The 288,358-nt window shown below is 36.8% G+C and overlaps 5 protein-coding genes across 8 annotated transcripts; 3 read left to right on the plus strand and 2 right to left on the minus strand.

Moving 5' to 3' along the window:
- The first annotated feature begins 601 nt into the window (after nt 1-601).
- On the plus strand, nt 602-52,916 carry Lrrc72 (leucine rich repeat containing 72). Its single transcript, XM_047562124.1, has 9 exons — nt 602-670; nt 8,116-8,189; nt 13,393-13,462; nt 35,422-35,503; nt 36,786-36,896; nt 43,635-43,724; nt 44,696-44,848; nt 51,848-51,875; nt 52,751-52,916. Exons 1-9 carry the CDS (start codon nt 602-604, stop codon nt 52,914-52,916), a joined length of 843 nt encoding a protein of 280 aa, XP_047418080.1.
- Nucleotides 52,917-56,711: 3,795 nt separating this feature from the next.
- On the minus strand, nt 56,712-92,981 carry Ankmy2 (ankyrin repeat and MYND domain containing 2). Its single transcript, XM_047560618.1, has 10 exons — nt 92,743-92,981; nt 84,392-84,456; nt 80,127-80,265; nt 78,547-78,645; nt 71,812-71,972; nt 67,715-67,929; nt 66,818-66,953; nt 61,483-61,611; nt 59,987-60,116; nt 56,712-58,145 (listed from the first exon to the last, which is right to left on the minus strand). The coding sequence occupies exons 1-10, from the start codon at nt 92,807-92,809 to the stop codon at nt 57,961-57,963; spliced, it is 1,326 nt and encodes a 441-aa protein (XP_047416574.1). The 5' UTR covers nt 92,810-92,981; the 3' UTR covers nt 56,712-57,960.
- A 384-nt stretch (nt 92,982-93,365) lies between these two features.
- Nucleotides 93,366-148,003, plus strand: Bzw2 (basic leucine zipper and W2 domains 2). 2 transcript variants are annotated; one of them, XM_047560619.1, is made up of 12 exons: nt 93,366-93,484; nt 111,455-111,519; nt 117,913-118,089; nt 122,802-122,905; nt 125,712-125,777; nt 129,809-129,944; nt 133,380-133,489; nt 137,490-137,660; nt 139,200-139,346; nt 140,416-140,554; nt 146,847-146,969; nt 147,807-148,003. In XM_047560619.1, the coding sequence occupies exons 2-12, from the start codon at nt 111,462-111,464 to the stop codon at nt 147,833-147,835; spliced, it is 1,260 nt and encodes a 419-aa protein (XP_047416575.1). In that variant the 5' UTR covers nt 93,366-93,484; nt 111,455-111,461; the 3' UTR covers nt 147,836-148,003. The 2 variants fall into 2 exon arrangements, with proteins under 2 accessions (XP_047416575.1, XP_047416576.1); XM_047560620.1 differs by lacking the exon at nt 93,366-93,484 and adding an exon at nt 108,834-108,922.
- A 74,271-nt stretch (nt 148,004-222,274) lies between these two features.
- Nucleotides 222,275-252,684, plus strand: Tspan13 (tetraspanin 13). Its single transcript, XM_047561451.1, has 6 exons — nt 222,275-222,558; nt 245,377-245,544; nt 246,172-246,252; nt 246,884-246,997; nt 248,286-248,399; nt 251,645-252,684. The coding sequence occupies exons 1-6, from the start codon at nt 222,496-222,498 to the stop codon at nt 251,717-251,719; spliced, it is 615 nt and encodes a 204-aa protein (XP_047417407.1). The 5' UTR covers nt 222,275-222,495; the 3' UTR covers nt 251,720-252,684.
- A 4,611-nt stretch (nt 252,685-257,295) lies between these two features.
- Nucleotides 257,296-270,654, minus strand: Agr2 (anterior gradient 2, protein disulphide isomerase family member). Of its 3 annotated transcripts, none has more exons than XM_047559916.1 (8): nt 270,640-270,654; nt 265,783-265,928; nt 265,455-265,518; nt 265,291-265,343; nt 263,884-263,957; nt 261,546-261,609; nt 259,546-259,629; nt 257,296-257,607 (listed from the first exon to the last, which is right to left on the minus strand). In XM_047559916.1, exons 2-8 carry the CDS (start codon nt 265,919-265,921, stop codon nt 257,558-257,560), a joined length of 528 nt encoding a protein of 175 aa, XP_047415872.1. In that variant the 5' UTR covers nt 265,922-265,928; nt 270,640-270,654; the 3' UTR covers nt 257,296-257,557. The 3 variants fall into 3 exon arrangements, with proteins under 3 accessions (XP_047415872.1, XP_047415870.1, XP_047415871.1); XM_047559914.1 differs by lacking the exon at nt 270,640-270,654 and adding an exon at nt 269,302-269,347; XM_047559915.1 differs by lacking the exon at nt 270,640-270,654 and adding an exon at nt 266,720-266,778.
- Nucleotides 270,655-288,358: the final 17,704 nt, after the last annotated feature.

Below are 288,358 nucleotides of genomic sequence, written 5' to 3' on the forward strand. Positions count from 1 at the left end.
TATTTTTATGTGGTGCTGAGAATAGAATCCAGTGCCTCAAACATGCTAGGCAAGTGCTCTACCACTGACCCACAACCCCAGACCGCAATATTTTTAAAATCAAAATTTATGCAAAAAAAAAAAAAAAATCCATGATAAACGAAATGTCAAATTTTAAGTAAAGACAGAATCAGCGGTAGATGTTTTCATCTTTTTGCGCCAAGCTCCCCTAGGACTGCGCGGGGAACCGCTACACTCTTACCCGCCAACATCTCACATTCTGATCAAAGACGTATCTAATTTTCAGAACCAAAATTTTCTGATATTACAATTTCAAATCAGGGAAACAAATCCTGGGTGGCTCCGTTCAGGTCCTCCGACCCATGCATCCACCACATGCATCCCCCGAGCATCATCCTAGCACAGGGATGTGCTGCGGTATCACATACATAGACGTCATAAAAGTCAGGGTTTGCCTTCATATCTTCTCTCCTTGGGATTGGCTTTAGGTCGACAGGGATGAGATAAACTTTATGACAGAACAATGAGCCGCAAGATCAGCCATGTGGACCGCTGGTGCCACTGGTCGCCCGTTTTCCTGATGACCTGAGACCTGAACACCATGTCCTGCGCCCTCCAGCACTCCAACAAATCTCCGGTCGCCGAAACTGCGCTACAGAGCAGTCTTCGGGTAAGCAGCGCCTCCCTTCTGAGAACGAGTCCCAGGGCAGCTGGGGGTTGCTCCTGGAGTCCCGGTAGGAGGGGGTCGAGCAATTTTAAACACCTAGCAGGGTTAGAGATCAAACATCTCCTGGGTAGAGTTTAGGTACTACCAGAGATCCATACTGAAAGCCATTGACATTTTCCCATTCACCATCTGCTGCATATGTAACTAGGGTGGTTTGGAGATTATGGAGCCAGAAATTTTTGACTCCTGAATCTCACAGCCATACATTTGTGTGTATGTGAGTGTGCCCACCCCTGATAATGTTGTTCCCTCGAGGTACAAAAAGACACTTTGAAGAGGACAAATTCTTTGAGGAACAGAAGAAGCAAAATAAAGAGCAATAATGATGGCTTAAAGAATATCTGAGAGAGAGAGAGGATCTGAAAATCCTGCAGCACAGGAGCTGGGAGGACTTCCTAGAGTTCTCAGACCTGTTAGAGAGGTTAGGGGCTACTATGATTCAACAAGAATGAGAGTTTTATAATGTATTGAAAGCCATTCACAGCCAAGTCCTAACTGGTGGGGTGTATTGCATGTAGGTGAAGGAATTAATCTTCAAAAAGGGCAATTGCTGAGCTGGGGATGTAGTTCAGTTGGTAGAGTGCTTACCTCACATGCAGAAGGTCCTGGGTTTAATCCCCAGCACCACACACACACACACACACACACACACACACAAGGATAATTTCTCCTATAGACTTCAATGCAGACTATTCTGGCATTAAGTAATGCTACCGTTTTTAAACCTTTTTCTGTTGAATCTAGATTCTAAGGTATTGGGCAATGGAGGAAGCTGTTGTTTTTCTCCCTATGCTAGAACTGTCTACATCCCAATTCTGTGTTGGATTGTTTTTATTTTCTTGTCGTACTATCCAGTTAATTTGAAATCTGATTCCCCCCCTCACTAGGCTACTGAAATCACCCTTCAAAATCAATACCTTTTCAGAGTAACATCCTCTCTCACCCAGTGCAATCCTGCAGACTTAAATTCTATCTTCTTGCAATCCTTCTCATGGCTCCCACTGCCCTGAGGTCTCTCCCCTAACTTTACAACCACCCCTACTCTGTCTCCACATCCAGCTTGTTTCCCTCTTCCTCTCCCTATAAGTAGACACTTAACCATGATGGCATTTAGGTCCCACTCTCTCCTTTGGACTGACAGGTCTCACCAGATTTTCAAATCCACCTTGATGTCTCTGAGATCTGCTTTTACACTTACAGCTTTCTGGTGGGGCCTTGACCTTTGTGTTCCACCAGGGCCTCAGTCCCAGCATTTATCAGCTGACTATATCTTCCCTCCCAGCCTAGTCACCTTTCACATCACCAAGTCATCACATCATGAGCATCACCAGTGACTTCTCTTGCCTTGGCAGAACCTCCAGTTGTCTGCCAGTTTCCCGCCAATGCTCTTTACACACACCATGTCATATCTATTCACTACTTCTTCTCACTTGCCATCCCTCTCAGGCAGGTTCATGACATCTAGTCTTGATTTTTTAGAGGTGGCCTTGCTTGCTGTCTGCAGCTCTCTCTGCACCCCAGGTCATCATATACCTTGTTGTGAAAGGTATCTTCCTGAAGCCTAGTCTGCCACATCTTCTCTCCAGTTCAGAGATTCTGTAATTTATTCGTATTTTCCAGAATTGAGTCAATGCTGAATTACCCAATACTTAATTAAGTCCATGCTTTTAAACTGTCAATAAAACAAGGACAACAATAGAGAAGGAGGAAAAATGTGTTTGAAATAGCTTCACATTGAATAGTGTTTAAAAGCATTGATGTGGTTGTCATGGGAAAAACAAGAACTTTCAAAGATGGATTTTACCATGTAGTTAATTCATGAGTATGTATGTGTGTGTGCGTGTGTGCGTGTTTGTGTGCTTTTCATATACGTGTGTATAGATCATATAAAATTAATTTTAAATTATAGTTTTCAACATAACTTTTCTACGTTCATTTATGAATACACCACCAATGAAACTTCCACATCAGTTCCCACAAGAAAAGGATTCTAATTAGAACAAGTTCTACTCCATGTATGTATAAAATGTCAAAATACTGCCATGTATATCTAAAAAGAACAAATAGAAAATTATAGTTTACATAAAATATGTAAATTTCAGTGAGAGTTCTCCAGGACTGTAAAAGTTTTATTTGGGCACTGATTAAGCACACACATCCAAGCCTAAATTTCAAATTAGCTTCCATAATATAATGCAAGCCCACCTTTCTTAATTTATTTCTCAGTTGCCTTCCACATGGCTTTCCAGCTAAAGGCCACACAGCCCCACACACCTCACAGTTTACTCTCTTCTTCCATCAACATCCTGTTTCTTTTCTTCTCACCCTTTAAGGCCCTGCCTGTTGGTCCTGTCCTGAAATCTTCTCATAGTGTCCAGACTAACAGGAATTTTTTCTTCCTCTGAATTTCCCAGAGCATGTTTTCCCTTTTCTTATAGCCCTTCATACATGCAACCTTCTTTTATAGCATTCTGTGTTCCTTTTATAGCTTTCTGTATTCCTCCCCTACTAATAGATTTGTTCATAAAGAACAAGCATCTTACCTAATTTATTCCCACATTTACCAGCTAGTCACAGATGAAACTAGTCATAGCCTGAACTAAGTGCTCAGTATTTGATTGAATAAATGGTTGAGTGAATCTTTTTGGACCTACTATTTTAAAAAATATTCATCTTAAAGAATGCTTGTTGCATGCAGTTACTATAAGAAGCAGTATGGAAATTCCTCAAATAATTATACATGGGATTCCATAAAATCCAACAATTCCACTACTGCATATTTACTCAAATAAGTGAAAGATAGGGACTCACACAGATCTCTGTATATTCATTCATAGAAGGGTTATTTGAAATAGCCAAAAGGTAGATTGAGATCAGCCTAAGAGTCCTTTGACAGATGAATGGGTAAAGAAAATGTGGTATATAGATAAAAATGAAAGAAGTTCTGACACATGTTACAACATGAAAGAATCTTGAAGACACGATGATAAGTGAAATAAACCAGTCACACAAGGACAAATGCTGTAGAATTCCACTTATGTGAGTACCTAGTCAAACTCAGAGACAGAAGATAGAATGACAGGTGCCAGGGGCTGGAGAGAGGAGTGAAGGAAGAGTCAGTCGCCTCTGGGTGCTGAGCCTCAGTTACAGAAGACAAACAGTTGTGGGAATGGACGGTGGTGATGGCCACACAGCAAGGCAAATGTGCAGCCTGGGAATGAAGTTGATGCCACAGAACTACAAACTTTAAAATGGAAAATTCCATGTTTTTAAAAATGGAAAGGGTGCTCGTATTCCTTGAGATGAAGGAAAGTGCAACTGTGTGGCTGTGTGTGGGTGGGGACTAGAACTGATTCTCCACAGACTCCCTGAAACCTGAACTTCTTGGTGTAAGTTTAGGTTTCTTGGCACGTTGACATTCATACTTTGTACTAGATTCACAAAAAATTGTTGGCTGGAAAGAAACATGCCATGATTCGAAGTTGTGTAAATAATTTTGTTAGAGATTTACATACACAGTTGGTATTTTCCATTTCCCCTTTTGTCTCTTCTTTTTCTAAATTTGATTTAAATCCTACTAAATACTTATTATATAGCTAAATTTTTCAAAATATGTATTCTTTTCTGATGGTCAAATTAATATGGGCTTATTACAACATAGTCAAACATCTAAAAATGTATTACCTTGAGCCAGGCATGTGGCATGTGCCTTATAGTCCTAGCACTTGGGAAATTGAGGTAGGAGGATCACTTGAGCCCAGGAGTTTGAGACCAGTCTGGGCAACGTAGCAAGACTGCCTCATAAATAAATAAATAATAAAAAGAAAACAACATTTCCTTATGTTTTCAAGTGATGACTTTTGCTAACAATTTGGAGTATGTGCATTTTGTATGTATGTGTTATTTTTAACAAAATATTGCTGTATTTACATGAATTACAATGACAATTACTTTTTTTTTTTTTTTTTGAGGTGCTGGGGATTGAACCCAGGGCCTTGTGCTTGCAGACAATTACTTTTTAAAAATATTTTTGGATATCTTTATATGTCTAGATATCCACCCATATTAGGGTCTCCAAAGAAACAGAACTGATAAGATAAACAAATACATAGTATAATTTAGTGTGAGGGATTGGATCACTTGATTATGAAGTCAGAAGTCCGGTAGTATATCCTAAAGTAGAAGACATAAAATCAAAAATCATTAAATGGGATGGTATCAAACTAAAAACCTTCTTCACAGCAAAGGAAATGATCAAAAGCATGAAGAGAGAGGCTACATATTTCTTTCCTTTGTTCATATATGAATACACCACCAGTATAACTCCATGTACAACCACAAGAATGGGAAGTTAAACTCCATTGTATAATATTTCAAAATAGACTCTACTGTCATATATAACTAAAAATAACAATTTTTTTTTTTTTTTAAGAAAAGAGAGCAAGAGAATGAGAACATTTTTTGCCACCCACACTTCAGGAATATACAAAGAACTCAAAAAAGCTTAACACAAAAAACAAATAACCCAATAATAAATAGGCAAAGGAACTAAATAGACATTTTTTAAAAGAAGAAATATGAACTATCAACAAATATTTGAAAAAATATTCAAGATCTCTAGTAATTAAAGAAAGGCAAATTAAAACTATCTGAAATTTCACCTTACTCCAGTCAGAATGGCAACTATCAAGAATACAGCAACAATAAATGTTGGTGAAGATGTGGGGAAAAAGGTACACTCATACATTGCTGGTGGGACTGCAAATTGGTACAACTACTCTGGAAAGCAGTATGGAGATTTCTCAAAAAAATTGGAATAGAACCACCATTTGAACTGATTATACCACTTCTCAGCATATATTCAAAGGAGTTAAAATCTGCAGACTACAGTGACACAGCCACATCAGTGTTTATTGCAGCTAACTCACAGTAACTAAGCTATGGAACCAACCTAGGTGCCCTTCAACAGATTAATGAATAAAGAAAATGTGGTATATATACACAATGGAATATTACTCAGGCATAAAGAAGAATGACTTTATGACTTTTGCTGGTAAATGGATGGATCTGGAGACTATCATACTATGTGAAATAAGACAATCCCCAAAAAACAAAGACCGCCTGAATGTTCTCTCTGATATGTGGATGCTAACACACAACAAAGGGGCAGTGAAGGGAAGAATAGAAGTTCACTGGATTAGACAAAGGGGAATGAAAGGAAGGGAGAGGGATAGAAAAAGGAAAGACAGTGATATAAATCTGACATATGTACTTTCCTATGTACACATATGAATACACCACAGTGAATTCCACATCTTATACATCTACAAAACTGGGATCCTAACTGGCATAAGATATACTCCATGTTTGTATAAATATGTCAAAATTGACTCTACTATCACGTATAACTAAAAATAACAAGAAAGAAAGAAAAATAATAAAAAAGAAGTCCTGTAGTCTGATTTCCACAAGCTAGAGGCCTAGAAAAACCAGTAGTGTGGTTCCAGTCTAAGTCTGAAGACCTGAAACCTGGAAGTGCTAATTTCTACCAAGAGAAGTCATCTTTTCTCTGACTTTCTGTTGCTTTGGGTCTCAAAAGACCCAGGTTAGTAAGGTTGAACTACTTTACTCAGCCTACCCATGCAAATGTCAGTCTTTTCTGGAAACATACTGACAAACATGTCCAGAAATAACGCTTTGCCAAGTATCTGGGCATTCCTTAGTTCAGTCAATTTGACACATAAAATTAACCATCATACCGTCTCTATATTTTTAACCTTCTGCATGCACAGTATTCCATTGTGAGGTTACACCTAATCTGTATTCCAATTATTGAGACTATTTCACAAACACAGACAAGGTAGACAGATGAACAATAATATTCACATTTTTGGTGTGTACATCCCTGTGTATTTCTGAGTAATGGAAATGGGCTGGTTGAATGAAGTTAAAAGTATGTTTATAATTTTAACAGATAACTGCAAATTTTAAATTCTACTTTCATCAGCCTTTGCCACCCAAACACTTTGGAAAATTGTGATTAAACATACACAATAGAACCTGGGAAGTTTAGATGTTTAAAATCCCCAGATGAGAATAAGTCTGATCCGGTGAGTTTTTCCAAGATTCACCTTGTGTCCCAGGATAACAAAATGCCCTGATAGGAATACGTAGGCCTTAACCTACACATTCTACAAACTCCTAGATTCAGCTTGCTTAACAAGGAATCAAAGGAAGATTGGAACTGTAATTGTGCAGCTGCCCTTATCACCAGGAGACCCACCTTCCTTACTTCTTTAAATATTTGTTCATCCCACTACATTTAACTGTTTTTAAAGTTCTCTACTAACTAGCAAAACCATTCTCAGAACTTTATGAATCATCTGCTGACATTACAACCTTATCACCCACAACAAATCCCAGGTAAAGTTTGGTGATTGTCTTCATTCTGATAATGACATGGTTTGTTATGTTCCAGAATCACACACACACACACAAAAAAACTGTACCTTTCTCTTTCCTTCTGTCTTGTTAATTTTACCCTTCATGACAAATTACAGATGGGCTCTAATTTTTCCAAATCATTTTAGATCACGTGGCCTACAAATGTCCTTTTATAATTCAGCAAAGAGCCTTAAAAAGAAGAAGCAAAGCACTTTGATAGCTGTGGCTGGTTGTGTATTTCAAAACAAAACCTATGGGAATAAAACTTGCTTCTTCACCAAAACTCCCAGAGTATGAGTGTGTTAGTTACTTATGAAAAATGAAGATGCTGTTGCTTGCCAACCAAGGGGAAATACATTTTTCATTTGTTCAAAGAATCATAACATCTATTCACTCATTTATTCATTTGTTTGACACTTGCTGTGAACTTCCTGGGTGCCAAGTGTAATGTGATAGACAACAAAGAGTCTTCGATAGTGACATATATTATATCCTGCTCCCTCCTCCTCCAACCCAATACTGTGTCTTCTGTAAGTATGGGAAACCTATCCAATACTGATACTTCATGTTTAAAGGAACATTTCAGAATAATTATTTAAAGACCAAATTATCCCACCTCATAGAGAATCAAAAACTTGTTTTGGGTATATATGTATATAGGCACATTTTGTCTCTGATTAAAAATTATTTGCAAAAAAAAAAAAATATATATATATATATATATATATTTGAACATCTGTGCCCAGAATGAAGAATAATGAAATTCAACCACAAAAATGAGTAAATAATATATAATTGCAGAGTTGGAGTTTATCAGTTTAGAGTGGTTACTCGATGCTCACCTTCCTTTTGATCTTTTTGAAGACGTATTGTTATTGACTGCAAATGTCTCGGTACTTTTGCCCACTGGAATGTGGCTTGACAGATTAATTATATGTTATCAGGCAGTTGAAGATCAACTAAAGATGTGTGGCCACAAGAGGGATGTTGATGTCTTTGAGCTGTTCCTTTCTCGAAAGTAAGTGTACTTGATATTAAAAATAAAATTAAAAACATTATAATCTTTCATGGATTCATTTTCCCCACCTCAAGGACTGGGTAGGCAACTACAACCTAATTACTTTGCCCCTGGTTGGGGCTCACCAATTCTATTGGAGAGGCAAGATATTAAAATAAGTCAAAACAAAGAATATTGAACCAGGCCCAGTTTGAATCCCAGCTCTGTCTCCTCTAGCTGGGTGATCTTGGGATAGTACACAGTCTCCCTGTTAGGATTGTCAGATTTAGCAAATAAAAATATAGACCATTTAGTTAAATTTGAATTTTAGAGAAATAAGGTTACAATTTTTAAAACATATTTCATACAGTGTTTGAAACTTTTTTTTGGTCTCTGAAATTCAAGTTTAATTGGATATCCTATATTTTATCTAGGAATCCTATTTCCTGTGAATACTAATACTCCCTTAGTGACAAGGTTGTTGTAAAGATTAGGTGAGTTAGAAGAAGATCAGGTACTCAGGTCCTCAATTATCATTAGTACAATTAATATTGTTATTATTGTCATCATCATTAAGAATAATGGCCCATTATACTCCTATATCATAATAACCCTTATTAAATTCTTTAACTCCTAACAACCTCTATAATTTTGTTACTAAATAGGAAAATCCCTCCCTTATATCAACAGCCCCTTTGATTCCACACAAACTCTCTCCAAGGTGGTAGATGACAAAGTAGATTTTTCTGTAGAGCACTCACAGTACCTGAGATAGAAACGTAGGTATGAGAAGAAGAGGAGGTTATGGATAGGATTGTACTGTCACACCACCATTTTCATTGGCCAGTAAGTGAAATCCTGTGTAGGCATAGCTTGTATTTAATAGCAATGACCCTGCACTGGTTTGAATAAGTCCCCCAAAGTTCATATGTTGGAACATCATTGAGAAGAAGACTATTAAGAATTGATCAGGTCATGAAGACTTTGCTTTCATGCATGGATTAATGTCATTGTGTTGCCACTCTGTATTAGTTATCTCAGGAGTGAGTTCCCAAAGAAAGAATGTACTTGGCCTCCTCTCTCTTTCTCTCTCTCTCATGAACCATTCCACCATATTATGATGCAACAAGAGAGTCTTTGCAAATATAGGCCCCTTGACCTTGGACTTCCCACATCTAGAATTGTAAGAAATTAATCTCTGTCCTTTATAAATTACCCATTATCAGGTATTCTGTTAAAACAGCACAAAATAAACTTAGATATACCCTAGTCTTACTCTTCATTGTCCTTCTCCCTTTCAACCCCCAGTAGTGAGGATTGAACCCAGAGGTACTCTACCACTGAGCTACACTACCAAGCTTTTTTATATTTTATTTTGTGACAGGGTCTTGCTAAGTTGCCCAGGTTGGCCTAGAACTTGCAATCCTTCTACCTCAGTCTGCTGAATCACTGGGATTGTAGGCACATGCCACTGCACCTAGCTCACCTTCATGATCTTTAATGCCTGCAAATTCTATGTGTTATTTAAAAATAGGCTTCACATACTCTTACTAAAATGTAAACATGAGTAAAACTTACCTTTTTTGTAAAGAAAATATCCTATTTTATCAATGAACTAAATCACTTTATCTCTGGTGATTTGAGGAAATATTTTATTAATAAACATTTCTTTTGTTATAATTGAATACTTATTCTTAATTTATCAGTATAGAAAAAATTTATTTATCTTTATAGTGGCCCTAAATCTTTTGGTAGTAAGGGAATAAAGAGGTGACCAATTTGAAATCTTTAAAACACGCCTGTTGTAGAATGGAAGACACAGTAGAGATTTCTGACACATGGTCATGTTTTCAGCCTTTGTATAGATTAGTTAGTTTTACAAAAATGATAAATAATTCATGTAGTCCAAAGATTGCATTTCTAACCTTTCACGATTTTGACAACTGTTCATTGTTGATCACTAGGGTAAGTAGATAAAAAGAATAGCTTTAAAACACTAGAAAAATAAGAAATATTGATTCTCTGAATGTGAGTAATTGGTGATTTTCTTGTGTGAAAAGCAGCATTTTTTTATATCCTAAGAATACTAAATTACCATTTAATACAGCTGGGGGCAAAAAATATTTCATAATCCAGAGGCCAATAAATTAGGTGAACTGTGTTATTTGCCCCTGGAAAATGGAAAGCATCGTATCAAAATCTCCTTGAGTAATTACAGAAAACACGCACCATGACATGAGTTGATATGTTATTGTCAGTATGAGTCATGGCCATCTTTAGCAGGAAAACTACCTCTTCTTGTCTTCTGTTGACCCCTCCTTAAAATGTAACAGCTCATTATTGATTTAGGACAGGTTATATGCAGAATAAACCTTTCCAACTTAAAAGAGTTAAAGTACTCTTAAAAAGTGAATCACTTTATTATGTCATATAATAGCTGGAAATTCAACATTGATATTACTACTACAAGAAAATTAATAGCAAGCTGGGCATGGTGGTGGACACCTGTAATGTCAGAGACTCGGGAGGTTGAGGCAGTAGAATTGCGAGTTCTAGTTTCGGCAAATTAGTAAGACCCTCTCTCAAACTAAAATATAAAAAGGGCTGGGGATATATATAGGTCAGTGGTAAAGGGCCCCTGAGTTCAAATACCCAGTACCACAAAAAAATTAATAACAACTTGACACATTTAATATCTTAAAGTGCTAATGTATTAAAATGACACAGTTAATATCTTAAAGTGTTAATGTATTAAAGTGAATTTTATAGTCAATTTTCTAAAGGAGGCTTGAGATCCTTTGGAGCAACCATGTAATGCTTGTTTTATTATTTGTTGTGGAAAGAGGTGAAGTTAACACACTATCATTATTGCCCAATGCAATAGCTAAGGTGCACTGAGGTAAGTGCTCTCTCCCAGAAATTAGTTACAGGTCTACATAAAGAGTATGTCTTAAGTGTGCAAATTTCCCACTGAAAGTTGCTTTGGAGGAACCTGGGATATTCTACTGTGCCAGGGAAGTGCTCTAAGACCATAGTACAAGTCAAAAAGACATAGGAGTTTGCTTGAAAGCGTTCAGCCTGGGTGATTAGAGAATTTTTTAAAAACACTGACAAAGAATTTTTTACAAAGCTCTTTAAATCCAGAGAGGATGTGGAAGAGAATGAATGATAGAAGAGGAAGGGCTGAGGATGTAGCTCTGTGGTAGGGCGATTGTCTCACATGCACAAGGTCGTAGGTCCAATCCCTAGCACTGAAAAAAAGGGGAAGGGCACGCTCTTATCAGAAGAATATCAGTTAATACATGTAAAAACAATGAGAACACTATAAAAACCTAAATTTTATAATAAAAGAAAAAGCTATCGATTCTGGTAACACCAGTTGAATCTAAAACAATCGAGTAAAGAGTTGTTTGGGGAACAAGATAGACATGTGGCATTATAGTTTGGTCCCATGTACTACTTTTCAATTTTAAAATAGAACTAGCAGATAGCACCTTAACCAAGTGACTAAACTTAGCTTTCTCAAGAGTGGGACAAATTGATATCACTTGTCTCCAGGAGTGATGTAGTAATTAGCAACTGACATAACTGAGAAGTGATCTATCTTGAACTTCATCATAAGGAGATGATGAGATAAATCAAGAATGTGATGTGTTCTATCAGACAACTGTGACAGACTTTTCAAAAGGTCAAAAAAGGGCAGAAGGTGACTAATCTACATTTAAAAGGACTAAATGGTTGCACCTGAATGCAAGTAATGAACGTTGATGAGATTTTGGATTTAAACAAAACTTTTAAAGATATATTGGTTCATGGGAGAAATTTGAGTATGAATGATAGATTAGATGATATTATTGAAATACATTCAATCTTTTTAGGTGTAATAATAATATTGAGATTTTGCAGAAGAATGTCCAGATTTGAGGATATGTGTACTAAACTATTAGGAGTGAGAAATCTGCAACAATAAGACTGCACCTTACTTTCAAATGCTTCATCAAGAAAATTATCCATCTATAAGTATGGGTGTGTGTTAGATTCATAGAACAATATTTCTATAGGCACTATATTAAAAATCATGAAAGTTCTACAAGTGTTCATGGAACCACTCCTTCAGCTTTTCTTAGGTTTGAAATCTTGATGCAAAAACTTGGAAAGAAAAATTTATTTTGTTTAGAAATATTGTTGGCAAAAGCTTTTAAAAATATATATGTTTTCATAAAAATTAGGAAAATTTTGGTCCTGCAGAGTTCTAAGGTTAAAAATAATTGTGAGAATAGGGTTGGTGATACAGTTCAGTGGAAAAGTGCATGCCTAGCCCTGGGTTCAATCCGTAAGACAAAAAAAAAAAAAAAAATGTATCATGAGTTAATATATAATAATTAACATTAGTAACATTAGTATTGTTGAAATTCTTTCATAAATGCCTGGCTCTTATATGCTCTATAAGTGTTTGATAAAACAGTATGTGCTTTGTTAGGGTTTGATGAACAAAAAAGACATACTTGAGACCTATAATTTCTGCTCTGAGAAATAAAAACCAACTGAAAACTCCAGGCCAAGGCTGTCGAATGACCTCAGAGTCATTGCCCTCTTTTCTGTCAGCTCCCTCTGCCCACCTATCACCTGCTCCTTTGTTAAATGAGTTGCATCATCAACAAAGACCCGGGCCACTTGGATAGCTGGAGTCCCACATGGTGCAAGAAGGGAAGGTAACATATTGAACCTATAATTAAACAACAAAGTGCTCTGCTCAACGTCTGTCCTTTGGTATCCTGCAATTTCATCTCCTAAGCCCAGGCTGCAGTCTGCCAAGATCAGACCCAACCCTGAAGTGCAGACAAGACCAAAGCAGGAGCCAATTGTTTCCACATTCACTTGAAAGTCCCATATCTTCTGTTTCTTTTTCCCCTGTCCTCTCCCCGGTAAAATCTGTTTTGAACTAAGGTTGCAGTAAATTCAGTCATGATGAAGTGCAAATTTCTACTGTTATAAAAGACTCTCTTTAAGTATGTATTAGCTTCAACTAGCTGACAAATCTTATCCAAATGGATGAAGTTATAATGATGGAATTTCAGAAATTAGCAGGAAAGTGTGCCTATAATTTTGTAAGGACAGAAAGAGAAACCTTTCTGGTTACTCCCAAACCATACTAACTCTATGACCAGCTTTACCTATGAGCAAATTCATTGTTGCTAATATTCACATTTTTTTTTCTTTCCAGGGAACTGACAGATGTCATTGATCTATCTAGATTTAAAAAATTAAAATACTTATGGCTTCATCATAATAAGGTAGTATTATATTTTATCTTTAAAAGTTATCTTTCATGTTTTAATGGAGCTAATATTTAAAAGTTTTAATATTGTATGCCTAAAATTTAAACTTAGGTAAGGAATCTATATATAACATATATATCTGGTACCTAAGTATCTGGAATCTATATATCGACTATACGTATATATGATATATTGAATAAAGGCAATCTGTAAGATTCTATCAGAATGTAGTTTTATGTCTATCTCTTATGTCCTGTTGAAACTGTTCAGTAGAATGTGTTTCTTTCCTGGATCCTGGGAAAAAAAGAAAAAACTTGGATAATCTCATGTTTCCTCTCCTATATAATACAAAATCTTACAGTCTATTTGGTCATAGGCATAATTTCAGTTCATAAATGGGAATACATTAATAAACTGTCTTTAATTCACAAATCTCTCTCTCTCTCTCTCTCTCTCTCTCTCTCTCTCTCACACACACACACACACACACACCCACACACACCCACACACACACAAACACACACATACACACTCACTCTCTGACCTAGCTAGGACTGACAGCCGACGGCCATCTGCCTTATTAAATAGGAAGGTGTGGTTGGCAGTTTTCCTCTCCCATCACTTCTACCCCAACCTTCTCCAGGTTTGGTATGGAGTTAGCGGTGTGGAGATTGAAGAAAGGGAAGGGAGAAGCAAGGTTCTTTCCTCTAGTACTAGCAAATGCTCAAACTGACTCCTCTTTGTAGATTATTCAGTGGCCTGCCTGTTAGACCTCTCCAACACTAATTCCTCTTCACTGGTCACTCCTGAGCTGACCTCATCCTTATTCCAATGCTACTGGCAAGTGAAGGTCTCCAGACTCTAGAAAACTATGCCCTTGGGCAGAATCCCTTGTTACGTGTTCCAAGTCAGCATTCCTGCAGTACTCCTGCATCTACCTTCAAAGACACAAACTGCTGGTTTTGCAGTCAGTGTCCAAGAGGGTCAATGCACCCAATTGCTACCAAACCAATTTAGCTTCCTTGAGAACAATCAGGCACCAGCCCACCATGCATCCACCTGCAGGGTGGAGGCCTCAAAGTCACAGTGTGGCCCTTGAGATTTCTCTTGAAGCCTAGGGTTTAGGTAGAAGTTTCCTTTTACCCTGTCCCTCATCATGGAGACCTAAGTGTGGGGCTCCAAGCTCTTTCTAAGCAAAAGAACAAGATTCAACTAAAATTCAGACCTAAAAATTTGTTATAGTTAATTAGTCATGAGGTTTTCAACTTTAAAAAATATGGCTTTCCAAGCTTGTGCTTTGTTCATTATATGTTGATAACTCAATCTTAGCATTTTGAACTTAGACTTCCCAACACAGCTGATAAAATAATTATTTCCAACAAAAATCTGCCTTCATGACCAATTCCAGATTGAATCTTTAAGCATCTAAGTTAACGAAAATGTTTGACTACTTCATTGCCTTTTTTAATCAAACAACGGAAAATGGAAAATGAAAGTGTTTCTAGTATTAACTATAAGCGTAAGTCTCATAAGTTGAAGTAATTTCTAGGGGAACAAAAACAAATAACTTCAAGGCCCAGGCAGCTAACTGAAATGGAAAGTGCATACACCACCTAAGGACATAGAAGTTCAAAACTTTTCTAACACTCTGCCAAAAATTATCCTGGGTCATAGCATGAAACCTCTGATTAGAAAAAGATGGGAATCATCAGGCATGGCAAAAATGACTCATCTTTGTTTTTGGAGTGCACTCCTTGCGGTGTTCAGTGGTATTCAGTTTTGAAAGAAATAACATGTACAAATGTTGGTGTTATGTCTACAAGGAGAGGTACAAAGAGGGGTTTAGTAATTTTTTTTACTTTCTGGGAGTGGATATTGTCTGACTTCCAACCAGTCATTAGATTTTCAGGCAGTTGAACTGCAGATGAATTATGCACACAGGAAAGATTGTGAACTCTACAACTATTTTGTTCTTTTGTTTTTTAAGGGGATGGTGTAGGAAGGGGATACAAGAAGAGACTGAATTTTTTGTGTGTATTTGATTTTATATAAATATATATATGTATGTATATATATAATTTGTTATATGCATAACAAATTAACTATATTATTTCTATAATCACCATCACTTACTTTGTTCTTTAAGATAGATTTGTGTAGTCCATATAACACTGAAAAGATATCACACCTAAAGCAGATTTTAAGTGAGATAAGAAAATAGGCTAATGTGAGTTTTCTTATTGATTGATAATTGACTAAGTGCTAAACTGCCTCAGCATTCATACTCCCAAACTCTTAACATGCATATTAGATATTATGGTGCTAAATCAAAGTTCACAGGTAAAATTTTGATTATTTATTTTTGTCAAAACCCAGATTGTACTAGGTTGACCACCTTAGAATATACTATGCCACTGTAAAATAGTCTGGAGAATTGTGTTGAACAACATTAACATTGACATATGAAAATAAATATTTAGAATTATAACATTTTGTGAAGAACCATCTGAATTTGTGACCAGCATCATTCTTACATTAGTGAATATCTTAGACTCTATTTAGAAAAAATAAGGCACAGTCAAATGAAGTGAAGACATCTTTATTTGTTTATTCACTTATTCAATCTACAATATTTACTGAGGTCTATGAAGACATTAGTGGTTGTCCACTCAATATCCATCCTCTCCTTTTTCCTATCCAACAAAATCTGGGTTTGGGTTTTGGAACATACTCTTCCTCCATTTCATTCCAGTAGGCGTCCCATTCAGATCCATGGGTGGATCCTGCACTGTCTAAGCCAACCAGGATAATACCCTCCTCCTTGTCAGGGGCTGAACTAGTCAACGAAGGGTTTGTAACCCAATTATGATGGGGACTTAAAGGCACAACTGCTGGGCGGCTTCTGGGAGAGGTTTCTTTATTCCTAAGAGGACAAGAAGAGAAATGCCTGTTTTCTTCCCTGGATGTGAAGGCAGGAGCTATACTACCAACTTAATGAATCAAACGTACAGAAAAACCCAGAGAACCATGGAGATGGCAAGATTGAGGCGCTCATGACATCTGAACTTCCTAATGGGTGAGATAATAAGAGCTCTTATCTTATGTGCTGGTTTGAATTGATCTTAGTAGTCACCTGGAGTCCAAGCATCCTAATTGATACTGCTTATTTTTTACTCCCATTGGACTCCTGACAGAATAAATGTGATGGTCCCCAATGTAGTGACAGAATTAGGAGAAGCATACAGGAGTGACCATGTTCCTGGTGAGGACATCATATTTCCAATTTGCCTAAAATGAGAGAATGCAATAGTCACTGGAGGCAATGAATGTAGTTTGGCAATTTGGGAGCCTAGCATGGTAGAAAGATACCTACTTCTTCCAAACATTATCTAGTTGTTGTCAAAACTTGACCTTCTTATCTGAACCTGGAATAGATGTTGAGGTAGACCCAGGTTTGTTTCTAAGGATCTCCTCTGTTCCAGCCTACTAGATCTCCTCTAGAAACTCTGGGTTCTTTGCGTGGCTTATTTCCTCCTCATACTTCACAGCTTTTTATTAGTACTATATTTGTTCCTTTGGGGATTGTGTTTTCCTAATGTCTCCTGATATAATTAGGGAGATAACTGTTTTGAGGTGCATATTAACTGAGGCTTTCTGAAGACTCCCTTTCTTGTCTCATCATCTGAACAAGGAAATTTTAGATGCACAGTCTCTTCTTTCTGACCTCTCATGCAAAGATGGGTTTGGTTCAGACAGGCAATCTAGGTGTTTCACATTTTATAAATTTAGTATGGCACATACATATGATCTTTCCTATTTTGCCTCATTACTTCAAAAATTTTCTTTTAGGGGCTGGGGAGATAGCTCAGTCGGTAGAGTGCTTGCCTTGTAAGCACAAGGCCATGGGTTCGATCCCCAGCACCCAAAAAAAAAAAAAAAAAAAATTTTTTTCTTTTAGGGATTTCTGATATTGAGTTCTATATTCCTAATAATGGTACCACTTGTTAGTATCCTTCTAATTCTGATACCTTCAGTACTTTGGTATATTTTATTTTGTCTCAGGTTAGGATAAGCATTTGATGAAAACTTGTATAACACCTCACCAAACAACTATTCAAAGTGGAAGCTAGGTTTCTGTTGTGCAAAAAAACTTAATTTTAACAAATTTTACAAATTCACTTTAAATAAAATATCTTCCTTTTCATCATCTAAAGAATAACTGAAACATTTATAATAACATCACTCTTACTAACTGACCAGAGAATGGTCGGGCTAGAATAAGATTGCTAGCTGGCTCCAATGGTGTGCACCTGTAGTCCTAGGTACTTAGGAGGCTGAGACAGGAAGATTGCCTGAGCCCAGAAGTTCAAGGTCAACATGGACAACATGGCAAGACATTGTTTCCAAAAAACTAAATAAATAAACAAAAAGAATAAGATTGCTTTAGGAAAGATCATAATTTGAAAATAGAAGTAATTATTTTAATGTGCTATTTTAAATATTTGATAAAGAATTCTTTCAATGGTAGTATAGTATAATCTTACCTTAACAGTGGGAAATACAATCCAAAAACCCCCTGTCTCAGGGATGCCTGTAACTATGGACAATACCAAACCTTATATATAGTATGTTTTTCATATATATATATATATATATATATATATATATATATACACACATATATATACATATATTATGTATGAGATAAAGTTTAATTTATATATTAGACATAGTAAGAGGTTAACAACAATAATAAAACAGTTATAACAATGTGCTATAATAATAATTATGTGAATGTGTTTCCTTTTCTGCTCCTAAATATTTTATTGTACTTCCACATTTTCATTTAAAGGAAACACTTTATAGTTTCTCTTGGACATATCCAAATAGCTTGCATCTCTTCTCCTGCCTTTTGGGGCCACTATGAAGTCAAATAAATGTTTCTTGAACATAAGCTCTTTGATACTGTGGCAGTTGATATGATAACCAAAAGGCCTACTGACTTTTTTGGTGGTGGGCAGGGAGGTGGTACCTATGACATGAGTTTGCTGAACAAAGGATGATTCACATCCCTGGCAGGATGAAGCAAGACAGTGTGAGATTTCAACAAGCTTCACAGAATGGTGTGTGACTTAAAACTTATGAATTGTTTATTTCTGGAATTTTGCATTTAATATTTTCAGACTGTGGTTGATAGTAGGTACCTGAAACTAAGAGAAGTAAAAACACACATGGATTAGGAAGGCTGCTGTACTTTTTCCCTAGGAATTTTACAACACGCTTTATATGGTAGAATTTGTTTGACTCCCCCAATCAGATTTATTTGTGCATTGTTTATATATACATATTTATTTGTTTATTTGCACACAACTTACCTTTTATAAAAAAGTGATTAAAAGCACACAAATCCTATGGTAGAGTATAAGAGTTATTAAAGAACAAAATGAACCACATGCATTTCATAAAATTTGTGCTCTTACACATTTCTGTCACCTCAGGGAAACATTTATTATATTGCTATGTCAATTTTGCTGAAAGAATTATGTTCTTAAAATATATTTAAAACCTCCTAAAAAAAGTAAGCTCAACATATATTACCAAAATAAACCTTCCATGGATAGTTTTGAAATTTGTGGATATGTCTGATATATATCTACTCATGATTTAACCAAGAAATATAATCTATTTTTGGAAAGAACATATACAAAAATTATAGTAACTTGGAAATGAGAGGGAAACACATGAGAATGAAAGTCTGTTTGTACTAGATAAAAATAGTTATTTCTGAATGTTTTAAACTGCAGATTTTATCTTTAAACACTACACATATTTTAAACTAAGAAATGAATGTACTATTTTAATTTACAGGATAGGAACATCACAAAAGTGAGCCAAGGAATCCTGAAAGTATATTGAATTTTTTTCTTTTTCCTTCTATATAATTCAGTGCAATTATTAAATTCTCTCCAACTCATATTTAAGGTTTATATAAATTTAAATCTCTAGTACCAAAAAAAAAAAAAAAAAAAAAAAAAAAAGAATTTCAGTGCTGTGGCAATTTTTCTGAGCCAGTTTCATAATAAATGACCAGGTGACAAGATCAATGTGCACCTGTGTCCAGTTGTGGGGTATTCTTTTTTTTAATTTTTTTTTTTTTTATGGGTGTTAGGTAAGGAATCTCCCTCTGGTGAGATTGATAAGCTCCTATGTCTGGTGTTTCTGATATGATTTGATATGCCCAAGTGTTCACGTGCTCCTATTTGAATTTAATGTTAAGTTTTCATTCACATGAATAAATTATCAATTTGTGCTTTTTGGTTGTCGTGGATAAATGGTGGTTATTTATTTGTATAAACAAGGTATGGAGTCATTCTACCTTGGGTCTTTTACTCAAAAATAGAGTAACTCATGGCAAACTACTAGCTTTATAAAACAGGGTAACTCAAGCAGGGCACAACCTGCTCTCCACACTAATCTGTGGTCCTTCCCTCTAGAATTTTCCAAACTTGATACTCCTTGATACTTGAACTGTGTAATTCCAGGTGGTGGGAGCTGTCTTGTGCATTTTAGGATGTTTAGTAGCATCCCTGGCCTCTACCTATGATTTTCCAGGAGGTTCTCCAACCCTAGAACATTTACCCAAAATATTCTCAGACATTGTCAAAAACTCCCTGGGGGCTAAAATCAATCTCTCTCTCTCTCTCTCTCTCTCTCTCTCTCTCACACACACACACACACACACACACACACATACACACACATCCCTCTGCCAAGAATCACCCAATATGACAAAAAAATGTGATTGTGGAAACCTAAGTGAAAACATGCCAGGCCTTTGCTCAAAACCCCGGATGACTCCCTGTTACTTTTAGGAATGTTTTGATAGTAATCTACAGGGTCCTACACAAGTGTGATCCTGGCTATTTCTCTGTCCTCATCACCTATGATCTGTCCCTGGCTGGCTCTATCCAGTCACCCTGGGCACCTTACTGTCTCTGGATCCAGGCCCTGGTTTGTCCCCTAGTGCTTCTTCTCCTCAGGCCCCACTCCTCCTTCAGTGAGTCATTTAAAATAACTCCTCTGGGAGGCAGACCTGATCGACCTCATTAAAATGCAGCACTGCCTCCACAGACTGATCTCCAGGCTTTATTTCTTCCCACAGCACTTAGCAACTTATAACATGCATTTTACTTATTGTATGAGTTGTTTATTTAATCTCACCCTACTACAACAAAGGCAGGAATTGTTTTTCTTTTTTACTCACTGCTATGCCCTCAGAACTTAGCAGAGAATTGAACATAAACTGCCCTACAGTGTTGAATGCAAGAATGAGTAAAACCTCTGATATTTTCTCATAAATACAATAATCCCATTTTGTCAGTGAATCACAAATGGCATGTAATTGGACATCAATTATAAATGTGAAGAGACTAATCTGGTAATTTTTTGCCTGGTACTTTTGTTCATTTGGAGATGTTACAGTCTGTTTATTCGAATCATAGCTAGAAACTTTTCTTTGCCATAAACATTTGTTCAGGTGATGGACAGAAGCATGCTTCTGCTGCTTTAAGCAGAACAATTATTAATTGAAAAGATATTGGGTGGATATTATGGAGTTCAAGAATCAAGTTCAGAAAATACTCAGAATCAAAGGGAGCTGTGGTCACAATCATGTCATAGAACCAGTTTCCACAAACACTATTGACTTGCCAATCCACAACAAAAGCCCCAGCTTGCCCTGTTGGTGCCGCTAGCACTGGCCACTGAACACACCCACTGTCACCACTGCCATCATTTCCAGTGCTCTCCCAACCACCACCAGAATTAACTCCAATGGTCTCAACCTCTTTGCCTTACCCTTTCTTGATTCGAAGTTCAGAGTGGGTGCACTGGATTGTCTTAGTCTAGGCCCTGTGAATACCCTGAAATGAGAAAACAAATACCGTGTCCAATGGGGGGAGTAAGTTCTGATTCCTACCAACAGTCACTGAGTGGGGAATATCTTGAATTATGGAAAGAAAGTTTAGATGCTAGGCATTCAAAAAATCTGACAAGTGTCTCCCAAATTTTATTGAGTAATGTTTAGGAAGTTGAAATGAAAGGAATAGCACCATTTGCCTTAATGATTCCTGTCAGAACACCCGGATGAGAGTAGTTATTTCATAAATGCATAATGAATGGTGGGTTCAGGAATGGCTCTGATTCTGTCAGCTAACAGTATTTAGCAAATCACATCATCTCTTTAGAGTTGTTTCCTCTTGTGTAATATGGTGTATTTATTCTTCATGAGTACTTCCAAGGTTGTCATGAAAAAGAAATGAGATGGCATATGTGAAGTACTAATTCAAGGAACTCACAAACAGTAGTCACAGGATAAATATTAGGATCCTATTTCCCTGCTCTTAAAAAAAGAGATAGTTCTTCTTTCAACAGAACAATTTATGCATATAATGATAGTTTAAAGAAGTAGCTAGTTCTACAAGTTGACAATAGTTCCACATGCATTGCCTCCATTTGTCTTTCTTTAGATGCAACAACTTTCAATTCCTTTAAGTGATACTTTGTTATCTATCAGCATTTCTCTAAATCATATGCAAGTGTTGCTACTACTTGATTTTTTCTCTTTTACACAATACCTATCTTGTTCTCACTGAAGAAGATGAGGATCTAATTCTTTCTTATCCCCGCTTCTACCACACACATGCATACTTTCCATTCTCCAGTCTCCTGATGTGGTTGTATTGTAATTTGAGTTAAATCAATATTTGCTGGTTATATTGTTATGACAAAGTATGCTTTTCAGAACTAAGCCATGTATTATGCTCTATGTTTCCTTTATTGCATTTCCTCTGATTCCCTGGAGTTTATATTTGTCTGGGTTTTTTTTTTTTTTTTATTTGATTTTTGTTACAGGCTGAATTATGTCCTCCCTGTCCCGCCAAATTTAGATGTTGAAGTCCTCATTTCTAGTACCTTAGATTGTGACTATGTATGGAGCTTGTGTATTTAGAGAAGAATTAAGTTAAAATGTAATTAGCCTGGGCCCTAATCTGACAGTGTCTATAAAAAGAAGAGATTAGGACACAGAAAGAGATACTAGTCATCTACCCAATACAGAGAGAAGATCATGAGAGGGCATTAGCAGGTTTTCATCTACAAGCCAAGTGGAGAGGCACCAGAGTGAAGCCCATTTCTTTCAATAAATTGTTGATCAGGGATTTTCAGCTTCCAGAACTGTAAGGAAAATTTTCCTGCTGATTAAGTCAACTGTTCTATCATGTTTACTATGGCAGCCCTAGCGAATGAATACATTTTTAAGCTGCTATTCCCACTCATTCAATCTGAACTGTTAATTGACCAAAGCTACTTAATACATTTAATTATAATAATAATTATTATTATTATTTTTTGGTGCTGATGATTGGACCCAGGGCCTCATACATGTTGAGCAAGTACCCTACCACTGAGCCACAAATCCAGCCCTACTTTCATTTTCTGCCCAGGCCTTGTGACTTGCTCTAGGACTGCTTGCCCTGTGTGACTTGTGCAACTACAATCACCCTTCATCACCACCCTGGGAGTGTCCTTGGCTCATCTCTTTCTTACACTGCATATCCTTTTTTTTTTTTTTTTCCCCCAGAGCACAGACTCCAGTGCCTTCCTGAGAAAGGAGTGCAGGTGATAAATTTTTTAAGGTTGTGCAAGCTTGTACTTGTGTTTATTCAATTCTCACATTTGAACCAATATTTTGGTCAATCTAGAATTCTAGATTGACAACAAAACACCTTCCCTCTTCTTCTAATTTTCAGTGTAGCTGAAGCATGTGAAGCCATCTGAGTCCAGATCCTTGAATGTGTGTGTGTGTGTGTGTGTGTGTGTGTGTGTGTGTGTTCTCTTTGGAGGCTCAAATTTTCAAATTTTCTTGTCTTTGTTCTCAGTGTTCTGACATTTCACAATAGTGTGTATTGGTTCAAGTTTATCATCCACTGTGTTGGATTGGGGAAAATTTCTATCTGGAAACTCATGTCTTTTAATTTTGGGATATTTGCTTGAGGGATTTTGATTTCTTCCTCTTCTACGGCTACAGTTCTTTGTTCCTGAAACTATATGTATATGGTTAAACACTGAACTTGTTCTCAAACTTACTTTTATTTTCTCATTTTTAAAAATTTTATTTTGGTTTCTTTGTCATTTTCTTCTACTTTCTGGAAGAGTTCTTCAACTTTCTCTTCCAACCCTCCTAATAGGACGTAACATGTTCCTAACATCTGCTCTCAGGTTTTTATTTTTCAAGGGCTCTTTTTTCTTTGTATGTTTGTTTATTTATTTTGGTATGGGGGATCGAACCCAGTGGTGCTTTACCACTGAGCCACTCCCCAGTCCTTTTTTATATTTTATTTTGGGACAAGACTTTCTAAGTTGCTTAGGGCCTCACTAAGTTGCTGAGACTGACTTTGAAGCCACAATTCTCCTGCCTCAGCCTCCAGTACCACTGGGATTATAGGTGTGTGTCTCTGTGCCTGGCTTCTGTGTTTATTTTTATATTATCCTTTTATAATAGTAAAATTATATGTTTATATAATATGACATTTCATATTAAAATGTATTTATATTACCTTTATGCAATTTTATGTTGTTATATTAAAGAATATATTTTCAACAGTTTTTTTGAGGCACAACTCATACATAAAAAAACTTCATGTTTAATGTATACAACTTGACGAGTTTGGACATATGCATATACCCATGAAGCAGTTACTACAATCAAGGTAATAAACTTTTCAATCACCCTAAAATATTCTTAGTATCACTTTTGTATGTCCCTTTTGTTTGTTTCTTTTTGTGGTAAGAAATACATTTTAAAATGCATTTTTTTTTTTTTTTTTTTTTTTTTTTTTTTTTTTTTTTGGTACTGGGGAATCGAACTCAGGGCCTTGTGCTTGCGAGGCAAGCACTCTACCAGCTGAGCTATCTCCCCAGCCCTTAAAATGCATTCTGCATTTTTTTTCTTTTTTTTTTCAGGGTATGTTAGCAATATATATATATATGTGTATATATATATTGCAAACAAATGGGATACATGTTGTTTCTCTGTTTGTACATGAAGTAAAGGCATACCATTTGTGTAATCATAAATTTACATAGGGTAATGTTGTTTGATTCATTCTGTTATTTTTCCCTTCCTCCCCACCCCTCCCACCCCTCTTTTCCCCCTATACAGTCCTTCCTTCTTCCATTCTTGCCCCCCTCCCTAACACTAACCCTAAACCTAGCCCTAACCCTAACACTAACCCCTTCCACCCCCCATTATGTGTCATCATCTGCTTATCAGCGAGATCATTCTTCCTTTGGTTTTTTGAGATTGGCTTATCTCACTTAGCATGATATTCTCCAATTTCATCCATTTGCCTGCAAATGCCATAATTTTATTATTCTTTATGGCTGAGTAATATTCCATTGTATATATATAAATATATGTACCACAGTTTCTTTATCCATTCATCCATTGAAGGGCATCTAGGTTGGTTCCACAATCTGGCTATTGTGAATTGAGCAGCTATGAACATTGATGTGGCTATATCTCTGTAGTATGCTGATTTTAAGTCCTTTGGGTATAGGCCAAGGAGTGGGATAGCTGGGTCAAATGGTGGTTCCATTCCAAGCTTTCTGAGGAATCTCCATACTGCTTTCCAGAGTGGCTGCACTAATTTGCAACACCACCAGCAATGTATGAGTGTACCTTTTTCCCCACATCCTCGCCAACACCTATTGTTGCTTGTGTTCTTGATAATCGCCATTCTAATTGGGGTGAGATGGAATCTTAGGGTAAGTTTTGATTTGCATTTCTCTTATGACTAGAGATGTTGAACATTTTTTCATATATCTGTTGATTGCTTGTACATCTTCTTCTGTGAAGTATCTGTTCATTTCTTTAGCCCATTTGTTGATTGGATTATTTGTATTCTTGGTGTAGAGTTTTTTGAGTTCTTTATATATTCTGGAAATTAGTGCTCTATCGGAAGTATGAGTGGCAAAGATTTTTTCCCACTCTGTAGGCTCTCTCTTCACATTACTGATAGTTTCCTTTGCTGAGAGAAAGCTATTTAGTTTGAATCTATCCCAGTTGTTGATTCTTGCTTTTATTTCTTGTGCTATGGGAGTCCTGTTAAGGAAGTCTGATCCTAGGTCGACATGTTGAAGATTTGGACCTACTTTTTCTTCTATAAGATGCAGGGTCTCTAGTCTGATTCCGAGGTCCTTGATCCATTTTGAGTTGAGTTTTGTGCAGGGTGAGAGATAGGGGTTTAATTTCATTCTGTTGAATATGGATTTCCAGTTTTCCCAGCACCATTTGTTGAAGAGGCTATCTTTTCTCCATTGCTTATTTTTGGCACCTTTGTCTAGTATGAGAAGATTGTATTTATTTGGGTTTGTGTCCGCATCCTCTATTCTGTACCATTGATCTACCTGTCTATTTTGGTACCAATACCATGCTGTTTTTGTTACTATTGCTTTGTAGTAGAGTTGAAGATCTGGTATTGCAATACCCCTGCTTCGCTCTTTCTACTGAGGATTGCTTTAGCTATTCTGGGTTTTTATTCTTCCAGATGAATTTCATAATTGCTTGCTCTATTTCTGTAAGGTACATCATTGGGATTTTAATTGGAATTGCATTGAATCTGTATAGCACTTTAGGTAGTATGGCCATTTTGACAATATTTATTCTGTCTATCCAAAAACATGGGAGATCTTTCCATCTCATAAGATTTTCTTGAATTTCTTTCTTTAGTGTTCTGTAGTTCTCATTGTAGAGGTCTTTCACCTCTTTTGTGAGCATTCCACATTGTTAACCACATGACACCACATTGTACAGCAGATTTAGAACACATTCCTCTTCTATATCTGAGATTTCCCTGCCTCCCTGCAGTCCTTGGCAACCACCACTCTACTCTCTGCTTCTAGCAGTTTGACAACTTCAGATACCTCACAACTGAAATCATATAGTATTTGTTCTTCAAGGAGTGGCTTATTTTACTTAACATAATGTCCCACAGGTCCAGCTCTGTTGTCAAAACTGTAGGATTGCCTTCTTTTTTAAGGCTGAATAACGTTCCATTGTATTTAGATAACAGATTTTCTTCATCCTCTTCATCTTTTGATAGACATTTCTGTTACTTCCACCTCTTGGCTACTTTGAATAATGCTTCAATTAACATGGAATGCAGACAACTCTTTGGGACCCTAATTTCAATTTTTGGGGGGTACATATCCAGAAGTGGGATTACTAGATCATGTAGTAATTCTATTTTTAAATTTTTGAGGAGCTTCTACAGTGGCTTCACCATTTTACATTCCTGCCAACAGTGTGCGGCTGTTCTAATTTCTCCATTTTCTTGTTGACGGTTATCTTATTTGATCACAGTTATCCTAAGAAGTATGAGCTGATTAAAATATATATTTGATGTTATCTTTTCCTTGTTTCAAGGATGAAGTATCCTAATCTTTTCAAGCATAATAATAATAGTGTTGCTGCTGCTGTTTACATTGTATCTATTTTCTCTAAATTAATCTGGTTTCCATTTATTTCTTTTAACCTTTTTTATATCAGAATTTTGCCTCTAATGTTCTTTACTAGCTGGTTGCAATTAAGATGAAGGTCTAAGATGTCAATGGGAAGTACTGAGCATGTGTGGTTGGAGCTTGTCAGCTGTGAGATTTATTGTAAGGTGGTTTGACTGGGCAGATTTGGGGAAAACCCTGGTATTAGTATACTGGGATCTCCTCTTCTGATAGTTGGAGTATCCAGAAAAACCATTTTCAATCCTCTGCCCAAATGATAAAGGTCTGAACATCAATGTTCTGGGAGCCAAGCTGGGGGCAGAGGGCTGAGAGTTCTCAGCTTTCGGTGTGCATGCATCCCCTTAATCCTCCTGTTTTTCAGACCCTCTACCTTCAATTCGTCCTGGTATTTAACTGTCCAGGGACTATGCACTATTCCATCTTTAGAAGAAGCCTCCAGTCTTCTGATGTGCTAAGAGAGGCTCAGTTGCCTAGTAGTAGACTTGAGAACATTCTCTAGGAATAGACTCTCTTCTTACACAGCTGTCCTTGACAAGGAGAGAGATACAGCACAATGTTCTAAAAAGACTCAATAACTGAAAGTAAAAATTAAAAGGAGGGAAAGAGGTTAGAGAGGATATTTTATCCTTGAAACAAGAAAAAGATAACATACTGTATATTTTTAGTCAGCTCATACTTGTTAGGATAGCTATTATCAAAGAAAGTAAGTGTTGACAAGGATATAAGGCTTATATAATTCGCTCCTCTTTGTTTTTACTTCCAGTTATTAAATATTTTTAAAACATTGTGGTATATTTCAGATTGTTTTCTGATTAGAATTTGGCTGTCTTATTTCTGATAATTCTGTTACCACCTGACAAATGCTTTTCAGCTTCCCACATTATATTACTGTTATCTCATTTCCTGTTCTGTTTGTCCTTATTGAAACATGTCTTTTAAAACAATCCCTCTACTGTCATTTTAGATAAATTTTTGGATGAAACGAAATTAGATATATGTGTATAATCTGTATCTTTAACAATGTCATTTTCCTCACCTACACAATCTCATGTGTATGATTTTTTTATTAATGTTATCTTAATTAAAAATCATAATTACACTTATGGAATATATAACACGTGGTGTTTCAATATATATTATATAATATGGAATAATTACATTAAGCTAATTAACATTTCTATCACCTTGCTCACTGGTTTTTATGGTGAGAGATTTAAAATTACTCTTTTACTTGTTTTTGAAATATATAATAATATTGACTATAGTCACCCTGCTGTGCAATAGGTCTCAAAACCTTTTCCACCTGTTGAAACTTTGTATCCTTCCATCAACAAACTTCCCATTCTTCTTTATCCTCCCATCCTCCCTTTGGTAACCATCTCTCTACTTTTCACTTCTGTTAAATTCAACTTTTAGGTTCCACATACAAGTGAGATCATGTGGAGTTTGTCCTTTTCTGGCTCACTTCACTTAGCATAATGTCCTCCAAGTTCATCCGTGCTGTTGAAAATGACAGGAAGCTGGGTACAGTGGCTCATGCCTGTAATCCCAGTGGCTTGAGAGGCTGAGGCAGGAGGATTGTGAGTTCAAAGCCAGTCTCAGCAACTTAGAGAAGCCCTAGGCAACTCCGTGAGACCCTGTCTCTAAACAAAATACAAAAAAGGGCTGGGGATGTGGTTTGGTGGTTAAGTGCCCCTGGGTTCAATCTCTAGTACCAAAAAAAAAAAAAAAAAGAAGAAGAAGAAGAAAAGAAAATGACAGGATTTTCTTCTTTTTTTTTTTTTAAGACTGAATAGTATCCCAGTGTGTATATGTACTGCATTTATTTTTCATCCATTTATCCATTGATGAACACTTTTAGGTTGACTCCGTATATTGGCTATTGTGAATAATGCAGTGAACATGGGAAGGTAGGTATCCCTTGGACATGCTAACTTTGATTCCTTTGGATATATACTCAGAAGTGGAATTAATAGATCATATGATAATTCTATGTTTAGTTTATTGATGCATGCCATTTTTCATAATGACTATATTAATTTACTTTTCAACCAGAAATATATAAAAATTTCCTTATCTGTTTTCTCCATCCTCATCAACACTACTCTTTTCTTTTTTTTGATAAAGACTATTTTGATATGTGTCTGATGATATATCATTATGATTTAATTGGCAATCACTTAATGATTCGTGATGGGTGTTTTTACATGTATCTGATGACTATATGTTCTTTTTTTTTTTTTAACAAAAAACTGTGTTCAAGTCTTTTTTTTTTTTTCCCCTATGGGGTAGCAGGGATTGAACTCAGGGGCACTCGACCACTGAGCCATATCCCCAGCACTATTTTGTATTTTATTTAAAGACAGTTGCTTAGTACCTCACTTTTTGCTGAGGCTGACTTTGAACTCTGGATCCTCCTGTCTCAGCCTCCAAAGTGACTGGGATTACAGGTGTGTGCCACAGCACTTGGCTCAAGTCCATATTTTAATCCTGAAATATGGACTTATTAAACTTATTAAACTTATTGTTTTCTTGTTATAGAATTTTTGGAATCTACATATATGGTTTGTGAATGTTTTCTCTTATTCTGTGAATTGACTCTTCATTTTGTTGATTATTGCTTTTGCTGTGCAGAAGATTTCTAGTTAGATTTCATCTCACTTGTCTATTTTCACTTTTGTTGACTGTGCATTCATGGTTATAGTCAACGAGCTCTTGCCTCAATCAGTGTTGTGCAGTTTTTCCTCAGTATTTTCTTCTAGTAGTTCCAGTTTCAGGTTCTTATATTTAAATCTTTGATCCATTTCAAATTGACTTTTGCATATGTCTGCGACAAGGATGCGATTTTATTTTTCTGCATACACAGTTTTCCTAGCATCATGAGAGCCTGTCCTTTTTCTCATGTGTGTTCTTGACATCTTTGTCAAAAAGTAATTGACCATAAATATGTGGGTTTATTTATGGACTCTCTACCTTTTCCCATTGTTCAATATGCCTATTTTTATGCCAGTAACATGCTGTGTTGATTACAACTGCTTTACATAATGTGTTTTGAAATTTGGAAATGTGATATTTCTAGCTTTGTTCTTTTTGCTCAAGATTATTTTGTCTACTCAGAGTCTTTTGTGGTTACATGTAAATTTAAGGATTGTTTTTTCTATTTCTACAAAAAAAATGACACTGGAATTTTGAGGAATTGCACTGAATCTGTAGATTACTTTGAATAGTATGGACATTTTCACAATATTAATTTTTCAAAGTCATGAACTTGTAATATTTTTCCATTAACTTATGTTTTCTTGAATTTCTTCATCAGTGTTTTATAATTTTCAGTATGCAGTATTCAGTTTTTATAATTTTTACCTCTAACTAAATTTATATCTAAGTAGTTTGGGTTATTATTGCTATCATAAATGGAATTCTCTTCCTAATTTCCTTTCTGGAGAGTTCATTACTAGCATATAGAAATGCAACTAAGTTTTGTATGCTGATTTTGTATCCTAGGACTTTACTAAATTCATTTATCAGTTTTAAGCAAGTTTGTTCATATATTAATCTTCAGATTTTTCTCTGTATAAGATCATATTGTTAGCTTATAGAGACAACTTCATTCCTTCCTTCCTTTTTTTTTTTTTTTTTTTGAGAATGCATTTGCTTTCTTTTTATTATCTAATTACACTGGCTAGGACTTTCAGTAGTATCTTCTTGAAAAGAAGTGGTGAGACTGAGCATTCTTGTCTATACCCTGATCTTAAAGGAAAAGCTCTAGTTTTACAAACATTAGCTAAAGGTTTGTCGTATCTTTATTGCGTTGAGACACATTCCTTCCAAACCTAAACCATTAAGAGTTTTTATCATGTATACAATCTGAGGTTCTCTGGCAAATCTAAAGCTCTGTGATCTTGTTTCACACAAAATGTTTGAAGCCATTTTTTTATTAGTGATGCTATTTGATTTTCATAAACGTAGTTCCCAAAGCTGATTTTACAATCCTGGTATCTTAGGAAATTGTTTTGGAACATAATTTGAGGGATATTCAAAAGTTTTTCTGGGTCAACCATGGCTATTCAAACTGACTTGAAAGTCAATAATTAGAAAATCATCGAGTGTAATCCTCTAATTTCAAAGAAATACCTTGAGATATCTAATATCTTAATCTTATGAATAATATAGTAGTTTACTTTTAGAACATTCAGAAACAGGATGTTGAAAAGGAATAAAGTGAGAAGGGAAAAGGAATAATCAAGAAGAAAAAAAAATGCTGAAAGGAAAGTTTTGTACCCTTACTTGTATATGATATTGCTTAGCACCAGTGTTGGGTAGTTCTTTTAGTTTGGATTTATTGGTAACCATAGGCATCTATCTAGGTTTGCTGAAAGGTTTTATTAAAAAATAAATAAACCATAAGAACCTCTCTTGTGGAGTGGGGAAAAAATAGAACAGTGCCTAGGATCCAAAGTTATGCTGAAGTTGGGTGACCAGTTTAGAGAAACTGTTGAAAAGAACCCAGATAGTTCGAGAGGTTGAGATATGGATCAGGTAGATGGAGAGGGCTGGACAACTCAGCTTCCTACCCTAAATGCTTCTCAAATATAGCATTTTCCAAAAGGTTCTTGGGAGCCCGAGTCAAAGCGCCCAGTTCCACCAGGTACTAACTATATAAACTTGGGCAAGTTATTTAGCTGCTCTGTGTCTTAGTTTCAACATCTTAAATTAAGATGTAAACTTTATTCCTACCTCATGTGTTTACAGTAAAGATTAAATATGCTAATATGTACATGCATAAGGCCAAGATTATTGCATTTATCTTCTTTTTCTTCACATTTCAGGTCAAATATTTTTGTGTATAATTTAGACACGTTTATGTGTTATTGCTGAAATACTGGAAATGAATTTATAGAATATTTCCCAGTACTTGATCTAATTCTCAAATTAATAACTTACAGATGGTTTACATAAAAGTCCTCACCCCAAATAAACAAACCCAATTATGATGTACAATATGCCAATTGTTGCTTTGAGAGTCGGACTTGGATTTGAATCCTCATTTTGCTACTTATGATCTATGGACTTTGAGAAAGTTATTTAACTTCTCTGAACCTCAGTTTTCTCCTAGGTAAACTGGAGACTGAGTAAATAGCATAAAATAAATAATATGATCCTTTCCTAAGGATCATACTGGATAAGTGTGTGGAAACATCTAGCTTAATTTCTCCCTCATAATAATCACTTAATAAATATTCTTTTCTTTCTTATCCTCAAGTTAGCTATCCTCAACTGGGAGCAACTATGCTCCCCTCCCAGAGAGTGTTTCTCTTGACTAGAAACAATTTTGATTGTCACAGCTGGAGTGTGTGTGCTACTGGCAACTAGTGGGTGGAGGCTAGAGATGCTGCTAAACATACTGCAATGCCCAGGGCAGCCCCATGTTCCCAAATCCAAGAATTTTCTGGTCCAGAATATCCAAGTGGGAGAGGTTGAGAACTGTGCTCTAAACTATGCCTCCTTCATTTTCAGTTCATGCTGGTATCTATTTTTCCTTGGCAGTACCTCAGTGTTTCCTGTAACTGCTTCACATTAAATACAAGAGGCTGTAACTGTATAAAAATAATAGTAATGGTTAAATAATAATAATAGCTATCATTTATCAAGCATTTTGCCATTAGCCAAACTTTGAATTAAGATATATAACTTGTGAAATATTACATAAATACAAGATTTTTTGGAAATCTTTAGAATGAATCTTTTTTTGTTTTTCTCAATGAATAAGCATAGTAACATTTCATTTTACTAATAGCTTAAGTATTAGAACAATTAGTATGTCTTCTAATTCCTGTCTCTGACTTGAACAATTTGCTAAATTTCCATATCTATTAATTTTTGTGAATTCTACCTTGGAACAATTTCTCAATTTCCTCTAATTTGTTCTTTTTTTCCACAGCCATTACTCTACTTTGGGTCACCACCTGTTTTCCCAAATTAGACTAACACCTTCCTTTTTTGTCTCCTGCCATTGTGGCTACTATTCTCTCTTCCCTATGTTCTACCCTGCCATATTTTGCTGAAGTCAAATTGAGCAATACCAACTTTTGCACCAAATATTTTAATAGCTCCCAAAGGTCCTCATGGTCTGACTTTGTCTCTTCTCATTCTACTTCCTCTCATTCACCTCATATTAACAAAGAGTACAGTCATAATATTCCAATAGTTGTAATCCAAGGATGTCAATGGGAAAACCTTGGTTTTATAATCAAGATGAGATGGTCACGTTTGTTAGTGTTCTGTGTTAGTGAGTAATAATTAGTAACACTCTTATCCCATTTGTGTACAATAATTAAAAAAATAAAGAAAAAAAATAATAATTAGTAACACTCCATTTATGTGTGGTCAGCAGAAGAAGAAGAGGCGATGATTTCCACTTTGTTCTTTGTCTACATTGATGTCAGGTGTAGTGATTATTGCAGCAGGGAGAGGTGGAAGGAAGTAGTTTCCCTGCCTTGGAGAAAGACGGATCCTCTCATGCCTTAATGAAAACTGTGGTGAAATCATTGGTGGTTCTGCTGAATGAGTGCTGACATAATTTTGTGGTGTTGAGGCTGTGAAATGATGAGATGAATGGTACACATGCCTTTTATGGCATCATAATTTATGCATGTTACCAATATGAAAAGAAAGGCAAATTCATCAAAGAAACTAGTGTTCAAACTTTGGTTACAACCTCAAATTCTTTTTCTGAAATATGAAAAGAACATGAGTAAAATTTCTAATAAATTCTCACTGTCACATGGGTTGATACCTATTTAACTGAATCTATTCCTCAAATGATAAAATAGTTCTATTTAACAATAACAGACTTATAACTTTAGAAAAACAAATTTATGATCAAGATCATATATTTCTGTATATATAAAGGATTTAATATTTGATCAATAACTGTTTCATGAGACTCTTCACGCTGTTAGATCCTTTTTAAAATAGTAAGAGACAATTCTTGACTCACCTGCTGCTCTTAGAATATATCTGCCCTCTTCTATGGCTCTACCACGGGCTCATCATAATTCAAACAAATAAGTGAAATTTTATTGAGATTATAGAGTCAATTTTTTTCAAATGGGGCTCTGATTGCAAACTAACAAGGATTTCTGAAACACATTTTATCATTGAATATGCTCTATTATGTATATAGTACTTACTGGTTCATTTAGGAAGTTTTTAAGAGAGCACTTATTTCCAGAGAGCATTTATTTCTAACTCATACACACTGAATTTTAAATCAAATCAGAACAGTAAGAATGCAACTTCACCATATGGTCCGCAGAGCAGGGAGTGGAAAGAATATGCTACTGGAGAAATATGGTTCCTTTCCCTAAGGAAGACACAAAACTTTAGTGATTGAGTGATTCGTTATACAAATCAAATAAATGTTGAAGTGGTCAAGAAAATTGAGGTTCATGAACCCAGTGATTGTCAGGAAAGGCCTTGTGAGAAATGATGAACTGCAAAGTAACAGAAGTAACAGGATCACATTGTGCCTTGTCCTCTAGTTGTCACCACTGGTTGGCTAAATTGTTAGCACCAGACCTGATGGGCAGAGTTGCCTCCTGTATCAATTCAGATTACACAGTCCAGTCCTTGGCTAAACTGAGGAGATCTGCATACCAGAAGGACAATGAGACTGGAAAGAAAAGATGGTTTTGCAGAAAAGGGCAAAGAGCATTCAAAAATGGACCTTTATTCAAGAGATATGACTCAAAGTACTGGAGCAGGTACAAATTTAGAGAAGAACATAAGTCAGTCAAAATAGCAAGGAGACAGACGTGAGATGCAAGGAGGCCAAAGGAAAGTTTTAAAAAATCGCTGGAATTGTGAAAATGTACTGTGGCAATTCACTCATGCAGGGTTTGGTATGTCTTGCTGGCCTGGGGCTGATCCTTAAAAATAACCAGAAATGTACCAGGAAGGAGGACATGCCAGCAAAGGGAAATTGTGCCTCCTACAGATGTAGAAATGTCTGCAGTATTATCTGAGGAGAGAACACTTGACTCACAATAATAATAGATGGGGCATTAATGGATGCATCAAGCCAAGTCCAATGAAACTATGTGAAGGAGAAGTAAGAGAAACATTGCCAGAGCAAAAGGAGTAGGCTAGGTTTTCAAAGCCAGGCAAGGGAGTCTGACCAAGTGTGATAAGAGAAGTTGATTTGAAGTTAGTTAAAATCATCCTTTTCTTCACATGATCCTCAATGGCAACCCAGATATAATTCACAGCCCAGTCCTAAGGGCCACAGATAATTCATAATTGCTGCTAAGGTTGAATTCCTATTGTCTTATTGTGATTATGAATACATATCTAAAATTATTATATAAAGTCTGTTATTCTTTCATTTTCAGCTCCATGGGATAGCATTTTTAACTAGAAACTATTGCCTGACTGAGTTATATCTAAACAACAATGCAATATTTGAGATAGTAGGTATGTTTTAAACTTTCTTCGTTGATTGAATAGGTTTTCAATTAACTAGTAATTTTCAATTATGGTAACCGTTAATGACATACGAAAATCTGTTTTAAATAATTCTCTTAAAAATATGTGACAATCTATTTTTAAATGTTCTTATGCACATTTCAAGAAATGTGGTGTTAGATTGGTTTTCTAATTTAATATTTTCATGTGTCTTATACGACATTTAAAAATATCTCTTTTTAACATAGGAGACTTGCTCTATTGCACAGTTGGACACAAACTAAATAGTGCGGAAATGAATTTTTAACCATATTTGGGAGCACTAATAAATATTAAAACATTATAGTCCTAAAAGTTTTTACTGGCTATAATTTTTACCAGCCATATTCCTATTTCCACTTCAAGTTAATTTTATATGTGCAACAATCTCTAAGCTGACAATTTCAAGACATATAAAAGTATATGAGGTGTCATGATCATGAAATATGAAGAGTTACAGAACAAAACATTTCTTTTTAATACCATAAATAATGAAATCAGGGGCTGGGGATATAGCTCAGTTGGTAGAGTGCTTGCTTTGAAAGCATAAGACCCTGGGTTCAATCCCCAACATTGCAAAAACAAAAACAAAAAAACCACAGCAATAATGAAATCAAAGTGTCATAAATTTTAATACCTACCATAATCTTCATGTACCATTAAGAAAAAAAATCTTGTCAATTAAACTATGATGGGACTATGATACAGCCTTATCTCACATGGATTTATGTTTAAAAATGTGGAAAAATGTACAATTCAGGAACAACGAAAATGATAGGATTTTTCTATTGTATAAAGTACTTTTCAGTTTGGAAGAAGACATTGAATTAGATGAGTAGTTAGTCCCTTGAGTGGCATTATATATCTAAGTAACAATCACGCACATGCATACAATCATGCACATGCATACGTACACACACACCCTACAAAACAAAGAGAAGAAGGCAAATGACCCATCCAAATTGAAACAAGCAAAACCATTGCTACAGAAAAACCAAATAAAACAATAGTAGTGGGAAGAAATTGACTATATTTCCACATCAAAATTAGTTATTTGAATTCATATGCTTTTATGCTTAGTAGTGATTCACAATATCATTGCTAGGCATTCCTCGTTTTACCAGCTGTAATATATTCTCTTTTGTTTAGTTAGTGTGTCTGATTAGCATTTTTAAATGTTTGTTTTCACTTATCAATTGAAAAATAAATAATCAACTAAAAGAATTGTTTAAAATCTTGTTAATTTTTTTAGGCCTGCACTATTTGCCTTCATTGCATATACTCCTGCTGCACCACAACGAGTTAACAAACATCGATGACACGGTGAAGGAATTAAAGGGAATGCTGAAACTGAGGACCCTAAGTAACAATTTATACTTTTATATGGTCATGAATTAAAATAAGCAATAGCCGACGACTATTTTCCACTTTTGAAGTATAAAATTCATTAGAGGGGGATTGCTTCTAACTAAAATGCTTACACGACTCTATTTTATTCTTTTTAAAGACATGCTTTTGAAAGAGCAACAGATAGAAAAGGATTATTTATGTAACGATATGGCATGTCCAATAAAAATGGCAAAAATAACAAGATGATTTATATGTTTAAATCTGTATTTTTGGTTTTATCTCAAAAGTATGTTTTAAAATATATGATTCTATTAATATGAAATATTCCCAACAGACACATCTCTAAATACAGCAATACTGAGAGGTAACTGTTTTTAAATAGATTAGTGTTCACTTAGGGCTGGGGAGATGAGTGAATTGGGGGATGATAGCTAAAGAGTACTATATAGCTAAAGAGTAGATATACTGAAGAGTAAGGTGGGGGGAACGGGTCTTTTTTGGGATAATAAAATGTTCTAAATTGCCTGAAATGATAAGTTGCACCACTCATGAAATCTACTAAAAATGCATAAATTATATATTTTAAATAGATTAATTGTCTCGTATGTGAAGTATATTAATAAAGTAATAAACAGCAAACAAAAAGAGTAAGCTCTTAAAGTTTTCAGTTGAGTGAGAGCAAATGTCATTTACATTTACTGAATCACATTCAACAAGGAATTGATCTCAATATTGAAGAAATCTGTCTGGAAATGGATTAAAAATATGAATCATAAGCAGATTCTACGCACAATACACTTTGATCTTGAGGTTTAATAGACATGTATACAACTGCAATACAGAACAAGCAATTCCAGGGGCCCATGGTAAAGACCCTCAGGTCAATGGGTAGGTTTTCAGACTCTGGAATTTGAAGACTTCTTCATATGCTATGCTTATGAAATAGATGTTATGAAATAGATGTTTTTCCCTATCGTTTTCTATTCATTTTTGAGAATTGCTTGAGCCAGTGTTTTAATATGTATAAACTAATCTTGATGGTTAAGGGTCTGCTCAGGTCAAAACATAGTTACTAAAGTCTCTGTGTATTTTCATTGTTATCAATAACATCTGTTGTACTGAGGAGAAATGATTCTTGTACTTCAGGTAGATTCTTCAAATCCAAATATTAAAATCACAAAATCACACCAAGTTCATGGCAATTCCAGGGTTATTTTGGAGACATGATAAGGCCACCTACTGTTAGGAGTTTTTCACAGCCTTCTGATATTCTGTGAGAGGCTTGCGATTGGCCTGTATATTTATTTTGCCCTTCTATGCTGAACAAATGCTTCTATGATTAAAAGACTATTTATACTAGATCAGGAACTCTGGCCTATCTTTGTTTTTCTATAAAATGAGCTAATAGCTACCTCTCAGAATTGCTTTAAACATAGAGATAACTCTGTAAAATGCTCCTGCCATTAATGCTATTTTGAAATAACAAAAAAATAAAAATTATTTTATTGTATGTTATATAAATAATACAAGAAATTAAGAAGTCTCTTGTAGTCTAGAAATTCTGCTAAGTTGGAATTAAACTCAATATGATAAGACTAATATTTTAAATAAGAATCATTACAGTAGCATATTTGAGTCTTCCCTGCTGATAAAATACTTTCTTATATTCTCATTTAAACTTTTACAGCAATCTTCTAATTAAAACTATTTCTTCTTCAATGACTGAAGTACAAGGTTCTGAGAGATTTGATCAAAGTATCAAGGAATGTTGAAATTTAATTCATGCCTGGTTTCAATTATCACTTATACGTTCATTCATTCAGTAAATAGTTATAATGTATTCATTCTTTCAATAAATATCATGCATTCACTATATGACACTATACTAGATTACAAAACACAAAGTTAAATGAAAGACCCAATCTGGACCTTTTTGGGACTTACAGTTTTATAACTCTCAGCCTAAAGAGTCTTAGACGGAGGGGTTTGATGCTTAACTATTTGAACATGTAATTTGCTACACGTAAAAACTCAATAATTTAAGCAAACAAAATTCAAAGAATAGTAAGTAAGGTTGACCCAATAGCAATAAACAGTTTTAGGCCCTGAACCAAGGTGCTGGGTCCAGAACTAAGGGGACCCTGAAATCCAGTCCCTGCCCTACTTGTCAAGAGGGTGTGTGAGCACAGAATTGTCAAGAATGGGGGTGGGGGTGGAATGCCCTAGTCATTTTTTGAAGACCAGCCAGGTAATATAATATCCATATCATTACCTGTCATGACAAGTAAAGAGAATTCTACTTAAAATTGTAGTGATGTGATTCAAGTTATAGCTATGTTTTCAACTAAGAAACTTGTCATGGGGTCATTTTTTTTTTTTTTTTTTTGAAGTGGAGAAAATGCTATGTCTAATTACACACACACAAAAAGCATTTTCTGAAAATTTTTGGTAGTGAATATTAATATTTCAATCCCATATCCCATTTTGGTTAAAGTTATAGGGAAAAAAATGTCTGCATTCACTCAACTGCTAACGTTATTTGTGCAATCTTGTCCTCAGATTAAGTTTCTCATTTACAATCAGAGATTAGATTCAGCTCGTTAAATAAAATGAGAAAACCATGTATTTTCAAATGTTGTTGTAATTTTTGTCTTTTCAAGTTGTAAAACCATATAAAAATTTAAAGTGTTATTATTATTCCACTTCAATTACAAGTTCTTCAGAGGGTGAGAAAATAGTCTGGAGGATAAACCTCTAATCCACTTCAGCATTGCACCCTCCGCTGGCATTTATGAGAACTGCCAAGCGATTGCCCAGGAGACGCAGGGCTGGGAGCTTCAGGGAGGCCCGAAACCAGCACAGAGTGTGAGGTCCTGGTAACTGGAATTCCTGTCTTCCAGCGAATCAGGGGCCCCACCTCTTCGCTCCAGGAGGTCTACCTTTCCACACCCTCTTTGCCAAATTCCGTTTTCCTCTTCCCTTCCCTCCTCCAAACTCTAAATCAGAATTAGCATGTGCCAAAGACCCACTTTATAGACGATGATTATTACTTGCCTTCAGTCTTCCTGCCCTTTTGTTGAGAATTAAGAGAAAAAACATTACAAGCAACACAGCACTCAAACCATTGTTCTGTATCTCTGCCTTCATTCTTACTCATTTTTCTCCAATTTTCTCTATGTTGCATCAAGCTCATTGTTGGAAAGTATCCTTAGACTTCTACCTTTCATAATTGTTAAGACATGCTTCCTGGTGGAGCTCTCAGGAGTGACCACTGGGAATGAGAGCTTGTTCTTTTATGAGAGGGTCTCCATGTTTCCAGAGGTACTGAAACAGTCTCTAACCTTGCTGTCAGCAGTGACCCCATCCTCTGCTGATGACAAAAAGCCAGGGTGAAGACAGATGTTGGGAGGTAGGATAGGACTGTGATATCCGAGGACTCTATCTGAACCTCTCTACCTTGAAATGCTCATCAAGGTGGACCTCACAAAACAATCCACCAAGTAAAAAGAAACAACTGGGTCTTTCACAACTGTTTATCTTGAAGAGAATATTCTGATCCCTCCCCTCTCTTCATCTCCTGATTTATTAGTTTGTCTTAAAATAAAAGACAATTTCCATATTCAGTTAAATCATGTGTAGTGTGGTGGCACACAGATTTAAGTTAAAATTAGATAGAGGTGACAATGGAGATGTTAACCCATCAATGTAACCTTGCCCCAGAACTTCAAAATCTAGGGGTCTGATGGGTGACAGCTGAACTTCCTTCCACAGACTGTTGGTAATGCATAAGCTTTTAACCTTTCTGTATCATTTTCATTTTCCCCATCTATTAAAAAAGTATCTTACTAATTACATCAATTTTCTCCAAAGGCAACTTAAGAACATTTGGATTCATTTAAATGATGGGTTTGTTAAATTCTGTTCTCAAAGTTTAAAAAATTAACTGAAACCAATTATTTAGATGACTGAATCTTCTTATTTTCTGTTTCATTAAGAAGTAGCTTTACACATGAGTCATGTAACTCAAGCTTGTGCAGTGTAGAGACATTTTGATATATTTTGGGAAAATGTAAATTGCTTAGACTCTGAATCCCAAATTAAGATAAGCAAGACAGTGCTGGCGCCACAGAGGTGTACTCTATAAGTAGCCTAGAGGGAAGGTGGATTAAATGGTATTAACCTATTGAAAGTGAAAGTGTAAGCAGTTTTGCTTCATAGTTTCTAAAGGAATGCGCCCATACATCACAGAAGGTTTTCAGAACATTCAGACACAGGAAACTGACTTCATATCTTGGAAACTTAATTTATGGTAATTTTAGTAGCATCCATCCCAAACCCATAAATCCAAAATGCTATATGTTTAATAGTGTAAAAGGGAGAAAAAAAAGAGTTGAAAATGCTTCCTTCTAAAATTTAAGAGCAGGGACAAAGTAAAGAATAATAAAGATGAAAAGCCATTCAAATTATTTAGTTCAATTTATTTTTTAAGTTAATGTATGCAGAGGCTGCACTAGTAACTCAATTTTCTGTCACTCAGATTTTACTTTAAGATGAGATGAATAGTGAACCACAACATGCAGTTTTTAGTATCCAGACACCTCGTTAATAAGTAACGTAAACCCAAGTTAGGTGTTTTGTTTAATTGAAGCTAGAGCTTTAAATTTACATAAAGGAGTTAACTAGAGATTAGGAAAGAAAAAAAAAAAAAAACAAGAAAAGAAGTAAAACGGTTATATTCTCTGAGGAAAAGACACTCTGAAAGGTGCATGGAGACTAAAGGTCATTGAAAGATGTTGGCACATAATCCATTAGCATCACGTGCAGAGGCAGACTGGAACTCCCAGCTGCTACAATGTAGTGCAGGGTAATGAGGTGTCAGATGCGATTCCCCAAGACAGCAACCACAAGGCAGACTTCTGCACTAAAACATTTGTGACTTTTTCTTCCTCCTAAATTCTCATTAGAAACAAATGTGCTTTGCTTTTATATCCTTGCAGGGTGTCCTTTTTTTTTTACTTTCTCTGACTCCAACTACAATGCATGATCCCTGTGGATTGCATTAAAAATCTGTCCTTATTACTGGTTTAATATACATCCTTTCTATTCCCTATCCTGCAGTTACAATTATGTGTTCCCACTTTAAATTCCTTCTCTTTTAAGAATAAAATTCAAGTCATTTTTTGTCACTTAAGACATCTTGAAAAATTTCTTTCATTCTTCCTCATTTCTTTCAATACATACAGATTTTCTTTCTTTTAAGTTTCTTTGTTGCTCCTTGTCTGCATTTTCTTTTCTGCCTTTCCTCACTCATAACTTTGTTATGTACCAGCTGTCTTCTATTGCCTGCTTTATATCCCTATAAAGCTCATGTTTTCCACAGGGAATAGCTATATGTAGAGATTTTATTAGCCAGAGAATTTGTGTTTATACAACAAATATCAGAATGTTTTATTATCTGCAGAGAATACATCCAGATTTTTTTTTTTTTTTTTTTTTTGGTGCGGTACTGGGGAATCGAACTCAGGGCCTATGTGCTTGCGAGGCAAGCATTCTACCAGCTGAGCTATCTCCCCAGACTCGGATTTTTATTTTTCAGTTTCTAACTAGTTTGCTATCTTTTAATCATGCCCCACCCAATCTTCTTTATGTTAGTCAGCTGAATACTTATATTATCGTGCCTTTATTAAACTCCGCTGTATTTTATGAATCGTCTGCAGCAGTTTTCTTACATTTAACATGGACTTTGAGGGAGTTGCGTTTTGTGATATGTCTGAGCAATAGCTGGAGCTCTTTCTGTTACTGCCATCTAGTGGTTCCCCTCACTATATGCATTTTCCAGAAATATTTTCTAGCATCGCATGGAAGCAGAATCCAAAAAGCTAGATGCCCAATTTGAAATCATAAATGCTTTGTTTCACAGTGTATTGAAATAATCTTGTCTAATATTACCTGGTGGTAAATAGGGAAGATTCTTTACTTGAAAACAAAACGCTTCTGGCTGAAGATTTTTAAAAAATGCATCTACATGCTGATTCCTGAAGGAATGTGATGGCAGAAGTGCCAGGAGCCCTTCTGCACCATGTGCCTCCCTCCTCCAGCCCCTGAACTGCAGAGTCAGGTTCATTACACAAAAGGACACCTGCACACAAGGCCCTCAGAGCTTCGGTGTCTGGCCAAAGGTATACAAGATGCAACATCCACACCTGCTGGGCTCCGCTCTTACTGAGATCCAAAGCTGCATTTACCTATTCTGAATGATGCATAATGATGTCAAGTGGAGGGAGAAAACTCTATTTCATCAGTGCACTGCATCTCTGCCCATACTCACGCTGGCCCCTGGAGACCTTTGAAACTAGCAGAAGAGTCCCAAATGATACTTTTGTCAAAAGCAGCCTCAAAACTTCCGTGGAGCTGATACCCAGTCCGTCCTTTAGGAATTTAAATTTACGTTTAAGTTTTTGCTTCTCTGTGGCAGATTTGAGTCAATAAAATGTTCCAAGCACCTAGCACATTTCCTAGTACATGGTAGTACCCAGTAATTATTTGTTGAATGAATGAATATAACAGATAGGAAAATTTAAGTGCTGCTCTAAATAAAAAAGGGTTTGATGAGGCCATTGGTTTGATATGAAGTAGAGTTTTATGTGTCCTTATGGTTGTACATGAATCCTGCAATTTCTCAAGTTTTATCAAGTGACATACGAAGCTCCTTCTGAAATCTGACATCTTATTTTGGACTCTTCCATTGTAGGTCTATACCAAAACCCTTTGTGCCAATATAAACTATACCGTTTGTATATAATCTACCACCTTCCAGGAGTAGAGCTGCTTGACCGAAATCGTAAGGACAATTCTCTCTTGTAAAGAAATATTTGAAAATCAGCCTTACAACTCAGTGGTTTAAAAATGCAGAATACCTTTGAAAATGTGTTTTTGTAAAAGAATACCATTGGATAATTGTCTTTATAATGAAAGTTTTTTAATTATTTTTTTTGAAATTTTTGCTCTCTGAAATTTGCCCTACTTTAGGAATTCATGTCTTTTCCACTTTATTGGCAGAGTCATCTAACTGAGCATGAGAAAGGCTCTCCTCGTTTTCATGTTGACGTGCTCCATGCCAAATCATTTATGCCTAGCTCCTTAGTTTCTTATCTCAAAGATGAGGGAGTTGAACTAGAACTCTGAAGACCTGAGTCCTAAAATTCATTTTCTTTTAAATTCTGTGAATTCATACATATTGAAATTAATACAATCAATGTTAATGTCTTTATAAATATATCTTCCTGCATTACAGGCAAACTAGAATGTTTGGTTTATATAAGCCATGCACACACAATCCACATCAGTGTATGACATTTTACATTTTTTTTGAAAGCTATCTTACCCCCAAGTGCTGTTTTCTACTTCCTTGTCTACACATACAGATTTGAATATTTTAAGTAATTTATTAGTAACTTTCATTTGTGAGGATTTATCAGAATCTCCTGGTTATATCTCTGCTTTCTGATAGCTTTGAGGGAAGGAAGGGACTAGAACACGTGATGTCAGTCATCCAATAGTGATGTGTTAGAAAGTGTGCAGGATGCAGTGGACTGCAGGATTGTGCTTCACCTTGTGACATGAGGAGCATGTATCAAGGGCTTCTAAGATTATGGAAGTACCTATGACAACTGCTTTACAAATCTATTTTGACAAGATGTTTCCACATAACAGTTCAGTTAAATACATTTTTGAAGCTGTTCAATTCTCTTTTGAATCACTCTATATCTATTTATAATGCTGTGTACTAACATTACTTTTTGCATTTATCAGAGGTTACAGAAAAAGAAAGAAGATCAATGATTACAATTTTTAACCATAAAAAGGCTCATATCATTCAATCAATTGCATTTGGAGAAAAAGTAGATACCTCATGGAATCCAAAATTACCACTAAAGCAGAAACCTGTCCAGAGACTACCTTCAGGTAATTGGTGGGTGGGTGTGGGGTGGAGTGGTGGAAAATGAAATTAAAATTCCTTAATTTTGGATAACAATTATAATAATAGCTAAATAAAAATTAAGTACCTACATAGTGAAATAATTTCTACTTATTTGCTAAAATTACATTTTTAATTTTATGATTTTATTAGTCCAATTACAGTGAATATACAATTTTTACCATCATTCATACATATTAAATTAAATGAGGTAATGTGATAAAATGAGATAATATTAAGAGGAAATAAAGATCATTTGCAATTTTGCCACCCAGAAATAAGCACTATTAATATTTTGGCTATATTCACATACGAGGTCATTATATGCAAATATAACAAATATATTCAGTGACAAATCATTAGCTGGAATTTAATTTCTTATTTCCAATAAATAGGGGTTTATTTTTCCCACATAGCAGAGTACAGAGATAGGTATGTAGAGTTCCATGATATCATCTGTGTTAAAGAACACATCTATCTTTGGTTCTGCTTTTCTTAGTGTGCTTTAATGATTATAAGGTGGTTGCTATACCACCATGCATCTTCATTCCAAGAAGGAAGAAAGCAGAGATGAAAAATGGTGCAAAAATATAACCTTTTTCCTCATTATGCTTTGCCAAATGGACACTCTTATTTGAAAAGAACCAGATGGATTTTATAGAAACAAAGGGGAAAATATGAAACTGGAAAGTAGCATAGAAAGAAATAGAGAATATAAATTGATAAAAATTAGATGTTGAGAAAAGGAGATATTTAAAAGAGAAAATTCAATGAAAGTTTAGTAATTCCTAAAAAAAAAATTATATAGAGAAATTAAGTAGAAGGTAATATTTGAAGTGATAATGACTTAGAATTCTCCAAAGTTGATAAATTATAGGAAGCCTTAGGTTTGGATGACAAAATGAATTTAAAGACATAAAAGACACATAAAATTTTTTAAAAAATTATTTACATTAAAGGCAAAGTAAAGTAACTTTAAAGAAGTCAGAGAAAAATGCAGATTATCTACAAAAGAATGACCCTAACTCCCCAACTGCGATTATGGAAGTCAGGAGACAGTGAACTAATACCTTAAAATGCTGAGAGAAAGTAATGACCAACAGAATCCTCAAACTGACTACATTCAACACTGAGCAAGTGAAGGAGGAGAAAGGAAGTGGGGAGAAGGCAGGAAAGAAGAGAGATGAGCCCTAAATTAAGGCTTTTTTCTTAACCTTTCACTGTGAAATTTTCTAAGTTGAAGGAATATTAAAATAAATGTCTATACATGCCCATGCTTATTCAACAATTGTTAATAGTCTGCCATATTCACCAGCCTCTATATGAGGTTTTGTTTGCCTCTTTATTCACAAAGGACAGACCTCAGACCTGGGATTTAGCTTAGTGGAAGAGCACTTCATCCCCAGTATGGCAAAGAAGAGGGAAGGAAGGACAGGCCTTCTCCGAAGCTTCTATTTATACTTCATCGTTCATCCCCAGCTACAGAGTCAACTGGAAAACATCAGTATGTGGTGGAACCACTTAAGTGTTTTAGTAGTAGAATCTCAACACTTCACTATTAAATAATTTAGCCTGCAAGTTGAAGAATAAGGGCATCGCTCTGTGTAACGACACCACCACTATCAGACATAAGAAAAATAACAAATTATTTAATATAGAATCAGTATTCACATTTTCCAAATTGTTCCAAGAAGGCTTTTGCCACTGCTTTTTTCAAACCAGAATCTAGTCAAGACTCACAATTACATTTGTTTGTACGGTTCTTTACTCTCTTTTAATTTAGAATAGATTCCTCAACTTTTTTCCCCATGACCTAGAAGTTATATTATAGGATGTGTCAATTTTGATGATTGCTTCCTCCATATGTCCTTGAATTTGTTTCTTTATCCCTTATATTTCCCACGGACTAGAGGTAATGTCTGTAGGACAGGTAGTGGATGCAGCAGAGTAACGTGTAAAGCAGGGTGGGCCTTCAGGTGTGGTCCCCAAATTACCATTATCAGCACTACTTAGGAGCTTGTTATGAATGCAAATTATTGCCTGATTTACCAAATTGGAAACTCAACCACTCCCCTACGTCACCCTGTGTTTTAAGCAGCTTTCCTAGTGATTCTGATGCCCCACTCAAGTTAGACAACAATTGATGCAAAGGTAAGAGGCCAAACTGTGGGATCAGAATCCCTGGGTTTGCATACCTGTATTGCTGATCATGGTAAAACTCGTTTTGGACATTAATTTGCTTCAACTTTCTGATGTTTAAAACAAAGATTATATCTTCCTTTGACTGTTGGGATGCTTAATATGTAAAACATTTTAACACTGGATCTGACACATACCAAGCGTATCAGAAGTTGAACTATTTCTATTAGTCACTTCTTTGGTCTTCTTTTGCTTCGTGTGAGAAGTGATGGCTCAAACTGAATATTATTGGATGCATGGGAGCAAGTTTTATTGGGGCAGGAAAGGAATCTATGGAGAGACAAGATCCCCTCTTAAAACCAGCTAATGCACACAGGAACAGGAAACACAGGCTGCTCCAGTCTGGTTTTCAGCCCTATAATTATCATAGGTGTGAGGGAAGAAATGAGCTCTATCTTTGGTACTTTATATAGTTTTTATATAAACAGATTGCTAAAAAGCTATTATCCTTTTTACTGCTTTTCATTAACTTCCAAATCAAAATCAGAGGAAAAGAGGATAGAGTATTTTATTGCATTTGAAACTTTTTCTTCTAAATTTTTTTTTTTTTTTTCTGGTACCAGGGATTAAACTCAGGGGCAGTCACCATTGAGCCACATCCCCAGTCCTATAGAGACAGAATCTCATTGAGTTGCTTAGCACCTCGCTTTTGCTGAGTCTGACTTTGACGTTGGGATCCTCCTGCCTCAGCCTCCTGTGCCACTCGGATTATAGGCGTGTGCCACCGTGCCAGCCAAATTCTTAACTCATACATATTTTGACTATAGGCATCTAAAAATCCGCAGTGTGACTCTTGATCAGTCTGCTTATTTTCCAGAAAAATGACACTTGCATCAGAGCAACTAAAAAGTATTTTTAGCTCATTTGTCTTACTTCAGCTAGCCAACCATTTAAAATGAAGCTAACAAAGCACACTACGTAAGTTTTCAAAACTCATGGCTTACAGTTTTGTAGTTTCTAAATTTGTTTTGATATAAATTTTATCTTATGGTGACATGCACATTTAGGGCTCCAAATTCTTTTCTTGCAAAGAAACCATGTTTGAAATTGTTTATGAGACAATCATTAACACCACATTTCCATTTTATTATCCTTAATCTTGAGAAAGAAACCAATTATATTCAAAATAGCTTCAGAAGCAAGGTCAATTTTAAGTTTTCTTCAAATCTCAGCTAGTACTCCTTATCTGATGGGTATGGTTAAAAGGCTTGTACCTATTTTTGTTAATGTTTTTGTGTCCTACTATATGAAAAAGTAATACATTCAGAACCAAAATGCTTTGTCCTTTTACATGGTTTTGTGGTGATTTTCCTGCAACTACCCAATTATGGAAAAACATTAGGGGTGTTTATAGTAAAATATCAATACACCTTTAAAATGTCTATTAATGATCCAAAAGTGAGACTGCTGGATTTCTATCACATGTGCTCTTCTCTCCAAACAAGACAGAGTTCCAGGAGAAGATACCAGGCTGAAGTATACTATGGCAGAGACTAGGCCTAGGAGCTAAAGTATCTACTACTCAGCAAGAAAAAGGGGTAAAGGAAAATCAGTCAGACTATTCCACAAACCACAATTTACCACTGAGTTGATCAATACAGACACAAGATAGGACAGCATCCAGAAAAAACAGAATTAAGTGATGAGCTGGGGAATTAAAAGCTCGGGGTCTAGTCTTGAAGAAATCTCTGCCTCTGGGTAGCTATGACACCAGGTTTACCCAGAAAAGTGAATGCCAGGTGCTATCTATTTATGCCTGAAGTCTAAGATAGGTACTTGAGGTCAATGTGAGGCCTAGAGTTTGGCTAGCATCAGAACTGTGCAATTGCAAGAGTTGTGCAGTCAGAACTTGTAGAGGCAAATGTCAGCAGTCCGCAGAGCTACCACATTCCACAACTCTTAGTGGGCACCATTTACATAGGAAAGGATGGGATGATTGGGGCAGAAGGCTCATCATCCTTTCTGCCCTGCACAGTCCTGGGCCAAGAGATAAACTGGACTATTATGTAAGGGAGACATTAGACACAATAATAGATCCTACAAAGATTAAATATCTAAAATGTAAATGAAATTGGAGAGTACAGGAAGAAAAATATTCTTATAATTCTGAGAGAAAGGACAATCAAAGTGCCATACAAAACCCAGAAGTCATGAAAGAGAAAATGTTGACAGATTTAACTACAGGAAAATGAAAGCTACGAGACAGCATGGGAACAAAATTAAATAGAAGTTTGGAAAAAGTATTTGCAACACATAACAGGCAAAAGGCAATATTTAGATTTCTAAAAGAATTTAACAAGTCAATTTGAAAAATTCCAGTAGATAAGTGACCAAAAACATGGACATAATTTTAATAAAAAGAAATGTAAATACTGCTCATTGTCACTAATGATCAAATTAATGTAAATCAAAGAATGAAATATCATGTTTATCTACAAGTTGGCAAAATTTTTAAAGGCTGTAAAAATGAAGGAGAAAGAGCACAATTCATTATTATTATTGAGGAGAACACAAACTGGTTCAGCTTTCTTGGAAGACCACATGGCGCTATCTATCAAATGGCAAACCATTTAACACAGCAATTGACTTGAAAATCTCCCCTTCTGAATTTCCAATACACATGAACAAAAACATGTAAGTGTGTCTAAAGTTGATTATTGCTAAATTTTTTGTAATAGCCAATATAGTAGAGACCACTAAATGGTCATTTATAGAGGAATGCTAGACTATGGCACATTCATGTACTACAACGATCCCACTATAGAATTATTCCAAGAATATATTGGGGGTGTTTAAAAACACATTGCAGAGTAATATAATGTGGAGTAATAACAACATTTAAATTTTGTCAACAAATAAATCCGTGTACATATATGTGTGAGTACGCCTGTGTGTACACACAGACTGGAAGCATACGTACAAAACTCAATAATGATACTTTTTCTTCTCTGTTTTTTATTTCTTTTTTTTTTTTTTGGTGCTGGGGATGAACCCAGGGCCTTGCATATGCTAAACCTGTGCTCTACCATTGAGAGAGATAGGGAACCCAGTGCTGAACGGTATTACTTTTTTTTGGTGGGGGGTGTAGTGGGACAGGGGCATTTTACAACTGAGCCACATCTCCAGCTCTTTTGAATATTTAGAGACAGGGTCTGGATAAGTTGCTTAGGGCCTCTGTAAAATGCTGAGACTGTCTTTGAACCTGAGATCTTCCTGTCTCAGCCTCCCAAGCAGCTTGGATTACAGGCGTGCGGCACTGCATCCAGCTAACAGCATTACTTCTGATAAGAATTGGAAAGGTAGCAAGATGTGGGGGCGCACACTTGTAATCTCAGTACTTGGGAGGCTGAGACAGGAGGATCACGCGTTTAAAGACAGAATTTAGAGAGGCCTTAAGCAATTTAGCAAGACGCCCTAGGTTCAATCTTGGGTTCAATCCCTGGGTTCAATCCTGTACCAAAAAAAAAAAAAAAAGGAAAGGTGAAATGGAGATTGTTTTTTACTCACTGTTTTTCTTTCTTATTGTTTATAATTTATATAATTTAAAATATATTTATTATTATTCATATTGTTTATCTCATTGTAGGAGATATGTATGCTCTTTGTAATTAGAGAGGCCCTACCATTTATAGCAATATGGACAAAATTGGAGGGCATCAAGTGAAATAAGCCAGACATAGAAGAAAAAATACTACAGAATATCACATATTTGAAATCTAAATGTTCTGACTCATAGAGCAGGGAATAGAATGATGGTTGCCAGGGACTGAGGAGAGGGAGAGATGGGGAGATGAAGATCAAAGGGGGCAAAATTTCAGTTATGGACGATGACTAAATTCTGAAGATTGAATGTAATATGATTTTAGTTACAGTATTATATACTTAAAATCTGCTAAGAGGGTAGATCTTAAATGTTCTCATCACCACCCACACACACCCCAGAAAAAGAAAATGGTAACTTCATGAAATGACGGATGTTAATTAGCTTATTTTGCAATGTATTTAAGTTGTGCACCTTAAATATGCTTAATTCTTAGTTTTTGATTATACCTCAATAACACTTGGGGTGGGGGGTTGAAAAAGAAAAGAGACCTTGGGCAGCCATCATGAAGGAAGCAGTGCCCTGAATCTCCCAAGGCAGTGGCTGTGCTCTCTGATGCTTGTGGATTGGCAAGAGCTCACGTTGTGCTTTAGTGGCCCAACAGGTGCTGGTAAGTTCTGCCTTTCGCCTGGCACTAGGTCTCCTGGAGAGGAATAAACAAAGCAAGGACAGTTTGGAAGATACCCTGAGGACTCCTGGCTTTGAGGACTAGTCCTTGAACTCTAAAGCTCAAAAAGATAGAGACTCTTGTGATCTAGGATTTGTTTATTCTCTTTCTTTGAAGTTAATGCCAAGAACCCAAATGGGTGAAATGGCTCTAAATATTTCTCCTCATTTGGACTATTCGTCCATTTACAGGTGCATGTGCCTGTCAAAGAAAAAAAATCTACTTCAGCATTGAGACTCAAAATTTTAATTATAAAAATTCTCACTTGGGTTCCATTAGTAACTAAAATGATTAAGTGTTTTGTTCTCAGGGTTTTGAGAATTGGATTGTATTAAAGATTCTGGCCCAAAACTAAGGGGAAACCCATCATATCTAAGAGAAAATTTCTATTTTAGGTTAGGTACCAAGGCATTTTTGATAAACTATTTGAAAACAGAAAACTAGTTTATTTATAGCACATTTATTTTTCAATGCTATTAAACACTTGAAAAATACTAATTTAGAACTTTTTTGTTTTAGATTTTGCATTTGCGGATAATGTAGACAAGTAAGTCTTTTTAAAAATCTTTTATGATCAGATTTTTTCTTCATTATTTCCCTAAATTAGCCCTAGTTCCTAAAATAGATTTTAATGAATTAAGAAATGACTAGCTCTTCAATAAATGTGAAAATGACTATGTCTTTTTGTGATAAATGAGTTCTAGTTTTGTATTCATGTTTGGCATATTTAGGTTTTTAATATGATTATTACACCCCAAATAAATGAGAAAGTGATTTGATGCATAAAAAAAATAACCGGAAAATTATTAGCTATTCCAAGTGAGGGGCTTTATTTACTCTTCCTGTAAATAGGTTCAATGAGTGCAATTATGGTGTAGATCAATGTTTTATATGCACTATAATTTACATTTTAAAAAGCAAACACTTCATTAATTCTATAGAAGGTCTTTCAAATTCATAAATATTGATGAATTTTTAAATCATTCTTTTAATTTTTGCATTTACGAATCTTTTCATTGGATTCCGTAGTTGAAAAATATTATTGGGCACATTTTTAAAATGCATCAGTGTAGAGAAATAATAACCTGGTAATAAAATGTACTTATGATCCTAATATGCATATGCTATCTGAAAGTATTTAATCATCTAACACTGTTTTCAAACATAAATGCATGACTGTGTGAGACTCAAACTTCAACCCAGATCCCTAAACATACCCAAATACTCTAGTTTTGAAATAAAACATATGCAACAAAAATAGTGTCACTTAGACTGAAAATCATTTGTCAGAGTTGGCAAGTTATTAGTAATACTATACTGCAAACACCACAGAAATATTATAGGGCATTTATTCATTTAAATAAAAAGTAATTCATTTTGATCAAACTGATTTGTTTTCTGACATGATTGCCACCCTTGCAGAACTGTCTTTGACAACCTGGAAGATGCTGTTTTTGTAAGGTCCATGAAGAGATCAGTGATGGCTCTGACTACTGTGAACTGGGACTCAGTTCCAACACGAGAAGAAAAATTCCTGGAAGAGAAAGGCTCAGAACCTCCTCAGCTGCTCACAGTTACACTGAGATAACCCCGGCACTGCCGAGCCCTAGTGGCACCCAGTTGTGTATTAAACCTCCCTGTGACTTAGCATATTATTTGTTTAGTTGATATGGTTTGAAACAGTCAAATGTAAACAGAAACACTAATAATGAAAAATAATTCCTATAGTTAGGTTTTTTAATGTAAAGATTTAGCTGAAGCAAAACATGTATACAGAAGTGTACGCAAATTATAAGGATTGAACTCAATAAATTTTCAAAAACTGAAGAGTGCCTGGCATCCTTAAGAAATAGAACATTACCAGCACTCTCAAAGCTCCTCATACAGACATCATTACCCTAAGTACATGTATGATTACATGAATGGCGTGAATCTACATCATGTGCAACCACAGAAATGAAAAGCTGCACTCCATTTGTGTACATGAATCAAAATGCTTTGTAAAAATAAATAAATGCCCCTCATTCCTATTACCAGTCACTGACCAACCTTCCAAAGTAATTGCTGTCCTGTCCTGATTTATAGATAATAAATTAAGTTTTGTGAAAGATATATAAATAGAATTATAGCAGATGAGTAGTTTGTGTCTAGATTCTTTCCCTTGACCTTGTAAGATTCATCCTTTTTGCTTACAACAATAATTCTATCATTCTCACTGCTGTATAGTATTCCATCAGATAACAATACACAATTTATTTACCCAGTGTACTGTTTTTTTTCTTGCCTCTGGAGACATTTGTCAGTTTCCTATGTGGGCTATAATGATCTGGGCTTGGCCTAGCTACAAGCCTGCTGCTAGGGAAAAGAGAAACCAGATAAACTTTTAGCAACTGCCTGGTGACTGAGTGACAAAATTAGACACTTACGTTAACTCAAACTCATTGGTGTTTTTTCCCAACTAATAAAGTAAAAAAAAAAAAAAAACCTTATAAAAGGCAGAGTATTTCTCCCTATCCTGTCCACACTGGGGAACACACACACACACTGTAGAAGGAAGGCTGGCAAAATAGGCAAGAGATGAAAGCTTAGGAGTAGTGAATTGACACCAGGAATCTATTGCCGCCTTTGTCCGTGGGCACTTAGAATTGTGGGCACAGACAAGAGCCTAAATTTTGGGTACGATTCCTAGCAGAAGATTGTAGTTAGGGTAAATTAGAGCAATGATTTGCATATTTATGTGAGGGTGCCTGATATGAAGGTGAAAGCAATTGCATGTGATATTCAAGATTAGGGGATAGAAGGAACTGACACATTCTGCTCTCCTGAATCACTTCCTTTGGGGGAATCCAGATGCCAAGTCATAATGACACCCAAGCAGTCCTTTGGAAAAATCCATATTCTAAGGAACTGAGATTCTCTCCAAAAGCCAATGAGGATCAAGTCTCTCAGCCAACAACCATGCACACAGATCCTCAATACCCACTGAAACCTTCAGATGACTGCAGCTGAAAGCTGAAAGCTGGCTGAAACTTTTCTGTACTCTCAAGCCAAGAAACCCCATACCAGAACCACTCACCCAGTTAAGCTGATTCTGGATTTCTGGCCTTAGAAATGGTATGAGCTAATGCTTATGGATGTTTCAAGATGATAACTTTGGGAAAAATTTCTTACACAGCAACAGATATCCAATGCAATAACCTGGGCTAATCCATGGTGTTGTGGAGTCCCTGACAGGCTCCAACAGGAGAGTCACAACATAGTCTACAAGGGTTCATGAGCACAGACACACCACCTGGAGCAAAGGACTATTCATTATTCACATAACATTTCTAGCCATTCTACTGAATCCATCTTAGTACTAAAAGCCTGACCATTAATCAAGTAATTAACTAAAGCAACTCGCCATGAGCTGAGACCAACCCCAAGCATCAAGCAATAACACTGGGTGACAGCAATCCATTTCATGGTGAAAATACTGTATGTGGGATCAGGTTTAAGCTGGTCCATCACTTACAAAAGCACTATTCTTTAATTAGCAGTAAATTAAGGATGGGATATTATAATCTCTAGATTAACCACTAAAAGAGGACTGTGCAGTCTTTGTAACTATATTTTAAATCCCAAAACCACTGAAAAGAATGACAAATTTGTCCAAAAAAAAAAAAAAAAAGTCCAGGGCAGACAGTGTAGCTCAGTGGTAGAGTCTTGCCTAGCATGTATGAGGCCCTGGGTTCAATCCCCAGCACTGGGGGGAAAAAAAAAAAAATCCTAATAAATGTTACTTGTTCTTCTTGTTAGGGAACTAATGCAATCATGCTTCAAAGAAAAAAGTGTTCTGTAAAGTGCATTCTTTAGTACGGGATATATTTTACTCAATTATGAAGGGCTGTGACAGTGATTAGAAAACAAGTGTTAAATACCATTTGGGAAGAACACAAAATGAAGATGTGGCCCAGAAGTTAGCTAAAACTCTACGTGAGTGCAACACACCATTAAGAGGATTTTTAAAATTATATGAGATTATATTCTTTACTTTTAACAGATCTACTCAAGTGTGACTCAACTGGAAGCATATTTCAGCATCCATTGGGAGGTCTCATGACTAGGAAACAGAAATCCTGATATATACAGTTATAGAGCTATAGAGGATTGTGGCTGAAAGCTGGGGCTCTGGAATCAAATCTACCTTTTTTTTTTTTTAAACTTATTGTTACTTAGAAAATTTAGTTAACCTCTCTAGGCCTTAATTTCCTCTTATATAAAATAATAATAAAAGTGACCTCATAGTCTCAAAGATTTGCATATACAGTTCAAGTAAGTACTCAATGTATACCTACTGCTATTCTTATTCCAAGGACAATTGTGCCACTTAGGGACTGAATTCAACCCTTATGGGCTAAATACTGGTGTATGTCTAATATTCATTTGTTAAAATCCAATTCCTAATGCAATATTATGTGGAGTTGCTGACTTTGAGAGATAACTAGGTCTTGAGAGTCCTCATGAATGGGCTTAGTGCCCTATTACAAGGCCAGAGAGCTAGTTTGCCTTCTTCTATGTGAGGACACAGTAAGAGGGCCCTTCATAATCAGTTGGTCACCAAGAGCCCAAATCTGCTGGTACCCTGATCTCAGACTTCCAACTTCCAAAACCATAAGTAATAAATACTTTTGTTTCAGTTATTTGGTATATGATAAATTATAGCAGTAGTCCAAACTGACCCAGATACCAGATGTATTAAGGTTCTCCAGAAAAACAGAACTCACAGACACAGGCAGAGACAGAGAGAAACACTAACTCATTCTAAGAAATTGGCTCATGCTCTTGTCAGGGCTGGGAGGTCCAGAGCTTGGAGGACAGGTTGGCAGGCTGGCAATTCAGGTACAACTGGAAGATATAATCTTTAGTTTGCAATCCATAGGGCTGGCTAGCAGAGTGGCAGGCTTTTGATGGAACTTTTTAGTCTGTAGCTGTTGGAGTTTCCATGTTGCAGGTTCCTTCAACCCCAAGTGTGGGATATATGAGGCAAAAAAGAATACATGAGTTACTAATCAGTGTCACTGCCCAAATCCCAGGGTCCCAAGCCAGTCTGCTAGAGCCCAGCCTGGCAGAGAGCAGGGAGAGGGAAAGGAGGAGAATGATAATAACACAAACATGCAAAACCATTAAAATTTAACTGGGAACTCATGTTTGTGGGGAGAGCAAGGCCTACAAAGACACTTTTACTACTGAAAAATAAATGCTTATCACTGTATAGATGAGGGTACTCTGATTTTTATTTTGTCAAGGGAGGCTTATTATAATTGACAATTCAAACAAAAAAAATCACCCACTGAATTCCTACTCAGCTAACCCTTAGTGTTGGATTTACTTGCATGAAGTCATCCTGGACCAGAGTGGTACAGGGTGTGTGAGAAATGCATGTGCTCGGGCTGGGAGAAAGATTGAGTGTAAAGAAGTGAGGGTCAAAAGATGGAATCTGACGTGCAAAGAAGTGAGAATTCTAGTCACTTGGCCCTTGATGGCACATATTAAAATAACTTTTACTTTGTTCTCCAGCGTTGGCCACATTTCCTACTATTTGTCATGTTCTCTAGTATTTGTCACCTCCTGACAACAATAAATTATGAAACAAGATGAGCTGTTTACATTAGTAGGCACGATTTATTTTAAAGTCAACACAAGAAACTTTGAAACACAGAATCATCTTCAGACCTCATACCCAAGCTCTGTTTAAACACCACATCTGCTGAACATGGGGGCTAGCAAATCCTCTGAATGATAGTTATAAATCAGTTTCTGGGTTTAGAGTCCCATGAAAAGCTTGCAGGAAGATAAAAGTCAGCCTTTCAGGTAGTATATGGCACATGAATAAATTTTACACGAATTGTATATTCAGTCAGTACTGAGTCAAGAACTTTGGGAAGTATCTTTTAATGCACATGTTGAAACAGCCCTGGCTCTGCCTTGGTTCCTTTGAGAGATGTGACATTTCTGAAGGTAAAAATACTACACAGAGGACATTGCTACAGGAACTGCGTAAAGTTCGGACTTGCTCAGGATAATTTCTATATACAACTACAGTTAACTGAACTATGGCAAAGATCTCTAATGTATAGCTTTTCTTCAGTTCAATGTGTCTTAATGTGTAGAACTTCACTACAGTAAATGCTATTTATAGGTATTTTATTCACATATAATTTTTTTTTCCTAACTACACATCTCTGTGGCTGTAAAAATTTTCTTTCCTGAAAATCTCTTGTCTCACATATCTGTTCTCCTTGTCCCTTTGTTCCCTAGAGCCTATATTTCTTCTTTAAGGGGATTTATTTTCTTTTGAGAACAATTGCTGGGGAGCCAGCCTCAGAAAGGGGACAAAAATGTTTTTCCTATATTGAAAGGAAAAAAAACATATATACACACATATAGAGGAATACCTGTTAAATTATGGTACAGAAATCAATGGGGATTTAGGGTATGGTAGACAGAGCTTTGCTTGAAAGCCTCTATTCTATGAAATGTGCAGTCCTGCCATGCAGGTGTCACGAGGCAATGAGGGTACATTCACATGTGTTTCCCAGCTACCTGTCAGGGTGAGGCCCCTCCATGCTGGCACCTGCTACGTACAGCTTTTACTCCTCAGATACCTGCGGACCTGCAGGAGCATCCTGTATACCTTCTAACCCAGCCTCACTTCCAAGAGACTCTTTTTTCTCTTCCACAGAATTGTTAGGATTGGAATCCTTTTGGGAGATGCCCATTTCAGCCTCTGGTTGCTCTTCATTAACACAATTAGAATTGACATCGAGTTTGCCATCTGATAAAAAGAAAAAAAAAATTTGTTCCTACCATGTGCCAGATACTATTAATGCTTTACATGTATTGACATTTAATTCTCATAACTACAAGAGATAGATTATGTCTATTACAATTACCATCATTGCTTTACAAATAGGGAGAAGACATGGGTTTGGTTACTTGTTCTAAGCTTTATAGTAAAATAGCAGAATTATCATAGAACTCAGACCCTGGGCTCCTAAGCCAATCTTCCAAACCAGGATTACAGTTTGGGATTTGACCCAATCAGCATTTAAATACAGTTTTCCTTTTTTTTTTTTTTTTTTTAAATTTTGCAGGTAAATGGATGGAATTGGAGAATATCATGCTAAGTGAAATAAGCCAATCTCCAAAAACCAAAGGCTGAATGTTTTCTCTGATAGGTGAATGATGATACATAATGGGGGTGGGGAGGTAAGAGAAGAATGGAGGAACATTAGATTACATAGAGGGAAATGAGAGGGGGGGGGGTATGAAAGATGGTGGAATGAGACAGATATCATTACCCATGTACATGTATGATTATATGAATGGTGTGAGTCTACATCGTGTACACCCATAGAAATGAAAAGCTGTACCCCATTTGTGTACAATGAATTAAAATGTAGTCTGTAAAAATTAAAAAAAAGAAAAAAATTAAAAATTTTAAACATTTTTATTACTTATAATTTTGCTTCTGCCATCTTCATAAATCAGAGCTTTTCTTATAAATGGCTTGATGTCTCTGGGTAGGTAAATGCCTCTATTCCTTGTTTTCTTATCTATAAAATCATGTTTGTAATAAAGCCTACCCTGCATTTGTGAAGAAAAAAGGTATCTGTAACATTTAGAATAGTGTATGGCACATGGCTGGGAATTCTCACTCTACTGATACTTCTATTCTCTCATGATGGTTATTAGTACATAAATAGGTACCATTCTCTGTCCTAAGCACAGGATAAAAAGTTTGGTCCAGAGAACAAGAGAGGTCAAGGTAGTCAGAAGGCCTGACTATTATCTTAATGATAAATGGTTTAATTTTATATAGATCATTCAATCAAAACAAGAGTGTTCTTAAACCAAGTGATAAAGAGGACACTGTCCCATCATGGGTGGAAATAGAAATACCTAGGATTGATCACTTCAGCAATTTTATCAAACTACATATATTTCCTAAGAACACAGGATAGCTTCTCTGGGGTGGGGCACAGGAGTGTGATGATTCTCCTCTTGAATATAAGAATCACTGCTGAAGCAATTAAGTTACTGAAAAAAATGAGTCATGTAAACTTACAAGTGAAAGAAAGAGAAAGAATGTGGAACTCACTACTCTGACATTTGAAGACATTTAATCTGTATATTAGATCTGCAACTTAATCTGTAATTTATAAATATACTCTAATTTCATCTGTAGTATTAAAATTTAATTAAGAAATTTAAAGGCTTCTAATTTTAAAATCTTCTGATACCTATTAGGGCAAATTTAAGTATCCCCTTGTTCAAAAACCTTAAAATCCTTCATAAGCAGAACACAAGTGAGTATCCATTAAGAGTCCCATCATTTCAGGGCAGTCTCCTGAGTTAGTGTACTGAATGTGGAATAAACCACATTCCCTCAGTATCCTGTGTTCGTTTTCCAGTGACATTTCATCTGACTATATCCTATGTGTTATTCCAAAGACTAAAAGGGGATGCATTTAGGTGTGGTCCTTATGTCGGTCACTCTTGAGCTTCCTTGTTCCCCAGAGACTATTCAGTTCCCATGTTCTCAGTGTAAATATCAACTACCTTTCATTTCTCCCACCAAGAAGCAGAATGAGCTAAGTGGTTACATATACATACTATTCTCCTCTTGACTCTTTTCTTTGGCAGTCTCCAACTGTTGCTTCTCATAAACGTCCTTCAGATTCTTACAGATTTTCTTATGTGCAAACCAGTGTGTTTTTTGGCACGTTTGATCACAATATATCACCTGAAAGCAATTGTAGGTTTATTTTCATTTTAAGAGTTAGGACTGCACGATTTCCCAATTATAATATTAAACCAAGAACTATTCTGTAAAAATGTTAAGTTTCCCCTGTGTGTCTCTAATTGCCCAGTGGAACTTTTCCATTGCCATGAGAACAAGCTCAGCTGTCCATCTGTCCCAACTGAGGCCAGTCAATGACAAAACAGAAAGTAAGCGATCATCATTATAAGCACTGGTTTTAGAGGGTTTTCACAAGTGGCAATAGTTAGCCAACATGGATAGTTAAACTTTCACAATTGTAGCCCCAAATCACACATAAGGAAACTGAGGTTCAGAGAAGTAAATAATTAAAGGAGATAAAGCTGGAGTAGACTGTAGCAGATTGTGATGGGGTTTGTATAGTATGTTAAGAATTTCACCTTAAAATCAATAGGAGAAAAAAAAGTCAACAGGAGATTGTTACCAATGGGATTAAGTGAATGTACAGACACACACATGCGAGACATTTGTGGATCTGAGAAGATATACACAATCAGATATGCCCTTTACGAAGATAATTCTGGCAGAAGTGGGCAGTGTATTCTCTAGTGATTAAAATTTGGTGACAGTCAGAAGAAGCAATAGTTTCTTTTATTTTTATGGTACTGAGGATTGAACCTAGGGATGCTTGACCCATGAAGTTACATCCCCAGTCCCCCACCCCATCACCTTTTGTCTTTCTGAACAGGAACTCCCTAAGTTGCTTGGCTGGCTAAAATTTGGGATCATCCTGCTTCAGCTTCCCAAGTAGTTGGGATTAAAGTTGTAGTTTTAAAAAGAGTTGATGAAAAGACTGTAGTTACAGTCAACATAAAAACAGTTAACACTACTGTGTGTTGGGGCTGTGGCTGTGGCTCAATGGTAAAGCACTTGCCTGGCATGTGTACAGCCCTGGATTCGATCCTTAGCACCGCGTATAAATAAATGAAAAATAAATGAATAAATAAAGGTCCATTGACAACTAAAAAATTAAGCAAAAAATACTGTGTATTTGTGAACTGTCTTAATCTAGGTTTCCATATCTGCTCCAACCTCAGTCCCCTCATGAATATTTTCTCATATCCACCCATTCATATCCTTTCTTTCTGTGGTATAGCATAGAAACTCAGGCAGACTGGTAATTTGGCAGAAGATAAAACACAGAACTACATCTGTTCTATAATTCTCTTTCAAAACTAGTGTTTAAAATATTAGATGCAACATTTTCATGTATTAGAACTTATTAAAGACTAACATCAACTGCTATGTTTACAGAATATTAAAACACAATAGCCAGCTTGGATACAATATTAGCCAGACAATGATGAACTTAAAAGAACTCCATTCTCACCATTTTGCACACTGAACATCTCTTACTTGCTCCCTTTTCTCCACAGGTGGTGCAAAATTCAACATCCACAAAACCCACCTGACCAGTGATGGCTTGGGTAAGAACAGAGAATGCGGTGGGATCAGAACCCTAGAGTGGGTATGAAGAGAAAACAAAACAAAACTCTGAAATCACCATAGAAGAATACTAAGATGTCACCCCATGAACAATGTTATCTAGAAACAGAAACACAAGAAAGAAAGCATTAAGAAATCATTTACATTGACTTTTTGACAAAATGACAAATATCCTTTAAGTATACATTTTTCTATACAAAGCATACAAGAAATAAATCCCCAGATCCCAAAAATTACAGAGAAAAAAAATATGACCTATTCTTGAATACAAGCATTTTTCAATTAGTATTACTCAGTAAGCCCATAGTGATTTCAGATAAAGGACAATGAACTCAAGAGTAGAATTTTTGAAAACTGACATCAAGACAATATTCATATAATTGTGGGACAGTTATAGGGCACATCACGAATGTTTAACCATCTTGATTCTTAAAAGTGTGGTACAATTTAAGCATTTAAATTAATTACTAATAAAAATCAACAGTGTGAAATTATTATTACAGGGCTATTGAAAATTAAAATGGGATGTTAAAGAAGATATATGAAAATTTGTATGAAGAGAATTATGAGGGGAAATATTTAGCTACCTGAGGTGATGCTATTAAAACCTACCTAGAATAAGTAAGCAAAAATAATTATGGAGCATCTATTTTTCTTACCTATTCCTAATAGTTCTTTGCTATGGATTACTTATTTTGAACCAATATTTTTCCACTATTCATAATTTTCATTTTCATTTGAGTCTTTACTTCTTCCTGAAAATGTTTTTTCTGTTTTTTACATTATCTTACCAATTGTACATAAAGGTCTTTAGAAATTAACACCTGGGAGCAATGTTCTTTACTGTTCTATATAGTCAAGATAGTTAAAAGACTCAAGTATTTTTAAAGTAGAATTCTTTTTGAAACTCTCATGCTCCTGAACACAAATAATAATGACAATAATATTAACTTTTCATGTTAAGGTGTTAGGAATTCTCTTTTGCAATAAATATTATATTCTACTAAGAAAAAATTAGGTGAAATGACCTCTAGGATATCAGATATTATCTTAATAATTCTACCAGAAATAAAGGTGGCAATTGTGCTCAAATGCTGACATACATCAGAGAACTTATTAAAAATTTAGATCCACCCCCTTAGTCCATATCTAAATTAGAACTTCTTAGGGTGCGGTCAAGGTACCTGCATTATTACCAACATCCCAGGTATTTTTTTTTTTTTTTTTTTTTTTTAGCATTTGCTTCAAGTTTATTATTTCTATGTGTTGGGAACATATAAAATACATAATGTTAAGTGGAATAAGCCAGAGGTGGAAGAAGAAATAATATTCTCATATACGACATGTTATCACTCCTATATGAAAGTCAAAAATATTGATCTCATTGAAGAAGAGAAAGTAGGGATTAAAAGAAGCTGGTAAGAGGAGGGAGAGGAGGGGTAGAGCGAAATTGGATAACAGGTACCAAAATACAGGTAAATAACAACAACAGCCAAGGTCAAATGCTGGTGAGGATACAGAGAAAAGGAACTCCTATACACTATTGATGGGAGTGCAATTAGTATTGCTGTTATGGGGAATGGTGTTGAGGATCCTCGAAAAAATTAAATCTACTATAAAATCCAACTATCCCACTTCTGGGTATATATCAAAAGGAAATTATATCAGTATATCCAAGAGACACTGCGTGCCCATGTTCACTGCTGCACTATTTACAATAGCTATATCATGTAATCAGCCTAGGTGCCCATCAATGGATGAATGAGTAATGAAACAATAGAATATTATTCATCCACAAAAAACGATAGTGCTCTATACTAAACAGCAAAATGGATGGAACTGAAGGACACTGTATTAAATAAAATAAATCAAGTGCAGAAAGGTAAGTATTTCTCATATGTGGATGCTTTTAAGAAAAGTCAATCTGAATATGGAATCATGATTATTAGAGAATGGAAAGGAGATGGGGGAGGGGGACAGAGAAAGGTTGGATAATGGATACCCAAACACAGTTATATAAAAGAAAGAAGTTCTAGGGTTCTATAGGACAGTGAGATGACTACATTTTACAATAACCTATTATATATTTTGTGAATAATTAGAAAAGAGAAGCTTGAAGTTTCCAAAAACAAAGTAATGATAGGGAGTTGGAAATGTTACTTTGATTTACTCATTATACACCAGGTAATTCTAAGGCATATTAAAAGTTTGAGAATCACTGATACTTAACATAACACTGAATGCTATATAATTCTTTTGCCTTCATAGTAGAGTATCAGATTAGATAGCAATCTGGTCCACAAATCAAAAGAGTATATGATATATCCAATAGACACAGCAACAATTACATTTTTCATATCCCAATAGTTCTTCACAGAACTGCCCAAGACATATTCAAAATCTCCCCCAAAATGGGACTTTTGTGGGAATCATACAACACACTGACATTCCCATGAATAAAACTGAAGGTAAAACCAAAGGATATTTTACTAGGAATATGGCTGTTCATGTGAACTACTACTTCCAAAGAAAAATTAATGATGGAACAGATGAGAAACCACAGAGAATCTTTCTTATCACTGATGTGTGACAAGAACTTTCCTGTTATACAAAATCTTGTTATCTACTTAATTAAACAAGAATTTGTTTAGGTGCCAGAGCTTCTTTTATGAAAAGATATTCAGATTGGAAATAAATAGGAAGCTTTATCCGATGTATCCTATACAATCAGAGACAGGAGCTAGGCTTTTCAAAGTTAAAATACATAATATCAATGGACACAGCAAAACATCTGCAACAGCATGATCTGCTGCAATGCTGCAGTACTATTTCTTAAATCTGGCCATGTGCCACACTTCCTACTAAGCTTTGTGACTGATAGAAGCAGAGTCCTGTACCAGGCAGAAGGAATCAAAACCTGCCACCGGTGAACCTAGGCACGAACACTCAGAAAGCAACAGGCAATCCTCAAGGTAGCGGCCCTGGGAACCTCATGTTACAGGAAAAGGTCAGAATTATTTCAGAGGCTTAAGAACTTGTGATACAACAAAAACTATTAGGCAATGAACAGTGGCTATCTGCACTCAACTACAAGCATTCAAAATAAAGTTCTCCAGAGAGTAGATTACATAACAAAGGACAACATTTTTAAAAAGAAACATCTTTCTAAATTGCATTAAGTACTATCTTAACTTTATTATGAACCTTTTCTTGATGACTTAGATCATTAGCATAAATATGAATCATTATATTTTTAAATTTAATCACATTATTCTATCATGTGGGGCTAAGATGAATTGTTGAACCCTACGCTGACCTGCATTGACTTTTTTAAGTACTCTGGGCTGCTGTTTAAGTTTTTCTGTTTTCTTCCATGAAGGTGGAATGCCAGCAGCACTTCTTAGTGCTGGAACCCCCCCACAGCAGCCTCTGCTAGTTCCTTTTCTGATGTCAGTTTCTCCAACTTCCTCACTAACATAAGCATAATCTTGTTTAGAGCAGTAGAGTATGAATAAGACAAAAACACTCATTTCCCCAGATTCCTGTGCAGCTCAGTGGTCATGTGATACAGACAGAGGGTGTCTCAGAGAGTTTATATGTTCCAGATATGGGACCCTCTGTCTTTCTGCCTGCCTGGGATGGGAATGTGAGCCTGTAGGAAGTGTCAAAAGCCTTGTGAACACGTGGGTGTCAGCATGACTATGAGAACCCACACGGCTAAGGAAAATTGGGTGGAAAGTGTTTTTGAGAAATGCACCAGACCTGGTCTGCCTACCTTGGGCATTTGAGTATATGTGACTATATAAATCCTTATCTGTTTAAGTTAGTTGGCTGGAGTTTGATATGAGCAGCCAAAACATATTTATAATTAATAAGTTAACCTCACAATTTGCTAACTTTTATGTCTGAAGGCATAAATACCAAATAGCAAACTACATTAAAATGGAAAAGTAAAGAATCTCTGTGTGTTCCACATCATATACAACCACAAGAATGAGATCCTAATTAGAATAACTTATACTCCATGTATGTATAGTATGTCAAAATATAATCTACATAAAGAACAAATAAAAAAAAAAGAATCTCTGACCAGATAGGGAATTCTCATGAATAAATTAATGTATGAAGTCTATGAGATCTTCTTGCCTATTTCATATTTCACAGTAGGTGAAGTCTTAATGTACAAAGGAGCAGCCAGAAATCATTTCTAGCCTTGATTTTCTGCACTAAGAGTGATACAACAGTCTAGAGAATGAAACTAAATGCCAGAAGGAGAGAGGGAGACCTGTTTTAGGACTAGTTTTTTTATTTTTATTTTTAATATATATATTTTTTAGTTGTAGGTGGACACACCTTTATTCTATTTTTATGTGGTGCTGAGGATTGAACCCAGGGCCTCATGTACTAGGCGAGTACTCTACCACTGAGCCACAACCCCAGCCCAGGACCAGTTTCTTGGCTGAGACACAACGGCTGACACTGATAAAGGATTTGACTGATATATATAAAAGCATGAATGGGATGGATAAGCTGAACAGAAACATAATCAAAATAAGGAAGACAGAGAACGTCTTAAGAAATACTACTTAAATAAATGGTAAAAGGACAATCAGTAATTTAAAAAAACAGAGATAAAGTTAACAAAATTTATTTAGCTGGGAAATACATATACACAGTTTGTTTGTGTTTTTTTTAAGTGTGGAAGGTTCCCAATCAGAGGCATCAAGAAGGAATAAAAGAAGCTGGGATATGCTTTGAGATTAGGAACCACATGAACCTTCCCATGGATCATTCAGCTACACACCCACAGCCTGGATATCATCACCTCTTATCATCTGTACATGATGCAAGACCTTGTACTGATAATTCTTAATAGCTACAAGTATACCTGTGTGTATCTGTATTACACAGTAGATGTGTACCCACCTGCATAGGTTTCACAGACGTATTTAAAATCTAAGTGTCTATTATAACCATCTACCTTCCTACATAAAGAAACTCTGATAATTAAATTGAGTACTATAAAAATGTAAGAAGAGGATCACCAGAGGGGAAATGAATAAACAGGAACAGGTTTAGTAGGCAAACCTATCTCCATTTTAGTTCCTAAAAACTTTACAAAAAATAAAAATAAATACTAAAAGATAATTCATCTTTAATGATAGAACACATAGTAACTAGGTCTTACTGATAGTAAACTTGGTTAAGAGGAGCCTTACAATTTCAACAGGAGCAATGCTTCGCACCAGCTGCTGGAGGAGTGTAGCTTCACAGTAAGGGAATTTTCTGATACTTTCTCTAATGATCTTTTCCTGATACACTGGAAAGCCATCAGAAGCTCGGCCTTTTAACAAGCTGAAAGATATTTTTTAAGAACATGTTGAAGCTGACTCACTAAACATTCCCTACTAGCTGAACCCAATAGCTTTTATTAGTTTCTTCTTCGTTACGTAAGATTTTCATCATTTCTTTAAATCATGAAGATGGACTCAATTCAAACTGCAGTTCAACCTGAACATTAGGCCAAGCCTTTACAAGTTTCCAGGTTCTGAGATGCACAGGCAAAAGTGACCCCACTAGAAAAAGCTAACCACTGTTATCAGATTAGTTGGTTACTTATTACCACGTCAGTTATTTGTAGGAAGAATACAAACTCATTGAGTCACACCCTTCTGACTTGGTTCCCATTTCTCAGTAAAGCTGCAAGAGAATATATCTCTGGTGGTCAGAGAACAAGGACAACACTCAGCTCTCCCAAATACGGCAACAGAAATACCCTGAGTGCCATTATGAATCCTCAGTAGCAACCTCTACCACAACACACTGAATCTCACACTTGGACTTAGGCATTTTCTAGCTGCATGATCTTATACATACTACTTAACCTCAGAATCCTCATGTATAAACCAATGATAACAAAAAAGCTACTGCAAAGTCTGTAAATAACCAATCTAAGTATAATATGGTCGGTCCCCTTATTTCTTGCAGACTAAATGTGATCCCAACAGTAGCAATCGCTGCTAAAATTCTTAATTTTTAAATTGATAACTAGGTTTCATATAATAAAACATTATCTACTTGTCTGTAGTTTACACATGACATGGTAAAAACAGTACCTTTTGATCAGGGTGTCCAATTTATTCTCTCCATCTTTTAAGAAGTTAATGCATTTCTGAAAGATACAGCTGATATAATGCATTTTCATAGCTAATACTTCATTCATGTCTCTTTGTTTCATACATTTTTCACAAATCAAATCCATCACTTTATAGCACTTATTCAGGGCTGCTTCTTCTGCCAGCAGAGGATTCTCATTTACAAGCATCACAATCTAAAAGAAATTCCAGTGAACTTAGAAATTCCATGAGATATTTTCTATTTACAAATTAGGGAGATAATTCAGTTGAATGCAAGAGATTACCAAATAAAGTCTTTCTTAGGATCATATAATTGGTGTACTAATTCAAATTCGAATGCAAATTGCCTCCAAAGTAATAAAACTCATACGCAAGAACTCTAACATCATGATATCTCTTCATATCAAAGTTAAAACATGACCTGCCATCTCTCTGAATCAAGGTATTAGTATGTCACTTCAAGTACATGGTTTTATTGCCTCTAGAATAATCATGGCACATTCGTACAATCTTTATGTATAAATCAAGTCATTGAGAAATCACTCCTTTTACTTAGCATTACTAAGTTCTATAATTTCATGATTACAAGCATAATTCTCATTAATTCTTATTAATTATAAGGAAATGAGATTTTTATTAAAAAATATAAAAATAAAATTGTTTTTCTTTCCAATTAACTATATTTCTCTGAGGAAATTTTCATGAAGATGCTTCAAATCATCTACACTAATGTGAATAGGTCAAAGAAGAAACTATAAATAGCTTTAAAAGTGTTTGAAATAGTCAAGAGTTATCAAATCTTACATATTATGAATCCCACATTTCTTTGTTTACCTTTTTACTTTTAAGTTCCACATCTCTTATGAATGTACAGATTAAGCTTGAATTTGGTGTAATGAGTATTTTTCTTATTAGCTTTGTTACAGCACAGATTACTTGAAGTTCAGTCTATATGAGAGTCTGCATAGAAACCCATGGTGAACATCTATATAACATGACCACAATTGTGTGCACAGTCAGTACTTGCTAATCTACATGTTCCAGTTAACTACTTATCCCAGGAATTGTAAATGTCAGGAAACACAGATAGCAGATTTAATAAATTACATTCTTCTCTTCAGGTATGAAGAAAGATCATTTGTTAAAGTAAAACCTATACCTAGCCTTCTTGGAAATTTAACACAGATTAAATGGACATGAAAAACTGAAACAGGATTTTCACTTAATCTCGATACTACTAGATTTATATATAAACTACTTTTCTTAAAATCTAACACTTATAAATTATCAGGCTTAAGTACATATAATCAGAATCCTTATTGGCCAATTTATTGATTACTCTCCCCTCCAAATATATATCAAAAATTAATTTGTGGAGGAAAAGACTCATTAATTACCTTGTTTATGTCTGCTTACTGCAGCCATTTAAAATTGTTTGCTCAATAATTTTATATATTGCATTGCAATCAGAGTATAAGCTCTTAACTTACAATTGAGAATTCTTTTTCAAAGAATCTCAAAGAGAACCTAGATTAATGATTTGTCTTGAGACACTAGGCCTTATTTTACAGAGCAAATATTTACAAATATGATAACTCACATTTCTTTTTTACTTACCTCTCATTTTCTTTTGGGTTCCACATTTCTTATGTATGCACAGATAAAGCTTGAATTTAGCGTAATGAAGCATTAGCACGCATTTCCTGAAACATTTACATAGTGGTACACAAAGGAATATTTGTGCTAGTTTCCTTCCTTTTATCTGTGCAGCATTATGAAGTAATATATTATGAAATGAATCCTTATTATTAATTACCAAGGAGAAGAAATGTATGCTTTTCAGCATTAAAAACTAGTTGAATCTGAACTCTCAAAAGACCGATACCTGAGAATACGTTCATGCAGTGGCATTTTGAATTCATTTTTTAACCGCCCCCCTGCTTTATTTACAGTGCTGGAAATCAATCCCAGGGCCTCATACAAACTAGGCAAACATTCTACCACTACAAATACAGCCCCAAATTTCATTTTTAAAATTGCTATATCAATAATTTGGGACTTTACAATCATCTTAATAATCAAAAACAGGATTGCTCTATGTACACTTCTCTCCTTTCCACTTAGAGACCCTGCTCAGCTCTGTTCCTATTTTTTCTGTGATTTTTTTTCTCTAGATAACCTTTATTTTCTGATTATTAGCATAATTCCCCAAGTACCTTTTGAAAATAAACACATCGTTACTGCCATAGCAGCCACTTAACCTAGACACAAATGCAGCTATGTTATGTGCAAGGGAATGGAAAGGTGAGTTGTATATTGAGGAAATTTCTGTGCTTAGTTTAAAAGCTATTTGACTTTAGACAATGGCTGCTTGTTACTTTTTTATAATACTCCCTAGGAAGAACCATGCTAGCTTGAAAAGAAGTGAAACAATGGAAATGGACCATAATGAAAGCAACTGGGCAGCTGTTAGATCCAAAGTATAGATAAAAGAAATATTTTCAAGTGAATAAATTTTTTATACCTAAGAAAAGCAAGGTCAGGTCTGAAGGATGTTACTATGGTTATAGAATAATCTCTTTTTATCAGACTAAGTGATACAAAAATATTATGTAGAATATTTCAGATTATATACCTTTGCAATTTATTACCTGTATAAATATGCCCTTTACCTAATTTACTCAAAATATATGCCTTTAAAGATACATGAAGGTAGAATAATTCTTAGGATTTTTTAAACCTGAAAGACCAGGTTCCATACAAACATCAAAAATTATTCCAGAACCTCCTCGTAATCTAAAGGCATAGAAATGTAGATTTAAAAAGTCAGTGAATTCGGGGTTGGTGATATAACTTGGGGTAGACTGATTGTCTAACACATGGGCTACCATCGGTTCCATCCCCAGCACTGAAGAAAAAAGAGTTGGTGATTCAGAAAAATAGAGGAAACTTCTTCCAATCAATCTAAACTAGAAATCCCTGTAATACTCAGGGCAAAAGGAAAGAAGGATTTTATAAAACCATATACATTCTCTACAGTGAGAAATCTGGTATCCCTATGAAAAACCTGTCGTCTTCCCAGCCAAGCCTGCCACACATCAGAGTGTCACAGACAAGGAGGTGATGCTGCTGTTCCCTGGAATTCTCTCTTCTGAAGGTGTGCTGGGAAGGAAAGAGCCATTAACACAAAAAAGGCAATTTTTTTTAAAGGTAAATTCTAAGTTCCATTTTCTTCAGATTTTTTATGCAGTTTTTTTTTGTTGTTGTTGTTTATAAAATGATGAATCCAAACAAAATAGCAGTGAAAATAGTGAGGAATGATTCTTGAAGCTTCCCAGTTAAGCAATTTGAACTTATATGTTGGTCTAAAAGTTGAACGATCTGTTAGATTTGACTAACTGCTGGAAGAAGTATATTACTTAAAGTCATCGAAGAGTCACTTGCATTAAAGATGTGTTCATGGGGCTGGGGAGATAGCTCAGTCGGTAGAGTGCTTGCCTCACAAGCACAAGGCCCTGAGTTCAATCCCCAGTACCACAAAAAAAAAAAAAAAAAAAAAAAAAAAAAAAAAAGATGTGTTCATGATTTCAGAATATTTCCTAGAAAGATAACAGGAGATGCCAACAGAGCACTACTCAGATCCTTTTTAATAGTCCTGTGCATCAGGCTCTGGCCACTCTGAGTGTTGGCTGAAAAAGGTTCAGAGTGGCCTCCTCCTGTCCTCAGTCAATGGCAGCCATCTCACTTCTTTCTAGATGGCAAGTTGTCTCTTCTCTCCAGGAATGGACACAAAAGCCTGAATCACTTGCCACTCAGAGCAAGATGGGGTGAAGACGACTCCACCTGGGCCCCACTCTTTGCTTGGCCTTTCCTCCTACTCCAGCGTGTTGCCCCCGCTGTCTCCTAGGTTTCAGCTGAGCATGCTCCTTCAAGAAATCTAATGAACAAAGGAGCCCACTCCAAACTCCACATCTATAAAGCTCAAACCCAGACCATTATGATCCCATATAATAAGAGCAGTTCAAACTCTGAAGCAATATTGAAATGAAAAGCAAATACAATCAACACCGTACTACCTTGACAGGATGAAGATTTGTTGTGGTGATAATTTTGTGCAGTGGGCCTGCCAACTTTGGGGGCAGTTTTGGCTCTTTATCCAGTCCCTGGGGTTTAGTGTAATAATCCAGTCTCTCTCTTGGAAAGAAATTGTTGATTATAGTCACACAATCATGTTGACCTTTGAATAGAAAAATAGAAAAGTTGTACTTTTATCATTAAAACAAGGCATCATCTGGATTTTTTTTAACTATGATGCTGTTTCCTTGTGAAGTAATCATGCATCAGGAAGGGAGTGTGGAGGAGGAAAAGGAGAGGTACATTATTTTAGAGAACATTTATAAGCATTCTAAAGTAAAGAAACAATCTTTTAAAGGTGCAGAATCCACAAAATATATGAAGATTATGTGGATTACAAAAAAAGTAGTGTTCAAGTTATTAATGACCCTAAAGTCTTTTGTAAAAATTGGGTGTAATTTAAATGTCTCTTCTTCCACCCCTACACAAATGATAATCGTGCTTCCCTAGTCACAACCAGTTGTATTCACACGTAATTCAAATATACTCTAATATAAAGTATATCACTATAATAATTATTATTAAACTATCCTCCCCCCCCCCCCATTTGAGAAAAGCATGGCCTCTGAGAGAGTTTTCCTTTTTTTTTTTTTTTTTTGCTCCCACAAGTATGGTTTCTCATGAATCTCTAAGCCACTCCTCTGACCATCTCTAGGATTAGAAATGGTTCTACCGAAGCAAACCCTTCCCAGCGAGGTTGGTGGCCTCGGAGTGAGTTCCTGCTGCCTCCCCCTCCTGCGCTCCCTCTCCACTACTTCTCTGGAGCAGGGAAGTGGCCACTCTGGGCAAGCAGGCAGAACCTGCAGGGCACACTCGAGGGCACAGGCTCTTCCGTGATCTCTGGAGGAGAAACCTTTTCCTCCTCTCTGCCTGGTGAGGGCCGAGGGCCCTGTGGCAGCCAGTCCTCGGAAGGGCGCCTGATTGACGCGGCTCCTGAAGGGTGATCCGCCCTGGGCTGCCTGCGAGGCGCCTGCCCACGTGTGCACGGTCCTGGGAGCATCTGCTTGATTCTTTCGACAACAGGTGACCTGCAGGGGGATTGCACTGTGGGCCGGCTGGACCCTCGGCACTTGAGGCTGGCAGAGGGCTCAGCTTGTCTCTGGGCATTCCTGGGACAACACGGGAATGGAGCAATCCCTCTTTGTACCAGAGTCAACCCTGGGCCCAAAGGCAGAGACTGTCGCACTTCCTCCACTGATGCCTAATCCTGGCATCCTCCCCTGGCTGCCTAACAGACACAGAGCAAAGTACCCAGGGAGACCCAGCAGTTCCAAGACTACACAGTATCTAGGGCAGATGGCATCTTGGATTGACAGTGTACTAACATTAACCATGACAACTAAGGCCACAACCACAGCTGGAAAATAACAGCCCTTCAGTGGATTCTATTGCAGTATATAAAGACTTTCAAGAACCACAGAAACATTCTAAATTTTAAAGATTATTACAGAAACCGAAAGAGGTAATCCTGTTGACTATTGAGAACTAAATCATTAATGCAGATCAAGTGAACAAAGCATCACAAGACAGAATAATTCAAAGATAAAAATTATTTCAGAAGAGAGAAGGGAGCTGAAGAGATCCAAGAAATCTAATAGTGAATAATCCCAGAGAGAAAAAAAGGAATATAGAAAGAATTAAACAAATGATAGAAGAATATGTCACTGATTGGGAAAGAGAATTTAGTAGTGATCACAATATCGTTTTTGGTATTTCATGCTACCATCAAATACCGAACCACCAGTTAGTAAGGTCACTAGTTTCTATCTTTTTATCTTTCCTTTGGGTGGGAGAGGGGGTCTTTTTCTTCTTTCTTTTCACTTTCTCTCTCATTCTCCTTTTCCTCCCTTCATCCCTTCTTTCTCTTTCTTTCCCTTTCCTTATATCAGAAAGCTCAATGGCCTGCACCTTGAGGAGAAGTCAAACAGCAACAATCTAAATTGAAAAATCTGTAATGAGCCAAAGCGCTCTCCAGGGAATGATCAGATCTCCCTCCAGAATCTTAAAGAAGAGAGGAAAATGACATTCCTCCTAAGGAAGGTGCGTTGGGAATATGATAGCAGCAAAGGCAGTACAGGTATCTCTGTGTGTGTCTTACAACTGTACTTGAAGAAACTAGAGAAGATGAGACAGATTACACATGCTTCCTTGAAACACAATCTACACCCAGATTGAATAAAACATATGTTCCTATATTTTTTAAAAAAGTTGTTCCAAAATATCTCATTGAAATTACCAAACCAGATACTTTTTTATCTGGTGTGACTATAAAGGAGTCAGAGGGAAATATGGAATTACTTTAAAACTGACCCTCTTTATCAGTCCCCAATTAGTACAGTCTGAAAACACTGTTAGCAGTTGGACATGGCTGTACATAAAAATTACAATGACATTGTCACAAGACTAGGGGTTTAATATTATACCTTTTTGAAAGGTAAAGATAATATTACTTTACTTTTTGTCAAGATCAATCTTTTTCATTTTAGGTGATGCTTAATTTGATATTTTGTTTCAACTAATCAACTAATGATTTATATTATAGTGATATATATGTTTAAAGTTTATCTTTGTAAATGTAATTTTTACTTGATAATGTGTTTTAATTTTTGTAATTGGAATTCTTAAATATTTAGTTTTGCTGATTTTTAATTTATAAATTCTGAATACACAAATATAAAGTATTATCAATATAAAGAATAAATACTAAGGGAAAAAGTCAGTACATCATTTAGCTCTAGTAGTACAATGACTAGACTTGAGTCTTCTAGCCTACAAAAACTCATAACATATCCTAGTAAAACTGTTTAATTTCAAGGATGAACTAAACATCAAACATTCTTTCATAATAAAAGATGAATGGTTTACAAAAGAAAATAAACTGAATTCTCATTTGCAAAACTAGAAGTGATAAAAACCAATAACAATATCATACTAACATACCATATTAAAAGGTGAAAAACTAAAAACATGTTCACTAAAACCAGGATGAATTATTTATCTTTAATTTGAAATTTGACAATAATGCAAATACAAAATAAAATGGAATTGAAAAGCTGTAAAATCCAAGAGACTAATAGAGATGACAAGAATAAAAAAAGGAATCAACAGTTCTTCTCTTTTTACACATAATGAGATTGGAAAAGTGGCAGAGTGTTGAGGTGATAGTAAGAATTCAACTTAAAATAGGGACGATAACCACAAATTATTCAATATGAACTTCTTAAAAATGATTGATATTAAGGAATCCATTAAATATTGTTGAGAGACCAAACAAGTCCTCCCCCAAAAAACACATAAAGACATACTATGTAGTTGGATGGGAAGTTCTGACATCAAATAGATGTTTATTCTCTGCATATATATAATGACCATTAAATAAAAGATAATTTAACTTAAGGTGGTATTTCAGTACAGTGGGAAAAAGCTGGGTGGTTTAATAAATGATACTATCACAGCTAAATATCCAGGAGAAAACAAACTGTTCAAAAAAATAAACTCTAGAAGTACAAAAAAAAAATCCTTAGATAAAACAATCCAAAGGACATTTAGGAGAATACTTGTGTAATCCCCTAACCAAGAAGACCTCTAACAAGAGAAGAAACATGGAATTTATAAAAATAAGACTACTTAAAAATAAACTCCCTGTGGTAAAGCCCCTCATAAAAATCAAAGGGGAAAAAAAAAAGAGAGACTGGCATAAAATAATTGAAATACATTTGGTAGAGAAGGGCTTAACAACCATAAAATACACGAAACTCCTTGGCATAAGAAAAGACACCAAAAAAGAAAAATAATTAAAGAATATGAGCAGGGCTGGGGTTGTGGCTCAGTGGTAGAGTGCTTGCCTAACATGTATGAGGCACTGGGTTCAATCCTCAGCACCACATAAAGATAAATAAATAAAATAAAGGTATTGTGTCTACCTACAACTAAAAAATTTTTTAAATAAATAAAGAATATGGGCAGGCCATCCACAGAAGAGAAAATACATTTGACCACCAATAGCAGTTTAATTTCACTAAATGGAAACTTTCTCCTTATGAAGGGAAGGTAAATTCATGATCTACCATCTTTTCAACTATCATATTGGCAAAACTGAAAGAATGCTAACATCCAGTTGAGGATACTAATGTGAATTGCTATATCCTTTTGGAAAACAATCTAGACTTACATTAAAACTATATATCTTTTGTCTCAGCAACTTTACTTCTGAGAATATATATCTTATATATACAAAAGAACTAACCTGTAATAATTATAGCAAGGATGATTATTACATAGTTTCTACTGAAGTGGTCAAAAAAACCTGTAAAATCTGTCAACAAGGAGGAGCTAAATGAACTGGGAAACATTTATATCAAGGAATGTTATATAGCTATTGAAATAAATGAACTGGATTAAACTTACTGAGTTTGGAGGAACTCCCATGGTGTACTGGTAAGTGAAGGAAACAAGTTGCAAGGAATGTTTACTGTATAGTTGATCGCATTTAAAAAATTTTTTTGTACAAGTGTATGCTCATGTATATATACTGACCCACTTGAAGGAAACAAAAAGGGGAAGTGACTTTTTTTTTTGGTACTGGGGACTAACCTCAGGGACACCTAACCACTGAGCCATATTCCTAATACCTTTCATATTTTATTTAGATACAGGGTCTCACTACATTGCTCAGGTCCTCACTAAATTGCTGAGGCTGTCTTTGAACTTGTGATCTTCCTGCCTCAGTCTCCTGAACTGCTAGGATTACAGGCATGTGTGTCACACCTGGCACGAATGATGTTTTTTAAAAGCTATGTATATGGAAAACATAAGTAATCTTTCCAACTGAAGGGTGCAATGTAATTTTCGGTGAGTGAAATCAGTCTAAACAGATTAAAATTCTATTCTTATTTTAGAATATGACCGTGGACAATTTCTGCTTTAGATTTTTGTTAATGTTGCAGTGTAAAGAAAAAAGAACAGGGGGCTGGGGAGATAGCTCAGTTGGTAGAGTGCTTGCTTTGCAACCACAAAGCCCTGGGTTCGATCCCCAGCACCCAAAAAAAAAAAAAAAAAAAAAAACAGAAAAAGAAAAAAGAACATGTGTTAATGACTGCAAGAAAAGCTCCTCCACTTCCAGGCCTATGAGCTTGGGAAGGTTAACCTCTACCTGAGCTCTGTTTTGTTTCATTGTGGACACAATGATCCTCATAGAGCTAAACAAAAGTTTGGGCATCATGTAATTCCCCTGCTTCATTGCACATAGATCAGAAAACTGAGGCTCATGGAAGTGATTGGATTTTCTCAGGATGCCAGTAACAGCAGACATCAACTAAAATATGTTTCCATATTGGTAGTTTAGCATTCTTTTCCCACTGCACTGACCCCCTCAAAATTAGCTTAGAGATGAGCAGAGAGCAACCATGGGGTCCCCAACAGGGAGACAAAATATCTCTCTGAAGCTTGCACAGCAAGGCCATACACTTCTCAAATCCTTCTGAAATCAAATTGAAATAAAATAGGAATATTTGTTTTTATAAAGCTGTCACAAAGTGACTAAGTATCTGAATTAATCAATGAAAGTTTCTATTCTCTTTAAGAAAATTTAATAATAAAATTTAACTTGATACTTAGTTACAGTTGTGCATACCTGACTAATGTCCACTGTATCTCAACTCAAACACCTTGGAATAAAAAAGAATATCTCCTCCTATGTTTTTCTATGGAATTAAATTCTCCCTTGATGTAGAGTTTCACACTGTCATTGCTATTTGCTTTTAAATACCATGTTTTCATGGCATTTAAAAGCTGTTGACCACTGTTGACCACTATAACTGAGCCACCTAAGAGTGATACTGGGTATGTAGGTTACAAACATTAAGAATTTTTAAAAATTAATCATTGGCCCCAAGCTCACTTACTGCAGACCCAATAAATCAGATGCTTCTGTCTTTGCTTTTTTTAAAAAAATCAATGGACTCTCTTAATTACTAGATCAATGAGGCCAGAATGTCAATGATCAAGCATTCATTGTCATTTTGTCCTAAACTCATATATTGTATCAGGTAACAGGACTAACATGCCAAGAATCATTAGACACACAAAATAAACATTTGTGATTGATTGAGAAGATAATGAAGCAGCTGAATATTATCACTAAACATTCCTTCCTAAAAAGAATTGCATCACTGTTGTAATTATTAATAGAAACTGATACAATTTGTTTAGGACTGCACGTAAGGTCCCTTAAGTCTATCATCTCTTTTAATCCTTAAAATAACCCTGTAACCATTTTACAATGAGGAAACTGAAAGAATTGTTAAGTGCCTTGTTATTAAATGGCACAGCCAAAATTTCAATTTAGGATTGCTGACTTCACAGTCCATATTTTTAAACTTTAAGTCAAACTACTTCCATTAGAGAAATAAAACATTGTACTTCAAAGCACTTGACTGCAATTAAAATGGCCCTACCACTCTTTGTATCTCACAAAATGGAAATTCAATATAGCTGTTCTTTTTCCCCAAAGTGTCATTAGGTATTTTATTATGCTAGAGAGAATGGACTGTAAACATTTTGTTTTTTAAAAGATAACAACAAAATTTGCACTCTGAGAAGCAAAGTGGTGTTTTTTTTTTTTTTCCAGAAGGAAAACTTTGAGAATAATCTAATGGAAAATTATAGCAAAAACTCACCCACAAAAGCTGCCATCTGAGCTGCAGTTCTTCCTACAGAGTTGACAACATCTGTCTCTGCACCAGCCTCCAACATTGCCCACGTGATGTCTTTGTTACCTGGTGTTAAAGGAAATATATTTGTTAATATAAGAAACGCACAATGTAAATACCTTCAAAATTATCTATATCTCTCCTTCCTCCACTAACTTTTAGCTTTCCATCATGGGAATATTTTCATGTTTTTCAAAATATGAATCATAATTATATGTAAAAAGTAAAATGCTACAAACCGACTTAAAAATCAGGCAAATAAAAAAAAAAAAAGGAATGGCAAGGGATCAACTATCGTATTTAAAAATAATTGAAATGTTTTCCTAATGATAATCCTCAATATAAAATCAAAACAAACATACAAAAGTATCAAAAACAACAACAGAAGAGAAAAAATGAATAGGAATTCTCCTTTAATGTCCACTAACTCATTCTGACCCTCACAATTAAGGTTCTGCAATAACTATTAACCACTTAGAATTTATCTTTCTAGATGTTTTTCTATTAAACATCATAGCTGTTCACGTTCTTTCACTATTGGAATCATTACAGATGCTTTGCCATTAAAAACTACAGTTAGTGAATATTATTTTCCATCCATTTTTCTAAATTTGAGTCATGATCTCCTGAGGAACTGTTCCTGGAAAATATGGATGGCTTGAAGGTTAGGCATATTTTCAATGTATTTTGCCAGGCTGACATCTAGGAAAGTTGGACTAAAATGTACTCACCAAAACACTGCAAACAGTTCCTGGGCATTATCACTTTCTTAACCTTTGCCAATATAATAAGTATAAAATTATAATTCATTTGGTTATTGCTGAAAATGTTTTGTATGTTGATCAGCTAATTGTATTTCTTTTGTTCTTTGGTAATACAGTACTTACCTTTTTCTAGTTGATTTATAAGAATTGTTTATATACAAATATAGCAATATGACCATTTAAGATATGTAATAAATATTTTCCTTCATTTTTCTTTTAACTATTTATGGTATATATCATATATGACAATGTTTAAATTTTATGTAATAAAATTAGTCAATGTTGTCCTTTTGGGGCTGTTTTTAAAATATGAGATTATTGAAAAACTGCAATAATCACAGATAACCTCATTTAATTTTAGATCATATTTCTCAATTGTCTTTTTCAGCAAATAATAAACATCATGAATAAATTTCTAAATGGGTGATCATTTTAAAATTGCAGTGAAACAAATTGCCCTATCATAGCAGCTACTTGATCAAGAGAACCAAGAAGCGTTCACCTAAAAATATCAAGATATAAAACAAAGTAACTAACTTAAAAAAACCAGCTCCTCAATTATGTATTGGCAACATAAAAAACCAATTGAACAGATTACCAAATTAGCTATATAACTGATTTCATACTTTATAACTTTTCAAAAACCAATTCCCACCATTCTATCCCATCAAATTTGATCTTAAAATTACTAAAATAAAAATGCATTTAATTTTAAATTCATATGTACTTAAAACAAACTTGTGTAAGTAACTAATATTAATAGAGCAAATGCTCAGACTTCACCAGAAAGTGCAGCAAACATGAGGGCTGTGTATCCATGTTCATGTTGATGACAATTCACATCAGCTCCGTGTCGCAGAAGTAACTTGCACATGTCAAGTTTTCCTTTATATGCTGCATGCATGAGAGGAGTCATTCCATTCTTCAACAGAAAGGAGAAGCACATTAATTTTACATATTTACATTTTCCTTACCATGAACATAAAATAAACATGAATTAATAAAGGCATGTTAAAATCTGTAAAGTAATTTTTATATTCATTTCTCCATCTGGATCTTTCATCAATTTCTGAGGGGTTTTTTTATAGATAAGCATACAAATTCAGAAAGAATATGTTTGACCTCACATGAATAATAAATGGGTGGGCCAAAGACAGGAACACAGATTTCCCAGCATTCTCATCTCTACCATACATACTTAGCTCCTGGGGAACATATAAACACATATCAAACTGAAGAAAAATCTTTAAGCAAACAGGATACCTATCAAGGGGAAAGCTGAATAAAGAATAGCATAGCCTTAACAATGGGTATTATTTAGCTATCAAATAAACTAATTTATCTGTACCTACTCATTTGGAAAAATTTGAATGTATTACTGCCAATGAGAAAAAGAAGGTGCAACAAGTGTTTATTAGAGTACTATCATTTAATAAAACAAATATCCCCCAAATCACATCTAGTGTGATCACATTATGATATCATATATATGACTGTATATAGAGAGATGATTGGCAGTATTCACAATAGACTATATCGTTTGGTCTCCAAATACTTTGTACATATTCAATGAAATAGTAATCTTTATATGTACTGTGCTTCTAATATTATTTGGTGGATACATGAATGAGCTGTTTTCTATAAGTGAATTTTCTCCAGACTAAACTCTACGTGCTGGAATGCCAAAGTGGTTTAGGATAAAAACCTTCCTAAACACATAATCCTTCATTATTGTAAATCTTAGAATGCTAATATAATTTGAATTGCTTTTGATGATTTCAGACATTTTTCTTTTTCCCAGTACTGAGGATTGAACCCAGGAGACTATGCTACATCTCCAGCCTTTAAAAAAATTTTTGAGAGTCTCACTAAGTTACCCAGGCTGTCCTTGAACTTGCAATCCTTCTGCCTCATCCTCCTGAGTATCTGGAATTACAGGCTTGTTCTACCATGCCTGGCCAGATTATTATTCTTAATACAAACTATCATCTTAACACAATGCCATACTGTTCTTAAGAAGGTGGCTGACAGAAGGATAGGACCTTTCAGGTGGTTACACAAGAGGAAACTCATTGGGAGTAATCAATATTTCTTGGGTATAAAAATGGAAAAATAAGGAGATAATAACTGAAGACACCCTTAATTGAGTGTTTTTACAGGAACAGAGTGGATGGGTTAGTGCAGCACTCAGACTCTCACTGTACGCAGGCCGCCAGTGGAATGCTTTAGGGAGAGGGAATGGACTGCATGGGAATAGGCCTTGAGTAAAGCAAAAATTGAGAACATAGGATGACAGCCCTAATGGATGCTATAACCTGCACATAAAAGGAGAATGTGTAGAGCAGGCTGGAAGGACTATCAGGGCTACCACAAAGAAGCAATCAGGTATTTCTTTCACAAATTTTTAGGAGTCAGGCTTCAGTCAGGGAGTTTAGCATTTTCTGTTCATCCAGAACACTAGGCAGCCAAAGGGTGCTCATTTTCTTGTCTGTGCTTTAACTAACTGTGTTAATCAGTTCTGCCCATTGACCTGTCTACTTCCCATTGTTTCCCACTACTCCCTTTCCTCTCATTTTAAAATGTTCTTTCTTTTTTCTTCTCTCCTGTTCTTTCTCATTTACCAGTTATCACCATAGCGGGAATTATATTCTAAAGCCAACCAATAAGTGAGCTTCTTTCCAAAAACATAAAGTTATCTCAATTACATCGTTTGCTGTGCAGTCTCTGAAACTGATGATGTTTTCTTGTGTCAATAATGCAGTATATCTCCTAGTTCAATTTTGCATTGTATGAATTTAGAGCAGTATAAAGTAAATTATAAACTTTGAGTGCAATGTTACTATGTATCACCTTAGTTCTAGTACCTTTTATGGACACATTTCAATGGGCCACAAAAAAGAAGTGGTATTATAAATTTTGATGTTCCAAGAGATGTAAAGCCAGCACTATAAATTTTCTATCTTTCTAGTATTTTTATACTATTTCAGAGTTAATACCAAGAAATTGAGATGAATAATTCAAAACACAACTGCTAATCTTCTAGAAGAATAATATTCCCATGTTTAAAATAAATTTGGTAAATTAAATTTAATATGCCACATTCCAATTATAACAGTTTCAGGAAAAAATTAAAATATTGAATGTTCAGCTCTGTTGAAATTAGGAAAGTAGTGAAGTTTCATAAAATGTTAGTGTTAAATGTAATTCATCAATTTTATGAAATATTTCATTTTTATATTTAACATCTATGAAATTGAGTTTCCATTTAAGAGTACTGGAATCCTACAAATCATAATGTTGCTACCCCTCTTTTTTAACATCTCTAAAATCTAGATGAGTTTTTAAATCTATGGCATCTTGGATCCAATGAAAGACCAGAATGAAACTTCTAACTTCTGCGTCCTTTCCCAAAGACAAACTAGGAATATCTATTTAACTAAATTGTATGAAAAATAAGTTTTTATAATTCTTTAAATACAATGACTTTAAAGATAATTTATATGTATCTTCCATAATTCTCAAAGAATTCATCAATATTAGGCTACTATGTTGCATTTCTGTAAGAACTCTAATTTCTTCACATCATCATGGATATTCATTATTACCTACTTTTTAAAAATTATAACTATTCCAAGTGGATAAAGTAGTATGTCATTGTGGCTTTGATTCGCAATTCCTGGTGGCTAATGATGTTGGGCATTTTTCCACGTGTATATTGATCATTGATCTATTTTCTGTGGAGTAAAGAATTTTTTTGAATAAAGTTATATGTATCTTATTTATTAATTTATAGATGTTTTTAATGCATGTTCTTGCTGGAAGTCCCACCTCACATATACTTTAAAATTTTTCTCCTATTTTATAGGTTCTATTTTCACTTTCTTAATGGTGGCTTTGAAACATAAAAGGTTTTATTTTGGTGATTTCCAATTTATCTAGTCTTCATTTTGTTGCTTTGCTTTATGGCTTTTAAATATTTTATTATATTTAATTTTATTTTTCCTAACTCATTTCTCTTACTTTTTGTGTATACTTTAGTCTTTTTATATAATTCCATGAGTTTAAAACTTAGACCATCACAAAGATTGATATACAATGATAGCTAGGCATGGTGGTACACTCCTGTAATTTCAGTGACTTGGGAGGCTAACTAAGGAAGGAGAATCTTAAGTTCAAAGCCAGCCTTAGCAACAAGGTGAGGCTTTAAGCAACTTAATGAGCCCATGTCTTGAAATTAAAATAAAATAATAAAAAGGGCTGGGGATGTGGTTCAGTGGTAAAAAGGACTCATATTCAATCCCTGGCACCCACCTCCCCCCCAAAAAAAGAAAAAGTACAATGATAAATGCATATCATTTCTTCTAAATATCACTTTGGTCACCTAGCACACCTTTTGATAAATGTTGTATTTTTAGTTCAAGAGTAGGCAATTTCTATTTCTACTTCTTCATTAACCTAAGATTTATTTTCTTGTTTTATTTTTATTTTTTTTTTATTTTTTTTTTTTGGTACCAAGAATTGAACCAGAGCCACATTCCCACCCTTTTAATTTTTTATTTTGAGACAGGCTCTTGCTAAGTTGCTGAGGCTGGCTTTGAACTTACCATCCTCCTGCCTCAGCCTCTCGAGTTGCTGGGATTATAGGAGTGTACCAACACTAGCCTGTTGGTAAGAATTATTTAGAGTTAACATATTCTAAGATATATGTTTAATTATTTTGATTACTTTTTATTTTTCATAATGCATTTGGTGAACCTGTTTGATATCAGCTAAAATTTCCTTTAAAATAGTATAACACATAATTAATTAGTATATAAAAGATCTTGTTTCTTATACTTGACCAAAAACAATATGATTTGGACTTAATTTGTACTTATTTGATTACTAACAAGGTTAAACATGTTTCAGATGCATGTCTTTTGTGACTGCTTACATTGGCTTGGAGATTGTCAGCATAATTTGAACACGAATACTAGACAACTTTTATTGACAGATTATATATGTTATCCATTCACGCAGGAAATAAAACTTAATGTTTTTCATTTTACCTCATCCAAACAGTTAACACGAACATTCTTACTGGATAAAAGTGTTCCAGCTTCTTGGACAGTACCTGAAAATAAGTTGAAAACTAAGATTATTTACCACTCAAATTAAACATATCAAATAATAAACTTTAAAGGTTTATCTATAAAACTAAGGCCAGTCAGCTTGGGTTGCAAGGAAATACAGCATCCAGTCACATACTATTTATTCATAAAGTCCAGAGGAATAGATTTATAGAAACTAAAATAGATCATCCCGTTTTTACTTTAACTGACCTTAAATTATGTTAAATTGGCCACATTTTCCTTTTGGCTGTAATACAATAACCACAAAGCATAAGGATTAATACTGAAACAAATCTTAAAGAACATCTGATCTAAATTACCATACACAGCTTAAATTCCAGTCAGTGTAATACTTGGAATTTAAAATGCAGTCAGTCAGTATTTATATAATTTGTCAGCACTAGGTCTTATGAATTGTTGCATGTTTATAATGGAATGCTTGGTTTGGAAATGCTTAGGTAAAACTCAACTGTAAAGTCTGGTACCCCACAAAAGTGTTCTATGGTCAATATTCAAACCAGCATGCTGAAAGTGATCAAATTTAAATTTGAAGGTCAGTCCTCAGTGAATTTGGAAACCATTCATAATTGGGCCATGATTATCAGGTTTTTCCAGTTTTCTGTGAGGCGTAATGGCAGAAGCAAGTGATTGTGGGAGAGAACGTTGAAATTATCATCATTAATACAAGACATCTTCTGCCAAATAATTTCTGGTTTGACTGGAAAAAGAACAAAAAAATTGATGTTCTCAGGGAGAAAGGATGAGATGAGCCTCTTCTCTAAAAGAACATTAACAAATAGGTTATCTCTGCTTTTCAGAATTACTGTTCGAGAATGTGCTAAATTCTGCTAGTCTTCCAGAGTAAAAGATGGAATACTTAATGAAGATTAGCATGTTCTTTTCCCCCAACCCACCTCACAGACAAGTCCTCTCAGTGTTGCACTCCAACAGAGGAGGAAGAGAAATTCCCCTTGGTATACGAAGACATGGCTCTGTTGGGAAAATGTCAAGAGAATGATCTACATGTCCCTGGAGTATGACAGCAGCTATTTTTGTAAATAGTGCATTTTTCTGACCCTGAACTCCAACCAAAGACAGTTGGTATCGTTAGCTGAATGGCTGGGGGTTGGGAAGAGAAGGGGGTGCTTTCAAGTTAATAAGCAAATTCTATATTAACCTTATTCATACCTGTGGCTTCTTGTCAGAGACTTTCTCAACCCGCTTTAGAGAAGAATTAAAACTGAACAAAAACTCCTGCATACCATTTTCACTTGAGGAAGACATTTCAGCTGAATCCCATTCTCCACTGGGAACTAATGCAGTTGCTTTGGCTAGGAGATGTATATGCAGTGAAGAACACTATAGGGATTGTGAGCATGTCAAAGCCTGCTACGTGTCAAGGTGAGAATGGGGATTACAATCAAAATCATTTGGCTCTCATTAGCAAAGAGTCTGCTAATTCTATAAAATGTTTGCTCAGTAGCCAACAATCCGAGTTAATCTGGTCAGAGAACATTTTTTTTTAAGTGTAAAGAGACAAAGCAAGTTGTAATGAGGGGAAAAAACACAAAAACAAAAACAAAAAAACAAACTGTTCTCTTCTGCTAAACTCTCACTCAATACTTCACTTCTGACACCAGATATGTGAAGGTTTTATTTTCCAACACCAATCAATTCTCCAGCAGACAACAATGGGGTGTTCTTCTTGAGTCTGAAGTCTTCCTAAGATAGCTCACAGAACTCAGGGAAAACCTTTGCCTACTAATTTTAAAGAACATTACAAAGGATGCAGCTAAAAAGCTCAATGGAAGAGAAACATAGGGCAAGTGTATCATCCTTCAAGAAAGGGGGAACTTTAGGAGGCTGAAGGAGGATCCCAGTTTGAAGCCAGTCCCAGCAACTTAGTGAGACATGGTCTCAAAGGAAAAAAATTAAAATGAACTGCAGTGGTCAAGTGCTGCTGGGTTCAATCCCCAGTACCCTCATCCTCCAAAAACAGAAAAGGGTGACAGTAAAACACCATGTCCCTGAATGCTCCCGAAAGTTTCCAAATACCTAGCCAACTTAAGGGAAGAAGTGAGAGCAAGCCTGGGCCAGAATGTCCAGATACATATTATCTTGAAGGACACTTGGCTTTCTCAGGCACACTAGGGGCAAGTTAGTGCTCTCTGCTGAAAGCTACTTTCTTGCATGTATGCCAGGACAGTTACTCCTAGGGCTGCTTATCACATAAGCAAACTAAGCAAGCTAATGCTGATGTCACTTCTGCAACCTAACACAAAATTCCTCTGTCAGTGGTGACTAGTGCAGAACTGAGGGCATTGTATAAAGGATATGTGTCACTCATCCAGCCAAACACCACTGGACAAAATCCACGAGGAACAGAAGTACTACTTGGTGAAGCACTTTGAGGGATGGAGGTACTTTCAGCCTATTGCCACAGAACTCTTCTTACAGCTGTCACTGATATCTTGTAAGTTTTTCTCAAAAAGTCATGTTTCCCATACCATCTCTGGGCACTTTCTTTGATCTTTCAGCAACATTACCAATGACCTGGCACAACTGGGGCTGTGAATGTGACAACAAGGTATATGGAAAGGGAGACAAAACTCTCTTTGGGTGTTCCAATTAGAGTAACCTGGATACTCTCCAAACCTCATAGTTCAACAATACATGGAGAGGCTTCAACACAGGGACGTAATCTATTATTGACTCAATCTTCAGCCCCTCTGCCCTTCCTGGAGGATGGCAAGAGGACAAAACTAAAAGATTCTAATTAGGGCTTGGGCTCTAGTGACCAGCCCCATTCTTAAGCTATCTAGGAGACCACCAAGAGGCAACTTATTATAACAAAAGACATTCCTGTGTCCCCAGATATTAAAAGACATTAACAACTGTTTTCAGGAACCAGGGTCAAAGAACAAATGTTAGAGCAAAAGATGCACCTAGAACTCCTGTTATTTAGGAGTTTCTGAGAGTTTTAGAAACTGTCAGGAACTGAAGGCAGAGAGCAAATACGTATTTATTATATCACAAATGCATGTGCCTGCATACACACAAACACACACACATAAATGCCACTTAATAAGCTAAAGAGTTAGCCTTTTGAAATGCAAGGACCAGGATGAGAAAATTTCTGAAATAGTTTGGGCTTCTATGGAATAAAAACAGGTTTTGGAAAATGGATGAGCAACAGTATCTCAAGAAGAAAAACTTAATATCGTCAAAATGGCTATACTACCTAAAGTTCTATACAGATTCAATGCAATTCCAATTAAAATCCCAATGATGTACCTCGCAGAAATAGAGCAAGCAATTATGAAATTCATCTGGAAGAATAAAAAACCTAGAATAGCTAAAGCAATCCTCAGTAGCAAGAGCGAAGCAGGGGGTATTGCAATACCAGATCTTCAACTCTACTACAAAGCAATAGTAACAAAAACGGCATGGTATTGGTACCAAAATAGACAGGTAGATCAATGGTACAGAATAGAGGACATGGACACAAACCCAAATAAATACAATTTTCTCATACTAGACAAAGGTTCCAACAATATGCAATGGAGAAAAGATAGCCTCTTCAACAAATGGTGCTGGGAAAACTGGAAAACTATATGCAATAGAATGAAACTAAACCCCTATCTCTCACCCTACACAAAACTCAACTCAAAATGGATCAAGGACCTCGGAATCAGACCAGAGACCCTGCATCTTATAGAAGAAAAAGTAGGTCCAAATCTTCAACTTGTTGGCTCAGGATCAGATTTCCTTAACAGGACTCCCATAGCACAAGAAATAAAAGCAAGAATAAACAACTGGGATAGATTCAAACTAAAAAGCTTTCTCTCAGCAAAGGAAACTATCAGCAATGTGAAGAGAGAGCCTACAGAGTGGGAGAATATCTTTGCCAACCATACCTCAGATAGAGCGCTAATTTCCAGAATCTATAAAGAACTCAAAAAACTCTACACGAAGAATACAAATAATCCAATCAACAAATGGGCTAAGGAAATGAACAGACACTTCACAGAAGAAGATGTACAAGTAATCACCAGATATATGAAAAAATGTTCAACATCCCTAGTAATAAGGGAAATGCAAATCAAAACTACCCTAAGATTTCATCTCACCCCAATTAGAATGGCGATTATCAAGAATACAAGCAACAATAGGTGTTGGCGAGGATGTGGTGAAAAAGGAACACTCATACATTGCTGGTGGTGTTGCAAATTAGTGCAACCACTCTGGAAAGCAGTGTGGAGATTCCTCAGAAAGCTTGGAATGGAAACACCATTTGACCCAGCTATCCCACTCCTTGGCCTATACCCAAAGGACTTAAAATCAGCATACTACAGAGATACAGCCACATCAATGTTCATTGCTGCTCAATTCACCATAGCCAGATTGTGGAACCAACCTAGATGCCCTTCAGTTGATGAATGGATAAAGAAACTGTGGCATATTTATACAATGGAATATTACTCCGCAATGAAGAATGATAAAATTATGGCATTTGTAGGCAAATGGTCGAAATTGGAGAATATCATGCTAAGTGAGATAAGCCAATCTCAAAAAACTAAAGGACGAATGATCTCGCTGATAAGCGGATGAGGACATATAATGGGGGGTGGGACGGGCTAGCATTAGGTTTAGGGTTAGGTTTAGAGTTAGGCTAAGGAGAGCAGTAAGAATGAAGGAAAGAAGGACTGTGTAGAGGGAAAAGAGGGGTGGGAGGGGTGGGAGGGGTGGGAGGGGTGGGGGGGAGGGGAAAAATATAATAAACATCATTACCCTATGTAAACGTAAAAAAAAAAAAAAAAAAAAAAAAAAAAAAAAAAAAAACTTGTGATGGCTTCTGAATTGGTGTTTCTAATTTAATGATAGTAGAAGAAACCATAGACAGTCCAGAATAGTATAGAAGTGCGAAAAACATGGCTCATATGGAGGTTTTACTTTATTCATTCCTTATTGCCCATAGTACATCTCAAACAATATTTTTCAATGAAGTTTGAAAGACAAACTGATATAGTCTGAGACAGAAATGTGTTAAATATGATATAACAAACTCTTAAGGTGTGGAGATACATCACTGAAAGAAGAGATGTGATAAAGCCAAAATGTACCTTCACTGGAGAAAAAAAATTAACAGATCTAATTTCTTTTGCTATTTTAAATAAAAATTCACTTTTGTGTTAAAAAAATTAACATATCTAAACTAATGAAAGTAATATTAATGATTTATTTCCCTTTTGAGGAGTTCTCTGGGTTGCTCAAACCAAAGAAAACACAACACAACATGCTTCATTGAAGTGAAACTAATCGATTTATCTGAATAAATCAGCATTTCAGCAGGGAAGAGGTGGTGCAAGGAGTTACATTTTCTGTTATTGTGTTCTCTTCCTCCATACTACTGCCCTTTCAGGACTACTATGAAATTCAACATGACCTACAAAACCCTCAGATTCTTCATAGATGAAACAAAGATAGTAGTATCCATCCCACAGGATTCTTAAGAGGACTAAAGGTTTTCCCCAATGTAGGTAAGCTGTAAGCCTTTGTTGCGTATTAGCTGCTCTTTTTATTTCATATTCAGAGCAACACAATATAATTCATGGTTATATTTCTAATATCTAGAGACAGTAGCTCATTACTGAAGATAATCAGATATAGCCAAAGCAAACAAAAAGGGAGCAACAAACCTGTGACATTCTGTTGCCAGAAGTCCATCACCAGAAAATCATGAGATTCAGGCATGTATTTTTCTTTTTTTTTTTTTGCAGTGCTGGGGATTAAACCCAGGGCCTCACACATGCTGGATGTTCAGTCTACCGCTGAGCTACACCCTCAGCCCTTAGGTAGGTATATATCTGAATAATTATTTTAGTGAAATCCCCAAAAATGGACATTGGAAGGAATCTATACCTGAGTGAAGGATTTAAAAACTATTTGGCATGTTACTTGCTATAATGTTTATGTATAAATAAAGTTATATAAAAACATTTAAAGTGCCTTAATTTAAGAACATACAGATTTTGATATAATCACAGATATAAAGTTATAAATATATTTCTATAGACTGTCATGTGTATTTGCAATAGTGGATTTGTGTGAAGTCTCTAAAAGTTCTCCTACTTCATTTTCCTTGTCTATAAAGAAGAGATTACCATATTTGCCATAGCAACAGGTAGCAGTGCTTTAAATGCTTTACCTATACAAACTCATCTCATTCTAAGAACAATGTTGTGAGGGAGGTACTGCTATTATTTTCATTTTTCACATGGAAAACTTGGAACTTAGGAAAAATAACTTTCACACAGCCACATCAGTAGTAAATGATTAATTCAAAACCAGACCACATGGCTAACCACCACCCCATGTGGAACCTCAAAATGTAATAGTTTAAAACTAATTTCTAGCTCATCAAGATTAAATGCATTAATAAATGCACAGAGCTTAGAATTATGCTTGTAATAACATTCAATCAATACTGCCTATAGTTGTTATCTTCTCGTATCTCCCATTACCCTTCTTGAGAGGGCAGGAATCACCCACAGACTTTCATTTATGAACAATAAATGAACAAACTAAATTCACTTCCATTCTTTTCTCATTGATATGGGCCAATAAAAGTGATGAAACATAGCATCCTGCACTCATGCAACTTGATCCATTATGTGATTCCAGAAACATCACAGTACATGAATTCTGTTCTACATAATCTTCAGAATAATAACTGGTGGACCTCTCAGACTTTATCCAAGAATACCCTCCTCCTCTTTCAGAGACCTAGTTTATAAAACTGCTCACTTTTTTCACTTTCAACAGAGTATGTGATAGTTCTGGCCTGTTAAAAATCAGGATTCTCATCCTGGTGGACTGCAAGTTGATCTTCTGTCCCCCCCTTTTTTTTGGCCCAGCAAAAAAAGCTGGTACACCCCTGGAATTCACATGTTTCCTGAACTGACTCCCTCAGACACCAAAGAGAGGGAGAGATTACTCAGAGACAGGCAGAACAGAAAGACTGCAATGCCAAATAGGTCATCCAGAACTGTGCAGTACCAACAATAACAACCCAACCCGAAGTTCCACAATTCTGGCAAAGAACACAAGATAAATCTAGCTGCAACTGACTTGGAAATGTTAAGATCAAATGAAATGGGCTCAGCCCATCGTCACCTGTTGAGTTTAAACCCATTTTCTTTTCTCCTTTACGTCCGGGTTTTCCTTATTGCTACGTAGAATAAATAGGCCTTATTCTCTGAGATTTCACATTTTAAGTGGCTATTTAGAAGATGGGAAATTGGGGGGCCTTATGCTGCAATGCTGGGCCTCTCTGCCATTCGAGGGCAGACGTGGCTTTCTAATTCTTGAATTTAAAAGCACCACATTAATCATGCCGACAGTCCCACGCATCCTCATCCCATAGCTGTGACAGTGCAGGAGAAGCACGCGGTCGTGCGGTTACCTGCCAGGTAACGGGATTCGGCAGGGAACTCCTCTGGGACGTGCACTCTAGGGACTGAGGGCAAAACATGGCTTCTGGCTGATCCCGGTGACTCCCTTTCTACAACCTCGAGCAGCGGAAGTGGGACATGCGTAGGGAGGGTGGAAGCAAAAGTGCTGAGAAGCGGGATTAGAAGACCCCAGAGGTGCAACACTAGCAGAAGGGTGATATGGAAGTCTTGACCATTTCCTCGCCTTTCTGCATGATCTTGCGGCGGCCGGGGCTTCTGGAAGCAAGCCAGGGAGGCCCTGGATGCGGGGACCTCAATGCAGCAAATTACGGACCTAGTTCTGTGCCCCTGTAAGAACTCGCATCTGTAGTAGGTCCCACCACTATCCAAGAGGGGGCGGGGACTAGCAAGGGATCCAGATCATTAGGCCTCCGGAAGTCGAAAGGGCCCTTTAGACGCCCGCCTAAGAACCTGAAACTACCAGGCCACTGTGGACAAGACGAACTGTGGTTAAAATCACCGGAGGAATTTTGAAGAACATGCACGCTGGGGCCCTCGCCCCGGAGAGGCTTCATTATGGTCTGAGGTGGGCAGTGGCAATCTGTACGTTCCCAAAAGCTGATTTAGAGGACGCTCTTCTGCAAACCTCCTTTCCTGTACCAGCAGTGCTTCTGCTTCCCTTACCTTCGACCCCGCAACGCTTTTCCTCCGGCCCCAGGCTGCCAATTTCACAGAATCGCAGAAAAGGGTCACCCGGACCAGGGACGCCCCCAGGGTCCAGCCACTTCCCGCGGCCAGGTTTGCAGCTCCCAGATCAAAGCCCGACACCCATACCTTTCCCGATAACTTCCAGCAGCTCCTTTTCCTCCTGAGTCAGTTCGCCTTTCTTTATGTGAACCATTGCTCCCGCCAGCTTGAAGATTGGTTTCTTTGGAAGTGTTAAAAAAGAAATGATGTCCCTGTGTTTCAAACGTGAACCGCAAAGACGCAACTTGAGACCTGGACACAGTAGCCAACCGCGGAAGCGCTAGACTTCTCTGGCTCCCACAGGCTGGCGGGCTAGGGGCGAGCTCGGGCGAGCCGGGAGGGCGGTCTCCGCAGATCCAGCTGCAGTCACCGCCCCCCGCGCGTCATTGGCCCGGCCAGAAGGAGGAGCAGCAATAGGCAGCATTAAGAGATCTCAATTGGAGCAGTCTAGGAGGGAAAATCCAAGTGAAAAAAACTAGAGGGGGATATTAAATTCGCCTTACACATTCCACACCTGCATCAGGTCTGGTTCACTTATTTGGGGATAAGTATATTTAACATTTTGTACTTGTCATTCTCTGTCCGACATTGGCTTCCTAGGGTGCGCAAAGGTCTCGCTTCAATCGCAAGAAAACCCCGGGAGTGGCGCTATCCCGGCGCGGGGCGGGCTCGGAGGCGGGGGCGGTGCGGGAGGCGGAGCTTCACCGGGTTCCGTGTGTCTATGTCAATGTGTCTGTCCTTCACTCCTCCATTGTCTGCCGCCGCCACTGCAGCTGCAGGGATCGCCGCAGCCCCCAGCCTCGCGCGTCGTCGCTACCTCCTCGGACAGGTAAGAGGAAACGCAGATGGGACCGGGAGACCCAGCAGGATTGTGGGAGCCGTGGCTGCCACCGCGTCGGGGGCTTCCACCCAGCCAGACCAGGCGGGGAAGAAGCATGTGCCTCCTGGGGTGGCTTCCTGCCTTTAGGTGAAGAAGCCCCGATTCCACCCCAACATCGCCACGTATATCATGTATCAGTGCCCGGGAATGGAGACCCCCCCGACTCGCCACGTTTGGCAGCCCCGGGAGACCCTATGAGCACGAGCGGGCGGGGGCCGACCACGCGGTGAGAAGTGGCGGGTGCACATGGTCTCGTGCGTGGCACCGCCAGATGCGACCCCGGGGGAGGCGGGGACTGTGGCTCTGGGCTAGAGATGAGGAGTGGAGCTCCTTTTTGCGAGCGAGATGAGCTCATGGTGAACGACTCGGAGAAGGTAGTTTTCTTTTGGCAAACCTCGCCCTCCTACTACTTGTCATCTCCTTTTGGCCTCTGTGGAAGCTGTAGGAGACAACCGGACTTGATCACCCTGTGGTGCCTATTAAGGATGTTTGGAAGCAATTTACACTTCCACTAATACTAGGTTTATGAGAGACAACCTGGAGGAGGGGGAAGGAAGGGCCTCTTCACTCTTCTAGAGTTCCCAGTCTCTTTGTAACTCAGATTTTGAGATTTATGGAACTAGGGAGGGGAGGGTGGAGAGGGTGGAGAGGGCGGAGATTATATTGGTGTTGCTGTCTATATATAGCCTTAGATTAGCCTCTTAATCCAAACTTCATTCAACTGTAATAATGTAGCCCGAGTTTCCCCATAGGTAAATAGTGGGTATATAAAAGTGTGTACTCTCCTGTGGCTTAGAAGAAACAAGACTTGCTTTCTAAAATATGTAGTCAGTCATTCCTCCAAGGTGCATATCCATAATGTATTTACAGCATCAACGAAAGCTTCTTTAAAAATTACTGTTTGCAGTTTTACTGTTGTTTCTCTACAGGCTAGTATTGATGTTTCTCTCAAGACCCATCTGTGTCAGAGAGAAATATTTGAATAATTATGTAGATGGTTTTTGCTAAGCATCCCCAGGACCACTCTTTCTTCCCACAGTGCTATATATAAAGTGAAATGCATTTTCCTCTAGCCTTATGTCTTCATTGTGCTTAAAGCATTTACTAACTCTTTTGAAATCCAGGGAAGATGTTCATCATTATTTCTTACCTTTAACAAAAATTTTTCTCAACTCCTGCTACACCCCTCCACCAAGGCTTCAACTTTCGGGGGAGGAGGGTAGATGTGGGCCAGAATATCTCACATAAAAATGGTTTGAAATTATTCATCTCCATGTACAACAAAGAAACTTTTGTTTGATGATGCTTTAATAATGATGTGGCTGTTCAAACAAGTAGCATAGCTTTTGAGAGAGACCAGTCTTTTGTAACACTCAGAATGCTTTACTGCCACAGTTACAATCAATTTATAATGTATCCTGCCAAAGGAACCCAGGAACCTAAGAAAATGCTTGAGGGGTAACCTCAACATGTGACATAATATCTTACCAGCAGATGCATAGGCAGAATTGGGTGCTTCCCTGCCAGTATTTCCATCTCTTGTGCCAAATCTGGGCCATGGTTACTTGAAGGTCACACCTGTTTGTCTTGCTGGGGTTGTCAGTTCCTCGAGGATACCAATTTATTATCTATTTTCTTGGTGTTTTATGATACCTGGTTAATCTGTGAATAATGACTTCTGTCAGTTTAGTCAATAAAATTTAAAGACAAAGAAAAACTAACATCCACCTAGAATGCAGATAAATCGCATATGCAGTTTAAATTTCTAGAAACTGATACCTAATGGAGCATCTTCATCAGATAGATCAAGTTAATTAACTTTATGTAATATGAATAATTAGTGCAGGGATAGGATTAAATAATGAGCATATTATTAAAATGTTTTCATATCAAAGAAGTATTTTGATAATAAAATTGCTATTCAATATTGAGTATTTCGTCTATCCTAGTTATTCTACCAGATCTTTGCATAGAATTATTTTTTCATTGTTGTAACAACCAAGGAATCAGCCAGTATTATCCCTTTATGCAAATAAGAAAACAAATTAAGGTAAGTTATTTTGCTCGTAACCCCATAGTTAAAAAGTGTCAAAGCCAGAATTGGAACCCAGTTGGTTGGTCTATCTCTAAAACTTTTTTCTTTTCATTATTCTTTATGTGCCTGCAAGAAGAGGGACATTATATATTTTTCGACTAGATAATAGTTAGTAAATCCATGTAGTTCAACATGCAAAGGTACAGAAGTCTTCCTCCAACCTCTTCCCCCAGTTTCTTTTCCATTATGTACAACTAATGGGAATGAGTATGTGTGTGTGTGTCTTCTTTCTGAAATATAGCATGTATCTGTATTTCTACTACTCTTTTTCTTCTTCTTTTTTTCGCCCAGAATTGGGAATATATTAATAGACCATTGTTTAATGAAATTTTTATGGTGCTCTCTTCCATATCTGTCTCTACCTTTTTAAAAATAATCATTTCTGAGATATTCTTCTGTATCCTCTCATCTCCTTTTCTACTACTACTACTGCCCTAGACTTCTCTTGGCCTATTCTAGTGAGTTCTGAAATAACCTGCATTTTCCTCACTTCTACCCATCCACCTAATTCAAGGAACTCTCAGTTCAACAAATATTGAATACCTACCATGCTGTTATTGTCTCTCCACCAACCACAAAACAGGACTCCATCTTGTGGTCCCAACAAGCATTTCCAGTCAACCAGACCCTCCCATATTGCCCTGAGGTCACCACACTGCTGGTTCCCTAATTTCCACCCTTTTGTTCCTGCTTTTCTCTTCTGGGAATCACCTCCCTTCTTTTTTCACCCAGTCTCTTCTCCCCAGATCTGATGAACTCTTCAACTCTCAAGACATGACTTAAAATATGTTGTTTCCTCCAACTTTCATATTCACTTCTCCCACCCTGTCCAGTGAGGGGAGTACAGAGCCTGTTAAACACATTATTCACGTCTCTGAGCAAGTAGGCAAGGAAAATCTTTGTACAAAGATGGCATTGACAAGCATCATAGTAGCTGGTACTATTATTGTTGTTCTCTAATTCTCTCCCATCTTCTTAAGGACCCCAGGAAGCTCCGCCCCTTACCCTCCTCTGAATTAACGTCATTACTTCTGGATATGGATCCACATAAAAATTTGTAAAGCTAGCACCACTCTTATCACATTCTGTTATAGCTTATATTAATTTGTTTGGCCCCTTCCTGTTCTATGCTATAAATTAACTAGGTCAAATTCATCTTTGTTTCTCAAGATATAACCCAGTAACTTGCTCAGTAAATGCTGAGTTGAATTCATTTGATCTCTAAGTTATTTTAGGTGGATTTGTTTCCCTACTTGACTAATCCTTCCTGGCAATGTGAGATGATGTGGCACTGAGCACATATAACCATAACCAGGGGCAGAAAGTTTTTAAATGCTTTGAGTCTCAAGCTTCTTGACATTCGAGTGAATGCTGTCAACCAAGAAAAGAAAAATTGTTCATAAGCACATATTAGAAATTTGTCATTCCATTCCTAGATTCCGCCATTCAAGAGTCTGATCTCCAGCTCCACTTTAAGAGGACCCTATGTCCTTTATATTGCAGTACACAGCTCATTTTTTGAGTTTTGATTGTCTTTCAGATACTGTTTGCCTTGACATTGTCTTAGACTTATACTGAGTGTATATCTTAATTGTTACTTGATATTAAGGAATTTTAATTGTTTTTACATTTGAAATAATGTTGTGGTTGTTTTCAAAACATTCCTATCTTTCAGAGAAATGTTTTGAATTATTTAAGGGGGGGATGGTATGACATCTGGGATTTGCTTTAATGTAATTCTGTGACGGGGGAAAGGGACTGAGTGAGGTTATAAATGAGACAAAATTAACTATGCTGTTAGTGGTTGAAGCTGGACGATGACTACATTATACTGTTTCCTCTTCTGTGGATATGTTTGTAATTTTCCATATCAAGAGTTTTAAAGGGAAAATTTGGAAGTAAAACAGCCCCTAAGAAATTGTTTTTGTTTTTGTTTTTTTTTTTCACACAACATGAACTACTATGAATGCAAATGTCATTTCTGTATGATTGGAGTTTGACTTATGCAATTATTCATTTAAGTACTAAAACAATTACACTTAAATCTGCAAAGGACTGTTTTGTGAACATTTCCATAAGCAAATCACATCACATTTTAAACTTCTCAACAGAACTAGAAGGTAGGTGGCATCACTCAGTGCTTGTTTCACAGTTTTATGAGTATCTTGCTGGCAGTTCATCTCCATCTTTTTTGGAAACCAATGAAGTAATTTTGCAGGCAAGTCAGAAGGGGTGCAAATATATTTAGCTTAACGAAGAATTGAAATGTGAATGAAGTGGAGATAACTGATTCTCTTCTGTGTCTTCTAAGCCAACTTCAGAAAGTATTCTCAAAAAAGAAATATGAAAACTGTTGTGAGCAGTATCAGCATTGTTAGGATAAGTATGTTAATATTGAAAAATCAGGGCCAGAGGACAGGGTGTGCCTGCTAGTTTCTTACTCAGGGTTTGCGTAACTGAACACTAGCTTAGACATCTTCTTTCTGCTTCTTTTAACTTTGTAGTTTGTTTCCTGGTGTTCAAATATCTTTGTGGGCCTGGTTTGTGGCTCAGTGGTAGAGTACTTCCCTATCATGTGTGAGGCCCTGGGTTCAATCCCCAGTACCAGGAGGGGAAAATTTTGCTTTATATTTTAGATATGTTTATTATTATTATTATTATTACTTTATGGTGCTGGGGATTGAACCCAGGACTTCGTGCCTGTGAGGTAAGCACTGTACAAACTGAGCTATATCCCTACCCCAGTATTATTTTTTATCATGTCTTCACACACATTGTTTGAAGGGTTTTTAGAGATCACTTAATTACTATAAAATCTACCAATATTAATAGTTCATACACAAGAATGCTTTCCAATCTTTGCTCACTCTGGTGTTTGTGTATTGAGGCCACAGATCTCTTCAGCAAGTATCCTTTGGGCAGTTAGGTTCCAAGTGGAATGATTTGGCCTGTTCCATATTTGGCATGTGTTGAGTAAAGAGTGCCAAAAATGCTCAGATAGTCATATTTGTAAACTATCTGCATTGAAAATAAGGTTTAGGTAACTCACTGAATGAACCATTCTTTGTTAAATACCAAAGAGACAATATTCTCTTTATTCTTTCTTGGATTTTAGCATTGGGTACTTCCTTTGATTTTGTTGTATGTATGTCAAAAACAAAGGAAATATGATGATGTAGATAAGAAAGATTAATGTCCCATATTAATATTAAGGGTTTTGTAGTCCTTTGGCTATCTTTAATTCTCTTAATTCTAGAAATATTATTATTTTAATAGGAAAACAATTTGTGTAAGATGGAAAATTAGAGTTTCTCTTCATATGTCAACTTATTTTTATACTAGATGAAGACTTTTAAAAAATAATTATTAGATGTACCTGTTATTTTTGAGAACTTCAAATATATCTCAAGAAAAGCCCCAGGGCAGAGGAAATAAGGGTACTAGGACTTAGCCACTGTAGAGAGCATATCATAAGATCCTATGGGGTATGTAGTGTTGCAATTCTCCTGTCATCCTTCTTCTGTAATCACAAAAGGACTTTAATGCTTTTCACGCTCATCTGGATAGCTTTCTAGATTTATGGTCATTTCTAATGAAAAAAAGAGCATGACATATGTTTTTCTCAGTGTACAGAGTAATAGAATGGGGCCATTATAAACAGGAAAGGGAACCCCAAGTTGATGGTGCAGAGGAAACTGCTGACTGAAGGAAGAGGATGTAGGGTTGGTGTTTGGAAGGCTAAAGATTGTTTTTGCTAGAGTTGATTTCTACAGGAAACAATTTAGAAACTAGATTCTATAGTGTTACAAAAATCATGGTGCCATAAATTTCCTAATATTAGTATGTTCCTAAGAGGCAGTATTTTTGTTAAATCCTCTCTAAAGATAAGTGGTTGTTTTCCTTAATAGATCTCTGTGGAACCGGATGTGGCAGCACACACATATAATCTCAGCCACTCAGGAGGCCGAGGCAGGAGGATCACAAGTTCAAAGCCAGCCTCAGCAACCTAGTGAGGCCCTAAGCAACTTAGTAAGACCCTGTCCCAAAATAAAAAAATGAAAAGGACTGGAGATGTGACTCAGTGGTTAAGTGCCCCTGGGTTCAATCTCTGGTACCCAAATAAAAATGATGAACTCTATGGAGAGCTGTTTGGCATTTTGGAGGTAACACATGCTAATTCAATTTATCTAAGTGCTGAACTAGGCTTTAAATTAATATTTATGTTCTACTCTATCTAATTCTAGACTATAAAAATCTCTGAGGCAAATAATGAAAAAACTGCCTTCAGGAATCATATAAATAACTTGCCAAGACATTGCAACAACTTTGGTTCTTTGGAAGGTGCATTGAGTAGAAACAGTTGATCGACTCTGGCCCCTACTCTTCTATCCGTTTAAGGTCCAGATGAGCAAGGATCTTTGTGCTTTGATCTCCACTGTATCACCACTTCTAAAGTGAAATGTATGCCCTCAGCCAAGTGATTTGTCCTCTCCGTACCTTATCTTGGAGTTAGCTGAGACCTGTGTTTAGAGCCATGGTTTTCAGAGTGTTCCATTCCTCATAGATGTCAATTATAATTTAAAAAGGAAAAAAAAAAAAACAGTATTATTAAAACATTAATAAACACAACTGAACTACAACTCAAATTCACGACGACATAATGTATGATCATTAGTGCTTGCTTGTACCTTCTGACTGCCAGATTTTTTTTTTTTTTTTTTTTTTTTTTGGTCAGTGCTTGGAACTAAAGCTCCACCTGCTAGAAAGCAAGCATCATGAAACCTATCTGATCTGCTGATCTGGTCCCTATTGTCTCCCTATCAACTAAGCACCAGACCTGGTTGTGTATTTGGCAAACAAGTCAATGAATGATTCTCTATGTGTTTGAACCTTGTCAAAAAGTGCAGTTGAGAGAGTTTCTGTTGCAGTGGTCTCCCCACCTCCTTTTTAATTAGAATTTGTGTGGTCTACTTCTATACAATCCTATCAGGGAATGTTGTCCAATATCATAGGTATGCTGTGTCTTATCTGGTTTGTGTTCTCACTCTGTAATAGGCTTGTGTGTAGTTTGTGTGTGTGTGTGTGTGTGTGTGTGAGAGAGAGAGAGAGAGAGAGAGGGGGGAGAAAAGACAAACCCTTCAAATAAAGCTTCACTTGGTAGACAGGCTTGGATAAGTTCCCTACCAAGAGGAAGGGACAGGAGGTTCTTAGTTGAGAGAACTAATAAGTGAGCAAATGTTTGAACACATGCTCACTACCACCACCTATAAGCTTCTAGAAAATCTATTACCATGTATTTTAAACAGTTGCTACAATGCAAAATTCTTCCACTATTACCAATCTAGGACTTTATTTTTCCCCCAAAAGATTGTTTTTCTTAGGAATTAAAACCCTGTGAAGAGAGAGATACATTTCAGTACACATGATAGAAACTTCAATTTTGGCTTCCATTTTGACCCACTAGCCACAAACACTCCCATCTGTTTTGTGTTCATCCGGCCCTCAAAAACTGACTACTCTCTGACATTTGACATCCATTCCTTGTATCTCCTGGATTTACTTACCTAAGTTAGGAAGGCCTTGGTTGTATGTGCATCTTGGATGTACGTACATCTAGGTGAAAGGCAAGTCTCATGTAAAAATCATCTTTTTCCTGTACTAAGTAAGGCAATCTTCTCAAGAGGTAGACCTTTCCTGGAGGAATAAACATTGGAGATGAGGAGACTTTTACCTTTGTGTTTTATTCAATATAGGTGGAAATCTCATACATACACTTTTTCTGAAGGTCATACAAGACAATGTTAAAGAGTTAAAATTACTGTCCTTCCCATAGAGTGCAGCTAGCACATGAGAACAGTGAAAAATTGAGAAATGGACTTCACTTTTTACTTTATGCCCTCTGTATGTTATTAGTATTTGTTGTTGTTTTGTCATAGGTACATTATCAATATAGAAACCATCTTGTTATTTCCTGAGCTTAAAACTATAATGATGATTAACAAATTTCATGTATATTTCCCTTTCCAAGAAAGATTTCTACTTTTCCTAAAGTGAAGCATTGAAACATAACTCCCATTGCTGGAGATCAAACCCAGAGCCTTGTGCATGCTAGGCTCTGAGCCATACCCGCAGCCCAAAATAATGCTTTTAAAAGAAAGATGCTAGAGACTTTCGTTGAATTAAGTCATATAACTCCAAGTCCTAATGCAACATTTTTTAAAGTTATACTTTAAGATTAGAAAAGATGATAGAATTGGATTTTAATTTTTTTCTGCGTATATGCTGTCTATGAAAAGAAGGAATTTACATTTCAAGTACATAAAAAGAGTATGTATATCAGGAAATATGACTTGATTGAATATAGAAATACATACACCAGGTAGCTTCAAAATGGCCACATGCTTTTTTCAACTGATTAGATTCTAAATTATCTCTGATTTCCTAAAATTAAACCCTCCATCAAACAGTGAAATTTTTCATCATTGAAGATAATGAAGAGAATGTTTTCCAGACTCTGGGGGAAATTCTTTATAACTCCCTTTAACTCCAGGGATTGGAGTTGAGAAATATATTAATTAAAAGGAGTTTTGATCAGTAGTAGCATTATTAGTTTAATTTATAATCTTCGTGGGGGGTTTTGTTGTTAGTTTTTGTGTAAATTCTGAAATATATGCTTTTTAATGAGTTTAATTACTATGTACCATTGTGTACTTACATGTGTATTGCTTTAATAAGTTTTTTTAATGTAGAAAATGGATTTTAATAAATGTTTAAAAATTTTTGTTCAGCAATCATTTTTTTAGGTATTTGTTTTGAATTTGCATTTTCTTTAAACACCTCGTTTTATTTTACACACACACACTTTTTTAGTGTTGAGTTTATTCTTTTCAGGATGACAGTCTTTAATAATCACTTTCATTTTATATATTTCTGAATTTTTCCTCCATTGACAGTGTAATGTGGAAAAATATTTCCACAGCAGGAGTTGCAGAGGTAGTACAAGGCGTGGCTAAGCACTTCATGGCTCACTTAAGCCAAGGATTTTATATAAAGTTGGTGTGCAGCAAGGTGAAGAACCCCCTACTGTGCTATAGCAATAAAAACTTTAAAAAAAAAATTCATCATTGTGCACAGAACAATGAAACACAAGCTAATATACTAGCCAGAATAATCTATTTATTATTAACAGGTTCATAGCAGGAGTTAATTTGTTTTTTCCTCAGTGTGCTGAGTTGTTTCCTACTTTACAGCTGAGCAAATTCTGAGGGATGTGGAAAGTGATGCTACCTCCCTCTGTGGCAAGCTGTATTTCTTAGCAGTCCCAGAAAATACAAAATCCCTGTGAAACTGAGCTTCCTGGGCTTGTTCAGCTCCTTGAATCATCCCCCATGCCAAAATCCATTCTCTAAGATATAAATGGCTTCCTGTGTTTGCCTTTGCTCTGTGTGTATATAATCATTTATGTTTCTGAAGGATTTGAAAGTAAGTTGTGTACACTATAACCTTTTTCTCTTGAGTATTTCTGAAGAATAAGATACTTTTCTTACAGAACCACGGTGCAATAATATTCAGTTAATATAACATAGATACTAGTATTAGTTATAACTTTTTGGTTCTCTTTTAATCTAAAACAGTTCTTTGGTCTTTGGTTGTAGAGACATTTACATTTTCTAAGAGTACAGGCCAGTTGTTTTTGGAGAGTATTCCTAGGTATACTGTTGTTTCTTGATGATTAGATTCAGATTATCCATTTTTGTGTGGAATACCACATGAGCAATTGCCCATGTTTCTCCAATGTGTACTCACTGTGTTTCCTTTTGTGATTTGTGTGAAGATGCTTTAAGGCTTTGCAGTTGTCCTGTTGATTATCACGGGCTTCCCAACACACACACACACATACACATGCATATTCATCTTGATTTAGCATATAGTGATGAATCTTCCATATATTGATGCATGAGTCAGTTTTTAGTGTGATGATTGCAGAATGGTGAATTTTCTAATTCCATGTTTTCTTTTCTTGTTTTTATTTATTTATTTTGTTTATCTGTTGGTTTTATGGTGCTGGGGAACAAAACCAGAACCTGGCATGTGTTAGGCAAGCACTCTGCCACTGAGCTACTATATCCCCAGTTCCCATGTTTCCTTTTCTATTTACTTGTTGATATTCTATTTAAAGAAAAATTTTACCTTCTCCCCAATTACTTCCCTTTCTGTTATATATGAAGTTGTTTACTTTAAAAGGAATATGAGCCAGGGGCAGCGACACATACCTGTAACTGTAGGGACTCAGGAGACTGAGGCAGAAGGATCTCGAGTTCAAAGCTGGTCTCAGCAACTTAGTGAGGCCGTAAACAATGTATGGAGATCCTGTCTCAAAATAATAAAATGAAATAGGGCTAGGGATGTGACTCAGTAGTTAAGCGCCCCTTGGGTTCGATCCTTGACATAAATAAATAAATAAATAAATAGAATATGAAGGTATAAGTATAAAATTATGGGTTCTTTTATTCAATAGCTTATTCATTATTGCTATTCTTTAATTATTTTGTTAATCAAGTTGTCCCCAAGCTAAGCTAGAGGAATTGTGTTCTATCTCAGTATCTACTCCACCCCCACCTCCCAAAAAAAAGATCCTGTGTTGTGTTTAATTCTGAGTTTTTTTAAACAGTTTATATTTTCTGGCATAAGACATTCCAGGATTACAGTGAATCTAACCACCTGTAGTCTTGGAATCAGCCATTTATCCAAGGAATCTTGATTTCTTTTAGCAGGGAATGCTAGTATTATAGAAAGTTGTTTAAATCCTGTCTAATATAATTTCTCTTCATGCACAAATAATATTGTTGCTTGTGACTCTGAATTTGATAGGAATTTCAGAGGAAGTTAAAGTTTTTCACTTAAATATATACAATTTTTTTTATCTATGCCTGTACTTATATTACAAATAATCTAGAGAAGTATAGATAAGAGGAATTAAGTGTCCCCTTGAACCCACTACTCATTGAGTGCTGATGTATTTTACATAGCCAGAGTCATATCATGCATACAAAATTTTGCATTTTACTGTATCCACTCAGCATATCTTTCTTTTCTCCAAGTCATAAAAATTAGACAATTTCATTTTTAGTAATGTTTATCATTTTAAAATTTGTCTTGGTTGTTTTTTTGCTCCTATTCATTGTTGCACCATCCTAAAATAGGAAAAATACATCTGCTAGTGCTCAACCTTCTCTTTTCTAATTCTTTTTTAAAATTATATTCTATCTGTCCTCTACCCTCCCCATGAATATCATAGAATATAAAACTATCGGTGCAGAAATAAAAAACTGGAAAACATTTATTTCATACATTATGGTACTTTGCTTTCATGTAAAACAGTCTACTCAGTGACAATTTTTTTTTCCCAATATTTGACATCAGTGTTTGACAAATGTAAACAAGTCATTCAATTAAATATCTACCAAGTTGCTGCTGTGGTATGGTTAGTCCTGTGTGCAGAATTTTTAGCTCTTAAATACACCACTATTTCTTTTCTAGTGTAATGTCTTTTAACCAGAGCACTGTTGAAATTTTGGACCACATACTCCTTTGTTGTGGAGGGCTTTTTTGTGCTTGCAGGTTGTAGGATGTTTAGCACCATTGCTACTCGATGCCAGTAGCATCCATCCCCATCCTCTGACTGTGACAATCAGAAGAATCTCTCTAGAAGCCAGGCACAGTGGCACGTGACTATAATCCCAGTAATTTGGGAGGTTGAGGCAGGAGGCTCACAAGTTCAAGGCCAGCCTCAGCAACTTAGTGAGACCTTAAGCAATTTAGCAAAAACCTGTCTCAGAATAAAAAATGTCTAGACAGGCTCAGTGGTTAAGTGCCCTTGGGTTCAATTCTCAGTAACTGCACCCCTCCCCCAAAATAAAAAATAAAAAATGTCTCCAGACATTGCCAAGTGCTCCTGGGGGACAAAATTATCAACTATCCCTAAGTGAAAACACTGTTCCAGTACAATCAATGCCTTACCTATAATAGGCACCCCCAAATACTTGATGCATTAATATATACATTTTAGAAATTGGATAGATCCTTGTTTTATACCACTATTTCCTCAAAATTTTCAGGATTTACGATTTTCAATATTAGAGGTATTCAATTGTTATTACAATTATGTTATCTTGTAGACAGAGGTTCTTAGGGTCTTATTTAGAATAGAGGTTTTAGGCCATCAAGCGATAGGTTTTCTGTTCTTTAATGTGGGTAGGGTGCTTGTGTCCATGTCTTTGCAAGTACTGAAAGACATAAGAATGGGCTCAGAAGATCAGAGCTTCTGGAAGATTGAATAAGCCTGGTCAGTTGAAGAGAGGTGGTTGAGAATCAGGGAGAAATGTCCATCTGGGGACAGCTTAAGGGTTCAAAGAAGGAAACATGGATGCCCTAAAGGACTTGGAGGTTAGATGAAGTGGAGAGCAGGAGTTGACTGGTAAGACTTAAGTATTTTAGGAATAAAGTATGTTTCTTAAAAGTTTTTGAAAATAACTTCATTAAGATAAATTATATGTAATTGCCTTAATTTGGTTCTATATAAAGGTTGTACATGGATACTTAGCATGTAATTTTTGGAACATTTCTATTTTTATTCCAAAGGAAATATCAGCATTCAGAACTTAGGTAGTTCTAATTACACTTGATAGGAACTAGTCCTGGAAATATGAAAATGCCAACTTTGTCATGGTGCCTTTATGTTTTCTTTCTCTTATTTTCACAAGCCAATTCCCTTGGGCTTAGATAATTCCTTCCTTATAAGGTAGTTGCTTAGCACGACTTGATTCCACCATTAATGTTCCCCGCTGAAAAATATGCTTGTAAATTTTTGAGAAGAAACTAATATTGTTTTATGCTATTTAACAAGGTTATTCATGCTCTTTTATATTTATAAGAAGAGGACCTGAACATAACAATATTTTTGTCTTTTAAGAATATTGGATTTATTTAGAAACATTTTATAGCTATACTATCTTGTTTTTAATTTTAATAGTATAACTTAGAATTCGTTAGGGCATTTCATTAAGTTTTTTGCAGTGACTGGATGATTTTGAGTATGAAGAGGCTTATTTACAAAGTCATAATAAGCAAACTAATGCTATTCTGGGCAACAAATTGCATGGTATTATTATAGACATTTAGTTGATTGCTTTAGTGGTAATATTTTAAACTTGTAAAACCAGTTTAATTATTTTTGGGGTTTTTTTAGAGACCTTTGCTACAATATTATTGACCCAAAAGTTTCCTGGATTGGACATGTTTTATAAAGGATTTTATGATGCTTGTTCTTGAACTTTAATGAAAAGAAAAATGGTTTATAATTTCAGGTAATTTTTAGTTCCTTCTTTTTTGGTGAGGTATCTTACTCATTAGGATGTGGTATAAAAGATAATTCTTGAATCTTGGTCCTAAACACAAAATACCTCAGAAGAATGGCTTAGTTTTATTGAGTTTTATGGGGTGGTTGTGTTCCATCTTTATAAAACTCTTTCTACTTTGGAGGTGATATTCTTGTCTTATACCCATTAGACTCTAAAGTTTTCTTCCCCAAAGTCTTAAGCAATATTGTTGGTACACAGGGCTCTTTGAAGCGTGATGCCATATGACTTTGATATTTGGATAAAATGCTCCACAGAGCTACTTTATTTGAAAAATATTCATTAAAAGTTTCTGTCTTTTGGATGTATTTTACTTTTTTATCATTAAGTATTAGGCAAGAGAAGGATAACTTCATAAGTGCAGTCCCCAACATGGGCCATCAGCCACATTGACTATTTAAATTTAAATTTTAACTAATAATATGAAATAGAATTAAACATTCAGCTCCTCATTCATACTAGCCACAGTTCAAGGGCTCAATGCCCAAATGTGACTATGGTTACCATATTAGACTATGAAATGTAGAACAATTCCCTCATCAAATATGGTTCTATTAGATACAGTGCTATAGAATAGAGGCCTATAAACCGACTTGGGAGGCCAATGTGGACTACTATCCATTTTGTTAATAAAGTTTTATTGGAATACAGCCATTATTGTCTGTTTGCATATTGTCCATAACTGTTTTCAGACCAGGGAATCAAGTAGTTGGAACAGAAACTATGTCACCCGCAGAGCCTAAAATATTTTTTTTTTGTCCTTTCACAGGAAAAAAAAAAAAATTGTGACCTCTGCTTTTGACTATATATATTCATAAGGCTGAGGTTAAATAATGTGATTATTATGTGCATAGCACATATTGAATACATTTGCAGTATAGCATGTCATGTAAGGCAGTTTATCATAGTTTAAAGATGAGCTAAGCCAGAAAAAGAGTTAAAAATAAAGCATGAGACCACACCTTTCGATTACTGGGTAAGAACACTCACTCTCATGTAGGAACAACTGAAAGATTAAGTCCTTCTCTGGTAAATCAGCTCTTTTAAAAAATGTAGAGAATTAAACAAGAATACTGGGCAAGACTCAACAGCCAACATCCAAGTTGTCGGTCCACCTAAAGTGGACTGGGAAAACTAGCAGGATTGGTGCTATGAGGCCCATCCAGGCTGCAGGCCCAGTTTTCACCTGTGGGCCCAGAACTTGGTTCTAAGTTAAGGATTGACTCTATGGTGGACACTAGACAGTTTGAGGATTAGTGTAGTTGGGTGTGGTGAGAAGCATCTAATGTGTCAGACCTTAAAACCTTCCCGTTAAACCCTTCAACATACTTTAAAAGAATGCCCCCCCCAAAAAAAGGTTTTTAATTCATTAAAAACTAGTTCCCAAATTTTGACTGAATCAGTTAAATGTTTTTATGACTCTTATTTTGTGTGATATCCAAGAAATGCAGTCTTTAGGTGACCCGTAAAATACTTAAATCCATTTTGTTAACCATTCTGCATACAAATCTTAATACTATTAAACCATAGAGCTGTTCCACTTTGTTATTTGATTTCAAATTATAATGAAAATTAATACATGTAAGTTTTTGACATGTAAGCCCGTAGAATTGCCTGTTACTGTTTCTTTGTTACTTTCCCAGGTTTAAGCTAACACTGTTTTCTGCTCAAAGTGCCCTGGCTTCTCTTAGGCCAGGGCTCTCTCTGATAAGGGCTCAGCAAGGACCTTATAAAGGCTGACCCTCACTGAGCAGATTATAGTGTAGCATGGAGCTAAATTTAGAGGAAAGCTGTGTCTCTGCTCCAAATAGTAACAGCTAAACCATAGATACTCTTGGTGAAGAGAATACCTTCATTTAGTCTTTCACTACGTGGGTGAGTTTTTGAGTTTTGTTAGTTTTATATGGTAGTTTTTATGTCAAATCTTTGCATATATAACTGTTTACATTTTATTATGTTATTGTCTACATAAACCATATTGATGGTGTGGAAAATAAGCCCCCATAACTGGGCTCTGAAGAGGACCTTTTTCATTTAGAACTGAAGTAGGTATAAAAGCTAGGAATTTTTAAAATAGAGTAATTCTCTCATACTATGTTGATAATTCTCCATTAACAGAAAAAAATAGAAACAAGGTGCAAAGGTAGAGTTACTTAGAGAGAATTCCATGAGTTTGTAATCTAGACTAAAAATAAAAAATTTAGGTATGGTTCATGTTTAAATTGTTTTAAAATTAATTATGAAACAAAAACATCTTTGGTAGAGTTACCAAATGTTGAATGTTTGAATGTTTGCCTACTGAAGACCTTTCAGTCTATTTAGGCTCTGTTTTGTTTTCGAATGAGACCCAAACTCTTGACAGATTTACATTGTTGCTTTTTTTTTTTTTTAATAATAAAACAAGAATACATTCTGAATATTTGTTATGTTTGGAAGGTACAGAGACAAGGAGAAACTACTTACACAGTGACATCAATTTTGCACCATTAAATGTTTGTTGATCCACAATGAATCTGAAAATGCCAACAGGGAACTTTCTGAATGAGTTTTACAGTGAATATAAATAATGGATTAGAAACGATTTCCAACATCCATCAAATGAAATGGGATTTTATCAATTACGTTGATAGTACTTGAAACTGTTGGTATGCAGCTATTGCCCCATATTTGAGCTGCAGTTTGTCACTGTCTCTAACCTGATTCTGGTCTGTACTTCTGTTTCAAGGGTTGCATTGTTTTGTGAAGTTTTGGATTTTATCTCTCCTGCTAGGTTCCTCAAGTGTGGATTTTTGGCTTAGTCACCTTTTGTATCTCCAAGTGCTCTGTTAAGTTCATTTTACTTTATAGAAATGATCAAATTTCTCTCAGGTGGTAAAATAAGTTACTTTTGCATTGTTACAGTTTTTGTAATTAGTTTCACTTTTTAAATAATGATTGATTAGAACTGTTCTATGGCAAATTGTTATTTTGTTTTACTTTGTTCGTGCTGAGGATCTACCTAGGGCCCCCAGCATGGTAAGCAAATGCTCTGCCACTGAACTACAGCCCTGGAATGGAAAGTTTGTTTCATAAATAAAATAATGATTTTTCCATGTTTTTAAAACTCTGGAAGATGAGATAATTTGCCTCAATAGTACATAAATCTTTCATAATTTAAGCAATCCAGATATATTTTAGTTTATGATATCTATACCAGCATACTTATTCTCAATTGTTAAAGAGGTCTTTTGGAGCAAGTTTTACATAATTTTTAATCCTTCTCAAAATTTCCTTTTGTAGAAAAATATATATTCTATTTATTCCCTTTTTAATCAAATAAAATTATACATTCCATTCTTCTTCTTCTTCTTCTTCTTATTATTATTATTTTGATTGTTTTTGTTTTCTGTTTTGTTTTTGTTTATTTCTTTCCCACTAGCATTATGCCTGGAACATTCTTCTCTATCAGTGGAGCAGTGTATTTGATGAGCATTTATTAAATGCTATACTTTGTTAGCTTTTTAGGTATTAAAGATACATTATTGAGTAAAACCTACATGACTCTTACCTCATTAAGGTTAACTTTCATGGGGTAAGCAGACCACAAACAGATAATAATAAAATAGCAGATAATGCTAAAGGTTAGGATGGTAGAAAAAACTAAGTAAAGAGAGAGTGACAAGGGGCCATCCATGTTTGTCAGAACAGTCAGGAAGGCCTCTCTGAAAATGAGGCATTTGAATGAATGCAGTAGGTAAGCCTTGTGGACAACTGGGGAAGAGGCTTCCTGAAAGAGGCAGGTGCAGAGCCTCAGAAACAGGACCCTGTCAACAGCAGGGTAGTGTGGCTGAAACTCACTGAGTGATAGGAAGAGATGTAGATTTAACATGCATATGTAATGAGAGACACAGCTAGGGCCAGAAATCTAATTCATTCTTTTGTAAAGCTGCCTAATGTTTCATGCAGTGACTGACTTAGGTCTTGTCTAATCAGACTCATATTTATGGTCATTTAACTCTCCTTGTTTTTTGTTTTTGTTTTTGTTTTGTTTTTGTTTTTGTTTTTCATGAATCCAGCAATACTGCAACTAAATCCTTTTACTCATACACACACACATGTATGTTGGCATTTTGTGTGGTTATAGCTGTAGGGTAAATTCCTAGGAAAGGAATTGATGTAGTATTTATAGATACTCACCATATGCTCCTCAAAAGTATGCTATTGAGTCTAACCTTTGCCAAAGTTGACATGTGGTTGTTTTCCCCGTGTCGTTTGAAAACATTTGGTATTAGTAAACTTTAAAAATTTTTCTAGTACAATTATTTTAAAATGATGTTCGTTTGTTGGTTGAGAGTGAACATATTTATTAACCATATTTTTTATATGAACTGCTTATTTTAAGTATATAACGTTTATTTTCTTTTTCAGAAATTTTATGAATAAGCATCAGAAGCCAGTGCTAACAGGCCAGCGGTTCAAAACTCGGAAAAGGGGTAGGCTGTATTGTGTTTGTGTGTTTAAAATTCTAATCAAAATATCAGATTGAAGGAGAATTCAATGATTTGTGCTTCCACTTAATCCCACTAATTACATTCATTTTTGCTCTGAATGTAGAATCTAAAGTTTTGCAATCAAGCGAACTACCAGTTTCCTGGATGTTTGTTGGACAAGTAATTTAGCTTGAGAGCAGTTGATATACTTTATTCTTTTTAACATCAGCATTTGTATTTGGATTTTGTTTTGTTTTCTTTTTTTTTTTTGAGAAAATATTGATAGCAAAGGTGGTAATACCGAGAGAAACATGGATTATGAAAAGAGATGTTGAAGATGTTTGCTTTCTCAGAACTTAGGAAGTCAAATTAAATCTATCTTAAATTCATAGTATTTTCAAATCTCTTATTGTGAATAGAAAAGTAATAAGACCCAGTCTGACAATGATTGATAAAATTTCTCTTTTTTGTATTCTGTTCATCTTAACTGTTCTTTCTGTGTAAGAATATTTTAAACATGATTTTACATTTAGTCAGTTTTACACAATTACACAAATTATTTTACAATTATTTTACACAAATATATAGTTTTACTCAATTACACATTATATATTTTGCATTTAGTAAGTTTTGTGCAATTATGTCCTTTCGTATAAAACAGTTGACCTGAAACTCAAAGAGGAAACATGAAATGAATTATTAAGCTAACTAATATTGAGGGGAATGGCTGAAAAGATTTAAGAAAGTATGCTGTAAAGATAAATAACCTTGAAGTATAATCCCACTCAGTGATCTGGAGTACTGAATTGTTTTGTTGGTGACCCATTGTGTGCCCTTGAGTTTCTCAGTGCTAAGCAGTATCTGAAGCATACAGTATTTCCATTTTCCACTTTCCTTATCCTGTTTTTATTTTTAATTCCTGGTTCATCCCATAAGCTGAATAAGTATAGGTATAGCCTGTGCCACCTGCATTTAGTCCTCAACTAATGTCATCCTCACTGCATTTCCCCACTGGAATCTGAATGCAAATACCAAACATGAGGTGCTAACCAGCATGCATTTATTGTCTCCTTGTTTAAAACAGTGTTAAGGAAAAAAAAAAAAAAAAGATGCAGATAATTTTGAAAGGAGTTTAAAGGTCATGAACAATATAGTTCAGAAACCTTATTACAGTGAAGGTTTTGTGGGACCCAGTAATGTGACACCAGTTAATCTATGCCCAACTGCGAGGCACAGAGAGATTTGCTGCTGAAGGGGACGTGCTAATCTCAGACCTGGATCTCCAGCTCAAGCTGCGTGATGAGCATGACGCTGATTCACTGTAACTGAGCTTCCAGAGCCAGGAGAGCCCAAGAACTATTGCACAACTGCAGCCGTGACTCCACCAGTAAGCTGGCCCTTGCCATCAGCCTGCAGTTGGGAGCCACAAAGATGTTCCCTAATTCTGAACAGGTTTGCCTTGATTCATTGGGTGGTCAAGATATGCAGCAAAGGCATTCAGGGAGAGCTACTGAGAGATATATATTATTTGTCAGTTGATCTGGATTTGTATCACTCAGGTCTGTTGGGGATTTAAGCAACGCTTGAGCCATTTTGTGCCAAACTGCTGACTGGGAAAAATGAAATTGTGTCAACCTCATTTTCTGCTCTTCATACTAAATTGCCTCCTGATAATTTATTGTGTATTGACTTTTCCTTGCCTTTATCATGGGACTGATTTCATATAATTGGTTAGCAGTTTGATAGGTGTGAGCAAGGGGAACTATAGGGGCTATCTCAAGGACATTTAATGGGCTATCTTCTAAAGATCTGTCTTTACTTTGAAACTTTTCCTAACAAAGATAATGCTTTTGCATGCCAAGTTAGTTAAAAAAAAAATTGTATTTCTTATTGCCTAACTTAAATATAAACATTATTGTAGGACATATCACATAGGATCCATTTATACCCTTTTTTATGAAATATATGTTCTACAAATTTATGTTTTCTTCTATGACTTGTAGAATTAGAGGATTGGATAAAAACTGAAATCAAAAGAGGGAAAAAAAGAGGAACAAATTGTAGGCATCCAAAGTGACAATGTACTCAAGCTTGTCCCTCAGACTTTAGCTTTGTGCTGTTGGGTTTCAATCACTTTTAGATTTATAGGACTGGAGTTTAGCATAGTAGCAGAGCAGTTGTCTAGCATATGTGGGACCCTGGGTTTGGCTACAAAAAAGGATTTATGATAAGTATATCAGTAGCTAATTGAGTAAACCTATAAATCTTGAAATATTTAATCTATGTATAATTAGAAAATACATGATTTTTTTACTCGTTTACCAAGTCTCTGACTTGGGAAGGGATGTAGGTTATATTATTAATCGTTTCATTAACAGATTAGACAAATGCTTTATTAAACAGTTACTGTAGCTCTTATAGTAAGCAATGCTGTCAGATAACTTACAGGCACATTCGAGCGTCAGGAATAGGCCTGCTTTTCTATGTCAGTGAAAGGGCCATTATGACTAACTCCTCAGCGTCGCATTTGTGAATCACCAACACAGTATAAATTTGAGACCCTAATTATATACTTACCACTTCAGCAGAGTTTTGAACTGCCAAATGGAAACCAAAGGAGGCAATGGTATATTTTTGTTAGGATTTTTAGTATTTCTGCTAGTTTGTCCTCAAATTAAATGTGAACTACACAATATTCTGTTGTTTCAGATGAAAGGGAATCTTTGGGTAAAATGTTGTCTTGTTTCCTCAAACTTCCATTAGTGGTTCTTGACATTTTCTTCTATAGGAGTTTCTATTTCTGTTAATAGAGGCTATCTTAGCAGTTGAGAGATTTTTGAGCATGCAAGAATCATGAGTCCCTACATATCATCCTAAGTTTTTAAGGCTTACAAGCTATAAATGGTCATTTTGACTTAATGCATTAATGTTCACTGTTAGAATGTCCTTGGCCATAATATACTGTCTTCCTTTTATTTTTTTCCTTGGCAATTTGTTTGGAAAATTAGAATGGGACAATGAAGGCCTTTTTCACAAACACAAGTTTTTAAATCATTCCTTAAATTCAAAACAAGGTCTTCCACATGGATTCTTGGCCTACCCTAAGTTTTTCCTTATTTACCAATTATATTACCCCATGTCTCAATTTGTAATTTTCAAACCATCAAAATCTGATCTACCACCTGAGTCAACATCCAAACATGTGTCATTGTGGGGATGGCCTCAATTCATTTTGGAAGCTGACCACAAGAGTTAATAAACAGCCTGTGGTTTTTCACTTCCAGTGTTCTCATATTATAGGAAAGAAAACATTTTTCTCTTAAGAGGAAGGAGAATTACCCTTTGGTTAGATCCTGAATAAGAAGTGAAGTTTTCTTTGCTTGTCAGTGGCTTCCTCTTGCTTAGAGATGCAGTTTTCCTCTCTTCCAGCTCTACATAATATGTTCCTCTAGAACTCTTATCTATTCCCACCATTCAACACAAGACTCTAATTATATTTTTTTTCTGCTGTCAACATTTGTGTGTTCTTGGCTGCATGATGTTTTGCTTATGGCATCAAAAGGACTTTTTATCTTGTGTGATGAATATTGTTCTGTTCATTTGTGTATGTCTTTATGGCTCCGACTGGTACTGGTAATGCCATTCTTCCCCGGTTCTGATGCTGATGTAAGTTAACCACTGAAAACCCATCCTTTCTGTTAGATACTACAACTAGTCAGTCTGTACAAACCAGACAGTTTGGTTTTTAAATGTAATTTTAATTTTATTAAAATTATGCAAGCACATCATTTAAATAGCCAAACAGTTCTGCAAGACAGGTTATAACAACAGCAGGGCCTGCTCTTTGAACCTTTTTAAGTGCTCCTTTTGATATTTACATTCATGTAGTCAGACAGCATTCTTGTATAGCTATTTCTTGATTTTTCTGTAGGAGGTGTTAAATAGGCACTACCTACTATAGAATGTGAGGATTCTGCTTTCTCACTGTCCACACCCACCTCGTACCTCTTGGCCTAGTCTTCTATATCATAATTTCATTTAGACTTGTGCTTAGGATTCATAGTATTATGACTTATGCATGCTGTCCACAACTGAACTGTTATTTGATTACTTTTTTTAACATCATTTTTTTTCTGAATTAAGTGAATTTAATAACATCTATTCGACTTAGTTTTCAATGACTTAAAACTAGTCGGCCTTTGGCTGGGGGTGTAACTCAGTGGTATATCATATACGTAGCCTGCGTCAAGGCCTGGGTTCTATCCCCCACACTGCCAAAGAAAAACTAAAATGAAAACTAGGCTACCTTCACCTTTCCTGTTGTATAAATCTCTTCATACAAGACACTTGAGGTTTCTAGCAGTGAGAGGATAGTGAAGGGATTTGTATGTCCTAACACCTTGATGAACTCTAGGTCAGCTGTGGAGCCATCGGCTTGATGTGTTTGAAATGTCCTTTCACCATTATCCTCAACTGTGCTATTTGTTTTTGTTTGTTTTCCACAACTTGTTCCTTAGTTCTCTGTTTTGGAAGCTTTGGATGTTTCACTGTACATTCACTTTGCTCTTACTCTTAATTAGTCATTTGGCTAAACACTACTATTCTAGGTTGGCGGCTCTTTTTCCTCAAAATTTTGAAGAAGCTTCTTCTGCTTTCTGATATGTCATGAATTTTTGAATAGTTCTCATCACTCTGTTCTTGTTGCTTTCTGTATGACTTCTTGTTTTTGTTTCCCTCAGAAATTCTGGATAGTTCCTCTGTTCCCAATATTCTGTAATTTCATGATAATAAACATACCTAGTGTGGATCCCCTTTCAATCATTGTGCTGGGCGCTCAGAAAGCTCTTTATTTGAAAGCTTGCAATCTTCAATTCTATGAAACTTAATGAGTTTCCTTTACATTTTCTTATTCTTTTTCTATACTTAACGTGAATATTTTACTGATCTGCTCTTGTTAACATTTTTGCTCCTATTTTCTAGGCCTCTGTCATATACACACAAACACACACACACACATACACACACACACACACATGTTTTGTTTTTTCTCATATTTTATTGGTTCGTTATAATTGTATATAATGGTGGGGTTTGTTACATATTCATACATACACACATAGCAATATAATTTGGCCAGTATCATTCCCCAGTTTCTAACAGATATTTTCAGCTTTCCCTTTCAATTCTTCCATTGGGCTTTTCACTTTTTTGTCATATTTTTTATTTCTAAGAACTCATTTGTACTTGTGAATTTTTATAGTATTATTCCCTCCCCTTCCACCTCCAATTTGTCTCCTCCTCCTCCAACATTGACTCCAAATCCACCTTCCATGAGACGTATCTTTAGTGTCTAGAACAAAACTCCTTCCAGTACTTCCCCTCCTGACAAGTTCTCTGTGCTCACCCACCCGGTTCCCTGCAGCAATTCATTTATGCTAGTGAATATATGCCTTTATGATTGTTTTAGATTTGTCTTATCAATGTTTGCTGAGAATAAAAAGCTGTACAACATCTATAGTCCTTTAAATATTCTTTCAGGGGATCGACAAACCAAAACTGTTAACAATACTAACTGTTATTAACCTCTTTTAATAAACTCTCTGAGTTTGCAGAGGAACTTATACAGTCTGTATGGTATGTGATATTACAGTAGATTGAACACAGTGAGGGTAACACCTGTCCGTCTATTATTAATCAGGTGTTAAAAAGTTTTTAAGTGTGTAAATCAGCACCACTCTTCTCACTACTTTTCTCCTCTAATAAATATTCTAAAGTTTTCTATTTTGATTTCTGGTAAAATAAGTATCCACAGATATAACCTCCATGAACAAAAAAACTCTTTTTAATCCTTAGTACCTTTTAAGAGTGTCAGGGGTTGAGGAGATCAAAAAGTTTACATGCTCTGCTCTGAAGCTATAATATAAAAGAGATATTCCTTCTCATTTCTGCCTTCTCAAATTTTGCTTTTTAGTTTTATTCTTATAAATTCTTTGGTGTTTCTCTGGATCATCTTCTTGCTTGGTCTTAGATGAAAAAGTAATTAAAGTTTCAATTGTTACTCTCTTTATTTTTTTATTCTGATTAAAATTATTAGATTATATTGGCCCAGCCTACAAATGAGAATTGAGCAATCATTACTTTTATTATATATTAGATAATTAAAATATATTTGTGGTCCCTTTGAATAGAATATACATTATTTGCCTCAGTAAATGTTTCAACAAGGGTAGAACATGGAATTAGAATAAAGAACTTAAATTGTCCTTCAACTTCTAAATAAATAAATAATCAACTTCTAAATAATCACACTAAATAAAGAACAGTGGACAAAGGGAATGTGTGGTCAATCTTCTTGAGGAAATATAAAAGAATAATTTTATGAATTTTCAATTTTAGATGAAAAAGAGAAATTCGAACCCACAGTCTTCAGGGATACACTTGTCCAGGGACTTAATGAAGCTGGTGATGACCTTGAAGCTGTAGCCAAATTTCTGGACTCAACAGGCTCAAGATTAGATTATCGTCGCTATGCAGACACACTCTTTGATATCTTGGTGGCAGGCAGTATGCTTGGTAAGCCATGCATTATAACATCTTCTAATATATATATAAATGTTTTAATTCTATTTTAATATTTCATTATAAAATCCTTTAAGCTTGCATGTATTAGAATTTATTTTTAAAATGCAAGCAAGAGTCTACAATTTTTTACCTAACTTACAATTTGGAATGATATTAATATGGATTTGAAATGATAACGCACTAATAAAGGCAGAACTGAAATTTTCTGTTGACATTACAGCAGTCAGCTACTTTGCTTTCACTAAAGCCAACTATCCCATGTATCCCTAATCCTTAAATGTTTATGAAGACGCCCTGAGAAAGATATTTTCTACATTGTAGTGTAACTTTGTATATGTCATCTGGATCTTTCTGGTACACTTACTGAGACCAAATGTTATCATATGGCAACTTTTCTTTTGAACCTCACCCCTTTATTTGGTACATTGAAATGTAACTGTCAATAAATTCAGAAACAATTTTTCAAGGTTTAGTTAATGCCTTTTCATCCATAAATAATAAAATATTCAAGAAGTATAGTTTAAGCCTAGTTTCTTTTTATTGTTTTGTAGTACTTGGAATTTAACCCAAGGCCTTGCAGATGTTCAAGGCAAGTGCTCTAACACTAAGCTACATTCCCAGCCCTTTTTTGAAACTAAATTGCCCAACCTGGCCTTGAACTTGTAACCCTCCTACCCTACTTAGCCTTCAGGGTAGGGAGAATTACAGGTGTGTACCAACATGTCTGCCTTAAGCCTACCTAGTGTTCCTTTTAATTGTGAATACTCTACATGACTAGGACTAAAGATAGAACATTGGAAATTATTAAAGACTGGTAAAAAACAAAATAAAAGCTGTTTCTTACAGAGCAGAGAAATCAGGGGGAAAGGTTTCAGGATACTATTTGTGTGTATTAAACCGCTGACCAAAAAGCTTACTTAGGTAACATAACCGCTCATTTTCTTTTCTTTTTTTTTTCCCCTATCAAGATCATTCTTAGATCTTGATTGTTATAATTAGTTTCTATGGCAGTCATAATCACTGGAAGGGGTCAGTTTTCCTAGGCCAGTGATTTTTCAATTGTTTCGGGGACATTTGCAAATGTATGGAAGTATTTTGATTGTTACAAAGACTTGGGGTGGGGGCAGGTATGTTTCCTATTTTGCTATGTGAAGTATTTCAACACAATGAAATATTGCCCTGCCTTAAATTCCATCTGGGCCTCCTCATTGAGAAACACTGCTCAAGTCAGCTTTCTTTGACTTTGAGACACGGTGTGTAAATTCCCCCATTTTGAGGTGGAGCCTGTTCTAAGCTCTTATTCCCACTACTTGTTTTGGTACTTGGTCTCATTTATAACTAGGCTTTATTGTCCTGCATTGCTGATTTTCAGCACACAATGAATTAGTTTTATTGTTCTTACTGTTTACATAGATTGCCTATTATCACTTCAGATTATTCAAATTCAAATATAAAACTGTATACATTGTGTTCAGCTCCTAATACCCAGAAATGACCATTGTTTATATTTTGTTTGATTTTCTTCTAGAATCTCTTTACCTCATAAACTTTTGAGAATGTGATGATACCCAAAATATGAGACTATGTGTAGGAATTTACATTTACTCAGCAATTTATTAAAGCTTTTCACACCCATGAGTGTTACATTCAATGATTTTAAAAAGAATTAAAGCCAAACTTACTTTAAATAATATTTGTTTCAACATTGTAAACAATGGTATCAGTGTCTGTGTATACATCTTAGTGGTATTATCTGATTTACATCTTTATTTACATAGCAAAGGAAGGATTAATGGATTAAAGGATGTACATACCCATATCTATTTGTATTTGCCTGAGAGAGAAAATTAGCCATCAAAATGAATACTGTAGTTAATATTTTGTCAAAAATCACAAGTACTTACTTATGTGCACTTTCAGCAATGTTTGTGTAAGCTCAGCGGATTTGGCGGGCACAGTTAGCGGCCAAGTAAAATTGGACAGAAAGTGGCCAGAGCAAGCTTTATTGGAATTTGGCTCTGGGACGAAATTCCCAGACCCCTGGGGTATAGGGACCCCTGGCCTGGCTGCCCATGGGTTTTCTAGGCTGGGATGCGAGGGGGTCCTGTTGAGTGACAGGTGGGTGTGAAGGGTCAGTGGAACTTTCCATTCACCTTGCTGGGAACTTTCTGGTCACCTTTGGCAGGCTGGTCTTTGTTCCAGCTGCTCAGCTTCTTTGTTCCAGCTGCTCAGCTCTGCCCACTACAGTCCCCTGATTTCCGACCTAACAGATAACTGAGTGTTATTGGCTTTTTATTTAGAAATCCATCAATTAGGTGATAAATATTTCAAAATTATAATTGGTAGCAAAATCAAGAATTTCCTAATATGATTATTGGCTTTAGTTATTGCATTTATTTTAAAAAATTTTATTGACACACTGGTAACACCATGCAAAAATAATCTTCAGCAAGTTCTTACCAAAGTTCCACATGACTGCATTAATCAATCATATGGATTTTGTTGTTGTTACTATTTATACAGATTGTTCATTGTCACTTTAGATAATCCAAGTCAAGATATAAAAGCTGTATGTAGTGTTTTCAACTCTGAGTGACTTCCAGGCCACACTATTGATCTTTCTGTCATTCTGAGATTTGCTTTTTGTTGTTGTTTTGTTTTGTTTTTGGTATTGGGAATTGAACCCAGAGGTGCTTTGCACTGAGGCTGATTCCTAGCACCCTCTCCCCTTTTTTTAATTTTGATACAGGGCCTCCCTAAGTTGCTGAGGCTGGTCTTGAACTTATGATCCTTTTGCATTAGCCTCCTGAGTCGGAATTACAGGCATGCATCACTGTGCCCAGATGATTTATTTACTTTCTTGAGGCTACCTGGACTCCTCCAACCTCTCTGAATATCAGTTATACATGATTCCTGCATCTAGTCACCCTCCACTCCCTTGTATTAAATTATCTATATACTTTGCATTGATTATTTCAAGGCAGTATTTGCCATGATCAGCAAATTAATCTCTGAAGTCCATATATCGCTCCTTTCACCCTGTGTTCACACATCTAGGAAGGAGGTTGGGCAAAAATGTTTGGTACCACTTAGCACAGTCGTACATGCCTTCTGAATCCATGTTTATGGTGTGATTAATGAAGTCAGCCATCTGCATGCTTTTACTATAAACACCTTGTTTAATTATCACGTATATAGGAATTTTCTTCGCACAAAAAATTTACCTTCTATTATTCCTGAGTCAGCAACCATATTATTCTTCATATTATTCTTTCAGGTTTAGCCTTGACATAATGGCTACAAGACATAGTGTACTTTTCTTTTGCTTCTACATTGAGAAAAATAGCAGGACCTCAAAAAACTTCAGAAATGGTGATTTGATACCTGATTCCAATATCAGGGGAAAACATAAATGCCAGCTGTGGCGATATTTTAATGTGTAACAAGTGTTGTAAAAAATAATGATTTTTTTTTTTTTTATTTACTTTTTAGGACAGCAAATACACTTTTAAAGTCAGAGCTCTCAGTTATATAATTTTTATCAAGAAGAATTAGCCCAGAGTGTTTAGGAGATTATCATCTTAATAAAATTTTGTTCCAGGTGGTTGTGTTCATTAAAAAGGGCTAATTAAATATTGTGCATAAATTAATTGAGTGAAAATGAACTTCTGAAGGAACTGACAACTCTAAAACTAATTTACTTACAAGACTGTTTGCTGGAGTCTGAAGCACATGAAGGAAACAATAAACAAAAAAAGTAATTCCATTGAATTTTTATTTGCCTGTGTCTTCTAACTAACTAAGGTCACTATGTGTGGCTCTTTTCATCCAAAGATCTGAAATCACAAGTTAAATCAAGGCAAGTATGCTCTAAAATGCACAAAAGGAGTGGCCCGGATGAGTAGATAACATTGTCCTTCACCTTTGATCACTACTATATTGTTACTGCCTAGCAGAGTAGCTGACATAAGTATATACCTACAAATACTGGTCAAGTACATGAAAGGTATCATTCTAACTTGCCCTGTTTATACCATCTGCACTAATTACTATGCAGGAGAATCAGAAAACAAAAAATACCTAATGTTCTCAATCTGTCCTTCTAATCAGTCAATGCTTATAATGGCCATCATTAAAAGTTAGAGTAGGAGCCCCTGAATGTGGAAAGTTGAATTGTAGAAAAGAAAGGCATTCTTTTGTTCAAGTGCATTCAGTATATCAGGAAAAAGATAGCAAGGAGTCAGGGTGTGCTGTGTTCAACCAGGCATGGATGACTGGATTAGTGGAGGAGGGAAAAGTAATACCGATCCAAGTGGAAGCCAAGAAGATCTGTAAGAGTCTGATCTGGTTAGTCCCATGCTTGGGTAAACAAGAGTTCAATAAAATATTACCAAACCTAGAAAGAGAACCATGTTGGAAAGAACCAGGTTTTTAGCAATAGGCTCTAATAAAGGCAAGGATATGGAGCAATGTTATACATAGTGGTTGGCATATGAAATGAAACAACCAATTTGTATTATATTGGAAACATAAATATGTAGTAGCCTATATATTTACACAGGCACATTATCTATGAAATTTTGTGTGCCTCACATTTTATATCTCCTTTCATTGTTGTCCTTGATATGCAGGAATTGATATGTTCTGCAGGTGCTCTTGTCATTTGAATATTGTCCTGACTGTAATTGGTTTTCTCTTTTCAGCCCCTGGAGGAACACGCATAGATGATGGTGACAAGACTAAGATGACCAACCACTGTGTGTTTTCAGCAAATGAAGATCATGAAACCATCCGGAACTATGCTCAGGTAGAGCCTGGCCTTGAGAGGTTGCCATAGTGTTAGAAGAGAAACATTTGAACAGGATTGAAGAAAACAAAACTCTACAGCCCACTTTTTAAATATGGATGCTATTTAACTTTTAAACATATGAAATAATATCCAATTGCATTCATAATAACAATAGGCAGTAAAACTACAATAAAATACCATTTTCTTTACCTTTCACCTTTAAAAAGTATGACAGACCAGATACCCACAGCCATTGCTGGTGGGAATGAAAATTGGTCCTATCTTTGGAGAAAGTCTTGTGTACTATCTTACGAAATTAAAACTTCACATTTTATCTGACCCAACAGTTTCACTTCTGGTTCTTCATTCTGAAACTCTGCTTGCACATGTGTGAAATGCCACAGTCACGTAGTATTGCTTATTGTAGTACTGAAGGATGAAAACAACATAAAAATCAACAGGGGACTATTTAAATAAAATTTGGTAATTGATATTAATAAACTACTATGTAGCCATTAGAGGTAAGAAGATTACTTGTAATGCATAGAACCTATAAAGATTCATATCTAGATTAAGGAAAAAATTGTAAATAAGGATACTGTAGCTCAGTGGTAGAGCACTTGCCTAGCATGTGTGAGGCACTGGGTTCCATCTTAAGCACCACATAAAAATAAATAAATAAAATAAAATAAAGAACTGCAAATAAAGAGAAGATAAGCAACCAATTAGGAAAAAATATCTACTGGTATTTCAAAGGCAAGGAATCACAGTTCCCCAAAAATATATGAAAGCATGTTCAAACTCATGAAGTCATAAGTTCTAGTAAGGTCAGAAAGTGGTGGGACTGTAAAAAGGACCAACCTATTAGACATTACCTTAAAATGTGAATGAATGTGCATTACTGCACAGCTTAGGGCTGGCATATTTCTTTTTTGGATTCTATCACTGACCCTTCTTAAAAGACAGTTGTTGACTCCAGCTAAGCTCTTAGGGCAAGTCCCAGGGGAACAAGTTGTCTTATTATACAATTTCAGTATACAAGATGGAAAAGGCCATGAGAATTAACCATGGCTAAGTGGTCAAACTTTAGATGTTAGAGAATATGCCTTTACTTCAGTTATTAAAACATGAAAGGCATGCTGAGCCAAGTGATTTGGGATGTGTGGCCATTAATAATTTAAACTTTTATGAAAACATTTTAACCACCTGCTATTTTAGCAAAGACATCTTTTCCTTTTTTATATTTAAAAAATAAACAAGGGAAATATTTTTAAATAGAGAAAAAAATTGAGTAGACAGGATTGAGTGGGTCAGACTTTAATCTGTCCTCGAAAACTCTATGGTTCTACTGTTTGTAATGGCTATCAATGTCTTGAGAAGGTATATCCTGAGGTAAGTATACTCAGTTCAGAAGCTGGTTCTTCTAAATGTTCCATTTACCTGGATAAGGGTAGTTCACAAGGGATCATAATTTTTAAGTGCATATTTATGCTTTGATACTTAGTAGTTGTTTTCAGCTCTTCCAAGGGATGATAAATGGTTCTTACCTTCTCCATAGAATTTTTTCAGGATCAAATTAATGTGAATACAAGTTGCATTATTCATTATTTTAAGTCTGATTAATGGAAAGATAAGGGCTGGAAGAAAATTCAGTATAGCCATTCCCATAAACATAAAAAGGTAAAGAGCTTAGCCTCTTCATTATTATACATAGGGTGTTTTCTTTTTACTGATGACTTATTTTTCATATGGAGTATGGATATTTGAAGAAATATCCTTTGACTTGTCATTTGAGTTTTTAATATTGTATATTTACAAATTGGCCAGATGGGTCAATGGAAGGTTCAGACTGAGAGAAGTTAAATGGAGGGGAATATCTGAGTGGAGTTAATCTTATAAGCTGTTAACTCACTGGAGAATGCTTTTGTTGTATGATAACATTTGCTTTCTTATGTAGACATTTACCTGTAGGAATATAGATTATCATTCTTAAAGGGAATTATGTTTCATATTAATAATCATGTTAAGGAATATGCGAGTACTAGTATAAATTGGAAATCAAATTTTATAGGGCTTTAATGCAATTGATTTCTTTTTCTTACTTCATATCAATTCCCTGCTTGGGCCACTAATCTTTACTCCATAAAGGACAACTATAATCTTCACTCTTAAACTCCATCTTAACTATACTAATAACTGCAGCAAAAGCTGTCAGAGTAGATCACACAGATATAAGAGAAAGGATATAGATTCGGAAAACATTTCCACAGTTATTAAAAATAAAGAATATTCACAAGATCTCTCCTGAAATAAAAACATTATCTGACTGAAACAGTGACACCCTGTTTCAGAATCTAACTGGTTTGTAGGGACCAGTAATCCTTGACTGCCAGAAAACGATAACATTTTTTGCTCATATGCAAACATGCTTGTTGTCCATCTGGAGAGTGATCTGCCTGGTTTCTGCTTTCCCCTTCAGCATGTCATTATCTGAGGGTTAGAATTCTGATCCCTTCTCTCAGCTCTTCTCCATCACTATATCCCGAAGATGTAAAACCCTCCTCATTTCATTTTCATCAACATTTTTGGTTTCTCTACTTGTTCTGCTCTTAAATCGATCTGTTTTATCCTGCTTGTGCATTTTGACCCTATTTCCCCCCAGGTCATCATAACCCTTTTGTAGTTCTCATATCAGACACGAGCATGTTTAACCAGTTGTTATGATGATGCTGATTAGTCCATGGGGTAGTTTTGGTGAGTTTCTACACTTCTGTAGTTTTTTAAACTGCTTACGTAATATTTAATGGTTCTGTTTTATGTGTAGGTCTTCAATAAACTCATCAGGAGATACAAGTATTTAGAAAAGGCATTTGAAGATGAAATGAAAAAGGTAAATAAATAATGCCTACCTATTTGAAGTGATGGAATGGAGGGGAACAAAAAATTTGCACACACCATGGTAGCCCCAAAGCGTATGATGAGTTTTAATAAATGTTTGTTGAATAAATGATTTGGTATGACAGATAGTAGCTTGCAACTGAAGGAAGAAGCATGTAATTATCCTAGACTTTCTTTATTATTACTATTTATTTAATGTAGAACAGTGTGTTTTGTTCCATTGGAATAGTTTTACAAATTGTGATCTCTTCTATCACAAAGGTTTAAATGATGCACAAGAAAAAGAAATGCAATCATTTGTCACTTAACGAAGAGGATCTAATCTGAGAAATGTATCATTAGCTGATTTTGTGTTGGGCAAACATCATGAAATGTACTTGCACAAACCCAGATGGTATAGCCTACTACACCCTTAGGCTGTTATAATCTCATGAGACTACCATCATATGTGTGGTCCATTATTAAGCAGAAAGTTATGTGGTACGTGACTGTTTATCAAGGCAAGACTCAAGATGAGGCGATTAATTACTTATGGCATATGCAATAGTGTAGCATAGCAGCTAACACTCAGTAAAATTCTTTAATTTTTGGAAAATGCAATGCAGCAAAGGAAGTAAAAGCACATCTTTTTTTACAGGTTTAAGTTCAGTGCTTTTTCTCTTCATTGAATGGCTGTAATATGAGGATATACCTTACCTGTGTTGTGGGAATAAATGAGATAATATAAGGTGATTAACATAGTAATTGGCTTCTAGTAAGTTGCCAAATCAGCAGTAGTACTTTTTTTAAAAAGTTGGGATTTTCAGTGATTGCAACTTGTTTCCTCTTCTAATTTGTAACTCCATTATATTTATATACAGCATTCAATGTATTAAATTCCAGCTTTGTATGTTGCTGGGTCATTGTTTCAAAGTTTATATATCTGCCTAAACAAAATAACCACATGAAGTACCATAACATCTACTTCTTTTCTATTTATTCTGCCCCTGTTCAAAGTGATCCCATAGGTAATATTGAAGAATGTTTTATCAGTAAATTCATGTGAAAAAATAACATAATCCATGACCCTCCCACTCATTTATAAGAATTCTACAGCATGGATATCTAAAGCTAAATGTGTGAAGATGTTCATAACAACATTGAGAAGCTCACTGGTAGAGACTAGTTATGGCCTATCCACACGTTGGAGTACTCTGTGGTCCTATGAAGACGGAGGCATAGCTGCACTCATTAATAAGGGGAAATATCTATGATAAATTAAGTGAAAAGGCTAGGTTGGAAAACAACCATTTAGTAATAGTTTTACCTTGACTAAGTTAGTTTCTTTGTTTCTTAGATGTCTTTTCTGTAATTGAGGATCGTGGCTATTTGTATTAGTCCATTTCCTGTTGGCAATAATACAATACTGCAGATTGGGTGACTTGTAAGGAAAAGTTTATTTCAGTCCATGGTTCTGAAGGTCTGTGGTTAGGGACTTCATCTGGTGATGGTCTTCTTACTGTCAGAGTTCCCAGGTGGTACAGGGTATCACATGGCAATAGATGGGGAGGGGTGTGTGTGTGTGTGTGTGTGTGTGTGTGTGTGTATGTATGTCTGTCTGTGTCTGTCTGTCTCCTGGTTTCTCCCCATCTTATAAAGCTACCAGGATTCAATCACCTGGGCACTGCCCTGATGACCTTGTCTAATCCTAATCCCCTCCCAAAGCCCTATCTCTTAAACTCCACAGTCGGATTAAGTTTCCTCTTAATACCTCACAACGGGAATTAAATTTCACCACCTGAGTCATTGGGGGATGCCCAAACTATGTACAAACCCTAGCAGGATTGTAAGCATTAAGACACATAAAGCCATCAGAAATGTTTCCGGTTCACTCAGGGAGTTTTCATTTTTTCGGCATATCATAACATAGAAACTGTGTACACAGTGATTATAGAATGTAGACGAATATAAGTGCATTAAAATACTAAACCGTCACGTGTAACGAAAAAGAACAAATTTTTAAACATACCTGGAAGGACACATCAGACTGTTAGTTAAAATTCTAAGAGAAGAATTAGGGGTATTTTTCACATCTTTATAGTATTCTACAATTGTTTGATCATGTTCAACAAGCATATAACAATTTTTAATATGAAAAATTAAGTGAGAAAGAAAATTGTCCACTGTACTGGTAGCTGCTCTGAAAATAATTAGTATTCTATTTTTTATGGTATTTCTGTTTTTAAGCCAACTGTTATAAACCATATAATTGTAATGTTGACCAATACAATTAAGCAATGTGATTATTTATTTCCAAGGAAATATGATTAGGTATATTTTAATGAACATGAGTATATTAATGTGCTTAAGGAAATAGTATTAAATTTTTATTTTGGAAGTTCTTTATTATTTAGTTTTATCTGTTGATCGGTTTTTACAAGGAGAAAAGGCTAACTTTCTGTTAGCTCTTTCCCACTTCTCTCTTCCTGGTGTTTTGGGAACTTTAATCTTTGAAATTCTTGTTTCATCTCTCCTGGCACTTAGATGGTGACTTCTATTTGTTGAGTATAGAAAGGATATAAATTGAAAATCAAACGTACTGATTTGACTGTAGAACTGTTCCTTATTCACAGTGTAAATATTTGGATAGTTACATAGCTCCCTGCAATATAGTAATAATCCTCCAACTGTTGGGGAAAGTCAGTTCCTATTGTTCTGTCAGCCATAGAGCCAGGGAAGAATCAAGCCTTTAGCACATGTGCACTTGGTGTGTATTGATGCCAGTGAGTTTTCAAAGTGTTGGAAAATCAGCAAGGTCTCTGCAGTGATGGTAGCCCCTGGAAATCTCAGTGTTGTGCTTGAGAAGTGATGAAATAGAGAAAAGGCTGGGGCATATTCAAAGCACGAAGTAGAGAAGCATTAGGAAAAAGGAGGGTTTCTCACCAGGCTGATTACTCTTAAAACTCAAAATGGAAAATGGGGTATAATCCCCTCTCATATTTCACTTAAACTTTCTGGAGTCATCCTTTATTCAGTTCCACTATTCATGGGGCAAGAGAATTAGAGCTTGGGTCTTTCTGGGATCCAGCGTCTTTGCCCCCTCAGATTGCTCTTTCCAGCCCATGTTAGTTGTGTTTAGAACTTCTCCTACCTGATACCCTACAATGCCTCTTCACTAAAGCTAATAGTAAAGCTATATAGTCCAGAAAATACATCTTTGAATCTAAATATGTTTAAGTGTCAAAACCAAAGGCCGAATGTTTTCCCTGATAAGTGGATGATGATATATAATGGGGGTGGGGGATGAGAGAAGAATGGAGGAACTTTAGATTACATAGAGGGAGGGGGGTATGAAAAATGGTGGAATGAAACAGACATCATTACCCTATGTACATGTATGATTACACGAATGGTATGAATCTACATGGTGCTCAACCACAGAAATGAAAAGATGTACCCCATTTGTATACAATGAATCAAAATGCAAAAAAAAAAAATGCAGCCTTTTAAAAAGAACTGAGGATGTAGCTCAGTGGTAGAGTACCACTGGGTTCAATCCCCAGTACTGCCAAAAAAAAAACCCAAACAAACCTTGAACCTTTCCCTCTTTTTTGGTGGATGTTTTCCCATAAAAATTCTATTCTTCCCAAAAGAAAATGGATATATTTAACAGTTGGAAGAAGCAAGAACCCAAAGAAGTGAAAAAATGTGAAAGTCAATGTATTTCAGAAAACATTCTGTTCATTGTATGTACTTACCTTTTTTCATGTTTGTAACCAAGTGCGAATTATTTATTTGCACACATCGTTCTCCCAATGTCTTTTTCTTTTCATGGTGTGTGGATGACCTTAGAGGAAGGGAACTAGTCTGATGCACTGCTTTCTATAGCATCTATTCCTAATTGAACATGTGTGCTTCCAGGGTATAACAGCCTAGTGCTACATGTAACGTACTGTTTGTGCACCATGGATGTACATTCTAGTTGTTACTCTCCTACTTTGCTGCTGTGCTTTATAGACATGGTTTCTTTTGTTTGACCCACAGCTTCTCCTCTTCCTTAAAGCCTTTTCTGAAACAGAGCAGACAAAGTTGGCCATGCTGTCCGGGATCCTGCTGGGCAATGGCACCCTTCCTGCCACCATCCTCACCAGTCTCTTCACTGACAGCTTAGTTAAAGAAGGTAATTGCTCAGGTCTTCTCACCTGTCAGATGTACAAAGGAAAGGGAAGCCATAGACAGGAAAACACCAGTACCTCTTTTTAGTGTCTTTTGCTGCTTGTCCTCAGAATGTGTCCTCAGAATGTTGCACATGTTCACTGCAGAAAATTAAAAGAAAAAATACACCTGTCAAAGATATGTACATGCCTAGTCTTAGGCATAAGACTAAATATCTAGGTTAGAGACCCTGAAACTGATCCAATCCAAACCATTTTTTAAACATAATTTTTTTTTAAATTTTTATCTTCTTAGTTGTAGATGGACACATACTTTTTATTTTATTTATTTTTATGTGGTGCTAAGGATCGAACCCAGTGCCTCACACAAGGCAAGCACTCAACTGCTGAGCTCTCACGCCAGCCTGACATTTAACCTTTTCACCTTAGATACAAAATGCCAGCTGGTAGCACCTACTCAACATTTGTTATAAACAATTAAAAGTACTCCATAACATTTAAATGTTCCCCAAATAGGGCCACTCTTCTAAACCAGCTCCTCTCGAGATCTGGAGAAACATCCTCAAGTGTCCATTTTGATCACACCTTTAAGATATTCATTGTCTTAAAGACAATGACCACTTTTAGAAAGAAATTGAGACTGTTTTATCAGAAAGAGGTTTGTCTTAATTTTAAGGCATTAAAATTTAATGGGAATGCATACAATGATGTGGTTATAGAATAAAACAAAAGTGGACTGTTTTCTTGTAGGAGGATAATGATATTCAAATTGATGTAACACAACATACAGTTATTTTTCCTTAAAAATAAATTAAAAGAGCTTTTGTGAGAACATCTGTTTCTTTGGAGAATTTTAGATTTTTTTCCTCCTACAGATATGAAGTCCCAGCCCCATTCATGCCCATAGTTAAAGGGGTTATAGTTTTCTTAGAGGTAAGGAAAAAAAAAAAAGTAGATCAAGAATATATTCAAAGACTCTATAATGTTTGACTTAAAACAGCTCAGATTTATGATAATTCAGATTACCCAGATTCTGTATTTGTTATGTGTTGTTAATGTTAGGACATTTGAAAGTATTCTCCTAAAGAGAATTCATGATACCTCACATGTCTTATTTAGTTATTCACCATTTTACCCAGAAAAACAGGTAGAATTTAAACCTTGAACATGAATGAAATTAAATTATCTTAGACATTATAACAAAGATAATTGCCTTTCTAGTTAACATTAAAAACCTAAGTAATGTCTGTAATTTCTTTTGAAACATCCAGAATATTAACAGTTATAGAATCTAGATGGAGTAGATATGAGTGTATATTCATTTTGTACAACTTTTCTATAGCTTTGAAATTTTTTGCGATAAAATATTGAGGGGAGAGAATGTATTTGCTATGGAAGGAAAATAGTGGCTTTGTCATGGTTTTTCCTTTTATTCTACCATCTTTAGAAACTCATGTTTTAAACTCTTGCTTCCTCATTAGAAAAGGATTAAGAAATTACACCTTTGCCCAGAAAATGTATCCAGCAAATGCTAAGGGGCAGGGTCACTCCACTCAGTAAAGTATTACTATAAGATTCAAATCTAGTTTTTAGACTCTTAACTTCTAGTGTACTTTATTTTCTTACCTATGGGACGGATTGCAGTCTCATGCTAATATTATTTAATTACATAAATTTTATATTGATTTTATGAACTAATAATGTTTAAAATCCCTATTAATAAATTGTTATCACTGGGCACAGTGGCGCATGCCAGTATTCCCAGCGGCTAGGGAGGCTGAGGCAGGAGAATCGAGAGTTCAAAGCCAGCCTCAGCAAAAGAGAGGCACTACGCAACTCGATGAGACCCTTTCTCTAAATAAAATACAATATAGGGCAGGAGATACAATTCAGTGGTTGAATGCCCCTGAGTTCAATCCCTGCCCCCCCCCAATAATTAATAAATAAATAAATAAATTGTTATCTTTAAATTTAACAGTTTATAATGCATTTTTTATTGCCATTACCTAATTTTTCTACGTAGTCTCTCTGTTGCTTCAAGTAAAAAATGTCAAGCAAAGTTAGTATCTATAAATGATAAATCAGTTGAATGCTTTTACCTGCCAATAACAGGAAGACCTGCACCAAATAGGTATATAAGGATTTTATTTCTTATATAATAGTATAAAAGAAGGTCAGACTGTGGGATAAACACCAATATGGTTTCCCCTTTACCAGGATACATTATTGTACCTCCCTCCTTGTTCAGGTTCAGTAGAAGAGCACTTCTCTTGAACACAGGATAATTTATCTTTCCATAAGCTGATTAGCTGATGTGGGTCACATGACCAGTGTGGGCTAGTGAGTAAGGCTGAGATTACTAAGTTAATCAGGCCAGGTAACTGTGGTTAGTCTAAGTCCTGGCACCACCTCCTGGCCTGAAAAACGTGGGAATTCACTTAAAAAAAGAGGTAAGGAGAGAGAGGCTGCTTGGACCACAATAGATGAAAACATCAATTCAGGAAAAATCTCTTAAATATTTCAACTGCTCCTTAAAAAATGCAACATAATAGAACTTAAAAGTGTTTTGCACAAGGCCCTGAGTTCGATCCCCAGCACCCAAAAAAAAAAAAAGTGTTTTTAGAAGAGCTGACTCCTAGTTTTCTGATTATTTATATTTGGAAATAAATAGTATAAATGTGGATATGTGATTGAGTGGTTTCCTGATCAAAATAAACTAATTTGATAATTTTTAAAAATCCAGATAAGTGCTTAATTTGAAAGATCCTTGATATTTATATAGTCTGACTCAAGAATATTTTTAAATGCCTTTTTTTCCAAAGAGAAATGTAAAGTAAATGATGCAATCTTATCCATAGCTATACTTTTATTAGTCACTGTTAGTTTTCTTTTACCAGCAGCACTAATCAGGAAATTAGTTGCCATCTATTGACATTAGTAGCTTACTTTTTGCCTCAGGATCACTATTGTAGGGTTTGGGGTGTAGCTCAGTGATAGAGCACCTACCTATCATTCATAAGGCCTTGGGTTTGATCCCTAGCACTGCAAAAGAAAAATAAATAAATAAATAAAAAAGGTCACCTTATAAACATGAAATACTGATGAACCACAGAATGAAGTAGATGCAAAACCCCTGTAAATTCTGACTTTGAATGTTATTTTTGACCAAAGTAAAAATAAAATACATAAACCAGGTTGGAATCAGGGTGTCCAACTTTGAAAAATACTTTAACTCTTCATATGAAAGTGTTCTATTTATTGTAATGAAAAGAGAAGAACTATGTCTGCAGATCAATCCACTTTTTTCTTTGTACCAAATCAAGTCTTTTCATTATTTACCCGTTTCAGGAAACCTGGTAAGAAATGTTAATTCATACATCATCACGAGTGTTTTTTCTTATACAAGGAATGAAATTCTCTTGTTTTCTTTTTTTTAACAGGCATTGCAGCCTCGTTTGCTGTCAAGCTTTTCAAAGCCTGGATGGCAGAAAAAGACGCCAACTCTGTTACCTCGTCCTTGAGAAAAGCCAACTTAGACAAGAGGCTGCTTGTGAGTGTCCCCAGCAGAGGTTGTGTGCGTGATGCTGCTCGGGGCCGGAGCTGCACCCGCAGTGTATCACGGGACACAGATGCTTGAGTCTGACCTGAATTGGAATCATGTTCCCTTTATTTCTGTATAATTGGCAAATAGAAACTAATTCCATTTTCATCTTTATTGGGTAAAAATAACAGCCCGATAAGTTTAAAGGATTACGGATGTAGACTTTCAGACTTGAAAGTTTGTTGACATAGTGTTAACATTTTATTAGAGTTAAAACTTCCTTTTCTAATCAATAACTTTATGGAAACTCTGGAAATACTTAAGCTGTTGAAGAATGCAAGCAAATTAATTACAGTTAATTTGAAGTTTCCATGGTCACAATTGTTTGATTATAATTTTATTCCTCCATCTTTACATTTTCCAAAGAAAATTATTTTGTTCTTCAAATTTCTCTCTGCTCCCTACAGTTTCTTTGTGCTAAAAGCAATAGCTCTGCAGATGCAAAGACTTTACCAAGTGGAATTGCTCTTATAATTCTAAGATGAAGTCTAAAATTGAGATACCCCTGCCATATTCTCTTCTTATCTTTTCCATTTTTCTCTTTGTTGTACAAGGAACCTATTCAATGGATAATTCTAAAACATTTTTCATCAAGAAAATCTGAAAATGATTTTATATTTAAATCCTTGTACTTCCAGTCTCTTAAAATTCCATTTGTCACTGAATGTTTAACTTACAATAGCCCTATTTCTAAAGTCTTTGCATTATGGTAAAGAAGAAAAATGAAGGATTTTTATGTTCTGACTCATTTTTGCTAATGATAAGTTTTCATTCAGGGTGTATTTGTTTTTATGCTGGGTGTTGTGGTGGAACCAGTGGAAAATAGTATCAAAAACTTCCTTGCCTTCTTAAAACCTACTTCCTACTGTATTGACGGCAAATCTCTGTAAATAGAAGCGAAAATCAAAAGATGAGTGAATACGTTGTTGAGGGAGCATATATCTCACCCATGAGCCTGTGAGTTGTTTTGTGTATTAGCTATATCTAGGCTAGGCCCAGCTGGACTCTCTGTGTCTTTTCATTCTGGAACCCAGGCTGGAGGAGCAGCACCCCTCTTGTTCACTCTGTCCTCATGTCAGAGGACTACAACACAGGGACTGAACTGAACCCCTCAAGTGCATAAAACTTAACTTCTATCTACCAAAAGAAATCACTTACAACCTTGGCAATGAGTGGGAAAATCCAGTCCACTGCTAGGCTACTTCTGCACCCCTGCAGATAGATAGCAAGGAGGGGGATCCCTTGATACTCTTGAAGAAAGGGGGGTGGATGATTAGAAACGAAGGTATGAACTATTACAACTTGTGAAAAAGACTGTTACTTCATATAAAAAGAAAATAATTTCCTTTCAAAAACACATGTCATTGAGCTGTTCTTACTAGATTTATGTCTGTACATATTTTGGGAGTGAGAAGCATGGGTGGTGACTTCTACCAGATGTACAGCACCATAAGCTGGTTGAGAACAGAGTAGCTGGCAGTGCATCGGAACTGTGCCTGCCTGGTATTTGCTGATTCAACACGTAAAGAAGGACCTAGAGCATCCATTTCATTTTCAAGGGGGAAATGTTTGTTTCATGAATCCATATAACAAATTCTCTTTAACTCTGAGCCACTACATACTAGAAAACAGTTCAAGGAACTGGAGATATTGAAAGAAAGCAAACAGGTAGACTTCTCGAGCTTACATCCTATTTAGACTAAACAAGTAAAACACACTGAAATAAAAGGTGACATGCTATGGAGAAAAATAATTATGTAGGGAAAAGCTGAAGGGTATCAAAATTTGAGACACAGTTTTCAGTGGTCAGGGAAACCAATGTAGTAAGGTCCTAACATTGTACAAAGACTTGAAGAGATAAGTGAGTGAATTATAGGAATATTTCAAAGAAGAGCATTCTGGACAAAGGGAACAGAAAATACATAGGCTTGAAACATGGAGTGTTAAAGATAGCAGGAGAAGAAGGTTGGTAAGGGTGAGAGTATAGATTAGCTCAGAGAAGCAGCAGGCCTTGTAAGACAGAGACTTGGGCTTTTATTCCTAGTCAGACGGAAGCTATTGGGATATTCCCTGCAGAACTGTATGCTTAATGTGATTGATTCTTCCTGCTGTCACTCTGATTGATGCACTGGGAATAGACTCCGGAGCAAGGCAGAACAGGGAGACCTAAATCTAGGGATGAAATGATGGAAATTTGTACAAATTTAGGGTTTTTTAAACAAACGTAAACCATGTTCCAAACCAAAGAATGACATGGTATGGTTTAGACTGGCTTTACCTCAGTTTAATCTGAATAATATTTTTAGTATATTACATAGCATTCATAATGTCTTTGGATATGCTTCATAAATAAATCACAAGTGTTATATTTGATGACATATTGCTGTGAACATAACTTTAGATCAAACTTTGTAGTCATGCTCTTCCAAGTAGAATATTGAGTGCCATCACCAAGTAATGGAGTAAGTTTGACTTTGGGGCAAACAGCTCTGTCCTTGAATATTATTTCTAGCTGTAGAAATTGGGTCAAGCTGCTAAACCTTCAGACTTAGCTTATCATGTAGGAAAATTTCTACTTTACACAGTGATTATGAAGAAAATGCCCATATATATTGATTCACAGAAGAAACTCCATAAAATTAAATTCCCCTAAATTTGGAAGCTCGAGTGATAGTGGAAATAGTAGTGACAAAATTTCAGTGTGGTGTAAAATGTTTTCTTTAACATGAATATGTGTTCGATAGCTGCTCCCACCAACTCTGTTCTGACATTTTGAAACATCTGACTCAAGGGAAATTATAGGATGATAATATGGGGAATATTAAAAATTAGTCCTGGCAAGGAAACCCCCTAGCTATGTTTCTATAAAGGGTGAAAAAAACCTATTGCACATCTCTCCACTGAGACTTATATTGGAGTCACATACCCTTTGGTTATAGATATATGCAAATTAACCAATATAAAGTTTGGGTCTATTTTTTATACTCTGAAGCAGTTTGAATAACTTGAAAGCTTTGAAAATTGCCTTAATTTCATAGTTGGGTGCTGGAATTCACATAGGATTAGATCATGACTAAGTGTTACTGAGATTCTGCCAAGCTTTGTAGGGTAAAATGAAATGTACAAAAATATGAGAGCAACTATGGTATATTGCTCTTTTTTAAAAAAAAATTCCTTAAAATTATGTAATGATGGGGAGGGTTTAGATTAGTTCTCACTGTGAACTTAATTGAGAACCACCATGATTAGTAGATAATGACAAAAATCTCCATAACTCCTGAATAATAGCATTTTTTCAAAACAAGAATAAAGGTCCTTAAGATAATGGTCGGTATTGTTTCTCTAATATTATCTCCAATGATCACATACAGCATCACCAAAACTGACTTTTGTCTAGTAACTGTTAAGGGAACAGTATAAATATCTAATAATTTCAATATTTTTCTTAGTTTACCACAGTTAAAAAGGGACTAATGGTTCAAAAGGAATGTAGCTATTTTATCTAGGTTGCTTAACATTCTCTTTGTAAAATTGCTACAATTGAGAAAGTACTTAGCTCAATAAATATACTAGAGATTTATTCTGTTTTTTTGGAGCGGGGTGGGGAAGAGAGTACTGGGATTAATCCAAAGTACTCTCTGCTGCAGAGCTATACCCCCACTCCTTTTTTTTCTTCTTTTTGGACATAGAGTCTCACTAATTTGCCCAGACTGGACTTGAATTTGTGATCCTCCTGCCTCAGCCTCCCAAGTCACTGAACTTATAAGCATGCACCACCCTGCCCAGCTCAAGAGATTTATTCTTTTGAAAACTACTCCTTGCTACTCATTGTTCTTCTCTTCCAAATATGAGCTGTCTTAAGCAATATTTTTAAATGGAAATTTTGTCCTTTATGCCTGTTGAAATTTAAATAGCTTGTTGTATAACAGTCTCTTTTACTTTCTTTCAGGAACTCTTTCCAGTAAATAGACAGAGTGTGGATCATTTTGCTAAATACTTCACTGATGCAGGTCTGAAGGAGCTTTCAGATTTCCTCCGAGTCCAGCAATCCCTGGGCACCAGGAAAGAACTGCAGAAAGAGCTCCAAGAGAGACTGTCTCAGGAATGCCCAATCAAGGAGGTGGGAGACCATGGGCAGACACCACCATGGGCAAATAAAGGAATGGAAGTCTGGTGATGTCACTCAGTGGTAGAGTGCTTGGTGAACATATGTGAGGCTCTGGTTCAATCCCCAACACCACCCCCTAAAAAACATACAAATGAGAAGAATTATGTAGGTCATGTACCACAAGCTTTGCCTCCCTACTATTCAAATTAGTTCAAAGTATTGATTCAGAATCCTCTATTTCAATACATTTTAGAGGGTATCCAGAATTAATGTCAGTCCATGTAAATGACTTATTTTGCCAGTGATTATGTGATTATGAAAATATTTCATCTGACAAATGGATTTGACTATTCATTCCCCGAATACCCTTTTATGTGATGGTTTTTCTGTTTTGTAGTAGATTTTCTAACCTGATTAAGCATTTGATTACTGTTTGAAATCAATACAAGGTATTTTTTTGCATCACTGAGTATGAATATGTGGGGTTTACTTATTTAGTGGTGCCAGGGATTGAACCCAGGACCTCACACATGGTAGGCAAGTGCTCCATCACTGAACTATAGCCCAACCCTAGGGCTTTATATTTGAAGGAAAAAAAAGACCTACTGTACTAGTTTCTTGTTTGATCTCATTCATACTGGCTGTGTATCTCCATAATGTAGAAGTTGAAGAGTTCTTTCTTTTCCCACATACTCCCTCCCTGGCCCTGCCACCCTCCACCATGCTGTAAGTCCTGCAGGGCTTCTTGTATGGTTGAGGGTTGGAAATTTTCAGATTGATACTTCCCAGCAAGTGGGGAGGTGTTGGAGAAATGAATATTCCTTAAGCCCCATGGCAGTAAGGTCATGATTTTCCATAGTGTAAAAAAAAAAAAAAAAAGTTAAAACAAAAGCCTTTTCACTCAAGAAAGAGAAGGAAAAGGTTGTACTACTACTCACAAAGTAACATACTTGATGTGCTCTAATCACTTCTAAGGTACTAATCTCAATTTGTGATTTTATTTCAAAAGGAAAAATCATCCCAATAAGTTTGATATACAGTACGTTGTTGGGCCAACCTACATTCCATACTGTCAGAGTTGAGAATAAATTTACATATTTATACATAATTCAAAGGGGGAAGATATCCAGCTGAGTATGGCTGAGCTGATGTGTACCTAATAAAGAAAATTGCCTTTGCATTTTATGATGTGTTCACAAATTAACTTTCCACTGAGGTGTGGGGCATAAAGATCAGCAAAAGTGTTAATAAGTTGTGGAGAATGGGCTTTTACAAACCCAAGACATTATCCATCAAGAGGTTTAATGCTGAGCAATGGAGGCAAAAATTCACAGCCCTGTTACCTTCTTCAAACCCCAGAAAAATCAAATTGGTCCAAGTGTTCTCCTTTGGGAATAAATCATTACGTTTTCCCTTTCTCTCATAATCTGAGAATACTTACCAGGAAAGAAGGAACTTTCTTATCTATGTCAAACCTTTTACTGCTGAGGCAATGAGAGGGGAAATCTCCATCTGCCTCTTGCTTTCTGACCCTCTTTCCATGAAATGTAGGTGGTGCTTTATGTCAAAGAAGAAATGAAGAGGAATGATCTTCCAGAAACAGCAGTGATTGGACTTCTGTGGACCTGTATAATGAATGCTGTTGAATGGAACAAGAAGGAAGAACTTGTTGCAGAGCAAGCTCTTAAGCACCTGAAGGTAAAAATCTTAATACAGAATTCTTTGAGCTGTGGACCAACTGCAACTCTTAAAAGTATAACAAAAGGGTTCTAACTATGCTTTTTCAGAATCAAGCTAAACATATGCTTTGTAATATTTTCCTTTTCAAATATCTTGGGGTACATTCTCAATAAAAATAGTATTAGAAATAGTATTCAATACGTCATCATATACACTGTTTTACATTAAAGAGAAATATCTATTGGCTTTCTGTTGTATATGAAAAAAAGGTCAAATATTTTTGTTTAAATAAACAATGAGTTGACATTAGAATTTGAAAATATCTAAGTAGTCGAAGAAATCAACCGATTGTGTTTTGTATATTCAGGTGCATAGTTACATATGTTTGTTGGTTTTTTTTTTTTTTTTTTTTTTTTTTTGGCTTATCCCTATAGAACTATATTAAGGCAAGTGGAAGGTTTAGATCCTGCCTTTATGTACAGTTTACACTTGAGTTGGGAAGTCAATGTCAGAATGTAAACTAGGTAGAATAGAAGTCAAAAAAGATGACTCTGAGTGTTTATGAGAACAGAGGAATACATTGTGCAGCTCCGTTGATCGGAGAAGGCTCTTCAGAGAAAAGCGCTGCGTAGGTCTTAGAAAACAACGTCTTAACATCTGAGACAGAAAGTCAGGACATTTGGGCTGAGAGAACAGTAGCAACAAAGCCTTACAGATGACCTGTAAAGGTTCTGGGATGTCTGGGGAAGGAGAATCCCACTTTTCTAAAGGCAGAGCCTTACCACTGACACAATAAATAGTGTGTGAGGGTGTAATTCATTTTCACAGTACCTATTACACATAGTAGGCCCAGCAGTGATCTTTAATATAGGCAGTCTCACATTCGATGTGTTTTCATGGATACAGTGAGGGAAATCTGTTAAGATAGTAGGATAAAAAAAAACTTTTGATTGGATATAAGACAAAGATGGTAATCCCCAAGTGAACATTATCTAAACAAGCCTCCAGATTATTGCTATGATTCCAGCAACATTGGCCCCATACCTTCCACATAAGTAATGAGGTCTACCCTCTGCTTCTGTCCTAGCAATACGCTCCCCTGCTGGCTGTGTTCAGCTCCCAAGGTCAGTCAGAGCTAATCCTCCTCCAGAAGGTTCAGGAATACTGCTATGACAACATCCACTTCATGAAAGCCTTCCAGAAGATTGTGGTTCTCTTTTACAAAGGTATCCATCCATGTTGTTCCACAACTGTGTTTCTAAATTTGTTGAAGTCCTTTGAGGGCAGAGTGGGATGAGGCACAGAAGATCAAAGGTTCTGTTGATGGGGGAGCAGCCAAGATACCAGTTTGTGAAAGTTTTAGTGAGGCAACCGTATCATGTAGAGAGAGTGCACAGGCCATGTATATGCATTGCCTCAGGAACTGAGTCCTGATTAGGCTCCTGGGCACTTCTCACTGGTGGAAGTTGCCAGAAGACAGGATGAACTGGTTGTTACTTGGGGGTTGTGAGAGAATGTAATTATATAAGATAATTAGTCTGCTTTTGAATAGTAACAATTAGCTCTAATAACAATGATTATCAAAATGCTACATATTCTATGTTCAGACCCTTTTAGGTGCCATAAAACTGACTTGGAAATTGCTGAAATAATTAGTCTTTTCACTTGGTATTTTAGTTTTCTGGCCCAGCCATTCTCCTATTTTCCAAGGAAATGAGTATTTTTAGATTTTCACATTTAGTGTCTTTTCATTGTATTTATAAGGGTTAGGTTGCCTTGACAACTGGCACTAAAAATGAATGTTAAAGGTTTTGACTGATCTCAATCCCCATACCTTCAGCATATAAAAAAATGATCCTTGACTACTCCTTAGTCTAGATCTGCATAGTTTTATGGGGCAAAGAACACTTAAGAGACATTTTAAACATCATAAGCTTCTTATCAAAAGTCATTATCAAACATAGATGGCATAAGATCAGAAAAATCAAAATATAAAGTAATAACAGTAAATGTTTATTTTCCCTTTGATGTATTCTTAAAATTGTCTATTTTGAATGATAACTTTGGAATTTGATTAATGACTATTCTTAGACTGTTTACTAGCATTTCATAATGTACTTTTTTAAAGGAACATTTTTTTTTTTTTTAATTTTTATTTTTAGTTGTTGATGAGCCTTTATTTAATTAATTTATTTATATGTGGTTCTGAGAATCAACCTAGTGCCTCACACATGCCTGGCAAGCACTCTACCACTGAGCCACAACTCCAGCCCTCACAATGTTTTTTGTTTTTGTTTTTTGTTTGTGTTTTTTGGTACCAGGAATTGAACTCAGGGCCACTCGGCCACTGAGCCACATCCCCAGCCTGATTTTTTTATTTTATTTAGAGACAGGGTCCCCCTGAGTTGTTTAGCGCCTTACTTTTGCTGAGGCTGGCTTTGAACTCTTCATCCTCCTGCCTCAGCCTCACAAGCTGCACCCAGCTAACAGTGAATTTTAATTGGCCTTCCACATTTTCGAATGTACACATCTTGTTCACAAGTTGACCACAATCAGATCTTTTTGAATGTGGTCATGAGATACCTGTGTCGTAGAATGAGTTCACCAAATGATACCTAAGGTGACCTATCAGAACCAAGCCTGCAGGTCATATTGCCAACACACAGGTGCTTGCTGGCAGCCATGAATCAGAAGTGGGTCCACCTAGCCACTGACCATTCTGTTCCCTGTAGGCACACTGAATCTGTTTGAAAGATTGATAGAGAAGCCCACAGAACAGATTTCACATTTGCTTTGAGAGCTTCTTTTTTTTTTTTTTTATACTACAGAAAAGCAAATTGTTTATAAACTAGTTTCCCAAACACAGTTTCTTTTCTTGTCACTTAATAGATAATCCAACCAACCAGTTTCTTCACAAAACTTTTTCTAATTGAGCACAGTTGTTTGAGCAACCCATTTCATTATACTTAATTCACACACAAAAAATGACAAACTGATATCAATAACAGCATCTAGATGGCATTTGAACTATTAACATCCTTCAAATTTCTCATTTTGTCAATTAATGAGAACATCTTTTCCCATTATGCTCTTATAACAACTTCTGACTGGGAAATAGCTACTTGGAGTTATTTATTCTTTTTCAGTCCTAAACAAAAAAGTGACAGTGACCTGATGTTATAAAATAACCCAGAAGTAGGCACCAGGAAGTGAGACCTCAGCTCCTCAGGCCATTCTTTAACCAAATAATCAGCTTTTAAATAACCTTAAGTTGGTAAGGTCTTTGGCCAGTCTGAGGAGACCCAAGGAAACATGGGAAAGTTGTCAACATCAATTTTATTCTGCTTATTTTTTTGAAATGAAATCAGGAAACTTTGTTTTTTAATGGAAACCTAAATTATATTACTGATACATTAAAACTTTCTAGGTAATGTCATAATATTCCATAAGCTTTATACATGGAGTTTCCTAAATGAAATAATCATGTTTTCCTGAATATGGAGTCCCTGAAGAATGCGTGTTACTGTGATTACACTTACCTCTCTGGCACACGCATGCTCTTTTAAGTAGTTATTTACTTTGACATTACTTTGTCCAACAAATCCTTGTGTGCTAGGCATCATGTATTTCACCTGTCTCTGTGAGAATGTGCATGCCCTCATTCTGTGTTTTATATGCCTAGAAGGGCAAGATGAACGCTGAGTTTTAAAGCACTCCTTTTCCAACTCCAGTGAGCATAGAGATACCTGGGGTGCTTGTTTAAAGAGATTTCCTAGGGGTTCTGGCTCAGTTTGTCCAGGGTTGAGCTCATGAAGTTGCATTTTAACAAGATTCCCACTTTAAGGAACATTTTGCTTTAAAGCAAGTTTTCAGAACTGTCATAGAAGCCCATCACTTCCTTTTCATTTTTCATCTCTCTTTCTCTTATACACACACACACACACACACACCTTCTCCAACATTTCTAGAACTTGAGGATAACAGAAATTTATTATTAAATTTAAATTTAATTTTATGATTAACCATGTCCCTATAACTGAATGCCATTCAAAACCATTATTGAAAGATTTTTAAGACTTTTATAGAAACAGTAAAATAAAAGTGAATAAACTATAAATCATACCTTTCAGCAATAAAAGAAACAAGTGATTAGTCATTTAGCAAAGGTTCACTTTCTGTATTAAAATCTAGATTTTTATATTTCTAAGGCAGTGGGAATAAATAGTAAAGCCACCACTTTGAACCAATACATTATTCAGTTTTTAATATAATTTCTCCCTTCCTTTCTCCTGAAGGTAAATGCCACAGTCTGGGTATGTAGGTCTATAAATAAAATTGCCTTCTCAGGTACTATTATTATCTCTCTCATGGGTTTTCTTATTTGCAGAAATTTCTTAGGTTAAATTCTGTCCCTTATGCAAGTTTTTCTAAAAAGACTGTCTTATTCTTGTTCTTTAAAAAAAAAAAAAAGAATGGCCTTCTTAGCAGAAATTCCCACCATTAGGGGAAATTATTATTATTATTTTGTATTCCTAAGTGACATTATTAATTTAAAAAATTCTGAATTTCCTAAGTTTCAAGCAATGTAGTTTTAGATTAAACTTCCTAAATAACTAGCATTTTGTAAAGCTTAGCGCTTCTCAAACTACTTTTATAATATTGTCTTTTTGATCCTCATATACACCCAAATTTTAAATCAGAGCTCTACAAATTGAGAAATTATTAATTTTTCTCACAACTTAGTGCATCTGTCTATTGTACGTGTATTAAATTATACTATATTTTGGATCTTGTGTTAAATGCTGGAAATGAGATGAACAAAGTAGCTGCCTACTTCCTGAATTTCAGGATATGGAAAAAAACAGAATTACAGTCCCCATGTCAATTGCTAAAATAAGCTTCCTACAGAGGGTGTCAATAATGGTAGGAAAACAGAGAAGGGCACTAACTTGGAGTTGAAGCTCATTTTGGAGAAGGAAAAGAGAAGGTACCCAAGGGGTGCAAATAATTGCTGCAGACATAATGAAGAGGATGGCCAGATGGAAGGAAAAAATATGTATTCTAATCTGAGGGAACTCTGTGCAATCGAGAATGTCTCCTTTCTTACTGTGTTTTCACTGATATTGTATGTTGCTAGTAGGCACATCTGGAAAATCTCAATAAAAACTTAATGGTTTTCCAACTTTAATTGACCCCTCACACCACTTTTCCTTAGTAGAAAAAAATAAATTGCTCCTCTTCTTAATTCATCTACAGCTTCTTTTTTAGATTAGATTTTCACTAAACAGATGTTAGTTGTTCTTAAACTTTTTGATGTTTAGGTTTTGCCTCATAAGTTGTCCTGTATGCTGCTTTGTTCTCTGTTATTAATTCCCTTGTACTAGAAATTTGCTCTTTATCAAGTATTTATTACTAAATTGGGTCTTAATGTCTAAGAACTCAGTTTTGCACTGCTTATCTGATTTTATGTGGACAGTGCAATTGATAGACTTTATCTCTCGTTTTGTGTTGTATTCATAAGCACTGTCACTAACAAGCATTTTAGTAAATGCATGGCCTCTTTCAGCCTCTGTGGGGCAATAAAACACAGGAATGCTCTCTCAACCTTCAGAAGGAAACCCCAGACAAATAGTATCACTAAACAGCAGGCTAAATCAGCTTTCCAACATGTTCTTTTTACACCCCCAATTCGCTAAGGTATGGAGAGAAAATAGAATTTCCCTTCACATTCTTGTCACATCTTTTAATTCTATTTTTTGTTTTATAACAATAATAATAGCTCAACTCTGCATAAGTGGAATTTATAAGCTCAAAAATATGCTCAAAATTGTCTTGCTGACAGGGATGCATGATCAAAACAGTTTCACAATTACTGTTCTAAATCACAACTATCCTAAAGATAGTTCACCAATTATATAAAAGGGGCTTTTACAATCCCTAATTAGTGTGCTTGAAAATTCTCTGCAAGGCAGTCTTCCACAGTTACCGTCACTTCCTGAGGCCAGAGCTGCCTACTCCTCACCTGTGAAGACTGACCTCTGATGTCTAGTGGAAATTTCTTTTATACTTCTGAGTGGATATTGGAGAGCAGAAAATGTAAACAGCTTGAAAGACTGGAAGATAAGAGTAATTTTGTAGGATCTTTGAGTTTAACTCTTGGGGTTCAGGCCTTGTAAATGAATAAATCCAGACCGCTAAATGTGTAGTACATTTAATGGTAAAGGTAAACCAAAAAACCAGTTTTCTAAGACCAATCATGTCCATTTATAGTCAGTTTAGTCTCTTTGGTTCAATTCATGAGCCTCTTCCAAGAGCCAGTTTCTTTTTAAAAGGAAGGAAGAAATAATCCTTAATGTTTTTTGTTATGAGGTTTTATTTTAAATGAAATAATGTTGGATCATTTCTAACATTTTCATAAGGAAAATTTTTATTTTAGTTGCAAATATGTCATCAGAGTGATGTGATTTGTCAACATCGCATGAATTTATAAGCATTTGTAATGGATTTGGTACCCATTGGGGACAGTAATAAATACTTTTTATGTTTGCTATCTCATTCTTACTCAAATCCCAAATGACAATCCATCAGAACACAGGCAGGCCATCAGGCTTTTATTTCCATATTTACCCTTCTTTTTTTAACATTAAATATTCTCAATGGTAACTTGGGCATGAAGGTACATGATAGAGTTTAAAGTTTTAGGTAATAGGTAATTGACACTTTTTGTTCAAAACCTTAGGAAATCTATCTACTGTGTTTTTTTTTTCTTAATGTAGTACAAGAATAATAGTACTCATGATTTAGGATATTGTGCTGAATGAAAATAAATGAATGATTTAGTGATAGCCTAAGTGTAGCACTTCGGGTTATGAGCGTATTGATCCTGCCACATACCCAAGAAGTTCATCTTTATGTCCAATTATTAGCATCATTTTTGCATCCTATCTACATTTTTTTCCCTTTGCCAATTTCCCCTAGAAAAGAAACCCCCTTAAGAGTCATTTGAAGTTGCTCTTTAATCAAGATAGGATTGAACTTGGCAGGACACAGAGTATTCTAAAATGCTGGAATTGCTGATTCATTTGCAAAATTACATAATAACCCTGCTTCCTACCAGCAAACCAACACTGTAGATTTCCACATGCCATTACCCAGCTATATGCTTGTGTTACATCATGCCTGATAAGATGCCATCATCATCAACAAAGCGATTATTAAACTGTTAGAATATGACAGTGTGCTACTTGGAAATGAACTTAGATCTTCTGTTAAGTTTCAGAATGGATTTCTCTTAAAATGGAGCTTTAAATATTAAGAGATTGCTTTCTACTAAGGTATAGGACCTGAAGTTCTTTTGAAATATGACAGTCAGTCTGGGGACATGCATCTGAGGTAAAGCACTTTCCTAGCATGTGCAAGGCCCTGGCTTCAATCTCCAGCACCACAAAAATAAATTCAAAAGTGAAAATAAAACAACGTTCATGTAGTAACATTAAAATATTTTATTTGAAATTACAGCTGATGTTCTGAGTGAAGAAGCGATATTGAAGTGGTATAAAGAAGCACATGTTGCCAAAGGCAAAAGTGTTTTTCTTGACCAGATGAAGAAATTTGTTGAGTGGTTACAAAATGCAGAAGAAGGTATGCTTCCATTTAATAATTGATGGTCATGAGACAAATAGTTAATCATATTTCAAATGATATACTTCTTTCACTGCTTCCTCCACCCCTGGCTTTCCTAGACTAAAGTTCTTTTTCTCTTCTTCTTTTTAATTTTCTTTCTTTTTTAATGGGGTCTTACTCTGTGTTGCCCAGACTGGTCTTGAGCCCCTGAGCTCAAGTAATCCTCCCACCCCAGCCTCCCGAGTTCTGGGATTACAGGTGTACATCTCTGTACCTGGCCCAAAGTTCGTGACATGTCTCCCATATCCAACATTTTGCCTATATCTTAGGGCTCCTTTCTAAAATTAAGGCAGCAAAAGTTTCTAGATGGTACAAAGTCAAAGACAAAAGAAACTAATTATCCTGATAGGATACAATGAGGAAGAAATAATCGGCAGATGTAAACCGAAACAAATATCTTTTGCTTTGTCACCCATTATGGAATTATGTAGATTTTTATAGCACCTTTACCAGTATTTAGAATACGAACACAAGGTAAAAGATAATAATGGATGAGAGCGAATCTAAGTAGAATAAAAAGTTCATTTTAGATGAACCAAAGAATGAGAGAGGCCATATTCTTCATTAATACATATGCGTGGGTTGTATTTTTCAGAAAGGCAATATTCTCTTGAAAGTGGAAAAAAGGAGTAAGAGCTCGCTATCAGCCCCCATAGATACCTGCTTTACCTAGTGAATGGGAAAGTGCCCTGGGTTGATGGCAAGTTGGAGCCATGATGATTCGGAATTTTTTCATGATTGTTTTTAAAGGAATATGGGCAGAAATACCTGACTTCTCTCTTTCTTCTCTCCTAGAATCGGAATCAGAAGGTGAGGAAAATTAAAGGGCGGACAAGCACAATACCTAGGTTACCACACACACTGTCTGACTGGGAACCTGACTCATTTGGGAAGAGAAACTTGGCTTCAGTTTTCACAAAGGAAAAAAAAAAAATAGGATAGGCTTCCCTTGTGCAAAGGGGAAATGGTTTCTGTTCTTGTTTTGTTTTAAATGGAGCCCTGAGGCATTGCTACGACACTTGGGACTCTACCTCTCACTCACTGTATGCTAACTTAAAGCCATTCAACCAGGAGTCCAGTAGGAATCTGAAACTCAATACTCAGCAGACTCCTCTTTTTTAGCTGTATTTTTCAGGTACTGTGTGGTGAACGCCCCACTGGTGTCTAATACAGGGCCACTTTGGTAGTTGTGTATCTGCTCGTGTATGTGATTTGACAAACCAGTTTTTTAAAATAAATGGCTTTTTAAAAATCTGCGTTTATATTCTCAGAGCTTTCATTTCTTTACCACACACAACTTGTCACTCACACGAGTGCATTTCCGCCTTTGCGTCCACAATGTTGAATAACTGCATTTCTCACCATCCCTAAAAACTGCTGTGTGACTTTTACATTCCCATCATCTCCATAGTGAAATAGAAATGAGCCCAAAACACAGTCATTATTGGCAATAACACCATGAAGTTATTAATGACTATTATTAACCATAAATATATAGTTCTCATGTTTTCCTCAGCTTTCTTTCCTATTTAAAGGGGAACTAACAAGTCAGTTGATTTAATTCTCAAAATTATCCTGATCTCAATAATAATATGAAACATCATTTGGGAAAGCTTACAGTTTTATTACAGAAGTCTTTCTTACTCATAAGAAAACCTAAGATACGGCCCCGTTGTAGTGGCACACACCTGTAATCCCAGCAGCTCAGGGAGACCCTGTCTCTAAATGAAATATAAAAAAAAAAGGCTGGGGATGTGGCTCAGTGGTTAAGCACTATTGGATTCAATCCCTGGCACACATACAAAAAAAGAAAAAAAACCTAAGATACTGCCCTGTTATTAGGGCAATAGTCATCTTCAAGAAGGCAAACATTTTATCTAAATAAGAGTCAAACAAAAAGGAGATATACATTAGTAACTATACTCTCCAAGATAAGAATCTGAAAAATCTTATCATTGTTAGGTCATTATCAAACATCAAAAGATGTTTCCTATTTGTTCAGGATGAAAACAGGACCACACGACGAAATCATCTATGCGTGAGGGTGTTATTTTTATTACACAGGAAATTATGACAGGACATCTGTGGCCAGAATGACTGAAAGTCACAGAAGAAAGAAATACGTAAGGTGCTTAGCACACCTCTGGATGCACATATATATTCTTTCCTAAAATTGATCTCTGGATTGCAACCCTCATTTTGGGGTTTTTTTTTGGGGGGGGGGATTGGGTGGTGCCAGGTACTGGACTCAAGGGCACTCGACCACTGAGCCACATCCTCAGCCCTATTTTGTATTTTATTTAGAGGCAGGGTCTCACTGAGTTGCTTAGCACCTGTCTTTTTTGCTGAGGCTGGCTTTGAACTCTCCATCCTCCTGCCTCAGCCTCCTGAGCCGCTGGGATTACAGGTGTGTGCCACCACGCCAGGCTGACATCCCTCTTTCATATGCTATTTTTCCTTCCCAGTCTCCCACTTCACAATTGCCCAACTTCTGTTTAATGAAATAAATTTTAACTCACCCATCCCATTAGTATTCACTGCTCTGGGGATGAAAAACACACGGAATAAACAATGGGAAAACCCTAGAATGTGGTGTTCTCATAGCATGGACTCATGGCAAATCTCCATTACCTATCTTTCCATCTGAAACTTGGAATTATGAAATTAAATGGGAGTCCCATCATAGAGTGTGTGTTAATGTGCCTTTTTGGATTGAGAAAGTAAAAAGTTTTAATTGAAAAATAAAATTGGCTAACTAGTTTGACAGATGTCTACTACCAGTCAGGATACACAGCAGGTGTGCTTCATAAATTCAATCTGCTTCTCTAATATGCTGACAAAAAAATGTATCTGAAGATTTGGGAAATTATGCAATTTATAATTCTCTTGACTTTCCGTTTTGTTTGATATGTTTCACATTTAATTTGTATGTCGCTACTTAGGGAAGTATTCATGAGGAAGTGCAAAGGCCCCTGCTTGACAGCACGTCTGACTTTGTCCCATCATTTCTAAGGTGACCAAGCTGAGGCCCGGGACAGTACAGGTGTCCAAAGGCTTAGAGTCAGCAACCCAGAGGAAACTAGAAGGCCCATCTTCAGACACCCACACCTATGCTCTATTGCGTACTGAGAATAACTTTCTACACTTCAAGTAAATGTGTTTTTAAAACTAACACTTCTGGACTGGGGATGTGGCTCAGTGGTCAGGCGCCCCTGGGTTCGATCCCCAGTACCAAGAAAATAAATAAATAAAAAGAAGTCATGCCACAGGTGTACTAAGTACAATGATGACTATATTAGAGATGAAACTGGTAAATTAGAACATCTAAGAGAAAAGGACTAATTGGCTATGATGAATCCTTATCAGAGACTGAGATAGGCCCAGAGATGCTCATAATAAATTAAGGAAAAATGTAATTTAAAAAGACTATTTTCTCCATTAAAAAGCTAGGTAAGTACATTGCTTGTGGAGTTGCAAATTGGTGCAGCCACTCAGGAAAGCAGTATGGAGATTCCTCAGAAAACTTGGAATGAACCCACTATTTGACCCAGCTATCCCACTCCTCGGTTTATACCCAAAGAACTTAAAATCAGCATACTACAGCATACTACATTGATGCACCCACATCAATGTTTATAGCAACTCAATTCACAATAGCTAGATTGTGGAACTAAATGAGATACCCTTCAACAGATGAATGGATAAAAAAAAAAAATAACTGGTATATATACACAGTGGAATATTATATAGCCATAAAGAAGAATAAAATTATGGCATTTGCAGGTAAATGGATGGAATTGGAGAATATCACGCTAAGTGAAATAAGCCCATCTCCTAAAACCTAAGACTGAATGTTTAATAAGTGGATGATGATACATAATGGGTGTGGGAGTTAGAGAAGAATGAAGGAACTTTGGATTATGTATAGGGAAATGAGTGGAATGAGACAGACATTATTACCCTATGTACATGTATGATTATATGAATGGTATGAATTTACATCGTGTACAATCATAGAAATGAAAAGTTGTACCCCATTAGTGTATGATGAATCAAAATGCAGTCTATAAAAATAAAAAAAATTTTAAAAAGCTAGGTAAGGTATAGTTCAGTGGTGAAGTGTGTGTTTAGCATAGGAGTCCCTGGGTTTGATCCCCAGCATCAAAGGAAAACAAAACAAACAATAAAAAAACTTTGTATATATAATATACCTTATAGGTACAGAGAAAAGGAATAATATTTAATAATTATTGTAAATCATTGTTTTTCTTCACTATGTTCCAGGCAGGGGTAGGAGAAAAAAAGATGAAGAATTATTTCTAGTCATGGATGTTTATTTGTGTTTCTTTAAAAAAGATCATTCAATATCTTTATGATTTTAAAAAATTAATATATATTTAAAACATTAAAGAGCTTTTAGAAGAAAGTAAACATTGAACAGTATTCAGCCATAGGAGCATTTCTAATATTCTTATATTTTTACAAATATGGTTTTGCTGAACTCGGTAGAAACTCAAGTCCTTTTTATACCAGATGGTTTGTTTCTGGTTTTTTGTACCAGGGATTTACTCCGGGGTGTTTAACCAATGAGTTATATCCACAGACCATTTTTTTATTTATTTTTATTTACTTATTTATTTTTTTGAGACAGGGTCTCACTAAATTGTTTACGACGTCACTAAGTTAATGAGGCTGGCCTCAAGCTTTCGATCCTTCTGGCTTGGCCTCCCTAATAGCTGGCATTGCAGGCATGTACCACCACACTAAGCTCTATACCTGTTTTCTGCCCTGCTGTTTAATAATATTCTGTAACATTTTACCATATCAACATAGTAACTGTTCTTCAAAAGCATGGTTTTTAAATGTAAATAATTGTTCTTGGTATGGATGAGGCATAACTTTATTATTTTGTATATGGTATTCTTATTACTTTTAAAAATTGTCATTTAAAATATTCTTTACATAAATTATTCATTCATGGTTATTAAAACAAAAGGAATTTGGATCAAAAGATTTGAACATAACACAACATGGTCTCATTCTCTGAGTTTGCCTTTGTACATTTGAATGCATTTTATTCCCATTTTGGGCATATTTCAAGATGATTATTTCAGTAAGAAGTGAACAAATTTGCCAGACATAGTGACACAAGCCTGTAATCCCAGTGAAGCAGAGGATCTCAAGTTTGAGGCTAGCCTCCGAAACTTAGCAAGATCCTCAGCATTTTAATGAGACCCTGTCTCAAAATACAAAATACAACTGGGATGTAGCTCAGTGGTAAAACATCACTGGGTTCAATACCTAGGATCCTAAAAAAGAAAAGAAATGAAAAATTGATTTGTTTTTAACCTCTAAAAATAGGAAATTATGGAACTTTCCGAATTAAGCAGTTTTCAAATTATAAAATTGTGTAAAGGCAGAAGGAAGTAAAAATCTTTCTTCTTCAAGTCAAGAAACCAACCATCATAAAACACATCAGGTTCTGCATGGTCACAGGGTCACTGGTTTGAGTCAGTGTGCATCCCATTACTAATTACACACTCCCTTCCCAGGCTCATTCAGTGATCTGACCTCACCTCAGAGCTAATGGCAATTATTCCCTTTCAGCTGTCTGTACTTGAGAAAAACAGTGGACTTCAACATCCCTCCTGGTAGATGTCCCTGCACTGCTATGGCCCCCAGTTTGTGGAATAGGTGCTCCTAAAATATTTTTTCCATGAAAAACACTTTTAGAGCTGGTCTTTACATATTTAAAATTTCTACACCGTGATTTTGTGTGGTTTTAACTATTGTATTAAGACACAACATATAGAAAAATACAACTAAGTCTATAGCTTGAATAGAATCAGAACACACCTGTTTGATTAGTAAATGAAGAAACAGAACATAGCTCCTTCAGGCCTCCTGCCAACTCAGTCTCCACCCTCAAGGAAAATTCTGGCAGCATAGATTCCTTCTGCCTGTGTTTGAAATGGGAGCAGGTAGTATTATTTCGTTAATGCCTCCTTTCACTCAACTTTGTTTTGCCTTCTGTTGTTCCCTGTGTTTCCTTACTTTCTGGTGAATGATTAAGCGAACACGGTTGATCTACCAACAATAATGCCCAACTCTTTCAGCAAGAACACATTGATCATGAAAGCATTGTTTTTAATGAACCAGAGGGTAGCACTGTTCTCTTCTGACACAGAAAATAATCCCAGCAACTAGGGAGGCTGAGGCACGTTTCTGTTCCTCAGAGATAATTTTGGATCACATACTTCTCCTCTAAAAATCACTACAGAAAGAAAATCATCTTTGCTTTCTCTGAAGAGTAGTCACATTTTAAAGGGGTATGATAGATTTTAAAAAGAAATCATAGATCTCTGTGACTTTAGTTGTTTATGTCTTAGCACATTTGACCTTTGCTCCTAAGAAGAGATGGACTCAAGAATTGGTTGAGTTGAGCTTGAAACACCAGTGTACCCTTTAATTAGCTGTTTAAGTAATTAGCAAGTCACTTAACACTTGGTATTAACTTTGCTTAATTATAAAATGAGGGTCTGGACAAGATCAGTCCCTAAACTGGAACTGTGAACCTTAGAAAGAATTATGCAAAACTCTGTTTTCATCAGATTCTCAGACCAGTGACATAAGAAAGGTTAAAATCATTGTGCCCCTACCCAAGGGTCTGACTCATCTGTCTACTAGGGTCTAAGGATGTGTGCATTGCTAACAAGTTCCCAGGAAGTGCTGATCCTTCTGTGTCAGAATCACACTTTGAAAACTGCTGGGACAAATGGTTACTAAGGTCTATTTTTGTGCTGACTTTCTAAAGTACATCATGTCCTCAGCCAAAGAGATGGATTGTAGTTTGCTCAACTCTGTATTTTTGATTGCCATTTAGCACAATGCATAGCTTGCAGGAAGTTGGTGTTCAGTGAATGTTTGAATGAATAAATGAGCAAATATACATTAAAAATTCCTTTTTGAGGGGTTGATGATAAATTTATCCTTATGTGCTTCTATTCCTTCTTTTTAAAGTTCAACAGTGGGCCCACAGTTTGCTTTTTAGTGAGTACTTGGATTAATGTACTAAATAGAACTGCAACATTATTGATTGTGTCATTCTCTGAAACAGAGCCAATAAAATGTGTTCCCATAATTTATTTATAAAATAGTCTTGACGCTTTATTACGTATCTCCAAACAAAACAAAAATATTAGCTGGATGTGGTGGTGCATGCCTATAATCCCAGCAACTCGGGAGGCTGAGGCAGGAGGATTGCAAGTTCAAGGCCAACCTCAGCAATTTAGCCAGGCTCTAAGCAACTTAGCAAGACCGTGTCTCAAAATAAAAAACATTAAAAGGAGGGGCGCTTGGGATGCAGCTCAATGGTAAAGTGCTCCTGGATTCCATCCCTACTACCAAAAAACAACTTTCCTGTGAGAGTTGTGTCACCTGACTCTGTAACAACCCAACCAACACATTGTAGGCATTGACCACAAAATATTGGCTGACTGAGTCCTTCAGCCTAACTTCTACACCCTAGAGCCGGTCTAAGACAGTAAAATATCACTGGGCTAGGTCACCAATTCTCAGACTTTAATGTGCATCATATCCCCCAAGAGTGCTTGTTAATTACAGATGACTGGCAATAGTTCCAGGAGCTCTGACTCAGGACCCCTGGACACTGGTGGGACCTGAGGATTTGCCTTTCTAACAAGTTCCCAGGTGGTTCCACTGCTGCTAATCCAGTGACTCCAGATTGAGAACTACTGAGCTAGTTGATTCCTAATCTCCAGTAAAAGGCAGTTTGAAGCAAACCCGCCCCATAGATTGAAAGCTTGGGTTAGGCCAGCTCAAAAGCTATTGAATTTCCATAATTTCCAACTTAATTCTCCCTAACTCTTGTCTTCTCCGAAACCCTAAAATATTCTCAAGAGGCATGGGAAGGTTGGAAATACCTCCACTTGAAATCCTGGACTTTCTACAACAGACTACATCTTCGGATAAATCCTACATCCTATCTCAGCATTCTCTTTTCCCTTTACCAGGAAAGCCAACGACTTTCTAAGTGCAATCCCCAGACCAGCGTCATCAGTATTATGGGGGAGCTTGCTAGAAATGCATGTTGTTAGCACCCACACCAGACCTGCTAAATTAGAAAGAGGAAGGGGGGTCCTCTATTTACGAAGCCCTCCTGGTGGCTCTGATGCATGCTCAGGTTGAAGAACCACTAATCTAGCCTAACCTTCAGGTGCCTACCCATCTTGGAACACACCGCCAAAGAGACTGAAGGGTAGCAGACAATTACAACAGAGACAGGACCAGGCATTGACACAATTAGTGAGATGGCAGATTTCATTTTATTTTTTAAGGTTGATTGAAGATTGAAAAGTTTTAAAAAAGAGAGAGGCAGAGAGACTGGAAAGCATTTCTGGAGGCAAGGTTAACAGCATCCTCCAGCAGTTTTTACCTGATGTAAGAGGATGCCTGTCAGCCCCCTGTAGCCATATGACTCAGATAGAGTCATGAAAATAACTGGCTGCTATTATAAACTCATTCCCAAGTATGTGGGAACTGGCTTTTCTCAACTTTTCTGTTTTCTCATTAAACAAAGAAATAAAAATATATTCAGTTTCCCCTCACCCTTCTTTCCAGTAGGCTCATCAAGTGCAAGGGCACGTTTTGCAGTACCAAAAGGCAGCTCTTGTGAATATGATGGAATCTAGGAGATGAATCATTATAACATACCTCAAAATAAACTGATGGATAATTGAGAGGAACCCAGGGGCATAAGAGGAGTGAAAAATGAATGGATTTTCTGTGTACTTGCATATTGGAATCTACATAGCAGAGCACAACTTAACAGGCTTGCAGAAAAAAGATTGAGAAATTCTGAGGCAGCACTAATGCACTATAACACGTGAATAATTTGATCATTTATCTTTTCTGGCCCAACTTCAAAGTTTTCCCATGGATTTTAGAAAAGCTGTTCATTTTGCCCATATGGCCTCTAGTCTTTTATTCTAATCAAAACATGTTTCACATCATAGCATGTACATCCTAAATGACTTCTAAACATTATGAGCAGGGGCAATGGCCCATGGATGATTTACAAGTACTGTGTTTAATTTCCAGATATTTGGGTTTTTCTAATATATTATAGTCACTGCTTTCTAGTTGAATTTCTTTGTCGTCAGAGAACATACACAGTATGATTTCAGTGCTTTTAAATTTACTGAGACTCGTTTTATAGCCCAGCATATGGTCTATCTTGGTGAATGTACCATGTGCTCTTGAAAACAATGTGTATTCTGCAGTTGTTGAATGGAGTGTTCTATAAATATCAATGAGCTCTTGGTGGTGGATTGCTTTGTTTGGAGATTCTGCATCATTAATTTTTTTTTTATTTGCGTAGTTATATCAGTGACTAAAAAGGGGTATTAAAATCTCTGGCTATGATTATAAACTGTCTGTTTCTCTGTTTAACTTAGCCACTTTTGTTTCATGTATCTGGAAGCTCTATTATTAGATGTGTATACATCTAAAACTTATGTCTCTTGCATGTTCGGCTAGTTTTTCATTATGAAATATCCCACTTTGCCTCTGGTAATAATCTTTATTTTGAATTCTACTTTATCTGATATTAGCATAGTACTCCACCCTTTTAGGCATAGTGTTTGCATGACATATCTTTTTTATTCATTAACTTTCAACCTATCTGTCTTTGTACTTAAAGTATAGCTCTTGTATACATACAGCACATTACTGAGTCTTGCTTTAAAAGAAAAAAAAAAAAAAAAAAACCCTGGAACTGGGAACATAGTTTAGTGATGGAGGACTTGACTACCCTGGGTTTGAAACCCAGCACTGAAAAAAAAAAATCTGTTCGGATAATCTTTGCCTTTCAAATATTATGTTTGGTTCATTATTGTTATCATTGTTATTCCAAGGATGATTGAGCCCAGGGGTGCTTAACCACTGAGCCACATCCCCAGCCATTTTTATTTTTTTATTTGAGACAGGATCTTGCTAGGTTGCTTAGAGCCCTGATAAATTGCTGAGGTTGGTTTCAAACCTGTGATCCTCCTGCATCAGCCTCCCGAGTCACTAGGATTATAGGCATGAGCCACCATGGCTGGCTTGGTCCATTATTGATGTGGTTGAATTTAAGTCTACAATTTTACAGTTTATGTTCCCCTGATGTCTCTTAGGTTTTATTCCTCTGTCCCTCCTTTCCTGGCTTCATTTTGAATTCATCGAACATTTTTTTAAATCCTGTTTGGGGACAGGGTTGTGGCTCAGTGGTAGAGTGCTTGCCTAGCATGAATGAGGTCCTTGGTTCGATCCTTAGCACCACATAAAAATAATAATAAGATTCTGTTTTAATTTGTCTATTGCCCGTTAGTTATACCCCTCCACAGACCATCACTAGGGGTTGAATCCAGGGGTGCTTTACCACTAAGTTACATCCCCAGTCCTTTTTATTTTTGATTTTGAGACAGGACCTATCTAAATTGCCCCAGACACTGCTTCTTGAGTCACTGGGATTACAGGAATGCCACCATGCCTGACAAGTGACACTTCTTTTGGTTATCTTTATACTGTTATCTTTATACTGTTTCACTAGGGATTTATAATATACTATCTTAAGTTTTCATTCTACTGTGATTATCTTTATACTGTTTCACTAGGGATTTATAATAGACTGTCTTAAGTTTTCATTCTAGGTAGAATAGCTATTGTAGTATACTGCATAAGACATAAATGCCTTGAGATTGTATAGGTCAATGTACTCTCTCCCCAATCTTTTATATAGTCATTGTCATATGTATTACATCTAAAAACATAAACTTCATAATATAATGCTATTAATTTTTATTTTAGACAGTTCTATGTATTTTTATGAGTGATGCTGGGGATCGAACCCAATGCCTTGCACACCCTAAGCACATACTCTACTGCTGAGCTATGTCCGCCTCCCCCAGTTCTATGCATATTTTAACCCTCCTCCAGTTCTATGCATATTTTAAATAATTTGAGAGAAATCTGTGCTATGTTTTAAGCATATGCCCCCAAAGTTCATGTGTTAGAGGCTTAATCTCCAAATTCTTTGGTTAATGGTATTTGTAAGTTGGGCCGTTAGGAAGTATTTAGGGACAGATGAAGTCACCAGGGAACCTGGGATGGCATTCATGGCTTTATAAGAATAAGAAGAGAACTGAGCTGGACACTACCTGTGTTTCACCATGTGATGCCTCCACCACATTGTGTTGCAGCAAGAAGGCCCTTGCCAGATGCTATGCAGATGCCAATGCCACGTACTTAGTATTCCCAGTCTTCAGAACCATGACTCTAATAAACCTCTATTCTTTATAAATTATCAGATCTCAGGTATTCAATTATAGCAACAGAAAACAGACAGTTTAACCTATTTGTATATCATTTCTGGTGTTCCACTTCATAAATAATCAGCATTTCCATCTGATATAATTTCTTTCTCATAAAACAAAACCCTATTTTTAGAATTTCTAGTAGTATAGTTGTGCAGAAAAATGTTCTTAGTTTTTCAGTTTTTGTTTTTGTTTTTGTTTTTTTGCAGTGCTGGGGATCAAACCTCACACATGCTATACCACTGAGATCATGGCCTCTCGGTTCTTTTTTCTTATCTTTATAGGATTTTGGTTCCATTTCTTAAAAAGTCAGAGAATTCAGGGCTGGGAATGCAGCTTGGTGGTAGAGCACATGCCTGGCATGTGAGAGGCCCTGGGTTCAATCCCCAATACTACTCACGGTGGTGACATAATGACCTATGTCTATAAGTCTACACTTCCAAAAATAAGATCCAGACTTGAAGAAGCTCTGAATTTGCCTCCTGAACTCCTTAAACCCTGTTGATACGCTCTCAGAGCACCCTAAAAAACAGTTATACTAGAATGACATAAAGATTTGCTAATTCTACAAATCACACTTTTTAAATGCTCAGTGAAATTCACGGAAGCTATTAATAAAATCCTCCCCACCCTATGGTTTAAAATAATCATTTAAATCAAACATTCATGCCTAAAGTTGTTTTAGAGTTCTAAGTTTTGTCCTATCTCCCACTTAGAGTTAAAAAAAAAAGTTCTTTCCTGGATACAATAGAAATGAAGTTTGAAGCAAACAAACTCTCTACAGGCAGTTATGATTTGGGCATTATTTCATTATTTTAGGTGTGGGGGAAATGTTCTTGAAATCATGCTGAAAATAATAATTCTGACAGTGAAAGACTTGTGAGTAACTGAAGGAAAACAGTAGATGCCTTTGAAGACTGAACTACAAAATATGTTAAAAATGTGTGCATTCAGGAAAATTACAGGGAACTCTTAAAAGAATATGCCACTTCTAAGAAAAACAAATGGCCTCCAGCTGGTGAGGGCTTGCCAAGCCAAGGAATCAAGGTAACTCTGGAAGCCAGTCACAGCCCCATGGCCACCTCTCAGGTGAAACGTGTGTGCCACTTATCAATATCAGAGTCCCCTTCCGGAATCTCATTTTTATCCAGGGGGATGTTCTTCCTTCCTTCCAACATATTCTCACAATGGAAAAGTAAAGAGGAAAGGAGGACAGAGAGTATGAACAATTGAAGGGACACAAAGAGGAAGAATGTGCGCTGACTTAATGAAATGCCTGCTCCAGGGCCACTTTTGTTCACCTTTCAGTTGGCAATTAGCTCTACAGCACTGCAGCTTGAGACCAGGCTGGGAAACATAGTGAGAACTTGTTCCAAAACACCAATGGCTCCTTTTCTATAAAAATATGAAGTTTAGGTAACTCATTTTGTATTCTTATTTTTATAAACATTGTCCAACACAATAAGCCAGATATTGTGTTGTGGTCTCTTGGTGTCTGTTTTGGAGATGTTCTTTTTCCCTCCCCTTTATAAACAATTTTGAAAGTAAAATTTAAAAAGTGACCTGAGGTCTGGAGGTATAGTGCAGTAATGGGGTGCTTGCCTAGCATGCCCAAGGCCCTGGGTTTAATCCCCATCACTGCAAATAACAGAAACAAACAGAGATCAGGCCCGAAGATTCTGTAAGTGGAGAAAATCACTTAAACTTCTTTAATGACCTTGCTAGATAAACATAAGTAAAATTTAATTTGAGTTCAGTAAATGCCCACATTAAAAAAAAAAAAAAAAAATGTGTTTAACCAGGCACAGTGGTGCATACCTGTAGTCACAGCTACTCAGGAGGCTAAAGAGGAAAAATCACAAGTCCAGGAGCTTGAGACCACGCTGGGAAACATAGTGAGAACTTGTCTCATAAGTAAAATAAGCCAGGCATGATGGCACATGCCTGTAATCCCAGCAGCTCAGGACTGAGGCAGGATCACAAGTTCAAAGCCAGCCTCAGCAATTTAGGGACACCCTAAGCAACTTAGTGAGACCCTGTCTCTAAACAAAATATAAAAAGGGTTGGGGATATGGCTTAGTGGTTAGGTACCCCTGGGGTCAGTAAGATAAAATAATTTCAAAAGGACTGAACTTAATCTAATGAAATTAAAGTAAACAAAATAAAATATTTTAAATATTTTAAATTATATCAGTAGGGACCATCTATGAGGATAGACCAAATAACCAACCAACTATAACCAACCAAATATTTTCTTTCCTTCTCTATCCATCCTGTAACATGCCCTGAGTGGGGCTGCTAATCCACTTCTGGTTACAAACTAGTTACCCAGTTTATAAGCTGTTTTTTGCTCAAACTCTTCAAACTATTTATCATGCTTCACTTTACCTTTTCAATACACTGAAAAATAACTTTAAAAGTAAACTACTTAGTGTTAAAGATCATTTTTCAATTTTGATTGGAATGGTTAGAGGTGATGCTAGTTTCCAGAATTCCAATACCCAGAGTGAATCAAATTTAACTTTATGCTTTGCCCTTTTAAAATTTGATCTTGCATAGGCCATCTTTCAACAGGATTTTAGCAGAAAACGTGGAGGGACACACACACACACACACACACACACACACACACACACGCATCATTACCTCAGAAAAGATGACCCAAATGAGTGAGAGGAATAGTCAGAAAAAGCATCACAGATCGATATTTAATTAAGGAAAATGAAAGTATTGTGGTGGGAAAACATTTTTTATATCAAATTGTTGTGATAGTTCCAGGCTTACAGAATAAAGATTCTAGTTAATTCTACTTGAATTCCCAGAAAACCTAAATTAGATCCAACAGTAAAGAAGAGCTGAAAATCCTGATTAGTCACTAGTTGGGTACAGGGATTGGTGTTGCTTTGTGTGTTCCTATATATTGTCATCTTTAAAATAAATACTAGTTTTATGTTATGTTGAATGATCCTTCTAATCTATATCTTGGGCATTCAGACGCAAGAAAAGAGCCCACCCTTCCTGCAAGACAGCTGGAGCAACTCACTGGAGACTCAGCTACCTTTCACTATGGTAGCCACTGGCCTGAGCAGCATGGGACTCACAGACACTCACCTAAACGTAATGCCTGGGTTAAGCGGGAGGATCCCACGGGGTGATGAGGGCGGCTGAAGACCACTGCTGTTTTAGTGTCCCACTGGCACTGTGACAAATCGCAAATGGAATGGCCACAAATTTGCTGTTTTACAATTCTGGAAGTTGGAAGTCAACAGAGCCTGGTTCCTCCTGGAAGCCCTAGGGAAGAGCCCAAGGTCCAGCGTTCTTCACTGAGACTTTGGGTTCCTGGCCTTTGCTCCAACTTCAGAGCCAGCAGTACAGCCTGGCTTCCCTTGGCACTGGGCTAACTCTCCCTCTTATAGGACCGGTGTGACTCTCAGGGTCCGAAACAATCTAGGGTACTCTGCACGTCTCACAACCCTTACTAAGAATTCTTAGTTTTTTGCAGTGCTGGGGATCAAACCTCACACATGCTATACCACTGAGATCATGGGTTCAATCCCCAGAAATACCCACGGTGGTGACATAATGACCTATGTCTAAAAGTCTACACTTCCATAAATAAGATCAAGACTTGGAGAAGCTCCGGATTTGCCTCCTGACCTCCTTGAACCCTGTCGGTATGCTCTCAGAGCACCCTAAAAAACACCTATACTAGAATGACTTAAAGATTTGCTAACTCTACAAATCAAACTTTTTAAATGCAAAGGCTCTTTTGCCACATAAAAGGTTCCAGAGGTTGGGATGAGGATATGTTAGGGGCCATTATTCCACATACAGTTATGAAAATGCTAATCAGAATATAAAGAAGTTTGGTAGAGTACAAGCATGCTTAGCATGAAAGAGGACTGACCTATGGGTCGACCCTCAACACCAAAGATATATATATTATACATGAATGATCATGTAAAGCACTATGTTAGCTATTACTAGGTGCTTAAGCCAGAGGAAGGGGGAGTTCAAAGCCAGCCTCAGCAACTTAGCTGGACCCTGTCTGTAAATAAAAAATAAAATGGGATGAGGCTGAGGCTGAGTGGTTAAGCAAGCTTAACCACTTATGAGGTTCAATCCCCCATACTAAAAAAAAAGGGGGAGGGGAGATGGGAGAAAGATAAATAGCTAGCTCTTATTTATCTTTATTTATGTTCCCTATTGTCCTAAAGTTAACTCTTAGTCTGATTACTAAAAGGGAACAAGAATCCTCCTGATTTCTCGGTTTTGTAGTTTTTTACATTTATATTTAAATTTGCTTTTATTAGTTATGCTCTTAAGTATTGTTGACCGTAGAGTCATTTTGTTTTATGGAAGGCAATATTTGTTTTAGAGAATTGCATTTGTTTTCTTACAGTTGTAAAACGTGTTTGCCTAGGATGTCGGATTTCCTTATCAGCCTTGTGATCACTGCAGATCGTGAGTTCATCGATCCACTCATAACCCACTCAGCCAAAAAAATAAAAAATAAAAATCACTGTTTAAGGAAAAAACAGTGTTTTGTACTCTTATTTTGTGAGCAAAACACAAACATAAACTGTTTTCTCAGCAGCACAATGTTTTTATGAGTCTTTTGATTCATCTATCAACTCCTTTCAATAGCATGTGGTCATGTCCTGAATGTGTATATCCAGGTCCTGGCATCTCTGTTTTTAGACACGTTCAAAATTTTTTGTAATTTAAAAGAGAAAAAAAATTAAACTATTCTTATAATCATTCAACACTATACATTTGGGGGAAAAAAAAAAAAACAACAACAACAAAACCTTTCATTTGAAATTATATTTTAAGCAGGCTACTGTGGTGCACACCTGTGACCTCAGGCTCTAGAAGCTGAGGCAGGAGAAGCACAATTTTCAGACCAGCCTCAACTTAATGAGACCCTGATTCAAAATAAAAAATAAAAGGACTGGCAGGGCTAGGGATATAGCTCAGTTGGTAGAGTGCTTACCTTGCAAGCACAAGGCCCTGGGTTCAATCCCCAGCACCCCCCCCAAAAAAAAAAAAAGGACTGGCAGTGTTGCTCAGTGGGAACTGAATTCAACCCCCAGTAACACACCCATGCACACACACACACACACACACACACACAAATACACAAATTCTGAGCAGACAGTAGAGTACATGCTCACAGCATGTGCAGGGCCCTGGGTTCAGTCCCTAGTTGTGGGAAGCCGTTGGTGTTTAGCAGAATCAGGCTTGACTGAGCCATGGGACATGGAAGTCTGACTCCCAGGAACTGGCAGTTATGAGAGACTGTTTCAGATAACCTGGGGTAGGAGACCCTGTACAGAGGTGGCTCACCCCTGAGGAAATGCTAATTCTGTAAGCAGATGGTTTCCCTAACGCCACCCCATCCTGATCCCTCACAGAAGAGCCTCCCGGTCCCCCTTTACCTCTGAGACTATAAATAAAGGGAAGGTGGGCTGCTCCATGTTTTTTTGAGACCAGATCTTGGCATGGCCCAATCTGTCACCCCCCCTCCCGTTTAAAAAGATTATTGGCTCTGTGTTTATTTAATTAGTTAAATTTCTTAGTGATTAATCAATAGCCGGCACCATCCGCTGACAGAAACCTTTTCCCTTATCCATGCTGGACGTGACAAGAGAACCCCCACACCTAGTACCTTCCAAAACCACACACCCAAAATTACTATTTAATCAAGTGTATTAAAATAAAAGCAGTCAGCCACCAGTCATTAGGGAAATACAAGTAAAAGCCACAATGAGATACTGCCTCACATTCATAAGAACTGCTATTATCAAAACAAAATTAAGGAAAAAAAAAAACTAGAAAATAGCAAGTGCTGGCACTGAGGTGGAAAAATTAGAAAATTTGTGCACTGTTTGTGGGAATGGAAAATAGTGCCACTGCCATGGAAAATATTATAATGGTTCCTCAAAAAACTAAAAATAGTTTATTATTCATCCAATCCAGCAATTCCACTTCTGGGTAGATATCCAAAATAATTGGAAACAGTTTTGAAGAGACTTGTACACACATAATTCACAATAACCCAGGGGTAGCAGCCAACCAAAAGTCCATCGATAAACAGATAAACAAATGTGACACATGTTGCCACATAGGCAGTGTCATGGATGAAACTAGGAAACACTAAGTGAAATTAGCCAGTCACAAAAGTCGAAGGTATGATTTCATTTATATCAGGTGTGTATAGAAGTCAAATCTCTAGGCGTAGAAAATAGAATGGTCATTCTCAGGGGCTGGAGGAGAGCTTCAAATTTCTTTGGACTTTCAAGGGAGTACTCCAGAATACTTCCAGCATATCTTGATTTTCATTGTCATTAAAGACCCTGCTAGCCAGCAACTTTCTCTAAGGCAAATGATACAAACTCAAAGAAGTAAAGTTATGATAAGATTTTGAATTTACTAAGTGGGCTATATGCCAATGGGTCCAAATATGTAAAAGATTATTTGCTAGTCCTTTCTAAATCATTTGATAACCCTGAGTGGTACGTAAATAATTAAGTAGTGACTTTTAATTAAGGCTCTGTAGAGAAAGCTGCTTTATGCAAAATTAAATGCTTTTTCACAGCTAATTTAGAAAACATTTTTTAACCTGGATGCACCATACCAGAACACTGAGAAAATTGCTAATTTTATCTGGCAATATTCTCAAAGAACACACATGGCACTCAATTTATTTTTTTGTAAATGAATATTTCTTACACAATGCTCAAAAAAATGTCGTTGCTGCTGTGGATCAAATCCAGGGCCTTGCACATGTTAGGCAAGTGCTCTGTCACTGAGCTACACTCCCAGTCCTTAGAATTTTGTTTCAATATTAATAACACTTCTCACAGAACAAAGACATCAAGTAATGTCTTTGTGATACAGATCACATACTATATTAAATATTTTATAATATTTGGTAATGTTAAATATTTCATTATAATGTGAAAAAATAATATAAACACTTGAAAGCTAAAGAATGAGTTCCGTATCCTCATCTATTTTTTATAGACATTAAATGTAACTGGGTGTTGTGGGTTGAATTATGTCCTCAACAAATTCATAAGTTGATGTCTTAATCCCCAGTATCTTAGAATATGAAATTGGGAATAGAGTCATCATGGATGTAATTATTTAAGAGGAGGCAATAATGGAATAGAGTGGGCTCCTAAGTCATTATGACTGGTGTCCTTATAAAAAGGGACAATGCAGACAGAGACATTGACACAGAAGTACAGCGACACAGAAGGAGAGGAGGTGATGCTGAGGGCAGAGATTGGGGTGATATAGCAGCAGAATCCTAGGGACACCAAAGGTGGCCAGAAAGTTCGCACATGCTGGGGAGTGGCATGGAATAGTCTCTCCATCCGCCCTCAGCAGGAACCAGCTCTGCTGACACATTGACGTCAGACTTTCAACCTCCATAAATGTGCAATAAATTTCCTCTATTTAAGTCACATTGTTTTTGGAACTTTATCACAGCAGCCCTAGCCAAATACGATGAACTGAAAGTTTCTGTTTCTTCAAAATTCATATTTTGAAACCCCTAACTACCATTGCAAGGGTATTGGAGGTGAGACCTTTGAGAGGTAATTAAATTCACATGAGGTCATAAGAATGGGGCCTCCAACATGAGCTTAGTGTCCTCATAGAAAGAAACACCAGAGAGCTTGCTCTCTCACCATCTGAGGACACAAGAAGGCTGACTTTGCAAGCCCAGAAGAGAGCCCTCACCTGAAACCTAACCATGTCGGCACCCAGATCTTCCCAATCTCCAGAACTGTGAGAAATAAATATTTGTTTTTTGAGCCACTCAGTCTACAGTGTTTTGTTATAGCTACCTGAACTGACTAAAAAAAACAATTAAGAAAGTAGGTATCCCACCTGAAACTCGAAGTTGAGTAATTAGCACAAAAAGCTCTGTTGGTTGCTAAAGTCAAGTTGATATTAAAATTTCTTTTTGAACATTCAAGATATTTATGACAAAATATTAAATTTGCAAAAATCCTAAAACTGATCACAAATTGCTTTTAGAGACAGATAAATATAGCAAATACTATAAAATGTGCACTTTAATATTCAATTCAAGAATGCCAGATGTGGTGGTGCATGTCTGTAATCCCAGTGATTAGGGAGGCTGAGGCAGGAAGATCTCAAGTTTGAGGACAGTCTCAGCAACTTAAGGAGGCCTGTCTCAAAATTTAAAAAGAAAAAGAAAAGAATTCTTCAATATTGGAACTCTTGTCACTCAGATCTAATTTAGCTATTTCCAAATTAAACATATAGCCATCAAATAAATACACAAACTTCTGTAAATGTGCCTAGGCAAACATAACTGTCATTTCAGTAATTATACTTAATTCTGCATGGCAAAAAAAAGAATTTGTTTTTATCTTATAAACAACTTTTCAGAGTAAAGTCATTATTAATCTGATTTAACAGCTGGCAAACTAGCTTAATGAAGCTGAGTTACATTTTTACAAATAACAAGTCATGGAATTCTGACTCCTAGGCATGGGTATTTCTGTTCATGCTCTACTACCCTCAAAGAAAACGCATAGCTTTCTAATACAAATTCTGTTTGTTTTACAGGTCTATCATTGTTTTAATAAAATGTTAAAAATGGAAATTATCCCTGGAATTTATCATCTGTAAATATTTGGACAGACCCTTTGAAGTCTATGATTATACTCAAATATACTTAAGGATATTATTTGGCTTTTCTTTTTTTTTTTTTTTTTTTTGCTTAAGTAGAGTCTTTAAGGTAAGATTTAAACTCAACATTGATGGATGTCTTTTTTTTTTTTTTTTTCTTTCTTGGTACTGGGTATTCAACCCAGGAGCACTTTACCACTGAGCTACATCTTCAGCTCATTTTACTTTTTATTTATTTATTTATTGGTACCACAGATTGAACGCAGGGGTGCTTACCAACTATACCACTCTCCAGTCCTTTTTTCTTTTTCTTTTCTTTTTTTTTTTTTTTTTACAGACTGCATTGATTCATTGTACACAAATGGGGTGCAACTTTTCATTTCTATGATTGTACACAATGTAGATTCACACCATTCATGTAATCATACATATACGTAGGGTAATATTGTCTGTTTCATCTACTATCTTTCTGTCCCCCACCCCCTCCCACCCATTTTCCTCTACAGCATCCAAAGTTTCTTCATTCTTCTCTTCCTCCACCACTGCCCCCCCTCGTTATATATTGTCAAGCACTTATCAGAGAAAACATTAGGTAGGTCTTTGGTGTTTTGGGCTTGGCCTATTTCACTTAGCATGATATTTTCCAACTTCATCCATTTACCAGCAAATGCCATAATTTTCCAGTCCTTTTTATTTTTTATTTTGAGACAGGGTCTCACTAGTTACTTAGGGCCTTGCTGAGTTGCTGAGGCTGGCCTCAAACTTGGAATCCTCCTGCCTCAGCCTCCTGAATAGCTAGGTTTACAGGCATGCACCACCATGCCTGGCTTACTTCTTATTTTGAGATGTGTTCTTACTAAGTTACTTAGGGTCTCACTAAATTGCTGAAACTGGCCTCAAACTTGGAATTCTCCTGTCTCAACCTCCCAAATAGCTGGGATTACAGGCATGCCCCCTGCACCCAGCTGTGGGGATCCTTAAACATACTGTTACTTAACTTTTCCATCTAGTATTTGAAGAATTAAACTGAATGGAACAAACGTGTTTTGCAAAGACATATTGCTATTTCTTATGACTGATCTAATAGAATATTGGTGTTAATATAGCAGTCTGTAATCTTGTGTTCTGTTTAAGATCAGTCTTTCCCTAACAAATACATTGATCGTTTGGCAGTACCAATAGAACCCAGGACCTTGAACCTGCTAGGCAGGTTCTCTACCATAGAGCCACAACCCTGTCCAACCCATTATGCTGAAACAAACTCATCTGCTTTTTTTTATCTAGGGCTTTGCTGCAATTGTTAATTTTCCACAAATATCCTCCAAACCTCTTTTTAAAAGAATAGTTATTGTGTTTATTTGAAAGTTAATTGATGCCAGGAGCAGTGGTACACACCTGTAATGCCAGCTGCTCGGGAGGCTGAGGCAGGAAGATCCCGACTTCAAAGCCAACCTCAGCAACTTAGCAAGGCCCTAAGCAACTCAGTGAGACCCTGTCTCTAAATAAAATATTAAAAAGAGGTGGAGATGTGGCCCAGTCGTCAAGGAGCCCTGGGTTCAAACCCCGGTACCAAAAAAAAAAAAAAAGAAAAGAAAGTTAATTGACCTTTCATAGGGTTGCTGTCACAATTGGATCAGATCACTATAGTTATTAATACAAGTTATCTCAGACATAAGCTTATAAAAGTGAGCTTCTCATGAAACTGTAATCTTAATTAGATGAAGTGATATACATAATATGCTTAGCATGCTGTCAGGAACAATACAGGCACTCATTACGTATTAGTTGTTACTAATAACAATGAGATCCTCTTAATAATGAATAAAGAGCCAGATGCTGTGATGGACACCTATAATCCCAGAATTTTGGGAGGCTGAGGGAGGAGGATTGCAAGTTCAATGCCAACCTCAGCAATTTAGCAAGGTCCTAAGCAACTTAGAGAGACCCTGTCTCAAAAAAAAAAGAAAAAGAAAAAGAAAAAAATGGACTAGGGATGTGGCTTAGTGGTTAAGCACCCCCGTCACTACTACTACTACTAATAATAATAATAAATAAAAAGTTTTTTTTGGGGGGAAGGGTACCAGGGATTGAACTCAGGGGCACTTAACCACTGAGTCACATCCCCAGCCATATTTTGTATTTTATTTAGAGACCGGGTCTCACTGAGTTGCTTAGTGCCTCACTTTTGCTAAGGCTGGCTTTGAACTCTCTATCCTCCTGCCTCCCTAGTCACTGGGATTACAGGCATGCAACACCACTCCTGGCAATAAAGAGATTTTATGTTATAATAATGAACCATTTATCATGTATAGTCTGATGGTAAAAGGATGATTTAAAATGGGAAATAAGCCTTTATCTATACTCAATAAATTAAAACAAAAATGTAAATACTTTTTTTGCATGCCTTTGTACTTTCACCTGCTCATCAGTAGGGATACCCCAGAAAGTCAAGCCAATAGACGCAGATTGCTCTTGAGGCCCAAGGGGAAGCTATGGTATCTGGATGATAGTTGGATTTGGAGCCTACATGCACTCCATGACCTGAGTCTCATTCTCCAGGGCTCCTCCATGACCAAAAAATTGCTCTCCAAACCATCGGCGATTGTTTCATTGACTGAGTTGAGATTGCTTCCTGTGCAATAATTGCTAACTTGAGAGCTAAATAAGTTGAAATGTGCCACTTCTCACAAAGATGATCAAGCTCAAGATATCCACTGCCTAGAAAGATGGGGGTTATAAGAATTTATGCAGGATGATTGCTTCAGAAGTTCCTGGCAATTTCCTTGATGAGTTCTAGAGTCTAGTTAGCTATGTCAGTGTTAAAAGGTGGAAACAAAGAATGTAGGAAAGTATGTCTGTGTTGTCTTCTTTCATCATGTTTCCGGGATCAAGTGTCCATGCTGCCAAAGTTGGTGGCAGAAAACAGTTTTATGGGGGTTCAGAGCACAAAGGGCTTTTATAGGAGAAAAAGAGGATGCAGAGTGACAATGGGCAGGAAATGCCCAGGGTGGGTGGGGCTTTCCTCTCCACAATGCAAACCTGCATGTCTCTGTCTGCTCCTGCTCCAGAACATCTTAAAAGACCTCACCTCCTAAGGCCACTACCTGCATTTTCCTTTCTGACAGTCATGTTACTTTTCTGCAATTCAATTCAATGATCTTAAGAAAGGAGTGGTTATTATGGAGATCTCTCTTTAGATTTAGAATACAGTGTGAAAGGGGTGGGTCCTTAAGAGATTAGAGAAAGGATTAGGAAGAGGAGAAAGTCATTTTGGTACAGAGAGCTTGAGGGTGAGGGAGCTGCTCTGTTACAAAAGTTGAGGGTGCTATAATCTCCCTTTCTTTATTTTTTTACTGATTATCATAAAAAAGTAGATTTTTTTTTCTGTCCTTGTTATTGTGGCACTGGGTATCCAATACAGGACTGTGAACATGCTAGAGAACATCTCTATCACTGAGCTACATCCCCAACTGGTACAATGCTTTGTTTTTTGAGTGGTGATTGGATGATTTAAAACACACACACACACACACACACACACACACACACACACACACTAATAAAGAGCAGATGGCTCTTTGCTGGTTTTAATATTTGGCAAATATCCTTGAGTCGAAACAAGACTGGCAGAAACATTTTGGATTTCTGTGAGTATCCTCTGTAACAGAAATGATTGAACTAGTAGAATTAAATAGAAACTTCCATATAATATTGGAAGAGCTTTAGTAATGTCCACGTGGTAGTAAGTAACAATGGTGCTGGGTTGTGTGCTTCAAGATGAGTGGTATGCGGATGTCGCAGGACAATGTAAATGCTGCTGAGGGAAGAAAGCGAGCAGGAATTTTATTAAAAACAGAAGAATGAAAAGTTATACTCCATTTATGTATGATGTGCCAAAATGCTTTCTTTCATGTATAACTAATTAGGACAAATTTTAAAAGGAGGGCGCAAAGTTAGAGAAAGACTCAGAACTTTCAATGCAGTGTGTTTGGGAGGGGCAAGAGTGCATTTAAGACTTACGACCCTCCTCCTTTTAAAGGCAAGTAAGAAATTGATGAGCTCCTCTTGAATGGTTTTTGATATTTCAGTTGTTCCATGGTGAGCACCGGCCGGATTATGGGTTATGCAGTTGTTTTCCTAATTATGGGAATTTATGCCCTTTCTGAGAAATAGGAACTGTTTTATAAGGTCAGAGCATGTTAAAAAGGCTGTTCTCATGCTTGCCCTCATGTCAACCATTACTGTCCCTTCCCTACTCTCCACTGAGTACCCTGCGTATCTCACTATGACCAAAGGACCTAAACAACACAGAAGAGGGAAAGTTTTAGTTGGGCTTATGTTCTCAGAGGGCCCAGTACATAGATGGGCAACTCCATTGTTCTGGGCTCAAGATTAAGCAGAACATCATGTGGGAAGGACATGGCAGAGGAAAGTATCTCAGGACATGGCAACAGGAAGCAAAGAAGGAGCTTCACTCACCAGGGACAAAATATAGACCCCAAAGTCGTATCCCCCCTGCCCCAGTGACCTTCCTCCTCCAGTCACAAACTACCTGCTTATAGTTACCACTCAGTTAACCCTTACCAGTGGATTAATTTACTGATTAGATTAAACCTCTTATAACCTGATTGTTTTACCTCTAAAAATTCTTGCACTGTATAACACATGAGTTTTAGGGAGACAGCTCTTATCTAAACCGTAACAAGTGGTTTTGTAACAGAGGTCCACTTTTTGCTTTGAATATAACCTTGTTGCTCTACCACTGCAGCTTGTTTTTAAACGGATATGTTTCTTTCTCTTCCTTTCTCCCTGTTTCTCCCTGATCTTTCCTCCTCCCAATCTCAGGAGAAACAGGATTACTTTCCTCCCCATTTTAGGCAGATATATCGGTCCTTGAGCACACACCCACCATAGGAAGGAAGCAATCCAGACTTTGGGAATGGTACCAGAAGATCTCAGAAATGACTCTCAAATTAACAAGTGAATTACAACTCCAACAGAGAACATGTGGAATGCAGCCTTTGAGACCTCCTTAAAAGCCCCCTGTTCCTGCTGATGGGCAGAATCACAGCCTTTGGAACAGGAGTTCCCTTTGTTTCTCTTTTGCTAGCAAAGCAATAATCCTTTTTCCTTTTTCTCAAAACTGTGTCCTCGTTATTGGACTGACATCAGGACAAGGACCAAGCTTTTGGCAACAAATTTGGTGACTCAGATGGGACCTGAGAGCAGCCCCTGCTCTAGCTTTCTAGACAAGACCTGGCTTTCTAAGGAACCCCACTTCCATGTTGAGGATTCATGGTGCTGGTGAACTTTTTGAGTGCCAACTTCAGGAGAGTTAGGGTAAGACTGAGTTTGCGCAGGTCGAACCAGAGGAGCTGTTCCTGTGAGTAAAGGGAGGGACTGAGGGACCATCCCAGCAGCTGCTGAAGCTCCTTTTGCTTTGGGGAACTTCTACCTTCTCTCCCTGAATGGTATAGTTTGCTCCATCAGAATCCACTTTGAGAAAAATGAAACTGAACTCAGGAAAGTCGTGACAACTTTGCCCATTTGGTAAGTCCCTCAGTGTGCACACTGAGATCCTTTATTTCACATGCCTGGTTCCTCTTTGTGGGAACATCTGGACCCTCTTTCTGGGGACATCTATGGTGCTACTGGTATAGGAGTCATGGTTAAGCGGGACTTGAGAGCATAGGGATATGTACTCCCTTCTGATCTATTCTAGGTTCTCATCTGTTTGTTGGCAGTAGGCTTGGGAACTCCCTCTGGTTTCTGTTTTGTTTGTATCCCTTTTAAGACATGGCCAGTACTGCGCTGATTCTATAGGTATCCCTTGGGAAATACCTTGGCTGTTCAATTTAATGATTCCCATCTGTCAGCAATGATTTCAGTGATTCTCTCCTGCCTGTATTTTTTTTTTTCTTTTTTCTGTCTGTTAATGGTCCTTTAAGATGTGGGCCATGCTGCATTATCTTACCTGTAGTCTGTTGAGCAGAGAGATCTTGACTGAATGGGTCACCTATAGGTGTGAGCCTGTCTAAGAGAAAGTGGTTTACTGCAACACAATCTGGCCTTTGAATGGTTTTTCTGGATTATTATACAATCTTGAAGTTGAAGTTGGGCTGTCAGGGTAAAGTATATGAAAGAGATTCTGTATGTACAGGCATTTAAGCAGTTGCATGATAAGGGGTCTGAACCATCAGGAGCTAAGTTGAAGGTGCCAAAAGGCACTGCCTCTGGTGTGCAAGGATAGCAGGACACCAGAAGAAAGGGTTTTTAAAAAAGACTAAAATCCTTTAGCTTCTGTGCTGACAGATCTACTCAGCACTGTTTCTCACCCCAGGCAACTGCAGATCATCTTTCTGTGGTTAAGGATACTGGCTCTAAACTGGGTGTGTGTGTGGGGGGGTGAATCCCAGAAAAGCTGCCTGAACTGTAGAAAAATGGTGAAGGAGAACCTGGCCTCTGCCCTGCCTTCCAGCCCCTTTTGCCCATGGAAGGTAGAGGCTGCTGGCCACAAAGGATGTGGCAGTAGGTTCCAGCACTCTCAGTTTATGACATGGGGACAGGAATGGTCTCCCCCTTTAAGATCTGACAGGACATCCCATTTGGCCAGGGGATATCCATCAATTGGGCAAAGCAATTCTTGCTATAATAGTATCCCATCCAACTAAATGCCTGGGGAGATTGGCAGGATAAATAACTGCACCCAGAAAAAGAAAAAGAAAATAAGACCAACCTGTGTTTTGTTGTGCAAAGGAATCTCAAAGAAACCTAAAGAAAATGGAAAGGGCCTCCCCCATTGAATATCAATATGCCTCATATGAGAAAAAGGCCCAAAAGGAGCCTCTGGATACAGTGGTCAGTGGGGAACCGTTGATGGCATGATAATGATAATGGAAAAAATACCCTGTGCTCCAAACCCTTGAATGCCACCTGGGAGAAAAAAGATAAAGGCACAGTTTTTTTGTGTATGCTAGATTGTCCAACCCTCTCCTGAGATGAAATTTGTTGTGTAAATTACATGCACAGATAGCATTCATAGGGTCTGTTTCAGAATATGAATTTAAGTTTCAAAACTAGAAAAGACAAAAGAAAGTTATAGGCTTGGAAATATTTTAGAATGGAAAATTAGAAGGTAAAAAAAATGTTTCTGAATGGGAAAGTATTTGTCTGGTAAAGTACCATTCTTGGGCTAAAGTTCAAGATAAAAGAGGACAAAACTAAGAATGTAAAGTTGTGAGTATTTAATTAAGTCACAGAAAGTTTATGGAAGGTAAATCTTCAAAAAGTTTGTGTTTATGATTAAATTGGCTATAATTAGCACAGTCAATTAAAATTATTTGAACTTTAATATACTGATGTGAAGCAAAGTCTGAAACATTGATCTTTTATCTATTGAGATAATTTTCTTCTATTTGTTAGATTTTATTACTTGGGGGAAACTAAGTCTTAAAGGAATTAGGTTTGTGCCTGCTTTAAAGTCTTAAATGATTATTTTGTAACTGGTTAAACAAACCACTGTTATTTAGGTTATAACAATATTGTTTACACCCAAAATATATGTGACTAGCTATATGTATGCATCTGAGAACTATATCTAGCTAAGCCGTGTCTAAGTGTTATGTAAAACTTTATAAAATGAATGCTTTTGTAAGTTTACCAGCAAGATAACCAGTAAATGTTCTCTTTTATACATTGTATCTGACACTGTCATTTGAAGACCTGTCTTGTGTCTATTTGCTTCAACTAAGTCAATTTCTGATCCTTAACAGTGTTTCCTAATTGTATTAAGGATTTAAGATTATCCTTTGATTTTTGTTAACATATGCAGACATGTGATTATTGTTACCATACAATCTGGATTCTAAATTGTATTTTAAAAGTTAAACTTAGTTAAATGTAAAGCTTAAGAGAGCACTTTGCCAAGTTAGTGTTATCCAAACTAAAATTATCTGTAGCAAGTCTTGGATTTATATAGATATAGAAAATTTGGTTGGTATTTACTCATGTCATTTGATGTTTTATAGCTAGATAAAGTAATCTGTTGTCAATAAGTTATATAGACAATTTTGTGTTATTCTTCACATTGGAATTGGAACTTAGATGAATTTTTGGAAGATAATAAAGAGATCCTGATCTGTTTAAAGGTGGCACTGTAAAACATGCAGGCATTTTGCCACTTTTTCCACAAAAAGAAAGTAAAAAGCTCTCTTAGCTTTTTTTGATTCATGTTTCAGATGTAATGTTGTGTTATTTGTGAAAAGCCCCACCTTACCTGAGATAAAGCTCTACCTCCCAACTTACTCCATGTTAAAATGGCTCCAAAATAGGCTAGACTTCAGCTTTTTTAAAGTTTTGTTCAAAAGATTGATTTTTGTTGTAAAGATTACTATGATCTGAAACAGGAATATACTAAATAACTAGTAAAGGTTCAAGATTATAAAAGTCATTTTTCTTGGTTCATAACTATAACACAAACTAAATATGTTTTTACTTTGTTAATTTCATTTTGTATTTTTCTTGTAAACTTTATAACTGTTGCTGTTAGTGTTTTGCAAAGGTACTCTTCTAAAAAAAAAAAAACCTGGGTTAATTTAAGAAAATAAACCTTCACCTACAGGACAGACAGTATATAATGCTACTTCCAGTACTAATACTAACCCTAATTAAATGAAAGGGGTAACTGTAAAATTATAGATATTGAAGTTATAACCTGTTGCTCCCTCTTTAAGACTGGTGAAACTGGCTTGCTGGGTGTTTAAAACCAAAAACTTGGAGACCAAAGTCAAGGAAGTAAAAAGGTCAAGGAAAAACAGCCAACATTTTGGCCCTTGCCCTTTACAGTCAGCCAGAACCCAGAGAATGATAGGACCCTTCTCTGGGCCCTACAGCTCTGGTGAGTCACCTTATCTGCTGATCAGGGAGATTGAGGGGACCCTAGAAAACAGGAAGTCAACCATTACACATTCAGTAAAGAGGAGGGTCATTGGAGATGGAAATGTCCCTGATGCTTCCAAGAGAAGCCACATATGATCAGCCAGACCCAACCCATTCTGGCAAATGGCATCACTGGTAGAGGAAAGCTAAAGGAGTCAGGAGTTTTGCACATGTCTCCATAGTGATCTCTGAGGAATCTCAGATGACTCTTAAGAATAAAGAGGAATAAAGTCAGTTTTGACCAAAGTGGTCTTAAACACTTGGCAGGAGAGTATAGCCAAAGCAAGTCTAAATGGACATTTAAAGGGGAAAAAAAAAATTATTATTTTTTTGTTTTGTTTTGAATGAAACTTAAGATGTACACTCTTATCAGCCATACCAAAAGTAAGGCTATATAGGAAGGATTCTTGTATGGAAGTGCCTAAGAATAATGATTTCAAAAGACTCCAGATTTGCCAGTTTGTCCTGAGTTAATTTGAGCCTAATATCATAGACATACACATCTACCTAACCTCCTACATTGATAAACTTGATCTGTCTTTCACTGATATGATTATGAGTTACTGTCCTCATGCTTTTCAGAGACTGGCTGAAATACTTACTGCTTTTGTGTTAATTGTTTACAAAAGGTAATGCTTTGCTGTCTTTATTGTTGTCATGGCATGATCTGCACCCTATGTATGCCTTCTCCAGTCACCTGCCATCCACCACTGTTGACCTCTGGACTGCTCTGACGCTGAATGCCCTTAACTGTTCATGCCCCACCTGATAGAGAACAAGGACTTTGGGTTACTTCCCCTAACTTTGCCCCCTTTCAGCAAGAAGTAGTTTGGAGATGTGGTCACCCATTTTTCCATAGAAATGGAATGCAGAAATTGACAGTGGAGAAATATAACAGCGGTCCACTTTACGCTTTGAATAGAACCCTTGTTGCTCTGCTATTGCAGTTTATTTTTTAAATGGGCAAATTTCTTTCTCTTCCTCTCTCCCTGCTCCTCCCTAGTCTCTCCCCTTCCCTAACACAGGGAACACAGGATTACTTTTCTTCCCCCATCCTAAGCAGAGTCTTCTGTCCCTGAGTATACACCCACCATAGGAATGAAGTAATCCAGACTTTAGGGATGGTTCCAGAGGATCTCAGAAATGACTGTCTCCAAACTAACAAGTGAATTAGGACTCCAATAGAGAACACATGGAATATAGCTTTTAAGTCACCTCTTTAAAAGTCCCCTGTCCCTGCTGGTGGGCATAATCACAGCCTTTGGGACAGGGGTCCTCTGTGCTTCTCCTTTGCTAGCAAAGCAATAAGCCATTTTTCTTTTTCTCAAAACAGTGTCCACATTATTGGATTGGCATCAGGGACAAGGACCAAGCTTTCAGCAACAGTTAAGCATCTCTGGGTTCAATCCCCAGACTGGGTAAAGAAAAAAAAAAAAAAAAAAAGAAAGAAAGAAAAAGGTTTATGATAAGAAAAATCAAAGCGGAGACATCATCAATGGAACAATTGGAAGGTTATGGTATCTTCTGAATAATTAATATGCAGAGGACTCCTTAAAGATTGAATGGCTATGGATGACATTACCAAAACAAAAAGAACCACGTGAAAAAGAACACTGCTACTTCAATGCGGTATAACATCTCTTTTCCAATGCAAACCTATCAGATGCTAGGGTATCTTATTCTTTCTAAAGAAAGAATAGACAACCTCAGACTGGGTAGGACTACACCCACCACCTCATCTTTCATTGTCAGTTTGATGAAAGGAATAATTTCCCTTTTGGTGTGTCATGACCAGACTTTTCAAAGACATTCTCTAAAAATTTAAGTATACATAACTTGGGTAAAGTCTTTAATCAGTTAATTAGCATTTCAAAAATCAAAGATAATAAGTTTCTCGAAGTCTCACATCTCTATAGAGCTGTCTAACTGCAAAGCAGATAGCCCCTGTTTCTCTCTTCCCCTCTGAAGTATTATGGAAAATAATATCCCTGCAAAATAGTCCCCAGAGAAAAATGGAGAGAGGTATATCTGGAGGAGGGAGGGTAAACTAGCCAAGGATTAGTCTCCCAGAAGATCGTTTTCTGATAACAATGGGCTCTGGGGGAGTTTGGGGGTACACTGAATGCTGGGCCCTAAAACCTTGACCATCCTCCATGGCAAATTAGTCCTAAATGAAGGCACAGCAAATAACAATGGGCAAGATTTGAGAACACATCCCTCAGGGTCTGAACTCTTATTTCTCAAGATAACAATGAGTTTTGAACTTTTTATAACTGCCCTCCTAAATTAAAATTTTAACCTGTACAACTAGCCCCTGGTCTGCATGGTCAAAACTGCACATACACAGCTTCCAATGATTACATCATCCTCATTGTACCCTATAAGACCAAATCCCCTCTGAAACTGATGGCCATTTTTGGATCGGAAAATGTGCCCTGATGGTACCTGAGTCTGTGAATGACTAAAGGCTTCTCTGAATTCCTTGAGGTCTGCTTCCTGTCCTTTTGCACTTATACCCTCTATCTGCTCTAGGCTGCTCTCTCTCTCTCTCTCTCTCTCTCTCTCTCTCTCTCTCTCTCTCTCTCTCCTTACCCCCTTTCTCCTCCTCAGTTTTAGGAATAGGTTATTTGTATTTTTTCTTTATGATGACTCTGTGATCATCTTTACCATTTTCTCTACCTGTTCAGTTGTTCTTACTCCTGTACCTCTCATAACAAATATTTATGCAACTTCTACTTTGTATTAGGCTCTGTGCTGAACTTTTGTAAGTGTATATTTACATATAAAATGCTTGCATTTCCTGCTTTTCTTCAGTCTGTACTTCTCCCGTTTTTCTTTTCTTTTTTTGGGGGGTGGGGGGGAGTGGTGGAGGTACTGGAGATGAAACTCAAGGGCACACAACCACTGAGTCACATCCCAAGCCCTATTTTGTATTTTATTTAGAGACAGGGTCTCACTGAGTTGCTTAGTACCTCACTTTTGCTGAGGATGGTTTTGAATTCGCAATCCTCCTGCCTCAGACTCTCAAACTGCTGAGATTGCAGATGCATGTCACAGTGCCTGGAGTCTCCTCTTTTTCTTCTTACTTCTTCAACCTAATTAACTGGATATAATGTGGAGTTTTTATTTCATTTTGATTTTTTCCCACATTTTTTATTGGTGCATTATAGTTGTATATATTGATGTGTGGAGTTTATTTTTAAAAATATCATTTGTCCTAGGTGTGGTGGTGCATGCCTGTAATTCCAGAGACTCAGGAGTCTACGGTAGAAGGATTATAAGTTCCAGGCCATCTCAGGAATTTAGTGAAACCCAGTTTCAAAATAAAAATAAAAAGGGCTGGGGGTGTAGATCAGTGGTAAAGTGCCCTGGGCATTGTTAGGGTACATGCAGATGAAGATCATGGGAAAACGAGGTTAAGAATAATTCTATGAAATGGGCCCACTGTGCTCATCCCCATATGTTTCCTTGACCCCTGCATGCTTTCTTTGCCCAAAACCAATTTACCTGCAGCCCTGCCAGGCCTAAGTGGACAGGATATGTCACATTCCTCAGCAAACTACCCCTTATCTGCAAGGAAATGCAGGCAGGAAGTAACAATATGAGGAGTCCAAGTTACTTTGAAAGGAGAAACATTTGTGAACCTTTTCACAAACTAGATTCCAGAAGATAAAGATAATTCCTCCTAACCATAAACTTGGAAAAGTGATGAAAAATCCAACTAGAACCAGTCTGCACTGGCCAACGTGAGAATTTTCATAGCAATTGGGACTTAAAAGTCTGATGTCACCGTGTAGTCAGTCCAAAGTCAAAAGGTGGGCCTGGGCTGGACTCTCTGGAAATGTCCCTGGGACACCCCCCCCAACTCCAATAAAACTGGAGTGCAGGAGAGTCACGTTGTCTCTCTCTACTCTGAGAGCCCCTCCTCTCTTACTTGAGAATGTCCTCTTTCCCTTTTCCTATCCCTTCACTAAACTCATTCCTATTGTTTTGAGGAACATTTCTGAAATCTTTTGACTTAATCACAAGAACTGGGGCTTGAAGGGGGGTTCTTCATGCTGCCTTAGTTTCTCAGAAGGCCTGATCTCTGTAACAGGGATAAATTCCCAGTATGTAGGTATATTTGGTACTGGGGATAAATACAAAATCAAATCCCCTGCCTCTATCCCACATTTTAATGTTTTTTACTTTGAAATTTAAAATAAAAAAATTAAGCAATAATGAAGCTAAGCAGTCTAAGGTATCGTGTATGTATTCAAGCACATTAATAATTTTCAGAAAAATCAGTTAAGGTTATTAACAAATGGACTAAATAAAGATTTTACTTAGTCTCATGTCATTTGAGGTCAAGTTTTATTCCCAAAAGAATCTCAGCACTAGACTTACAAAATTTGTATAATTCTCAGAGATTTTTATTATGGAACAAGTATAAAAGATTTTAGAGTTGCCAAGCATATGCCTGACATACAGTAGGCACTGTTAGAAGTATTTATTGAATGAAAAAAAAATCACTGACTTTGTTGTCTTGGTATTTAAATTCAAATCAAAATATGTACATCATATAAGGGCAAAGACAAATTATTAGAAAAGAGGCTTAATTATCCCTGTTGAAGACAGGAAGAGTTTTTCTTCCCCTTGCAACAGTGGTGAGACTGGGCAAAAGGACAGTCAGTGTAGATAATGAATCATTGTCAGGAAGATGGGAACTCAAAATGCTAATATCTCCAGAACACTTTCCCCTCCTCACCTACCTCCAGGGAATTGTTCCTTCCAGCAAGGAGTTGTTAATGAATGCCCCTTTGGGTGGCTCCCTTCCTGCCTTTCTGGGCAGATATGGAAAAAAAGGAAAAGTAACCCTGGATTGCTTCTTTCCTGCTTTGACCATGTAGGCAAGATAAAAGGAGGAGAGGAATGAGAAGGAACGAAACCCCAAATCTATAAAAGGGGCAAGAACCCAAAATCTATAAAAGGGGCAAGACACCCCCACTCCCTGGGGCACCAACTCTGGACCCCCTCCTCTCTGGAGGAGTCTCTCTCTCTCTCTGTTCTATAAGTAAAACTTTTTGCCACACTACTTCTTGGGTGTTCAATCTTCAACACCAGGGGGTTGGAACCCAATGCTGTTCAAGACAGGTTTCAGTGATCCACTTTATGCTTTGAATATAGTCCTTGCTTCTCTGCCACTGTAACTGATTTTTAAAGTGGACATGTTTCTTTCTCTTCTTCTTTCCCTTCTCCTTCATAAGTGCCCCCATCACAGAGAAACAGGATTACTTTCTTCCCCATGTGAGGCAGAGTTTTTTGTCCTTGAGCACACACCCTCACCTTGAACTCACCTTCCATTTTATCGAGCACTCGACTTCTCATCCACCACTGACTGATTGGGGTAAGTTACCCTGCCTTCAGTTGACTCAAATGGCCTGTAGGTACTGGGAAGTGACCATTGAATATCTGGTACTCCCAGCATTTCTTGTTTGGCCAGGGGCACCCCCAATCACCGCTTTCGGAGCTACAGTTGATCCCTACCATCAACTGAGTCTGCAGGTCCAGAGGGCCTCACTCTGGTAAAAGATCCTCCTCTGCGGGTCTCTTCCACTCTTCTGGCTGAAAGCCCTGGTTCCAGGCATCAAGAACCCCTACAGGCCTTAGCCCAAGCTACCACTGTCCTGAGATAGTGACGAGTCCCAAGAGAACACAGAGGGACACCTCTGCTTCTGCCTACCGACTCTTTCTTTTCCCATGGGTGCAGCCACATCTACCATCCCCTCAGCCACCCCTTTGGGTTGCCTTTTGGCAAATTGGGACTCACTCTGCCTTATCCCTGACTTGAAGGCACAAAATTAGTTTGTCTTTGCAACCAAATTTGGCTCCTCTATACCTTAGAAAATGACTCCAAATGGCTGCTTAATGGCACCCTAGATCCTAACATTTTGAGGAACATTTTCAACTTTTGTGAGTGCTTGGGAAATGGAAAGAGATCTCATATGTCCAGGCCTTCTACTTCCTCTGTTTCAAGCCATCCCTCTGCTCTTCTTATTCTCTGGTCCAGGTTCTACTAGACTTTAAGACCCCCTCAACCTCAGGATCTTCCTGAAAATCCAGATTTTGACCCTGTTTATGAGCCCCCTCCCTACTTATCTCAACCTTCTGCTAAAGAGACCTTGGATGATTAGTAAGAAAATGCCCATGTTCCCTTTGTTTGTATAGCTACCCTTCACTAGCCTATCTAGAATCTCCCCATTACTGTTCCTGTGCTTAAATTTTCTCACTGTGTTCTTTTTAAGCTACAAGAGGGAGGCATTTAAAATCAACCCCTCCCATGAGACCCTCCAAGAAAAGGATGTTATATGCCTAACAACCAATAGATGTTCCCTCACTCTCTGGAGACTCCTTTAGTCTACAGGGCAAAAGAAGTAGGCAAAAAATGCAAAATTTTTACTTTTTTGGTTTTTCATAATTAGTAGTTTATAGTGGCAGGGAGGAAAGCAGTAATGGCCCTTAAGTCTGAATCCTCCAAGGGTCTCTGGCATAGGGCAAACTTGGACACTAGCACTTTGCCAAAGAAGGCCAGAAATAACTTTGACAAAACCAGGCAGTGAGAGACAGGCTCTTCTGGACTGTATGTCCCTAATACTACTTCTTATTCAGATGGAAACTTCTCTCTTAACAGTATTGCTAGGTTCACCACTAGCCTGCATACTGAAAAATTATAAATGATCAAGAAAAGTGCCTCTCATATGTTACCAGGCTTGGCCTCAATAATCTCTACCATGAGAGGAGAAAACCTTAAGGAATAACCTACTACCGGAGAAAAATCAAGGGGAGTCCCCACAACTTAAGACAGATAAAAATAAATTTAGGAAGGTTTTTGGAGGATCCAAATAAATATATTGAGATGTTTAAGAACTTATGTCAGATATTTGGCTTCACCTGGAAAAATTATGCTATTACTTAGCCATCTACAGCACAGGCAGTTCCCAGAAACCATCCTAACTGGGATTCAGATAATGAGTAGAATGGCTAGAAAACTATTCTATGAGGCCTTCAGGAAAGTCCTGCTATTTTCATGGAGAGGCAATAAGAAAACATGCGACCATGAATCCTGAATCCATAGAGGGCCACTACTTCTAACGGATAAATTTATCATTCAATCAGCCCCAAACATTTAGAGGAAATTACAAAATTGGGATATGGCCCTGATCAATTCTTAGAGGATCTCTTCCAGCTTGCCTCTTCCCTTTTTTATAATAGAGATCAAAAGGAAAAGAAAGAAAGGGAGCATAAAGACAAGAAAAAGGACTTATTTAAGATAATCCAAAACCTCAAATGGCAGAAATTTTTAATGCCTTGCAACAGCCCATGCAATTCACACATTTTAGGAGTTCAAAAGCCAACTGCCTAGTTCAAAACCTTAGAACAATTAATGAAGCAATAATTTCCCTCCACCCTGTAGTTCTTAATCCAAGTACTCTATTGTCTGAAACTCTAGCTGCTGCTTGGTTTACTATGTTAGATTTAAAAGATGCCTTTTTCGGGGCTGGGGAGATAGCTCAGACGGTAGAGTGCTTGCCTTGTAAGCACAAGGCCCTGTGTTCGATCCCCAGCACCCAAAAAAAAAAAAAACAAAAACAAAGATGCCTTTTTCTGTATACCCTAGACTCTCAATTGCAATACCTATTTGCCTTTGAGAAACCAGATAGTGGATCTCAACTAACCTTGACAGAGTTGCTTCAAGGATTTGGAGATAGCCCTCACCTGTTTGGACAAACCCTAGCTAAGGACTTAACAAAATTCAGAGGTAAAACATCTGTAATTGTTCTCCAATATGTAGATGACATCCTTCATGTCATTTAATGTTCTGTACCTGGATCGGAACCTTATGTTACCTTCTTCACTGGGATAAAAATGTAAATGTATTTCTAAAAGATAATGAGAGGCTGATGTGTTTAAATGTTGATATTATGAAACATGAAAGCATTTTGCCACTTTGCTACACAAAAGGAAAGTTAAAAACTCTCTCAGCCTTTCCTTGATTTATGTTTTAGATGTAATGTCATATTGTGCTAACATTCATATAGACTTAGGAAAAATATATGTAAACTTTGTAACATGATATTTAAAAAGGAGGCAAAAATGAGATTCAGAACTAGAACACTTAAGATTTGTGATGAACCCCACCTTACCTGAAATAAGGCTCTGACTCCCACCTTACTGCATGTTTGATTGGTTCCAAAATAAGCCAGACTTCAGCTCATTTAAAGTAATATTCAAAAGATTGTTTTTTGTTGTAAAGCTACTGTGATCCCAAACAGGATATAATGTGATGTAATGTATAGTTAAGCCATAATTCAAGATAGCTATTACACAAACTAAATATGTTTTTACTATTGTTAATTTCATTTTGTATTTTACTTGTAAACTTTATAACTGTTTCCTGATTAATGTTTTGCAGAAGTACTGCTTCAAGAACAAACAACCTGAATTAATTTGAGATAATAAGTTATCACCTATAGGACATATGGGATAATACAGACCCCAATTAAATAAAAGGGAGTAAATGACTGTAAAGTTATAGATATTGAATTTAAAGCCCAGTACTCTTACTTTATGACTGGTGAGATTGGCTTGCTGGAAGTTTAAGATCAAGATTTAAAGATTGAGATTAAAATGAAGAGGCCAAGAAAACCAATATTTGGCTCTTGTCCTCTGAGGCAGCCTGAACCCAGGGAATGGGAGAACTTCTCTAAGGAGTTTTGCAAGTCTTGGCCACATAACCTCATGATCAGGGAGATTAATGAGACCATTAGAGGATGAAAAGCCAATCAGAGCATCTGCTGCAGAGAGGAGGGTCATTAAAAAAGGGAGACATCTCTGATGCTTCCAAAGGAAGCCACCTCATCAAGGAGACCCTACCTAGCAAATGGCACTAAAGGAGCTAAGAAGCTGCTCTCAACTTCTCCAGGAGTGACACCTGTGGGAACTCAGCTGACTCTTAACAGCAGATAGGAACAAGGTCAATTTCACCAGCTTGATCTTGAATATCTAGCAAAACAATTAAAACCAAAATATAGCTGTTCCTGGGCATTTAAAAGAAGAAACAAAGTTAAATGTAACTTTAGATGTACAGTTGTGTTAGCCCCAAGAGTAAGTAAGACTGGAGGTTACAAAAGGGATTCTTAGGCAGGAGTGCCTGATAATTATCAAGAGAAACTGCCAGAGTCAGAAATTTTTAGTCTGTTTAAGGCCTACAGATCTTCCTAAACAGGACCATGTCTGCTAAATTACAGAAGTTCCTACAAGATAAGATACACAAATTCACCAACCAATCAGTCAATCAACTGCTTCTCCTTCAAGACTACCAGTCCCTGACACCCAAAGCTGAGATCTACAACTCACTATTGACACCTCTGGCTCCAAAAATTCTGCTCCCACCTAAAGTCCTCCCTGATCCCCTTCTTACAGAATGAGACTCTTCGCCCCTAACCAGCAGGAAGAAGCTACAGAAGAAAGACCATCATCCCACCCCCCCCCACCCCTGGTATCTATAAAAATGAAAAGGGAGGAATATTGGCATCAGATCCACATTTTAGGTCAGAAGACATTTTACCTATGGGGCTCCTAAGTTTTGATCCTGAGGCAATGCTGCTGAGCTTCTTGTAAAATGTAGAGGTCAACCCCACCCCAGTCCACGATGCAACCCCTAGGAAGGATTCCTATTGCAGGTTATAAAACTGCTCTGTAAGAACTGACACGCTGCTTCTCTCCCAGGAGGTCAACCTTGTCAGTTGGCCAGTGTGCTATTGACAATAAATCTCTTGTGTGAGATTCCGGTGTGTGGCATGGTGCTTGGACTCTGTTCGGACTTTGCATGTGTCCTTTCACCCTGTTCCCTCTGATGGGCAGAATCACAGCCTCTGGGACAGGAGGCCCCTGTGCTTCTCCTTTGCCAGCAAAGTAATAAAGCTTCTTTTTCCTTTTTCCTCAAAACCACATTCTCCTTATTGGATTGGCATAGGGGACAAGGACCAAGCTTTCTTTAACATATTGGCACCCCAGATGGAACCTGAGAGCAGTACCCACTCTGGCTTTCTTGAGCAGGTCTGGCACACCGTGCATCTCCACTTTCATGCTGAGGAAGAACAATGGCTGGTGAACTTGTTGAACATCATCTGCTGAAGTTAGGAGACAGGTGAATTTTCCTCAGGTCAAGCCAGTGAATAAAAGGAACGACTGAGGGATGGTCCCAACAGCTGCCAAAACTCCTTTTGCTTTAGAAAACTTCTGCCTTCTCTATCTGAATGGGACAGTGTGCTCCATCTTGGTCTACTTTGAGCAAAAGGAAACCAAACACATAAACTCCTGACACCCTTGACAATCTGGCAACTCCACCAGTGTGCATGCCAAGACCCTTGATTCCAGAGATCTTGCTCCTTTTTGTGGAGATATCTGTGGCACCATTGGTGTAAGAGTCATGATTAAGCAGGATTTGAGAACGGGAGAAGTTTTTACTCCCTTATGGTCTGTTCTAGTTTCTCATCTGTTTGTTGGTGTTGGATTCAGGAATCCCTCTGGTCGTCTCTGTTTTTTGGGTTTGTTTTTGTTTTTTTTTTTTCCCCAGTGCTGGGGTTTAAACCCAGGGCCTTAGTGCTTGCAAAGCAAGCACTCTACAAAGTGAGCTATATCCCCAGCCCCTTGTCTGTGTTTTTGTTTGCATTTATTACTGCTCCCTTTTAGACAAGGGCAATGCTGCATTAATCCTATAGGTAGTCTTTTGGGAAAGATTTTGACTGAAAGGGCACCTGTAGGTATAAGCCTATCTAAGAAAAAGATGATGTTTTATTGTAATGATCTAACCTTTGAAAGGCTTTCTGAATTATTACACAATCTTGTAGTTGGAGTTGGTCTATCAGAAGTAAAGTAAATGAAAGAAATTCTGTATGTGCAGGTCTCTGTTTTAAAGGCTCCCATCTCTTGGCCATGGTTTCAGGAGTCCTCTTCGGTTATCTGTCTGTGTTTCTTTCTTTGTTGTTGTTGTATCTTTTACTGGCCCTTTAAGACATGGGCTATGTTACAGCAGACTTCCAGTAGTCTGTTGAGAAGAAAGATCTTGAATGAATGAGCCACCTATAGGTCTAAAAGAAAGATGTTTTACTGTAACACAATCTGGCCTTTGAAAGGATTTCTAGATTATGATACAATCTTGCAGTTAGAGTTCATCTGTAAGAGATAAAGTAAATGGAAGAAATTCTATATGGACAAGCATTTATGCAGAACCATGATAAATAGTCAGAACAGTCAGAAACTAGGTTGAGGATGCAAAAAAAAAAAACGCACTGTCTCTTGTGTATAATGATACCAGGACACCAGAAGAAAGGATTTTTTAAAAAGTCTTAAATCCTTTAGGCTGTGCTGACAGTTCTACTCAGCCCTGTTTTTCAGCCTAGCCCCAGGAAGCTGCAGATCATTTTACTGTTAATCAGGGACGCCAACCCTGGGTTGGGAAAAAAAAATCCAGGAAAGCTGCCTGAGCTGTAGAAAAGTGTGCAAAGAGGACCTGACCTCTGTTCAGCCTTCCCAGCCCCTTTTGCCCATGGAGGGTAGAGGCTGCTGGCCACAAAGGATGTGGCAGTAGGTTCCAGCACTCTCAGTTTATGACATGGGGACAGAAATGGTCTCCCTCTTTAAGATCTGACAGGACATCCCATTTGGCCAGGGGATATCCATCACTTGCGCAAAGCAATTCTTGTTATAATAGTATTCCATCAAACTAAATGCCTGGGGAGATTGGCAGGATAAATAACTGCACCTAGAAAAGAAAAAACAGACACTAAGGCCAACCTGTGTTTTGTTGGCAGCTTCTGCAAAGGGATTTTCAAGGATGCCTAAAGAAGAAAATGGAAAGGGCCTTCTCCATTGAATATCAATATGCCTAGCATAAAAAAAAGACCCAAAAGGAACCTCTGGGTACAGTTGACAATGGGGAACTCACTTAAATTTGGTGGCATAATGATAATGATAAGGCAGACAGGTGAAGCTCAAAAATATCCTGTGCTCCAAACACTTGAATGCAACCTGGGAGAAAAAAGATTAAGGCACAATTTTTTGCCTGTGCTGGATTGTCTAACCCTCTCCTGGGATTAAATTTACTGTGTAAATTAAATGCACAGATGATGTTCATAAGGATTATTTCAGAATATGAATTTAAGAAAGGGTCTGAAACTAGAAAAAAGATATTTAAAAGGTACAGGTACAGACATATATTTTAGTATAAAAAATTAGAAGATAAAAAGAAATGTTTCTGGATGAGAAAGTATTTTGTTTGGTGAAGTAATATTCTTGTATTAAAAGTTCAAAATAAAGATAGGACAAAATTAAGAATGTAAATAAGTTGTAGCTGTCTAAGTAAGTTGCAGAAGGTTTGTGGAAGGTAAATCTCAGAATGTGTGTGTATATGATTAAATTGTCTCTAATTAGCATAGTCAAAATTATTTGAATTTTAATGTACTGATAATGAAGCAAAATCTGAAACATTGATCTACTCTTGGTTATCAAAATAATTGTCTTGTACCTGTTAGGTTTTATTACTTTAGGGAAACTAAGTTTTAAAGGAATTAGGATTTGTACCTGTTTTAAAGCCTTTTAAATGATAACTTAGTAACTTGTTAAATACAACAACTCTTATTTTAGGTTGGAACAATACAGTTGACACCATAAATATATGTGACTAGATAATTGTATACATCTGAAAACTATGGTTTGTCTGAGCCTTGTCAATGGGTTATGTGAAAGTTTGTAAAATGACAGTTTATAAAACCAAAGTGCTCTTTTTTATATACATTGTATCAGACATAGAAGGACCACACTCCCATTTGAAAACCTGACTTACATCTGTTTGCTTTGACTTAGTCTATTTCTGATCATTAACACTGATTCCTAAGCGTATAAGAGATTTAAAGCTATTCTTTGATTTTTTGCTAGTACTACTAACACATGCAGATCTGTGATTATTGTTATTGTACACTACGGATTCTATATTTTACTTTAAAAGCTAAACTTAGTTAATGTAAGGACATCTATGTAATTGTGACCCTAACCATTACTAGCTTTTCTATTCATTAGATGTATTCATATTCTTTAAGTATACAAGCATTTTAAAATGTAAAGCTTAGGAGAACACTTCACCAAGTTGGTGTTCTCCAAACTAAAATTATCTGTAATAGTCTTCCTCAGCTTTATAGATAACAAATTTTGAATCTATTTATTTGTCATTTAATGTTTTATAACTGGATAAAGGTAACCTGTTGTCAGTAAGTTATACACAAAATTTTGTGTTTCTCTTTAGACTGGGATGGGAATTTAAATGCATTTTTGGAAGAAAATAGGAGATCCTGATTTTTTCAAGTGTTAACAATGTGGAACATAAAAACATTTTGCCACCTTTTGCACAAAAAGAAAGTTAAGAACTCTCAGCCTTTCTGTTTGATTCATGTTTCAGATGTAATGTAGTATCATGTTAACTCACATTCCGATAGACTTGGTAAACAATACATAAGAACTCTGTAAAATGATGCTTTCTATATTTAAAAAAAGGCAAAGATCAGCTTCAGAAATAAAACACTTTAAGATTTGTTAAGAGACCTCACTTGAGTTAAGGCTCTGCCTGTTATCTTTCTCTATGTTAGGATGGCTCCAAAGTAGGCTAGAATTAAACTTATTTAAAGTTGTGTTCAAAAGATAGTTTTTTTTTTTTAATTGTTCTAAAGATTATTTGATCTCAAAATAAACAGAGAGTAATCCCAGCATGGTGGCCTATGCTTATAATCCCAGCAGCTCTAGACGCTGAGGCAGGAGGATTATAAGTTCACAACCAGTCTCAGCAACTTGGTGAGGCCCTAAGCAAATGAGTGAGACACTATCTCTAAGCACAATATAAAAAAGAACTGGGGATATGTCTCACTGGTTAAGTGCTCCTGTGTTTAATTCCTGGTACCAAAATAAATAAATAAAAATAAACAGGGGATATAATGCAAAACTTTAGTATGGTTTTTGATAAATTGTAAAAGGTACTTAGTTTTGTAATAGAGTTTTAAAAGAAAGTAAAACTTGTATGTAATTGAGTTGATAAACACATGGGTATTTGTAGAGGCTCAATAGATATCAAAGATACATTAGTGTTCATTTTGTATTTTCCTTGTAAAACTTTATAACTGTTGCCTCTCAGTGTTTTTCAGAAATACTACTTCTAATGGAACAACCTGAGTTAATTTAAGACAATGAGTCATCTGTAGTACAGCTAGAATGTAATGCTGACTTCCAGTACTAATACTGACCTCAATTAAATGAAAAGGGGTAACTTTAAAACTATAAATATTCAAGTTATAATCCATTACTCCCACTTTAAGACTAGTGAAACTGGCCTGCTGGATGTTTTAAACCCCAAACTTGGAGACCAAAGTCAAGGAAGTAAAAGAACCAAAGAAAAATCAGTCAACATTTTTTATTTTTGCCTTCTAAGGTTAGCCAGGACCCAGAGAATAATGGGACCCCTCTCTAGGTCCTGCAGTTCTGGTAAGTCACCTGACCTTCTGATCAGGGGACTTTAGAGGAACCTAGATAACAGGAAGCCAACCAGTACATGTTCTGCAAAAAGGAGGGTCATCAGAGAGAGAAATGTCCCTGATGCTTCCAAGAGAAGCTACCTATAATCAGCAAGAATGTGACCCATTCTCCAGATAGTATGACTGGTAAAGGAAATCTAAGAAAACCAAGAGGCTTCTCACATGTTCCCAAGAGTGATCTCTGAGGAATCTCAGTTGACTCTTAAGAGTAGATAAGAACAAGGTCAATTTTGACCAAATACTTAGCAGGAGAGTATGACCAAAGCACAATCATACATGAACATTTAAAAGGAAGGACAATGGTTTTTTAAATGTAACTTAAGATTGTATACTTATGTTAACCCTACCAAAAGTAAGTAATGCTCGAGGCTATAAACAAAGGGTTCTTGTGTGGGAGTGCCCAATAATAATGATCACAAAGGACTTTAGAGTCACAAGTTTGTCCTGAGTCAATTTGAGCCTGATCGCACAGACATACAAATCTTCCTAACCTCCTACATAGACAAACTAGATCTGTTTTTCACTGGTATAATTGAGTTACTGTCTTCATGGTTTTCAGAGACTGGCTGAAATACTAATTGCTTTTGTGCTATTTGAAAAAAAGTAATGCTTTGCTGTTTTGTTTATCATTGGCTTAGCATGATCCCTGCCTTATGAATGCCTTGCCCAGTCACCCACCAACTTCCAATGGTCCTCTGGACTGTCTTTTTTTTTTTTTATTGTAAACAAATGGGATACATGTTGTTTCTCTGTTTGTACATGGCGTAAAGGCATACCATTTGTGTAATCATAAATTTACATAGGGTAATGTTGTTTGATTCATTCTGTTATTTTTTCCCTTCTCCCCACCCCTCCCACCCCTCTTTTCCCTCTATACAGTCCTTCCTTCCTCCATTCTTGCCCCCCTCCCTAACCCTAACTCTAACCCTAACACTAACCCCTCCCACCCCCCATTATGTGTCATCATCCACTTATTAGCGATATCATTCATCCTTTGGTTTTTTGAGATTGGCTTATCTCACTTAGCATGATATTCTCCAATTTCATCCATTTGCCTGCAAATGCCATAATTTTATCATTCTTTATGGCTGAGTAATATTCCATTGTATATATATACCACAGTTTCTTTATCCATTCATCAATTGAAGGACATCTAGGTTGGTTCCACAATCTGGCTATTGTGAACTGAGCAGCTATGAACATTGATGTGGCTGTATCTCTGTAATATGCTGATTTTAAGTCCTTTGGGTATAGGCCAAGGAGTGGGATAGCTGGGTCAAATGGTGGTTCCATTCCGAGTTTTCTAAGGAGTCTCCACACTGCTTTCCAGAGTGGCTGCACTAATTTGCAGCCCCACCAGCAATGTATGAGTGTACCTTTCTCCCCACATCCTCGCCAACACCTGTTGTTGCTTGTATTCTTGATAATCACCATTCTAATTGGGGTGAGATGGAATCTTAGGGTGGTTTTGATTTGCATTTCTCTCATTACTAGAGATGTTGAACATTTTTCCATATGTTTGTTGATTGCTTGTAGATCTTCTGTGAAGTGTCTATTCATTTCCTTAGCCCATTTGTCGATTGGATTATTTGCATTCTTGGTGTAGAGTTTTTTGAGTTCTTTATAGATTCTGGAGATTAGTGCTCTATCTGAAGTATGATTGGCAAAGATTTTCTCCCACTCTGTAGGCTCTTTCTTTGCATTGCTGATAGTTTCCTTTGCTGAGAGAAAGCTTTTTAGTTTGAATCTATCCCAGTTATTGATTCTTGCTTTTATTTCTTGTGCTATGGGAGTCCTGTTGAGGAAGTCTGGTCCTAAGCCGACATGTTGAAGCTCTGGACCTACTTTTTCTTCTATAAGATGCACGGTCTCTGGTCTGATTCCAAGATCCTTAATCCATTTTGAGTTTAGTTTCCTGCATGGTGAGAGATATGGGTTTAGTTTCATTCTGTTGCATATGGATTTCCAATTCTCCCAGCACCATTTGTTGAAGAGGCTATCTTTTCTCCATTGCATATTTTTGGCCCCTTTGTCTAGTATGAGAAAATTGTATTTATTTGGGTTTGTGTCCGTGTCCTCTATTCTGTACCATTGATCCAACTTTCTATTTTGGTACCAATACCATGCCGTTTTTGTTACTATTGCTTTGTAGTAGAGTTGAAGATCTGGTATTGAGATACCCCCTGCTTCACTCTTTCTGCCAAGGATTGCTTTAGCTATTCTGGGTTTTTTATTCTTCCAGATGAATTTCATAATTGCTTGCTCTATTTCTGTAAGGTACATCATTGGGATTTTAATTGGAATTGCATTGAATCTGTATAGCACTTTTGGTAGTATGGCCATTTTGACAATATTAATTCTTCCTATCCAAGAACATGGGAGATCTTTCCATCTTCTGAGGTTTTCTTTAATTTCTTTCTTTAGTGTTCTGTAGTTCTCATTGTAGAGGTCTTTCACCTCTTTTGTGAGATTGATTCCCAAGTATTTTATTTTTTTCGATGCTATTATGAATGGGGTAGTTTTCCTAAATTCTTGTTCTGAAGATTCATTGCTTATGTATAAAAATGCCTTAGGTTTATGTGCATTGATCTTATATCCCGCTACTTTACTGAATTCATTTATGAGATCTAAAAGTTTTCTGGTGGAATTTCCTGGTTCCTCTAAGTATATAATCATATCATCAGCAAATAGGGATAGTTTGAGTTCTTCTTTTCCTATTTGTATCCCTTTAATTTCTTTGGTCTGTCTAATTGCTCTGGCTAGAGTTTCAAGGACGATATTGAAAAGAAGTGGTGAAAGAGGGCATCCCTGCCTTGTTCCAGTTTTTAGGGGAAATGCTTTCAGTTTTTCACCATTTAGAATGATATTAGCCATGGGCTTAGCATAGATGGCCTTTACAATGTTAAGGAATGTTCCCACTATCCCTATTTTTTCTAGTGTTTTGAGCATGAAGGGATGCTGTATTTTATCAAATGCTTTCTCTGCATCTATTGAAATAATCATGTGATTCTTGACTTTAAGTCTATTGATATGGTGAATGACATTTATTGATTTCCTGACGTTGAACCAACCTTGCATCCCTGGGATGAAACCCACTTGATCATGGTGCACTATCTTTTTAATATGTTTTTGTATGCGACTTGCTAAAATTTTGTTGAGAATTTTTGCGTTGATGTTCATTAAGGATATTGGTCTGAAATTTTCTTTCCTCTTTGTGTCTCTGTCTGGTTTAGGTATCAGGGTGATATTGGCTTCATAGAATGAGTTTGGGAGGGTTCCCTCCTCTTCTATTTTATGAAATACTTTGAGAAGTATTGGAATGAGCTCTTCTTTAAAGATTTTGTAGAACTCGGCTGAGAACCCATCTGGTCCTGGACTTTTCTTTGTTGGTAGATTTTTGATGACTTCTTCTATTTCATTACTTGAAATTGGTCTATTTAAATTGTGTATGTCCTCCTCGTTCAGTTTAGGCAATTCATATGTCTCTAGAAACCTGTTGATGTCTTTGAAATTTTCTCTTTTGTTGGAGTATAGACTTTCAAAATAGTTTCTAATTATGTTTTGTATTTCAGTCGTGTCTGTTGTGATATTTCCTTGTTCATTCCGAATTTTAGTGATTTGGGTTTTCTCTCGTCTTCTCTTTGTTAGTGTGGCTAAAGGTTTATCAATTTTGTTTATTTTTTTGAAGAACCAACTATGTATTTTGTCAATTTTTTGTATTGTTTCTTTTGTTTCAATTTCGTTGATTTCAGCTCTGAGTTTAACTATTTCCTGTCTTCTACTACTTTTGGTGTTGGTCTGTTCTTCTTTTTCTAGGACTTTGAGCTGCAGTGTTAGGTCGTTTATTTGTTGAGTTTTACTTCTTTTATTAAATGCACTCCATGAAATAAATTTTCCTCTAAGTACTGCTTTCATAGTGTCCCAGAGATTTTGATATGATGTTTCTTTGTTCTCATTTACCTCTAAGAATTTTTTAATTTCCTTCCTAATATCTTCTGTTATCCATTCATCATATAATAACATATTGTTTAATCTCCAGGTATTGGAGTAGTTTCTGTTTTTTACTCTTTCATTTATTTCTAACCTCAACCCATTATGATCTGATAGAATACAAGGTAGTGTCTCTATCTTCTTGTATTTGCTAACATTAGCTTTGTGGCATAATATATGGTCTATTTTAGAGAATGATCCATGTGCTGCTGAGAAGAAAGTGTATTCGCTCTTGGTTGGATGGTATATTCTATAAATGTCTGTTAAGTCTAAATTATTGATTGTGTTATTGAGATCTATGGTTTCTTTGTTCAATTTTTGTTTGGAAGATCTGTCCAGTGGTGAGAGAGGCATGTTAAAATCACCTAGTATTATTGTGTTATGGTCTATTTGGTTTCTAAAGTTGAGAAGGATTTGTTTAACATACATGGATGAGCCACTGTTTGGGGCATAGATGTTTATGATTGTTATATCTTGCTGATTTATGCTTCCCTTAAGCAGTATGAAATGTCCTTCTTTATCCCTTCTGACTAACTTTGGCTTGAAGTCCACATTATCTGAAATGAGATGGATACTCCAGCTTTTTTGCTGAGTCCTTGTGCATGGTATGTTTTTCCCCATCCTTTCATCTTTAGTCTATGGGTATCTCTTTCTGTGAGGTGAGTCTCTTGCAGGCAACATATTGTTGGATCTTTCTTTTTAATCCAATCCCTCTGGACTGTCTTGATGCCAAATATCTATAATTGTCCATGCCCTACCTGATAGAGAACAAGGACTTCTGGTCAGTCCCCCCAACTTTGCCCTCTCTCAGCTTGGAGATGTTGTCAACCATTTTTCCATAAAAAATGGAATGTAGAAACTGATAGTGGGGAAATTTTATGCTTTGAATATGGTTCTTGCTCCTCTACCACTGTGATTTATTTTTAAAACAGACATGTTTCTTTCTCTTCCTCTCTCCCTGCCCCTCTATAACCCCCACCTCCCAATCTTGGGGAAATAAGATTACCTTTCTTCCCTGTGTTAGGCAGATTTATATGACCCTGAGTACACACACACTAGAGGAATTAAGTAATTCAGACATAAGGATGGTACTAGAAGATATCAGAAATGTTTTTCTCCCAAATTAACAAGTGAATTACAACTCTGGACAGAGAACACCTGGAATGTAACCTTTGAATCACTTCTTTGAAAGTTCCCTATTACCCCTGATGGGCATAATCACAATGTGTGGGACAGAAGTTCCCTGTGGTTCTCCTTTGCTAGCAAAGCAATAAAACTTCTTTTCCTTTCTCAAAACCAGGTCCTTGTTATTAGGTTAGTATGGGAACAAGGCCTGAGCTTTTGGAGCATTTACATGAGAAAACTTGTAGTTGGAGATACTTCTCTTTCTATGTATATATAAATCCCTTTGAAAACTAGATTGACATTTTGCCAACTTTATGACCCAGGAATGCCTCTCTCAAGGATTGTGGAGCCTATGTACAGTGGTATATGCCTGTAATCCAGTTACTCAGGAGACTGAAGCAGGAGGATGGCAAGTTCAAGTCCAGCCTGGGCAACTTAGCAAGGACCTATCATAAAAATGTAAAAATTAAATTTATTAAATTGAATTTTAAAAAACCCTTGGACTGTAGAGAGGGAAAAGGGGTGGGAGGGGTGGGGGGGAAGGGAAAAAAATAACAGAATGAATCAACCAACATTACCCTATGTAAATTTATGATTACACAAATGGTATGCCTTTACGCCATGTACAAACAGAGAAACTACATGTATCCCATTTGTTTACAATAAAAAAAAAAACCTTGGAGCCATATTTTTGAAATGTAAACATTATGAGGAGAGCCCTCCTATACACCAGTTGTTATGAAGCCTACGTGAGTGTGCACTTTACTTCAAATTGCAAAACTACTTCCTGTTGTAAAGATAGGAGAAGTTTGTCTTTTTTCTGGAAAAAGTCCATTAGCCAATATAAATGGTCCCTAATATAGATGGGCCCCCCAATCTCCAGGTAAAGTTAGGATGACCTATGTGTGTTTCTCTTCCTTGAGAACTAATTATCTGTTTATCTTGAAAACATGTGTAATGAGTTGCATCTGCTTAGTTATGGCTATGGTTTGTTAAGTAGTCTAGTCCTTAAGGGTTCATGTGTTGGAAGTTTGGTCCTCAGTGTGGCAGCATAGAGGTGGTGAAATCTTTAAGAGCCCTAGTAGGAAGTGGTTAGGTCATTGAGGGTGCTTCCCTCAGAAAGGGTTAAGGTAGGTCTTGTGGAATGCTCATTAGCTCCTGTGAGAGTGAGTTGTTATGAAAGACCAAGCCTTGCCCACAAATTTTTCTCTGGTTTCCTGTCTCACCACATGATCCCTCTTGCATGCAATCTTCCTTGCACATATTCCCACCATGATGCCATCAGCTATGAGACCCTCCGTAGAGTTCAAATTGATAGAGCTGCCCAATCTTGGACTTTCAGTCTCCAAAACTGTGCACTTAGTAACCTTTATTCCTATATATTATCCAACCTCAAGTACTTTGTTGTAGCAACAAAAAATGAACTAATACAGCTGTATAAAGTGTTGAGATTTATTTCTGTGTTTGTGATCTCTTATCATATTATGATATGTATTCCATTCTGGTTTATTGCTCATTTAATAATAAAAGTGTTCTCTTTCTTTACTATCTTTGTGAAGTTTGACAAGAGATCTGTCAGCCCATGCACCAGTCACACATCCACCAGTGTTTTCAGGATTTAGGTCTTTATTTCACTAAAGTGGCTACATAAGAGAATCCCTGACTCAAGGACCTTATGCAAACACATTGACTCATTTAACGCAAGTTTAGAGGAAGGACAGGATTTCATGGTTGTCAATTCCAGAGCTGGGATTTTATTTCTCTTTGCTTCCATTCTCTGTGCCTTCTTTGTGTTTCATTCTTCTCAGGCTGGGTTCCCTTTTATACCCTTTCTTCATCATTCCTTGTTTTACATCTGCCTGTTGGGAGAGGAAACTTTTGCTCTGACACATCAGAGGAAGGTCCTTGAGGCTCTCCTCAATCAGACCACTTGGTTTATATGTCTCTCCCTGAATCAGAGCCTGTCACCAGGACTGACAGTAAAAGGCCCATCCTTGAAGACAGACTGGGATCCGCTTCTTCTGACTTCCAAGTGTTGCCTTTGGAAAACAGTGTTTTCTTTTATCAAGGGAGAACGTGGTAGTGGGAACAAATGAATGTATGGTAGGTGCCCAGCCCTCAATGTACAGTGTAGGCCAACACATGTCTGCTAATAATCACCCAACACACAGTCACAGAGCACACATAAGTTAGTTCTGTTAGGGAAGACTCAGATTGTACCTGTGTGGCATGTTTTCCCACACTCTCATACTAGTGGTTGACTCATTAGCATGTAATGCATCTGTGGTGGAGATGAATAACACTCATTATATTTGGTCCTCAGAAGACTACCCAGACCCTGGCAGGAATGACTTCAAAAAATGAGCCATGAGGAGTGACTGGAATATTAGAACAGGGACAAGTTTTCCATGCTTCTTCTTCCTGTGAAGAAACCCTAAGAATCTTATAAAAAGCTGGGCACAGTGATAAAGGCCTAGAGAAGCCAAGGCAGTAGGATTGCAATTTTGAGTCCAGCCTCAGCAACTTAGAGAGGCTCAAAGAAACTCAGTGAGATCCTGTCTTAAAAAATAAAAACGAAAAGGAGTAGGGATGTAGCTCAGTGGCAGAGTGCCCCTGGGTTAAATCCCCAGTACAAAAATTAAGAAATGAAAAGAATAAAAAGAATCTTATATAAAACTATTCAGATCAGTACATCATAGGCCCTCCATCAACCTGAACCAGGTGACAATATGGAACAAAATAAGGTTCTGCCATCCCTGATAAAACAGCATAAACAAGAAAGGAACTTTGTCTTCATTAATCCATGAGATCTCAGGATTAACATTACCACATCATAAATTAGTCTATTGGGATTAAATTACTTTGACCACAGTATTATATCATCTTTGAAATTATTTGAGGACTGTTCTAAGTTTTAAGTTCTGTTATTTATTATATAAAAATAATTTTTAGATATAGATCCAAGATGGCGGACTAGAGGGAGTCTGCATTCCTTGTCCCTCCATAACTCCGGTTTCAAGCAGAGGATATCTGTTTCTGTGAGGCAGTCTTTGCTGCTTATTGATCCCCTGTTGTTTACCCCATTTGTCCACTATGATCACCTGTAGTCTGCAGGCATATCACTACTTTTTTGAGTGCAGATTTCTCACTGACTGATGCCTATCTTCCTCCATTTGCTCGTTTACCTGTTTCTTGCCTGCCCATCGCCTGCCTTTCACCTGCTCATTGCCCGCTGCCCAAGGTCCACCTGCTGATTGTCCACTGGTAGCCTTGCAGACCAGCCACAGACTTCCAACAGAACACCAGTTGCCTGCTGATGCCTGGAAATCCACTGTCACAGTACTGGCAGGCTTGGTTATACTTGATTGCTGCCATTTTGAGACAACAACCAGGACCTGCAGGACCCCCAACCAGACTGACTGAGCCCTGTCTCCAGGACCCTTCAACCAGACTGATCACATACTGCCTCTAGAACCCCCAGCTGACCACACCCATGCCCCAAACTGCAACTCCCCACTTGCCAACACATTTCAAAGCCAGTGCGGCCATCTTGGATTATCCTAGAAGCAGAAATTTCCATCTTTCGGTGAGGCAAATCCCAACCTGAGATGCCTACTGGAGACTAGAAGCTCATTGTCAGGTACTTCTCATGCATCTGGCTACTGAAGATTGGGAGGTTTGAATACTATATGACTGTTATAGTGTAGATATTTTCTCTTTTTTTTCTCCTTTTTGATAATTCTTAAGTTTTTATTTCTTTACTTTTCTTGCTCTATTTTCCTTTTATTTACATGTTTCCTCAGAGTCTCTTTCTCCCTTTCCTCATGCTAACAACTAACTTCTTTTGATTACACTTTCATCCTTCCTATGATTGAGAACTTCTATATACCTTTTTCTCATTCCATTAACAGTTACATCCTACACCCCTCCCCATCCTCTTTGTCCTTCATTAGAAACTGCAGACCTTATTGCAAATCAATTTGTTATACTGTAGATAATAATTTATCTCATTCTCTCTGTTTATTATAACAACATTGTTAACATCTTCATAGGGGCTATTTGGTTTAGGGCTGCATGTTGTCTACACAGGGTGCTGCTAATATTGATCTCCCCCTTAAAGAAGAGATTTTGGAAACCTATAGGGTCAATATAAGCCTATATGGAGAAACTGCAATAGCCCAGATCTGCACTGCTAGAGGGGAAGATACATGAACAACATGAAAAAAACAAGGGAAGAAAATGTACCAAACAAACCTAGATTCTATATTAATAGAATCCAGTGACAGCATGGTTGAAGAAATGTCATAAAAGGAGTTCAGAATATACATAATTAAAATGATTTGTGAAGCAAAGGATGAGATCAGAGAGCAAATTCAGGCAATGAATGATTGTTCCAATAAACAGTTGAAAGAGCAACTGCAGGAAAAAAAAGATCATTTCAACAAAGAGATAGAGATTCTCAAAAAAACCCAAATGGAAATCCTTGAAATGAAGGAAACAATAAACCAAATAAAAAACTCAATGGAAAGCATCACCAACAGACTAGATCGCTTGGAAGACAGAACCTCAGACAATGAAGATGAAATATTTAATCTTGAAAATAAAGTTGCCCAAACAGAGAAGATGGTAAGAAATCATGAACAAAACTTCCAAGAACTATGGAACCTCATGAAAAGATCGAATTTAAGAATTATCAGAGTGGGACTGCAAATTAGTGCAGCCACTCTGGAAAGCAGTGTGGAGATTCCTTAGAAAACTTGGAATGGAACCACCATTTGACCCAGCTATCCCACTCCTTGGCCTATACCCAAAGGACTTAAAATCAGCATACTACAGAGATACTGCCACATCAATGTTCATAGCTGCTCAATTCACCATAGCCAGATTGTGGAACAAACCTAGATGTCCTTCAATTGATGAATGGATAAAGAAACTGTGGTATATATATACAATGGAATATTACTCAGCCATAAAGAATGATAAAATTATGGCATTTGCAGGCAAATGGATGAAATTGGAGAATATCATGCTAAGTGATATAAGCCAATCTCAAAAAACCAAAGGAAGAATGATCTTGCTGATAAGCGGATGATGACACATAATGGGGGATGGGAGGGGTTAGTGTTAGGGTTAGAGTTAGGATTAGGGAGGGGGCAAGAATGGAGGAAGGAAGGACTGTGTAGAGGGAAAAGAGGGGTGGGAGGGGTGGGGGGAAGGGAAAAAATAACAGAATGAATCAAACAACATTACCCTATGTAAATTTATGATTACACAAATGGTATGCCTTTATTCCATGTACAAACAGAGAAACAACATGTATCCCATTTGTTTACAATAAAAAAAAGAAAAAAATCAACAACAACATAAAAAGAGTAACATGACTAGCATGACAGCAATACAATATGATAAAATGCCTTTTCAGTATGTGTTTAATAGTATTGCTGCCATATAACAATATTGCTATTTTTAAAATGACTATATGTAACATTTTAGACATTCTACAATGATTTTACTTACAATCAAGTGACAGATTGGTATAATTATTACATTTTGTAGTATAGTTATATTTGAGGTAAGTTCATATTAAAGTATATCTTGTAATTTAAAAAAAAAATAAAAAAGAATTATCAGGATTGAGGAAGGCACAGAGATACAAACCAAAGGAATTAACAACCTATTCAATGAAATAATATCAGAAAATTTCCCAATCCTGAAGAATGAAGTGGAAAATCAACTATAAGAGGCTTACAGAACAGCAAATGCACAGAATTACAACAGATCCACACCAAGGCACATTAATGAAAATGCTTAACATACAAAATAAAGATAAGATTTTGAAGACTGCAAGAGAAAATAGGAGGAAACCAATATGAATATCAGCAGATTTCTCAGCCCAGACCCTAAAAACAAGAAGGGCTTGGAACAACATATTTCAAGTTCTGAAAGACCATGGTTGCCAATCAAGAATCCTATACCCAGGAAACTAACCTTCAGAATTGAAGATGAAATAAAATCCTTCCATGATAAACAAAAGTTAAAAGAATTTGCAAATAGAGAGCCTGTGCTATAGAATATTCTCAACAAAATATTCCATGAGGAGGAAATGAAAAACAACAATGTAGGTCAGCAAAGGGAGGAACTACCTTAAAGGAAAATCCATTCAAAGGAGAAACCAAGCCAAGTTAAAAACCAAAAATAAGCCCAAATGACTGGGAATACAAATCATATCTCAATAATAACCCTGAATGTTAATGGCCTGAACTCATCAATCAAAAGACATAGACTGGCAGAATGGATTAAAAAGAAAGAACAATATGCTGCCTGCAAGAGACTCATCTCATAGAAAAAGACATCCACAGACTAAAGGTGAAAGGATGGGAAGAAACCTACCACGTACATGGACTCAGTAAAAAAGTGGGGGTTTTCATCCTTATTTCAGATAAAGTGAACTTCAAGCCAAAGTTAATCAGAAGGGATAAAGAAGGACATTTCATACTGCTTAAGGGAACCATAAATCAGGAAGACATAACGATAGTAAATACTTATACCCCAAACAATGGTGCATCCATGTACATCAAACAAATCCTTCTCAATTCCAGGAATCAAATAGACCACAACACAATAATTCTGGGTGACTTCAACACACCGCTGCCACCACTGGATAGATCTTCCAAACAAAAACTAAACAAAGAAACCATAGAACTCAATAACACAATCAATAACTTAGACTTAACAGACATACATAGAATATTCATCCATCAACGAGCGAATACACTTTCTTCTCAGCAGCACATGGATCCTTCTCCTAAATAGACTATGTGTTATGCCACAAAGCAGCCCTTAGAAAATGCAAAAAATAGAGATACTACCTTGGGTTCTATCAGATCATAATGGAATGAAATTAGAAATCAATGACAAAATTAAAAAAAAATTACTCCAACACTTGGAGACTAAATAATATGCTATTGAATGAAGCATGGATAAGAGAAAATAGCAGGGAGGAGATAAAAAAATTCTGAGAGGTAAATGAGAATGATGATAGAACATATCAAAATCTCTGGGACACTATGAAAGCAGTACTAAGAGAAAAATGCATTGCATGGAGCATATTCAAGAAAAGAATAAAGTCAACAACTAAATGACCTAACATTACATCTCAAAGCCCTAGAAAAAGAAGAACAGAACAACACCAAAAGTAGTAGAAGACAGGAAATAATTAAAATCAGAGCTGAAATCAATGAAATTGAAACAAAAGAAACAATTCGAAAAGTTGACAAAACAAAAAGTAGGTTCTTTGAAAAAGTAAACAAAATAGGTAAACCCTGAGCCACACTAACAAAGAGAAGAGAGAAAACTCAAATTACTAAAATTCATGATGAAAAATGAAATACCACAAGACACCACCGAAAAACATAATATAATGAGAAGCTACTTTGAAAATCTATACTCCAAAAAAAAAAAGAAAAAGAAAATCTATACTCCAACAGAATAGACAATATCAAAGACATCAACAAATTTCTAGAGACATATGATCCTCCCAAACTGAACCAGTAGGACATACACAATTTATACAGATCAATTTTAAGCAATGAATTAGAAGAAGCCATCAAAAGTCTACCAACCAAGAAAAGCCCAGGACCAGATGGATTCTCAGTCAATTTCTATAAGACCTTCAAAGAAGAACTCACTCCAATACTCCTCAAAGTATTATGGGAAATAGAAAAGGAGGGAAACCTTCCAAACTCATTCTACGAAGCTAGTATCACTCTGATATGAAAACCAGAGAAAGGTACATCGAGGAAAGAAAATTTTAGACCAATATCTCTAATGAATATATAGCAAAAATCCTTAACAAAATTCTGGCAAATCACATACAAAAACATATTAAGAAGATAGTGCACCATGATCAAATGGGGTTCATCCTGGGGATGCAAGGTTGGTTCAACATCCAGAAATCAATAAATATAATTCATCACATCAATAGACTTAAGGTTGAGAATCATATGATTATTTCAATAGACACAGAGTAAGTGTTCATCAAAATACAACACTCCTTCATGCTCAAAACACTAGAAAAAATAGGGATGGTAGGAACATACTTGAACATTGTAAAGGCTATCTATGCTAAGACCAAGGCCAACATCATTCTTAATGGAGAAAAACTGAAAGCATTCCCTTTAAAAACTGGAACAAGACAGAGATGCCCTCTTTCACCACTTCTATTCAACATCATCCTTTAAATACTAGCCAGAGCAATTAGACAGACCAAAGAAATTAAAGGGATAGAAATAGGTAAAGAAGAACTCGAGCTGTCACTATGGCTGATGACATGATTCTATATTTAGAGGATCAAAAAAACTCCACCAGAAAACTTCTAGACCTAATAAATGAATCCAGCAAAACAGCAAGATATAAAATCAACATGCATAAATCAAGCATTTTTATTCATAAGCAATGAAACATCTGAAAGGGAAATGAGGAAAACACCCAAAAAAAAAACCAAAAAAACAAAAAACCCAGGAATAAATCTAACCAAAGAGGTGAAAGATCTCTACAATGAAAACTACAGAACATTAAAGAATAAAATTTAAGAAGACCTTAGAAGATGGAAAGATCTTCCATGTTCTTGGATAGGCAGAATTAATATTGTCAAAATGGTCATACTTCCAAAGGTGCTATACAGATTTAATGCAATTCCAATTAAAATTCTAATGACATTCCTCATATAAATAGAGAAAGCAATCATGAAATTCATCTGGAAGAACAAAAGACCCAGAATAGCCAAAGCAATCCTGGGCAGGAAGAGTGATGCAGGAGGTATCACAATACCAGATCTTAAACTACACTACAGAGAAATAGTAACAAAAATGGCATGGTATTGGCACCAAAATAGGTAGACCAAGGGTACAGGATAGAAGACACAGAGGCATACCCACATAACTATAGCTATCTCAATCTAGACAAAGGTGCCAAAAACTTACAATGGAGAAAAGATAGCCTCTTCAACAAATGGTGCTGGCAAAAGGGGAAATTCATATGCAGTAAAATGAAACTAAACCCCTATCTCTCACCCTGCACAAAACTCAACTCAAAATGGATCAAGGAGCTAGGAATTAGACCTGAGACCCTTGACCAAATAGAAGAAAAAGTAGGCCTGAACCTCCATCATGTTGGCTTAGGACCAGACTTCCTTAACAAGACCTCCAGAATGCAAGAAATAAAAGCAAGAATCAATAAATGGAATGGATTCAAACTAAAAAGCTTTTTCTCGGCACAGGAAACAATCAACAATGTGAAAAGAGAGCCTACAGAGTGGAAGAAAATCTTTTCCACACACACACTTCAGACAGAGCACTAATCTCCAAGGTTTAAAAAACTTTACACCAAAAAACAAAGACCCAATCAATAAATGGGCTAAGGAACTGGGCAGACACTTTACAGAAGATATACAGGTGATCAACAAATATATGAAAAAGTGTTCATTATATCTAGTAATTAGAGAAATGCAAATTAAAATCACCCTGATTTCTTCTAACTCCAATTAGAATGACTATTATCAAGAACACAAGCAATAATAAGTGTTGGCGTGAATGTGGGGGAAAAGGCACACTCATACATTGCTGGTGGGGTTGCAAATTGGTGCAGCTACTCTGGAAAGCATTGTGGAGATTCCTTAAAAAACTTGGAAGGGACCCACCATTTGATCCAGCTATCCTACTCCTCAGTTTATACCCAAAGAACTTAAGATCAGCATACTACAGTGATGCTGTTCATAGCATGAGGACATTCATAGCAGCTCAATTCACAATAGCTAGATTGTGGAACCAACTGAGATATCCTTCAATTGATGAATGGATAAAGAAACTGTGGTATATATACGCAATGGAATATTACTCAGTCATAAAGAAGAATAAAATTATGGCATTTGCTGGTAAATGGATGAAGTTGGAAAATATCATGCTAAGTGAAATAGTCCAAGCCCAAAAAAACAAAGGCCGAATGTTTTCTCTGAAAAGTGAATGATGATACATAAGAAGGTGGGTGGTGGGAGGGAAGAGAAGGATGAAGGAACTTTGGATGGTGTAGAGGAAAATGGGTCAGAGTGGGTGGGGGAAGGAAGGATAGTAGAATGAAACAGACAGTATTATCTATGTATATGTATGATTACATGAATGGTGTGAATCTACATTGTGTACAACCATAGAAATGAAAATTTGTAGCCCATTTGTGTACAATGAATCAAAATGCAGTCTATAAAAATAAAAAATAAATAAATAATAATAATAATGTTTACATTGGCAGAATTGTTGAAATATTTTCTCTTTATGGCCTCATCTTCATCTCTTTTAAGACTATAAATTAGTATATTAATCGTGACTTTCCTTACCCAGCCCTGCTACTGGGCCTGCATTTTCAGGACATAAACTTGTACTTCTTTTAAAAGTAACATTGTTTGGCCCAGCATGGTGGTGCAAGCCTGTAATCCCAGCAGTTCTGGAGCCTGGGGGAGGAGGATCATGAATTTAAAACCAGCCTCAGCAATTTAGCGAGGCCCCAAATCACTTAGTGAGACCTGTCTCCAAAGAAAAATGTAAAAAGATCTGGTGGCTCGTGGTTAAGTGCTCTTGGGTTTAATCCTGGTACTCCCCCACTCCCAAGAAGGAAAGAGAGAGAGAGAGAGAGAGAGAGACAGAGAGACAGAGAGACAGAGAGAGACAGAGAATATGAAGGAAGGAAGGAAAGAAGGAAGGAAGGAAGGAAGAAAAGAAGGAAGGAAGGAAAAAGAAGGAAGAAAAAAAAGTAACACTGTTTGGCTTTTAAGTATGAGTCTCTTGATTAGTGATTTAACTACTATAAAAGATCCACCTAAGTTATAAGTCAAATGACAGATTGTTAAATAAAAATATCTTTCTAAAAAAAGTCCACTTAAGAGCAAAATTTCTTAGGAGCACAAATAAGCTATATTGAAAATAAAGCTTTATTATATCTAAATTAAGAATTTATAATAATGTTTTATATTCAAAGATGACTTTAATGCTTCCAATTTTTCCAGATGTTTTATCACTTTTCTTCCTAACTCTGATTTAATGAATTTAGGAGATTACCCTTCAGGTTGTAGATGAGAAAGCTGAGGGTCACATTTACCAAAGGCCTGACCTTTGGCTAAGGGAGAGATTTATTGACTTTCAAATTAAATTTTTATCAATTTCCAAGTCAAAACTACTTCTCTGAATTAAAAAATAGATTTCCTTGCTAAAATTAAGTCACATTTCTTATGATTTTCTTTTAAAAAGAAAAAAAAATAGTGCAAAGTCATTTTCTTCATTTTGCTAAAATGCCTGTTTGAAGATGTATACTTACTTGCCAAGAAACTTGAGAATGATTTAAAGTTCTTATTTGTGTAACTTAGTTCTTTTAACAAACTCCAAATCTAGCACTTTGTATCTCTGTAAAATAGCATGGGAATGTTTTATTATAAGACAACTAAGGAACTAGAGGTGTAGCTCAGTGTTAGAATACATGCTTAGCGTGTTTAGCATGTGTGAGGTCCTGGGTTTGATCCCTAGCACTACAAAAAGAAAAAAAAAGTTAATTATGAAAAGCTTTTATTTTTCAACTAAAATTCCAAGTTTACAATGATATAATTTAGAACTTGGCAAAACAGATAGCTTGGCATATTAGAGAATGTACTGGGGGGACAAGTTCACTTTCAGGTTTGCTGATTCACTGGAAGGGTTCACAGGACTCAGAAACACAGCCACATGCTCAGTTTTAATTTAATACAGTGAAAGGATACAGATAAAAATCAGCAAAAGAGAAGGCACATAGAAAAGGGTCAGGGGTAGCCAGTTGTAAGTTTCTAGGCTTTTTCCCCTAGTGGAATTCCATGGGATGAACATAATTTTTCCAGCAATAGTGTGTGACAACTCATGCAAAATGTTCTAAACCAAAAAGGTTCACCCTAACCTTGATATCCAGGATGCTGTTGGAGGTCAGTCATGTCTCCTGGCAGTACCAGTGTGACTGACCACAGCTGCTCAGACTCCAACCCCTGCTCCCCAGCCCCAATCAGAGCAATTCACCCTGAATACAGCGTGGTCCAAGGCTTCAGGTACGCAAAAACACTTGACACTTATTTAGGAAGAATATTCCAAGGACTCATGAGTCATTATCTGGGAAGTGGCCAAAAATAATCCTTCCTTCAGTTATGTGTAGGGTTTAAGGAACTCAGGCTTGTTATATCAACCCATTTCTGCCCAGATAGCAAATGGAATCTGGAATTTGAACAAAGTAACTTTGTTATTTGACCAGTGAGAAAAATCTCTTTAATTTCTAAACTTCAACTTCATGATCTTTAAAATGGATTTAATAACATAAGAAATCATAACAATTTCATGGGACTGTAATAAAAACAAGTGAAGAAATGTACATAAGTGGATTTCTTTCCTTCTTTCTTTCTTTTTTTTTTTGGTAGCAATGATTGAACCCAGGGGCACTTAACCACTGAGCTACATTCCCCAGCCCTTTTCGTTTTTTAATTTGAGACAGTGTCTCACTAAGTTGCTTGGGGCCTTGCTAAGTTGCTGAACCTGGTCTTGAATTTGCCATCCTCCTATCCTGCCTCCTGAGTCCCTGGGATTAGAGGCATGTGTACCACAACCAGCAAGTTTCATAATTTCTTCAAGTGACTATGGGAAGTTGTGGTTGAGTCTTGTAATAAACATTTGATAGTTTATCAAATGTTTGAAATATTTTATTTATATTTATATATTAAATTATATATTATATATTAAATTTATACATATATAAATTTATAAATATATATTATATGTAAATTATATATATTAAATTTATATATATTAAATATATATTAAATTTATATTTGATGTATTTTATTCACTTATTCAATTAACGTTCATTAACTGCCTGTAATATGCTAAGTGTTAGGAGAGAACAAATATTGAGCCATATATGTTTCCTCCTTTCAAAGAAATTGCTGTATGTTAATAAAGGGTAGAGAGATAGTGAAAAGACCTGGGCAATAGGTGTGATAAAGATGGCGGGGAGCCAGGCATGGTGGCACACACCTGTAATGGAGGCTGAGGCAGGAGGATTGCAAGTTCAAAGTAGTCTCATCAATTTATAAGCCCTTAAGCATTTAATGAGACCCTGTCTCAAAAAATAAAAAGGGCTGGGGATGTGGCTCAAATTAAGCACTCCTGGATTCAATCCCTGGTAACCAAAATAATTAATTAATTTAAAAAATAGGATAATGGCAGGTTGGTTCTATCATACCATGGAGTAGTTTAGATGGATAATGTGACCAGGTTAGTGGTGATCACTGATTAGTCCAGTCATTTGATTCATTCTGGCCAAGGACAGTCAGTGCATTTTTTTTTTTTTTTTTTTTTTTTTTTTTTTATGTGCATTACTGGGGACCCAACCCAGAGCCTCCTGAGCTCTAGGCAAGCAGCTCTACCACTGAGCTACACCTCCTGCTCCTCATAGGTCCCTTTTGAGTGGAGGTTTCAGTAGCATATGCATATTCTTCAGGCCCTCTCATCCCTGGTGTGATAAGCTAGAAGCTGCCTGGGTTGCTGGGTCAGCACATGGAGGACAGCTGTTCTGACTCTTGATTTTGCACATGCATGAATAAACATTTGTGCTACTATAACCGTGGAACTTCAGGGTCAAATTTTATATTAAAGAAATTTAGTTCACCATATATGATTAATAAAGTGCCTCACCCAGACGTAGGAGTAAGGAAGGCCCAGACTGAAAAGAATGTCAGGGAATTAAAAATAGCTCAGCATGATTGGATCAAAGAGTGCTTGAAGGTCAATAGAAAAATTAGTTTGAGAGATATGTATGGTACAAGCTTTGAAAAGCCTTGTAAATCATATTAAGGAATTTTAAAGATGGCAAAAAGCCACTGAGGACTTTGAGCTAGAATGACAATCAGGTCAAATTTATGTTTTAGAATGATGACTCTTGTTGCAAGGCAGAGAAACGAAAACCCAAGTTAAAGAGACTAGTTACAGAGGCTGTGGTATTAAGTCCAAAGAAGTTTACCCTGAAATGAGGCAGGGACAGGAGGTGCAGGGCAGAAATGGAGTAGAAAAACATAAACAGGCTTCTTCCAAGGCCTGGAGAGGGATTTTAGAAATGATTTACATGGTCCAATGTTTTTGTAGAATTTTAAAATATATTTTAATCCCAATCAGTTAAGTCTGCTGGCCCTCTTTATACTACTGCTCCGGTTTTGTAGAGGTTATTAACACAGTTGCATTTAATTCAGAGTAAATTGAGTTGTGGGGTAGAGTTAGTTTGGATTAAGTGTGATAGAATAATGCAGCTTGCAGTCACTTTACTAATCAGTTATGTCATTGCTAGTCTTGTGTATGAAGAGCTTCCAGGGGAACTTGTGTTTCCACTGTGTCAGCATGTCCCATGAAACACGAAGGTGTAGTGCCAGAGATCATAAAGAAATTTGTTAGGGTGTGGTGCCTAGTCTCAAAGATGGTTCCCAAAGTCTTCTGGTATTAATATCTTTGTATAGTCTCCTTCCTTTAACTCTACTGTTATAATTTGGATGTGAGGTGTCCCCCAAAAGCTCACGTGTGAGACAATGTAAGAAGGTTCAGAGGAGAAATGATAGGGTTTTGAGAGTCTTAACCTAATCAGTGGATTAATCCCCAATGGGATTAACTGAGTGGTAACTGGAGACAGGTAGGGTGTGCCTGGAGGAGGTGAGAATTGGGACATGGCTTTGGGATATATATACATTTGTATCTGACATGTGGAATCTCTCTCTGCTTCCTGATCACTGTGATGTAAGCTGCTTCCCTCCACCACCCTCTCTGGCCATGATGTTCAACATCACCTTGAGCCCTGAGGAACGGAGCTGGCCTTCTACGGACTAAGACCTCTGAAACCGTGAGCCCTCAAATAAACCTTTCCTCCTCTATAATTACGCTGGTCAGATCATTTAGTCACAGAAGAGAAATAGCTGACTGCAATGTCTACACTGGCTTTGTTATTTGGTTTTGATCCAAAAAATATGGTAAAAGTGATTGGGTAAACTCTGAAGCTAAGTTCTAAGAAGTCTTGGAGCTTCTTGGACATGCACTCTAGGAGAAACAAGACATTGTCCAAGTACTGTTATCCTGAGATTGCCCTTCCAGGAGGAAAGTAAGTCCTGTGGCGAAGACCAGCATCTCTGAGCTATTTTAGCCATCCCAGGTGAGGAAGCCATTTTCCATATCCAGCCCACAAGAGCCTTCAGATGACTCAAACCCCAGCTCCATCCGACTGCAACAGAACAAGGAAACTCGAGTGAGAAAAGCAAAGCTGAGTCCAGGCGATCCACAGAACCTAAAGAGCTAATAAGTTGTTGTTTTAAGTCTGTTTTGGGGATGGTTCATTAAGCAACAATATAGAACTAGAATAGGATCCCCGAGACCACAAAATCTTTGCCACAACTCCCAGCAAACTCCCTTTGAACCTGGGCTGGTCAGTGACTGCTCTGCCTAACAGAGTGCAGCAGAGGCCACACAATGCCTGTGCTAAGGCTCATCTTCATGAATACCAGATGTTTCCATTGCTCCAGTCTGTTAGAACAACTAGCCACTTTGTAAGAATTCCAGAAACCACATGGAGAGGTCCTGAGATGACATGGAAAGGGAGAACATCCCAGATGAACCCCAATATATCCCAGCCTAGCTGTCACCTGAATACCTCTGAGAGATCTAGTCAACACTATGGGAGCAGAAGAATTGGTCAGCCAAGCCCTACTCAAATTCTTTCTTTTCTTTTTCTTTTTCTTTTCTTTCTTTCTTCTTTTGGTACCAGGGATTGAACCCAGGGACACTTAACCACTGGTCACATCCCCAGTTCCTTTTTGGTATTTTATTTTGAGACAGGGTCTCTCTAGGTTGCTTAGGACCTTGTTAAGTTGCTGAGGCTGGCTTTGAATTTGTGATCCTCCTGCCTCAGCCTCCTGAGCCACTGGTATTACAGGTGTGTACCACCTCGCCTGGCCCTGCTCAAATTCTTGATCTACAAAATTGTCTGATATAATGACAATGTTGTTGTTTTAAGCTACTAAATTTTAGGGTGTTATCTATAGAGATAGATAATAGACACAGGAAATTTCCCCAAATTTATGCAGCATTACCAATAAAGAATTGTGACTATAAATTGTAAAGCAGAAAGAAGATAATCCAAATTTTGATAAGAATTTTATTTATTTACTTCTTTCTTTCTTTCTTTCTTTCTTTCTTTCTTTCTTTCTTTCTTTCTTTCTTTCTTCTTTCTTCGTGGTGTTAGGGGTTGAAATCAAGGCCTCACACATAACAGGGAGGTGGTGTACCACTGAGCTACACTCCTAACCTCCAAAATAAATTTTAATTAGTTATGTGGAGCAAAGACTGAATTGCCTTTTTATTCTTACTGTGGAAAATGCTGCAGAACTGTTGTCATATGAAGAAATATTAAAGAGTAAACAAAGAAGTAGATAAATGTATTATAGAGTTATTTACTTATGATAAAGTAGGTAAAGGCAGTTAATTAATAAAAAACATGATATTCTTCAGGGTTTTTCAAGGGAAATTTGTAGTACTGATCATTTGTTTATAAAAATCTCTAATTTGTTGATGTTTTTCATTTAAAATATTTACTTTTTTACCTGATTTTATTTTTCAATATTCTTTTTTCTTAAAGAGATTCTGAAAATTTTTAGAACAGTTCAAAAAGAACTATTCTATAAACTTCCAAATAGAAGGAAAAAAATACAAAGTACAAATTGTCACATACAAAGTATCAGGAATCAGAATGACTGAACTTTTCAGTAGCAATGGAGGCTAAAATGTAATAAAGTCTTTTAACTCCTAACCAGAAATAATTTCCAACCTAGAATCCAATATACTGTGAAACTCTCAACCAAATCAGAGAAGAGAATAAAAATATTTTTTGACTGGTGCAAAGGTCTTAAAATTTTCACATGTATTTTATTTTAGGAGAGTATTGAACAATGTATTCCAATGTATTTGAAGTTCTATAAACAGGATGTAACCTAATGGTGACACACTTTTATTTCCCAAAACGATGACTCTTTGTCCTAGATTGTACCTGGTAGACTTTGCCAGAAATAACACGAAGACACAGTTGGTACTTTTGGCAGTAGCAGCCAACAAAGCCCTCTGAAGTGAAATAACAGAGATCTCCTTATCACTACATTTCCTAATAAATAACATTCTAAATAAAAACTTGTATATGAAATTAAGATTGAAAAAATCACAAAGATGGATTTGCTACTTTTTCTCATAATAGCATTATTTATATAATCTACTGGTGCAGTAACTGAAAGTACTTATCCTCCCCCTCTCTAGTCTTTTACAGCTTAATCTCAGAGTGACCAAAGGTACAATAGTGTCATCCCCAAGAATCCTCTCTGGTCTTTCCCCATCACCTCCTTTTTTTTTTCTCTCCTTAAACAATAATTTTTAATGTGTTGGAATCTTGTACTTTTCTAGTAATTTTGAAATAAATCATAGATTGTTTTAATCAATAGTACTATAGAAAAATGCTCCTCTTAACAGTGTTTTGGAGCCCCTTTTTAAACTTCTTTCTGTCCTCCCTCCTCCCACCCTTCCCAGTCTTGTGACCACTGTTTCATTCTGTTCTTCTAAGAGATCCAGTTTTTGGGTTTCTCCAAATAAGTGAAAACATATAGTTTTTGTGTTTATCTAGCTTATTTCCAAGTTTAAAATGACTTCCATTTTACCTGTGCTGCTGAATTGACAGGTTTTCATTCTTTTCGTGGGTGAGTACTATTATTCCCTGTTGCATAGATACTGCATTTTCTTTATCTGTTCATCCATTGCCCCATCACCTCTTCACACTACCTTCCCCAACATGTGTGACTCTCCCAACTTCAACGATCATCAATCCCTCACTTTTATTTATAATGCCACTTTTTAACATTCATCTGTCATTAAAGTTTATGTTTTTGAGCTTTATATAAATGGAAACATATAGACGTTTTTGAATTTCTGGTTTCTTTTACTCAAGTTCCTGTCTGTAAAACACAGCCAGGTATAAATATAGATAGAGATATTTTCTCCCTGTAGTGGGGATTGAAAACAGAAGCCCTCTACCACTGAGTTACACCCCAGCCTTTTAAATTTTAGTTTTTTAATTTTTAAATTATTTTTCATTTTTACAGACTGCATTTTGATGCATTGCACACAAATGGGGTACAACTTTTCATTTCTATGGTTGTACACAATGTAATTCACACCATTCGCGTAATCATACATATCCATAGGGTAATAACGTCTGTCTCATTCCACCATCTTTCATATCCCCACCCCCTCCTCCCCTCATTTCCCTCTATATAATCCAAAGTTTCTCCATTTTCTCTTACCCCCACCTACCCCCATTATGTTCAACATTCACTTATCGGAGAAAACATTCAGTCTTTGGTTTTAGGGAATTGGCGTATTTCACTTAGCATGATATTCTCCAATTCCATCCATTTACCTGCAAAGGACATAATTTTATTCTTTATGGTTGAATAATATTCCATTGTGTATATATATACCACAATTTCTTTATCCATTCATCTATTGAAGGGCATTGAGTTTGGTTCCACAATCTAGCTATTGTGAATTGAGCTGCTATAAACCTTGATGTAGTTGTATCACTGTAGTATGCTGATTTTAAGTTCTTTGGGTATAGGTCAAGGAGTGGGATAGCTGGGTCAAATGGTGGTTCCACTCCAAGCTTTCTAAGGAATCACCATACTGCTTTCCAGAGTGGCTGCACCAATTTGCAACCCCACCAGCAATGCATGAGTGTACCTTTTTCCCCACATCCATGCCAACACTTATTATTGCTTGTGTTCTTGATAATAGCCATTCCAATTGGAGTTAGATGAAATCTTAGGGTGATTTTAATTCACATTTCTCTAATTACTAGAGATGCAGAACACTGTTTCATATATTTGTTGATCACCTGTATATCTTCTTCTGTAAAGGGTCTGCCCAGTTCCTTAGCCCATTTATTGATTGGGTTCTTTGTATTTTTGGTGTAAAGTTTTTTAAGTTCTTTATAAACTTTGGAGATTAGTGCTCTGTCCGAAGTGTGTGTGTGGAAAAGATTTTCTCCCACTCTGTAGGCTCACTTTTCACATTATCGATTGTATCCTTTGCTGAGAAAAAGTTTTTTAGTTTGAATCCATCCTATTTATTAATTCTTGCTTTTATTTCTTGCACTCTGGGGGTCTTGTTAAGGAAGTCTGGTCCTAAGCCAACATGATGGAGGTTCAGGCCTACTTTTTCTTCTATTTGGTCAAGGGTCTCAGGTCTAATTCCTAGCTCCTTAGTCCATTTTGAGTTGAGTTTTGTACAGGGTGAGAGATAGGGGTTTAATTTCATTTTACTGCATATGGATTTCCCCTTTTGCCAGCACCATTTGTTGAAGAGGTTATCTTTTCTCCATTGTAAGTTTTTGGCACCTTTGTCTAGATTGAGATAGCTATAGTTATGTGGGTATGCCTCTGTGTCTTCTATCCTGTACCCTTGGTCTACCTATTTTGGTGCCAATACCATGCCATTTTTGTTACTATTTCTCTGTAGTGTAGTTTAAGATCTGGTATTGTGATACCTCCTGCATCACTCTTCCTGCCCAGGATTGCTTTGGCTATTCTGGGTCTTTTATTCTTCCAGATGAATTTCATGATTGCTTTCTCTATTTCTATGAGGTATGTCATTGTGATTTTAATTGGAATTGCATTGAATCTGTATAGCACTTTTGGTAGTATGGCCATTTTGACAATATTAATTCTGCCTATCCAAGAACATGGGAGATCTTTCCATCTTCTAAGGTTTTCTTTAATTTCTTTCTTTAGTGTTCTGTAGTTTTTATTGTAGAAGTCTGTCACCTCTTTTGTTGTATTAATTCCCAAATATTTTATTTTATTTTGAGACAGGGTCTCATTATGTTGCTGAGAGTCTTGCTAGGTTGCCCAAGCTGGCCTCAAACTTGCAATCCTCCTGCCTTAGTCTCTTGAGTAGCTGGCATTATAGGTGGGTCCACCATGCCTGGCTGACACAGCTATATTGTTGAAGTAGCTATATTTTATTGAGGAGATTTTCATTATGTAAATGATGATTTAGTTATCTGTTTTCTATTGTTGATGGGTATTTGAGTCATTTCCAGCTTGGAGGATTACCAACATACCAGGAGCTGAATCACACTGTATCAATCTCATTTTTACAACTCCTAAACTGTTCATAGAAAGGAGACAGAAAGATACATTTTTATAAAATGTAATAACACTTAATCACCCTTATAAATGCCAGGTTGACTTCCATTTCCTCAAACATAAGGACAGCATATTTAAGTAAATGCAGCTGGCCACCTTAATTGAACCTTCTCTAGTCATTTTTACCTATCACTCCCTCTGTGTGTTAGGCAGTGCTATTACCTTGCAGATATAAAACTCATACACATTTTTTGAAGTTGTGGTTGGATAAATAAATACAACAGCTATTGATCTGCAATAATCATAATGGAAACCAATGCAGGCCTCACAGTCCAAATAGGGTGGATTCGTAGAAAAGTCCTTAGGCATGATAGAATATTAAAAATATCAACAATCCATTCTAAGAAGTAATTGCATTGGTGCATTACTTGTATGAATAAAGAGTTGGAAGGGAGGATGTGGAGGAAAAAAGAGGCAAAAAGAAAATGTGTTAACAGGTAATTAAAACTGATTTTCTCCCCTCATGAAAGGTAGGTGAGAAGTGGTCAGGTTGGAATTGTCGGTTCATTAAACTAATTTTACCTTTTGGGTCCTGAAATTTCGTGTAAGCTCTGATAGCTAAATATGCCACTAAAATATTCATTAGGAAATTCAGAATTGAGATGCCCACATTACTTAACACTATTGTTACACATACGTGTAAGATTTAGTTCTACTGGCATTACACGGAGGGGCGGAAAAGCATTTGCAAATGACAGCAGGCCGGTAACAACAACAACAATAACAACAACAAAAAAATTCTACTTTAACTTGTGGTTGGAAGAAAAACATTTTTAAAATTGAGTTATGGTTTGAAGCTCTCTGGCATATGTCATGAAATATCCCTGCACGGCAAATGGGAGACGAATATTATTGTAGGGGCCAAAAATGTGTTGCATTTAATTGCCAAAGTCTGGTGAAACCTCAAAAAAGAATAGGATCACACAGAAAATAGAGCAAGAGATCAACATGGGAGGGTAGAGTCTACTGTTGATCTGCTTGTTGTCTTATTGTTGAGTGAGAAACTCCCTGCCCAGGCTTCGTTCAGTTCTAAAGATTGTAAATCATTACAAAGGAAATTTTTCTCAGGTCCCTCTTTTGTTTGGTTAGGACACAGAGGAATCATGGAGAAAAAAAAATTGTGATAAAAATTTTATTTGTCATTAGAAATGATTGAATCTCCATTCCACTTAGAACCACTGACATTTTAAAAATTGGTATTTAATTGATCTAGTAATAATATTTTATTGGCTATGGAAATATTGCAATGAGACTTAACTATAGCATGGTATATTAGAGGAAAAACAATTCGAAATTTATTGTATTGTTGATGTTTTATGTGACAACAAATTTTGTATGAACAATTTTATATTTATCTAATTTCATGTTCATATCTCTGGGAAGTCTGGAAAAGTGTTTTGGTAGAGTAGTTAACAGTGCTGTAGGTATTTAGGAGTAACTATTTTGCCAAGGATTTATGGAGCAATGTCAAATATGGAATTTGAATTATTTTAAAAAAATGTTGACCTTAAGTTTCAATAATGAGTTTAAAATTTTTGAGAAAATGTCAGGCCCAACCTAAACCATGAAGAGAGAGTTTTAAAGTAAGGATCATTTTGGGGTTTTGTTTTGTTTGACTTGTGGTGCTGGGAATCTTATGCAGAACCTTATGCATGCTAGATAAATAGGGATTATACAAATCTGAAATGGATTACCCAAAGTTAAAGAATTTCCTTCCCAGACAAAATGATGAGGACTGCAAAACTGAAAGATGGTTTGAAATATGACTGGAGAAATTGTTTGTAGGACATATGGGAAAAATGTAATTCAAATTATTTTTTCATAATTGAAGATGACCCCAGTGTCACGATCTGAAATCCATCACAGATTTGCAGTGATGTTTCTTGCCAGTAAAGAAGTATTGGTGCATGATCAGACAGGGTCAATCCAGGGAGGTGTGCAGGATTTTTGTGACATCCACCTTTGGCTCAGAGACTCCGCATTGGCTTTTGCAAAAGTCTGCTGTTATCAACAGCACAATACACAGACTGAGTACATTTTAACAAAAATAGGTTTATTTTGGCTCCTGGTTCTGGATGTGCAAGGAGGAGGGGATGTATCTGGTCACAGATATCTTGTTGGCAGAGTCCTAAGGAAGCACAGCATATCACATGTCAAGAGACTGAACGTGAACTTGCGCACCTGTCTCTTCATTTCTTTCCTCCCGCCACCCCGCCTTTTTTTTTTTTTTTTTTTTTTTTGGTACTGGGGATTGAACCCAGAAGCCCTTTACCACTGAGCCCTGACCCCAGCCTCTTATCTTGAGGTAGTCTCACTAAGTTGCCCACTTACCTCAAACTTACCATCCTCCTGCCTCAGCCTCCCAAGTTGCTGGGATTATAGGCATTCATCATCATGTCTGGCTTGGCTATCTATTCCCTTTTTTATAAGCCACAAGGATTCAATCATGGAGGTTCCACCCCAGGGAGTTTAAGCTTAATCACTTTCCAAAGACCCAGCACCATATACCACAGTTAGATTACGTTTCTACCTTCTTAATACCTCACAGTTGAAATTAAATTTCAACACATGAGGTCTTGGGGTGACACTAACCATATCCAAACCATAGCAGCCTTAGACAAATCTTAAAACTGCATTGCCAGCTGAAAGTCTTCCTTCTTCCTCTTTTTTTTTCTCCTTCCTCTCTTAACCCCTTTCTTTCCCTTCCTTTCTTCCCTTGCTCCTTCACAATTATCAGTCTTGCATTGTGGCATTCAGCTCTCCCAGTCTCCTGTAGCTCTCTCCCTATGTTCCCTCATAGGTATTTCTCCAAATAAATCTCTTATACATTTCACCCCTTCTTGGCATCTGACCCTCAGAAGATCTGGACTCATGCACAAGGATTTTCCTTTTGTTCTGACTCAGAAACATACTGAAAGGGGAAGAAGGAGGAGGAGGGAAACCAGGGGGGAAGAAGAGGGTGCAGGGGAGAAGAAGAATGAGAATGAGAGGGAGGAGTGCAGGGGTAGTGGGGAGAGGAGGAGAGGGTTCAGCAATCTCCTAAATTGTTCAAAATTCTACCTTTGGTTCCGAGTCAAATTTTTTTGTTTATCCAATTCTTTTAGAATTTTCTATTGTGTCTCAGAGAGTGTCTATAAAAGATAAATTAAGACTGAAATCAATATTTACCTCCAGAAAATGGCACACCTCTTATTTTGTTAGGCTGCTAGTGTGAGGACTTCAGTAGGTATATACTTAAGTTGAGCTGGGTCAGGATTTGTTATGGGTTTTATAGGTTGAGTCCATCACGGGCACCAAATGTTTTTGAAGGTATGAGCAGGACTTCTACAGGAAGGAGGTCGGTACACAAATCTCTTTGAGCTTTATATCCTGGCTACCAGGCTATCCTGGTCTTGGGAGTTCTCTACACTTTGTGACTGGTTGCTTGTTTGCAGGAGACTCCTGGCTTTCCAGTCATGTCCTTGACCTTCAGTACCTTGTGAAATCTCTCCCTACCCTGTTCTGTGTCCCAGTTATTGGGGGACTCTTGCATAGAGAGGTTTTCCTTTTCTGCTACTTGGATTAGGTAAAGACCCAGGTTGCTTTGTTGATTTTTTTTCATTCTTCCTGTCATGATCCTAGATTTTAGCCACCATTTTGTACTGGGGAAGGCCGTGCATCTTAAGATAGTAGGGGAGGGAGAATGTCTCTCAGTACTTAAGCCTGACCCCAGCCTGTTCTAGGTGAAGGCTCTTGGGGAACAGTTAGCAAGTAGTCGCAGATTCACTCTGTGGCCAGGGCTCCTTGGATTATAATCTGACACATGAGTTTACATATTTGAGCATTAAAAGGTGGTTAAATGTTTCACTAGTTTCTCCTGATCCTTCTCTAGGGCATTGTCTTCCTTCTTAGCTAATCTGCAAGGGATGGAAGAAATAGTGGGGTGTTTTTCTTCCTATCTACATCATGCACAACCATAGAAATGAAAAGATGTACCCCATTTGTGTACAATGAATCAAAATGCGGTCTGTAAAAAATAAAAAAAATTTAAAAAGTACAAAAGCAAAACGAAAAAAAAAAAAAGAAAAAAGAAAAAAGAAAAATGCAGAAAAATACAAAAAAAAAAAAATAGCTCATTACTTCCTGGATTATATTTCCTTTAGTTTCTCAGTTCTTTGATAGTTTTTTTTTAGTAACTATGATTTTTGTAGCTTATCTAACTTGCTTTTATTAAAGTGGGAGCAAATGTTCTTTTGAAAATGCCCAAATTGAAAAGAGAAATCCCATCATAGCTTTAGTTAGTTATTTATTTTGCTATTTGTATTCCTCAAAGGCCACAGGTCCCTTCAGATGCTTTCTACAATGCTTGTCTGGTTTCTGTAACTGTTTCCTTAAATTATCCCTCAGTCTCAGGGGTAATTATAAGTTTCAGCTCTTACTGGTCCTCATGGGCTGCTTCATCATACTTTGTTGGCTCCCTTTAACATTGTCCACAATTGTAACAATTATTTGAATGTGCCATCTGCCTCCCGGTGGGCTCTGGACTGATAGGTGGTACTTCTCTGAGAAAAAGAAAGTGATACAACCCCCCCAGAAGATAGTGAAGAGTACTACAAAGAAGGCAAAGAGAGTGTTGCCATAGTTGGTTGAATACTAATTTAAATTGGTAGTAATGTTCATGACATGCAGGAAAAGGAAAAGGATGAATAGATTTCCTGCCAACATTTCTTCTTTAGTAAACTTCTGGCTTTTAAAAAGGAAAGCTGAGTGTCAATGTACTGTTTGGATTTGAGGATTATATTCCAGATTAATTTTGGGAATATTTCTGGGTGTGCATAAAAGATTACAAAAGGTAAAGAATCAATGAGATCTTGGTGTGATGATGTTGGGGGTGGTAAGAGGAGACTAGAGGAGACAAATTATTTTCAGTGTGTTTTTGTTTGTTTTTGGAACCATCGATAGAACGGTTAACCACCTAGCCATATCCCACCCCTTTTTGTCTCACTAAACTGCTGAGGCTGGCTTTGAACTTTCCATCATTCTGCCTCAGCCCTCGCTGAGTTGCTGGAATTATAGACATGCCTCACCACACCTACCTGGCATAAATCAATATTGTAACACATGTAGCATTTGCATTTATATAACTTACTCTAAATGAAACTTTAGGTTCTATGTAAGTATTATCAATTCAAAAATCTCTTTATAAAACCTCTTTTAGGCAAAAGTACTATGAAACAATCAAACTTCTATTGGTTTAGCTAAATTCCTGGAACATGGTGTTTAAAACTATTAGACATAGCTGGTTGTGGTGGCCCAGGTCTGAGAGGCTTAGAGGTTGAGGATGGAGGAAAGTAAGTTCAAGGCCAGCCTGAGCAATGTATTAAAACAGTCTTAAACAAAACCAAAGAAAAAACAAAACCAAAACAGTCAACCCCCCCAAAACTGCCCCTGCTTGACACACTTTTAATACCTGAATTACAAGTGAGGAATTGAGGATTCAAGATGCATTTCTATAAGTAGACATGTAATAAAGTGATAATTAACTGAGGTGAAGACTTATTTAAAGGGTTTCACAATTCCTATTTGTGGAAAAAAAAAAAAAAAAGCTTACTGAAATTCAGGAAACGACCATAAAAATAACTGCTTTTGATTTTCTTTTGCATTCATGTACTCAGACTTTATTAGTATTTTGCAAATCCCTAAAGAATGTCTTTCTGACCTGACACTGGTCACAATTATAGGCCACATTCCTCACCTATTTTCTGAAAGAAAAAAAGACTTTACTTCTTCCTTTTATTCTTTCACTTATTTTTTTCCCTCTCATCTGTCCCCTCTTCATTCCTTCTTTTAAATCTTTCACATTCTTGCGTTCATTCTTTCATTCAAACAAGGCCAGGTGCTTAATTTTAAAAATCTCATTCAAAATGGTGCCACGTCACCGCCGGGTCCAAGAATCAAAAGGCGCTGTCATATTTCTCCCTGCCAGCGTGGATCTCTTCGAGCCCCACCCTCTGCTCCTCACCTGCTCCAAGGGAAAAGACCTGGAGGCCACGAGCTGGGGCCTCGGACTCTCTCCCCAGTGGCCCCCGCCCCTCTCTTCCTAGCCCGGGACCGCCCCTCCCCTCCCCTCCCCTCCCGGATCCCGGCTGGCCCAGCGCATTTATTTGCATATTTCTACCTTTGTTCCCGGTCGGCAGCCAATCAGCGCGCGGGGCGAGGCGGAGGTTCTGGGCGGGGCTCGGGCTCCCGCTGGAGCTGCGGCGGCCGCAGGTTCCAGAGCTGGTCTGTGCAGCCGCGGGCGTGCCGGGCACTGCAGCCCCAGTCCCTGGCCCCCAACCCGCGGTTGGCGCTGCTGTCTCGCCTCGGCCAGGCCCCAAAGGCAAGGACAAAGCGGCTGCCCGGAAAGCCCCGACAGAGTGGAATTTACCTGAAGCTGTGGGCAGACACAGGCTCCAAAGATGGTTTGCGGGGGCTTCGCGTGTTCCAAGAACTGCCTGTGCGCCCTCAACCTGCTCTACACGGTGAGTAGCCCCAGTCAGCCTGGGTGCTTTGCACCTGCTTGGGCGCCCCTGGTCTTCCCTGCCTGGCCATAGACTCGTTCGCTTCATCCCAGCCACCCCCCACTTCCCGTCTTCCCACGCTCTGCGCGCCCCCGGCCTAGCCATCAGTCCCTAGTCCGGACCGGGAGCCGGCCCTTGTCGCAGTCTCTTCCTTCAGCCTATTGTGAAGACGAGCTCTATCAGGCTAACTGGCCGCGTCTCTGCCACATTGCTCCACCCCGCCCCCTCACCCACCTCCTTGTTTTTCATACATTTAACTGGACCTCCCCACTTTTTCATCCGGATCCCTTGGCGGCTAGCTCCTGGCTTCCGAACCCATATGGAAGGGGATTGGAGGTGGGATAGCACCCGGGGTTTGAGGATAGTTTTGCAGAATAGCGTGGTCTGAAACTGGGGGCATATGGATGGTGTGTCTCTAGTTCAGTTCTGCGTGCTCCTGTAATTTGAATTGAAGCCACCGATTAGGTTATGAGGATATGCGCAGCTTCCGAAGTTTGGTGCTTACATAAAGGGTTGTCTTTTTGTTGATGTTATTGCCAGTTTTGCTCATACTTGATGGTTTTTCCATGTGGTCCCCACCCCTCCCCCGCTTATCAATATCCTAACTCCATTTTAAGCGAAGTCCTCCAGTAAATAAGCAAGCCTCCACCCAAGTCGTTTCTTCCCTGCCAACCAGCTTAGGCCTCTTAGTTTTAACGCTGCAGGCTATTTTGTGATATTAGAGGCGCAATTCTGGATGAACTAGAGGAAGACAAGTTGACGTTTATTGCATGCCTACCATATCCCAGGTTTCGCACATGATATTTATTCGACTTTCTGACAACCATCCGAAGTAAGGGGAGTTGTCTAATTTTTATACACAAGGTAACAGATCAAAAAGGATTTTAATAAGTTTTTATAGCTGGTAGGTAGTGAATCAGTAAAGGAACCTGCTGTGGAATCCAGATCTTTCTACAGGCTGACTCTACTGGGTGAAACTTCCTCTTCTGTCATCATCCTTCCATCATAGTCTTGCTCCCTTCTATAAATACACCTGGTGCTTTGCAACACCCACCCTGAAAACAAACCCAGCTCCCTTGCATTAGCAGAGAGCTAGGCATCTGTGCAAGCTTAGGTTACATCCTTGGAATAGAGGCTGCCTTGTGGTCACCAATACAGAGGCTGGGGTCATTTTACCATTACTGTTTTGTTTTGTTTTTTTGTTTGTTTGTTTTCCCTGTGAATATGAGGGTAAAGCTTGGGCAAAAACAGGCATACAGTATGCTTTTCCAGCTAGTTAGTAGGAATCTCCTCAACATGGTACTAATTGGTTGACTTGAGGAAAAAAACTAGAACATCTGATGATGCATCTGCTTGTAATTGTGGATTCATGTCGTTTTTTTATCAAAATAAACCTGTTTCCCCTGAGACATGCCTATCATTTATTAAACAAATGCTGATCAACTCTAAAGGTATTTATTTTCTTTTATTAGCATGAATGGTCTACTTCAAACTTCAAATTCTGTTTTGTGCTCTCTCGTTTTCTTCCCCTGTTGATGTTTCCGCCTGCTCACCAGACATTTAAATCTTACAGTATCTGCTTACACACAGTAGAATGTCTACACCACATACTTATTTGACTGAGGAGTTTATATAGATTGATGCATATATATGTGTGTGTATATATATATATATATATATATATAAGTTATTTTCATATATAGCACATCAGGACAGTGGGGAGATAGAAAGATTTAAAAAGGGATCTATTCTAAATTATTTACCTTCAAAGTATATTCTATTTTAATAGGTATGCAGTAAAACTTAATTGAACCCTGGTACCAAAAAAATGAATTGGAAATTCATGGGAATATAAAAATGGCTGGTTCTTTTAAACCCTAGACTTTTTAGGGAGACAAAGGGACATTTCTTAAAAGGAATTAGCGGCCACTTCTTATACTTTTGGAAATAGGCTAAAATAACTTTGTCAGTTTAAATTGGAGGTGAATGACAGACGAAGTTAAACTAGGTCTTAAATAGATGTGAGAAATGTTCCATGGCTATTATTTAGATTCTCTATCTGCCTGGTCTCTCCCTCAACATTTTAACACGAAAAAAATGTGAGGTGATTGGGTATAGGGTTGAACTTGGGGATTTAGGAGACATTTCTTTATAAAACACGAATAAAAGGATCCTTTGTAGGTTCTAATCCTGCCTTGGTAACTGCCTCTAAAATTATGTTCAAAGCTGCAGGATTAGGTTTGAGGTAATTTCTGAAAGTATTAATAAAACCAGGATTGTTTATGGACGTGGAAGGTGTAAAGGCCGTGGTCTGAGGCGTTATCTCTTGTGTGGAAGGCGCTGTTCTGAGGAACTGAGGACTCTCCAGCTGAACTCTATATCCTCAGGTAGGCTTCTGATGAAGCTGAGATTAGTGCTAGATTCATTATCAGCCCAGAAACAGGTCGCTAGAACAAGGTGGAATAAACATCCCCAAACTTGTCGTGAACACTTGATGACGTTGAAAAAGGCTAATGGTTGATGTTTTTAATTTTTTTTTTGGTCTTGGTTATTATAATTAAAGGAGATCCCTAGCACTGAACAACCATAAGTTAGTGTGGTATATGTAAATGATTTGTAAGTATAGAATACATAGCGAAAGCTACAGTCTCTTAATCCATCTTCATGGTGTAAGGAAAAGTGACTTGCTCCAAAACTTCAACATTTAAAGATAATTAAAGTTTCTTCATTCAACAAATATTATTTGAGTGCCTACTGTATGCCAGGCTTTATTCTCTGATTGGAAATATAGCAGCAAATCAAACATGACTTTAAAAATCAGCATTTTTTTTTGGGGGGGGGGGGTACTGGGGATCTAACTTAGGGATGCTTTATCATGGAGCTACATCCCATTTTTATTTTATTTTATTTATTTTTAAATTTTTTTTAGTTGTCAATGGACCTGTATTTAATTTATTTATTTATATGTGGTGCTGAGGATTGAACCCAGGGCATCACCTATGCCAGGCAACCCCTGTACCACTGAGTCACAACCCCAGCCCTCCTTTTTAATTTTTTATTATGAGATTTTCTCACTCAGTTGCTGAAGCTGGCCTTGAATTTAAGATTCTCCTGTCTCAGTCTCCTGAGCCACTAGGTTTACAGGCAGGTGCCACTGCCCCAGGCCAAATCTCTTTTGTGTATGTAAGGTCAAGAACTGTATTCAGTCCATGAACATTTGTCCTCTGTATGTTCTCTGCTAAAAACAGTGGGAAATAAATACAGATATGAATGCTTGTCTTGCAAAGACAGGGTCTAGTTTTGGAAATTGTTTATAAGGCTAGTTTAGGTGTCATAAAATTAAGGAATGGGGAAGATCTTTGCGGGATAGGAATAAAGGTGTGATTTAATTGGACAAATGTAGAATTAGTATATAGATCTCTTTGAGATTATTTAGGATATAAATAAAACTTGTTTGGGAAAATTATTTTAATAGTATGTTTTTATATGAATATTTTAGATTGAAAATATTTTGACAAATAGTGGAAAAGAACTTTTAAAAATTAAGTGGCTTTTTTTTTTTTTTTTTTGGTTGTTTGTTTTTCTCCCCGTGCTAGAGATCAAACCCAGGGCCTTGCACATGCTAGGCAAGTACTTCACCACTGAAGTACATCCCCAGCCCTATATCTTGAAGGAATATTCCTTGTACTTCTTAACCAGAGAAGAAAAATCTATTTAAAACAAAAAAAAAAAAAAAAAGAAAGAAAGAAAAGTAGTTGGATAGATGACTTTGTTAAATAGAACCAAATTGAAAAATATGACCAAAAATGTGTTTACTGTGTTGGGATCTTTAAGAGTTGAACTGACAGTTCATATGTGTGTGTGTGTGTGTGTGTGTGTGTGTGTGTGTGTGTGTAAATATATGTAAAATGTATGTGAAAAAATATAAAGACTAATGGTTTAATATGTGGGTTTTAATTAAGATGTAAGGAATAATCCAGTGGCAGGGACACACATCTGAAATCCCAGTGGCTCAGGGAGTTGAGTTGAGAAGATGGCAAACTCGAGACCAGCCTGGGCAGCTTATTTAGCAAGACCTGTCTCAAAATAAAAACAACTAAAAACGCTGAGGATGTAGTTGAGTAATAGTGCCTACTGGTTCAATCCCCAGTTTTGCCAAAACAAGAAGAAGAATGTGAGAAACAAAAAATAACTTAGGATTTCCTTTCACAAAGGAAATTTCAGAAGTTTATTTTTTGTGTGTTCGTTCTTCTAGACTAACTCCAGGTTTGTCTCTTTCTCCCCCTAAATCTTTGGTGGTTTTGAGAAAAATCCTCAGGTAGCATCAAAAATTATACTAATTTATATCAATTCTAAGACATTGGTTTACACTTTAACATTACTGAAATTGGGATACATTTTATAATAAAATGTGCTATGTTTTTCAGATTAAAAAAAGACTAATTTATGGAGGGAAAATCACCAGATTTATGAATAACTCAACTTTTCTAACTCCACCCCTAGACAAACAATTTTATTTCATCTTCAGTTTCTTCATGTATAAATTGGTAATATTTTCCATTCTCCCCTCTTGCAGTTGTAGTCAAAGTAAGATGTGTATAAATGCTTTGGATATATTACAGAAGTAAAATGAGTCATTACAGGTTCTGGTGGAAAAGGTTTTTAATTTTAGATTAATTTTAAATTTCTGAATTACAAACCAGCATGCTACAATAAAAAGAATTTCAAACTCTTGGGATTTTTTAACATGTACAACTTGCTGATAAGTCAACAGACTCCAGGAAGGGAAGAGTTCATATCCTCAAAATAAAATAAATCTTTCAGTTCTGAGAAAAAATTGATTGAGGTGTGGTAAGTATAAATTTGGAAGTGCAAGGTTTACATTTTAGATTTAATTTTGTGCATTTTTTTTTTTCCCCTGAGTCCCAATCTGGACACTAGAATGCTGGAAATTTTGTAATTTTTGTTCCATCTTAACTCAAATGAAAAAAATACCAGTACTTCAGCCAAAGAAAAAAAATGTACTTATTGCAGTTGTTTTCACATTACTGCATTTGACATTTTTCAAAATTCTGATCATTTTCTAAATTCTAGTTTAATATTTTTAATGATTAGATTTATAGCATTATCTGTCATTCAAACTCCTGAATAAATAAATAAATTTATTTGGTTCTGAATATTTATTTGCATTTTAAGTAAATTGATTCACTGTTTACAGAATGTGGAATTTTCAGAAGATATCATGTTGATATTTATAATCTGATTTTGTGCCAAATGTTTTCCTAAAATTTTCCACCTTTTGATTTAAAAATACAGTAACAAAAATGTCCTATTCATGCCATTTTTCATTTGAAATGAGCTTACTGACATGCACAGATTTTAACTACAGAATTATTAAAGACATTTCCAAAGAAAGAAACAATTAACTTTGGGGAAAATTCAGCCTATAGTTTAAAAGTGAGATTTGAACATCTTACTGTCCTAATTTATATGGAAGTCACTGTGACCTGAAGCGGGGGTCATCATTTCAAACACATTTGAGTTTTTGGTGAGGGCAGACTGGGTCTGTTCCATCTTCCTTCTAATATTCAGCTGAATTTACATAATTTTACCACAATATAAAAGAATCCAAATCCACTTTAAAAAATGTATGAAAACCCAGCCAGGCACCATGGCACACGCCTGTAATCCCAGCAGGTGGGGAGGCTGAGGCAGGAGGATTGTCTCAAAGCCGGTCTTGGCAACCTAGTGAGGCACTTAGCAACTCAGTCAGACTCTGTCTCTAATAAACTATTAAAAAAAAAGAGCTGGTGATGTGGTTCAGTGGTTAAGCATTCCTGAGTTCAATCCCCAGTGTCCCCCTGCCTCCAAAAAAGCATGAAAACCCTAGGAGAACAAATTCTTTAGCCCATTTGAGATTTTTCACCACCCTCTGACCTCCTATTTACATTGCTTTATGCTTGGATTGCCCACACAATTGTGCCCTTTCCTGCCTTGATGTTTTAGCTACTAATCCTAGACTCTTCTGTCAGGAAGAAGTCTTTATTTTTTTGGTACTAGGGAACTAACCCAAGGGTGTTTTACCACTGAGCCACATCCCCAACCCTTTCTATTTTTTACTTTTGAGACATTCTCACTAAATTGCTTTTGGCCTCGCTAAATTGCTGAGTCTGGCTTTGAACTTGTGATCCTCCTGCCTCAGCCTCCAGAATTGCTGGGATTATAGGCATGCAACACCACTCCATTTATTTTAAAATTTTCTCTGTACTACCTTGAGTGCTGTCCAGAGTAATTTGTGGAGACAGGGCATATGATTTTTCTTTCATGTTTCTTATCTATTTGAGGATTACAGTAAGAGCTGAGAACTGATATTGTCAGATTTTGTTTTACTCTGTTGTTGCTGTTGACTTACCGTTGCTGGATCTTATAGATAGATGTATTCCTGTCTTCTCAGTGAGACCCTTAGCTTCTGGTTGACATAAAGCATAACTTTCTCTGTGATCTATTTACCCCTTTGTTTGTATTGTTAAGCTTATAGTTATTTTTATTTTGAGGTAACATAGAGGTTATGTTTTCTAAATACTTAGTTGAATTTACAGAATTGGCTGCTCCTTTTCCAGCTATTGTTTACAGGAAAAAACTCACATCTGGAAAACTACCTTGTTCACACTGTGATCACTGGGAATGTAGCTCCATAGTATAGTTCTTGCCTATCATGTGCCCGACTTTGAGGTTCATCCCTAGCACTTGGGTGGGGGATGGAGAGGGAGTTAAATCCAGAAGCATAGCCAATTTACTTTTATTTTTTGTGGTGCTGGGTATTAAACCCAGCATCTTCTACATACTGGGCAGGTACTCTGTGCTGAGCTACATCCCTAACCCATGGCCTGACATTTTAAAGCATAAAAGTTAGCTGCAGATTAAACTTTAATTAAAATTTAATATTCTTTTTTTCTATCCACTGTAGAATGTAATTTTTCATGAAGTACTTTTTTGTTCCATTGTTGGACAACCTTTTAAACACCTCTGGGGATTTTCTGTGACCTTTCACATGAACAAATCTACATCTGGTATAGTTGTAAATTATACTATAACTATTTTGCTGGGGTTCTTTATATTGTGAGTCTAATATAAATGTATTATAAGATGAACCCAAGTCATTTTCTTTCTTTTATTCATTCCAAACATAAATATTAATTGAGCAACAATAGCCTAAAACAAACCAATATTCTTCTTCATGGAGCTTAATTATAGGGGCAGACAAAGTATAAGCAAATAAATAAGTAAATTACACATCATATTAGAACATGAAAAAGTGTCCTGGAGAAAAATGAAGCAGAATGTAGGGAATGAAGATGGTGGGAGAGTGGGGGTTGTTGAATAAGAAGGGGTACAGAGTTTTATCTATGATGGTTACAACTGGCTTGCTTGGGAAGACCACCTTGGAAGAAAGGCTTGAAAGAGATGAAGGATAAGTATCTTGGAAAAGTGTTTCAGGTAGAGGGACCAGCTTTTGAAAAAACCCTGATGGAGGAGTATTCCTGGTTTATGTAAGGGACAGAAGAGTCAGGTGTGGCTGGGACACCAACAAACAGTGCAGTGGCAGAACTGAGGTCAGAGATGTTAAGGGACCTAGATTATAAATGGTCTGAAGGGTAGTATAAGGACTTGAGCTTTTATACCAAATAAAATGGGGAGCCATTGGTGGATTTGGCCTGAGGGTTGATGGCATATATATATTTTACTAGGGATTCAACTCAGGGGTTCTTTATCACTGGGCTACATCCTTAGTCCTTTTAAATTTTTATTTTGAGATAGGCTCTCACTAAATTGCCCAGGCTGGCTTTGAACTTGAGATCCTCCTGCCTCAGCCTCCTGAGCTGATAGAATTATAGGCATGCCTTGCTATGATTTTTATGTAAAAGATTGTCTGCCCTTCTATTGAGAATTGTATTAGAGGGTCCAGGCTGAAGCAGTACAACTAATTAGAAGGATATCGATATAATTTAGGCCTGAGATGATAGAGAGTTGGACCAGTATGTCAACAATGAAAATAAAAGAAATAGATTCTGGGACTCATTTTATGGTTAAGCCAACAAGATTTCCTGATGGATAGGAAATGGGGTGGGAGAGAAAGGGATGAGTTGCAGATTACACGAGATTATGACCCAAGCAGCTGGCAGGATGGATATACCATAAACTGGGACAGGGAAAGCTATGGGTGAAGCAGGATTTGGGATGAAAATCAGGGGTTCAGTATTAGATTTTTTGCCATTAGGCACCCAGGTGGAGATGTCAGGTGTCACAGACTAACAACATTGGTATTCAGGGGAGAGGGTGTCAGGAGATTTAAATTTAGAGAGTTGTTAGCATAGAAAATGTTATTTACAGAGCTGAGAGTGGATGAAATCAACAAGTTAGTGAGGTTAGATAGAAAAGGGCAGACATGGATTGAAGCAGCGAAGTTCGTCCACTAAGAAGTCTAGGAGACAAAGCAAGTTCTGTGAAGGAGTGGGGGAAGGAATAACTAACTGGTCATGTGAGAGGAAAACCTGGTCGGGTTTGGTGTCCTGGACACCAAGTACAAACTGAGTTAAGAAGATGGGATTGAACATGTGTGTCAAGTGCTGCTACTGAGACTTAATTCTTGAATTTAGCAATAAAGTCATTGGAAAGAGCAGGTACCAGTTTTATTTTTCTTGAGATAACTATAAGCCTGTCAACAGTAAGGACCTGTGTCTCAATCGTTCTCGCCTTCCTTTGTGCACTACACAGTCGTGGCATATGGTTGGCATTTAGTTAATTGAATGCAGGAATCAGTGCATGGTTGTTCTGCCCATAACTTCACTTCTTGTCATTTAGAACTGCTCCAGAGAAGGAAGGGTAGGATAGGATTGAAACTTGCTTGCCAGCTGTGGGTGCCATTGCAAACTAGTTATCCCTGGAGAATGACAAGTCAGGGTCTCTCACTTTCAGTTCCCTTTATGTAATTTCTTTTCAAGAGTTATTATATGCTTCATATTTTCTGTCTAGTAAGAATAAAACCAATGGTACTATGGAGAACCATAAGGAAAAAAAAATATGTCCAAGAGCACTTTGGGCTTTTTGTATGATTTTTTTAAAGACATTTTTTTTAAAAAAAATGTTTTTTGTATGGTTTGAAGAATTAAAAACAATGGAAGAACTGAGGTTTTGGCTTTAACACTGTCTATTTAGCAATATCTGGATTATTAATAGAGTTTTCACATTTCCCTCCAGATGTTTGGAATCATAGAAACACATGCTTGATCTCTGAATTGCTTTTTAGTTTAAAACATTTCAAAGTTCAGGAAACAGTTCAGTTTTCAAGTGTGTTTCCTTATAAAGGTAAAACATGGAGGAAGGTGGTCTGAGACTTTTCTTCCTATGTCAGTGCATACTGTGTTACATTTTGGTGGTACAGTTCTTCTTTAATAATGATATGATTTTTCTTGCCTTTTACTACCAACATAACTTTTCTTTTGCTTTATTGCTAACATTTTTGAATAATTACAACATCTGATCCAGTGTTATCAAATGTTTTAAGTTCTTTTAGCCTCAGAGCAAGTTACTTACTCTAGTAGAATTTTTGTGCTAAAATATTCAAATCTGTTTTTTCATCTTATTCTTGAAATGTGGATATTTGATGAAAGAATGAAAATCACTTTTATGGGTTATATAGACTAAGTATAACCTGGAACATCATTAGACTGAATTTCTTCCCCCCAGATATTGTATAGGTTGGTCAATAAGCATTTGCCCGTCTTTAACGTGTAATGAGCCATATCAAGAGCCCTTTCATTCAATATGTTTTGAGCACCTCTTCAGTAATAGGCACTTAGCCAGGTGCTAGAAATATAAGATCAACGTGTGCCTTGACTGAATGGCACTCTATGTAGAGGGCCCCTTAAAAGAATTCAAAGTACAGGGGTGGGGATTAGTGGCTAACAAATTACCTCCAGGGGTAATCCAGGCCTTTCACATCCTGAAATTTAAGAGCCCTATGTAGACTTTATCCTAAAACAAGAAACAAAGGACAGCCAGCTGGAGAATGACCTAATTGGATCAGCTTTAAACAAAGACCACCATGTTAGTGTCTTAGTTTGTTTGCTGCTGCTAGAACAGAACATCACGGACTGGGTACTTTATAAAGAAAAGAAATTTATTTCTCACAATTCTGGAGGTTGGAAGGTTCGGGCTTGAGGGGGAACATCTGGTGAGGGTCTTCTTGCAGCATTGTAATATGGAGGAAGTCATCACATGACCAGAGAGTGGGTGTATTGGTCCCTTCCTCCTCTTAAATGTTTTTTTTTTTTTTTTTTCTTTCTTTCTTTCTTTTTTTGCAGAACTGGGGATTGAACCCAGGGGTGCTCTACCACTGAGCTATATCCCCAGTCTTTTTTCTTTTTTTTAAATTTAAGACAGAGTTTTACTAATTTGATGAGGTTTACCTTGAGATCTTCCTGCTTCAGCCTCCCAAACCATGATACCTGGCTCTTCTTATAAAGTTTCTAACCCCCACACCTGAAGAATTCATCTAATCCTAATTACCTCCCCAAATTTCCACTTACAAATATCACCAGCATATGGATTTGAAAATTAAGTTTCTAACATTCAAGCTTTGGGAGGACACGTTCAAGACAGCAATAGGAAGATTTCAGTTGCAGGAAATAGGTGCCCAGCTATACCACTGCTTAAAATGGTCAAGTGTATCATTTCCATTGAGAAAGAGGTGAGAAAGTAAGCAATCCCAGACAAGGTACACAATCCAAGCATGTTGTCATGTACCCAGTCTCCATTTGTATACCTGGTATGTGACTTTCTTCTAGGCACCAGAATTTGTTCATGCCAGAAGAAAGATGATGCTGTAAAATGCTTTTCCTTCTGAGGTTTTGTCTTTTGCTAGGTTAGGGTGGGGGGGTGGCAGATTTATTGAGGTATTAGTGACCATGCCTTTTTACAGTGTAGCATTTGATAAGTTTTGGTATTTGTGTACATCTGTGACTCCACACTATGTTCAAGACCTCGAACATATCCATCATCCCCAGAAGTCTCCTCATCCTTTTTTGTAACTCGTCTGTTTTCTCACCATACCTACAGATTTGGAACTGACCTACTCAGAAGTAAAATTAGGATGGAGCTAAATTTAGTAAGCCTAGGGATGGTGTTTGGAGAAAAAAATATGGCCTAGTACTGTGGCTCTTTAACACCTTTTTTTGACTTTGGATTAAAAAACTTTAGAGAGGTCTTCTATAAACATTTTTAAAAAGTTTTTTTTTTTTTAAATTGACACACAGCAATTGTACATATTCAATGTGCTACAGTGTGGCATTTCAGTTCATCTATATACAATGTGTGATGTTCAGAGAAATTGACATCATCACCTCAGACATACATTATTTCATTTGGGCTGTGAATATTCAGAATCCTCAACAAGCTTTCATTTAATTGTTGTCAACCATAGCTACCCTACTGTGCTGTGAAGCATTAAACATTATTCGCCCTACCCACCTGTACTCCTGGCCCATTAATCGTCTCTATAGTCCTCTCCCTTCCCCCATTCGACCCTCTTCCCAGGCTGTGGTAATCGCTCTTTTCTACCTCAGCAAAAAAGCAAAGCACGAGGATAAGAAAGATATGTGTTAGGCAGCAGAAGCAACACATGTCCACCACAAAGATTGATCTTCGGGGCAGCAGTTGTTTGGTTCTTAATTCTAGAATATTCTAGCAATTTCTTCTTTATTTGAAAGTGTCATAGTTTAACATTTCAATACTTAATGCTTGATTATAAAGAACATCATGCACATACACACACATATATACACATATATAAATATATTTTTAGTAGCATTGCATGTATCAATCCAAAAGGGGTGTAAACACATGTTGATTAGTTTTAAGCATTTCTGTTTACTGGCGTGACCTCAGAGATAAGGTCTCTTCATCCTAAGGAGAATTTCTTCTTCCCTGACTCTAGGTAGCCCAGTGTGTGCTCTTGTGCTTGTCTGTGAATGTAAGTGTATGTGGCAGAATTTTTCATTCAGATAAAAGAAAAATAAAAAGCACAACAAGGGTAAGTTAGCATTTGGTAGCTAACTAATGGAAAGGTCATATGAGAAGAGGGACTTGTTCTTTTACACATTACTATGTAGTCAAATCTCATAGGAAGTAAATTAAGAAGATCTATTCAAATGGCAAAACAAGAACTGCAAATTCTTATACAATGTAATGGTATCTTTGATATTAAGTGTTAAATATTCCTTAAGTACATTACTGGGCACTATGATATAGTCCTAGGTGGAGGGGAAAATGCACCAAACAGGAAGTTTGCTACAATTCTATCACTACATCATTTGGATGTCACCTTGCTACTGTGATGTTCTCATCTCCAAAATGAAGGGGCTACATTAAAATGACTGACCAGGTACCTTTGTGCCCTGGGGTTCTGTGGTTTTTGTGCTGTCTTGTAAGCCTGGCTGAGGATCTCTATATCCCTTGCATGAGACCCTCCTATTTATTCACCTTCAGAATCTACTCATGCGTGAGCTGGTAGTCTTGCTGCTGCTACCTCTTTGGGATTTGCTTGGTGCAGCCATAACAATTTGACATATTTTTATAATCTTGCTGTGGTGTGCCTTTTCCATTACAGGTCTTTTAACTCTCTCTTAAAGCTCTTTTTATATGGCCAACTTTTCTTTGTTCTAAAGAGAAAACAGGAAAGGTCGGTGCTTCCTGCTCATAAAAACATCGCTATCAAGGAGTTAACAGATCCATAATCTGTTTTTATCAGCATTCTGTCTCCCAAAGGAAGGAAACTATTTGTCATGGGTCTAAATTTACTTTCTATTACAATTGGTTTCATAAGGAAACTGTTATTATAATTGAACAAAGGATTCTTTGCAGTTCCTTTGTCTACTAAGTTATAGTGACAAGCTTAGACTTTTTAATTATGCAGTTAGAATTAATTTTATTGGAATCAATAATTTTTAGATCACTAGTTTGTAAGACTTCTTATAATCTCTTTAAAATTGCAAACCAACAATAACATGTAATTACCACTAAGCAATAAATTGTCTCATTATTATCTTTAAAAGAATCTCCTTTAGTAAAAGTTAACAAAATACTAGTAATCAAATCTTCGAGGCATATCTTAAAACTTTAGGTGCTATTTTTAACTTAAAGTTAATTATGAACATTTGGGAGATTTTTGTTGTATCTTATAGTTATCACTTACATACATTATTTTCAATTTTTTAATGAAAAAATATTCAGGGAGTTTAATGAGAAAATTGATTATCTCAAATAAGTTCATATTGATGCAATTTCACTATTGTAGTAATAGATGTACAATTTGTTTTGGATTAGATAGTTGAATCTGTTCTCTTCCACCTTTCATGGCCCTTGTAAATGACTTCTGTGTGGTGAAGGGTGATGTCTTGGTTCATACTTGAGACCAAGTGTGATGGACGTTTTGTTACACAGATGTGGAGACTCCATAAATTATTACCTGCTGCCTTCAGGTATGTATCACCGTCATTTTAAAGCTTTCCTTTTTTCCTAAGTGGTAGCAAATTAGAGGAAGGAATGTGGGCCATACTTGATGATTCAATTGTAATTAACACAAATTTTTTTTTTTTAATTAAAACACAAAATTTTTGAAAGAAAAACAAGACTATCTTCATTCAAATTACTGGGTTTGGGAAATGGGAAGAACTTAGGCTGGTTGAGGAAAAAATGGACCAGTTTGTGGGACTTCAGGTCCCCTCTCCAGCCTGCTTGTTTCCCCTCTTCAGAACTCACTGTCCTGAAGTCAGCATCTGTATGTTTATGGCATCCCAGACAACTTCACATACTGATTTCCACAGGGAATATTAAATGTTTTTTGTGTTTGAAAACATATACAAATGGTATGTTTCATGTGTGTTTGTACAACTTATCTGATTTATAGTTTTGAAGTTTATTATTTCATAGAAATAGATTAAAAAATCGTTTGGGTTCTGTTGTGTGATGACACCAAAGTTTAGGAATCTCCATTTCGAGTTTAAGGTCATTATCAGCTTTTTATGGTTACAAACAAGGCTGTGGCAGAATCCTGGTGTATTTCTAGTTGGTGAAATGCATGTTCTCTTGGGGATTAACCTAGAAACAGAATTGCAGCATTAATAAGGGATACACATCTTTTGCTTTCTTGCCAAATTTTTCTATAAGGTAGCAACAACAGTTGCTGGATCCCTGCGCCCTTGGGGTCTTTGGGCCTAATTTTTGACAATCCAGTACTTGTGAGTTCATATATGTGGATGTTAATATTTGATATTTTAATTTTTATTGAGTGGCTTTTTGGATTCTTCAGTGATGACCTCATTACCTTTGATGTCTCTTCAGGGTGCTTTTTGCCTTTTTAAATTGATTTGTAAGGGTTGGAGATATTTAGTCCTAGGCTTATCCTTTTTTAAAAAAATATTTTGTAGATTTTGGTAGACCTTTATTTTATTCATTTATTTATATGTGCTGCTGAGAATCCAACCCAGTGCCTCACACATGCTAGGCAAGTGCTCTGCCATTGAGCCACAACCCCAGCCCCTAAGCTTATCCTTTTTTGTCTTATATCTTTCATTATATAAAATTGTAAATAAGAATATGTATCAGAATCTGCTGCCAGAAAGCCCTAATTCATATTCCACTTCTACTGCCCCTTACTTGCTGTGTAATCTTGGGCAAATTACTTAACATCTCTGTGAACAATTTTTTTCCATCTGGGAAATGAAAGCTGTAGTACAACTTATCTTCTTGGGTTGTTGTAAAGGTTAATTGGTTAATAAATGTAAAACACTTAGAATATTTTTTTCATACATCAAATGTCTTAGTAGTGTGTGCTTTTTTGAATCTTGGTTAAAAAATATTTCTTTAACCACAAAATTATTGCAATATTTTTCTGTACTTTTGTTTTTTAACTTTCAAAGTGTGCTTTTTATAGGTAGGGTTAAATTGATCGGGTAAGGTAGGGACTAATACTATCCTCCTTCACAGTGGAAAGTAATTGTCATAGAGCTGCTCATTAAAGCCTCCACTTTCCCTACTGATTTAGAATTCCAGCTCTCTCAAATACCATACTGTTGGCTTATGTAGATCTGTGACTTGGTTTAAATTACTGAACCATTAAAGTAAGTTCTGACTTTTGTTAGGATGGTTTTTAACTTCTTCAGTTTTGATTTTTTTTTTTTTTTTTTTTTTTTTTTGGTACCAGGGATTGAACCCAGAGCTTCTTAACCAGTGAGCCACATCCCCAACCCTTTTTACTTTTATTTTGAGACACTGTCTCACTAAGTTACTTAGGGCCTTACTAAATTGCTGGAGGCTGGCCTTGAACTTGTGAGCCTCCTGCCTCAGCCTCTGGAGTCCCTGGGATTATAGGCACGTGCTACTGTGCCCAGCATTTCTTTGGTTGTTTTAATTTTATTTATTTACTTATTTTTACTAATGTTTAAATAATGAAACACTCCCAAAAGATGTAGAATCAAACTTAAGGTTTCCAAAATAGGATGAAAAGTCAAAGGCAGAGTTCAGGACAGTTGGATTTGACTACTAGCAAGGTGTGATTTGCCCCCAGCAACATTTTTTTTTCTGCCTGGAGCTGGTGACAGTACAGGGTTGAAAAAGTATAGCAGATAGAGGTGTTTGTCCTTAATGTTCTGGAGTGTTTCCAGCTCATCTGTGTCATTCTTCCTTCCATGTGAATTAAAACTCTCCTATTTTGACTAGAATTACATTGAATTTGTGGGTTAGTTGGGGATGAGTTAGTGTTCTATTGTGAGTGTCTCTTCCTGTATGAACATCATATAGCTCTTAATTTAGATCTTTATCATGTTCTTCAATTCATTTCACCATTTTCTCCAGAAGCTCTTATGCTGGCTGCTTTTGTTAGATTTATTCATCTGTACTTTGTACTCTGGGGGCCTATTACAAGTTGAATCCTAAGAAAATATTTAAAAACTATTTTGGTTGAATCAGCATGCTTTTGATTTTTGTATATTGATCCTGTTTCTAGTAACTTTGCTGGTTCTTATCAATTTTAGTAATTGGCAAATGTTTAGGATTTCCTTTGTACATACTTGTACTAATTTGTGAATATTGCCTGGGGTGCTCTTCCTGCTCCACCCATCCCCCCCTTCACTCTTGCTCAGTGACCTGAGACATTCTACAGTGCTGCATAGAAGAGGTGAATTTATTCTTGAGTTTTGAAGGAAATATTTCTTATGTTTTGTCACTGAGTGTGATTTTTTGCTTTGAATTTTTGGTAGCTGTTTCTTAGGGAAATTTTAAGGTATTTACTCTTATTCTTTTTCTTAAAAAATAATTTTGCTTAAGGGCCATTATTATTTTTTTCTTTTTAAATTATGTTTTATCTTTTCTACCAGGTTTCTCTGCATACTTAGTTTTGACTTTTTCGAGTCATTTTAAAAATATGTTTTTTTCCCCCCCCAAATTGTGTTTTAATCTATTTAGTTAGCTTAAATGTATTAATTTTAGTCTCATTAATTTTTTAACCTCAAGTTCTTGGAAACTAATTGTTCTGTGTGTGTTACATCTCTCATAGTATTTGTTTCTCATGTGTTTTGTGGTGTTTGCTAAGTTTAGCAATGGTCACATATGCATGTATATAATTTTTTTTTTTTTAACAATTTTTGGGAATGGTATTGAAGTTGGCATTTGGAAATGCCCTTCCTGAGTCATTTTGGAGTTGCTTCTATGAGTTTTTCTTTCACAAATGCCGTCACAATCTGATCAGCTTTTATCTGAAATACTTGGCATGAAGATTCCTGGACGTATGGGGTAGTTTACATTTAAACTCCAAATATAGAGCTGGGTGTGGTGTTTCTCTTTCTTGTAGATTCTGTGAAGAGTTTCAAAAAATCTTTGCCGTCTTCCTGGATGTTCAGTTGTTGTTTTTCTGTAACGTCTTACTTACACTGAGAAAATAGCTTCTTGGAGTTACTAGCTCTGTGGTCTCAGTTTCACTTCCCAGTTCTGCTTGGCTTGAAACCAAAGTCCTTCTCCTTCAGGGACTGTTCTGATCCAGGAGCTCCTTCCCCAGGCATCCTGGGCCCACCCAACCAGTTGCCTGCTTATGGTTTGAGCTTTCTGTTCTTTCATTTCTGGTCTCTGGGGACTTCCCAGGGTTTCTTCATGCTCACATATATATTTAAATAAAATGTTAAAATATTTTGCAATGTTTTGAAATATTTTAGCGGGAAAGATTCTTGGGTAACTCAGTTGCCCATTTCTCACCCTCTGTGGTAGACTGAGTGCTGACTGACTCCAGGGGAGTTCACATCCTAATCCTTGGAATCTGCCAGTATGTTACCTCACAAAGCAAAGGGGACTTTGAAGATGTGATTGAATTGTGAGACCCTGGAGATGGGAGGTTATTCCTTATATAATCACAAAGGTTCTTATAAGTGGTAGGCAGAATGGTCAGGGAAAAGGAGATAATGCTGAGAGAAGTGGGTTGTATTCTGAGATTTGAAGATGGTATACTCCTGACTTTGAAGGGGAAGGAGGGACTGTATACCAAGGAATGCCAGAACTTGGAACCCTCTCGAAGCTAGAAAAGGTGGAAAACAGATTCTCCCCTGGAATTTCCAGAAGAAATGCAACCTGATTGATACAGCAATGTCAACCTATCCAGGTTGGTCTTTTGGCCTCTGGATTTGTAGAGAATAAATTGGTGTTGTTTTAAGTCACTATACTTGGGTAATTTTTTCAAGCAACAATTGGAAATCTTCAGTGGTTCTGAAAGATTTCCTAGTTGGAGTAATAGGGATATACTAAAACCTGTTAAAGACATAGCAGAATCACCTTGGTAAGGAATTTCCTACACAGTTAAAGAAGGGAGCAGCTTCTTCTTTTCCCTATGGTGTGGTGGAGGGGGTGTCAGGGGAGGGATTCAGAGCAGAGATCCTTGTGAATGTTCTAGATAACATTTTCAATAATAGTATAATGCCTAATCAGAGAACTGGACCAGTGCCCTCCACCATTTGGTTGTAAAAAATTTTATGGAGCAAGATGCTGTAGGGCCTGCCTGTAGTCCTAGGTCTTGGGAAGGCTGAGTATAGGAGGTTGGGGCTAGCCTGACAATATTCAAGATCCTGACTCTTAAAAAAAAAAAAAAAATGGCAAGTAGAGTAGATTCTCATTAATGAGCCTATTATTTGGCAATTAAGTGAGAATTGACCAGGTTTCTCATTGCTGAAATGCTGCTGTTGGTTTCAAAGGTTTGGTTTCTGGGGAGGTTGCTGACAGATAATCTGAGTATTTCAAAATGGCTGTATACTTGGGATCACATTGATAGTAAAATATCAGGCACTTTCTATCACAGAGGTTCCTGACTAGTCCAACTCCAAGTGTGCAAATTGTCCTCTATTTCTTTCCTAGAGCTGCTATGACAAATTACCACAAACCTGGATGACTTAAAACACCAGAAATGTATTTTCTCATAGTTCTGGAAACCAGAAGTATGACATCAAGGTACTAACAGGGTGAGGCTGCCTCTAGAGGCCCTGGGGGAGAATCTGTTCCTTGCATCTTGTGTTTTGGTGGCTACAGGCATTTTTTGTCTTGCACCTGAATCAATTTCTGCCTTTTGTTCCTTTGTTTACATTACCTCCTTTGTGTGAATGTGACTCAGAATTTCCCTCTGCCCTTCTCTCATAAGGATACTTTTGATGACACTGAGGCCCTACCTGATAATACAGGATAAGCTCCTCCTTTGAAGATCCTTAATTAAGATCCCTAATCACATCTTTTGCCATGCAAATAGTATTCATTCTTTTGCTACATAAGATAATATTCACAGTTTTTTTGTTTTTTTTTTTTTTCCTGGTTTACTATCTGCTTCTTCACTCTTTCCTTGCAGTCTTTCACCTGTTTATCTGGATTTTTTTTTTTTTCTGGTGGGGAGGGGATTATTATCTTATATTCTTACCCATTTAAAAAAATCTCTGATTTAACAATTAATTAGTCCCATTGTAATTTTTCATTTTTTCTTCTACTGACCTAGAGCAAACCTTTGGGCCAAATCTATTCACTGCTTGCTTGCTGTATGGCATATTAGTGAAGAACAGTTTTGCATTTTTAAAAAGATAAAAAAAATCTCCAACAATAGTATGTTGTGATACTTGAAAATTACGTGCATTTAAATTTCAGTGTTTAAAGATAAGATGTTATTGGAACATAGCCCTTTTTATTCACTTATGTATTACCCATTTCAGCTTTTGCATATAGTAGCAAAATTGAATAGTTATGGCAGGGACCATATGATCTGCAAAGCCAAATAGTAAATATTGGGCCATTTAAAGAGAAACTTTGCTGACCCCTGATCTAGTTGGGATGTCTGGTCTCTGGAGTTTAGCACGTAATTGGCATTAACCATTTGTTGATGAATAATTGACTTTTAATCAGTATTTAAGAATGTTTAACTTTTTATATTTTTAATGTTTAAGCATTTCATTAATATAGTTGGGGGTTTTGTATGCTTCCCCCAAGGATTCTTTAAAACTATGGGATTAGAACCTTTTTTTGATATGATATTATTCATGTTTCTGATCTTTTTGTCTCTGAGACTGAGATGATGTCTGTAAGACTAAGATGAAATATAAAGTGGTGGTCTATGAAATAGAAAGTTGGTGATACCACCGTTTACCGGTGACAAGTTCTGCTCCTTCTAATGTTGAAGATTGAACACTAGAGAAGCGTGCCAAGGCAAGCATATTAAGCAGGTTTTATTTAAAGGTAATAATACAGACTTCTCCCGGCAGGAAGAAGGGGGCCATGGCTGATGTTCTAAAGTCCCAAGAAGTGAGCGCACCCTACAGCTTTTATAGGTTAAAGTCTCTTTTGTTCTCCAGTTCTCTCCCCCTTATCTCTCCTTCCTGCCTAACTAGGCCTGGTTTTGCATTAAGTGAGAAGCGATGGGCAGGGGGAGGGCCAGGGTGATTCAGGCAGATAAGGGCCCAGGGGGCATTAATTAGCAGCTCCTTGCTTGCAGTCCTTAATAAAGGCAGGTAAATTTGGGAATCAATGGGCTCTGGAGCTCCTTGATATTCCATTCTTCCAGGGGCAGTCTCCAACTTCCAGAGGCAGATGGCTTCATGGCTTCATTTCCTCCATTTGACCCGATTTCCTATTTCTATACTAACTACCTGTTCTTAATTCTGGCTTCATTGGTATCCCATGAATTTAGTAGAATTAGTAAATATGCATCACATCCAGGACTCTATTGTCAAGAGGGATGGTTAATTTTACGTGTCAACTTGTAGATAGGCTGTGGTGCCCACTTGTTTGGTCAAACACTGTTCTGGAGCTTGCTCTGAAGGAGCTTTGTTGGTACGACTGACATTGCAATCACTGTTCTTTAAGTAAAGCAGATTACTCCCTGCCATGTTGGTAGGCCTCATCCAGTTGGTAAAAACCTTAAAAGCAACCACTGAGGTTTCCTGAGGAAGAAGAAATTCTGAGTTTCTAGCCTGCTGGCCTGCCCCACAAATTCCTGACTTGCCCATCCTGACAGTCGTATAAGCCGGTTCTTTAGAATTTCTCCATCTCTGACTCTCCCTTTCTCATTTTCTCTTGATAGACAATTAGAGATAACCAGTGATATCTCTGTTTGGTTCTATTTTTCTGGAGATCCATAACTGACAAGCTACTCTAATGTGTATAAGTGTGGACCATCTTCCGTGTTTGGTACCACGATGCAGCATAGTCCCGTTGCCTCCTGAAGGTGAGGCCCATCCCAGCATCCTCCAGGCCTTCTTCCTTCACACCTCCTTAAGGCTTCTGCCTTTTACACCTCGAGAAAGGAAATAGGATATATTTGGAAATCACAGAGTCAGAAATAAACTCACTTGTGAAGAGGCAGAGGACTTTTTCTCCATCTAAAATTGTTTAAAGTTGTGAGAAGACTGAGTGAGGACGATAAAAATGAAACAGAAGCAAATGGGCCTGCTGATAAGGAAAGGCACTAGACAAATTTCTGGGTGGCAAAGTGTGTGAGAGCTTTTTGCCTCCCCTGCCCCTCTAAAAATGAAAGCTTTCTGTGTGTGTCAGCTGCAGTGGAAACCACTGACTCTTGTAGCTCCATAGCTTGGTTTTATGACATTACAGATGGTTTCTTTTGTTTTCCAGTTGTTCCTGTTTGGCAAAACTACAAACATATTTTGGGTAAAAATACAAATGAATGAACAGTATTTAGCAGTTTTGCTAAATATTCCAGTAAAAGTATAATTTTTCTAATAAACTATTTTACATAGAAAACGTCTATATTTGAGCAGAAAAAGATCCATTTGACTAAGTGGTAATTTTTATATTTCTAAACAGATTGGGCCTTTATGTCGTGCTAGAAAATATATTTTTTAATATTGTGATTCCTCCCAACTTGTTATTACATCATCACCATTGCTCTAGGACATGGTTGACCACAAGGGCATGGAAGATGCTTGCTTCTTCCTGTTCGTCTCTCCATCTCCTCCCTGATACCTGCTTAAGTTACGTCTTCTATAGGTTTTGTCTTTATTTTAAAGAAATAACAGCAACTTGGAGTTTTACAGGTTCCAGTCATTAGACATGTGTTCTACCCCTTCACCCAGTGATGTTTGATAAAAAGTATAAATATTATCCTTCAAGTATAAAATAATTTCTTCTTGTTCAGAATGCCATTTCATTCTAAGTAGCTAAAGTCTCTTGTATGCTTTTCATCCTGTTGAAGGTTTAAACAGTCTCTACCTCTCTATGAATACGTACATGCTAGATAATGACATCTAAAGCAGTTTATTTCAGTGACAGTTCTCGGAGAGACTTTTGAGGTTCCCCAGGGACCAGGGCCTTTGCTGGGTTCTGGGGATACATGGAGGTAAACATGGGCCCTTACTCTGAAGTGTCTCTCAGTCTTCTGGAGAAAGGCTTGGTGCGTGCAATGATGGGAATAGTCTAACCAAACTCAAGGAACATAGATTGCCAGAGGAGGGAGGGATTCAGTCAGTCTTTTGGAGGCTGGGAGGACAAAGAAAGCTATAGTCCAGGTGGAATTTGAAGAAGAAGATGAGCAGGTTCCATGTGAAGAAATGATTACATTGGACTGAGGTATATTGATGTCTACAAGTATCACGTATGCTGTTACTTCACAAACTTAAGTAGCAGGTGTTTAGGCTTAGTAAAACAGGTGACCTCGGAGTCACCTTGTTAATATTATGGATTATTGTTAGTCTAAAGCTTAACTGAGGATTAATATAATTTATTAAAACAATACTAGCCACTGAGATCTTTTGTGTCTTCTAAGACAATCAGTTCTCCATATTCAACCAACTGGATCAGAAATATTCAGAAAATAAATTGCATCTTGGAGGAACATTTTTCCTGTCATTCCTTTAACAATACACTAAAACAATTATTTGTGTAGCATTTTTTTTTTTTTTGTATTGAGAAACTTAGAGATGATTGAAAGTATATCAGGGGTTGTACAGAGGTTATATAAAATTACCACACCATTGTGTATGAAACTTGACATTCTTTAGGTTTTGTTATCTGAGTGGGCCGGTGGTTCCTGGAACCAATCTCCTGTGTATACTGAGGGATTATTGTATTGAATATTAGCAAGTATTTGAAAGATAATGAGATCTAATTTACCTAAAAATGTTGATATTATGGAAATTGACATTTTCCCCCTTTTCTCTCTCTCCTCCCTGTGCACCCCGCCCTCCCTTTTTGCAGTTGGTTAGTCTGTTGCTAATTGGAATTGCAGCTTGGGGCATTGGCTTTGGGCTGATTTCCAGTCTCCGAGTGGTTGGTGTGGTCATTGCAGTGGGCATCTTCTTGTTTCTGATTGCATTAGTGGGACTGATCGGAGCTGTGAAACACCATCAGGTGTTGCTATTTTTTGTATCCTTTTTTAAAATTGGGATTTTTTTTTTTACACCAGTTTGGGTTGCATTCTTTGATTACTATTTTGATGACTATAGCTAATTTAATATTATTATTAGGAGATTAATCGCCAGAAAGCAACTCCCAGGAAGCTTGATGCACATTTGTTATACCAATATTAGGAATATTTCTGAGGATAAACGTATTGTATGTTTATCCCCACTCAGTCCTTGCCACCTTAGACAGTATTCTGCAAGTTCAGTATAGTCCTACTTATATATTGCTAATTTAGTTAAATTGAACTGATTCAGTGACCTAGGTTTTTTCCAACATGACAATGTTTGGTTTAGAATTTAACAGTATGTTTTAGACATAAGAAAGCTTATGTATGTTTGTTTCTACTTATTTCCTGTTTGATATATGTAAGAATTTTTGTTTAATTTGAATAAAATTCTAATAGAAGTGAATTTTTATATAATTATCAGTTTTATTTTTCTATATACATATCCTTTTTGAACTTTCTCGAAGTGCCATTCATTCTATTTTCTGGGTAGATTGCTTCCATTGCATTTTAAAGTGTGTCAGTACTCCTGCTTAATGCTATTTTAAGAGTGCTTAGAAACATCCTTAACATTTGACTTTCAGTATATGATTATTCTCCTCCTTGTATTTATTGTTCAGTTTTCTGTCTCGTGTGCTTGTTTAGCCCTGAATCAGGAACAACAGGTAAGCAAAGACTTTTTCCTGCTACTTTATTATACCACATAGTCTGGGTATGAAAACAGGGGGAGAAATAGTTGTAGTGTAAACCATTTCTTCTTGCCCAGAATGCTCTTTCACTCTGGAGAGCTATGCTCTTCTGTTCCTGATTGCCTGAGTGGGACTGATTAGAGCTGAAGATACCAGGAGGTGTTGCTGCATTTTGTGTCCTTAGATCTCACTGGGTAAAATTTGGCACTGCTAAACGTGTTTATCTAGCCTTTACCTACCACTTTGCAGCAAAACCTTTACTCCAAAATATTTGTGGTTTGATTCTAGCAAGTACTCTTTTCAAGCTCAAATTTGTAGAGAAATACGGGTTTCTGTCTTGGGACAACAGAAACTTTGTCTCATTATACTCAGAATTACGCCTTTCAAGCAAGTGCTTCTTTTAATTTGCATGTGAAAATTAAGACTTCTTCATTCATAGAAGTAGTGCTTTAGTTTTTGTTATAGATTCAGGGATAAGCCTTTGAAAAGTTTTAATGGTCTTATAGGATATTTTATGTACATTCAGTATTAAAAGCTGTGGGCTCAAGCTTTACACATTGATGCAGGGATGACACATTTTAATGTATATCTGAAATGCATTTCCTAGAGTCAACTTCTGGAGGTTGGTTGGAACAATACAGCGAGTGCTCGAAATGACATCCAGAGAAATTTAAACTGCTGTGGGTTCCGAAGTTTTAACCCAAATGACACCTGTCTGGCTGTAAGTCCAAAGTTTAAAACATATATAAAGTGTATATAAATTCATTATGTACAAATGCATAATGATTATCATAAAAGAAGTAGACTTTCTGATTGTTGGGGCAACCCCCAAATGACTATAGTTAAGCTTCCTCACTCTAGTTTCTGGCAGGTTATATTGTTTTTAGTGTGTAGCCAGGACTGGGAACCAGCTATGTTATGGTCACTGAGGTGCCTGTCAGTTCTGCTACCAGACTACCCTGTGAATCCAGTCTATGTCCCTGGACAATTGGACGTGGCTGGGAAAGATTTTTATTGCTACCTCAATAATGGGATGAAACTGGCAGTGACTTTTAATCATAAGTGATGGAGCTTGTCTAGTCAAGGCCAGAAACATCCTGAATCAGCGTATATACTCAAGGTCATAGATACTTTGCTTGTGAGCATGCACCCACTTATGTAATCTGTTGGCAGTGTGCCTTCTTTGTTTGGCCTGCATATAAAAAGGGCCTATGAAAAAACTCAGGGGCTAAATGGAATTGACTGGGGAGAAATGGAACTGTCTGTAGGCTAAAGGTTGTTGCCACCTCTGAATAAAGCATGTCTACTGTCCTAACTGAATTTATTTCTTCCTCCATCTGCTGAGCCCCAAACCTTACTTCCTGGGTCTGAGCACCCCCCACAACTCTGATGCTGAATTGCATTTCAAATTTGTGTTACATATAACTATCATATTTTCATATACATTTTGTAGCATTTGCTTATTCTCAAATATCCTAAGAGCACTGAATATTCCAGGGCCCAGTCAGATATCCAGGCTTTGGTTTATTGCTCCTAATTCTTTCTCATTTGACTCTTCCTACAACATGGAGTTAAAGAGCATTGCATGGTCATTCTAAGACATTTAGAGGAGATATATAAATAATTTGGTTTTTGAAGCATATCAGGACAGGAGAAGAACAATGATCTATACTAAATTGGGGTTCTTAGCCAGCTAAACACTTCCAAGTGAGGACAAATAGAACTACCCTTCTCTCTCTTTCTCTTCTGTTAAGGTTGTAGTATTTTAGAATGCAACCTAAATGTGGGAGTGTCTCCCCCATCCTGTTCTCAAGTTCCAGTCACAAGGGGAAGCAAATACAGGACTTGTACATGAGGAGGCTGTCTTAGAAATTTGCATACCACTAAAACAGCAGTGCCTCAGATTGGATGTAATATGCCCAGAACCTAATTTATTGTGTATGTGTAGTTTTTATGTGCTCTTCATAAATGTGCTTTGAAATAACATGTCTTTTCTTTAATTAATGCAGAGCTGTGTTCAGAGCGGCCATCAGTGCTCGCTGTGTGCTCCAATAATAGGAGAATATGCTGGAGAAGTTTTGAGATTTGTGGGTGGCATTGGCCTCTTTTTCAGTTTTACAGAGGTATGTGCAAAAAACTTCAGTATTTTTCCCCGTTTGTCATAGGGAATCCTGGTTTGTATGGTAAGAGTATAGTATTGCACCTTAGTATTAGTCAACTGACTTTTGCAATGTAACAAAGGACCCCTGGCTTGAAATCAGAAATCCCATAGATCTAGCCTTAACTTTATGACAGTGTAAAATTTCTTATCTGTTTTCTATTATGTAAAATTTAATGAACAACAACAACAATAAAAAGTGTCCGAATAGACTGAATTATCTCTAGGGTATCATCTTTTTTAGATTTGTAATGATAAATTTTAAATTTAATTTTGGAATAGGTTGAACATTTATTTAATATCGTGTGCGTATAAATATAGATATAAAAGTATGCTTTGAAAAATTGCCCCTCCTCTTCACCCTCCATTCCCCTCTTCCTGGCTTTCTAAAATCTATAGTTGACCTCTCTTATTAATTCCTCATGTATATATGTTTGTTCTACATCAATATATTCATAATTATAAATTTTTATATAGTATAAGTGTCTATAAGACACATGAATATTATTTGATAATAATTCATTCTTTTAAATAATGTTATTTCCTTATTGTCTTCTTCTGTAATTTTTTTTTCATGTTGCTGGAGTGAAGTTTCATACATTACTCATGTAACTGAGTACTGAGTCACATCACCAGCCTCCTTTTTTATTTTTTGATTTAATTTAATTGATTAATTTTTTTGAGATAGGGACTCATTATGTTGTCCACCCTAGCCTTGACTCCTAGGCTCAAGCAGTCCTCATGACTTAGCCCTCCAAGTAACTGGGACTATAGGTGTGTGCTCAGTGTCTTTTTTTTTTTTTTTTTTTTTTTTTTTTTTTTTTTTAAACTCTCAATATCTGTGGACAATTTTTTCCTGTTTCTTTTGGTGTTACTGGGGATTGTGCATACCAGGCAAGTGCTCTACCCACTGAATTATCTCCCTAACCTTGTGCAGTTTTTGATGCTTCTGAATTGACATAAAGATTGTTTTTTTTTTTTTTTAACTCATAAATTTCACTTCTAGTATTTTATGGAGATAATTATATGAAATGAATACATAGGATATTTATTTGTAGCAACAAACCTTTGGGTTAGCTTTGATTCTCAGCAGTGGGCTGGTTACATGAAGGTGTATCACCCAAGAGCAATGGTTAAGGATTGAACTCAGGAGCTGCACTATTTGGGTTGGAAACTTAGTGCAGCTGCTTATTAGTGGTGTGGCCTTGGGTAAGTCACTTAAGCATTTTGTGCTTTTGTCCCCTCACTTTTAAAAATGGGGATATGTGTGTGTACATAAAATGGCCCATTTAAAAAAACAGAATGAGACTCCTATTTATTGCCATTGTGGGATGACCATGTGATATTCCTGTTTTATACAGATAACAGAATAACATGCACACAGTCATTCTTTTAATTAAAGTTGGATATGTAGCTATAGAAATATGGTAGGCTGTAAGAGTGAGAATTTATCTTTAAAGAAAATTAGAAAAATCCTGAGTCTTTTGTATGAGTGGAATTTAATGAGTTAGCTTAATTTTTCCTTTAATATGTTTCTATAATAAATAATGCCACAGTCATCTTATACAGAATGTTTTTCTGTATCCTATCTTTTGCCCTGAGATTACATTTATAAAGAGACATCAAATATGATCCAAGATCGAGATGTTTTAAAAAGTTTTTAATGATTAAAAACATATTATTTTAATTGTCTTCTGGGAAGAGTATCAACTTCTGGTTTGAGCACTAACTGTAGATATTTTTATTATAACATTTTTTTTTACCATCTTTCACAATTCCATTTATTCTTTTGAAAAAGCAGCTACTGAATTTGACCATATATTTTTTGACTACATTTACTTTTTGACTTGTTTATTTACTTTTGTCTTACTGGAGGCTCTTTGAATTGCATGTAATAAACTCAAAATAGCTTATGCAAAACGGGGGATTTTTTCCCTCAGAATCCCAGAGGGGAACTTAGGGTGAAATCTGTGTGGGAAGAGTAGCCCAGGCTATGAGAACCTCAGTTCCTGCTTAACTGCTCCCCACACTGTACCCCTGCTACCTCCCTCTCTTCCTCTTTGCCTTCCACTAATTCCTCTCCTACCTCTACTTTTTTTCTTGCATTGCTTTGCTTTGTTCTGCTTTCAGTTCCTTTGGCATTTACCTAATTTTTTTTTTTTTTTTTTTTTTGGTGGTGTTTCTTTTTCAGCTCAGAGAGGATTTTATTTTCATTGTAGTCAAATCTGTTGCCTTCACCTGTATGGTTTAGACCTTTGATTTTTATTCTTAGAAAGGCTTTTCTTGTTTTGATATTTTTTGTGTATTTGGAAAATGGACAAATAATGTATAAATTCCATTTGTGTATATGTGGTGTATATATAACACACACACACACACACACACACACACACATATATACACACACACATATATATACGGTTAGTGTATAATACATTATATGTGTGTTTTATAAATTTTTTTTTTTTTGAGGTGCTGGGGATTGAACCCAGGGTCTTGATAGGCAAGCACTCTATGAACTGTATATCCCCAGCCCCCGTGTTTTATAAATTCTATTTTAATTTAGTCTACTCCTAAGAGTGAAAAATTCACATTTTGCTATTTTATTAATTGTCAGTGGATCTTTTATTTTATTTATATGTGATGCTGAGAGTTGAACCCAGGGCCTCACACATACCAGGCAAGTGCTCTACCACTGATCTACAACTCCAGCCCCACGTTTTGCTATTATTAAGAAAGTGGATAAAAAAGAAAAGATAAAACTTAATATTCCATCCTTAAAGCCAGAACTGTAGCATCTTTTCACTTCCTCGCTTTGTTCTCATGCTGCCTTCTCTCTGTATTTCTGACTTTGTCCTTCCCGCCTCCCTCTTATGAGAACCCTTGCAATTGCATCATAGAACTCACTAGATTATTCTAACTCAGTCACATCTAGGAAGTCCCTGTGACCCTGTAAAGGAACATAATCCCAGGTCCTGGGGCTCCTGATGTGCATGTCTTTGGGCAACAATCATGTGGCCTACTCCAATGTTCATATTTTAATTTGTTTTAGGTTCTCATTTGGTTTACTTACGTCCTTTGAAAAAAAAGAAATAGAAATTTCTTTTGAACAAACAAAAAAGCAAAGTGATTCAGGTTTCAGAGTTATTTTATGACATATTGAACAAATATATGCAAACATTACTTTCATTTTCTCTTTTTTTATTGCAGATCTTGGGGGTTTGGCTGACCTACAGATACAGGAACCAGAAAGATCCTCGCGCTAACCCTAGTGCATTCCTTTGATGAGGAAACAAGGAAAATCTTTCATGTTCTGATTGTATTCACTTTCTCTAAATTTAAGTTAAGCTAGTTCGTCCATTTAACTAAACAGAATCTGGAAAATTACATTATCAACAGTGGAATTATATATTTTTATTCTTATGTTTCTGTAGATGTTTCTCTTTTTCCATTGCTGAACAAAGACTGAACTCTGTGGTCTCCTGGCCCTCAGTGGTACCTGTAATCTACTGTACTCAGTGTCTGGCACTGTCCACCGTGGCCTTTCCTAGCATTTTTACCTGCAGAAAACTTTGTATGACACTACTGTGTTGATCATATTGTGAAACTAAATACACATTTCACTGGAATAATTGTATGTAGCACTGTGCTGTGTAGATAGTTCCTACTGGAAGCAGAAAGTAAGAGATTCTATTATGTTCAGTTTAATAAGGGAAATCTAATTTCCCAGGATTTTTTTTGTCTTTTTAGGAAAGACGTGTTGTGGTGAAAAGTGTTAATATAAAAGTGATAATTTAGTTCTAGTAGTCTTTTATGATGACACCAATTGTATTCTAGAAATAGCTATGTCTTTAGGGAATTGTGCTTTAATTTTGACTTTTACATGTAAGTGCAAGGGAGAAGTGGTCTCATGAAATGTTTAATGTAGAAAGTTTACCTTCAGCTTTCGAAAATGGAATGAGTTTGAATAATTCAGAACATATATCTGTATAATCTTGATATTCTTTTTTAATAATTTGAAGTCCAAAAGACTGCATTTTTAAACAAGTTACTATTGATGCATTGGCCCATGTAGCAAAAAGATATTTGATTATCTTAAAAATTGTTAAATAACTTTTTCATGAAATTTCTCAGTATTGTAACAGCAACTTGTCAAATCAAAGCATATTTGAGTGTGATATTTCCCATAATTTGAACTTATGGTATTGTAGTCCTGTATATTATGTTAAAAATTAAAAGATGGAAACCTTTCTTTGTGTATGCATGTTTAAATTAAAAGAAGGTAATGGAAAAAGTGATAAATGAATTAAGTTTTGCTAGAATTCTTTGTTTTAGGTTCTCCTTGGCAAACTTAGAGCTGGATATTGCTGTTTTAGTGCACAGTCAAGCCTTGGGAATGAACTTTCAGCACTAGTGTCAGTTGGTAGTCATCCCCAAATCCTTTCACAAAATATCTCAGTGGTTAAAGTTTTCTGCATGGTGAGAAAAGTTTTTTTTTCTTCTTTTAAAGAGAGGTCATTTTTATTTATTTTGGGAAAAATATGTAAGTTTTCCCTTAACATTACTACTTTCTTGTCTTGCATTCTGGACACCATGTGATACTTTATTGGTAATTGATAGGTTTTAGACCATGAAAGATGGTAAATGGTTGATCTGTAGCATTTTAGGGCATTTTATAGGTATGTCATTCCCATGACTGCAACCATAGCTAATCTTCCAAGAAAACAGAACTATGCTATTTCTATAATGTCATTGTGAGCTGTGGGCACCCCTCCTATGTGTCCACATATACTGTAGGATGATATCCTAAGTGACACATGATGGGAAGTTTTTAGAGTTCTGTCTTCCTTTAAGGCATTCTGTCTTTTTCCTATTTGTTTTGTTTCTTTCAAAATCCCATAAAGTTCTGGAATCTCCTAGTAAAATACTTCTCTTGGTATTAGTGATTATATGTGGAAAAGGTTGTTGAAAAAAGAACCAGCCCAGACCTTGGTTTGTGCAGTGATTGCAAGGGCTTTATTTGGGTCAACACACTTAAAAATAAGGGTCTGGACAAGATAATTTTCCACCCCCTGGGGATTGAACCTAGGGACTCTTTACCACTGAGCTACATCCCCAGCCCTTTTTATTTTTAAATTTGAGACAGTCTCACTAAGTTACTGAGGCTAGCCTTGAATTTGTGATCCTTTGCATCCTGAGTTGCTGGGATTACAGGTGTGAGCCTCTTTGTCCTGCTAGGATGACACTTTGGAACTGCTAAACTATAGGATTATAAGAGTGGGCAATAAATAACTGATGACTGGTCACTCAAGAAGTATTCATTTTCAAGCGCTAGGGCAGCCTGTTAAATGAATCTGACTTTCTCTTCTTTCAGGCAGATCTGAAGGTAGTGGATTACCAACTCGTTCATTCATGTCTCTGGTGACCTGTTTGTGCCTGGTGTAATGATGCTGCTCTTGTTCTGCAGTGTCTCATAGCACCCACTGGAAAGACCTCTAGACACGTCCATCACGTCCATCTCAAGTCCCACGTGACCCTGCATGACCCCTCAGAACCTGCTCTGGTTCATAGGTCAGGCTGATCCCAGGATTACAGAAGGGCCACTACTGTGTGTACAAAAATGCAGCCTCAAACAGGTTGTCAGAGGAGGGATTATTTCAGTCAGGGTCTGTTCTTGAATTGAAACAAACGACTGTAAGGCAGATCCAAGACCTTTTACATCTTTTTTCCAAACGTATTTCTTTAAAAAGGAACTAACTACTAAAAAAAATTCCTCTGATTCCCTATTTATATTTTCCATTTACAGGAATGTTCCCTAGAACATTCACCCCAGTCAGCCTTGATGTTAAAGGTGAAATTTTAGCTAAAGAAAATAATGCTAATACAAAGAAAGAAAGGTTTGGCTATAATTTCTAAAGTTTGAGCTCATTGTGGCTAAAATTTGTCTCAGATACTGTGTTATCTGAGCAACATTGTGCTTGGTTTGAGAACCCGTTCCGCATGTCCAACCTTAATAATATGCTGTTGAATGGAACCTTTCAAATTGAGAAAGGAAACCAGGAGTGTGGCATTTAGTTCTTGGTTTCGGTGAGCCAAAACCTCCTCCTAGAATTCTTCTAAATATTAGTTTAACTCTGAGTTTGCACCTTCTTTTGAAAATGTACTGAATACACCAAACCTATGACTTTTTAACTGAAAAAGAATCACATTTAGTATTAGGAGAAAAGTAGGCATTGTGATTATACAAACATGATCACTTGCATGTGAATTGTGTTTTTAGAGGTGAGGGGAAAGTTAAAGACTTAACTCTTCTAGGTTTCGGGATAGTGAGGGGATTTGTGTGAAGCTGTATGTTTGAGACTGGTGATGGTTTTTATATGGGGGCTCTCCATACTAAGTATTAAGATATGTGTTGGTGAATGTGTTCTAAAAAGTTTAAGGGAACAAGCAGCCTTTCACCCATGCCTCAGAGTCAGGGAAGGGGTAGGACAGGGTTTGTCCTGATGGTAGTTTTCACAACTGGGCAATTGCCATTGAAATATTTTTTGAGACATGGGAAAAGGGAAAGTCATACTACCCTACCAAATGCCAGACCCATTTCTTCTCATTCTCCTTGGGAAAACTAGCTTTTGGATTCATTTCCAAGTGAGGGTTTTCAGGAGTTACCTGTGAATTAAAATATATGTCTAAGAATGGACTTCGATATCTCTTGAAGGGTGAAACCGCTTTTGCTTACTTTCAGTATCTCGCTTTTTACAAATAGGTGAGGTCACAACTTGACAAGGGACTTTTAATAAGTTTAACTGACTTGATTTGAACTTTGAGTCCTCAAATTTTTATTCCTGCCTTAGAACTTTTTCTGTTCCCCCGGCTTCTATTTCATCAGTGATCGCTAAATAGGAAGATCTTAGTGACACAGGATCTCTAAATACAACGGAATAGCAAAACAAAACAGACATAGACAGTCACAGGTGACCATCTGAAGAATACTGTAGTTCTGAAATAGGTTTTAAGGCCGTTGAGCATGTGTTAATGATTTTATGGATGATTTATGGTACCAACAGTTTTTATAAAGTTAATTCCTCTTGTTTTCCTCCTAAACTGTAGGACTTAAGATGAAACTGAGAAAAATGTCTTTAATGTGGCAAAACACATATGGTATAAATTTTTCATTTTAACTATATTTAAGTGTACAGTTCAGTGGCATCAAGTACTTTCATATTGATATATAACTATCGTCGTCATCCATTTCACAAATATTTAATTTTCCCAAATCAAAACTCCATAACCATTAAACAATAGCTCCTGACTCCTCCTTTCCTCCAACCCCGACAACCACCTTTCCAGTCTGTCTCTGAAGATCATTCTAAGTAGTCATGTAATTTTACAGTATTTGTCCTTTTGTGACTTATTTCACTTAACATAAATAATGTCCTCAAGGTTCATCCATATTGTAACATATTCAAGGGTTTCCTTTTTTAAGATTGAATAATATTTTCTGTGTGTATGTGTATGCTATATTTTATTGATCCATTCATTCATTGATGGACACTTGGGTTGCTTCCATCATTTTAGCTATTATGAATAATGCTGCTATGGGCATGGGTATATAAACAGCTGTACCCCGGTTTCAGTTCTTTGGAGTATCTACCACAAAGTGGAATCCTGGGTTGTATGTTAATTCTGTGTTTGCTATCTTGAGGAACCACTATATTGTTTTCCACAATGGCTGCATCATTTTATATTTCACACTGTGTTAACATTTTTATGCAGCTGCTGGACATAATAGTTTACTAATACTATATCTAAGTAGTCAGATTAGTAGTCAGAAATCGTTGATACCCTTTCACTTGAAATTTATTTAAGCACAAATGAAATATGGTGAAATGGCAGTGAATGAATTTGGGAGAAAGAACAGGCATTGCGGCTATTTTCATGAGCTTATGAAAACCATTTTCATGTTTGAATGTTTCATGTTTGAATCTTCAACTCTTTAATCACGTTTCCTGTGGTTGGTTGCAAATGTACCACAGAATTTTTTTTTTTTTTTCTGGGGTCAGGTACTGGGGTTGAGCCCAGGGATGTTCTATCACTGAGCTACATCACCAGCCCCTTTTTATTTATTTATTATTTTCAGACAGGGTCTTGCTAAATTGCTCAGGCTTGCTTCAAACCTGTGATCCTCCTGCCTCCTGAGTCACTGGGATTACAGGTGTGCAGCACTATACACAGCTCAATTCTGATTTTTTAAAAAGCAGAATAATACAGGGTTAAAAGCAGGTAAAGCTGCTTCCCCACTTCCTGTCTCACCCTCTCACCCCTTTTTCAAACATTACTGACCTCTGATCTCTGCCTCATCAACACACTGTTACTGCCCTTTGCCCCGTCTCACAGACCATCACATGTTTGGTGAAGAAGATTCAGACTGAATTTATTCTAGGCCAATGCTCTAGACCTTGAGAGAGCAAGGTCCATTACCAGGATTTCTTTAGGGTGTGCTTAGGGGTGCAGATGTTCTTTGGATGACCTTTCCATTGAACTACCAGCCAGAGACTTGCTGAAACCATGAGGGTAATGTGTCCCTAGAAGTTTGTGGCCAGGGTGGAGAGGGTTGTCTCTAAGCAGGAACCTGTCTTTCTTGGGGTGCTCTATATGACTTTTCACAGTGAAATGTGTGCCGTTTGATGTTTCTGTTGATTATGCTCATGCTTACTTTTAGTGAGAACCTGGAGTGTGGCAAGATGACAACTTTGTCTTTGGTTTTCATTGTTTGAACTAGTTTTGTCTTATTTTGTGTGTGTGTCCACGTTCCTGGTCTTTCTGTGAAAGACCAAGTTGAAAAAAAAAGAAATTCATTTTGGGTACCCCCATAAGGATTTATTTTTTTAAGAAAATCATGGCTTATTATGGTAGATAATGATATTGTTTTCATACATGTATACTTGAAACCATTAAAAAAATTGAGGCTGTAACATTAAACTATAATCTAATCTGCATGTCCATCAAGACTTCTGCATTCTCTGGTCTTCTGAAGTCTCTGATTCCAAGTCTCAAGGCTTAACACAGAGCAAGGAACTTGAAGGCTTCGGTTTTTTTTTTTGTTTGTTTGTTTTGTTTTTTTCTCTACAATTCAGTCTTCAGCAACCTGAGAGCTTTCTTCATGTTGTCAAGCACTAATAGGAGAAAAGGTTAGGTCAGGTTAATCAAGTGTCTTCAGAAATTATATTAGTAGGTATAATAAATCCCCCAATGTAGTACTCTATTCATTGCTTAACAGGGTGCTTTTAAATCATGGGCTGAATTGTTGGTAATTCGTTGTAATTTTTTTTTTTTAATTATGCACAATGGCTTTTGTGACCACCCAATTTTCTAGAGTGCTAATTCCTTCTGGGATCTTACTTCTTCAATTCCTCTCACAAAAGAATCTCTTCAAAAGCTCTATCAGAAGCAAACAATTCTGACTAATTTAGAAGTACATTTTAAACCATATTCATAGGAAACACCTGTTAGTGTGTGAAGCTACTGCAAATTATTTTAGAAGTGGGTGGAATATAAATTACAAATCATAGTAAGCCAAGTGCCTGACATAGATAAATTAATCCAAATGAAAACCTTACTAGTGGGGCTGTGGAGATAGCTCAGTTGGTAGAGTACTTGTTTTACAAGCACAAGGCCCTGGGTTCAATCCCTAGTACTGAAAAAAAAAAGAAAACCCTATTAGTGCCGGGTGTGGTGGCTCATGCCTGTAATCCCAGTGGCTCGGAAGCCTAAGGCAGGAGGATCAGGAGTTCAAAGCCAGCCTCAGCAATTTAGTGAGTCCCTAAGCAACTCAGTGACACCCTGTTTCTAAATAAAATACAAAAAAGGTCCTGGGATGTGACTCAGTGGCTAAGCGACCCTGGGTTCAATCCCCAGTACCAAAAAACCTTATTAGCACTTCATATATAGATGATGAAACAGGCTTAGAGGGGCTAAGTAAGTTTGTTCAAGGTTACACAGCTATATCAAGTGCTGGAGCTATGTACCTGAGCCCAAGTTTCTAATTTGTATCCCTTTAGCAGCAACTTGTGAACATGAGATTTGCAATCTGGTGACGTAGGATGTCTACATGAGAGACTGGCACCAAGCAGCTGCTTATTCACACCTTCCACAAATATTTATTATGTGCCTGTTCTACAGGGCACTATGCTGCTAATATGTAGGATATATGCTGTTATCTCAAGAATGGCCAGAACTTGGAATGTGCTTCTCCTTGTCTGCACAGCTCTAACTGGAGACATTGATGGACCATGAGGAGCTTTTCTGCAGACTAGGCACAGCTTCTCCTTTGCAGCACAATATTCTAAGCCAGTGAACTCCAGTAGAAAATCAGTTGCTGTGAACTGAGTACTTGGAATGTAGCTGGTGTGACTGAAAAACTACGTTTTAAATTGTGATTAAGTTAAATCGCAAAAAGAAAAAAATTTTTACATAGCAACAAGTGGCTAATGGCTCACATGGGCAGTGAGGTTCTGGGCAGCTACTATAATTGGTCAGAACTGGTTCCCAGGAGAAAACTCAGTTTTCTTCCCAGTAGGAGTAAGGGGATGTCTCATTCAGGTATATCCTCCCTTTCAGTTACCTCATCTGCCTCAAAGGTCTACTCTCTTTGTCTCTCTCCCTCTCTTCCGTTTATGGCAACTGCTAAAAAAGTGAGTACCTTAGCAACTCTTTGGATCTTCTTGCCTATTGATCTTTAAATTGAACCTGACTTCAACTTCAACAAGCTGGACTACATTATTTCACTTTGTTATTTGGGGGAAAAAATATCACACCTCTTGGATCAATTCTGTAATGGAAGGGGTTATGTGTTAGTGTGCCTGAGAAAAACCCAAAGGTTAGGTAATGTCATGGAATTTTCCTAGAGAAAAAGATACCTAATCTAAAGGGTTCCTCAACTGAGGTAAAAATACAATAAATTGAATTGGAAAGAGAGTGATTTACCTCATTAGAGTCAAACTGATTCTCTGCTGTACTTAGAGCTCTCTCTCACCTTACCTGAGCCTCATCCCATCACTACAGCAACAGATGTGCCACCCCTGGATGACATTCAAGTTGGAAGTACCACTTACATAGAGCTGTGTCTGAAGGTTCATAAGCATAGAGACGATTTGAATATCTTCCGGTGATGTCAGCTCTCACGGTCAGGGTTGGGTCTGCAGAGATAAAAGGGAATGGGATGGTTTTGTTTTTTTCTAAGTAGCTTCTCTTACCTAATGAAGCCTAGGTACCCATGTGCTGTGTAACATCATTTGTTGTACTGGATCATGCTCCATCCCATCCACTTTGCTGCCCAGCCTCTGGCAGGTAGCAGTCAATGCAGGGCAGGGAGCACTTGATAGCTGTGCTGTGTGATTTTTGGAACAGGTTATGAAACCTGTTGTTCTATCTTAAGTGACCTGAAAACAGGATTCTATATATTTTGGGGATGGTGTTTTTTTTTTTTGTTGTTGTTGTTGTTTGTTTGTTTTTTGTGAGAACATTAGCATCCATTCCGACAGAATTATTGTAAACTTTTGGAATGATTATATTGTAGTTGACATGTTTTACCAAGAGCAACCTGGATAATTAGAAACTCACTTCTAATGTTTGCTTTCATTTTCTTTTAACAAATCAAAGAATGCAGGCCCTTAAGAACAGCAAGGTCAAATAAGGACTAATTGTGCCTCATTATTTTTTTACTTTGTTGCTAATTAGCTGCATTTTAAAGATAGAGATTTGAGTCTTTTTGTCTATTTTACTTAGATTTAAATCCAATTTTGTCATGCTTTTTAAAATGTCGCTTGAAGTTAAATGATTAATGAGGAAAGATATCTTAAAAAATAAGAGGCACTCAAAAGCAAAGTGGGAGGATACAGAGAAGTCTAGAAACCTTGCCTTGACAGGACTTAAGTAGCCTGAGACACATGTCCTGAGAATGAGGCGGACTCGTGAGAACCATGTTTACAAAGTACCACTGGTACTAGAGTGGACCATCTCTGTCATTCCAGAATGTTGGGCTAGGACTAGTAGACACAAATTACCAGAAGCAGACATTTGTATTTTTAACAAAGACTTAAGGACTACACTGCTTGGTGTGGGACATCAAGGTAGTCTAATCTTTGAAATTATCATACAAGGGCTCTTAAATACCTGTTCAACACCCTGGCTACTTGGAATCACCTGGAGAGATTTTTAAACTGTGGGCACCTGCATCCCATACCCAGAGATTCTGATTTGTTTGCAGTGTGTCCTGGGCAGCTTAGTCTTTAAAATCCTCCAGGTGGTTGTAGCTTGCAGGCAGCACAGATATGCACCAAACTGCAGGAACCAGCTGCCCTGGAGTTGGTGCCTGTGACTAAAGGAATGGACTGGAAGAAAATGCTCTTAGATAGGCTGTAAAAAGAAGTCCTACACAAGGTATGACCAGACGACCTACTAATTCCAATATTAGCATTCCAGATGCTCCTAATTCCAACAAAACCGATCTATAAAATCAGGGCTCTAGTCCACCCTTCCTCCTTTGCCCCTCATCACTTTTCTCTGCTTCTTACATTTAATGCGAACTATGATAAATTACCTAGGTGAACCCCTTGATTAGCGGGAGCTCTGCTAGGTGACAGATTTCATTGTAGATTTTCCTTAATATTATTTGGGTCAAAGTGGAACTCAAAATATATTTATTCAGTCATTCAAGAAACACTGGGAATCTGCCCCAGGGTCATGGTGGGAGCAGAAATAGTCTCTACCCTGTTTATTAAATCATTCCCCAATAAAGGCAGAATTATAGCTGAGGAATGCACTACCAATGAAAGAAACACAGTGCTTCCTTCTCAGATGAATTTGTTGCAGAAAATGAAAAGTTAAAATTAGCTGATGAGAAAAGTCATCTGTGTAAATAGATAGAAGCTCACACTTAAAGAAAATATCCTGAGAAGCTTAAAGGACTGCCACATCCATGGGATGACTTGCTAGACTTTAGCAGTGATCTTGACTGTAAAAGTGATAGGCTAGCGTGGGGAAGAGAGGAAGGGATGTGGCAGCATTTGCACAGTACCTAGAGTATGTGTTTTATCTTGTCGCTGTCACTTACCCACAAATATAATCCTAGGGACATACTGGCCATCAGGAGAAAGGTGTTTGTCAGTTGTTTCGTACTAAGATTTAAAAAAGAAACAGCTTTTAGTTTGCATACTCTTTGGTTATTTTCAAATTTTCTAACTCAGGATTGCATTTGTTACTGGGTTTAGGGACAGAAGATTTCACAAGGGATCATCTCCCAAGGGTTTATAATATAGGTGGGGTGATAAGTTTAGTGCGTGAATAGTAACAACAGAATGTGATACAGACCATGCAGTAAAGAGCTGATGGATGTGATACAGAAAGGCCAAAGAAGTTCAAGGAGTGTCTGGAAGGAGTTGTGATGTTGTGGGGGAGAAGGCTTGGATGAGGTAGGAGGAAATGGAATAAAGAAAAAAAGCTGAAGATATTTTTGGAGAAATTATAAAAACCAAAAGAATTTTCTTCAGCATTCATCTGTCAGTTTTTGTTTAGAATGTTACTGATTTAGCGAGACACAGCACTTTTCTTTAGTGAATGTATAGTCTATTGAGAGATTCCGGTAGGGAAATGCATGCTGAGGATCCAGTGGGTGAATTGTTATAATGTTATGTTATATTATGGGGATATGCAGGCTTTTGGATGAGCAGAGCAGGACATTGAGCCCAGCACAAAAATTCCCTGGGACTTTCTGAAGTGGGTAAGGAGGAATATTAAAAAGCAAACAGGAATCACTTTTGTGGGAATAAAAGACCACCCCATGACGGGGGTTGGGCAGGTGCAAAGGTATGAAAGGAAAACATTGTACTTCCTTGTATGACCAGCCCTTGGGAAGGAGTGAAGCATTATGGACACAAGGGCATGGTGAGAGATGCTGTTAAGCTGCTTCCAGGGGCATCTCCTGACTGGCCCTGCTCACCTTGCCACAGACTTTTCATTTGTTCAGAAATACTTAAGAGCTCCTGAAGGGATGCTTGAAGAGGTACCAGGACCCATTTGGTCTTTAGAGAGATTGCCCTGATAGCCCCGTGGGGTCAGGTGGGTTTATCTTGTAGGCAGGTAGATGCTTAACACTGCAGTAAGCTAGGTTAAGTGAAAAAGTCAAACACTACAATCCTGGTTCTGAGGTGGAAAGAAGTACTGTTAGCAGGAATATTTAGAAGAATGTAGGAGTAGGGAGTTTCTTGACTGCCACAGGTTAGGAGAGTGTAACCGGGAAGAGCACTACTTTCAATGAAATAGGGAATAAAGATAGATGAAAAATTTGAAAAATCTGAACCAAGGTGATTAATTCAATGTGGAGCATATTGAGTTTAATTATGAGCTATCTGAAACATTGTTGGATAGGCAAGTTGGAATTTGTTGCATGTTTATGTAAGATGTAGGAAATTAATGTACAGGAATCAATTTAACCCAACTATTGTTGATGATGTCCATAGAGAATACAAGATATGAAAAAAAAAAAGGGGATTATCAGTAGAGATGCATTGACATGGGGGGTTGAAAGAGGAAGAGGAACCTATGGAAGGTGGGTGAGAAAGAATTATTGATATGGATTGTTCTTTGAAGAATCAAATGGTGATGAGGGGGATATATGATTTGTAGAATTGCTTTTGTTTGTTCACTTTTTGAAGGAAAATGGAGCTGGGCATTGGTGGCAATGCCTGTAATTTCAGCAACTTTGGAGGCTGAGGTAGGAGGATGGTAAATTCAAAGCCAGCCTCAGCAATTTAGCAAGGCCCCAAACAACTTAGACCCTGTCTCAAAATATAAAAGGGCTGGGGATGTAGCTCGGTGTTTAAACACCCTAGGGTTCAATCCCTGATACCACCCCTAAAAAAACAAGAAAAGAAAAGAAAAATGGACACTACTGGTCTCTCAAGTAGAAATAACTTGAAAAGGCAGGAATCTTAATCATCAGGAGGGGTGGTGACGGTGAAGTCAAGTGGGAATGCATGAAGCTACAGGATGAAGAGGCAGGATTAGACTCAGCCTGGGAGCTGACTTTTGCAGATGGAGAGGGGACAAGGATTGAGAATCCAGGATTGTTGAGGGGTGGACACAGGAAGTAATTTGCAAAATATAAATAACTTTCCATTATCACAGAATAGAGAATATTCTTATCACATGAGAGGGTTTTTCTGTTGTTGTTTTTTGACAAGCTAACGTTAATGATTACTAAATAAAAACACAGACATGTCAGATAGAGTCTTAATAAGATGAAGCATCTTTTCTTCTTTCCAATCTATGAGATGGGCTATTTGGAAGAGATCCCAGTTAATGCCGTGTGACTGAAATGCATGGGAAAAGCGAATCGCCCTTTTCACATAATGAACTGTGGGGGGAATGTTAATGATGAAAAGCAAACTTACCACTAGATTGAGGAGGACAAACTGCTCTGCCAGTTTCTGAATTTCTTTATTTTCAGCAAACACTTTCTTTAAAGCTACAACGTAAAGAAAAATCATTAAACAGCCACCTCCGCATGGTTAAAACTTTTGTTTACTGTTGTATTTTAAATCAGTTGTGTTTTCTTTTTGGGGGGTGCTGGTGATGGATCCAGAGCCTCACATGCCAGGCAGTTTACCTTATATCAACATGAATTTACTGACTGCCTACTATGTGGCAGGCAAAGCTTTAGGCTTTGGGGAAGATGCAGTAAAGAGAAAAGCACATTTTTTCTGCAGAGAGATACTTGTGTGGGAGGCAGACCAAAAACAAGTACAAATATTTAGTAATTTCAGGTGAAGATGTGTACTTTGAAGCAAAGGAGTTTGATAGGGCAGATCTCTCTGAAGAGGTGACATTGAAGATTGGGTGGTCCATTATGGGGGCAGTGAGCTAAGATTTGGGGGCAGGTCACTCTTAGCAAAGGAAGCTGCAAGAGCAGTAGCCTTGAGGTGGGAGTGAGCTCAGAGGCTCAAGAAACAGCATAAAGGCCAGGCTAGATAGAGGAGAGAACAAGGGAGAGTGGTAGAAAAGGAAAGGTAGGTAACTTTGGCCAGACTGTGCCTTGTAGGTCAGCAGTGGGGATTCAATTCTGTATGAGAAGCCATTTGAGCGCAACAGTGACCGGATTTGGTTTGTGTTCATCAGCCTCACTCTGGTTTCTGGATGAAGAGGTGGCTGTAAAGTGATGAGTTAGTGGCTTTTACAGCATTCTAGAGCAGGTATGACCTTGGCTTGGGCCAGGGCAGTAGCCTTGAAGCAATAAGAGATGAATGGATTTGGTCAGGACCAGCTACCTAATATATCCCCAGGGCCAAAATGAAAATGCAAAGCCCTTTGTTCAAGAATTATTGATAAGTTTAAGACATTAGCAGCAAATAATTGAATCAAGCATGGGAGCCTCCTCAGCTCTGGTCCTGTGAAGTGGCACAGGTTGCATGTCTGTGAAGCTGGTGCTGGAGGAAGGGTCTATCTTGAAGGTAAAGTCAACAGTATCTGCTGATGTCTTGAACGTGGTACGTAAGAGAAATCATGAAGTTGAAATGAATCTTAGAGCTTAGCGTTTAAAGTATATGTCAATGATGAACACAAAATGTATAAATATTTAAAGTTACTTTAAAACATTTTTTTACAACATAAAATATAAAATTTTCTTTGCAGTCCTGGGGATTGAACCCAGGGACTCACTTTTGTGCTAGGCAAATCTTCTAACATTGAGTTATATTCCCAGTCCTCTGTTTTCTTATTTCTAAGGGTATACAGATGAATGATCTGAACCCTGGTCCTATCTTAAAGCTCACAAAGAAAATCATATTGAGAAGAATAAATACCTTGACTGTGTGGGCATTCATCCAGGTGATGAATAATCATCAAGGGCTTGTTACTGTAAGAGACAAAGGGTGATTTTTGGTGGGTAGGATTTCATGTAGAGCTAAGGTCACTAGATGGTGCTCTTGAGAGCCTATCAAGGGCTCTGTGTGACCATCATCCTTACCTTGTTTTGGATTTGTATAGAGCTTCTTCATATGTCTGAGTCCAGATGAGTTGATCACCCCAACCTAGAAAAAAATAAGCCAGTATATTTAAAACTAAATTTTGGGCCCAACCCTACTCAAAGGCAATAGTGAAGTCTGGAATAAATATATATATACTAAAAAAGAAAAAAAAAAAAAAAACTAGAGAAAGTAGAAGTAATTATAAACTAGGATAAATCTGGAAGAAATACAGTAAAATATGTTCAGTGCATGCACTTCAGCACCCAGAGTTAGGAAATCCTTCCCAATGAAGTAGGAGCTGAAAGCCAACCAGAAGTTGACCATCACCTCTGGAGAGGGTCTGTGGCAGTTTGGGTCGAGAGTCCTTTGTGTCCTTTTTAGCTCCAGGTTTGACTGTGGTGTCTTTGGCCAGACTGTAGGAGAGGGCTACAAGGAGCAAGAATACTGACATCGAAATTTTCTCCATGGCGAACCTATGTGGAAAACAAACAAGAAGGAATTAGTATTCTTCAAGATCTATAGATTGTGTCACAGAATCTGTGTGTTGTGGAATACAACAGAAATGGGCTCTGCTGAGACTGGACATGTGAGAATATATAGCATGCGCTGGGCACTATGGAGCACAGCTGTAATCCCAGTGGCTGGGGAGGCTGAGGCAGAAGGATCTCGAGTTCAAAGTCAGCCTCAGCAACTTAGCAAGGACCTAAGCAACTCAACAAGACCCTGTCTCTAAATAAAACACACACACAAAAAAAAAAAGTGTTGGGGATGTGACTCACTGATTGAGTGCTCCTGGGTTCCATCCTTGGTAAACAAAACAAAACAAAACATAATACATAGTATATCTGTCTCTCTTTCCACTACCTATCAATAGATCCAGATCCATAAGAGAAACAGATATAACTTAAGGAAAGAGATAACTAGTTAGATATATAAACTATTTCCCCCAACAATGCTGGAGATTAAGCCCAGGGCTTCATGCATGCTAGGCATGTGCTCTACCATTAAGCTACATCGCAGTCCTGTCTGTATATACTTTTAAAAAAATTTTTTTAAAATTTTTTAGTTGTAGATGGACACAATATCTTTATTTTTTTATGTGGTGCTGAGTGAGGATCAAACCCAGTGCCTCACTCGTGCAAGGCAAGTGCTCTACCCCTGAGTTACAACCCCTGCCCCTAGATATACTCATAAAGATATGGAAATTTATATTTAAAATTTATGTTTAAACAGTAAAGTACTGGTCAGGTACAGTGGCACATACCTCTAATCCTAGCAACTTAGGAGACAGAGACAGGAGGGTATCAAGTTCAAGGCCAACCTCAGCAACTTAGGGAGACCCTAAGGTCTGGGAATATAGCTCAGTGGTAAAGCACCCTTGGGTTCAATCCCTGGGACCAAGAAGAGAAAAAAGAGGTATAGTACTGGAAGTTATTTTAAGCGTTACTTCTTCTTTTCCACTTCCCCAGTGCTTCATTATATAGGTGAAGAAAGCAAAGTTCAGAGAGATGAAAACATTTGTGAGGTAGTTCTAGCACAAAGACTTCTGGATCTTGTCATTTTACAGGGCTGGCTTCGTCTTTCCTCCCTGAAACAATTACCCTAAATATTCTGGTTTCTTTAACTTTAAGGTAAAACGGGTACATTGTCACTGAAGAATGAGCTATAAATAAAACAGTCAATTCCTGATTTCATTTAGACCCTGCGAGCTTTGTCATTTAAATGAAGACTTGCACCCACACAAGTCTCTCCCAGGTGCAATGTTTACTCAAACTCTGTATTAGCTTTGAATTGACTGAGACCCATCAAAGTCAAGTTCCTTCATTCATTGTGTGGGTCTTTAAAGGTGGGTGGTTGTGGGCATATATTTTGGAGCACAAAAATATTCTATGAGATTCATAACACGAAGAAATGAACTCCAGGGTTGTCTGTGAAGTTCCTTGGTCCTTTCTGCTGACTTGGATACCTAGGAACAGGAACATGAATGGCAAGAAAAGTTCCATGAGGGCCAAGAGGAAGGGTGAGCTAGTGGGCACAGTGGTAGCACAAGTCACTAAGTTTATCTTGGGGCCAGAGCATAGAAAACTGGAGACAGGATTCTGGTAACACCAAATAGTAATATTTCTTAAAAAGAAATGGGGAACCATAGCACCTAATACTGGGGCAGGTTTTGAATTAAGTCAGAATCTGCAAAGGAAGCAGAATGGATCATTGTTACTTAGTGTTTGTAAGTGGGGAGTTTCTAAGGATCTGATAGCACAAGTGGCAATGTTTCACTAAACATTAGATGATAAGAAAGAATGTTGCTGTCACCAAGTCCAAGTGATGTTTTCTGTTAAACTGACCAAGTGTTGGTAGGTAGCCACTTGACATCTTAGAAAAGATGTAAACAAAATGCAGGGATATGATTTTTTTTCTTTCATTATTTTTGCAGTGCCAGGGATCAACCCCAGAGCCTTGTGCATGTTAGGCAAGAGCTCTATCACTTAGCTATATTCCCAGTCCTTTTCACTTTGAGACAGGGTTTTGCTAAGTTGTCCAGACTTGTCTTGTGATTCTCTAGCCTCAGCTCCTGAGTAGCTGGGATTATTGGTATGTACCACCATGCCCAACTTAATTTCTTAATTTCTATATTCATAAAGATGTAGACATGCCAATAGCAACTTTTGTCTTTTAAAGGTCTACAAAAACAACTCACATGTATTGTAAGTCAAAAATACCCAGCCCTCTTAGTTTCAAAACTACTTTTTAAAATTAAAAAAAGCACTTTCATGTGAAAATCACTATACTTTTAAAATTCTGGTTCAGAAATATTTTTGAATTTGTCAACAAACACTTGATTTTGAATTTTATAATAGCATCTATGTCTATTTGAAAAAATGGTAGTATATTGAGGGCAAAGCACTTTAGTCTATTGACAGTTCTTGTTGTATATATGCTTCACAGGAGCCCTTGCAATTCCACAGATTATGGGCTGGAACTATTGATAGATTACCTGTGTTTTATGTCACGTCGATTGAGGAATACTAATATAACTCCTGCTGTACAAACATCCTGCTCTGGGTGACTTTCTCAGATTCACTCTACTGAGTTTTCATAACATGAAGAGCCTCTACTCTGCAAACCTTCTGCATAAGCTCCTCAAAGCACAGTGCTAACTTTGGAAGGTTTTGATATTTTGGAAACACACATACACAGAAACACAGACACACACTGACACTCTGTAACACCACTTTTTACTGGTTGCTCTGTCCCAGTCTTATCTTTAGTAAAAAACAAAGTTGCAGGAGGTTTCAGAGTCTCTGTTATTATATATTAATATCCTGCAAAGTAACTTTCTTATAACCTCCTAGCCTATGAATTTGAAGATTGAAAACAAACAAACCAGTAAGCATGTCTTTATACCAGATGGAAAAAAAAAAAAAATTCTTTCTAATTTGTAATAATATATTCCATGGGGGCTAAATTTTGAGCTCAATTTTCATGGTGGAGGAACTTGTGGGTCTTTGCTTAGCCAGTGGGAGAGAAGCAGAGCATTGGATGGTGACTGAGATGGACATCCATGGGTCCTGTCTCAAGCTTCAAAACTCCCAAGAGTTCACCTGCTCTTAAACCTCTTGTTTCTTAATGGAGAAAGCACCTGCTCAGGAATGTAACACTGCAGCTCCAGTCAAAGAGCCAGTAAATCTTTGGTGGAAATTCCATTTTTCCCTCTCCCACCCCACTTCATTGCCCTGGGAAACTTGCAGTTCTCTGTCAGTTAATTGCCTGCAACTTTACACAGCAATCAGAGGCCAAAGCTCACTCTAGCAAGAGCCATTCCAAAGCTATTGACAAGAGCCTTACCTGGCTTTCCCCACCCACTTGCCTTGTGAACCGGCTGGGATGTGTCCAAGCTTCTGAGTGTGCCAGCACAGTTCAGAGCCTCTATTTATGCACCAGAGCACACCTCAATCCCACCCACTAATCCTGCATTTACATGCTACTAACTCCGAAGCAAATTCTCCTTTCCCCAAGCAATTGTCTTCCTTGGGTTAAAGAGTTTCTTGTTTTTGACAACAACATTGCAAAAGGTATGCCTTTCAATATGCATGTTTTTATCTATTTGTGAAAATACGTTGTTAGGAGGATTGGAAAAGACGGGCAGAGTGCCAAATCCAGGTAAGCTTTAAATGAAGACATTTGATTTGCCTGAAGGCTGATTTGTCTTTGTATGATTGGATGGTTTGTGGTTTATAGATTCTTTTTTTTTTTTTCCTCCACCTTAGGCAGATTGCCTTTACTTAGCTAAAAACACAAGAGAGATGATTCACAGTTCTAACTCTTGCAGTCACATAACCTGCCATATTCCATTACCATACAAATTATTTTCCACAATAAAGTGTTTTCCTCTTGGGGTGGTGGTGGGTGAAGCACATTAACTACAGGCATAAAAAATACAAATTAAGTACCATCTGAATATTTCAAAACTGAGGAAGGTATTGAAAAAAGAGGTCTAAAACTATGAACTTGTAGTAATTACCTTACTGATGAGTGTGTCTGGCAACTTCACTACGAAGAGTGGGTTTGAATATATTTCACAGATATTTTTCTATTTATGACAAACTTTCCTTCTAGGCACATAGGAAACCATTTACTTTATTTTTCAGACCTAGAAATTATGCCTGTGACTTTATTTATTTTTTACTTAAGAGTATTTGATTACTTACTAAGGATTTTAACACTGGAACTCAAATTTTCTGTTAGAAAGTTTTAATCCTTTCTGTGTTTTCTTCATGAATCGATATGCAATCCCTAAAAGCTCAGAATGGAGAAATATTTAAAAGAAAATTAACTAATGGGATGCAAATCCTATAAAGTAACTTTTTAAATGAGTTAAGATCATTACATTTCAAAACATTTTCAAGCACATATTTTTTTCTCAATTTCTGAATTCTGTGGGCTAGATGGTGATTCCCAAAATGATGAAGTTTCCTTCCATTCTAAACAAGTGTATAGAGATAATTTCATTAGGATTTTGACTGAAAGCGATAATATGAACTAACTCTTAAAACTAGAATGGCTCTTATATAGACCCTTAGTGTTTTTAGTCTTTATAATATTTAATTCAACTCCCTCATTTTGTAGGTGGTGGAAAAAGATGAAAAATATCAAAAAGTTAATAATTTTCCAAAGGTCCCATACCTAGTTTAGGGCAGAGTTAGGTCTTCTAGTCTGTCATATGTAGGAAGTGGATGGCATTTAGAGTCCGCAGATTTCAGTGAGCATCCTGCTGCTTGTTCACTGGATGATATCAGAGTGTCATTTAACGTCCCTGAAAATTTATTCTCCCTCTCTATAACACAGAGATAATATTCACAACTGTTTTGAACATCAAATGAATTAAGAGAAAATACTTGACCTGTTTGGACTGCCCTAACCAAATATCACAGCCCAGAAAGCTTAAACAACAGAACTTTATTTTGCCACAATTCTAGAGGTCAGAAGTTCAAGGTGAATGCGTCAGCAGGGTTAGTTTCTTCTGAGGCCTCTCTCCTTAAGCTTGTGGATGGACATCTCCCAGTCTTCACCTGATCTTCTCTCTGTACCTGTCTCTGTCTTATTTCCTTTTCCTATGAGAACACTAATCATGTTGGATTAGGGCCCAGCCTACTGAACTATTAGTTCTTTTAGAGCCCTCTCTCTGTATACAGTCATATTCTGAGGTACTGGGGATTAGAATTTCAATGTATAAATTTTTGGAAGACACAATTCAGCCATAAAACTGGATAATTAAAAACATTTCTGACTTTTTATAACTAATTATAATGATATAATTATCCTATTGAGCTATGTGCTTGATCTCATTAGTGAAAAGCCAATATGTGTCATAATGACTCAGAAATAGCAAGGAGGAAGAATATATCCTACACACACTATGGCGGCTGTGGCACCTTTGGCGTTTCTTTGTTTTTAGCCACTAGGTTTTTGTCCATGGTACATGTTAACTACGAAGTGGCTTTTAGGTAGGTAGACAAGGTATTTCTTTGGTATGCTGTTAAATGTCATTTTTAATGGTGATCTCATGTAACTAGTCCCTGGTATTTGCCTGATATTGTAAAACTGTTATCACTGGGTACATGGTTTTTTATACTACCTGATTAGGATTTCCTGAGCAGAATCTGATAATATAATGTTTGGTAAGTGAAACTAAGTTTGGCACCAGTGATCCACACAATGGCCATAATTAAGAAGATGTCATCATATTTTTAAAGGGTGTTAAGAACATTTTAAAGGCAATTTGCTATTTTTGAATGAATTCTGGACACTAATAATAACTAGCAGATATAGAGTATCCAGTATGCAATGGACATTTGGCTATATTGTTTCATTTATTTTCTAATTCATTAATTTCTTCACCATACTCAACAATTCTATGTAGCAAATACCATGACAAGCATTAAAAATACAAAGATTAATAAGATATGGTCAGTTGGCTGGGTGTGGTGGGCATGCCTGTAATACCAGTGGCTTGGGAGGCTGAGGCAGGAGGATGGCAAGTTCAAAGCCAAACTCAGCAACTTGGTGAGGCCCTAGCTAACTTAGGGAGACCCTGTATCAAAATATAAAAAGGTCTGGGGATATGGTTCAGTGGTTAAAGCCCTTGGGTTCAATCCATGGTAAACACCCCCTGCTCACAAAAAGAAGATATGGTCAGTTATTAAGGTAGCAAGATGCTTATATAGATCATTATAGTTGAGGATTGTTAGGCATGCAAAAGGGAAAGCAAGCATATAGGAAGAAGTTTGATATTGCCCCTGCCTCAGGGTTACTTAGAATATGACTGAGGAATTCAGACAGAACAGCACTAAAAATTATTTGCAGAATAGTATGCATTAAGGGACAAACAAGAGATATAGACACCAGGGGTTACTTATTTTCAGAGGATGTAGATATTGCTATCCACTAGAACACTCAAATTGTGGTAGAAAGCAAGATTACCAGGTGGAGACAGTGCAACAGAATTTGTGAAATCCCTTCGTGGGATATTTCCAGGAACAGCCTAACTAGAGTGAGATCTGTCTGCATAACTGGTAGACAATGGGATTTCAAAGGTGTCTGGGACTCTCTTCCTGGGGCATTTGATATGGTTCTGAGTTTATACTTTATTCTCCAGAGGAAGAACGCAGTAGGGAAGAGGGCAAGCTGTAGAGTTAGATTGTTTTGAGTTCAAATCTAGTTTTATAACTATTACAGGCTTTATTAACCCAGGAAAATTACTTAATCTCTGTACTTTGGTCATCCAACTTGTCAGGTGAGGATAGTAAGGTCTACCTTTTATAGGATCTGTTGAAGTTGATATAATAAAGTGCTTAGAACATAGAAAGTTCTCAAAAATAGTAGTTATTAGAACAGAATGTGTCACTTGTTTCTTTGCATTATGATCATTGAGGTATCAAACTATTAACTCCATAATAACAGTCTTTGATTACTCTTTAATAATAGATTTTACAAGGCCTAAGCTTTCAACGCATCATTTTGGAAAAATTAAGTTGTCATAATAACCTCACCAGACTTCAATGTTTCCTTTAAAAAAAATTAAATAACTCAGATGAGCAGAAATAAGAAGCCCAAAGCCACAAAACTGGGCAGCAAAGGACCTAAACTTTCCTATAATTGCTGATAATCAATCCAACGTTCCTTTCCATCCATCAAGCTACCTTCTGAGTTAGTTTACTTGTTTATTTATTGGTGTTCGGGATTGAACCCAGGGCCCTTTCCCACTGAGCTACTCAGCCCTTTTTAATTTTTTATCTTGAGGCAGGGTCTTGCTAATTTGTTGGGGCCGACATAGAACTTGGAATCCTCCTACCTTAGCCTCCCAAGTCCCTGAGATTACAGGTGTGCACCACTGTGCCCAGCTCATCAAGCTACCTTCTGACCTCAGGAATTAATGAAAGAAACCTGTAAATGCATGCTAACCCCATAAAACCTATGAATTTATGCAGAGGGGAGAGCAAATGAGTTCTTTTATTCAAGGGGTGTGCCTCAAGGGAGACTTGACAAAAACATATCTAATTGAAGACCAAATGACTGAATAAATGAGCTCTCCCCACATTGTAGTTTAGGGGAAAATAGACTGATAAAAATTTGTGTTTTGACAAAAGGAAGAATTGTTTGTCACTGGAGTTTTTCTTAATGTCTGACTGGGAGGGTTTCTGTGTATAAAAAACAAATATTTTCAGCTTCCTAGGTTTTAGCTGGTACTTACTGTATTGAAGATGAAACTTTAAAACGTATTCTTTCTAGCCTGGCTTGGGAGGCTGATACAGGAGGATTGCAAGTTCAAGGCCAGTCTCAGCAACTTAGTGAGGCCCTAAGGAACTTAGTGAGACCCTACCTCAAAAAACAAAAGGACTGAGGATATGGTTCAGTGGTTAAGTGCCTCTGGGTTAAATCTCCAGTACAAAACAAAACAAAACAAAACAAACAAAACCCCCAGAATGTGTATTTTTTCTAAATCTGCAAGTTTAAAATCTACAAAATATATTTTACTTATTAAAAAAGTAAATTGGTAAAAAATTTAAAATTACCTTTGTTTCTTAGAGATTAGCTTGATTTCTAGATTAAATTCACTAGTTTACATTTTAGTGGTCTAAATTCAAGATAATAAATAATTTAAAAACTACTTTCAGTTTTATAAACTTAATGAAATTTCTTTAAATATTTCAAACACTGTTTATGATTTTAATACTAGCATATCTAATTCTCTGAACCTTCTGAATGTACAATAGAGCAATTTTGCAAACATAATTAGCAAAACTTTTCAAAACATTTTAGCAACTCTTCTAAATATCTTAGAGACTGCTTTATAGTAAATCAAGTTGTATTAATCATTTTAATATTACTTCAGAAACAATTATTTTATACTTTCCAAAATAAAATCCTAGTTTAAGGTACATCTTTAAAATCATGAGACTAATTTCAAATTGTCTAAAATATAACCCTCTTATATTTTACAAAAACGTAAATGATAAGCACAAGATTACACATCCAGTATTTTCAAAATTAAATTTAAATGTCTTCATACTATGAATTTAAGTAATTGATTAACTTTTTTTTTTTAATTTTTAAATTTAAAACATTTTTTGTGTGTGGGGTGTGTGTGTGTGTGTGTGTGTGTATGTTTATTGCTGGTGTTGGAATCCAGTGCCTTGTGAATGGTAGGCAGTCTACCACTGAACTACACCACAGCCCAGTTCTTTACTTATTTCTATTCTTTCCAGTAGCAAGCAAAAGAGGAGCATATTTACTCCTCAGGTGAACCAAGGTTCCTCTGTCTACAGTTTGAGACCATGATATGGGTCAACAGCTGAGCACTATTCATTGATATGTTGTATTAATGTCATGCAGCTAGATGTGTTTCTTGTGGGAAAGGTGGAGTAGAAAGCTCAGCATTAAACTTGGATAAAAATCATCCATTTAGGAGGGTGAGAAAAAAAGGTACGTGCAAAGCACCAAAAGTAGGGAAAAAGCATGAGAGTATCCAGAGTGTTCCAGGGTCCTTAGTCCAAGCTTAGAACCTGTGAATCACAAAGCGGCAATCAGTGTCAAGTGAAAGTGAGACTTGTAACCAGATACTTGGAGGATACACCTGACTGTATAAAAACTAGTTGCCTTAAATCCAAATTTGTGATTAGTGCTTGGGCTGAAATAATGAAAAGCCACTTCCTCTGGTGCAGTAGTATATTACCTTTGGGGACTTGTATAAGGTGACTTCATTTCCCAGTTTGCCCAGAACAGCCTCAGTTTAAGCCTGTTGCTGAGCATAATAATTGAGAAGCTTGCCTTTCCTTCCCCAAAGTTTCATGATTTAAACCATATAGTTTCAGTGAAATCTATTAACTTTCAGGAAAATGCACAATTATAGGTGCATGTGTAATTAAATTATTTCAGAGTGTTTACTTAAATACTAACCCAATCCAAGGATCTCCTTGTGGGCTCCACTGATCACAGGTTAAAAACTTTTGCTCTAGTGTTCTCGCTTCTATGCTCAAGCATTTTCAAGGAGCCCACCACCTCCAAATTTGGCATTTATCTCTCCATACTTGTTTTATTGCATAACCTATTTCTTCCTGGCTATCAGAAATTTTATACTATATACTGAACTGGAAGAAACCTAGTCTCATAATTATTCAGGTCTCTTGTTTTCCCTGAATAAAGACCTATGCCTGAAATTCTTTCTATCCTAGTGGAGGTTCACTTTTTGAGAAATGAGGAATAAGAAGTAACTTAAAATGTGTGACTGTTCAAAGAAGCTGTGATTTTTCCTATGAACTCTAATCTTTTTGAAGATGTACACTTATGAAGGAAATACATTGTTTGTTTTTTTTTTTAATTTGAAATAATTTCTGTAAATAGAACTTCCCATCAAAGTGAAATGTTACTAATGAGGTCAAACAGGCTGGAAAAAGACATCTTTTGTTGTTTCAACCTGAGTCTAGTAATGACTTTAGCCATATATGAAAGGGAGATTTCACACACATTAAGCTAACGTGTCCTTAGCAGTTGGAATCAGATCTTGGAGTCAATATTGTTAGATGACAAATACACTCCTTAGGGCGGAGCACTAAGTAAGCCAAGGTTGTTAGAAGCTACCATCTCTCCCTAATCCTGGAAGTAACTTAATGAAAAGCCTGATTCTACCTTGTAAGACAGTTTTATTTTGACTTCAGTGCTACAAACTTTCTTCTGATATTTTTTTCACCTTGCTCCTTTAAAAGCTATTGTATTATAATGTTCCTATCCAATATGAACTGTTGTCTTCTGGTTGTGACTAGAGATTACTATCTTATTATCTAGGCTTTGTATGCTGAAAAAGCAGGTGTTTTAAAAGACAGTGGTAAATGCCCACATAATTTGGAAATAAGTACTCTATATATCAACACTATCTTGGTAAACATAATACATGATATAATATATCATGCAATATAATACTTTAAGACTTATAAAATTTTCTTTTTTTTGGTACTGGGGATTTAACCCAGAGGTACTTTACCACTGAACTTCATCCCTAGCTCTTTATTTTTTATTTTACTAATTGCTGGGGCTGGCCTTGAACTGGCAGTTCTTTTATCTTAGCCTCCCAAGATTCTGATATTACAGGCACATACAAATGCATCCAGCAATGTTTTCTTAACAAGCCCAAACTATTAATTTTAATATTTTGAATCCATGGCAGAAAACAGACTTTACTATTAAATAAATAAGCTCGAAATAAAAGTACTATTATGCTTCTACTTTGCTTATCTGTCAAATCCTAATAAGTAATTTTCCAAGATCTCAAGATTTTGTGCATATAATTAAGTTTATTTCTTGGAAGATCATACTAATATATCTGCAATATATATAATTCCAAATTTGCCTTCAGTATGTGTGCTTGTGTGTTATCTTTTATGCCAATTGATTGTTATATTGATTGTTCAAATGAAAGAATTGATTTTGTGATGGGTGATGTGACTCAGTGGTCAGGTACATACTTAGCATTTATGAGGCTAAATTCAATCCCAGCATTGAAGGAAAAATTGGTTTAAAAAAAAAAATCAGGGACTGAGGTTGTGGCTCAGTGGTAAAGTGCTTGCCTGGCACGTGTGAGGCACTGAGTTTGATCCTCAGCACCACATAAAAATAAATAAATAGAACATTTTTTATACCTTTATTTTATTTTTAAAAAGATCAGTCTTTTAAAAAACTACTATGATTCTTAAAGTAATATAAAGTTGATTGATGATTAATGAAGTTACAATAGATAGGAGTAAGAAATTCTGATGTGTCACAGTGGGGTGGATATAGATAGCAATGTGGACTGCATATGTCAAAAGCTAAAAGAAAGGATTTTGAATGGTTGCACCTTAAAGAGGTGATAAATGTTTGAGGAGATATGTATAAGCTGGTTACACAATGCATACAAGTATTGAAACATGTGATACCCCATTAATATGTATAATTTTAATGTTTTGTATATCACTTAAAATAGAAGAATGGTCACTTATCACAAATTGAACTTTCGGGAACACTTTTCACTGTCCTTTTTTAATGTTTTAGCCTTGAAGTTGAATACCAATTGAAGAATAACACGTACTATGTTCTCGGTACTCTTCTGTTTGCCTGTGTTTCCCATATGACTCATTCTCTAATGACTTTATTCTTCTGGTTTTCAGCAACAGGTCAGCCCAGAAAGCAAACACAGGAGAAACTTGCCACATTGACTTTCTTCCTGATTTCTTTAAGACCTCGTCATCATTTCAAGACTAAACTTAAAATGTTCACTGCATAGCATTTTTTCTAATCTATGCTTACAGGAAGGATTACATTTGTTTATTATTTATAGGCTTTTAGACTCTGCATGATGGGGGAAAATCGGTTTCAATTCAGTGAATATTTAGGATGTAATTTTAGAAGTGTATCTTCATTACAGTTAAACCAGTTTTTTATTATTCCCCTTTTAGGTTGGGTTGCCAGATAAAAGGCTTCCTAGTACAAGTAATTCTACCATCTGATTACTATAAATGCTAAACCATTCGGTGAACTTCCTAAGGCTGCCAGTGCAGTTGAGGGATATCTGATTGCATTCAGGGCATGAAATAAACATATTCTACAGATTTACATGTGGAAACACTAAGGTGATTTCATTTACTAGAATGTGCACTAAGATGATTTCTGTTTTTTTAAGCACAAACAGTGGGTAGGAAAAAACATTTACAAATATTTCAAATGAATATATTGGCATTATAGTTATGACAAAGTTTCATCTGAATCATTTCATTGGTTCAGCTCCGTTTCTTATATTACTCTGAAATGAAAATATTTCCTCAGACTTTTATGTGATGTGTCCTCAATGTATATCATTTGCAGCTCAGATTACTTTAGAAAACTGGGATTAGTGACTTTCTGAAGAGGGGAAAAAGAAAGAAATCAGACAAACTTAAATTTGTCCAGAAATTCTGAAAGCACATATTAGTTTATGTCTTAAATTGTTATGAAAATCTATACTTATGATTTCTGAGGTTTTATGTGGTGCTCATGTATTAGGCATAATATCCTAAAAATATACTTGGCAATCATATTCTGTATTCTCTTTCTTCCATGTAGTGAATGGTTGCCATGGTATCTTTCCTTTCAGCACTATTTGTCAGCTTTTTTTTTTTTTTTTTTTGCAGTGCTGGGGATTGAACCCAGGGCCTTGTGCACTCTACCAACTAAGCTAAATCCCCAGTTCATTTTTGTCAGCTTTTAACATAAGCTTTTCCTGCATAAATTTGCTTGGTAGGATCACTTGGGTTCCTACTACTGGACTATGAAAGGATCAAAAATGATTGTTTTGAGATTACTAAAGTCTGAATTTTTAGGGAGAACTTTTTCCATAAAATTGCTATTAGAAGTAAAATGAAATGTATATTTTTATGGGCTATTGGTATAAATTCTGTAACCATTCTGAACAGGACATGCTACTGAATTTTGCCAAAACTGCTGCCCTTTGTTGATTCACTACATGTTCTCAGCTAGAGTAAACCAGTGACCATGTATGAATATACTATTTATTTTGGCATATGTGATCCAAGAAAGATTAAACTTAAACAAATCCTCAAAGCATATTGTACCAGAAACAATAGCGCATCCTGTGACATCTCGTCACTTGGAAACATCATGGGTTTTGGTGGAACTGGAGATCAAGACAAGAACACAATTTTAGAAAATGACAGCTTTTAAGAGGGAGCTTTGCATGAACTTCTGAGGTTCTGATTTTGTGGACATTTTCCCTTTTGCAAGAACATTTCAGGTTAGGCAATAGCTCTGCAAAGATTTATTAAGCTCAGAAGAAGGAAGTTACCAATGCAAAAGTGGTGCCCAGGGGGCCAGTTTATGCTAGCTAATTGCCCAAGGTCTGGGGTGCAGGATAAATATAAAGAGCTTTATGTTTTATTTCCAACCACAGGTCAGTGTCAAAGATATAGCTGCAGAAATGCATCATTAGTGAGTCTTGTTACCCAAAGTCCAAGAAAGAAATAGTTCTAGGACTATGCCTGAATTCAGTGTTTAATGTGACAGAGGAAGAAATAAAATAGTGCTTCTTCCACTTCACAGCATGACCTGAAAGACCCCTTCTTTGGCCGTCTTTGAACTGTCAACATCTGTCCTAGCAGCTAGACTTTGGGTCAACTCTTATCTTCCAAGGTACCTGTATGCTCACTAGGAAGAGTGCTGTGTTACATGGGAAATTGTGTAAATCAAAATTGAATCAGAGGCTGGAGATTTAGCTCAGTTGTTAGAGTGCTTCCCTCCCATGCATAAAGCCCTGGGTTCCTAGGTTCAATCCCCAGCACCAAAAAAAAAAAAAAAAAAAAAAAAAAATTGAATCAGGATCCTCCTCTGCTGGTCATCTGTTAGCATAATGCCACTGGAGCCCTGGAAAGAATAATTTTGCCTTTCTGTTTCTTGAATTAGGGCCCAGTGTTGTCCTTTTGACATCCCAGGTTTCCCTTTTAGAGGATGCAAAGGGAGTTGCTTCACAGAGTAGGCAGACTGTTCTCTGTTCTCCACGCTCACCACCTGGTGCCTGGATCTGGTTGACTCTCAGCACGTTCTCATGGTTTTATTTTTCATTTCTAGAAGTTACATTGGGTTCTTTCTCAGTCCATCTGTTTATTTTTATAGCATTCTACCTTTATTGCTTCTTTCCTCTAAAACATTTCTTTAATTAGTTTAAACAGATTTGGATTAGAAGTGTTACACAAACCTACTTTTTTTTCTTGTTGACTTTCCCTTGGGGGGATCTTTTTTTATTTTAATTTTTAAAAATTTTTTTGCAATGGTCTGTGCTTTGTATCTGTGAACTTATCCTCCATGGGTATCATTTCCCTGCTGGAGTCCAGCATGTTGGGTTGTGAACAAGTACCATAAAGCCTTTCTGAGTTGGTTTCTGTTGGGTACCTAAATCTAGCCCATGGCTTTTTAAAGTTTTTTTATTTTTATTTTTATTATTTTTAAAAATTTTGTACTAGAGGTTGAACACAGGGGTACTTTATCACTGACCTACATCCCAGCCCTTTTTTTTTTTTTTTTTTTTTTTTTTTTTGTGGTGCTGGGGATTGAACCCAGGGCCTTGTGCTTGCAAGGCAAGCACTCTACCAACTGAGCTATCTCCCCAGCCCCCCAGCCCTTTTTATTTTGAGACAGGGTCTCACTAAGTTGTTAGATACTGGCCTTCTGAGTAGCTGGGATTACAGGCCTTTGCTACCCTGCCCAGGCATATGGACATTTTTATGTTAACTGTGGTCCTTTAAAAGGTTCTTGTACAAAGAACATTTCCATACTCACACCTAGAACAGACTTAAAATTTTCTTTCCCTGGAGTATGTCTTATTTTATTTTGATTTTCTTGACTAAGTTTCTGAAAAGGCAAGTTTCTTCCCTGATTTCTTGTCTACCACATGATATTTTCCAGCCCCCTTTCCCAAGAGACACAGTTTCAGCAGAGTTCTCAATTTTAGCTCTTTCCTTGCACCGAAGCCACTTTTCCTGAACCCACTTGACATTTTTTCTCTTTTTGGTGTTGGGGATCAAATCCAAGGCCTCACTCATGCCAGGCAAGCTCTCTACCATGGAGCTACAGCCCCTCCCTTACCCTCTTCTTGACATTTCTGGATCGTTTTTGGCAGAAACAGTGCAATAGGGAATAAAAGCAAGAGAGTCTCCTGAAATATCTAGGTTTGAATTGATTTGTGTTAATACAAGCTCTGGTGATTAATTTCAGCAAGTACTTGTTCCCTGGAAAAGAGAATCCAGAGGGATGGTATCAAGAGTGTTGTCTGGGTAGTGATTATTGTCATGGTAACATGGGAGTGGCTTTATTTAAAGTCTTGGTGGAGCCAGCCCTGCCTGGGCTTTACTCATATTGACTGGGGAGAGGGACACTACAGCAGGGTTCAGGGGAAGTGGGGAGCAGGCAGTGAGTCTGGGCCAAGTCCGGTAGTGATTGCAAAGGCGCTAAACAGCAGATGGGTACCCAGGTAGAGGCCTGGTGCCTGGTGAGTGGGAAGACAATAGCACCTAATTCTGTACAAGTAGAGACCTCTATTTCCTGCTTTTATATATTTATTCTTGGAATAAGCAATGATAACACTCAGGATATGCGTGCCCTAGGGTAAACATTTAAGAAAGTAGGCCGATGAGATAAAGGGTAAATTAGGAGATTTCTTGGGAATATGTCATCTTTATTCCAAGAAAACTTAGAATTTAATACTTAATGTTTTGAATATACTATATGTATCGTCTAGTATGTGCATGCTTGTGTGTGTGATGTTCAAGTATCTTTGGTGATAAATTATTAGCAAAGGTGAAGGAAATTTCATTCCATCAGAGAAAAACTGGGACATTCCTGCCATTTCCAGGCATTTTTATAGGCACAGGAGATTCAGTAGTGAATAAAACAAAGCAAAACTCCTGATCTTGTGATGTTTACATCCTGGTGCAGGGAAGTAGACAATGAACTAAGTTAGTGAAAAACAAGTGTAGCATTAGAGAGAGGTAAGCAGGATGGAGGAGAATAGAGTGAGTAAGGGGACATAGAGCATTGGTGGTGGGCATGTGTAATTTTAAACCAAGTGCTCAGGAAAGGCTTCACGGGGAGAGGAGAGAGCCAGGCAGGCAGAGCATGGGCAAAAGCCCTGAGGGAGAATGCATGGGGTGGGGAGTCAATCGGGCTGAAGTCACCAGAAGAGTAGGAGATGCAGCCAGAGAGATATTGGGGGGCTTACAAACTTCATAGTTTAGCAGAAGACATGCCATGCAATCTCCATGGGACAGACTCCTGGGCGAAAGTTCTGTAATATCTGGATGCACTGTTACTGTGAATTAAAGAATAGGATTGGGTATTGGAGGGAACATATTTTGTTCTCATTGTCAGCTCTGGGAGTGGCAGAGCCTTCAAAGTTTCTCTCTGGAGCCCACCGTTTTTTCCAGCTTCAGCAGACTCTTCCCATCCTGCATTCCCTTAGCATCCTGTGCTCAGTTGTGATGTTCTAAAATCGTTGATAAACTTGTCCTGGTCCAGGGTCTGGTTGATACTCATTTATAAAAGTTACCCACTTGGTGTCTTGCAGATGCCTGAAGATAAACTTCCTTTAAGACTGGAAGATAGCTTAATCTGATTCTTTGCACGCCTTTGAATAAACTGACTCACAGCTCACCCAATTCATGCTTGAGTTTGTTAAAAAGAAAAAAGTATTGCAGTGGTACCACTGCTATAAAATTTGCAAAGTTTGCATAAAGGAGCATATTATTGAGGAAGGATGAAGCACAAAATTTTGGCAAAAATTAAGGACATGTGATCTACTGTGAGAAGTGATGTATTTCAAAGTACAGTACAGTGGATCTTCTGTATCCACTGGGTCCAAATTCCCAGTTTAGTCAGCCACAAATAAAAGATATTTGAAAATAAAATTGTGTGTACTAAACATGCACAGAAGTTTTTCCTTGTCATTATTCCCTTACACACACACACATACACACACACACTGTAACAACTATTTATATAGCATTTACATTAAATACTTAGAGGTGATTTAAGGTATATGGAGGATGCATATAAGCTATATCCAAATGTGTACCCTTCTTTATAAGCACATCTACATTTTGATTACAGAGTGGGGGTGGGTTCCTAGAACAAATCCCCCTGGATACTACGGGACAACTGTATACAAAAATCAAGGGTGCCTAAGGTATTTTGCAGAAACCCTGAAAAATCCTTGGGGGAGAGGAAAAGTAGATAGTCCCATATCTCATTCAGAACAATTCTTGATTTTTATGTGCTTTACACAGTGTAAATTTTTTTTTTTTTTTTTGGCAATGGGGATTGAACCAAGAGGTGCTTTACCCCTGAGCCACATACCCAACCCTTTTTACTTTTTATTTTTTATTTTGAGACGGAGTCTTGCTAAGTTGCTTAGGGCCTCACTAGATTGCTGAGGCTGATCTCGAACTTGAAATTCTCATGCCTCAGCTTCCTGAGTTGCTGGAATTACAGGTATGTACCACCATGCCTGGCTTACACAGTGTACTTCTCAGGAAAGAATTTTTCTGAACAAATTATTTTCCATACAAAGTACTTGAAAGTTATTGGTTATACCAAGCCTCTCATTGCTACTCTATTTTGTCCATCACTGAATAACTAATACCTAGCATGGTTTCTGGCATCCAGGAGGAATTCAATAAGTATATGTTAAGTGAAAGGAGACAGAATAATGCACTTTATTTGTTTGAGCATGGAGCATGCATAGAGGAGAAGTAGGAGCTGAGACTACATGGGGCCACTGTGGCTGAAACATAGGGGGACCCAATTGCCACGGCAAATGTTTTGCATGTTTTAGTCAGCAGAAGGAACTACTTATCAAAGTCAGTAAGCAGGAGGGCATTAACCTCAGGCTGTCTCTGTATTTTGAGTTCCTATATAACAAACTGCAACCCAACTTAGAACTTAAAGTGCAACCTAATGTGGGAGTATATATGTATTTTTTGTAACAGCCAAATTTCAGCCAATCACAAACAGCAAATCTTCAGGCAATCCAAGGCCAACAACTCATCACACCACACCCACGTGAGGCAAAGGCCTCATCCAAATAAGGCAGACACCTGACTGTGACCAATCATGTGATTTCTCTACTTCGCTCTGGTGTTTAGTCTTCAAAGATGTGCAGGTCTCTGGACTTCTGCTTTTGAGTGCTGCCTGATGAATTAGTTGTTCTTTGCTCAAATAAACTTAATTTTTCCAAATTTAATTTGTCTAAGCTTTTAGTATCCTGATGTTTTTAAAGGAGACTTTTATGACTTGAGCTGAACTTAACAAGAAAAAAATCTGTTGTATTGTTTTGAATAGGGAGTAAAGGTAATATAGAAGATTGTCTTAGAGTTCTGGATTAGACTTCAGTGATGGACTAAATTGGGCAGTACCAGTGGGGGGAAAAAAGGACAGAGGAGGAATAAGAGACTGAACTGGCAGTGAGCTGGATGTAAAAATACGGGAGATGTATTTGACTTCCAGATCTTAGTCTAAAAGGTTTCTAGTGACTGGGTGAAAGAGAATAAATAAGGTTGGACATGTTGTATCTGAGGAGCAGTGGATGATGCAGCTTGAAAACAGACCATGAGAAATGATAACAAGGGGATCTTTGAATTAATATTTGAAAAAATAGTTTTTAAAAACCTGAACATTTCTAGTATTAACTCTCTGCAACTCAACAGCTCAGACTCAGGAGTTTAAGTTCCACAAGATACATCAATTTTGGTAAATGAATTTCTGAGTTAATTCTTATGTTTAAGTCTGTATATTGGTCCCTGTGCCTAAGGTTTGTCTACTGAGTTGGTTCTTTTAAAATAGTGTCCTATCCTTACTTTTGTAGAAACTTCTTGGAACTGTGTCATGAGCAGTGAGTAAGAGAGGAGTCAAGTTTGGTTCCAACAAGTGGATTTTATTCAAGCAATGCACACTCAACTTAACATTCCTGATGATAGCAAGTCACAAATACATTGAAGATTCACTTCCTTTTTCACCTAAGTCCAATCCCCATGGACTTACTCAATGCAACATCTCTTAGTCAAGAAGTCAACAAGACTGAGGGGATTCTTCTCAGCCGTAGCCTCTCTCAGCTCCTCGGATGTCTTTGGATGTCCTTGGGTGTCCGATAAGCTGGAGGTTGGGTGGCAGTCGTCACTGCAGGAGAGGTGGTCAGTCGTCTGGACTCAGTGACAACAGTCGATCAGCAATCAGCAATAGAGTGGACAACTGCCGGGGCAGTCAAGAGACAGAGTGATGTGGAGTCCTCTGGTCACGGTGCTGCTGACAGTTTGCTCCAAGGGTCCAGGGATTTAAGTAGGAATTTTCAGCCCAGTCATGCTCTAGTCTTCATTGATAAAGACCAGAACACTACTGTACTAGGAGCCACCACTCAAATCATAGATAAAGGATCGTATCAGCATTGTTCAGGAGGGTCATCCTGCCACACGGCAAGTTTGTCACCAGGCGCCTTTATGATTTTAGTTTTACAAGTCCAGGCAAATACCAAATACAGCTTATTTTTACTACATAACACACAACTATAGCAATTCCTCTTATTTCCTTATCTCATTACAAATTGGCACTCAGTACCTGATGCTCTGTTATTTGTTCATAGACTTCCTCAGTGTTTGCCTGTTGGAATCTCAGTTTTACCTGTGGGTTTTTCCATGCTCAGTTTTCTTTGTAAGGGATCCCTGTTGTAATTCTCCCCTGGAAATGTTTGAATTAAACTGCCACTTCTAGATTATGTTTTCTGCTTGCCTTACTGAATTTTCTGCTAATGATGGCATCAGCCATCATTTAGATCCGATTCCTCTGTTCTGAAGGGCCTACATTATTCTTATAACAATTGGTTGTTTTTTTGGCCACCATTTCTGAAAAACCTACCCAAGTGGATGGACTTCCCTGGTTGTCATCTATCATTTTATCTGTTTATTTCCTTTATAGCATACCTTGATATCTGTGAGTATTTTTAAACTTGTTGTCTGTCTCAGTTGTCACCCTCACTAGATTGTAAGCTCCAAATCAACTCTATTCCCAGCAATAAGTGTGGAATGTGTTCTAAAAAGTATTTGTGGAATGAATGTGTCCTGACATATTATGAAAATAGATAATTGAGAGCAAAAGCTAGTTTGTAGGGCTTCATGATGTGATTAGATGAAGAATAATTTGTGGGAAACTAAATACTGATAACTTAAAACGCTGGTGACAAGAAAAGGGATGATATATTGAAGAAGTAACAGAGCAGATCAAAGTTTAGGGTGGAGGCCATTTGACCTTGCTAGAATTAACAGAAAAGGGATCCCAAAGGCCTGCAGGCAGTAAGGAGGGACAAGGAGCCATAGTGAAGTAGTGGAGGCATTTCGGTTGAAGTGTTTTCTTCAATAAGAAGGTGGTTTGGCTCTTTTTCAAGATCAGGGAGAAATTGGGAGGAGAGGAGAGGGAAACTGATGGAGTTTATTGTGGTTGACTTTAATCTCCTTTGCAAATCTGAGATGGTTTTGTCTACTTAAGTAAAATCGGGTACTGGAGAAAGAAAGGATTCAAAACAGCAGTTGTGATTGGAATGGACTCAATGAAGGTATAAAATAACTGTCGGTAAGGCCCCTGCTGAGGTTAGACAGCATGACTTCAGATTGTCCTCAAAACAACTAGGGCTGTGATCTTTCTTCAGAAAACCAAATTGCTTTTGAATTAGAGAAGTCCTTCAGTAGCCACAATGGAGTTGCAGTTCACTTGTGACTTTTTCCATTGTGTTCAATCTAAGGTTTTTAGTTACCCAAGTTATCTATTTATTTTGCAGTTTCATGTTAGTATGAGATAAGCTAACAGCATGTTATATGCATAATTGAGCAGATAACTGAGATGAGGGGAAGGATATTGAAGGGAAGGAAGGAGAATTTCGTTCATATAAAATAACAGTAATTTTTTTTAACGGTACTGGGTGCATGTTCTAAGCCTTTGTAAAATTATTTCATTCCTTTTGGGATTAAATCTTTATGGTTAATCATACATAGGAGATAACTTTTTTTTAAAAAGCTTAAAATTTTATTCAACATAATGATTTACTTCTCACTTGACTAAAAATTGAGGATAACATTGGTTTGTTACTTGATAAATTGTGTATATTTTGAGGCCTCAGCTTCTCCATTTCTTAAAAAGAGTATGATGGTAATGAACTACTTGGTTTGTTGAGCTGAAAATAAACAGAGACATTGTAAAGGGTTGGCTAAATATTAAAAGTTCTACAAATACTTTTGGTGTGCTATACAGGAAGGACTAGTGACCTTTTAGATAACATTTATTAAATTTCCGAGGGAAGAAAATGAATGAACAACAAAGCAGGCATTGCCATTGGAAATCAGTCCTCTGATACATTGCTGATAAGTAGCCTGGTTTTCAAGTTAAACTCTAGTAACAGGATCTTACAGTCATGCTAGTTTCTTGAAGCAGAGGACCATTTCTCAAAAAAAAAAAAAAAAAAAAAAAAAGTGAGCAAAAATTCTAAGTGACTCAGTAAGGATCAGCAACATGGCAGGTAAAAGGGCACAGTTACTTTAATCTCTAGTTATGTAGGGAATGAGTCACTTGCTCTGTGATTCAGCCAGGCTGCACAAAAACTGACCCTGGTGCTTGGTAGGCTCTTATTAAATGTAACTTGCTTCAATGAATATTGTTTCTGATAGGTTGTATTATAGCACCATGGGTCCACAGATCACTGTGAAATATACTCTGATTTCCTCTGCAAAAATCAGATATGCCTTCGGAAGGAACTAATGTTGGTTTCTCAGAGTAGCTTAGTTTTTCAAATAATGAATTGCTGTAACCATCTCTTAACACTACTACAATGGGGAGCATGCATCTTGGGGAGGGCATGCTCAAACCATATCCAAACCATAGCATTCTGTACATTAATTAATAGTATTGTGTCAATGTTCATTTCTTGGTTTAGATGACTGCACTATGACTATGTAAAATGTCAATGTTGGGGAAAGCTGATTGACAAGTATACAAGAATCCCATGTATTATTTTTGCAAGTTTAAAAATAATTTTAAAATAAAAAAAACTAGAAAGGGGAAAAATATCATTGCAAAAATAAAATAAAATAAGGATATATTTATAATTGGAAAAAAATAAGATATGCTATGACTGAGTCTCACATGAATTTTTGGATTAGGTCTGTAATTTAGAGATTATATCCCACAAATAGAGTAAGAAGTGGCCTAAGTGGAGAGATAGCTTCTTTCCTAAATGTTAGAGGTTAGCATTTTTTTTTTGTATTTTAAATTTGTTCTAATTAGTTATACATGA

Source organism: Sciurus carolinensis, chromosome 8 (genome assembly GCF_902686445.1).
Source record: "Sciurus carolinensis chromosome 8, mSciCar1.2, whole genome shotgun sequence".
NCBI lineage: Eukaryota > Metazoa > Chordata > Mammalia > Rodentia > Sciuridae > Sciurus > Sciurus carolinensis.

What these genes read in the sequence shown, in the direction of transcription:
- Lrrc72 (XM_047562124.1), top strand. Translation starts at nt 602, where the DNA reads ATGTCCTGCGCCCTCCAGCACTCCAACAAATCTCCGGTCGCCGAAACT. An exon ending in GAGCTGTTCCTTTCTCGAAA is followed by an intron (nt 8,190 to 13,392) that starts GTAAGTGTACTT and finishes TTTTCTTTCCAG; the next exon opens with GGAACTGACAGATGTCATTG. An exon ending in GCTGAAACTGAGGACCCTAA is followed by an intron (nt 36,897 to 43,634) that starts GTAACAATTTAT and finishes CTTCCATTGTAG; the next exon opens with GTCTATACCAAAACCCTTTG.
- Ankmy2 (XM_047560618.1), bottom strand. Translation starts at nt 92,809, where the DNA reads ATGGTTCACATAAAGAAAGGCGAACTGACTCAGGAGGAAAAGGAGCTG. An exon ending in GCATTGCTCCTGTTGAAATT is followed by an intron (nt 61,612 to 66,817) that starts GTAAGGCTCCTC and finishes TACCCACTCTAG; the next exon opens with GGTTCTGATCCCACCGCATT. An exon ending in GATGTTCAGTGTGCAAAATG is followed by an intron (nt 60,117 to 61,482) that starts GTGAGAATGGAG and finishes AATTGCTTTCAG; the next exon opens with GTGATATATTGTGATCAAAC.
- Bzw2 (XM_047560619.1), top strand. Translation starts at nt 111,462, where the DNA reads ATGAATAAGCATCAGAAGCCAGTGCTAACAGGCCAGCGGTTCAAAACT. An exon ending in CCATCCGGAACTATGCTCAG is followed by an intron (nt 122,906 to 125,711) that starts GTAGAGCCTGGC and finishes TTTTATGTGTAG; the next exon opens with GTCTTCAATAAACTCATCAG. An exon ending in TTGAAGATGAAATGAAAAAG is followed by an intron (nt 125,778 to 129,808) that starts GTAAATAAATAA and finishes TTTGACCCACAG; the next exon opens with CTTCTCCTCTTCCTTAAAGC.
- Tspan13 (XM_047561451.1), top strand. Translation starts at nt 222,496, where the DNA reads ATGGTTTGCGGGGGCTTCGCGTGTTCCAAGAACTGCCTGTGCGCCCTC. An exon ending in ATCAGGTGTTGCTATTTTTT is followed by an intron (nt 245,545 to 246,171) that starts GTATCCTTTTTT and finishes TTTGACTTTCAG; the next exon opens with TATATGATTATTCTCCTCCT. An exon ending in CAAATGACACCTGTCTGGCT is followed by an intron (nt 246,998 to 248,285) that starts GTAAGTCCAAAG and finishes TAATTAATGCAG; the next exon opens with AGCTGTGTTCAGAGCGGCCA.
- Agr2 (XM_047559916.1), bottom strand. Translation starts at nt 265,921, where the DNA reads ATGGAGAAAATTTCGATGTCAGTATTCTTGCTCCTTGTAGCCCTCTCC. An exon ending in CTATACAAATCCAAAACAAG is followed by an intron (nt 265,344 to 265,454) that starts GTAAGGATGATG and finishes TGTCTCTTACAG; the next exon opens with TAACAAGCCCTTGATGATTA. An exon ending in ACCTTCAGACACAGCTCTAT is followed by an intron (nt 257,608 to 259,545) that starts GTAAGTGGTACT and finishes TTCTCCTATTAG; the next exon opens with TGCTTGACAACATGAAGAAA.